Source organism: Podarcis muralis, chromosome 17 (genome assembly GCF_964188315.1).
Source record: "Podarcis muralis chromosome 17, rPodMur119.hap1.1, whole genome shotgun sequence".
Taxonomy (NCBI): Eukaryota; Metazoa; Chordata; class Lepidosauria; order Squamata; family Lacertidae; genus Podarcis; species Podarcis muralis.
Window position 1 is genome coordinate 2913045 of NC_135671.1, and position 234234 is coordinate 3147278.

Here is a 234234-nt window from a genome sequence, read left to right on the forward strand (position 1 = left end):
CCTCTTCAATGCAGGAATCTGAACTAGATCATCCATAACAGATAGAATTATAGAGTTGGAAGGGACCACAAGGGTCATCTAGTCCAACCCCCTGAAATGCAGGAATCTTTCACCCGACCTGAGGCTTGAACCCACAACCATGAGATTAAGTCTCTCATGCTGTACCAACTAAGCTATCAGTGATTGGGATTTAATAGAATTGCACAGTCTGTGGACTTTTGGGGGTGGGTCATTGTCTTCGTTTGTTATGTGTGTCTGTGTGAGTTTACATATTTAAATATTTTGTGGTTTTGTGTGTCTTTATGTTGCAAGCAAAGGTGTACCTACTGTTAAGTGGTGGGTGAACATATCAGACGAGACAGCGATTCGTCAAACAGCTCTTGTTTATTCACAGGCCAGAACAGAACTGAACTGAAGGGTTCAGCCAGCCTGCTTATATAGAGCTCCACTAGAACGCAACAGTAACCACTTTCTGTAACTATCCAATCACTGAACGTCACTTTCAATCCCTTATTTGCATATGTGGACCTGAACTATCTACAGTATCCCCCTGCTGGCCCAGGGTGAGAACTTCAGTACATAACACCTAGGTTCCCCTGCACCCTTGGCAAAAAGCTGTTTAGGTGCAAGGAGAGGACATGGGTGGGTGGGAGGGTGGGCAGGCTTCCAACTACTCCGAACCAGTGGAGAGGAGTAATTTTTGCTCCCCTCCCCCCGGGCCTGGGCCCTTGGCAAGGGCCAGCCTTGCCAACTCCTAGATATGCCCCATGGCTGGCCTGGGATCTTTGAATGAAGGGCAGCATATCAATTTAATTTTAAAAGCTAAAGTTATTCTAGCCAGCATCAACAGAAGTATAGTGTCAAGATCAAGGGAAGTAAAAGCCTTGGTGAGACCACACCTGGAATACTGTGTCCAGTTCTGGGCACCAAACTTTAAGATGGATATTGTCAAGCTGAAATGCGGGCAGAGGAGGGCAACCAAGATGATAAAGGGTTTGGATGCCAAGCTTTATGAGGAACAATCAAGTCGGGTATGTTTAGCCTGGAAAAGAGGAGGCTGAGAGGATATATGATAAGGGTAAAGGGGACCCCTGACCGTAAGGTCCAGTCGTGGCCGACTCTGGAGTTGCAGCGCTCATCTCGCTTTATTGGCCAAGGGAGCTGGTGTACAGCTTCTGGGTCATGTGGCCAGCATGACTAAGCCGCTTCTGGCGAACCAGAGCAGTGCACGGAAACGCTGTTTACCTTCCCACCAGAGCAGTACCTATTGATCTACTTGCACTTTGACGTGCTTTTGAACTGCTAGGTTGGCAGGAGCAGGGACTGAGCAACGGGAGCTCACCCTGTCATTGCGGGGATTCGAACCGCCGACCTTCAGATCAGCAAGTCCTAGGCTCTGTGGTTTAACCCACAGCGCCACCCGAATCTGCAAATATCTAAATCAGGGCTCAGCAACCTTTTTCAGCCGTGGGCTGGTACACTCTCCCTCAGATCATGTGGTGGGCTGGACTTTTTTTGGGGGGGGGGGTGAATGAATTCCTATGCCCCACAATAACCCAGAGATGCATTTTAAATAAAAGGACACATTCTACTCATGAAAAAGCACGCTGATTCCCGGACCATCTGTGGGCCGGATTGAGAAGGCGATTGGGCCGCATCCGGCGCCCGGGCCTTAGGTTGACTACCCCTGATCTAAAGGGTTGTCAAATGGAAGATGAGGCGAGCTTGTTTTCTCTTGCTCTGGAGGATAGGACCCAAACCAGTAGATCTAAGTTGCTAGAAAGGAGATTTCGACTAAACATCAGGGAGAACTTTCTTACAGTAAGAGCTATTCAGCAGTGAAACAAGCTCCCATGGGAAGTGGTGCCCTGTCCTTCCTTGCAGGTGTTTAAGCAGAAGTTGGATGGCCACCTGCCATGGATGCTCTAGCTGTGGGTCATGCGTGGCAGGGAGTTAGACTAATGACCCTGGTGGTCCCTTCCAACTCTACAGTTCTATGATTCTATATGTGATTCTGCCCAGCTCTAAACAAAGCATAGCAGCAAAGAAATTGCTTCCTTGGCTTATTTGTTACTCAGGTCTTAGTTTCTGAGATTTTTGTTTTAGTGTTTTAGATTTCAGCTTAGTAAACGAGCAAGCACACACACACTCCGCCCACATATTGCATTGGGGAGAGGCACCTGTGGCTGAGATAATGGCTATGTATACCAGTGGGACGCGGGTGGCGCTGTGGGTTAAACCACAGAACCTAGGACTTGTTGATCAGGTCAGCGGTTCGAATCCCCGCGACAGGATGAGCTCCCTTTGCTCGGTCCCTGCTCCTGCCAACCTAGCAGTTCGAAAGCACGTCAAAGTGCAAGTAGATAAATAGGTACCGCTCCGGCGGGAAGGTAAACGGCGTTTCCGTGCACTGCTCTGGTTTGCCAGAAGCAGCTTAGTCATGCTGGCCACATGACCCAGAAGCTGTCTGCAGACAAACGCCAGCTCCCTTGGCCAATAAAGGGAGATGAGCGCCGCAACCCCAGAGTCGGTCACGACTAGACCTAATGGTCAGGGGTCACTTTACCTTTCTACCAGTGTTTTACCGTCTCACTATAGGTTTTCTGTGTGTGTTATCACAGCTGACCTCTATTATCTTCTCCACAGTATCTGGTGAGGTAGATACTGATAGATAACCAGTTAATTTTCAGTTTAGAACTGTCAGCTACATATTATTAAATATACAACAGCACAGATAAACAGTGCAGGAAATAATTCAAGTATTGATAGTTTCTTAAAAAAAGATTTTTCAGTGACTACATTAACAAATAATATCACCATAGTGCAGGCTGGGAGGGATAAATTCCTGAAAGAGCAGTCTTTTGACTCTTAGCTGCATGTTTAGCGATTTCCTCTAAACATATTCTCAAGTCTATAGTTTCCAGACACCTGTACTTCCTGTTGTCTACACCATAGATTTGTAATTACAGACTGAGAAGTAGGGATGATTTCCGGTTTCAATACAATTTCCCCCTCCCCCCCCCCAACTTCAGGGAAGTGAAAGCCGACTATGGAAATCAAGGGAGAAAAGTCAGGATTTTAGTGAATGTGTAACTTGATAGCAACCTATCTTTCCAGCAGTTCAATGTACTGTACCAGGAAAAACAGAACTCTTTCGTCTGAGTTTTTTGTTTTTGCATTTTACAGTTCTGTAACATGGTTGCATGCAAGTCAACGAAGCACAAGGCTTCTACATTCAACTGAGTGTTAGGAGTGTTTCGTTTGGGGTAATAAATGCAAACCCCAATTCAGACCCCACTCTGATCGACAGTGCTAACACTGGACTATATAGTACGGATGGTTGTATACTCCTTTCTTTCAACTTCAGCCTGACCCTCGGTTTGCAATGAGGGTTGCACTGCACTGTTCTATACCAGCCTTAGCCTAGTCCCACATCTGCAATATGCATTATGGGCTACATTGTGGGACTGTTGTAATGAGCAGTACTGGTGTTGCAATTTGCAGTCTATTTTTTAAAATATTTGAAAGACACTCCCCTCCACATTTCCTGAGCCAGAAAAGTCAGGAATGCCCCTTTTCCCTTGTTCGTTGGGTGGAGGAGTCAATGTGGAGGAACATACTGGTACAGTAAAATCTAGCATTTCTCCATTCATGCAGCTCTCACTTCTACACCAGGGGGAATTTTAAAATGGCTTTTCACATGTAAACCAAGAAATTACCTATGTGGATAATGGGGTTCTTCTCTCTCTCCCCATCTCTGTGCTCTGCAAAGTAACTCAAAACCAGAGGTTCAGAATGATACATTATATGAACTTCCTGTTTCCATATACTTTTTTTTCCTTCCAAGAGGCCAAAGCAGGCTACAGTCATACCTCGGGTTACGGATGCTTCAGGTTGAGTTTTTTCGGGTTACGGACCCACCAAAACCCAGAAGTACTGGAATGGGTTACCTCCGGGTTTTGGCAGCCACGCATGCACAGAAGCACTAAATCATGCTTCGCGCATGCGCAGAAGCGCCAAATTGCAACCCTCGCGTGCAACCCACAAATGTAGCACTTTGTTGCTGTGTATTGGGGGAGGTGTATAGTGGGGTGTTAGGGGAGGGTAGTAACTTTGGTGGGGGACACGTCGTGAGGTAGTTTGTCCACCTTTGGTCCCGACCCTGCACTCAACTTTCACCTGTGGCTCCTAGAAGCTGTCAGCATGTCACAGTGGCCCCACCGCTGGAGCAGCTTTGACTGGTCAGCTAAACCAGGTAAGGGTAGCTGATGAGTCTCAAACCCTCAGTGAGTTAGAGACTACCCTTGTGTGAGAAGACAGACTCTGACAGATTCAGTGGATGAGACCAAGAGTGGGTCCAATGGTCAAGAAGGAGATTTCTGCACGTGCTCTGGAGGGGAGTGAGGGGCAGATAAGGCTCATCAACCTAGGAAGGTAGTCCACCTAGGAAAAGGAAAGCTCTGACCCTAAACCTCTGATGCTTTGAGGGATATCTTAGGAAGAAGGCAAGGCTAAGCAGTAAGCTCTACACAAATCCAGAGTCCCTAAAAAGGCTGGATGGTGCCTTGTCTGCCTCCTTCCAGGACTCCTGCAGCCAAGTTGTTGCTAAATGTATGCCTCTGCTTTCCTTTGGGCATCAGCAAGGCTGAGACATCACCTTGCCAACAAAGGTCCGTATAGTAAAAGCTATGGTTTTCCCAGTAGTGATGTATGGAAGTGAGAGCTGGACCATAAAGAAGGCTGATCGCCGAAGAATTGATGCTTTTGAATTCTGGTGCTGGAGGAGACTCTTGAGAGTCCCATGGAAGAAGATCAAACCAATCCATTCTGAAGGAAACCAGCCCTGAGTGCTCCCTGGAAGGACAGATCCTGAAGCTGAGACTCCAAGACTTTGGCCACCTCATGAGAAGAGAAGACTCCCTGGAAAAGACCCTGATGTTGGGAAAGATGGAGGGCACAAGGAGAAGGGGGCGACAGAGGACGAGATGGTGGGACAGTGTTCTTGAAGCTACCAGCATGAGTTTGACCAAACTGCGGGAGGCAGTGGAAGACAGGAGTGCCTGGCGTGCTCTGGCCCATGGGGTCACGAAGAGTTGGACATGGCTAAATGACTAAACAACAACAACAACAAGGCTGGGGGGGGGGGCTTGTCCTCTGGGCAACCCAGGACCTCCATACACACTGCCCAGGTTTGTGCCCAAGTGAAGTCACTTCGGTGCTGCTAACACAGTGACTTTAGTTCAACCCCTGAGGCACACTCCACTGTCTCTTGAAACAGACGGATGAGGGAGGTTTCTGAAGTTTGGGAAAGGGAAGTATTTCCCCCTCCCCCCCCCAATTCTTTTTAATATAATGACCCACAACCCCCTCTGCCTCTGGCCCCCTCTTCTAGGTTATTATATGCTACTAAGGCTTCATGCTGGCTAGTCACCTCCTCCTCTTTTTGCCCTCCCCACAAGCACAAGGCTCAATATTTCATGGCTTTGGGAAGCCAAAAAGCATGCCTCAATCCTTGTTAGTTTCTTTTAATGTCGAACTTAATGTACTTATACTCCCTGGGGCACAAGAAGCAACTCCCTCATTTTGGGGTAGGCAAGTTTTGTTGTGAAATCAGTAATGACTGGACCATCCAAATTTGATTTCAGACCTGCAATAAAGTTGTCCAGTGTATTCCAAACTCCTAAAAAAATTACTCCGGTTCAGATCTCCAACCATCCCAGAAAAGAGCCATGTACCATGCAGTAGCATTGTTTGTTGGCAAGGGGAATGTTTCAGAAACAAGGAAGGAATATCCTGTCCGAAAAATTTCCTCCACCAAGCTATATAGTGCTATGGCTCAAGTTGATGGCTAGCCTCAACCATAAATCAGAGCACTTTATTTCTATATAGAAGCCAGGGGATTGGGCATTCTGGAGAGCAGAAAGGGAGAATGTCCTTCTCCTGAGAAACTTCTCCATATAGTCTAGGGACAGGAAATTTGTAACCTCACAATTTGCATCTACCCACTCCTAAAGCTCAAAACATAAGACAATGGTGTTTCCAGGCCAACAAACACAGTTCATTAAAAACTCACTGTAATAACGAGTTTGTATCTGCTTCACTATTAGAATTCTTCTACATTAAGAATGCATTTGCGAGGACTGGAATATGATTGGAACTGCTGCTGCAGAATTAGAAAGTTTACAGTACAACCCAATGCCTGTTTACTTGGAATTACCGGTAAGTCCCACTATGTTCAAAGAGATAAGTTTTCTTGTCATGGCAGAGGGTTGGAATAGATGGCCCTTGGGGTCCCTTCCAATTCTACAGTTCTATGATTCTATTTTTTATGGCGGATTGTAGCTGCGAGGCTTTGCAATACAAGTCGTCCAGAATTAAAGAAAAGCATTGTGGGCTTAGGGTTAATAATGTTAAAAAAATAGTTGAAGGCGTCCAAAAGTCAGCAGAGGGAGATGTTGACTTACAGGTTAGGAGTACAGTTAATATCCCTGATTTCAGTGTTTCTGTTCATTCCTATGTTTAGTTTTCTCAATTGAGATAACTTACTAGATTTTATTTAAGACAGGAGTGTTGCACAGTACATAAAGGATTCAGGGCAGAGAGCCAAATTTGCATACAATTCACATATACTAATTTATAATTTATATTCTTGAGAAGTAGAAACGTCACCTTGCCAACAAAGGTCCGTATAGTTAAAGCCATGGTTTTCCCAGTAGTGATGTATGGAAGTGAGAGCTGGACCATAAAGAAGGCTGATCGCCGAAGAATTGATGCTTTTGAATTATGGTGCTGGGGGAGACTCTTGAGAGTCCCATGGACTGCAAGAAGATCCAACCTCTCCATTCTGAAGGAAATCAGCCCTGAGTGCTAACTGGAAGGACAGATCCTGAAGCTGAGGCTCCAAGACTTTGGCCACCTCATGAGAAGAGAAGACTCCCTGGAAAAGACCCTGATGTTGGGAAAGATGGAGGGCGCAAGGAGAAGGGGACGACAGAGGACGAGATGGTGGGACAGTGTTTTCGAGGTTACCAGCATGAGTTTGACCAAACTGCGGGAAGTAGTGGAGGACAGAGGTGCCTGGCGTGCTCTGGTCCATGGGGTCACGAAGAGTCGGACACGACTAAATGACTAAACAACAACAACAATTTATATGTATAGGTGCCTCTGGGAAAATGAGATGTGGGTAGCTACATTTTGCAGTGTGCCCAGCTCTCTCAGGGGTGCAAACCTGGGCAGTGTGCATGAAGGTCCTGAGCTGCCCAGACAATAAGACTCCCCCCCACACACCTTGGGCTCACTGATGGGGTCCAAAGGAAATCAGAGCAATATGTTTGGCACCAACTTGGCTGCAGCAGTTACAGGAAGGAGGCATACATTTAACATCCAACTGAGGGACTCCTCTCTGGATTTGTGCAAGGTTTACTCCTTAGCCTTGCCTTTTCTTGAAGGTGTCCCACAAGGGACTGTTCCTCAGGGTTTACTCCCGAAGCTTTTCCAACAGCTTAGTATAACTGTTAAGGCAGCGGAGGTTTAGGATCAGAGCTTTCCTTCTCCTATAAAATTAAAAGGCGGCACTGTGGTCTAAACCACTGAGCCTAGGGCTTGCCGATCAGAAAATCAGTGGTTCGAATCCCTACGACAGGGTGAGCTCCCATTGCTCGGTCCCTGCTCCTGCCAACCTAGCAGTTCAAAAGCACGTCAAAGTGCAAGTAGATCAATAGGTACCACTCCGGCGGGAAGGTAAACAGTGTTTCTGTGCGCTGCTCTGGTTTCACCAGAAGCGGCTTATTCATGCTGGCCACATGACCCAGAAAAACTGTCTGCGGACAAATGTCGGCTCCTTCGGCCACTAAGGCGAGATGAGCGCCACAACCCCAGAGTCGTCCGCGGCTGGACTTAAGTGTCAGGGGTTCTTTACCTTTAAGTGGGAAGGGATCCAGTGTCTGCAACAAACAACAATGGGCTCAGGCCCCCTGGGCAACCCCTTAATACTGCAAATAAGGGATCAAAAGTGGCGTTCAGTGATTGGATAGTTTTAGAAAATTGTTACAGTTATGTTGTACTGGAGCTCTATATAAGCAGGCTGACTGAACCCTTCAGTTCAGTTCTGTCCTGGCCTGTGAATAAACAAGAGCTGTTTGAAGAATCGCTGTGTCGTCTTGTATGTTCACCCATAACTTAACAGTATGCACATACACACTTCGTTCATGCAGTGGTGGACCTGAGGGGTAGCCCATGTGGTGCCCTTCACACCTTCACATGATGTTGGAATAAGATCCTCATCATCCCTGGCCACTGGTGATGCTGCCTGGGGCTCCTGAGCGTTCAGCATCACCTGGAGGGCACCGCGTTGGCTCTCCCCAATATGCTGCGGAACTGTATACCATGATAAATCTGTTAGCATTTAAAGTGCCACAGGCCTCAGACCGCCCTTCTTGACCTTGGGTCCCCAGCTTTTGTTGCACTACAACAACTCTCAGCATTCCTAGCTAGCAGAGCTAGTGGTCAGGGATGGTGGGAGTTATAGTCCACAAACAGCTCAATTAGTAGAGCACAAGGCTCTTTATCTCAGGGTCATGGGTTTGAGCAGAGGTGGATTTAGGGGAGTGCACCATCCCTCACCTTATTTCCCCAGAGGCATCTCTAGATAGAAATTAGCACATGCAATTTATATGCAGTTTTTGTTCTGTTGACCTGTGCCCTGAATCCTTAAGTAGATTTTGAATGGAAGGCAAAAGGTGCTGAATTTAAGACCCCAAGGTCCGCCAATGGCTCGAGCCCTACATTGGGCAAAAGATTCCTGACTTGGGTTAGGCTAGATGACCCTAGTGGTGCCTTCTAACTCCAGGATGTTATGATTCTATAATTCTACCCGTCTGAGATGATCTATCTGAGATTCCTGCATTGCAGGGGGTTGGACTAGATGACCCAACCCTACGAATTATCCTGGGACCCAAGGTCCAGAAAGGCTGCCAGGGGCCTCCAGTTGCCTTTAAGGAATTGGCTCTCCTACTGCTCATTACCTAGGATATATAAAGGTAGAGGATATATTTTGGAATGTCCTCAACTCACAGAAGCTCCTCGAATTTGGAATAATACGGAGAGGCCAGCCCAGGGGTAGGCAACCTAAGGCACGTGGGCCAGATGCGGCCCAATCGCCTTCTCAATCCGGCCCACGGACAGTCCGGGAATCAGTGTGTTTTTACACGAGTAGAATGTGTCCTTTTATTTAAAATGCATCTCTTGGTTATTTGTGGGGCATAGGAATTCGTTCATTATTATTTTTCAAAATATAGTCCGGCCCACCACAAGGTCTGAGGGACGGTGGACTGGCCCAGGGCTGAAAAAGGTTGCTGACCCCTGGGCCAGCCCGTTGGCTACCTTGCAGCATGGCTCCCCCCCCCCCCCCCCCAGGTTTCAGAAATGGTGCCCACCACTTGCGAAGATGCAAGGCATTGTTTTTGTTTAGTCGTGTTCGAGTCTTCGTGACCCCCTGGACCAGAGCACGCCAGGCCCTCCTGTCTTCTACTGCCTCCAGCAGTTTGGTCAAACTCATGCTGGTAGCTTCGAGAACACTGTCCCACCATCTCGTCCTCTGTCGTCCCCTTCTCCTTGTGCCCTCCATCTTTCCCAACATCAGGGTCTTTTCCAAGGAGTCTTCTCTTCTCATGAGATGGCCAAAGTCTTGGAGCCTCAGCTTCAGGATCTGTCCTTCCAGTGAGCACTCGGGGCTGATTTCCTTCAGAATGGAGAGGTCCATGGGACTCTCAGGAGTCTCCTCCAGCACCATGATTCAAAAGCATCCATTCTTCGGCGACCAGCCTTCTTTATGGTCCAGCTCTCACTTCCATACATCACTACTGGGAAAACCAGAGCTTTTACTATACGGACCTTTGTTGGCAAGGTGATGTCTCTGCTTTTTAAGATGCTGTCTAGGTTCGTCATTACTTTTCTCCCCAGAAGCAGGCGTCTTTTAATTTCGTGACCTGGGGGTATTGAGAGCAGGACTTCTGCTACCAAGACGAGGCCGCTTCTGGAGGCCCCGCCAACCAACCCCGCTCCGCCCGCTCTTCCCTCGCCGACCCCGGGCCGCCTTCCGCCCCCTCGAGGGTGGAGCGCCAGAGCCCTCGGCGCGCCCTGGACGCCACTGCAGTGCTGCCGCCTCCGCGCCCTACTCCGCCGACTTCGCGCTTCCCCGACGGGGTTTCTCCAGCGCAGCCCTCCATCGCCCCCTCACGCCCTCTCTCTCTCTCTCTCCGGAGGCGGACGGACGGGACGGACGGACAGCAGCTGTGGGAAGCCCGGCGGCTGCCCCGTCTACCTGGCAAGGTCATAGCGGGCTCGCCATGGAGGAGGCCGGGCGCCTTTGGCTGCGGGGAAGCGGCTGGCCGGCAGGTGGGCTCGCCCTGGGCGCGCGGTGCGCGGCGCTGCCGGTGGGCTGGACCTGCGCGTCTTCGCGGGGCGAGTAGACGGACGGACGGACGAGTTGCGCCGAGTTGCGCGTCGCTGCTGCTGCTCGGGAAGCGGCGGGGAAGTTTCCCTGCGGGCGCTGCTGCGCACTCCGGAGCGCGCTGCGTCTTCTTCTTCTTCTCCGTGAGAAATTCGGGTCCTGCAGGCGCGCGGGGTACGGAGCGAGGGTGAGAGTGTGTCGCTTTCTTTGGGGTGGGGGCTCTGCTTTTACCTGGGGGTGTCTTGGGAGGGGGGCATTTGGGGGGCTTCTTCTTACCAACCACCCACCGACCCAGCAACGGGCAAGTTTGCGCCCGGTTTTGAGGCAGCTGTGCGCTGCGCTCGTGAAGGAGCCTTTCGGGCTTGGGTGGTTTTTAATTAACAAAAAACCTCGTTGTCTGAACACGTCTCAGTTTAGAAGTGGATTTGGAAGTGCGCTCCAGAGTGGGAACTTGGGTTGCGAGCCTATAGCGCATTTCCTTCAGAGCAAACCCCGTCGAAACGAAGCGGGTCTCGCTGCCGAGCCAACAAGCTTAGGATTTCGTTGCGCGGCCCCTTCCAGGGGTGCCAAATTGAATAAAATATTGGGGGGGGGGGCGAGTAAGCCCCGTCCCGCATAATTGATCACATGATACTGTTTGAATGGCAATGGATGGGCCCAGCCCCCCAAATATTTTATTGGGGGGGGGGTCTAGGAGTTGGCTCCTTTGGCCCCTTCATATTCATAGGACAGCCCCACCCTGGGAAGCAAGGCCCTCTGGGTCCAGTAGTGGCAACCTCAGGTTCCTAAAAATCGATGGGTCACGGAAGCATAGAATTGTAGGGTTGGAAAGGGACCCGCGAGGGTCATCTAGTCCAACCCACTGCAATGCAGGAATCTCGGTAATACAGTGGTACCTCGGGTTAAGAACTTAATTCGTTCTGGAGGTCTGTTCTTAACCTGAAACTGTTCTTAACCTGAAGCACTACTTTAGCTAATGGGGCCTCTTCCTGCTGCCCTGCCACCGCGCGATTTCTGTTCTCATCCTGAAGCAAAGTTCTTAACCCGGGGTACTATTTCTGGGTTAGCGGAGTCTGTAACCTGAAGCGTATGTAACCCGAGGTACCACTGTACATGACAAATGGCCACCCAACTCAGTTGGTAAAGCATGAGACTCGGGTTCGAGTCCCATGTTGGGCAAACGATTCCTGCATTGCAGGGGAGTTGGACTAGATGACTCCCGTCCTCCCTTCCAATTCTACGATTCAGCCTCTGCTTAAAAAACCCGCAGTCCGTTCCACTGTTGAGCAGCTCTTACTGCAAGCGTGTTGAGGATTGGGCTTGCCGACCTAACAACTGTGACGTGGGTCCTTGCTGTCCTCCCTGGCTGTGTTTTGTGTCCTGTAAAATCACGTGTGGATCAAAGTGAGAAAAGGTAACTGTGGATTAGAATGATTAACTCAGGGCCAGTTTCCAGCGAGGTTGCAGCAAGGAGGAGATTGGCACAACTTGTGAAATCAAGTGTTCTGGCAAGGGAACTGTAAACGAGAGCATGTGAAATTCATTTCAGGCTCCGGGCTGTTGCCATTTTTTTGTTTTAAACCAAATTAGAGGGTTCGGTGGGCACAATGCAGCGGGAAGGTCTCCTGCAGGAGCTGCATTGAAATAAAAAGGCTCTGCTCAGGACAGAGTTCGTTTCAAGGGAGCATGCTTGGGAGCAATTCTTTGTGAATTGGGCTCCGCAGCTACAGTCACGTGCACATGCGGGGGAAAGTCCCATTGAACCTTGGTTTCCTGTAGTGAGCAAGAATTGTTTTTCAGACACTCAGGCAGAGAAGTGGGTTCTTTGGGGGGTTTTTGTTGTATAATGAACATAACATTAAAAAAGGAGAAGGAGAGAGGTACAAGTCACTGAGCAGAGGCTTACATAGCAAGAGTCTTAACTTTTGCATTGATATTTGCTCAGCATCAGTTCTGCATAGTTCATGCCTGCAGAGCATAGATGGGTAGTTACCTGATGGCCAAGATTGTCAATAATTTATAGACACCCCCCCCCACACACACACAATTGAAGAAACTTGGGCCCCCAGCTGCTGTTGAACTACAGCTCCCATCATCCCTAGCTGGCAGGACCAGTGGTCGGGGATGATGGGAGATGTAGTCCAACAACAGCTGGGAACCCAAGTTTGAGAAACACTGACCCCACATAAAGAAAAAGCAGGACTATGAAGTGATGCTACACAGTGTGGCAATCTAAATTACCCACCACAACTCCCCTTGGCTGAGCAAATGATGTGTGTCAATTTCTTAGCAGTTGCTCTTAAGTCACAATTAAGCCTGTGTGGCCGAGGTAAGCCAGTAAATATTCTTTGGGGCTAGTGATTTTTATGGGGTTGTTGATTTAGCTAGCTTGTAAGGTAAAGGTAAAGGGACCCCTGACCATTAGGTCCAGTCGTGGCCGACTCTGGGGTTGCAGCGCTCATCTCACTTTATTGGCCGAGGGAGCCGGTGTACAGCTTCCGGTTCATGTGGCCAGCATGATGAAGCCGCTTCTGGCGAACCAGAGCAGCGCATGGAAACGCCGTTTACCTTCCCTCCGGAGTGGTACCTATTTATCTACTTGCACGTTGACATGCTTTTGAACTGCTAGGTTGGCAGGAGCAGGGACTGAGCAATGGGAGCTCACCCGTCGCAGGGATTTGAACTGCCGACCTTCTAATCGGCAAGTCCTAGACTCTGTGGTTTAACCCACAGCGCCACCCACGTCCCTTAGCTAGCTTGTAAATATGTTTCAATAACTAAATGGGGGATAATATCATAGGTATCCAGCCCCCCAAAGTATGTAGTGAGACAATGTTCCTTTTAAATTGCCTCAAGAAGTGCACCCAACAGAGGCATAAATCTCTCCTTAAACAAAATATTTTCTCGCAAATCAGATTTTTTCCCCCCTCTCATTTTATGCAAGGTGCTCTTACTGTCCATGTGTCCTTCTTTCCCCTTCCTGCCCTGCATAGAGGCATCCACATTATCGTTTTTTTCTCAAGTGCACACAAACACGTGTGCCCCTCTTCACCATCAGACCTGCTTTGCAAAGCAGTTTTGGGGAACAAGGGGTTTCACCCTCTGCAGGATTTTTTATTTAAAAAGGATTCTTCCTTTGAGATCTCACCCCTGACTAGCTTGGCCCATGGCCAGCAGAAGTCATTGTTGGGCCACAGTAGGGATAGACTCTATGATGTCAGATTCTACGTGTTAGGAAGTGGGCTGTCCATTCAAGTAGGTCAGAAATAAATATGTAATCCAAGGTACGTAGAGGTCACATTCCATCCAGAACATCAAATAAGGATCAGAAGGGTCAGAAGCCAGTGCAGAGTCAGAGCCAGGAAGCTGGCAACAGAAGCAGTGTCACCAGCAAACTCTGCCACTTTGCTGCTCATTTTAATTCTAGATCAGATACAAAGAAATTAAAAAGCACAGGTCGCAAAACCCATCATTGGGTGAACCCACTTCTTACATCCATCCACTGAGAGAACTTACCATCTATTCCTATTTGTTGCTTCCTGTTCTTTTACCAGTTACTAATCCATAAGAGGGTCTCTTCTCATGATAACTAAGCTTACACAGGAGCCTTTGGGGAGGGACTTGGTCAAAAGATTTATGAAAGCCAAAGGATAAAGTGTCTTCTGGATCACCCCATTCATATGTTCATTGACACTCTAAAAAACCCCCACCCGCCTCTAAAATATTTGCTAGACAAGACTTACTGTTGAGGAAGCCATGCTGCTGGTTCTTCAACAAGGCTTGTTCTTCCTTATCTATATTGCAGATCATTTGGGGTTATTACTTGTTGTTGTCATGTGAAGTGTTGTGTTTTTATACTGTAAACCGCCTTGTGATCTTTGAAGGGTGGTATATTATTATTATTATTATTATTATTATTATTATTATTAGTGTCGAGATCAGAATGATTTAAACATTGTATTTAACAGGGAAATTAAATTTGGAACAAAGGTTATAATGGCACAATTGGTGAAATCAGGCGTTCTAGCACTGAAATTTTAACTTCACATATGCAAAATATGGCTTTGGTCATTTTAAAAACAATGAGAGGATTTAGTGAGCACAATACACCTGGAAATTATTGTGCATAATTGAATAAAGGGGATCTGCTTAAGAACATGACATTCCTATTCATTTAAGTGGAGCAGATGAGTAATCCTCAGTGAATTGGGATCTGGGCATCCCTGCAATTCATAGACAGCTTGGTGGACAGAACCTGTGTGCTACCTGGTGTCCTGCTTCGTCAAAAGCCCAGAGGTACTTGTTCCAGTTTAGTTGATGGATGGATTTGTGTAGGTCTGCTAAAGCAGTTAAAGAAATAATTTCATGGGAAGAATGAATGAGCAGATAGAATGGATAAGTAGAAATAAGCCAACTATTTGTGTCAATATATGTTTTTCTCCAAATGGGCTAGGCAAGTGTGACTACGAATCTTGCAAAGGATTTCTGCCATATAGACAAGAGATCTTCAGCAGCCCTTACAATAGTTTAAGCATCACATGATGATGGCCAAAAGCTTATACGTACAATAGATTACCATCTGCTACATCCTGACAAAAGTCATTTTGGACTGTGGTAACACAGTGTGCTTGATGTGGGAAGAGATTCCAGAATACTGTGTGCACTGCTGGCAGTCATATATAAAGAAAGTTCAGAAGCAGGTACCCATGAGGCAAGGTGATAATTAATCAAATAATTAAATAATTAAGGGGTCAGCTGACAGTGACAGGAAAGGAAGACAACTATTATTCTGTATTAGAAGCAATCTGGTTTAGAGCAATCTGGTTTTGGTACTTTCCAGATCCAAATAATGCTTCATTTCCTCTAAATTCAATATTCCACATACGTGTGAGAGAGAGACAAGAAGTTATGTGTTTGTTGATAAAAAAATAATAATGTCTTTTAGGAGATGGTAAGAAGGCAGACAGGGATGCGGGTGGCGCTGTGGGTTAAACCACAGAGCCTAGGGCTTGCTGATCAGAAGGTCGGCGATTCAAATCCCTGCGATGGGGTGAGCTCCCGTTGCTCGGTCCCTGCTCCTGCCCACCTAGCAGTTTGAAAGCACGTCAAAGTGCAAGTAGATAAATAGGTACCGCTCCGGCTGGAAGGTAAATGGCATTTCCGTGCGCTGCTCTGGTTCGCCAGAAGCGGCTTAGTCCTGCTGGCCACATGACCCAGAAGCTGTATGCCGGCTCCCTCGGCCCATAAAGCAAGATGAGCGCCACAACCCCAGAGTCGGCCACGACTGGACCTAACAGTGAGGGGTCCCTTTACCTTTACGAAGGCACACAACAGCCAGAATTCTTCCCTGCTGGATTTCCTGTGGATGCATTTTGTAGCCAATACAGCCAGAGAGTTAGAAGGGACCCTGGAGGTATTATGGCCCAACCCTCTGCTCAGCGCAGTGCAGGATCCACAGCTGCACCATCCCTAACAGATGGTCATTGAGCCTCGGCTTAAATAACTCCAGTGAAGGAGAGCCCCCCTACCTCCTAAGACAGCTTGGTGAACAGATTTTTAGCCTCATCTATTCCTCCTACAACACCTACACATTGTTCTCGTTCTAATCTCTGGGGCAAGAGAGAGCAGGTCTGCTCCATCTTCTGCATGATGGAGCCCTTCAGATATTTGAAGACCGCTATCATGCCTCCCCTTAAATCTCCAGCTTCCCAAATTAAACATACTAGGGCTTGCCGATCAGAAGGTTGGCGGTTCGAATCCCCGCGACGGGATGAGCTCCCGTTGCTCGGTCCCTGCTCCTGCCAACCTAGCAGTTTGAAAGCACGTCAGAATCCAAGTAGATAAATAGGTACCACTCTGGCGGGAAGGTAAACGGCATTTCCGTGCGCTGCTCTGGTTCGCCAGAAGTGGCTTAGTCATGCCGGCCACAGGACCCGGAAGCTGTACACCGGCTCCCTCGGCCAGTACAGTCATACCTCGGGTTGAATGTGCTTCGGGTTGAGTGCGTTCGAGTTGCGCTCCGCGGCAACCCGGAAGTAACAGAGTGCGTTACTTCTGGGTTTCGCTGCTTGCGCAGACGCTCAAAATGACGTCATGCGCATGTTCGGAATCGGCAAAACGCGACCCGCGCACACGCAGACGTGCCATCGCTTGTTATGTTCGCTTCAGGATGTGAACGGATCCCGTTTGCATCCCAAGGTACCACTGTAAAGCGAGATGAGCTCCGCAACCCCAGCGTCGTCTGTGACTGGACCTAACGGTCAGGGGTCCCTTTACCTTTACCTTTCCTCTTCCAGCCGTTCCTCATAAGACTTTGTTCCTAGACCCCTTGCTGTCCTGGCTTCCTTCTGCAGGACAAGCTCAATGGGCAGATTCACACCTTACATTTGAAACACAACAAATGCACAGTTAAAACACCTGACAAAGAATTCTGGGAACTATAGCTTGTAAAGGATTCTGGGAATGGTGGGTCTGTCAGGTGGAAATTACAGGGTTCTTTGTGGGAAGTCACGTGCTTTAACTGTGCTTCAAATGTATAATACAGAATGTGGCACTAAGAACTGTTGAGAATAAAGCAGCCACACTTGCAATAAGCTATCTGACTCAGAGGGGCAGCAGTGGGGGCAACAGACAGAAAAGGGAAACCTTTTCCTCCTCACCACCAATTCCTTTACCTCTAGTAACTATCATATTTTTTGCTCTATAAGACTCACTTTTTCCCTCCTAAAAAGTAAGGGGAAATGTGTATGCCTCTTATGGAGCGAATGCAGGCTGAGCAGCTATCCCAGAAGCCAGAACAGCAAGAGGCTGCACAGCGATCCCTCTTGCTGTTCTGGCTTCTGAGATTCAGAATATATTTTTTTCTTGTTTTCTTCCTCCAAAAACTAGGTGCATCTTATGGTCTGGTGCGTCTTATAGAGCAAAAAATACGGTACTTGTTGGTAATTTTCAAACCATATGAAAAGTAAGCTCCTTTCTGTGCCCTAATTCAATTCCAGTGCATTCTGTCTTTATTTCACTTAGCTTTTGAGTCAAAACAGGATTTTCTGTTTGCTGACAGTGCAGCCTCAAGCCTATTATCCAAAAATCAACCTGGGCTTGTTCTGCTTCAGTGCAGTATCTCCCACAGTATAACAGTGTTAGCATTTGAACTCATCTGGGTCTCATGACACAAACACAGGTGCAACTCTCATAGTGCTGACATAAGGGGAAAAACTTGCTGTAGTGAAATTAAGTTTAAAAAAACACACAGGGGAATAGATATGGGCAGGAATCTATATTTTAAAACAAATGCTCTATTGGAACTTACAGAAAAAGCCAAATGGAGAGCTAGTTACTAAGATGAACTGCATGTTGATGGTGTGCAAAAATATTTTAACTTAATACCTGTCTTAATCAAAACTTACTAAGTAAAGCTTGATGAGTACAATAAAAATAATAATTAATTTTGACACAATTTAATTAATTTACAAATAAAAATATTTATACCCCCTTCTCATTAAATATCAGTGGTACACAGCAGTTGCTCATTATTATTACATTGAGCACCTGTTATCTACTTTACTCCTACTATTTTCAGTAAATTTTAAAAAAACTTTCTACCTTTTGAGGTGGGGAAGGCATCTGTGTCATAGAATATTTTTAAAGTTCCTATACATAGAATCATAGAATGGTAGAATTTGTATAGTAAGCCTGCAATTTACACAGTTGTTACGTTCTGGGGATCATCCCTAAAGCCAAAATTGTGTATAGTCAAAACACATTGGGTTCAATTCCTTATTCATTCTGTATTATTGATCTCCGTACTGAAATTACTATGTCTTATAAGTCACTTTTGGGACGTGGGTGGCGTTGTGGGTTAAACCACAGAGCCTAGGACTTGCCGATCAGAAGGTCAGCGGTTCGAATCCCCGCGACGGGGTGAGCTCCCTTTGCTCGGTCCCTGCTCCTGCCAACCTAGCAGTTCAAAAGCACGTCAAAGTGCAAGTAGATAAATAGGCGGGAAGGTAAACGGCATTTCCGTGCGCTGCTCTGGTTCGCCAGAAGCGGCTTAGTCATGCTGGCCACATGACCCGGAAGCTGTACACCGGCTCCCTCGGCCAGTAAAGCGAGATGAGCGCCGCAACCCCAGAGTCAGCCACGACTGGACCTAATGGTCAGGGGTCCCTTTACCTTTACCTATAAGTCACTTTCTCCCCTGCAAGCATTTTCATAGCTGGTAACAGTTTTGATAGCCTTGCAAAAACCAGTTTGTTCACGCTTCCTTAAGCTTAGCTGTTTCAAAAATGTAACACTAATAAATTATGTAAATGCCTCCCTAGAATCCTAGATTAATAGTAGAATTAATATATGGTGGTTCATTTAATTGAGAAATGCCAGCAGTGGTTTTGAAAATACTGATTGTGCAACATTATCCTTAACGCATTTATCTATCTATCACCCTGGTTTTCAGCCCAAAAGTCTCTCAGTGCAGCAGCAACAACAACAATCAAAGCAACAACTACAACAAAAGGCAGCCCTTCCACACTTACAATATAATGGACGGGGGGTGGGGGGCGGGGGGCGGTGAGAGAAAAAGGAATGGGGAATGAAAATCAAAACAAGCAAATTTAGGCACCAGTACTTAAAGTTACAGACACGGGTGGCGCTGTGGGTTAAACCACTGAGCCTAGGACTTGCTGGTGAGAAGGTTGGCGGTTCGAATCCCCGCGACGGGGTGAGCTCCCGTTGCTCGGTCGCTGCTCCTGCCAACCTTGCAGTTCGAAAGCACATCAAAGTGCAAGTAGATAAATAGGTACTGCTCCAGTGGGAAGGTAAACGGCGTTTCCATGCGCTGCTCTGGTTCACCAGAAGCGGCTTAGTCATGCTGGCCACATGACCCGGAAGCTGTACGCCAGCTCCCTCAGCCAATGAAGCGAGATGAGCGCCGCAACCCCAGAGTCGGCCACGACTGGACCTAATGGTCAGGGGTCCCTTTACCTTTACTTAAAGTTACATAGTTCCTTAAACACCAGCTTGAATGGAAATAGCTCAGACTGGGGAGGAGTCAAAAGGCAGCTGGTCTGTCAGTCTGTCTGATGGAGTGGGCCTTCATTCCCATCTCTCCCCCTGCTGGAATATTTATGGTGCAATCCTATACCTGGATGAGTTGGGGGCTGAGGCTAATGTGGTTTAAAATGTTGTCTAATGTAAGTTTAGAAATGTCACATACTTGTTGGTCTAAAGTAGCAATTGCCAAACTAGGCATGGGAAGAAAGCATACACAACTCTTATTGGTTTTGTTTTATTTTTTTGCTACTTCCAAATAATCGGACCAAACAGCACACTTGTGGATGCTTACTCAGAAATAAACCCTGAAATGTTATGTTTTTAAGATGTCAACCCTCGCCTTTTGTAACACTTGCATGTTCCAACGTGTACGTTAGGATATCTGTTTGTGCTTTTTTAAAAAACAAAAACTTCCTTTTAGCAGTAATTTTAGAAGCCTTGGAACATTGAGAAAATGTGACGTTTTAAAGCATTTGTGAAATATGGGAGAAATTATAGCAGGGATAGGCACTATTTGTGCAGTTAACCAGCGAAATGTTATCAAGGATCACATATTCTAATGGATTCGTGTAAAAGTGCATAGTGGAACTGCCCAAACTGATGTGTTTTGAATGAATGGCGGGGTTCGTCACTCCAATTTCCCTGTGTCACTTTCATTCCTGCCAAGTAAAATCATCTATTAACTCTGCAATAACTACAGTCTACTCAGAGAGCTGAAGGCAAAGCCTTTGGGTTCGAAAGGGGGTGGAGTAGGTTTTTTGTGTTTGTGTTTTTACGGAACTGTAGAGAGTGAATCACGCCCAGACCTTTAACAGAGATGATGTGCGTGTTTTGTATCTGACCCTCTTCATACTTTCAGGGATAATGCAGGTAGCATCGGCCTTCGTTAAAAGCAAAGATCTGCTATTAAGCGCTGAGAGTAGAAAGCCTTTTGTCGAAGCTTGTTCTCCTTTGCTTCCTTCCCTTCCTTTCCGACGGCTGAAATAGGCACCACAAAGCTGGTTTTTTAATCGCACTCCTGCCCCTGCATTTTTCCAACCCAATTAGGCCATTACCAGGGCTAAATGAGGCATAGAGCCTCCAAAAGTCACACCGTCGTCCCGGAGATGGAACGTGTGTTGCCGTGGACTTGGCAGGGAGGTGAGCTGGCTGATGCTCACTGGAGGGTGACCCGAGGTGTTTGCGCATTCCAGCTTGTGCAGAAAGATCACCTTCACAGAGAGAAAGTGTAACCAATATATATAAAAAATACACTTCCAAAAATTATTTTAAGGGACGTCGTGCGCTTAAGCAGGGCTGCCCTCATTACTGTCCATTGGTTAGGATCCCAGGTAGAGTCGGGTATTAACAAATTACGGGCTGCAATAAGAAGAATTAAAGTTGCTATGCTGTACCGTTTCTGCTTTCAGACCTATGCTCTCTGCTACTCAGAGCTATTGTGGATTTGTCTGCTAGGGGGCGGGGCACATGAGTCTAGGATCCTTTGACCTGCCCCACCTATTCAACAACATTCTTAGTCCTTTCTTTGTAGGACTGTCTGGCTACAGAAGTGTAAAATGATGCACGTTGGGGCAAAAATATCTCAATTTCACATATATGCTCATGGGGTCTGAACTTGCAGTGACAGACCAGGAGTAAGAACTTAGAGGGTCATAGTCAGTGTTTGAAACTCGGACGTATAATTTGTTGTTGTTTAGTCGTGTCCGACTCTTTGTGACCCCCTGGACCAGAGCACGCCAGGCACTCCTGTCTTCCACTGCCTCCTGCAGCTTGGTCAAACTCATGTTAGTAGCTTCGAGAACACTGTCCCACCATCTCGTCCTCTGTCGTCCCCTTCTCCTTGGGCCCTCCATCTTTCCCAACATCAGGGTCTTTTCCAGGGAGTCTTCTCTTCTCATGAGGTGGCCAAAGTCTTGGAGCCTCAGCTTCAGGATCTGTCCTTCCAGTGAGCACTCAGGGCTGATTTCCTTCAGAATGGAGAGGTTGGATCTTCTTGCAGTCCATGGGACTCTCAAGAGTCTCCTCCAGCACCAGAATTCAAAAGCATCAATTCTTCGGCGATCAGCCTTCCTTATGGCCCAGCTCTCACTTCCATACATCACTACTGGGAAAACCATGGCTTTAACTATACGGACCTTTGTTGGCAAAGGTGATGTCTCTGCTTTTTCAGCTAGGCACCAAATGGCTCCTTAAACCAGGTTTGCAGTTGCGAAAACGGAATGCCTAGTTGCCATTTTGGGGCCTGATGGCTTGAAAGTTGCATTTTTCAGTACAGCTTTTTGGTTCCTGAAATTCATTGTGTGCAGATAAAATATAATGAATAGAATTCTAGAGGATGTGTTGCTAGTGTGTGAAAGCAGTCAAGATCCAAGGATCTGCTGGCATGCACCTCCAGTTGGTGGAGACATCAGGCACCATCCTGGTACCTGGGCTTCTTCACTTGGTTGCAAGTGGCCGATTGCAAGGTGCACAATGTGCCTGGCGAATTTCCAACGCTGGTCATAGTAGATGGCTTAATGAAGAGGCCGACCCAGTGTGCATTGGCCTTGAAGGAGGCAGATTCCATACTAGGGATCCTTGGGAAATGAATTGAAAAATAAAACTGCCAGTATCATAACGCCATTATACAAATCTATGGTGTGAACAGATAGCTGAGTTGGTAGAGCATGAGACTCTTCATCTCAAGGCTGTGGGTTCAAGACCCATATTGGGTGAAAGATTCCTGCATTATAGGGGGTTGGACTAGATGACCCTCATGGTCCCTTCCAACTCTACAATTCTATGATTCTGTGAATGCCTTTGGAATACTGTATACATTTCTGGTCACCTCAAGAAGGATATTGCAAAGTTGAGAAAGGTTCAGAAAAGGGCAACCAAAATGATCAAGCAGGTGACCTATTCAAGAAAGGTTGCAGGATTTGGGACTTGTTAGTTTAGATAAAAAGCAAGGAAGAAACAACATGATAGTAGTTTATGAAATTGTGCATGGAGAAAATAGATAGAGAAGAGGTGTTTTCCGTCTCTCATAACACTGGAGCTCATGGACCTGCAGTGAAACTGAACGTGTGAGGATTCAGGACAGATAGAAGAAAGGACTTCTTCTCGCAGCACATAGCTAAACTATGCTTCTGCATACCAGTTGCTGGGAAGTGTGCAGTGGAAGAGTGCTCTGGTGCTTTGAGGAAGTGCACAGGAATTAGTTTATATTCTGCCTTTCTCTCACCTTGGGACCCAAGGCAGCTGACATGTGGTTCCCAGACCATCATCTATCCAGGCACCAACCATACCTTGACCTGCTCAGCTTCAGTAAGGTGGTGGTCTCTTGGTCTTCAGACCACACTTTAGAAATGTGTGTCAATAGGAGGGTGTTGCCGTGGTGGGGAGGGGTCTGGGAACCATGTCCTCTGAGGAATTGGAGGGGCAACATCCCTAGGCCTCCACCATCTATTTTATGGAAAGTGATCATGTGATCAGCCTGCTCTCAAGGCAGCTTGCAGTTGAGTTCAGTAGACAACTATTGAATCTAACTGTGTCCATCACACCCGCAATTAATCCTGTTGTAAGGAAAATGCAGGTTATTAGGAGATTTGATAGCTGAGAAAGAAAGTGCAGGTGATGGAGGTGGTTCTTCCTTTCCCCAATGGTTTGATGATTTTTATTGATGTATATACCTTTGCTTTGTTGTTTGAGATTTTTTGAATCATGATGCTTGTGTATGCCCCTTTTGAGCTGTAAAAAGAAGAAGGCAACAACAACAACAACAACAACAACAACAACAACAACAACAACAACAACAACAACAACAACATACTCTTCATCTGGGTCTTCTTGTTTCAGATTTTTCATCTTCTTCCAAGGAGCAACCATGATTAGGGTTAGAATGGCAGAGAATGTGGTGCTGTGCCATGACTGGACTTGGGTTTGTCATGAACTGGTCGCATGGCATTGACAAGACACTTCTCTCTGCCTCGGTTCCACAATCATAGTAGCAATGACCAACATCATAGAGATGTCTTGAGGCCAAACACAACAAGGGTTGGAGGGTCATGTACAAATTATTAATGGAGCTGGTGGCTAAGTTTTAAAACCCTGAACCTGAAAAAGCCACCTTTTACCACACAAACCTGTCCAAACACTACATTTATCTGCAACTCCCTGCTCCAATCAGCATCCTCACTCTCCCATACTTGACAAGGGCTGACTGGGGAGAGTGCTATGGTGGTTGTGGCACCACTTATGCGAAATGCCCCTCCTAGCCTGTCCCCAAATGTTGCGTCTTTTCTGCGCCAGGCAAAGACCCTCCTCTTTGTCCAGGCTTTCCAATAGGGTTGTGTACAGGTTTTAGTGGCTGTGCTGTTCTGTTGAATTTTTATTTATTTCTCTTGCCTTGCTGTTTCTGCGATTTTTAAAAATTCATTTCATTGCATTTGCTCCTTGTCACTTTTAACGTGTGGGCTGCCTGTAGGTAGCCTATAAATATGTTTAACAGCAAAATAATGAAGGACTTTGAGATCAGAGATGTGAGCTGTGGACATCATGATTTGTAACCTGACTTCAGGGGTGATTCTGTTGACAGCCGTAAGGGGCCCTGTGATTGTTACTGATGAGTTGCTTTCCCCCACCACAATGCAACTTATGGAAACAAACTTTTAAACCATGTACTGTATATTATCAAAAGACTCAGGAGAAAGGAAACTGAATGAATCTGTAAGCTGCGTAGTGCAGTGGTTTCCAATCCCAAACCTTTTCACCCTCATGGACCCCTTTAAAATTTCTGGTGGGCTTGACAGATCACTTGTTGATCTTTCTGCCTGTTATAGAAGTTGCAATATGCTGTACTTGGTGCTCTGTGATTTTTAGCTGTGTTTTCATTGCTTCTTGTCTTATTCAGTTGTACCTCTGGTTACAAACTTAATTGGTTCCGGAGGTCCGTTCTTCACCTGAAACCGTTCTTAACCTGAGGTACCACTTTAGCTAATGGGGCCTCCTGCTGCTGCCGCACCGCTGTGCCACCGCACGATTTCTGTTCTCATCCTGAGGTAAAGTTCTTACCCTAAGGTACTACTTCTGGGTTAGCGGAGTATGTAACCCGAGGTGTTTGTAACACGAGGTACCACTGTATTGAATTCAAACTGCAATACAATAAAATACAGCAGAAGTAAAAGAATTAAGAAAAAATACAGTGGTACCTCTAGATGCGAACGGGATCCATTCCGGAGCCCTGTTCGCATCTAGAAGCAAACATAACCAGTGACAGCACGTCTGCGCACGCGCGTGTCGCTGTTTGCCGCTTCTGCGTATGCACAAGTGGCAAAACCCGGAAGTAACGCGCTCCATTACTTCCAGGTTGCCGCGGAGTGCAACTTGAACGTGCTCCTACCGAAGCACTGTCAACCTGAGGTATGACTGTACAGTGAAAATCAATATGAATGTTGAGTGCTGACATGCCACAGACCACCCAACTGATGCTCACAAACCACTGGTGGGTCATGGACCACAATTTGGGAAGCCCTGGCATAGTGCATCCCTTATTTTTAAGGCGATGGTATTGGGGAAGAGGCACAGTCTATGGACAGCTCAGAGTGCACCTGAGATAACTTCTTTACATCTCCATTTTCTTTTTAGGGGGTCTTGAAGATGGGCTCCGTCTAACAAGTGACGAGGAAGCAAGAAACTGCTGGATTGGGTCAATTGCAATGGAGAAGACCACTGAGGAGATGGTGGAACTATGGCTGCTATCCTGTGGCTTACCGTACACCAGGCATCCCCACCAGATCCGCAGTGCGCAGTGTTCAGAAGTGAAAAGGCTTGTTGAAGGTTATTAGGCCTGCTCCTCTTGTGTGGCCATTTTGAAGTTTGCAACCTCTGTCCCTCGTGAAAAGGAGGAACGATGACTTTTTATAGTTTCTGTTTGCTCCTCTTTGCGTTTACTTGGAATACCTCTGCCTATGCCTATGGACCGAATCAAAGGGCACAGAAGAAAGGAGACATTATTCTTGGGGGGCTGTTCCCCATTCATTTTGGAGTGGCTGCTAAACACCAGGATCTGAAATCAAGACCAGAATCCGTTGAATGCATAAGGTGAGCCCAAGCGAAAATGTGTTAGCAGTCGCTCACTCCCAAAGCCTGCTACCCACCAAGTTCAAACTAAGTGCTATATTTCAAAGCAGTAAAGCCTTGTTCTGTTGTTATTTACCGTATTTTTCACACCATAGGACGCACCGGACAATAGGATACACCTTGTTTTAGAGGGGGGAGAACAAGAAAAAATAATTCTCCCCCTCTCTGCCCAGCGCCCCTTCAGTGAAGCGGCAGGAGGCGCTGCACAGAGAGGGGGAGAATTTCCCCCCTCTTGTTTTCCCGCTCTAAAACAAGGTGCCGTTTAAGGTGTGTTCAGGCGGCTACCTTGGAAGCCTGGAGAGCGAGAGGGGTCGGTGCGCACCGACCCCTCTCGCTCTCCAGGCTTCAGGTTCCTTTCGACCTGCTCTTTGGGGCTGGCGGGGGGAAGCCCACCACCAGCCCCAAAGAGCAGGTCAGGGAGCAGCAGAAAGGGCAGCTGAGAGACTCCTGCCATAGCCGCGCTGGGAGAGGGTCGCGGGGCTATGGCGTCTTTGCTCCGTAGGACGCACACACATTTCCCCTTCATTTATGAAGGGGGGAAAGTGCGTCCTATAGAGCGAAAAATATGGTAAGTGGCCAAGCTTTCCAAGGCTGCAATCCTAATATACATTTAATAAATGAATGCATTTTAGTTTCTGCCCAGGAACTGTTGGAATCGACCCTTAGAGGGAGCCTCCATCAAAAAAACAACTTGGTAGCCAGTGGCTACGATTAGGATGTTGGCTTCTGCTGAGGCTCTCCAGCAAGACTCCAGCAAGACTGATGTGAAAAAAAGGAAAGATTGCAGCCTACAAAAGAGCCATGAGGGACATAAGACTATAAATAGAATTATTATTCCCCTGCTTCCCGCCCCCACCCGGCTTTGTGAACAGTCAGAACGGTGTCTGATAAGTTTGCATGCCCTGAAATGAAGTTTTGCAGTTGATCAGTAGCTCTTAGGGAAAAAAGTGAATGTACATTTCAGTAGCTGGAGCAGGCTCCCAAACTCTGTTGCAATTCTTGTCCCTGCAAATGTGTAGGCTGAAAGTTTCTTTACCATAGCTGTCAAGCGTCCCTTATTTGGCGGGACAGTCCCTTATCCCAGCGCTGTGTCCCACTGTTGGGACACTTGACAGCTACTTGATGATGTCCCTTAAATTTCCCGGGTTTCAAAGGAAGCAGCTCCTCTCCCTCCCTCCCTGCCGGCCAGGGAGGAGGGAGGCTCCAACTGTGTTGCTTGGCTGTGCTGCTCACCCAATAAGGAGTCTAAGAACGACTGGGGGGTGGAGCTTGCATGCCTTGTGCCGATCAAATCGGCTGCGTTGCCTGGGGACTCGCCTTTGCTCAGTGCTTCCCAGCGGAGAGGTGGCGGTCGTTTTCCTTGAGGCTTCGTTTGGCTGCTGGCTGGGCTTTCTGCCTTTGGCTCGGAGGGGCTCAGAAGTTGAACGTACCTGTGCCTGGAAAATCCCTTATTTTGGCTGCTGATCCCTTATTTTTGAGGCTGCTGGTCCCTTATTTTCAAATCTGTAAGTTGACAGCTATGTTCTTTACCCAGCACTGATATAGCACAGTGGTGGGCAAAGAAACTACAGATCAGATGTGAAACTTCATTTCAGGGCATGCAAACTTATCAGACAAATACGTAATCACCTCCTCCTTTGCTCTCACAATAGGCAAAATTGGAGCAAAGTGCATTGGGAGCACTGAGGGAGGGTAAAGGTAAAGGTACCCCTTGACAGACTCTAGGGTTGTGCGCTCATCTCACTCTAGAGGCCGAGAGCCAGCGCTGTCCGCAGACACTTCCGGGTCACGTGGCCAGCGTGACAAAGCTGCATCTGGCGAGCCAGCACAGGACACGGAATGCCGTTTACCTTCCCGCTAGTAAGCGGTCCCTATTTATCTACTTGCACCCGAGGGTGCTTTCGAACTGCTAGGTTGGCAGGCGCTGGGACCGAGCAACGGGAGCGCACCCCGCCGCGGGGATTTGAACCGCCGACCATGCGATCGGCAAGCCCTAGGCGCTGAGGTTTCACCCACAGCACCACCCGCGTCCCTCTGAGGGAGGGTAGAGGAGGTTAAAACTACCTTGCTATTACTGGCCTGACTCTGAGAGCTCTCCACAGATGTGGGTGTTGCTGCCCTGCATTCTGTTAGTGACTCGTGGAGGTCAGCAATTGGAGTGCTTGAAGCCAATTGAAGTGCTTAAAGTTCCTCTTTATGCAAATTGTTCGGATTGACTAGGGGTCCAGGTGGCTAGGATAATTCCTAATGGGAATAATAATAGTTTTCCAGCCTACCTTTTGGAATCTACTTCCCCCAAATGACTAGAACCATGGCAGTGCAGTGCCTGCCCTCCCCCTGCACGTGCTATCCCTAAGAACAGGCATCCCCAAACTCGGCCCTCCAGCTGTTTCGGGACTACAACTCCCCATCAGCCCTAGCTAACAGGACCAGTGGTCAAGGATGATGGGAATTGTAGTCCCAAAACAGCTGGAGGGCCGAGTTTGGGGGTGTCTGCCTAAGAAGCAGTTCCAGAAGGATACCTTGGTCAATAGGTATTTTTAAAAAATTGAGAGGTCCAGAAGAATCAACAACGTTACACATATCACCTGTCACTATCAAAATTAATCTTGGTCGGTTTCAGCATGTATGAAATGGCCAGTTGTTCTGCAGTTTTGAGTTTACTTCTTTGAAATGAATAGAATCATAGCTCTTTGATGGAAAGATAGACTTTGGCCATGCTCCTTAGTTTACTCAGACACTTGTTCTTCACTCTTTTCCCCACCTTCAAGCCAGTTGTCATTTTTTTAATTTCCCCCCTCTTTTCCGTAGGTATAATTTTCGTGGTTTCCGTTGGCTTCAGGCCATGATCTTTGCCATTGAGGAAATTAATAACAGCCCAACGCTTCTTCCCAACATGACTCTTGGATACAGCATATTTGATACCTGCAACACCGTCTCCAAAGCCCTGGAAGCGACGCTGAGTTTTGTGGCCCAAAACAAGATAGACTCTCTGAATCTGGATGAGTTCTGCAATTGCTCAGAGCACATTCCCTCCACAATCGCAGTGGTGGGAGCAACTGGTTCGGGGATCTCTACTGCCGTGGCCAATCTTCTGGGTCTCTTTTACATACCTCAGGTACTGAATATATGCCACTCTTTTCCCGAATGTGGAATGTGTGTGTGTAGCATGGGGGCTTTTTCAGCTCATTAAAACCAAAGAGCATTCAAAAGCCAAACTAAAAGCAGATAAAACAAATCCACAGCCAGCAAGACTAAAGTACACAAAAGACTAGCAGAATAAAACTTGCACGTAATTTGTCAGCTACCTAAGTCCTGTCTCCATGTTGGCCATTTATAATGGGGTTCTGCAGAGTTCTGTCTTATCATGCTGGTTAGCATCTACTTGAAGCTGCTGGAGGCTATTGGCTGAATTTTGTTGTCAACAGTATGCTGATGACAAGAAGCTGTACCTCTTCTTTCCATCTTAAGACAGGGAAGCGATCTTATCTATTCACTTAAGATTTTTCTTAACCACCCTTCATCAGAAGTTTCCAGGTTGGTGTATAACAAACCAGGGACATAATTTGCACAATATATATACGGTATATAGTGTCTCTCTCTTTCTCTCTCTCTCTCTCTCTCTCTCTCTCTCTCTCTCTCTCTCTCTGTGTGTGTGTGTGTGTTTGCGCGCACGCATGTGTATGTGTGTGCGTCCCTAAAGGAGTCACAAATTAAAGTCTAAAACACAAGGGAAATGAAGAATCAATTCTGACTAAAATTCCATCTAAAAGGATTTAATCTGGAACTGGAGAGACTGGATAATTGGCAGAATATATACAGTGGTACCTCGGGTTAAGAACTTAATTCGTTCCGGAGGTCCATACTTAACCTGAAACTGTTCTTAACCTGAAGCACCACTTTAGCTAATGGGGCCTCCTGCTGCTGCCGCGCCGCCGGAGCACGATTTCTCTTCTTATCCTGAAGCAAAGTTCTTTACCCGAGGTACTATTTCTGGGTTAGCGGAGTCTGTAACCTGAAGTGTCTGTAACCTGAAGCGTATGTAACCTGAGGTACAACTCTATTTTGTTCACCTGCCACCACAGAAAAGCCTCTTTCCTTTGTAGGCTGATTTGGGTCACATATCCCGGTTTCTAGGGACGCAGGTGGCGCTGTGGGTTAAAGCCTCAGCGCCTAGGACTTGCCGATCGAAAGGTCGGCGGTTCGAATCCCCGCGGCGGGGTGTGCTCCTGTCGCTCGGTTCCAGTGCCTGCCAACCTAGCAGTTCGAAAGCACCTCAAAGTGCAAGTAGATAAATAGGGACCGCTTACTAGCGGGAAGGTAAACGGCGTTCCGTGTGCTGCGCTGGCTCGCCAGATGCAGCTTTGTCACGCTGGCCACGTGACCCGGAAGTGTCTCCGGACAGCGCTGGCCCCCGGCCTCTTAAGTGAGATGGGCGCACAACCCCAGAGTCTGTCAAGACTGGCCCGTACGGGCAGGGGTACCTTTACCTTTACCTTTACTATCCCGGTTTCTAGCCATTTAGGGGTTTAAAAGTAAGCACAAGCACCTTAAATTGGGTGTGGAAGTGAAAAGGGTTGAGATTTGAAAATGGTCGTTTGAATCTAGTCATTAACTGGATGTGGGCAAGCACACTGAAACTTTAATCCTATTTAAGATAACGTTCATAAAAAACAACAATCCAGAAGCTTTTCTCTTGGGAATTATGGGATCAGATCTACCTAAACAGTATAGAAATTTATTTATGTATGTGACGAAGAATGTTGCAAGAATGTTATTTGCCCAAAATGAAAGGAATGAGAGACGATGAGAGACGAATGGTTACAGAAACTAATAGAGTATGCAGAAATGGCAAAACTTACCAGAAGAATAAGAAATCAAGATAACAAACTTTTTAGAAAGGAATGGAAATGGTCTATTGAGTATTTACAAACAAACTGTAAACAGATCAAGATATTGGCAGGATTATTGTAAAACCTGCAGTTTCAAAAATATATATGAGAATAGATAAATAAAGGAATAAGTTAAGATAATTTGGAGTATGCAGGAAAGGTCGGAAATAAATGTAAAGAATTGCAGAAAGGGTGAAGGGAGTCAAAGTTGAAAATGTTAAAATTATGGTTGAATAATTATTGTAATGTATATAAATAGAATTATATGTAAAAAAAGAAACTTTAATCCAGGGAACGCAGAAAATGCTTTGGTCAGTGGAAGTGCAGACCTAGTGATAGGGATACCATAGTTTGTTTTGGGTTAGGTAGCACTCTACATTTAAAAAATCAGGTTTGTAGATTGGGGATCTGATGTTGCTTATATAATGTCAGGCTGGGTATACACCAGACATTTAAAGGACATGAATTCCCCCAGAGAATTCTGGGAGCTGTAGTTTGTTAAGGGTGCTGGGAACTGTAGTGCTCTGAGGGGTGAGCTACAATTCCTAGGATTCTTTGGGCAAAGCCATGTGCCCAAAGAATCTGTGGTATAGATTTGCTTTCAGATGGTAGTGCTCACCAGAAGTATCTTAAATCATAGCTGTCAAGCGTCCCTTATTTGGCGGGACAGTCCCTTATCCCAGCGCCATGTCCCGTTGCTGTCCCTTACTGATGATGTCCCTTAAATAAGCTACTGAAGGTAATGGGGTCCTTTCTATGTCCAGCTGTCCTTCGTCAACAACAAATTGTTGCTGGTTTTTTTGTGTTGAATATATGCTATATGGTAATTTATGGACCTAATAGGTATCTAAAGCCATTTGCATGCAACAAAATATGTATTTTATCAAAGTAATTGTTGATCCCTTATTTTGGCTGCTGATCCCTTATTTTCGAGGCTGCTGGTCCCTTATTTTCAAATCTGTAAGTTGATAGCTATGTCTTAAATTGGTGTGCCAACTAGTGTCTGTTCCTAGTCATGGTTGCACATGGCTTCAGAAACTGGATTACTGTGAAGCAATCTGAGGGGGGCTGCCTTTCAAGAGCATTTGGACATCTGGTTCAAACTGCAGCTATCAGAATTTTAACGAGCTTTCCTGTTCCTTTCTTATACCAACTTCACTGGCTGCTTGTTTCATTTATGGGCCTAATTCAAGAGGCTGGTCATCATCTTTAAAGCAGTGGCGTAGCGTCAATTGCCGGCACTTGGGGTGGGCAGGCCACCGACACTGCCAGAGCAATCCCACCCCCACCAAAGCAAAGCAGGGCTGTGCTGAGTCACCTGCTTTAAAGCATATATAAAGGTGCAGGGACCCCTGACCATTAGGTCCAGTCATGGCCGACTCTGGGGTTGCGGCGCTCATCTCGCTTTATTGGCCAAGGGAGCCGGCGTATAGCTTCCAGGTCATGTGGCCAGCATGACTAAGCCGCTTCTGGCGAACCAGAGCAGCGCACGGAAACGCCGTTTACCTTCCTGCCAGAGTGGTACCTATTTATCTACTTGCACTTTGACGTGCTTTCGAACTGCTAGGTTGGCAGGAGCAGGGACCGAACAACGGGAGCTCACCCCATCACGGGGATTCGAACCACCAACCTTCTGATTGGCAAGTCCTAGGCTCTGTGCTTTAACCCACAGCACCACCCACGTCCCTTACTTAATATATACATATTCATGCACACACACACTTATACATACACGTACATAAACAAACATATACTGTATATATAAACACACATATGCTTATACATATATATAGATATATTGTGCTTGGGTTGCAGCTGGGGTGTTGTGATTGGCTGGTGCATCTGTTAATAGCTTGTATTTGCTTGTTTTAATCGGCTTCATTATATGTCACCTGGAAGTTTCAGTATGAGGCAACCAACAAATATAAGGATTATCTCCTACTGTGTATTCTGCTCCATCCGCTGTGATCAGCAGGAGTATCTTCTGTATATTTCCTCCCACCATCTGGGCGCAGTTGGTAGTAAAAAGGAACAAGGTCTTCTCTCTTGTTGCTCATAAGCTGTAGCATTCCATGCCGTGCAGTTTTTATCTCCCGCCCCCGGCCTATTTGAAGAATTTTGTTTGTCCTTAGGCAAGCCTCTGCTTGATCCCCCACCTTCACCTCTGTCTCGCATTTTAGTCTCATTCGTGTTCATAATATTTTTCCTGTGTGCTTTCTTCTGTATGCTGCAAATCTCTTGGGTGCTCCACTGAAGTTGAAAAATATAAAGCTTTGATAATAATAATAATAATAATAATAATAATAATAATAATAATAATAATTATTTTATTATTTATACCCCGCCCATCTGGCTGGGCTCTGGGCTTCCCCAGCCACTCTGGGCGGCTTCCAAAAGAATGTTAAAATACTGTAATACATCAAACATTAAAAGCTTCCCTAAACAGGGCTGCCTTAAAGTTAATTGGTCTATTTATAAAATGTTTACAGTACTAGTGTCACATACTCTATAATTTATTGGAGCATAAAATTAACGTAGTTGGTTCAAGGACAGCCCCACATAGACTCTGTTGCAGTAATCAAGCCTGAAGGTTATGAGAGTGTGGATTACCACTGCAAGGTTTCTCTGTTCCAAAGACGAGACACAGTGTTCAGAGCAGACATAGCATTCGGACGTTTAGTAATTTAGAAATATAGAAGAGTCTGTGATGTTGAAGTTAGCAGTGGAAACTACGTCTCATTTGGAATCAGAGGGTTGCTTTGAACACCAGCACCCCAAAGCCCTCTTTTGTGCATTCACAAAAGGACTCAGCACCACTGGTCCTGTCCCACTGGTATATGTGTGCATATGCAGGGATATATGCAAGAAGGAAACCTAAGTGTGAGCTTCCACATGATGGGGAACCCCTGCAATCAGGAATGCCTCCCCATTTACTGAAAGCATTTGATCCATATTTAGAAGCTCAATTTGGAATTTATGGGTTTTCTAGCTTTGTCTTTGTTTGTAATGCTGGGTCTCTTGGATGTGGCTTCCTGTCTGTGGGAGATACTAGTGCCAGCTTCTGCTGCTAGGAGAAAGATTAAAAATAATATATGAGTAAGACCCAGCATAGGGTTCTTTTCTATTTACTCATCCCCCCAGCTAACTCATTAGCAGTGGAGGCCGTGAAGGGCATATAATTTACTTGGCTCTCATAGATAAGGAGGGCAGAGAACTGGACATGATTAGGAGGAAAGTTTATTCTCCATCAGCTTTGGCTTTCCAAATTGCCAGTTATCAAGCCATTATGGGAAGATACCAGTTGTTTTTATGGAAGCATATCTCATCTTTTTTCATGGAAGCGTATGTCACTCCCAGATGAGAAGCAGTTGGATAAGGTTCCGCAGACGGAAGCATTTAGACTGACCAAGCAGCAAATGAATACCGCTTGCCATCCAGCAGATTGCACGGGGAGGGAATATTGCTTCGTTTGCCTTTCTGAGAAAGCATGCATGACTTCTACCAAATGAGACAGAGAAGGCATGGGTGGAAGGTCATTCTCTCTCTTTCTCTTCCCCCTCACCCCCTTACCCACTCCATTTTGAGGGTTGCAAGTTGTTTAGTACTCCAAATGTCAGCCCTTTGGAGAAAGTCTTGAAGAAAACATTCAGCGCTAGATTTCTAGGAATCCTTGCATCTCTCGTTCTTTGAGAGGCAGTGTCAAGCAGGTTTTAGGTCAAGTAGATTGTTTAAGTCACCAAAGGGGAACCAGCAGCATTTGTTCCCAGTTCCAGAAGTTGAAGGCAAGTTGTGCCTTCAGTACAGACAGTGGACTCAAGAAGTGATTCTCAATATAGTCTCTGTAGTCCGAGGGAGCTGGCGTTTGTCCGCAGACAGCTTCCAGTTCATGTGGCCAGCATGACTAAGCCACTTCTGTCAAACCAGAGCAGCGCACGGAAACGCCGTTTACCTTTCCGCCGGAGTGGTACTTATTTATCTACTTGCACTTTGACGTGCTTTTGAACTGCTAGGTGGGCAGGAGCAGGGACCGAGCAACGGGAGCTCACCCCATTGCGGGGATTCGAACCGCCGACCTTCTGATTGGCAAGGCTCAGTGGTTTAGACCACAGCACTACCTGCGTCCCATGCTAAAGGCTGGTAGCTGCATCAAATGGTAAGGCATCCTACATTAACCAGTTGATGAGCTGTCCAGCTGCACTAGCAAGGTGCGCTCTTGCATTTTAGAACCTCGTGGCTGGAGTTGTCTTTTAAGGAACAGCTAGCTTGTATTTCCCAGTTTTCAGATTTTCCCCAAAATTCTAATGTAAGTGTATATATTTCGAAAGAAAGAAAATGATAGCTGATATTACTGATAGCGTTTTCTCAGTGTAATCTATCAGAGAAAAATAAATCCAAGGATGGATTCTTGCTTCCAAGCCATAATAATAGGATGTTCTAAATTCAAACCCAGAATGGTCAGATTACTTCATTTTGTTTGTGGATTTGTTGTTGTTGAGGTTATTGAGAAGTACAGTGGTACCTCGCAAGACAAATGCCTTGCAAGACGGAAAACTCGCAAGACGAAAGGGTTTTTGGTTTTTTGAGTTGCTTCGCAAGACGATTTTCCCTATGGGCTTGCTTCGCAAGACGGAAACATCTTGCAAGTTTGTTTCCTTTTTCTTAACACCGTTAATACAGTTGCGACTTGACTTCGAGGAGCAACTCATAGCACGCGGTGTGGTAGCCTTTTTTGAGGTTTTTGAAGACTTTGGTGATTTTTGAAGCTTTTCCAAAACTTTCCCGAAACCGTGCTTCGCAAGACGAAAAAATCGCAAGACGACAAAACTCGCGGAACGAATTAATTTCGTCTTGCGAGGCACCACTGTATAGCCATATTTCTAAAGTGTGTGATGAGGGGGCTGAGTGTGTTTCACACATAAATGTGAATGATTTGAGACATCAGAAGATCAGCAGTTTAATATCTGTGTTATGTAAAACTCTCAGGTAGGTGCCACCTGGACATGGTAATTGGTTACTGTTTTACTGTTCGTAAGGCCATGTTGTCTTCTGTCATTACTATTTGTCTTTGGACTCCATGCAAAAAGTCAATTCAGGAATGATGTGCTTTGCATTTTCACAGTGACGACATGCACAAATAATTTCTTCAGGGTTCCCCCCCCCTTTCCCTTTTGTTGTCCTGCTTTTGTACACCTTTAATTCCCTTTGTAGTCCTGGGTGTAATTATGTAGGACAACTTTCACACAATTAACACATGAACGGGGTTAATGAGGGGAGGGGAGCCAGACTGAGTGAGGGAAGAGGGGTTAATCAGAGTAGGATTAGAGAGAGTATAGAACTAGGCCCCATCTGCACCATTCATCTAAAGCAGCATCATACCACTTTAAATAGACATGGCTTCCCTCAAAGAATTCTGGGAAATGCAGTTTGTTAAGGTTTGCTGAGAGTTGCTAGGAGACTCCTATTCCCCTCACAGAGCTGCAATTCCCAGAGTTCTCTGGGAACAGGAATTAAGAATTAAACTACACTCAGAACTGACCCATTTGTGGTCCCTGTGTGCTACACAATCTTGTTTAGCACCCTAATTAAAACCTGCCCCATCAACTTCACAAATGCTGGTTGTATGTGCTCCACTTCAAAGTCATTGTGCACCCTAATTTTTATGCTCTCTTCCACCTATAACCAGTGACCACATTCATTTCTGTCCATTGCAGCACCTCTGCATGTGCAACTACATTGATAATACATTTAGAGCCTATGCAATGCACAATTTACAGCACATGACTTCCCCCAAGAGAATCCTGGGAACTGTAGTTTGTTGAGGGTATTGGGGGTTGGGTTTTGAGTCTGGGGGGAAACTACAGTTCCCATGATTATCTGGGGAAAGCATGAGCTTTAAATTTCTGTTGGACGCACTTCAAACATATGGTGTGGACCTGCCTAGTAGCCTAGATTATTTTATTTTATTTATTTAATGAATTTATAGACCACCCTATAACTGGAGATCTCAGGGTGGTATCCTGATCAGTCCTTGGTTTCCTCCCTTTCGTTTCTGTCAAGAGTAAAGGAGGAGAGGAGGCAAAGTGTAACTTTTTCCCCCATGAGGAAAGGAGAAGGATTCTATGTGATTGATTTCTGTCCATTTTTCCATCTTATTGTCAGACTTCTGAATTATACAGTCTCAGCTGCCTATAAACTCTAATTCCAGCTTCCCACTGAGAATTCAATTTCAAGCATACGTTGGGGGGAATAAATAGTTACGCCCAACCTTTTTGTCTATGTAATTCTGGGTATTTTGCACCTTAGTAGATAGAGCATGGACGCGGGTGGTGCTGTGGGTTAAACCACAGAGCCTAGGGCTTGCCGATCAGAAGGTCAGTGGTTCGAATCCCTGCGACGGGGTGAGCTCCCGTTGCTCGGTCCCTGCTCCTGCCAACCTAGCAGTTCGAAAGCATGTCAAAGTGCAAGTAGATAAATAGGTACTGCTCCGGCGGGAAGGTAAACGGCATTTCCGTGCGCTGCTCTGGTTCGCCAGAAGCGGCTTAGTCATGCTGGCCACATGACCCGGAAGCTGTACGCTGGCTCCCTTGGCCAGTAAAGCGAGATGAGCGCCGCAACCCCAGAGTCGGCCACAAATGGACCTAATGGTCAGGGGTCCCTTTACCTTTACCTTAGATGGAGCATGAGACAAAGTTTGAGGTAAGCAGGCAGAAAGACAGACTACAACACCTTCATAACGTTTTATATGTTTGTGTTTGGGGCATCGCTTTCCTCATACACCATAAGAATTCCAAGACAACAAGAGCAAAGGAAACCTTTTACGAATTGTTTTTGCTGACTTGCTGCTTTTACTTGGTTTGCTTAACTGCTTTTTCGCTGTCCCCTCTCGCAGGTTAGCTATGCTTCGTCCAGCCGTCTGCTGAGCAACAGGAATGAGTACAAATCTTTCCTGCGTACCATACCCAACGACGAACACCAGGCCACCGCCATGGCAGACATTGTTGAGTACTTCCGCTGGAACTGGGTGGGCACCATTGCGGCAGATGACAATTACGGACGGCCAGGAATCGAAAAGTTCAGGGAAGAGACCGAGGAGAGAAACATCTGCATTGACTTCAGTGAGCTCATCGCACAGTACTTGCCTGAGGACCAGATCCAACAGGTGGTGAAAGTCATTGAGAATTCCACAGCGAAGGTGATAGTCGTTTTCTCAAGTGGGCCGGATCTGGAACCCCTGATCAAAGAGATTGTCACGCGTAACATCACTGGCAGGATTTGGCTGGCTAGTGAAGCCTGGGCCAGCTCTTCGCTGATAGCTATGCCAGAGTTCTTCCATGTCATGGGTGGCACAATTGGATTTGCTCTGAAGGCAGGGCAGATCCCCGGCTTCCGCAACTTTCTGCGGAAGGTGAATCCGAGGAAATCTGTTAACAATGGATTTATCAAAGAGTTTTGGGAGGAGACTTTTAACTGCTACCTGGCAGATAGCAACAAAAATTATCCAGGTTCTGCGTCTTTCCAGAAGAGCCGCGAAGAAGGCACTGGAGTTGGAAATGGCACAAGTGCCTTCCGCGCCCCCTGTACTGGGCACGAAAATATCACCAGCGTGGAGACTCCCTACATGGATTATACTCACCTGCGGATATCTTACAATGTATACTTGGCCGTATACTCCATTGCCCATGCTTTGCAGGATATATACACTTGCACCCCTGGGAAAGGACTGTTCACCAATGGGTCATGTGCTGACATCAAGAAAGTGGAAGCATGGCAGGTAAATTTTTCCGCCACAGTTACAGAATTGCTGTACGCTGTGTTTACAAGACACAAAATTGAACACCATATATGCATTGTTAGAGGTCTTCTTCAGTGCTTTTAGCACTAACCATGGGAGGTGTGGAGTGTTGGGTGATACATTCCCCTCTGGTTTCACAGACCCTACCAATAAGCCAGTGTATCTCAAACCTGGGTCTCCAGGTTGTTGGGCTACAACCCCCATCATCCATGACACTGGTTCTGCTAGCTACGGATGATTGGAGTTGTAGTCGAGAAACAGCTGGACACCCGAGTTTGAGAAACACTGATAGGCTATGCTTGGCAACACCCCACCCCTGTTTTTGTTGTCAAAGGACACATAGGAGCCCTCATGGAATATATCGGCATGCAGGAAGAGGAGACACTCTTCAGGGGTTAGGGCAGAGGAGGACATGGCAGGGAGCCAAATCATTTAGCTCACTGGTCTTCAACTGTTGAGTCACAGCTTGAACCAAGGTAGGTTGCAACAGGAGCACCACCACCATGCAAATATATGGTAAAAGATAAAGAAAGGGGTCCCAAAATGCATGTTTGGGTTAAAAGTGGGTCCTGGGTCTGGAAGGGCTGAAGATACTTGTTCTAGCTCACATTTTGAGTCAGTTCTACTATCTTTCTCCCTCTCTGCTACATTGGTTTGTTTAGTGATCCATCCATCCACTTTCACCCACCCCACTTCTTCATTCTGTTATTCCTCTCCACTTACTCTTTCAGGTTTCATGCACTGCTCCTTTTTATGTCCTTCAAAAAGCTTTCCTGTTCCTTCTCTTCTCTTCTCTCTGTTTCTTCGGCGTCTCAGAAGCTCCCTAAATCTCTGGTTCAGCACGTTAGGGCTAAACCTTCGCAGGAAGGATTCACCCAAGAAGAAGATCTGGTATAGTGTGGCAGATGAGCGCTGCCTCTCCAGCGTTGCCATGTGGATTCATTCTGCCATGCCTCCATCTCTTCTGCTCTCTCCTACCCACTGAAAAAGGAGGTGGGGTGGTAGCTCAGCAAGTTGAATGTGGGAGTCCTCTAGGGCTTGGCAGATATCAGATGAGCTCAAGAATCATATACAGTGGTACCTTGGTTTGCATACGTCTTGGTTTGCATACGTTTTGAATTACAAACACGTCAAACCCAGAAGTGCGTGTCCCGGTTTGCAACCTTTTTTTGGATTACGGACAATTTTTTTTTGGAGGCCCCATTGGCGAAAGCGCGCCTTGGGTTACAACCTGTTTTGGTTTACAAACGGACCTCCGGAACGGATTGTGGTTGTAAACCAAGGTACCACTGTATATTTCTTTAAAAATTCCCCATGTGTGTGGGACACATACACTTTCATTCAATAATATGCCTCTTTCATTTTTGTTCTTCCGCTCTGCTATCTTTAAGGGTAGGTTTTTATGTCTGTGCATCATAATGAGTACTGCATCCCACCCCCCCTTGATATGGTGAGCTGCACCTGAATTTTAGAGGCATTGTGTTATTATAGGATTGAGGGGGTTGGTTTGGATGCCGGTTTGGTCCCCTCCAGGCCTGTGGTATTATATCTGTAGGGTGGGATTCTGTAGTAGAAGGAACTGCTGAAGTGGCCAAACCAGTCTCTTAGTTACCATATTTTTCGCTCTATAAGACGCACCAGACCACAAGACGCACCTAGGTTTTGGAGGAGGAAAACAAGAAAAAATATATTCTGAATCTCAGAAGCCAGAACAGCAAGAGGGATCGTTGCGCAGTGAAAGCAGCAATCCCTCTTGCTGTTCTGGCTTCTGGGATAGCTGCGCAGCCTGCATTCCGCTCCATAAGACGCACACACATTTCCCCTTACTTATTAGGAGGGAAAAAGTGAGTCTTATAGAGCAAAAAATATGATAAGTTAATGGCTGTTTTCAAGGCTGTTAAGCATCTTATTTACATGACTAAAGAGTTAGCCTGTTGGCTATTAAGCAGCTTGTGATTCCTTTCTTACTCATATTCAAATTTTATACCGCCTTTTATCTGAAGATTCCAGGGCACAGTACAACATTAAAAGCATCATTTACATAGCACAATAATAATAATTAATAAATAAAACAATCACAGAAAAAGAAATAATAATAACAGTCCCCCGCCCCACTTTTAAAAGGCCATACATTGTTTAATGGCCAAAGGTCTGGATAAAGAGGAATGTTTTCACCTGGCACCTAAAGATGGCACCAGGCAAGCCTCTCTGGGGAGAGCATTCTACAACCAGGGAGCCACCACCAAAAGGCCCCGTTTTCATGTTGTCAACCTCTAAACCTCTCAGGGACCAGGGATACAGAGAAAGGCCTCAGATGACAAGCCCTGGGTTTGGGTCGGTTCATATGGGGAGAGGGGGTCTTTAATATATTGAGGTCCTGAGCAGTGAATGCTTTCAGAAGTAGAGTGCAGGCCTCCCCCCCCACCTCTCCTGGCTTAAGGCCATGTCATACAAGGTGTTGGATAATGACAGACCAGAGTCCAGTTTTTGACTAGTCTTGTCTAAAGCTGGGAAGACTTGCTCCCTGTTCTGAAACTCACCGGTGGAACAAGATCTGCTGGAGGGGCCGATGGCATCTTATGCTCAGCTTGTATAGATTTGTCAATAAAACCGTATGTCACAAAGACACCAAAGACTTTCTCCAGAGACTTTCATTCAAAGGAAACGGAAATCCCTGAAGTCTCTCACTGCTGTGGGATTGGTGATGAAAGCTTAGGGTCTGGGTCTCTCCATCCTGGGGTTGCTAATGAGGGCATTCGTGAGCACTGGGTTGGTAACCTCCAGAGTACATTGTACTATAAAGGAGAGGATTTTTTTCACATCAGGTAGCAAGATGTGTGCAGCAAGTCCAGTGTTTGTAGCTATCCCCATCTAAAGTTCACCCTGAAGTTCTCCATCTGCGCTTGTACCAGAGTAGACGGCCGTGTGCAGAAAGCAAGTGGCACTCTTGTTGGTGGGAACTGGCTGTTTTGTTCTGGTGTTGTTTAAATTATGAGGAGTTGTAGCAGATGACTTAGCAAGTCATCCATAAAATATTCGCGGAGGGAGGCTGGTAGTTTGACGCTGTGTCACTGGGTTCATCTAATGGGAAACTCCTGAGCGTCAACGAAACACTTATTTCAACAGATTAATCTCTGTAAAACACTGGTGCGCTTTGCGTAGTGACATTTGCCTTTCCATTAATCAATAGATGGACTTTACCAGGGATTTTTTTATATAGATATAAAATAATTCAAAGTCCATATTGTTTTCAGTCTTAGGAAAAGAGTAGGTGGATCTGATAGATTAGTTGTAGAGCGCGTGGTTTGCATGTGTGATCAGTATTATTATTCTTTATCAGTTGCTTTCCTCAAAAAAGCAACTCAAAACGACTTTACAAACAGTAAAACCAATTACAAAAAACGCAACTAATTAAAAACCTAAAACACAACCCCCCCCCTGTACAATTAAAAGGCAGGTCTTACAGTTGCTGCCTCACTTCAAATTAAGAGCTGAAAGCTGAAGAAAAGGGAAAGCTTTCGCCTGGTGCTTAAAATTGGATAAAGATGGCACCACTGAACATCATGGTGTGTCATGGTTTTATTGTCACTAGCACAATACATACTATTTTGTACTTGAAGGAGGGAAGTAGGAGTGTATGGTTGAAATTATGGTTGACAGCAAGATAGGAAATACTGTTAATATAGGAGATGATTTGGGAAAAAGCACACCATGAATGCCGTGACAGGAACCGCTATAACAGAAATGGAAAGGGAGTTAGGAGTTCACAATTTAAGGTGATGTATTGACTGGAAATAGGGACGCAGGTGGCACTGTGGGTTAAACCACAGAGCCTAGGACCTTCTGATCGGCGGTTCGAATCCCTGTGACGGGGTGAGCTCCCGTTGCTCGGTCCCAGCTCCTGCCAACCTAGCAGTTCGAAAGCACGCCAAAGTGCAAGTAGATAAACAGGTACCACTCTGGCGGGAAGGTAAACGGCGTTTCCATGCGCTGCTCTGGTTCGCCAGAAGCGGCTTAGTCATGCTGGCCACGTGACCCAGAAGCTGTACGCAGGCTCCCTTGGCCAATAAAGCAAGATGAGCGCCGCAACCCCAGAGTCGGTCACGACTGGACCTAATGGTCAGGGGTCCCTTTACCTTTACTATTGACTGGAAATCACAGAACAGGATATGGATCTTAAGGTATGGGTTAATCCATAAATGACTCTAGTTCCAGAGAGCAGCATCAGCCCTGTGACATTTTTGCTGTGGGGTCCCAAAGGGTATTATTTGGTCCCAAATTTTAACATCTATATGAAGTCGTGGGGAATGGTCACTGGAAAATTTGGAGAGAGGATTCACTGGCATGTTGATGATACACAGCTCTGTTTCTCGGTTGTGTCTGAGTCAGGATAGGACCCAGACTATGACAATGCCACAGGTGGGGGACTTAGGTTGAGAGAATAGCAGCTTGCCTTTAGCCACATTGAACATTCATTCACAAAAGAAGCTGCCATTCAGCATTTAGTCTCTTCGCCTATTTGATGGCGGTTTTTTGGTGGCATGCTGAACTGCAGTTTGTCCATTATCATGACTGATAGCTTAGTAATGTCCTTCACACATGTTTGCCCAGCAGTAAGTCTCACTGAACTAAATGGAGTGTACTCCCAAATAAATCTGCATAGACTTGCCTTCTTAGCACCTTATGAACTACAGTACATTAAAAAAAATCAAGCCTACTAGACGGTCTTCTAAGGCTGTAAACCATCTTGAGATTGGTGTGGAAGATTATATATAAATATGTTTTTTTAAAATGCTATGGGTTGTATCCAACAATTAATCTTCCCCACAGTAGACCCAGTACAGTTTATGTACCCAAGTTAGTCATGTCTACTAATTTTAACAGAACAGGTCTACTCTGAATAGGATTAATATTGCATATATTGTCGTAGAATTGTATCCAAGTGAGACCCTGCATCAGTGTGCTTTAATGGTATAGCCTGTATGTATGCAGCCTACAGAATGTTTGAAGGTGGTTTTGCAGTGGGGAATGACAACTGTGGCGTATGGATGGCTGGAACAGAAGGATTGAGACGATGCTCTCCAGGAAACCCACACATAACAAGACGTATTGGTGCTTCCACATAGCAGTTTATTATGGACTTGTGCTGCTCATTCATGCTAGTTTTGTGTAGCATCTACATGATGCCATCCTCAGATTTTCCCATTTAATCCAGATTTACTGTTTCTGCCGGGCCTTTTTAGTTGACAGATTTTCTGCAGAAATGGTAAATCTGGATTAATGGGGGGCAGGGGAGAGAGAGAGAAAGAAAGGCAATTTGATTGGAGTTACGTTGCGTGGATTCTGCAAAAAAACCCAAAAAGCGTGAATGAGCCAGTATGGTGTGAGAGCCAGTATGGTGTAGTGGTTAAGAGCGGTAGTCTCGTAATCTGGGGAACCGGGTTTGCGTCTCCGCTCCTCCACATGCAGCTGCTGGGTGACCTTGGGCCAGTCAAACTTCTCTGAAGTCTCTCAGCCCCACTCACCTCACAGAGTGTTTGTTGTGGGGGAGGAAGGGAAAGGAGAATGTTAGCCGCTTTGAGACTCCTTAAAGGGAGTGAAAGGCGGGATATCAAATCCAAACTACTACTACTACTCCTCCTCCTCCTCCTCCTCTTCTTCTTCTTCTTCTTCTTCTTCTTCTTCTTCTTCTTCTTCTTGTGAGTCCTCAATGAACTGCCACGAAGAAGCAGCCTTTGTGCCCCTGCCCTCCTGTTCCAACCACTGCCCTAGTCATTGTCATTCCTCCTGCAAAGTCATCTTCAAACATTCTGATGGGCTACAAAGGGCTGCTATACGTCCAGAAATCCTGGATATTGCGGGGATTTTGATTCCAAAAATGGTGTCTGGGTGAGCGTTTAAATGTATGGCATCCCATGTTGTAAGTGTTTTTGTTTTTTGTTTTTTGTTTTTTTTTTGCTGATTTTATTAAAACTAGCTGGGGAAAAAAGCTCAACCACTTTGACACCCCCTCCCAAAAAAGTCAGCATTTTTGTCTGGATTTACATTTTCTGAAATATGGCAACCCTAGCATACATACATGCCTCCTCCACAAGAGAGTCAGTGGTACCCCCACTCTAGTGGTACCCCATTTACATCTCTTTATTCCCCTCTCCCCCCATTATTCATTTTTATGAGGAAAAATAAAATGCAATGTTTGCACCAAGGTATACTCTAGGTCTCAACCAGTGGAATGTATAGATTCTCCTTCCTGCACGCTTTGCATTTCCCAATGGATGGGGCATTTTTCATAATAATATATCATCATTGCCTTCCTCTTGAACGAATGCTTTATTTCCCCCCAAAGCATTTTTTAAAAATCCACATCCTCTGTCCTCATCACTGTGTGACTTTTGCAGCTTTTTATAGGTTACAGACTGTCAATGATTAGCCAAAACAATTCACTGTTAAGGACTTGTCATGTATGTTTTGTAACTAAAGATAGAAACATAAATGCCAAAGAATCAATTCAGCGGCGTTTAAAAAGAAGCCCAGTTCATTCAGGGCAACTCTGTGCAAGGGCTAAAGGGGTAAAATTAGTATATTAGGCTAGTAATATGAAACAAAGGGTCTTGTTTTAAGAAGACCATGGGGCAAATGACTGGGGGCTGCTGGTTTGAAATGATGCTCACGGAGAAGGACACCTAATCTTCCAGCTCTCCTGTTGATGCATCTGCTTCCGACTGACAAGAACAGAAACTCTTCTTCGCCTTTCCTCTGTTTAGCACCTGCTTTTAAAACCATGATAGCGGGAAGGGTCATTATCATTTATCACACACAGAGGAAAGGATTTATGAGGGTGTTAATGCAAAGGAAAGAGGGTGCTGTTTACTATTACATTAAATGATGAAGGACATTCTACTTCATTGCTTCCCCTCCATTGGTTTTCCTCTCTTCAATGAAAGAGGAAGGGGGGGGGTTGGCATTTTCAGTAGCCCTCAATGGGTGGGTTCAGCTAAGGACAGAGACAGAGGTACAATCCTAGCCCTCTTTCCTCAGAAAAAAGTCCCACCCATTTCACTGGGATTTATTTTGAAATAAGCACTCTTAACTTGGAAGTGAACAAGTGGCACTGTGGCTTAAACCACCGAGCCTCTTGGGCTTGCTGATCAGAAGGTCAGCAGTTCGAATCCCCATGATGGGGTGAGCTCTTGTTGCTCTGTCCCAGCTCCTGCCAACCTAGCAGTTTGAAAGCATGCCAAAAATGCAAGTAGATAAATAGGTACCACTCTGGCAGGAAGGTAAACAGCGTTTCCATGCACTGCTCTGGTTTCACCAGAAGTCATGCTGGCCACATGACCCAGAAAAACTGTCTGCAGACAAACACCAGCTCCCTCGGCCAGTAAAGTGAGATGAGCGCCGCAACCCCAGGGTCATTTGCGACTGGACTTAACTGTCAGGGGTCCTTTACCTTTTTATGTGAACACAGTGGGACTTACATCTGCATAGACATGCGTAGAATTGTAAGTGATTGCAGGCATGGGCTTGGATTAGAGGACTGTGATTGGGTTCATAAATGACAGTATTTTAAGAAGTAAAGATGGAAAGTTATTTTGCAGAGAATATAGCAGTGGCGGATGCACTCAGTGCACAGCTAAGGTGCGCTGTTCATGCTCTTTTTGCACCGCCATGCCACACCCTCTGTCCAATGAGTCGAAGTCTGTAACTTCCCACGTGAGAGATTTCTGTGCTGTTTGCAGCAGTGGTGCTATCCATAAGCGCTCCCGCAGCACATCATTCCTGAGCTGCTTCCACAATGGTCATGTATTATGGAATAGCCGCACTTCGTTCACTCACTGCTTTTGAGGCATCTGCATGATATTGTGAGTAAAACGTCCTGCTCTTGAGCTTTCCCCCTCAATCTTCTGACACAAAGCACAAAGGAACAAGTTCACAGCCTCCATAGGTAAAGATGACCCATTGTGCAGCTGTTCCAGTACTTTTCGGGGGGCAGGGATGTTGCTGGTTATGGTCTGTATGGATCCCTCTTACCATTTTTGGTCTGTCTCTCCTCTCTTGGAGTCAACTCTGTCACTTTAACCTTTCGAAATAGCACTGTCTTTACAACAGTGTCACCCCAGTTGCAGCCACAAGCTGATCACAGTGAGGATTGAAGCTGGTGTGTGTGTGCATTTAACCCTTTCCCCCATACCATGCTTCAGATGCAAAACACCCTGCCCAATATTTGGGCTAGGGACTGCTTTCTTAGCTGCCGAATATCATTTCCATTCCAGTCATCTGGAAGCAATCCTCCTATACCACTTCTTGTTTGAAGCAAAACAGCAATGAATAGGTGCACTAAGACAACCTATGTCTAGAAGCATCCCTGGTGCGAGGGAGCAATTCCTTACATTTCCTTTTGCGTGTTCAGACCCAGAGACCTCCCGCCTAAATAAAGACACATTTGACTCAAATTTCAGTTTTGGTTTTTGGCAGAATTTAGGCCACAACTTTGTTGATTACAGAAAGTGAGTGGTTGCATAGGCTCTGGTTCGACTAGCTCCCTGCACCCTTGCAGGTAGCGCTGACCCAGAGCTCTATCATAGGTCAGCCAAGGGTGAACACCTGAGGTAGGTGGAAAGCCCAGGAATGGACTATGTCCACTCCCCAGATGCTCCCCTGGACTCTGGCATGGGCACAACCCCCTCTCGGGGGTTGACCAAACCAAGTTGAGTCCCTGGATTCCTTTAACGGAATACCCTTCACATAGGGATGGCAAGACCATTCCCGCATCCCTATCACCTGAACCAGTGCCTATCCGCCTATCTTACAAGTTGTGATGATTTGCTACGCAGCAGGCGAAACCCAAATGGCAACAGCCAATCAGCCAAGCGGGGGAAATTCCTGCCGTGCCCCTGTCCCAACGACAGACGAAACACGACGGCATAGCAAGGTCAATCACAAAATACCCTAAATATAGGGAGAGGTGGGTGGGTGTTCCGATGCACGAGCCAAAAGAGGAAGCTCTGGGTCACGTGCATAGGCATATATAGGTCCCTCGATCCATCTAGACTGCACCCCATTGGCCAGATTAAACCCAGCAACGAGGGACCTACCAATCGGGTGTTGTGGCTTGCCCAATATTCACACCCACAACACAGGAGGTCCGTCTCCAGGTCTCACTGCAACACGTGCCCTCTTTGAGGGAGGACACACTTTCCCTTTGATAAATTGGACTCTGATCCAAATATTTTGTTGTGTTACACAGTTCCCACTCCCCCCCCCCCGGGGTGAGATGCGCCCAGGTAACACTTGGACAGGGCTTTTTTCCAGGTTGAACTCAGTTCTGGCACCTCTCAGGTGGGGACCATTGCCTTTATAAGAGAACAAGGGAGGTGTTCATGGTGAGTTCTGGCACCTCTTTTTCTAGAAAAATAGAACTGCCCTTGGAGATTCGTTTGGATGGGAAAGCACAAGAGAATTATGTTGTCTTAGTAATAGTTTGCTTACAGATATATAAGCAGAGGATATAGGAAGCAAACCATAACTCTTACTAGAGTTGGCAGTAGATCACCTAACCCTGTAGCAAATTTACAGAGAGAGACTTTCTGTCTCAAGGTGCATCATCCGTCATCTCACAGCTACAAATTTTCACCCTAAATTCAAAATGTCAGATTTGGCTTCAGATGGTTTCTCTATCCTGTCCGGTTTAGTTTTGTGGGGTGTAAACTTCTCAAACTCTTGATGATTTTATATTCCAAAAGCAGAAGAGAGGGCGCCACCTTTCAGGAGACCAACAACATTATTTCGGTAATTCGCTGGCCGCTCACAGAGATAATCAAGGCAGACAAATATGCAGAAATAGTAAACTGGAAAATTAGTTTTGGCTTATCGCCACTTCACATTGAGGAAAAGAGTAATCTTCATTACAGACGCTGTCTAATGTCAGCTTCGTTATTTGCATCAGGTACACATTTATTCAGCTAAGCCCTACTCAGCGTAGAACCATAGAAACTAATGAATCTTAGTCATGTACAGTGGTACCTCGGGTTACAGTACGTTTCCGAGCACAATTCAAAGTGTTGGTGCTGACCTTTAAAGCCCTAAACGGCCTCTGTCCAGTATACCTGAAGGAGCGTCTCCACCCCCATCGTTTCTGCCTGGACACTGAGGTCCAGCTCCGAGGGCCTTCTGGCGGTTCCCTCATTGTGAGAAGCCAAGTTACAGGGAACCAGGCAGAGGGCCTTCTCGGTAGTGGTGCCCGCCCTGTGGAACGCCCTCCCATCAGATGTCAAAGCGATAAATAACTACCTGACATTCAGAAGGCATCTTAAGGCAGCCCTGTTCATGGAAGTTTTTAATCTGTGATATTTTACTGTATCTTTGGTTTTTATGGAAGCCGCCCAGAGTGGCTGGGGAAACCCAGCCAGATGGGCGGGGTACAAATAATAAATTATTATTATTATTATTATTACATACGCTTCAGGTTACATACGCTTCAGGTTACAGACTCCGCTAACCCAGAAATAGTACTTCAGGTTAAGAACTTTGCTTCAGGATCAGTGGCGTAGCGTGGGTTGTCAGCACCCGGGGCAAGGCAAGTAATTTGCGCCCCCTAACCCGTGGATTTGCGCCCCCTAACCTGTGGATTTGCGCCCCCTAACCTGTGGATTTGCCCTAACCCCAGATGTTGCGCCCGGTGCGGCCGGCCCCCCCTGCACCCCCCACGCTACGCCACTGTTCAGGATGAGAACAGAAATCGTGCGGCAGCAGCAGGAGGCCCCATTAGCTAAAGTGGTGCTTCAGGTTAAGAACAGTTTCAGGTTAAGTACGGACCTCCGGAACGAATTAAGTACTTAACCCGAGGTACCACTGTATGTTTACTTCAGTAGGTCTCCTCTGAGTAGGACTAGCGCTGAATGCCACCCTTTGATACATACATATGTATATGTTGCATTTATATCCTACCCTTTTCTCTAAGGAGCTCAGAGCAGTGCATATGGTCTCCTCTAATCCTCACAGCAACCCTGTGAGGTAGGTTAGGCTGAGAGGCAGTTGAGTGGGGATTTGAACCCTGGTCTCCCAGGCCTGACACTCTAACCACTATGCCACACTGGTATAGCATTACTCAAATTATAATACTCAAATCACTCAAATACTGTACATAAACCAGTCTCACAGTTTTGCACATGGAAGAGAAAGCAGGGCTCCATTCAGTGGGAGGCAACGTATTTTTGCACATGATATATCCTGGTTCAGTCATTGGCATCCCCTGTTCAAAGGATGCACAGAAGCCTTTCAGAGAAGAGGACAAGTCAAGCTGTCTCCAGCTTAACTAACGTGAGAATATTTGTTTGGAAACAAATGCGTCAGGTGTGTTTCAGGTTGGTCATTAGCTGAGCGTGAGATGATGGACTGAGCAGATGGTCCAGGTGTTGCTGCTTCTCCTGATTCTGATAACATTTGCCATCTCCCCCTTCCCCATCTTGCTCCTGACGCACTTCCATTTTCATGACAAGCTAATATTAGACAAATGCCATTGCAGCACTAGCAAAACAAGAATGAGGGTAATAGAAGAAGAAGAAGAAGAGTTTGGATTTGATATCCCGCCTTTCACTCCCTTTAAGGAGTCTCAAAGCAGCTAACAATCTCCTTTCCCTTCCTCCCCCACAACAAACACTCTGTGAGGTGAGTGGGGCTGAGAGACTTCAGAGAAGTGTGACTGGCCCAAGGTCACCCAGCAGCTGCATGTGGAGGAGCGGAGACGCGAACCCAGTTCCCCAGATTACGAGACTACCGCTCTTAACCACTACACCACACTGGCTCTCAGTAATAATAATAATAATAACAACAATAATAATAATTTATTATTTATACCCCGCCCATCTGGCTGAGTTTCCCCAGCCACTCTGGGCGGCTCCCAATCAGTGTTTAAAACAGTACAGCATTACATATTAAAAACTTCCCTGAACAGGGCTGCCTTAAGATGTCTTCTGAATGTCAGGTAATTATTTATCTCTTTGACATCTGATAACTGTTGTGGTGATAAACCAGAAAAGTAAAGCTTTTGGATGACCGTCTAAGAAGCAGGGCAATTTAGATCTCAAGTGCACATGAACGTCAGCCACAATCCATCTATAGCCTATAGCTTCTTGAGAAATACTGCTGTTTGACGCCTTTTCTCTCAAACCAGCTTCCATCCAATTTGAAAAATGTAAGCCGCAATTAAGCTGAGTGGGTGGACATTTGAGGCATCCCCTGCGCATGTGTGGATGGCAGCATCACTGAATACGATTTGGGGCTGGAGGGTTGCAAGTGCAGAGAAGCAAGTCAGGTAAAGCACATTGGGTGAAGACTTCCTTGTCCCCTCTGTGACTTAGAATACATCTGGGAAAACCAGCATCGCTGTGTTTCAAGTCACTATAGTATAGTTAGTTTTTCACCTTGCTCTTTGAAAACTGTTCTCTGAATAGCTACCATGGCGTTTAAGTAAACGGTATTTTTGTTAGTTAAATTCTTAACTTTTTTTGGACTAAGTTATTACAAGCCTTGTATCTAATATTACAAGCCTTGTATCTAATATTAGCCTGGTTCACAGAAATTAAGCAACCGATCTAAAGGACTGCCTTTTCGCACAAGTCTGTCTGGATACTATGGTAATCATTAAGGTTAGATGGGTCAGTCCTGAGGCAGACTGTGTCCCTTTTACGCGTGTTCATATGTCCTGTTCAATTTCCATGCGGATTTACCCACACACACACCCAAAACCTGCACACATATGTCGTGTTTATTTTTAACTACTAAGAATACAAGCTGGTCTGAGATCTGACTTGCACTTAAAACAAAACAAAAACCACAGGCACTAACTTTACCACATGGAGCGGCTAAAAAGTGCAACTCCTGTCATGTCACATGTGTGTTGAAAATGTGGCTGGAGAATAATGGCACATGAAGGCGTGCTGTCCCAACCAGGAACGTTGTGCCCCCATCCCACACCTGCCATGTTTCTAGAAGGCTCTCAGGGACATTGCTTGAAGGAACAGATAGCTGTCCCTTTTCTCCCATGTCAATAGCCACTACAATATTTCTGGTTGGGACAGCACATCAACACACCATATAACTCTTTTGCAACTAAATTTTCAACGTGAATGATAAGAGTAGCATTTTAAGCCACTTTGAGCAGCTGGTACTTGTTTTTAAAAGTGTGTGTGTGTGTGTGTGTGTGTGTGTGTATGTGTGTGTGAAGTCAGCCCTCAGACCACATGAAACAAATTTGTTGTGGTGCTTTTTCAATTGTGGTACCCTGTGTGCGCTATTTTTCTTCTCACCGTTCTTTTAACACCAGGCAAAGACTTTTTCATTTAACCAAGCTTACCAATTTGCCATTTTAAGATGGTTTTAATCTACTAGTTTTTGACGAGTACTGTTGGTGTTTTGTTTTGTTCTGCTCAGGTTTTACTGTTCTGCTACTGTTTTTATCTTGATACTGTATTTTAGTGGTGTGAGACATCCTGGAAGTTCTTAAAACTGAAAGCTGGCATAAGCACATTTTGGTTTTTTTAATTAAAAAAATCAACACACAACTTAGCTCACTTTAAAAAAAGTACGTGTTTGCGTTCATTTTCAAGCATTCCGTGGAAATACTTGAAAAGACTTGAGAGGTTTTTTTTAAAGGCATTTAGAATAATAGAATCATAGAGTTGGAAGGGACCACAAGAGGCATCTAGTCCAACCCTCTGCAATGCAGGAATCTTTTGCCCAACATGAGACTCAAACTCACAACTCTGGGATTAAGAGTCTCATGTGCTACCAACTGAACTCTCTCAACCAAACACATTGTTTTTTCTCACACCCTTCCACTACCAGCCCTCTCCCCACCCCAAATACCTCTGAGAAGATTAAAGTTAAAAGGGGAAAAAAATTAGGAGGCAGAGAAAACTACAAATCCTATGCTTCCTGGCAGAACTGAATATCCCTGGTCCCTGAAAACTCCCTGACAATGGTGTCATTTCCAGTTCAAGAGAGGCTAGTCAAGTGTCTCTAATTAAAGTCTTCCCCCAGCATCTATAGCCCCCTCTCCCTTCTCAAAAATAAGAGGTTTATTTTAATGGGGGGGGGGGTCATAGAATTGGAAGGGGTCACAAGGGTCATCTAGTCCAGGATTTCTAAAACTTGAGTCTCCAGCTGTTTTTGACTACAGTTCCCATCATCCATGTCCACTGGTTCTGCTAGCTAGGGATGATGGGAGTTGTAGTCCAAAACAGCTGGAGACCCAAGTTTGGGAAACCCCAGTCTAGTCCAACCCCTTTGCCATGCAGGAATGTCATCTCACACTCATTTGCAAAAGGATGTATAAAACAACACAAGCATTTGGCAAGTAAACGTTTCAGCAGCACCAGCTGCCATTTCTGTTTCTACCTAACTTCAGGCATTTTAATGGCTTTTGATTTTGGCACAGCAGGGTTGGTCCGCCAAGAGATGCCAGTATCAGTGATGGCCTGATTCAGCCTATATCTGTATCCTTCTCCGTAGGTACTGAAGCACCTGCGGCACTTGAACTTCACAAACAACATGGGAGAGCAAGTGGATTTTGACGAATCTGGGGGCCTGATAGGGAATTACTCCATCATCAATTGGCACCTGTCACCAGAGGACGGCTCCATTGTCTTTGAGGAAGTCGGACACTATAATGTTTATGCCAAGAAAGGAGAGAGGCTGTTTATCAACGAGAACAAGATTCTGTGGAGTGGATTCTCCAAGGAGGTAAGAGACACCAGCCACCCCAAACTAACATTAATATTTATCAGCCTTTCCCACAAGGTCCACAGATCTTTTTGGGCTGAAATTCTTTCCCATAGCCAACAGCGAGGTTCTGTTTTCTTGGGTCCGGCTCACAGGAGGGGAAAAAATGCATCGTTTTTGTTGCCGCTGCCTGGTTTTTTGTGGGTGAACAGCAGGCAAAGTGTGCCTGTGTGTGCTGGTATCAGTTCCTGTCCTCCGAATCATAGTGCTGGTGTTGCCATTTTGAATGCTGTATAGCAGTGTTTCCCAAAGTGTGGTATATGTACCCTTAAGGGTTCCATAGGTAGATGGCAGAACTCTTTATTTTACTTTATCATAGTCTTTTTAGCTGCAGAAAACAATCCAATGATAAAATAGTAGTATTAAAATTGCGCTGGTAAGATGAAATTCTCAAAAGGGGTATGCGATTATTGTAAGTTTGGGAAACGCTGCCATTAAGCAACATGAGTTAGAGGACAGAGCTGGGTGTGCCATGCGCTTGCCTCCCTGAGATCCCTCCTGTTGCTATAAGCCCTTTTTGTCCCACTCCTTTCCATTGATCTCCCAGCCCTGTGCCTGGTGCTAGAATCACAAATGCATTGAGCTTTTTGGGGAGCCCTTCCTACCTCTGAGCGCCAGCAATGCTTTCAAAGGAAGGCATACAGATTTACACACAGCCGCAAGCTGCTGTTGCCTCGTCATTTAGTAGTTGATTAAATTGCTCCTATGTTGCTATACATAGGGCTCATCCAGACTTGCCCTTGCTCTGTTGCTTTGCCCTGGCGAAACCCGATCTTTACCACTGAGTTGGAGCAAATGTCTATCAAGTGGATTGAAGTTTGCTCCGATTGATCGCTAAAGAGCAGGTTTTCCAGGAGAAAGCAGGTTATTGGGTTGTTGTTTTTATTTTTATTTTGGATTTTGTGGTTTTATATTTTGATTTTATTCTGCAAACCGCCCTGAGACCTGCGGGTATAGGGCGGTTGAAGAAGAAGAAGAAGACAAGGGCATAACTGCTTGGACAGACCTGTCCCTAGAAAGTGCGGGACAAGCAGGAAACTGCTTGGACTTGTGATTTCTGGGCACAAGACAAGTGCAGGTCTGGATGAGACCACAGCTGGCAAATTGTTGTGGTTCCTGAGGGGGAAAGGCCACTCCATGAAATTGTTCAAATGCTAAGCAACATTCAGCACCAGACCACTGTTTTGAAAGTCACAGTCAAAACAAAAAAATTCCTTCCAGTAGCACCTTAAAGACCAACTAAGTTAGTTCTTGGTATGAGCTTTCGTGTGCATGCACACTTCTTCAGATACACTGAAACAGAAGTTGCCAGATCCTTCTATATAGTGAGAAGGTGGGGAGGGGTATTACTCAGAAGGGTGGTGGGAATGGGTGATTGGCAGATAGCTGTGGTGAGCCTGTTGACGACTCTATCTGTAATTGAAAGTCACAGTTTTGATTTCTGCTTCCACCTTGTGGCTGTTTGGTATACGTGCAGAAATCTGCCATTAGATCGTGTGTGGCAGGTCCCTGCAGTGCCAGGCAGCAAGGATTGCTGGGGTGATGCACAGCATGGATTCTGAGCTTGCTCGCTCTCTGACGCAAAGGTACAGTGGTGCCTCGCAAGACGAAATTAATTCGTTCCGCGAGTTTTGTCGTCTTGCGATTTTTTTTCGTCTTGCGAAGCACGGTGTCGGGAAAGTTTTGGAAAAGCTTCAAAAATCACCAAAGTCTTCAAAAACCTCAAAAAAGGCTACCACACCGCGTTCTATGAGTTGCTCCTTGAAGTCAAGTTGCAACTATATTAACGGTATTAAGAAAAAGGAAACAAACTTGCAAGACGTTTCCGTCTTGCGAAGCAAGCCCATAGGGAAAATCGTCTTGCGAAGCAGCTCAAAAAACAAAAAACCCTTTCGTCTAGCGAGTTTTTTGTCTTGCGAGGCATTCGTCTTGCGAGGTACCACTGTGAGTTGGGGCAACAGATGTTGTGCATATCAGCACGATGCTGCCTTTGAGAGCTACACCACCATGGAAATTTCTTGCCGCTGGCAATGAGAAACAACCCATTACCGTGTTAGATACTGACAGATAGTGCAGATTCTAAGCCTTCAGTGGCACAAAGATCACCCTTGCATTTTATCATTTTTCAAGTCAATTTGGGACTCTTAACGCCTGGCTCACATTTTGGAGGAACAGGCACACCATTCCTTACCCACACCCAAGCCCACAATATGGTTATACCTCTCAAGAGTCCCCTATGACAATCTTTCTGTCACCAACCCATCCTTTGAAGCAGCTGCAAGGACCACAGTGTCCTAGGAGAAGCAGCAGCAGACACTGTCTCCTGCCTCCTCTCTCCAGTTAGTGGTAAGGACTAGGCCCCCGGGGGGGGGGGTCCTCCTTGGTGCTGCCACCTGCAAAAGCAGCAGCATCGACCTCACATCGTCCGCACGGAGGGACAGTGACATGGGCAGCTGCCACTCCTTTCTTAGAGCCTTTGCCACTTAACCAATATTCTATACTGTATTTCTTGCACACCGCTTAGAGATGATTGCAGTTAAGCAGTACATAAATCGCTTTAATAGAATGGAATAAAAGAATAAAAATAAAAGAGCGGCAGCTAATTGCTTGCCTGGTGAAGCAAGGGGCAATAAATGCAAAGAGCAGCCGCCACTGATTCTCCTTTTTTCTGAACGTAATTTTTTATTGGTTTTCAAACAGTTTAACAAATTCAATCCAATTTCAATGCAGTGTTCCCTTAAGATTTTGGCTTCCCGCCCTTCCTCCCATGATGTTTCTATTCAAATAATTAATCTACTGCCCTAAAGGTAATATTTCTCTAAAACATCTGTCCTACATTACATTCCTTTATCAATCTCATTCCTTTGCTTCAAGTCCTGCCTCCCATTTCATTTGACTCTAATATTTTCTCAGATAATCAGAAAAGGGTCTCCATTCAAACGTTTCTTCTTTTGGCTCTCTTATTTCTGACGGCAATTTCTCCATCTCCTGTCTCTCCCCTTTCTGCTGCTGTTTGTGGTCAGCATTGCTACTCCCTTGCCAATTTGCTCAGGTGAACGGTTGGCAGTGGAAGAGAAGTGGCTGTACAGCTGCCAACTGTCCTCTCCCTCGGTGGAAAAGGGGAGGCGCTGCCACCACAGACAGTGGCATCTAGTAGTTGGCAGACCTGCTATCAACATAGGCGCCGACTCCATGGGGCCTGAGGGGGCCCGAGCCCCCTCAAAAATTCGTTGGGGGGGGGCTCTGCCCCCCAATAATTTAAGAAAATTATTAGTTATATTATGCTTTGTAAAATCACAAAATTATGTTGGTATTTTTTATTTTCCTTGTTTGACGATAGTTACCTTTTAAAATACATTCAGTAATGAGTTAAAACAAATAATTATTACGGGAGGCGGGCTCTGGGCTCCGTGCGCGCGCAGCGGAAACGTCCTCCGCCTGTGACGTCACCCGGGCCTTGCGGAAAAGGCGCTGCGGGAGTCGCCGCCGCCGCCGGGGCCGCTGCAGAAGGGTGAGTGGCGAGGGTGGGACGGGGCCGCGCGCTCCTTTCCTCGGCTGCCCTCGTTGCGCGCCTTGGCTCCTGCGGCCAGCGAGGGGAGCCCGGGCCGCGCACGGCTGCTGCTGCTGCCGCCGCCTCTCCTGGGGGCGCCGCCTCCCCGGGCGGGAACGCTGCGGGTGCGCGAGGGAGGAGGGCGGCCTCCGGGGGCTGGGAGAGCCGGGCTGCCATGGCCGAGAGGGCTGCTCTGCCGGGCGCCGCTGAGGAACTTAGAAAACTTCCCGGGGCAGGACCCCGGTATGGGCCCCCCCAATATTTTTTATAAGTCGGCGCCCCTGGCTATCAACCCCCTGTGAGTAGCAGCCTCCACCAGGAGGGCTTTGCCTCATACCTGTTCCTGCTTGGTGAAGTTCAATTTCTCTCCTCAGTCCCTGGAATGAATTGGAGCAGAGCATCTTTGTTAAGTTGTGGGTGAACATATCAGACGACACAGTGATTCTTCAAACAGCTCTTCTTTATTCTGAGGCCAGAACTGAATTGAACTGAAGGGCTCAGTCAGCCTGCTTATATAGAGCTCTAGTACCTTGTTACTGTAACAACTTTCTAAAACTATCCAATCACTGAACGTCACTTTTGATCCTTCATTTGCATAACTATCTACAGTATCCCCCTGCTGGCCCAGGGTGAGAACTTCAGTACATAACAATCTTTATCTAGGTTTTCACCCTCTTCCTGACTGTGCCTCTTTCTGCTCATGGTTGGTTTGTTTTTAATTCCTTCAGGTGCCCTTCTCCAACTGCAGCAAAGACTGCCCGCCTGGCAGAAGAAAAGGCATTCTCGAGGGGACAGCTACCTGTTGTTTTGAATGTGTGGAATGCACTGACGGGGAGATCAGTGATGAGACAGGTATGGTCTGATGCGGAGAAATCGATGCTTTGCTCTCTTCTGCTTGGAGGCATTTCCCAAGATGGAGTTGAAACTGGAGCCCACAGTCAAAAGGTTTTGGCAAATTGAGGCTGTAGCAGTGTTGTCGCAGAACCTCTGGAAGAATTTCATGGCCTTGTTGAGGGAAGTCAGTTGTCACAGCAACAAAATAGGAAGGTGTTTGTTTTGAGTGGTAGATTCAATAGTAGACCACAGCTCTTAGAAACTTTGTTTGCAGTGCCTTCACCCCTTGGTAATATGTCCTGAGCAAGGACAAAATTTGGCTTTTTTATTGATCTTCTCAGTAGGTACCCTTCCTCCTCCTCCTCCTCCTCCTCCTCCTCCTCCTCTTCTTCCCCTCCTCTGCTTGTCAACCTGTGTGGAGAAACTGCCCACATTGCGCTAAATTGGGCGCTCCCTGGATCTCAGCCAGGTACCATTTCAGGCCTAGTTCTAAGGTGGCAAACCTGCATTCTGGGGCATCGTGATAGAAGAACATGATGGGAAACTAGTGTGTCAGAGAGAAGCCTAGTTACAATCCCTGGCACGCTAGTTTTCTGTATGGAGGAAATTTATTTGTAGATGCTGATTTACCGCTATAGTGACATCTAGGCCTGGAACTGCCTTCCAACTGTTTTGGAATTTCTGCCTTCATATTTTTAAGGAAGGGGAATAACTTGTAAAAGAATGAGGTTTCCTCTTATCATCTACTGCCTGTCCCTTTGGCCTTTACCTGTCTATCTGTGGCCTTTTAGAAGTGGATGGAATGTTTGTAATGTATTGGGTCATCATCTTTATTGTCGTCCCCAGTTTTAATGTGGGCTTTTGTTTATTTTTGTTTGGTTCAGGTTGCTTTGGGCAAGATAAAGTATCTAACAAATTTAATAAAATGATGATGATGATGATAAGGTTAACTGATACAGGTCTTGTGGCCCTCTGTACCTTCAGGGGCAACTACAACCCTGGCACCCCTCAAGGGCTCATGTTCTAGGGGTCTTGCACCAGACCCCCATCTACCTCTCAACATTACACAAAGAAAGAAGACGAATGAGACCTTGCAGTCCACTTCAGCCTAATGCAATGACTTGGCCAGGCCCTATATTGTAATTTTGACAGGTGTTTAATGTTCTTAAGCTTGTAAAATTGCATGTGTGTTTTAATATTTATTCATTACGTCATGTAATTTGTTGATGTAACCTGCCCTGGGGCCTTAGATCACTTTAATAAGTAAATAAAATGAGCGAGAGTTGGTCAACTCTCAGGCAGCGGATAAGACAATACGCAACATACATGCTGTTCAGGCTCAGAAATTCCTTCCCTTCCCTTCCCCTTCCCCTTCCCCTTCCCCTTCCCTTCCCCTTCCCCTTCCCCTTCCCCTTCCCTTCCCTTCCCCTTCCCCTTCCCTTCCCTTCCCTTCCCCTTCCCTTCCCTTCCCTTCCCCTTCCCTTCCCTTCCCTTCCCCTTCCCTTCCCTTTCCTTTCCCTTTCCTTCCCTTCCCTTCCCTCCCCTCCCCTCCCCTCCCCTCCCCTCCCCTCCCCTCCCTTCCTTCCCTCCCTCCCTTCCCTCCCCTCCCCTCCCCTCCCCTCCCTTCCTTCTTTCTTTCTTTCTCAAGAGTGTCTTGTCTTTTCCAGATGCTAGTGCCTGTGAGAGGTGTGATGAAGACTTCTGGTCCAACGAAAACCACACGTTCTGCATTCCCAAGCAAATAGAATTTTTGTCTTGGACAGAGCCGTTTGGGATCGCGCTCACCCTCTTCGCTATACTAGGCATCTTCCTCACGTCATTTGTCCTAGGGGTCTTTACCAGATTTCGCAACACACCCATCGTCAAGGCCACAAACCGCGAACTCTCTTACCTCCTCCTCTTCTCCTTGCTTTGCTGCTTCTCCAGCTCCCTTTTCTTCATCGGGGAGCCCCAGGACTGGAACTGCCGCTTACGGCAGCCGGCCTTTGGCATCAGCTTTGTCCTCTGCATCTCCTGCATCCTGGTGAAGACCAACCGCGTCCTCCTGGTCTTTGAGGCCAAGATACCCACAAGCCTCCACCGCAAGTGGTGGGGCCTTAACCTCCAGTTCCTCCTGGTCTTCCTGTGCACTTTTGTGCAGATAGTCATCTGTGTCATCTGGCTCTATACGGCTCCCCCTTCCAGCTATCGGAATCATGAACTGGAGGACGAGATCATCTTCATCACCTGCAACGAGGGCTCCTTGATGGCACTGGGCTTCCTGATCGGCTACACATGCCTCCTGGCCGCTATCTGCTTCTTCTTCGCTTTCAAGTCCCGCAAGCTGCCCGAGAACTTCAACGAGGCCAAATTCATCACCTTCAGCATGCTGATCTTCTTCATCGTTTGGATCTCTTTTATCCCAGCTTACGCCAGCACCTACGGCAAATTTGTCTCGGCGGTGGAGGTGATCGCTATACTGGCTGCCAGCTTTGGGCAGCTGGCTTGCATCTTCTTCAACAAGGTCTACATCATCCTCTTCAAGCCTTCACGCAACACCATCGAGGAGGTGCGCTCCAGCACCGCTGCCCACGCCTTCAAGGTGGCTGCCAAGGCCACGCTGCGGCGCAGCAATGTGTCCCGCAAGAGGTCCAACAGTCTTGGAGGCTCCACAGCCTCGACGCCGTCCTCGTCCATCAGCAGTAAAAGCAACCATGAAAATCCCTTTTCACTGCCAAGTCCAGTGGACCACCAGCAGCCACATGGGTGCAAGCAAAAGGTGAGTTTTGGCGGCGGGACTGTCACTTTCTCGCTGAGCTTCGAGGAGCACCAGACAAATGCAGTAGCCAACCGGAATGCAAAGCACAGGAACTCACTGGAAGCCCAAAACAGTGACGACAGCCTCATGCGCCACAAGGCCCTGCTTCCTCTGCAACCCAGCGAACCACGAGGCAACGAGCCCAACTTCCAGATGCCCTCAATTCAAGACTCCAACACGCAGGAACCAGTAATGGCAGAAGCCAAGCAAGAAGTGCAAAACTCGGAAGAAGAGCAACCTTCTTTGTCAGATGCATACTTGCGGGATTTTGTAGGCAATGACTCCGTCCTAGAGAACGCCATTCATTCATAATCAAAGAAAAAGGAGTCTGTTTCCCCCGCTCTTCTCTAAAACGGGGGGGGGGGGGGAGGACTGGATACATCTGCAACACAGCCAGCCACTTCTTATGGTTAGAATCAGCAGGATAAACTCACCTCCAAAGGGCTGTTGAGGGTGGGAGGGGGAAGAAAATGCCTAGTGATCATTTTAGTGAACATCTGTGCTGGTTGTGGAAGATATGAGGAGAAGAAACCCGTTGGAAGGACTAGTACTCCCCCCCCCCCCAAAGCTGGGTTTATCAGATTTTTGTGTGGAGTTTATCATTGTTCTACCCTAGTGGTCCAAGGCCACCAACTTGCTGGTTAGTGAACATCTCTGAACAGTTCTAGTAACATGCTTTTACATTGATGTATATTATCCCTTTCCTTCGTGGTGTGTAATAGCCCCTCTTTATATGTAAAACTGCTTAGCCATATTGCAACGAGGAAAGCCTTTCTGCTTTACACAAAACGGGACACGTGGTTTGACTTAGGGGAACGTCGTCCTCCAGCTAAATGAATTTCAGCTGTTGCCCTCCACGTGTAAAGTATTTAAAAACAAGAAGACATCGCTCCTTGTATTTACAATCAAAAGATTAGCCGCTTTATGCTGCTCCCAATGTCTCATAAAAGAGGAATAGCGTCCTGAGAAACATCGCTGCTTTTATGCAGAGCTGCTGTCCTCCCAGAGATGCGTGCCCAGGGCTGACTCACTTGGTAGGCAAAAAGGAAGGGCAGCTTGTGCTCCTGGGGAATTTACAGAGAGCTCAGTAACATGTGCCCATAACGTAATTCAGGCTACTGTTGTTATGGCTTCTGTGCTACAAATGGCTGGCATTTTATTACAGCAGGGGTCACCAGTCCTCTTGGGCACATTTGCAAACCAGATACCGTATTTTTCGCTCCATAAGACGCACCTAGTTTTTAAAGGAGGAAAACAGGGGGGGAAATATTCTGAATCAAATGTTGTACTAAACTATTTAATAAACTACCGGTATATCAGAGTGAGAGGGACAGGAGCTGTATGTTTCTTTAGCGTGCGCGCTCAAGGAGCGACGAGCGGAGAGGCAGCACGCCCCCAGACGGACCCAACACAGGAACCCCAGCAGCCTCCTCTCGTGTAAGCGGCTCCTCTCCCACTTTACTGCTTTAAAGCGAGCTGAGCCGGGGAAGAGGGAAGGAAGGAGAGCCCGTCCGTCCCTCCCTGATCTGCGGCTCGCTTTAAAGCAGCAAAGCGGGACAGCAGCCGCTTACACCTGTGTAAGCAGCTCCTATCCCGCTTTGCTGCTTCAAAGCGAGCCACGGAGGAGGGAAGGAAGGGGAGCCATGGATCCTTCACTCGCGACTGCAGCGGGATTCCACCGCAGTCCATAGGCATTCACTCCATAAGACGCACAGACATTTCCCCTTACTTTTTAGGAGGAAAAAAGTGCGTCTTATGGAGCGAAAAATACGGTGAATCATTGTAGATGCCCCCCACAGCCACACGCAGAACAGCCTTTTCAGTTGGCTACAACAGAACGCTTCTTTCAAGTCTAGTTTGAACAGGTGTCCGGAATCCTTTTTGGGTGCTTGTGCACCCATAACTGCCTCATTGGTCAGCTGTGCCCTGCCATTTGCACTGTACTGTGTTAACTTCTGTCAAATCCATGGCTCTTTTGGGGAGTAACCCAATACATTTGCAGGCATAATTGGGCTAACAACTAAGCATTAAAGGAAGGAGATGGTCTAAAAGAAAAGGCTCTGAAAAGTGAGGAGTCACATCCCCAAGGAGGCCTCATTGAACTTTTCACGGCTGCAGAAGCATACGGTCATTAATTACCTGAGGTTTCCCCAAGTCATGGGTCTAGCAAGTTAAAACAATATTTATAACAAACAGACAATGCGTTCAGGGAATAATAACCAGGCCCCAGGGCACCGAGGATCATTGTGGAGATTAAATACCTGGAAAGCTAGGCTGTGTTGCAGAAAGCAGCTGACAGCCCGGGGTCCTTCAAAAAGCTTAAATAATGGCAAACTAGCACAAAGTAGGCATGTCCCCAGTTTTGTTCGTTAGGAAGAATTAAAAGCGGCTAGCCAGTGGTAGGTGTGGCCAATGCTTTTGCTAAGGGTAGAATGAAACACCAAGATCTCTGTCACCCCAACTTCTGCAACTGCTGGAGTTCCAAAATGTGTCTTACAGATAGCAGAGGTTGTTGTGACAGTCAAGACCTAACAGCTGACTCCTGTAAGTAGAGAATGCATCCATAAGTAATATTGGGCCTGCCCCGAGAGAGAAAACTAAGGAATTTATGACTGAATAATAATAATAATAATAATAATAATAATAATAATAATAATAATAATAATAATAATTTATTATATATACCCCGCCCATCTGGCTAAGTTTCCCCAGCCACTCTGGGCGGCTCCCAATCAAGTATTAAAAACAATGCAGCGTTAAATATTAAAAACTTCCCTGAACAGGGCTGCCTTCAGATGTCTTGGAATACTTTCCAAATGTTTGCAGCTTATCGAACAGCTCTTCTCCCCCAAGTACTTGTAGTTGAACCACATCATATAATCCTGCACAGTGAGCACAAAACTTGAAAAATGCATCATGTCATCACCAACCTAGAAAGTGTAGCATATGTAAGAAGTGAAATGAAAGAGCAGGTGTTGAATGTCCATTGAGCGATACGAAGGAAAGTGCGTAGCTCTACCTACCTATATTTTGTGCTCTACTATTTGTGAGTCCAGAGAACACAACATCCAGTGCATTGTGGAAATGTCAGCACCGAGTAGTCATACTCAAGAATGTGACATGGAATGGCAGCATTGTCCAAGGTTTTCTTCCCCCTTGTTTTGTTAAAAATCTTTTAAAAAAGTAGACTTTCCTGCTCAGCAAGAGTCTCTTGTATTTTAGCCGTAGATCTTACTCCTCATATTGAGGTTAAAGAAAGTCATGGCGTTCAGCCTGGCGTCTTATATTTAATCCTAATAATTCTTCACTGGCGTTTTAAGGGTTTAGTGATAGGATAGTTTTGTGCTAGAAGGGCCCTGACAGTGAGCACCATTACACATACACTGGAAAGGAGTTTATACTTTATGTTTCAGGAACCTCAGTGGACTATCATTTCTGAGGTTGCTTCACTTGTTTGTATACAGTCATACCTTGGGATAAATACGCTTCAGGATAAGTATTTTCGGGTTGCGCTCTGTGGCGACCCGGAAGTAACGGAGTGCGTTACTTCTGGGTTTCGCCGCTTGCGCATGCGCAGATGGTCAAAGTGACATCACGCACATGCGCGGAAGCGGCGAAACGTGACCCGCGCATGTGCAGACGTGCTGTCGCGTCTTACATTCCGTTCAGGATGCGAATGGGGCTCCGGAACGGATCCCGTTCGCATCCCGAGGTACCACTGTGTGTATATATATACACACAAGCTGGGCAAAAAAATCTTCTGGCTTTTGTAAGAAAAACAAAAAACCCATTTGCTTTCAGATCCAGCTACCAGAGTTTGCAGGATATCTACCCACAAGTGCTAGTACTGAACTCTGAGCATGGCTTTCTTCTGATGCAAGAGAAGTGCAAGTCCGCAGCACTCTCCCCTGTATGGCTTAGACAACTTCCTTGCCTTTAATCCCCAGAGACTGTGGATTGTGGAATCACCCTGCCTTGGTACAGTAGCAATAAAGGAGACAGCAGTAGGTCAAAGCCAGCTCAAGACTGTTGATGTGGTTTTGAAGTAGGTTGTATGAGTGCAGCCGGAGTTCAGCTCATGGTGAGGTGGTCATACGACATGTCTCTCCATCATGCATCCAGCATGAAGCTTAATCATTTTGCTTCTGACACCCTGCAGTGAATATAGGCTGAGCTGCATGACTTTCATCCCATGCAAGACTTAACACATATACGAATGGGGGATGTACTCCCTTACTTTGTGGAAAAGGCAAATTAAAGGCATGTCTTCCTAACAGCATATCACATGCTGTTTGCGTTGTACACATGGAAGTAGCCTAAGGGTGCACCCAGATTGTAGTTTCTAATGGGAAAGAATGGGCACCCAGTGTACACACACACACACACACACACACACACACACCCTCTGTGTCGAACAAGAACAAGTGTGTCGAACAAGGACTGAGCTCTGAGTTCAACAAAAAGGGCCTCTTCTTTGGCAAAATACTTGTTCTTTTTGTGTCCCACACTTTCCCTGCACTCTACAAGCATTTGGACCAAAAGCGTGAGAAGCTTGTCTGTCTGTCTCTGCATCCTTGTTCGCTGCACTTTCACAACAACTCCTTACCATACTAGTGAGATTTTCTTTTTAATAGCCATTAAGGACTAGCTAGCCAGCATTTTTAACGATGTTATGTCTTAATAAATCACAACTAGGGCCAATTTAATTTTCCATTCAAACAATAATAAAAAAGAAAGTTGAAAAACCAGTTGTTGCCTTACAGTGCAATCTGATGCATGTCTGCTCAGAAGGAGGTCTGTCTTTCCAATGGAGCTTACATACCATTGGATTACCATTTAGTGATTAAAAAGATGAGAAGAGCCCTGCTAGAGCAGACCGGAGGTCCACTTAGGTGCAATCCTGTTCCTAACACTTGCCAGCTCAAATGCTTCTATGAAGCGCACATGAGCTGTGCATGAAGGCAACATCCACCCAACAACTGGTATTCAGGGACAGACTTCTCTGGACCATGATGGTCCATGCAGACATCAAGGACCCAGCAGTCCTCATCTGAATGCATCCACTACCCTTTTAGAGCCATCTCTGGCACTGGCCACCACCACATCTTGGTAGCAAATCCCCTATGTCAATATGTCCCTGAGTAAGAAGTACCGGTGGGACGTGGGTGGCACTGTGGGTTAAACCACAGAGCCTAGGGCTTGCCGATCAGAAGGTCAGTGGTTCGAATCCCCGCGACGGGGTGAGCTCCCGTTGCTCGGTCCCTGCTCCTGCCAACCTAGCAGTTCGAAAGCACATCAAAGTGCAAGTAGATAAATAGGTACCGCTCTGGTGGGAAGGTAAACGGCGTTTCCATGCGCTGCTCTGGTTCGCCAGAAGTGGCTTAGTCATGCTGGCTACATGACCCGGAAGCTGTACACCGGCTCCCTCAGCCAATAAAGCGAGATGAGCGCTGCAACCCCAGAGTCAGTCACGACTGGACCTAATGGTCAGGGGTCCCTTTACCTTTAAGAAGTACCGGTACTTTTATTTTGCCTATCCTTGTCTCAGCTGCCACTCAAGTTCTCTGTGTGCCTCTTGAGTGTCAGTGTTATGGGAGAGGGACAAAAAACCATCTTTAGCCAGTTCCCCACACATTATTATTTTATAAAATTCTGTATTATTATTTTTTTTTTTGGGGGGGGGGAGAACACCCACCCAATTCCCCTAATAATCTTTGCTCTAAAAGTTCAAAGCCTCCATTTTCAAAGTCCTCCTGAATATGGACAGCGGGTATCAATAGTGACACTTCCAAAAGGGACAATAATGTTAAGAGAAAGGTTCTGCAAGGCAGAGATCCCACTTCCTAGCACCTCTAGGTCGGCCCAAGAGAATGTGCTTTCTGAAGGGAAGGCGGAATCACCTTGCTGGAGGCCTCCTTCAGACTTCCTAGGATTCTGCAGCGGGACACAGCCTGGTCCTCCAAGGAGAACTGCTGGCCAAGACCATTTCAGTGGCCTCAAATGCCACTTTGGAGCACCAGGCCATAAAAATGGATTACTTTTCATTTCTTTTTTGAAGAGAGGCCAGTGTTCTGAAGCCTCAGTATCTGCCTCACAACGTCGGGCCTGCCAGCTTTAATAGAATACAGAAAGCTTTGCTGGAGTCTTAACTCTATCCTTGTACACTACAGTTATTTTAACATTTGTTAGTGCATTGTAATATTTATAATGTGTGGCTGAGCGTCTTGTCTTCAACTCAAAAGGAGTACAGTTGCCTTTTGTACTTTGCAGCTGCAAGTAAAGTCTGTTTTCAGCTGATAATGTCTTGTCTTCTTGGCGCTGAGGGTGAAGAGAGGCTTTTCCCGCCTCTCAAGCCGGCTATGTCGTGTTTGCTGGCTATTCTCATTCAGAATAGAGTCATTCACACTTGCTCAGTCAAAAAACAAAAACTGGTAGATGCTAAAATTAATCCTAGACAGGGTCATAAAGCTACAGGAACAATTCAGTAAGAACATTCATTACGGAATATTGAGCATCTATTGTGAAGGCATCGTGAAAAGACTTTACGAGTGTCCTTAATATTCAATTTAAGGTGCTTTTATTCCGTTTTAAAGGAAACACTTTAAGGATATTTAGCACTTACTTAACTCTGAGTAGGGACGTGGGTGGCACTGTGGGTTAAACCACAGAGCCTAGCGCTTGCCGATCAGAAGGTCGGTGGTTCGAATCCCCACTATGGGGTGAGCTCCCGTTGCTTGGTCCCTGCTCCTGCCAACCTAGCAGTTCAAAAGCACATCAAAGTGCAAGTAGATAAATAGGTACCACTCCAGCAGGAAGGTAAACGGCGTTTCTGGGCGCTGCTCTGGTTCGCCAGAAGCGGCTTAGTCATGCTGGCCACGTGACCCGGAAGCTGTACGCCGGTTCCTCGGCCAATAAAGCGAGATGAGTGCTGCAACCCCAGAGTCGGCCATGACTGGACCTAATGGTCAGGGGTCCCTTTACCTTTAACTCTTGAGGGTTCAATGCACTACACACACACACACACACACACACACACACACACACACACACACACACACAATGTTATCTCACTAATCCTTAAAACCATTCCTGCAGGGCAGGATTTCCCAAACTTTGAGGTTAGCGAGTGCACAGAATTATAGAGCTGGAAGGGACCCCCCCAAAGGTGATCTAGTCCAACCGCCTACAATACAGGAATCTCAACTAAAGCATCCGTGACAGATCACTAGAGATCCCTTTGCAAGATGGCACCTTGTTAAAAATGTAATTTAGCAAATGAGATGAGGCACAGACAACGCTGCTGCTCTGCTCTACCAATGAAAACAAAATCTCCTCATCCACTGAGATTTAGAAACTACACAGCTGAGGGGGGAAAGCATCAGCCTAGTTATTTTAGCTTTATTCTGCAGAGTAGGACTTCTGAATGAAAAGGGGAGCATCAAATAGATGCAGACGTGAAGGATAAGGGGGAAAGGAATGCAGAGGCTCCAACAATGGAATGCTTTCAGGCTCAAGAATGAAAAGCAGACAGCTTCATTTGGCAGGTTTAATTCTTTTTCCCTTCTATTATACAAAATATTTTACAATTTAAAAACATTTCCCAACAAAAATCATATACAGATATTTATAATTAAAGGGCCCAATTACACAGAAGGGGAGAATCATATGCACAGAGATAACCAGTCCCCCTTTTACTTTACAAAAGAGCTAAGGGGCAGACGGATAATTAAGACATAGGTCCTGCCCTGATCTTTTGAAGTGCGTCAGTTAAACCCCATGAACATCACACTGGAGAGCTTACTCCCTTCACTTCTTCCCCGGGCGAGTTGGGACAAAACACAACACTGTAGAAAATACGCTATGCTGGTGCCCAGTGAGATATGTCCGATCGTTTTGTGTCGTACCTTAAAAGTTAGCAGCACCTTTTTGAAGACGAGAGCCCAGAATTCCACACCATGATTCATTCATCCCTTTCGGAAAAGACACTTAAGTAGAATGATCATGTAAAACGATGTGCCAAAGACACTACAGAGAGTTGCAATTTCAGCGCACAGATGAAGTGCAGGGGAAAAGTATAAACATGTTCCTGCTCAAGGGGATTTGCTTGAGAAAGCAAACCCAGAAGATGTTAAGAGAGGCCCGCAAGCCAGCTAACTGCTGCTGAACACAGGCTATGATTCTACAGTGTTTGGTCCAAGATAAAACCATGAGTGACTGAACAGCCCTGGACCGAAGACAACTGAAAATGCATTGACGTGTAGTTCTCTGAAACATGGGGGTGGGAAGTGAGATTGGGTGGTGGGGGTGGAGGGGAAGAGGAAGCTGCCTGAATGAGGTGTGCATATGTCGGCAGATGGGGAGTTGTGGGCAGGGGAGATCAGCGCTGGCGGGGGCTCACCCTGCACTCGCAGGGGAGCCCATCGAAGAGTCACTGCTGAATCCCAAAAGCTTGCAGCAGTGTTGGAAGGTCCCGGGCGTCAGCCGCCCCATAAAGGTCACTCTGGCCCAGCATGGAGAGCGCCATACGGAGGGTGCTCCAGATGTTGTCCGACATGGCCCCCTGCTGGCCTCGCGGGCCCCGGCTCTTCTGTTGCATGTGCAAAGCCTCCAGGAAGTGCTCCACAGCCTCCCTGTTTGAAGACAGCAAGAGAGCAGGTATCAAAGGGAAGCAGAGAGAAGGGAACGTGGAGGGAAACCCAGTAATTAGGCATGGTGTCAGGAACAAGCCAGCAGTAAACCACACCACGCAAGTTGGGAGCTAACTCTTTCAATAGCAAGAACAGGTTTGACACAGGAGTGTCGGGCCTTTGCAACTCATCTCCGACAGGTGTTGCCCCCTGGAAGCGGTTGCTGGGACTGAAGGTCCACAGCTGCCTAAGTCCCCTCCTCCCTGTTGGAAGAACGCCCCCGGGAAGGGTGCCCAACTTCCCAAGACACCAAGGCTTGTCTCCGGTGGTCATTCTCTGGCTGGATATAGCCCTCAGTCCAGAGAGACCGGTAATAAGCGACCCCTCCATCCAGAGAGGAGCACACTCGTCTTCTGGTATCCCATCACAGAAGAAAGAGACAGTCAGTAGTCTACTCACTACTTTATTTACAGACTGTACACGCAGCTCTCGCAGGCATGTCTGCTCTCCTGAGCAGCTAGAAGAGAAGTCTGACTCAACACACACTTCAACTCAGAAGCGAAAGTAACTCTCCAGTTACATGAGAACAAGCAGAGACTTCCTGTCTCACGCTCACAGACACCACATGATGTCAACAATGTGCTGCTTCTCGCAGCTGGTGAGATATAAAAATCCCAACACTCCCCAGCGCTTTTCTCAAGCAATCAGAGACTGTGCCTGCATGAAGTCAACTTCTCCACCCTCTTCATGCCTCTGCTGGTTCTAGGAGACCGGGGTGGGTGGGGAGGTGAGCTTTTTGCAGCAGGAGGGAGAGACACCTGTGACTCTTAAGAAGCCGGACTCATCTCTGCCTCTTGGCCTCCAACTTACCTGCTTCTGCTCCTGCCTCCGCTTCTGGACTTCTCTCTGCCACAGACGCTCCCAGCTCACTAAGCCCTGTTACCTCTTCAGCTTCCAAAACCTCCCCCCCCCATGTTTTCCCTCTGACCACTCATTGTTGTCCCACCACCACTCCCTGGGCTCTGTGTCCTCTTCCCTTGATGGTTCCTCACCTGGTTCCCTCCCCCATTCCTCTGCATCCAACCAGCCCATGACACATGGCGAGATCAAGGCGGCAGTTCCAGGGCTCCCACGCTCCTCCATGCCCCCTGCTTGTCAAGCCACAACTCCCCAGGAGCTATGGAAATACATTTGTAATAGACGCTGCTCTACTCCTGCTTAACCCTTGCAAAGCCAAGGCAAGAAGCCAGTCACGGCCAAACCAATCTCAGCTTGTCTGCATGGAAGAAGCATCACTATTATTAGTTTTTGCTCATATAGTATTTTTTAAATTAGTTTCCAATTACAATAACCCAATAAAAGCCTCATTGTCAATACCAAATTATAATACAATTAATACAGTGGTGCCCCGCAAGACGAATGCCTCACAAGACGAAAAACTCGCTAGACGAAAGGGTTTTCCGTTTTTTGAGTCGTTCCGCATGACAAATTTCCCTATGGGCTTGCTTCGCAAGACGAAACGTCTTGCGAGTTATTGCGAGTTTGTTTCCTTTTTCTTAAAGCCGCTAAGCCGTTAATAGCCGCTAAGCCGCTAATAGCCGTGCTTTGCAAGACGAAAAAAGCGCAAGACGAAGAGACTCGCGGAACAGATTAATTTCATCTTGCGAGGCACCACTGTAATGCCAATTGTTCAGATGCCAAATTATATTATTTTGTTGACCCCCTGCATGCTAGAATTGATGATTCGATAATTTACTTTAACTCTGCATTCCAAAAAAGCATCGCTAATTTTTAGAGGTGCCTCTGACCCCAGGCGATAGGTAATATTTGGCAGGGAACTGGAACCACAGAACCCACAGACCAGGCTCCAAAACAAAGGCATATCCACAGTGCTTCCAGTTTAAAGGATTGATCCGACCTATAGAAAGGCACAGAGAACTCTTTCCTTTAAGCATTCAAACGAGGAACCACCAAGGGTGAGCGAAGGTGACCATTTTGACCTGGTAATGGCCTGGCGGCAGGCTTCTAGTCTCTCATCTCAGAACACTACCGCTTGCAAAAAGCAGCCCAGCTGGTGAAGAGGACTCCAGGCTCCATCTTGAAATGCAGCCCCTGCCCCCCCCCCCAGCAGCTTCTGGTTTGCTTCCTCTTGGGAATGATTTCAGACTTTCCCTGAGATGCAGAAAAGCACAGCTGACATCTGCCGGGGCTCCGTCCACATTCCAAAAGACGAGCGAATCATTCCCAAGAAGAGCCACAAAACCACCATCAGAATGGCGCCGTTTCCACCAGATCTCAAGAAGCGGAACCAGAATTTGGTCAACAGCTATGGGGGCACAGGGGGTAGAGGCAGCCTGACCTTTCCTTGTCCCTCACCCTTAAGCCGCTCACCTGTGGGCGCCTAGGTTGATGCAGCTGATGCCGAGGTTGTAGCGGGAGCGGATGTAGCCAGGCTGCAGTTCCAAGGCGTGCCTGTAGGCGGCCACAGCTTCTTCACTGCGGTTTCCATTGGCCAAAGTAGCCCCAAGTTTGTTCCAGAGGAGATGATCCTGCGAGGAGACCAGAGAGAGCCTTATTCAACCCAGGAGTTCTTCCACAGAGAGTGCATGCTTCATTCAAGAGCAGCACATTCCTTCCCAGCTTCCAAAGGCTTCCAGACCCCACCCACCGGTTACCCCTCTATCCCTCAAGTTCCCCATGATTTTAAAAACCGCACTGGTACCCACGTTGCATAGTTCTTTATAGGTCCAATTCCAGGTGCTTTTGTTTATAGAACAGTACTTTTCTGAGCACAACTCAAAAGTGTTGGTGCTGAGCTTTAAAGCCCTAAACGGCCTTGGCCCTGTATACCTGAAGGAGCGTCTCCACCCCCATCGTTCAGCCCAAACACTGAGGTCCAGCTCCGAGGGCCTTCTGGCGGTTCCCTCACTGCGAGAAGTGAGGTTACAGGGAACCAGACAGAGGGCCTTCTCGGTAGTGGTGCCCGCCCTGTGGAATGCCCTCCCATCGGATGTCAAGGAGATGAGTAACTATACAACTTTTAGAAGACATCCGAAAGCAGCCCTGTATAGGGAAGCTTTTTAAAGTGTAATGTTTTGTTATGTTTTTATATACATCGGAAGCCGCCCAGAGTGGCTGGGTCACCCCAGGCAGATGGGCGGGATGCAAATAATAAATTATTATTAGTAGTAGTAGACGTTTAAAGCCCACGACAGTCTAGAATCTGGACACTTAAAGAACTGCCTTCACCTTTATGAACCTGCCTTTGCCTCAAAGTTGACGGAAAGACTGTGGCCTTTGATTCTGAAAATGAAATAAACATCCCCCCACTCAGCAGAGTTCAAGAGAAGGCCAAGTCCGAACTCATTTGCCTCTGATGTGCTCTATTTTCTATGTGGGCACATTTATTTGTTCTTTGCATGGTTGAGCATTCAGGTCAGGCAATCCCCACACCCGCGAACTGAGCGCTGCAGCCCTGATGCAGGATTCCCACCCTGTAAGTCCACCTCCCCAACCTCACACTTTTCTCAGCCACGCTTGTGCTCACGCCTTACATTGGGCCGCGCACTCAGCGCAGCAGTGAAGCAGTCCACAGCCTTCTCGTACTCGCCGCTCAGGTTGAAGAGAACGCCCAGGCCGCACTGCACGTCAGGGTCCACGGCAGAGGTGTTGCTACGCACAGCCGCCAAGAAGAGCTCCTTTACTTCCACAAAGAGCGAGCTGGGGCGCGTGTGGAAAGGACAGAGAAATGTACAGGTAAAAAAGGTAAAGGACCCCTGGACAGTTAAGTCCAGTCAAAGGCGACAATGGGGTTGCGGCGCTCATCTCGCTTTCAGGCCGAGGGAGCCGGCATTTGTCCGCAGCTTTTCCGTGGCATGTGACCAGCATGACTAAACTGCTTCTGGCGCAACGGAACACTGTGATGAAAACCAGAGGGTACGGAAATGCCATTTACCTTCCCGCCAGAGCGGTACCTATTTATCTACTTGCACTTGTGTGCTTTCGAACTGCTAGGTTGGCAGGAGCTGGGACAGGAGCTCACCCTGTTGCAGGGATTCGAACAGCCGACCTTCTGATCGGCAAGCCCAAGAGGCTCAGTGGTTTAGACCACAGCACCACCCGCGTCCCAGAAAGATATACAACAGGGTAACGAATCACAGAATTGCAGAACTGGAAGGGAGCCCTGAGGGTCAACCGGGCCACACCCCCACCATGCAGGAACCCCACCTGTATTTCCCCAGTCCTCTTCCATCCTCGCTTTCCCCCGTTTCCCACACTCACTCGGTTAAAAGGGAGCCCAGGATGCGTTTGGAAGGCCCAAGGCCCGGGCTGGGGCTCCCCGCTTCCTCCTCCTTCCCTATCAGATGAGCGTAGTCTGGCTTGTGGCGCAACCAGTCGCGCAGGGTCTCGCAGGCCTGCTTCTGCAGCGACTCGTTGGTGAAGCTGACCGCCAAAGCCATGAGCGCCGTGAGGTTCCCGGGCTGCAACTCCAGGCACCTGTGGGAAAGAGGTCAAAACATGCAAGTCAAAAACTGAAGGGGATCATTACTGACCTGGCCACAGTGATCCATGCGACGGTCATCTCCAGGCTTGACTACTGTAATTCGCTCTACGCAGGGCTGCCCTTGAAGCTGTCCCAGAAACTCCAGCAGGTGCAGAATGCCACGGCGAGGCTCCTCACAGGGTCTCTGCCATGGGAGCATATTCACCCAGTGCTTTTCAAGCTGCACTGGCTCCCGGTAGAGTACACGGTCAGATTTAAGGTGCTGCTTTTGACCTTTAAAGCCCTTCACAGCCTAGGACCCTCGTACCTACGGGACCGCCTCTCCCAGTCTGCCCCACGGAGAGCCTCAAGGTCCATAAATAGCAACACCCTAGAGGTCCCAGGCCCTAAGGAAGTTAGATTGGCTTCAACCAGAGCCAGGGCCTTTTCAACTCTGGCCCCGGCCTGGTGGAACACTCTGCCTCATGAGACTAGGGCCCTGCAGGATCTGATTTCTTTCCGCAGGGCCTGTAAGACAGAGTTGTTCCGCCTGGCCTTTGGCTTGGAGCCAGTTTGATTCCCTCCCTGCCTCTCTTTCTTTTTTCTTTTCCTTCTCCTCCTGTGATGGGGCTACATTTTAATATTTTAATGTTCCATTATTTTAATGTTGTATTTTATTTTTGTTTTTAAGTTGTAATCATTCTTCTTGTTCTTATTATTGCTTGTAAGCTGCTCTGAGCCTGGCCTTGGCTGGGGAGGGCGGGGTATAAAAAAAATTATTATTATTATTATTATTATTATTATTATTATTATTACTGTAACCTCAGGAGGAGGAGGAGGGAAGGAGCAGGTTTCTTGTTTCTTATCTCAGAACATTCTTACCAAAATGAAAAGCAGCCCAGCTGGCAGGGAGGGTCCAGCCTCCCTCCTCATATGCAAACCCTCCCCAGCTGGCAGATCTGCAGCAGCTATTGCAAATGTACTGGCTGCAGAGAGCTCCTAAGACTGGAAATTCATAACAAAATAAAGCTCTTTCCCCACAAGAAGGTTTGCAACTGGGCAGCACTGAGAGATGGACCTCTGCCACATGTGTTTTCCGTCCTGTTAACTCTCAGGTTTTCATGTTAAAATAAGGTGCGGCGAGTGTCTGCCAAAGACTCAGGGACTGTGAGGGAACTCTGTGGGCTGACATCTGTCACGCCAAGAAAAAATGTAATTCTTCCCAGCTTCCAGGCCATTCTCTGGCTCTGTTTTCCCTTCCCCAGCTGCCAGTGCACTACAGGGGTCATCCTTCCTTCGCAGTTTGAGCACAGTGTCAAACTACTGTCTCAAAGTGTCTCTTCTCCTGGTGCCAAATTAGATTTATGGCCATAATATTGTATTTTTCAAAGGAGGTCTTACACCAGAGACTTTGCGGGAGGACCTTCCCTACAGGAAAAGGCTTGGAATATTTTGGTTTATAAAGCAAAGGAAGACAACTAGGAACCAAATAGGAGGCTGTGATGAATGACTGCGCCGTCTTTAGGGTCCAGCCAAGGTTCAGGAACTCAAACAAAAAGCAATTCTTCATAATAACATTAAAAGCTTTACTTAAAGGTCTGTTGGAGAAAGAGGGTTTCAAATGACATCACAATTTAAAGCAACTCGGAAGCAAGGAAAACAGCAAAACTATCTTATCTGGCTAAAGATTAAGTAACACACAAAATACTGGAAGATGAGCAGCAGGGCAGACTTCACTCTGGAATCATGACAGGAACCTTTGCGATGAGAGCTACTACACAATAGCCCAAAGCCCAAATTTAAGCGAATGATGGCCAAGGTCTCATAACCCGAGGCAGCCAATCAGGATGGCCAATTGGTACAGCCTTCAAGAAAATGGGCATTCACCCCTCCCATCCTCAAGGAGCAAACACCTGTTTGGATCACGAGTTCTCCTTTTCCTTAATTCTGGCCTCAAGAGCCTGATAAGGAACATCTGTGCTCAGATCCATTAGTCCAGAATTTCTAGCAGCTCCGCCCCCCCAACCCCAACCCCAACCCCAAAAAACAAAAAAACAAATTAGGCTTAAGGGGGACTGATTCTCCACTAGCGAGAACATCACAATATACTGATATATCATAATGTTTTAAATAAGGACAAAACTATATAAAGGTGAACAGTAGCGCTGGGCGATATCTGGTTTTCAACATTGTGATATATCATTTGCTAAACATTGAGATATATCACAATGTCTGAAATAGGGATGGAGCTATGTAGAGGCATTGGCTGGCTTCACAGTTTTTCCCATACTGTGATTTTTGTAAAACACACACACACACATACCATGATTCGCAATCTATCACCAAGTTCAAAAGTTATGAAACTGGTATCATAATACGGAGTTCAAACTGGTTTTGTATGATATATCAATATATCGCACATAGCTATTCTCCACAGAGGCTTATAAATTTATGAATGGAGTTCTTGGAATCATATCAAATCAAATCATATCAACGCTAGGACTTGGGTCACGGAAGAATGAGGTTTAAAGATTCAGTATACCACCAGCATCTCTAGCCAGTTGGTTCCAGGTGGCATGCTGGACTTTGCCTCTGCAATTCCCAAAAAAGAAACACAATCTCAAGACGTTACTACGCCAGGCAGGTTACTCACTTCCTGAGAGCACTGATGGCTAAAAGCTCCTGCTCATTCTCTGCTTGCGTCGTTCCCAGGTACTGCCAGGCCTGAAATGGAGACATGACAAGGAGTCAGAGCTGTTTTCTCTGTGCTTACTCTGCTGAAGAGTAGGGGCGAGTACCCAACTTCTGAAACATTTCTGCGTCCTCTCCCCCAAAGTGCCCAACTTCTCAGCGCTCTGAAAGGGAAGCGAATCCACTCAGGGCCAAGGCAGATGCTGCCCATTTTCCCATCGTCCACAGCCGGGCAACTCGGCAGCTAGCACAGTGCCACAAAGCAATGAGCAGTGACCCAGTTTGTCTTGACAAAGGGCCAACACCCCCCCGGCAGCCTTCCCCAGCCTGACCTCATCCCGAGGAGAGGAGAGGAGGCCTGGCGCTGCCTCCCTTCACTCACCTCCATGTGATCCGGGTTCTGCTGCACAGCAGCCTCAAAGTACAAGACGGCGTTGGGCAGGTCGCCTTCCTCCAGGCACTTCAGCCCTTCCTCAAAGGCCTGGGGATGATCGTGCACGGGGTTCTCTTCTTCAAACTGGTATCCCTACCAGGGAGGGAGAGTAAAGTTGTTGTTGCTTTTAAAGTGGATCTTGCAGCGTTTGCTATTTTATTCAAGAGGCGGAGGAACACAGACCGTTCATCACATAGCAAGGAGACCCTCCCCAGAGCCCAGAGAGGACATTCCCTTTGGGCTCCGGGGAAGAGTGGGAGGGGCAGCAGGGCTTTGTTGAGGCTGTTCAGCCTCCCTGCCTAACAGCTGGTGTGTGGGGTAGCGCAGCAGCAGCTGCTGCTTCCCTGTGCATCAGCTGACACCCCCAACACACACTCTCCAGGGTGCTCCCCACTTCTGAGTTCTCGGCACCACGTGTGCCATGCACAAGTTGGGAGTTGCTTGTACCTACATTTTATAATTTAATTATGAAGGTTAAGGGACGCGGGTGGCGCCGTGGGTAAAACCTCAGCGTCTAGGACTTGCCAATCGCATGGTCGGCGGTTCGAATCCCCGCGGTGGGGTGCGCTCCCGTCGTTCGGTCCCAGCGCCTGCCCACCTAGCAGTTCGAAAGCACCCCTGGGTGCAAGTAGATAAATAGGGACCGCTTACCAGCGGGAAGGTAAACGGCGTTTCCGTGTGCTGCGCTGGCTCGCCAGATGCAGCTTTGTCACGCTGGCCACGTGACCCGGAAGTGTCTCCAGACAGCGCTGGCCCCCGGCCTCTTAAGTGAGATGAGCGCACAACCCTAGAGTCTGTCAAGACTGGCCCATACGGGCAGGGGTACCTTTACCTTTACCTTTTATGAAGGTTACTTTGTTTGTTGTTGTTATTATTATTATTGATTCAATTTATATACTGCTGTTTATCAAAAGATCCTAGGGCGCTGTACAACATTGAAAATACATTACAGAACACCAACGATAAAACCATAATACAGTGGAACCTCGATTTTCAAACGTAATCCGTTCCAGAAGACCGTTCGACTTCCAAAACGTTCAAAAACCAAGGATCAAAGGGCTATCAGCAAATTCAATGGAGTAAAATGAGAAACGTGCCTCAGAAGCCATTTGACTTCCGAGGCACATTCGAAAGCGGAAGCGTTCACTTCCAGGTTTTTGGCATCCAAAACTTTTGGGAGCTGAGATGTTCGAAAACAGGGGTTCCACTGTAAAAAGTATAGCAACAGACAGCCTAATCATAAAACAGTAATCATCATAGGTCATAGTCTATCACAGGCCATAGATTATTTAATAGCCATAGGCCTGGGTAAAGAGGGAGGTCTTTGCCTGGCGCCTAAAGGCATGTAATGATGGTGACAGGCAAGCCTCTCTGGGGAGAGCATTCCACAGACAGGGAGCCACCACAGAAAAGGCCAATTCTCTTGTTGCCACCCTCTGAATCTCTCTGGGATGAGGGACCTAGAGAAGGGCCTCAGATGACAAGTGCAGGGTCTGGACATTGTAGTTTTACTAGGCACTGTAGAGTTAAACGCAGAGAGAGAATTCTGTACCCACTTGCTCACAACCCGAAGTTAAGCAACCAATAGGGATGAGGAGGTGGGGGGGGGGGGAGAAGGAGAAGGCCCCAAGCAGAGCCTCTGCAGGAGTACCTTGTCATAAGAGGAGCTGGCAAGATCCTCGTAGTCCGTTAGCCAAGGGTGGGCCTCTGCGTCTCGCTTGGCCATCTCCTCCCACTCAGCCTGGAGCTTGTCCCAGAAGTCCACATCTGACTAAAGAAGAGGGGGAAAGGAAGGTGAGGGAAACCCACCTCTCAAATGAACGCAGCAGAAGTCTCACTCCAGGGCAAAGCTTTTACAGAGTTACGATTAAATACAATAAACTCTGCTTATGGGAGACACAGAGGCATACCAACAAACGAACGTGTGTGCATTAGGGGATGTCCTGAAGTAGAAGACCTTGTGCATTATATCTTGCGCTGCCCTTTATATACTTAAGCAATAGAAAGATTTTTAGCACCTATAAGGACAAGGTCCCCTGGCCAGAACCCCTCTGACATTTTATATCTCCTCACAGACACAGATAAGTACCTGGCGTGTAGCACTCTTTGCAACTGGCGCTAGGAAAATTAGAGCAAATTATATAGCCAAGGTAGCCACCAACTGTAAAGGAAATGAATTTATTTGACCCTATCTACATCAAGCTAGGGTCGCAGGTGGTGCTGTAGGTTAAACCACAGAGCCTAGGACTTGCTGATCAGAAGGTGGGGGGTTCGAATCCCCGCGAAGGGGTGAGCTCCCGTTGCTCGGTCCCTGCTCCTGCCAACCTAGCAGTTCAAAAGCATGTCAAAGTGCAAGTAGATAAATAGGTACCGTTCTGGCGGGAAGGTAAATGGCGTTTCCGTGTGCTGCTCTGGTTTGCCAGAAGCACTTAGTCATGCTGGACACCGGCTCCCTCAGCCTATAGAACGAGATGAGCGCCGCAACCCCAGGGTCGGTCACGACTGGAGGTAATGGTCAGGGGTCCCTTTACCTTTACGTCAAGCTATATTCTATCTTTATCACCAAACTCTGAATGTAATTGCACACTGTATTAACATTATTTTTTAATATATTAGTGGCCATGTGATAATTTTAGCTTATAAATTTTATTGTTTAATGTCTTAACTTGTATATTAAGGTACGTTTATAGCTCTGTTTAGAGTAGTTAATGTTTTGATAATATAAATATTTTAAGCTTTTTGTATCAATCCAGTATATTTTCTTCTAATTGCTGAATGATTCTGTGTACATTGTGGCAGCCTCTGGCTATGTGCAATAAAACTGACTCACTCACTCCAGGGGAGCCCTGCCCTCACCGGTGGTTACGTTACCTCCACGGCAGTCTTGGCTTCCTCAAACTCGTTCTCCAGGCCCAGCGTGTCTGCAGAGTGCGCAAACTGATCTACCCAGGCTTCGGATGTGTTCTAGAAAGAGAGCATAGCAGGAAGGTACTTTTCCCCCACCTCACAGATGGATAAAGGGTGCAGCCCGGTCCCATTTCTTAACAAAGCAACAACAAACCAACCTATGGTCACGTAAAGCATACTCAATAAACACATGAGACGTAACCGGCTGTGTTCTTAGATAAATAAGATATACTATTCATAGTATCAAATTGTAAATTTTAACAGAAGTAACTCATAAAGATCAACAAATGAACAAAGCAGAAGACCTAGTGGATCAGATCACTCTATAGTGAGTTCTTGCATAAGGTCCATCTGTGTAATGGTGTCCATTCCACCTGTCTGTTCATAAAGTCCAAACCATCCACATGAAAGGTTGTTGTTTAGTCGTGTCCGACTCTTCGTGACCCCCTGGACCAGAGCACGCCAGACACTTCTGTCTTCCACTGCCTCCTGCAGTTTGGTCAGACTCATGCTGGTAGCTTCGAGAACACTGTCCCACCATCTCGTCCTTCGTCATCCCCTTCTCCTTGTGCCCTCCATCTTTCCCAACATCAGGGTCTTTTCCAGGGAGTCTTCTCTTCTCAAGAGGTGGCCAAAGTCTTGGAGCCTCAGCTTCAGGATCTGTCCTTCCAGTGAGCACTCAGGGCTGATTTCCTTCAGAATGGAGAGGTTTGATCTTCTTGCAGTCCATGGGACTCTCAAGAGTCTCCTCCAGTTACAGTTCCACAAAATCCTTTCACAGAGTCTAAGACAAGGATTTCCGGAATACTGGCCTTGTTTCGCCATCCTGGGCTTCATCAGTAGTTAAAGCTCATATGTGATATTACAGGTCAGTGGATCTTATGGCATAGTAGTAGCCTTTCATGTGGATGGTTTGGACTTTATGAACAGACAGGTGGAATGGACACCAATACACGGATGGACCTTATGCTTGAACTGATCCACTGGGTCTTCTGCTTTGGTAATTTGTTGAACTTTATGAGTTACTTCTGTTGAAATTTACAATTTGATACTATGAATAGTATATCTTATTCATCTAAGAACACAGTCGGTTACGTCTCATGTGTTTACTGTCCCATTTCTTGGCAAACAATATGGCAGGCACAGCGGAGTGTAAAAATTTGGGCCTAGAGGACAGAATGATCACTGGAAGGTCTGTGCTGTGGGTCTTCTCTGCCCCTAGACTACATACACACTGCTCTTTGTGCAAGTTGACACTCCTGACCCCCAGTTGTACTCCCAACACTGATGACGTTGGTTACTGGCCACACAAGAGCATGTTGCAGAGAAGCACACAGCCCGTGAGCAGCAGAGCTCTACCTGTTGGGAGTCCTACCTGCTGCTGTATAAACTCAGTTGCCCATTGTTCTGCCTGATCCTGGTCTCTGGGGGTAATGGTCACCCGATTTGCCTCGATGGACACCCTCCCATCTCCAATCTGGCGGACAAACTTTAGGAACTGCATGAAGAAAGGAGACACAGGGAGAGAGACCATCACCATCCGTCCCTCAGCACAACCTCTTCTATCTGAACTAGCCTGGACCATCCGGACTGAGCAGAACCAGCAGGAAAGAAAAGAGGAGGCACATTTGGCTTCCTTGAGGGAAAAGGAACCTGGGAGCGGGTCCCTCTCAAGTGGTAGCCGCTTAAAACAGTTGAAAAGGGTCAGAAACTCTTATTTCCTTGAAAGTAACTCCAAGAATAGGGACGTGGGTTAAACCACAGAGCCTAGGGCTTGCCGATCAGAAGGTCAGCGGTTCGAATCCCCGCGATGGGCTGAGCTCCTGTTGCTCGGTCCCTGCTCCTGCCAGCCTAGCAGTTCGGAAGCACGTCAAAGAGCAAGTAGATAAATAGGTACTGCTCTGGCAGGAAGGTAAACGGCGTTTCCGTGCACTGCTCTGGTTCGCCAGAAGCGGCTTAGGCATGCTGGCCACATGACCCAGAAGCTGTACGCCGGCTCCCTCGGCCAATAAAGCGAGATGAGCACCGCAACCCCAGAGTCGGCCACAACTGGACCTAATGGTCAGGGGTCCCTTTACCTTTTAACTCCAAGAATAACACCAGGCTGGAAGGTCTAGGCCCAACTCCCACCCTCAGCTCAAAGCCCTTTCTGCCAACCTTTTGCCCTGGATTGGAAGCAAGAAGATCAGGGAACATCCAAATCCCAATTCTTAAAACAAGACTGCCATTTTTCAAGGAGTGAAGGCAGAGAAGGGAGAGGTGTGTGGGGAGAAGAATGTGTGAGTGCAGACAAAATGTGTGAGTATTTTGAGGAGGAAACAAAACGTTGCCTTCTCTGAGGGTCTTCTGCTGGTTCCCTCATTGTGAGAAGCGAAGTTACAGGGAACCAGGAAGAAGGCCTTCTTGGTGGTGGCGCCCTCCTTTCAGATGTCAAGGAGACAACTTTTAGAAGACATCTGAAGGCAGCCCTTTATTGGGAGGTTTTTAACGCTTGATGTTTTTATTATGTTTTTAGATAGGCTGTAAGCTGCCCAAGAGCGGCTGGGGAAATCAGATGGGCTGATGGTCAAGCACTCATAATATCTGTGCCCAGTTCCCTACGAAGAGAACTCTAGTCTCTTTTTTTACCTCAGAGTCATTCAGTTTCGGGTCATCCACTTTTGCGAGAAACTCATTGGCAGTTTTCTTGAGGTCTTCTTCAGGCTGGTATTCCTCATACCTATGATCAGAAAGAATAAATGTGGTTCAGGAACAAGCTAGGAAGACGCTATGTACTTAAGCGTTTGGCACACCACCAGAAAAATAAACCGTTGGTGTGTTTATTTTATATCTCCCAACCCTCCAGTTTGCAATGCAGCTTATAAAACGATCAGTACACAAGCATTTCAATAACAGCATTTGAAAGACTATTAAAATGGCAGAAAACAGCCTACACCACCACCAACAAAAACTAAAGCCATAATTAGGAACAGAAACAGAAAGGCAAATGAATTGAAAGGCAAGGCCAGAAGGCGGGGAGAGACCTTCAAGTGAAAAGACAAGAGAGCTTCTCTGGAGAGAGATTTCCGTATCACAAAATGGCTGTCCCTGGGAAAGGTGAGTTGTGAGTGCCTGGAGGCGGTTGGAGGATGGATGGCGGCTAACAGATTGAGGTTGAATCCTGACAAGGGGGAACAGGAGGTGGACGGGTGTGGGGGACTCCCTGGCCCTGAATGGGGTAACTGTGCCCTTGAAGGAACAGATGCGCAGCCTGGAAGTCATTTTGGACTCACAGCTGTCCATGGAGGTGCAGGTTAATTCTGTATCCAGGGCAACTATCTACCAGCTCCATCTGGTACGCAGGCTGAGACCCTACCTGCCCGCGGACTGTCTCAAAAGAGTGGTGCATGCTCTGGTTCTCTCCCGCTTGGACTTCTACAATGCGCTCTGTGTGGGGCTACCTTTGAAGGTGACTCGGAAACTGCAATTAATCCAGAATGCGGCAGCTAGACTGGTGACTGGGAGTGGCTACTGGGACCATATAACACTGGTCCTGAGAGACCTCCATTGGCTTCCAGTACGATTCCGAGCACAAATCAATGTGTTGGTGCTGACCTTTAAAGCCCTAAATGGCCTCGGCCCACTATACCTGAAGGAGTGTCTCCACCCCCATCGTTCAGCCCAGACACTGAGGTTCAGCTCCGAGGGCCTTCTGGCGATTCCCTCACTGCGAGAAGTGAGGTTACAGGGAACCAGACAGAGGGCCTTCTCGGTAGTGGTGCCCGCCCTGCGGAACACCTTCCCATCAGATGTCAAGGAAATAAGCAGCTATCTTATTTTTAAAAGACATCTGAAGGCAGCCCTGTTTAGGGAAGATTTTAATATCTAATGCTGTATTGTTTTTAACACTCGATCAGGAGTCGCCCAGAGTGGCAGGGGAAACTCAGCCAGATGGGCGGGTTATAAATAATAAAGAATTATTATTATATATAAAGGAGCCTCTAAAGATGATCAAAGTGTTTGGCCTCCTTAAGAGGGAGAAGGTGGTCCAAAGTCATAAAGGGCTTTCAAAGTTAAGCACCTATGTTTTCAGTAATGCCCAGAATACACCATGAACCTTGGGGGGGAAATCCTTAAGCCCTGGTTATGTTCCATTTCCCCAGCGTGAATCAGCTGTCTAGCAGTCACATTCTGCTCCAGCTGAGATTTCAGAGTAGCCTTCAAAGTAGAGCTCCACATATAAAACATTGCAGTAGTCCACCTAGGTAAAGGGACCGCTGACCATTAGGTCCAGTCGTGACCAACTCTGGGGTTGCGGTGCTCATCTCGCTTTATTGGCCAAGGGAGCCAATGTACAGCTTCCGGGTCATGTGGCCAGCATGACTAAGCCACTTCTGGCGAACCAGAGCGGCGCACGGAAACGCCGTTTACCTTCCCGCCGGAGTGGTACCTATTTATCTACTTGCACTTGGATGTGCTTTTGAACTGCTAGGTTGGCAGGAGCAGGGACCGAGCAACGGGAGCTCACCCCGTCGTGGGGATTCAAACCGCCGACCTTCTGATCGGCAAGTCCTAGGCTCTGTGGTTTAACCCACAGCGCCACCTGCGTCCCCCTGTAGTCCAACCTAAAGGTTAACAAAACATAGGTAACAGCAGCCGTTTCTAAGCAGCTCCCTTATTAAATGCCTTTCTCCATTCAGTTCACTATAATTCTACTCAATATGGCAGGGGAACATGGAAAACAACAGCAGCCCAGAGAGCTTCAAGGTTCTTTGTCTGGATAACAATCTCCCTCTCTCTCTCGTTGATCCGAAAAGCCTTGAAAAAAATACATTAAACTGAAGACCTCTCTGTCATGGTGTAATTTTAAACCTTTCCCCCTGGGGTTGCAGGAGAAGCCAGCTGCTTTGTGAAAATGGACCTGTCTACTCAGAACTCGGGCAGAGTGCTACTTTGAACTGGATCAAATCCCAATATCTCGCCGGCGTCACTGCGGGAAGTAGCAACAGAGGTACTCACCATTTATCAGCCAGGGTCTGATCTTCCGATTCACCCAGCCACAGCTTCTCCTCCGACTGCTCCAAATATTCCTCGGCCCACTTGGCAGGAGACACAGACAAGGGGTCTTTGAAGAAATAATAATAAATAATAAATAATACTATTTATACCCTGCCCATCTGGCTGGGTTTCCCCAGCCACTCTGGGTGGCTCCCAACAGAATATTACAAACACGATAAAACACCAAGCATTAAAAACTTCCCTAAACAGGGCTGCCACCCCCCCATCAACTCCTGTCCCACCTGTAACCTCAGCAATGAATTCCTGCGACCAATCGGCTTCATTGTAATCCGTTGAGACGTCCACTGTACTGTCGGCAGCGCCAAGGAATTCTTGTGCCCAATTCTCCGACAAAGCCAGGGCCGCCACACCTGGAGCTGAGAAGAGGAAGCCGGAGGGAGTCAGAACGGTGCTGGCGTCCTACTGCCCACAAGGATGAGACAAGTCCCAATGGAGCAGAATTGGCTTCCCTGTCCTTCTTCCCAATCCATCCCCTTCCTCGGGGGGCACACACCCCTCCACAATGGATGGGCGGACATCGCCGCCATTCACCCAAGAAATATTTTGCTGGTCTCTGTTCATGCTACGACTCCCAGGCCAGACCTCTTACCTCTCTGTGGAGCCTGACGGAAGCTGGACTGCTCAATTTCCTGCATCTCGGCCAGCAGGTCATCCATCTTGAATGTTTGTGGGGCACGGGACAGCAGGGGGCCATTCTGCTCTTGAAGGAACTCTGCCACCAGCTGCCAGAAAACATAACGTCAGCGTGTGTTACGGCCAGGTGATCTACCGTCCCAAACCAGTTGAAGGCCATATCGTTATATCCATTTCATAATTTTAGACCTGGCATTATATTGTGGATCATGGTGTGTGTTAGGGCTGGGCGATGGATTGTCCAAAACCAGTTTGAAGTCCATATTGTGATATTGGTTTCAGAATTTATGAGCTGGCAATATATCTCAAATCATGACGTGTGTGTGTGTGTGTGTGCTAGGCAAAAATCACGATTTGGGAAAAGATGATTCTGTTGATTCCTGCAGCCCCTGTTAGCTCTCCCGGCTCATGCAGGGGCGCAGAGAATCACAAGAACAGGCACTGGAAAAAAATCACAATGTAGAGAAAACCACGAAGCCTGCCAATGCCTCTACATAGGTAAAGGTAAAGGTAAAGGTACCCCTTCCCGTACGGGCCAGTCTTGACAGACTCTGGGGTTGCGCGCTCATCTCACTCTATAGGCCGGGAGCCAGCGCTGTCCGCAGACACTTCCGGGTCACGTGGCTAGCGTGACAAGCTGCATCTGGCGAGCCAGAGCCGCACACGGAAACACCGTTTACCTTCCCACCGGAGTGGTACCTATTTATCTACTTGCACTTTGACGTGCTTTCGAACTGCTAGGTTGGCAGGAGCAGGGACCGAGCAACAGGAGCTCACCCCGTCGCGGGGATTCGAACCGCCGACCTTCTGATCAGCAAGTCCTGGGCTCTGTGGTTTAACCCACAGTGCCACCCGCGTCAAATCGTGATGTTTAGCCGGTGATATTTCATGATGTTGAAAACCAGATACTGCCGAGCCCTAGCATGTGTGCGAGGAGACAATATTGAGTGGGTCAGGGAGATGGAGGAAAACAAAGAAAAGAAACATGGGGCGTCTTACTTCATCTTCAGAGGCTCTTCCAAGAGGTTTGGACACCTGCAGAAGAGAAAAAGATTGCTACCCGATGGCAGAATAGAAATCACAAAGGATTAAAGAGTTGCATCCCCCAACAGATTTGTGCTTTCTTTATCTCTATGCGTTTTTTGTTTTTTTTACAATTTCAGGACAAATGGGTATTATCCATTTTTAAATAGGCAGAGATGGGGGTGGGGAGATAAGAAGGCCTAGCATTAACCACCGAGGGATTATTTTCCTTTTTTTAAAAGAAGAAGCGGTGATCCTGAACAGACAGACACTAACAGGAGTGTCCTTGGATGAGAGATAGACGATTCTCCGCTCCCCAAACCGGTACCACTCTCCGACTCCCCCCGCCCCTTCCCGCTTTGCCAAACTTACCACCTCAGGCACGGGGGCATTGGGAGGCCAAGCCAGGGGTCCCCGAAGCCCCTCCTGCTGCAGGCCTTTGTCCTGGGTGAAATGGCTGGCCAGCTTCATCAGAGGATTGGAGCCTCCGCATTCCGGCTCCACCAGCTCCCTCATTGCCATGGCGGGAGGCGGGAGACGGCCACAGCCACACGACCCTCACCTGCCCAAGGGAGAAGCAATGGCAAACCATGTAGAGTCACAAGGCTATCGTAATTATTCATCTCCTGCACCAAGGTAATCTGGCGAGGCAAGTTTCTGACACTGATGCACCGGAGAGATTACTCAACGGACTGAAGATACGACTACACTCGCAGCTTACTTATAGGTGTAGACTCTGCATGGACAAATATAATGACATTTGGAATGTGTTTATACAATATATAGCACTGTGACTAAACATATATGTTTAGGATAATAACAATACTTATATAGTAGATAAGCAAATATGGAATTGAAACAGTCTGTGTATATAGCAAGAGAGTAAAACTTTTTCTGCACACATTATTTTATTGCTGCTTTATTTTGTTCAATTGAAATATTATTATTTTGAAGGGAAGCCTTTTGATCTGTAATGCTGTATTATGTTTGTATATATGTTGGAAGCTGCTCAATCCGATGAGTGGGGAACAAGTAAAATTATTATTCTGAATAATAATAATAGACAAAAAAGCTTTTGTAAATGCATAAGGCAGGTTTTCAAAAATTGCCAACAACTGAGGCCCCATTTTCACTGCACATCTAAAGGGGGATCACGTCACAGCTTTTCCCCCAATCGTGGGAACAGTTTGTGAAGGGTGTGAGAGAGCTGAAACTCTCAAAGTTCCCTCTGAGGTGGGATTGACTTTTAAGACACTCTGGGAACCGTAGCTGCGTGAGGGGAACAGGGGTCTCCTAACCACAGCCAGGAACCTTAAACTACAGTTCCCAGGAATCTTTGAGGGAAAGCCATGGCTGTTTGAAGTGGCACGTCCTCCCAAGGGAGGCAGGACACGGGCAGACATTCCTCTGCCCACTTGCCCTGCACACAAGAGCAACACACCTGCACACAAAGTAGTCCGGAATAATTGCCACTTGCAAATGATGCAACCAAACAGCAGCACCACCTACAGCAGCCGCCTCTCAGGATGAAAGCGCAAGGAGTGCCAAGTCAGACCAAAGGTTGAACCAGCCCAGATACAAGACCGGGAGCCCCTTCACAGGCGACGTTTTCACACACGTGCCTAAAAACGTAACCGTGCGAATGCACCGACACACCCGCATCATGCAGGCACTTTGACTGGGGGAAGGCAAACCCCACAGAAGCCGAGTCCGAAGGTTCGAGGTCCCTTTGGGCCCCCCAATAAAATATTTGAGGGGGCTACCCCGCCCAAAAAAAGTTGATGGGCATGTTGCGATCGATTCTGTGGGGCGGGGCTTACCTGGGGGCCCCCAATATTTCATTCCAGTTTCACCCCCGGCAACTCCCACGTTCGGCTCTGGCCTCTCCCGACTCCTGATGTTGCGTAGAGGTGGGATGCGACTCTGCACATGCTCAGAGGTGCTCTCGCCGTGGCAAAGCCCGAGGGCTGAGCCTGGCTGGCTGGAATTGGGGGCGGGGGGGGGGAGGTAGATTCCAAGCCAAGCTCCCAGGCACTCTCTTTCCACGCATCTCAGCAAGGTCTGCACGGGGAGGCCGTGGGGTGGGGGTGGGGCGGGCTTGATGCCTGGACGACCCCCCCCCGCTGCACGACGCCCCCCCCCGGGCTCCCCACCCCCCACCCGCCAGCAAAACAACTCACCAGGCTTTGCAAGGCCTCGCTGCCTCCGGAGCCCCTCCCTCCCTCGGCTGGGTTCCTAACTCGGGTCGGGGTCGGGGGGGGGGGTCCGGCCAGGTGCTCCGATCCGGGGGGGGGGGGGCTGGTCGGGGCTCCTCCTCCGCCCAATGCAACGCCGAGCTGCAAACTCCCGGCCTGGATCTTGCAACATTCGCCCAGAAAGCAGCCAGGGGGCGGAGCCAGCGCTTAAAGGCACAGGCGCCACTCCGGGGGCCACCCGGGCGGGCGGCTATTTGCAAGGTAGCGGGGAGGAGCCGCCTGGCGTCGGAAGTTGAAGCCCACACGGGCTCCGCCGGCGGCGCATGCTCCTTGCTCCGAGGTGGTGTCAGCTTTGCTGCTTAGGAAGGAGTCCCGCTGCTTTACACAAGCGGTGTAAATAGCATGATGATGGAATAGGATGTCCCTATTTTCAGTAGAAAAGGGACGCGGGTGGCGCTGTGGGTAAAAGCCTCAGCGCCTAGGGCTTGCCGATCGAAAGGTCGGCGGTTCGAATCCCCGCAGCGGGGTGCGCTCCTGTTGCTCGGTCCCAGCGCCTGCCAACCTAGCAGTTCGAAAGCACTCCTGGGTGCAAGTAGATAAATAGGGACCGCTTACTGGCGGGAAGGTAAACGGCGTTCCGTGTGCTGCGCTGGCTCGCCAGATGCAGCGATGTCACGCTGGCCACGTGACCCGGAAGTGTCTCCGGACAGCGCTGGCTTCCGGCCTCTTTGAGTGAGATGGGCGCACAACCCTAGAGTCTGGCAAGACTGGCCCGTATGGCCAGGGGTACCTTTACCTTTTATTCAGTAGAGAAATGTTGAAAGGAATGGTACTTTAGAGGGGGCACTAATGTAAATAAGGGTCTTGCCATGTGACACAGGCCTGTATCACCTTAAGAGAAGTACATGCAGAGGTTGGTAACTTGAGGCACAAACACTTATAGTGGAGAAGCTTCCTTTTAGACCTCTTGAAATGCCCTTTTTAAATGGAAGTGCTTCCCAGGGAGAACTGTGCCAGAGAGAGATGAGCAGATTCCCTCTTGCATTGCCTAAAGGACTGCAGGGCACCAGCCTGGGGAAGACCAGGAATTGGGACTAACCGTGAGACAGGGACCTCGTTGTGAACCAAGCGGCCGGGAGATGCTCACAAAAGATTCAAAGGGGCCACATTTCACTACCGACAGACGAACCAGGCATGTTAATCTGTTCTGGAGAACAAAGTACAACCTAGTCAGACTGCACTAGAGGGAGAGGTCAAATCCAGTCAGCGAGAAATAAAGACTTTGCCGGATCAGCTGGTACAAAATGCGTAGGCAGATATAAACAGTCCAGTGGTAAAAGCTGGGTCAGCCTAAGGTGTTTTGGCACTTGCGGCAAACCCCAAAATGGTGCACCCTCCCTGCCAGGGAAGAAGGGGGTGAGTGAAGATCTACACCAGGATCAAGACAGGAAGAAAGATTGATACTGGGATCTGCGGCTCTTGAGGATCCTACTGCCTGAGGTGGTCGCCTTCTGCCCTGGGCAGAAGACTCAGCAAGATCTAGCAAACCTGGAATCAGCCTTCTGAGCTAGAAAAAGAGCAAACTTTTTAAGCGTGGAAGAGTTAACTAGGGTTTCCCAAACTTCCAGCTGTTTTTGGACTATATCCCATCATCCCTAGCTAACAGGACCAGTGGTCAGGGACAGTGCCGGATTTAGATATAAGACGCGGGTGGCGCTGTGGGTAAAACCTCAGCGCCTAGGACTTGCCGATTGTCAAGTCGGCGGTTCGAATCCCCGCAGCGGGGTGCGCTCCCGTTGCTCGGTCCCAGTGCCTGCCAACCTAGCAGTTCGAAAGCACCCCTAAGTGCAAGTAGATTAAATAGGGACCGCTTACCAGCGGGAAGGTAAATGGCGTTTCCGTGTGTGTTGCGCTGGCTCGCCAGAGCAGCTTTGTCACGCTGGCCACGTGACCCGGAAGTGTCTGTGGACAGCGCTAGCTCCCGGACTATAGAGTGAGATGAGCGCACAACCCTAGAGTCTGGCAAGACTGGCCCGTACGGGCAGGGGTACCTTTACCTTTTAAACAAGCTATAGCTTAGGGCCCCACTTTCTTGGGGCCCCACAAAATATTTTAAGGGGGAAAAACACCTGGATGTGCATTTCCAAAATATAAGATAAAAAACAAATAAAATAAAACCTACGTACAGCAACAATGTTTTGTGTTGTGTAGGCTCCTATGATGTAAGTAATGGGCCCTGCCTGCTAGCCTGCTCCCTAAAATATCACAAAAAACAGCAACTATTTGTTGTTGACAAAGGACAGCTGGACACATAAAGGGCCCCATTACCTTCAGTACAATGGTACCTTGGGTTACATACGCTTCAGGTTACATACGCTTCAGGTTACATACTCCACTAAACCAGAAATAGTGCTTCAGGTTAAGAACTTTGCTTCAGGATAAGAACAGAAAACGGGCTCTGGCGGCGCGGCGGCAGCAGGAGGCCCCATTAGCTAAAGTGGTGCTTCAGGTTAAGAACAGTTTCAGGTTAAGAATGGACCTCCGGAACGAATTAAGTACTTAACCTGAGGTACCACTGTAGTTCAGGGCCTCATCAAACCTAAATCTGTCCCTGGTCAGGGATGATGGGAATTGTAGTCCAAAAGCAGCTGGAGACCCAAGCTTGGGAAACCCTGAGTTAAACCAACAGTCCTTGGTCAGATTAATCTACAGAAGCCCATTTCATTCAATGAGAAAAAAATTCTTTGGGAGGTCTATCAAAGCCCATTTCATGCTATATCTTGGAATGTTTGCTTACAGAGAAACAGAGAAGGGACATTTCCATGTTTGCACTACTGAGGTGCTGCAACCCCCCCCCCCAATTCTGCTGGAACTAAAGTGGTGCTTCTACAGGCCTCTGTTATCTGACATTGCCATACACCAGGGCCAATAACTTTTGATACTCAGAATGAAATCTCATTCAGCAGAGGTGTCCTGCTGAAATTACCTCCCTGTGGCTTCTGCCGTCTTTTTAATGACTAGCCGCTCTTCACTAGGGGAGGAAGGGAGACTTTAATGGTTGGTTTCCCCTCGTAATTTCTGCCAACCCAGATGGCAGGTAGTTTCCGAACATGACATCCCATATTCTTTCCAGTGTACAGTAGTTTGAATGTGACCAGCGGCCACTAGAGGGCAGGGTGTTTCATTTTTTTTTATTTTTTTAATTAAGATTCCAAAATAATAGTTAACCAACCAGCTAAGTCAACTTCTCTTGCTCCACAGTGTAGTTCTGAAACAAATAGATTCCTCTGCATTTGCAGGAACAGTTTCACTTGAATATGTGACACTTATGCACACTTCAGTGGCTGGGCCATCCCAGCACTATAATGTTCAGCAGCCCAAGACATCTTGTTGTTGTTGTTTAGTCGTGTCCGACTCTTTGTGACCCCCTGGACCAGAGCATGCCAGGCACTCCTGTCTTCCACTGCCTCCGGCAGTTTGGTCAAACTCATGCTGGTAGCTTTGAGAACATTGTCCAACCATCTCGTCCTCTGTCATCCCCTTCTGCTTGTGCCCTCCATCTTTCCCAACATCAGGGTCTTTTCCAGGGAGTCTTCTCTTCTCCTGAGGTGGCCAAAGTCTTGGAGCCTCAGCTTCGAGATCTGTCCTTCCAGTGAGCACTCAGGGCTGATTTCCTTAAGAATGGAGAGGTTTGATCTTCTTGCAGTCCATGGGACTCTCCAGAGTCTCCTCCAGCACCAGAATTCAAAAGCATCCATTCTTTGGCGATCAGCCTTCTTTATGGTCCAGCAGTCCATGGGACTCTCAAGAGTCTTCTCCAGCACCAGAATTCAAAAGCATCAATTCTTCGGCGATCAGCCTTCTTTATGGTCCAGCTCTCACTTCCATACATCACTACTGGGAAAACCATAGCTTTAACCATACGGACCTTTGTTGGCAAAGTCTCTGCTCTTTAAGATGCTTTTCAAGACATCTTAGAAGCACAAAAAGGAGCTTCACTCCCCTGGGGAAAGGGCTGAGGAAGATCTGCATCAGGAACAGGACGTGAGGAGACCAGCAGCGCCTCCTCCTTGCAGAGGACGTCCTAAGTTAAAGTGGGGACTTTCCGGGATCAAATCAGAAACGGGGAAGACTTCTGAAAAATGGGGACACGTGGAAGGTCTGGCCAGGGTGCAAAATCACTGTGTTTTAAAAAGAAAAAAAAGGCAGAGCTAATGATTTGCTGGCTACGTACATTTCTTCTCTGCCCGCCGTCAGCAAAAGATTCCCGGGCGGTGCACCAAAAAAGTGAATAATGCAACTTAGTTTGCAGAGTTGCGCCAGAGAGGGCGGCATTTCAAGTAGACCTGCGACCCCCCTGGCACTTCTCCGAAGCCAGCCAAGCTCTGGGCGTCTCATACCCAGCCAGGGCTTCGAGAAACCGGAGCAATTCGGCTATGATCGGAGGCGGAGCAAGCGGCGGCGAGAGGGCGGAGTGGGGTTTCGGGGGGCCGGGCACGAGGGCGGAGCTGCTCGGGACTCATCCGGAAGCCGGAGGGCGCAAAGCACGCGGCACCCGCCTCGGAGCGCTCACGGGATCGCCTGCGCGCAAAGATCGGCGAGGGAGCCGTGGCTGGTTCTCGACGGCGCGCACGGAAGAGAAGGCGCGGCGGAGCGGGGAGGGCGGCGGCGTTGCGCGGCACAGAGGAAGGATGCCCCGACGGAGCACCGCGCTGCACCTCGCGGCCGGCGGGTGAGTAGCCGCGAGGGAGCTTCTGGGGCGCGTCTGCTCGTAATCGGTTCCCCGGGACTTGCTGCCAAGGGGAACGGGCGGCCGGATCCGCCGCGTGCCCATGGGCAAGTCGATGCAAGCCTAGGACGCCGACCTTAGAGGGGCGCACGACTGACCTTGGAGGGGCACCGTTTTCTACAAGTTCGCTGTTGCCATAAAGTTCCGAAAATAGTTTGCTTTTATAGTTTGAAATGTTTTATCCTTTCTGTTTTGGAAAAGAGAAGTTTGCAATAATAACAATAATTGTGGGTGAAGAGATCTGGAGTTGCAGGGTTGGGAATGTGCCGGAATGGCAGCTGCCAGCCATATTGATCTCGTAGAATCATGCAGTTGGGAGGGATCCTGAGGATCAGCCAGTCCCAACGCCCTGCAGTTCAGGAATATGCAGCTGACCCTTACGGGGATCGAACCTGCAACCTCGGCCTTGTCTGCGCTACGCTGCAGCCAACTGAGTTGTCCAGCTGTGTTAACAGCAAAGAGACAGCGGAGTGCCCAGATTCTAAAGGAGTGAGGCCGGCTCACATGTGTCGGTGTAGCAGCGCTCCTTCTTGTGGGAGGAACGGGGTAGGAGGAATGTGTCAGGATTGTGTGCCAGAAGGAAGAGAAAATGTCAGAGGTGCCGGATGCCTCTGCTTCTTTTCTTGGTTCACTGTCAGTTGCTATCTTGGGCCCATTTGTGGTCACCTTCTCTTCCTGGCACATGGGCCATTGCAGCATGAATTCCACACACTCCAGTTGTGCGAGGACTGCATGAAATGATCTGCAAGCCTATCCACGTGGGGAAACTTACCACCCATTCAGTGTGACCTGTAACGATCCCAGTCATCTTTACAACAGCTAACAGTATTACTACTGTTGTAATGCTGATGAGAACCTGAGGCTGATGGAATAAGTGACCTGCCTGAATAAACAGTCCTATGCATGCTTGCCAGGAAGCACTTTGCATTTGTGGGGGGAAAAACAACCCCGAAAAGTTTTTAAGTTATGTAATTGATGATTTATAGAGCCACCCGTCAGTGCATATGGTATACAAAAGAAGTGATATTTTAAAATACAGCACAGACTAATTAAAAAGCAACAGGCAAAAATACCCACATGAGTTGCACTCTTTGAGGACCTGCAAAGCAGCAATTGGCTCCTCTGTGCAAGCTTCTTAAAAATAAACTGAGGGTGCACTAACACAAGGAGCCTAAGCGAGCAGGATCAGAGGGAGGGAGCAAAGTTAACGGGGGTAACATTGGAGTGGAGTCCCTCAGATGATTGAATGGTGCCTTGTACACCTCCCTCTGGCAACTCCTCCAGCCAAGCTGGTGCCAAACATATTACTACTCTTGATTCCCGTCAGCAAGGAGCACACTGCCCAGGCTTGCGCCCCAGGGAGGTCACTTCGGTGCTGCTGATTGGCTTCACCCTGGAGGCGCACTCCATTGTCTCTCAAGACAGAAATATGCCAACAACTGCATTAATAACGGGCTTTATCTATTACCGTACCCGTAAAATTGTTCACATTATCCAGCACCCATCCTTCACTGAGGCTGGCAGTCACAGAGGTCTGCTGAGCTTGGCCTGGTGATGGGATGGAGGAGTTGGACCCGGCAGGTTCGACTCAACTTCTCCCACGGTTGAGATGATGAGTGTTTAAATGCCTATGTAAGTCGCAGAATTCAGCTTTCTGAGTACAGTGGACGCTCAGGTTGCGAACGTGATATGTGCGGGATGCACATTCGCAACCCGAGTCTGCGCACACGCAGGTTGCGATTTGGTACTTCTGCACATGCGCAAAGCACGATTTAGCACTTCTGCGCATGTGCAACCGCCGAAACCCGGAAGTAACCCGTTCCGGTACTTCCGGGTTTCGGCAGTCCGCAGCCCAAAAAAACGCAACCTGAAGCGTCTGTAACCCGAGGTATGACTGTACAGAACTTGGATCTGAGCGCAGGATTTTAGTATGTTGATGTGGTGCTGCTGTTGTTGAGGACTCAGCCCTGGGGAAGCTCTGGGGTTCTTGCCTTCATCTGTTCTTCCCCTTAAGTGGAGGCAGAAGCCTCTGGGAAGCCAGGTGCTATTTGTTGTATTAAGTGACACAACTGTATTAACTGAAACGTGTAATATCTTGCCCTTCCCTTTGTGTTTATGAGAGTTTGACTATGCTGTTCCTCTGAGGCTGTGCTCTTATGAATACACTCAGGCAGTGGTATCTACCTCTGAAAAGGGTATTCTAGAGGGCATCTCTTAAATCTGTAGTGTTCACACCTGGGAATGCATAGTGCTGGGTTGTTGTTTTTCCCCCAGCAGGTGGACTACATTCAGGGTCAAACTGCACATTAAGTTCTTTAAAAACATGCTTAATGCAGCTGCTTTTATCTTAAAGCAAAAAGAGCCAGTTAGCCACCGTTGCTGGTAAGGGGAGGCAATTTAATATTGAACAGTAAATTACAACCTTTCATCTTTTCCTCTGCCCTGCTGGAAAAGAGGGGGAGGAGGGATCCCTTGAAACCCACCCTCTGGCGCAGTGTTAGAAACTCATTTGGCTAGGAGCCAAATGGCCCCCTTAAACCAAGGTTCCAGTTGAAAGTCCGGTTGCCATTTTGGGGCAAGACGGCTCTAAAGTCTTATTTTTCAAATGATGGACTGACTGTGATTGATTCATCTGACTGGTCCAGTTGACAACCTTGAGCTAGGCTAAGAGCTTTGAGAACTTAAAAGAAGAAAAGTCACTTGATCCAACGACAGTCCATACGTATATATATATATTGGCCCATTCTGACCTCTTTTTGTTAGCAGTGACCGCTCAGGCTTCACAGAAAAAAGGAATTTGGTTCCAGAAATTCATTCCAATTGTGCAGATGAAATATAAGCGATAGAATTCTACAGGATGGAGTATTTGTGTGTGAAAACAGTCCAGATCCAATGATCCCCAAATGTTGGAAATGCCAGGTACCAAAGGTGCCAACTCCCTGGGTACCCGAGCACCCACAAAATACCCCCTTGAAGGGGCCGGGCACCCACAAAATTCAGTGCCAGGGCCATGCACGCTGCCCAACCACAACTCCACCCTTGGTCATTTTGCCAGCTTTGCCTGCCAAGGTAGTGCCATAGCTCACGTTCTTCCAATGTAGTGGAACTTCTCTTGAAATCTGCCGACTCCCAGCTAGTTATATCTTCAGGAAAAGCATGGGCCCTTCGTCTCCAGAGACCCTGCACACTATCACAGCCTTCTAAATGGCTATATCCCAAATATCCCTCTGAAGCAGAATGGGAACAACATCTTAGTGGGGCCGGGTACAAGAAAATGGGTTCTGCCTGGCAAATAGGGACAGCAGGAGTAAGTGGATTTCGGCTACTCCTTTTTCTCTACCAGCTGCGCTGCTTACTCTGAAAACCCAGTTGTCCTCCTCCATAAGGCGTCCTCAGAACAACTCTAGAAGGTTATTCCTGGCCTAGCCTTCCAACTGCCCAACAGCTGTTCACACCCAGCCTCTCTGACCTGCTACCCTTCTGCTAACTCAAGCTGCGCATGCGCACATCCCTTGAGACGGCAAAGGGGCTCTGCTTGCAAGAAGCATCTCTGCAAGCTGAGCAGAAGACAGACACAGTCGGTTAGGTCTTTGGTTCGTGGCCAGGTCTCTCTCATCATCATCTGTCTATATTCTGCGACGGTAGAAGAACGGGAGGCTCGGGTTGGGCCAGGAAAGGCCATCTAAAGATGTTTCGTCTTCTCTCGGCAAACAAGGCCTCTGAACGGAAGGAGAAATAATTGGTTTCTTTCTGCCAGCCTTGTTGCAGGAATTGCTGTATCCATTGGAAACAGTTTCCATGGTGCATTAAAAAAATGTACTTAGTTATTTTCTGCTTTTGGAGGCAACCGTTTTCCTGCTGTGGTATCATTTATTTATTTGCAAGAATTGTAAGTGGTGTACATGCTGTACTTATAGTTAAAAGATTTATTTATTCAGCAGAGTTTCCAGGTGGTTTGAAAGAAAGGAGGGAGGGGAAGGGGTGATGGAGTTAGGAGACCCTCTTTCCGGCATTGGGGACACATCCTAGTCCTGGTTCTCACAAAAATCAAGCGAAATAATAAACCTGTTTCTGGACAGGTTGTGCCCAGATTCAGGTAGGGAGTTCACAAGGTTGAGCTCTCCTTGCTTTAAAATAAAATAATGCTATCCCCGCAAGCAGAAAGCAAGCATGTCAGGGAAAATGTGTCATCCTGATAATCTAATTATTGGCGCAGAGGGATTGTTGCTTTTGTATGGAAGAGCATCCAGTCGTGTCAGCTCTGCCTGCTTGCTGCCTGAAGTGATGCAGGCCAGACACAAGCTTGTCTTGGTGCGCAGCCTGGGAGTCATTCTGGACTCACAGCTGTCCATGGAGGCACAGGTCAAATCTGTGTCCAGGGCAGCTGTTTACCAGCTCCATCTGGTACGTAGGCTGAGACCCTATCTGCCTGCAGACTGTCTCACCAGAGTGGTACATGCTCTGGTTATCTCCCGCTTGGACTACTGCAATGCACTCTACGTGGGGCTACCTTTGAAGGTGACTCGGAAACTACAAGTAATCCAGAATGCGGCAGCTAGACTGGTGACTGGGGGCGGCCGCCGAGACCATATAACACCGGTCTTGAAGGACCTACATTGGCTCCCAGTACGTTTCCGAGCACAATTCAAAGTGTTGGTGCTGACCTTTAAAGCCCTAAACGGCCTCGGTCCAGTATACCTGAAGGAGCGTCTCCACCCCCATCATTCTGCCCGGACGCTAAGGTCCAGCGCCGAGGGCCTTCTGGCGGTTCCCTCATTGCGAGAAGCAAAGCTACAGGGAACCAGGCAGAGGGCCTTCTCGGTAGTGGCGCCCGCCCTGTGGAACGCCCTTCCAGCAGATGTCAAAGCGATAAACAACTACCTGACATTCAGAAGACATCTTAAGGCAGCCCTGTTCAGGGAAGTTTTTAACGTGTGATATTTTACTGTATTTGTGGTTTTTATGGAAGCCGCCCAGAGTGGCTGGGGAGGCCCAGCCAGATGGGCGGGGTATAAATAATAAATTATTATTATTATTATTATTATTATTATTATTATTATTATTATTATTATTATTATTATTGTCTGCTGCTAGTGAGAACATGAATGTGTAGACAGATGTTTCAAGGTATCCAGCTACAGGTTAGTGATCTCATCTCAGCCACTGATTCCCAGTTTCTAACTGTTTGGAGGCTCAGGACGGTTATTCAGAGGCAAACAACAACAGCCCTTGCCTACACGAAGAGGTCACTCCACAGTGCTTCAAAAACTCTTCGCAGCAATGACATTTTAAAGCAAGCCTCTGAGCATGTGAAGAGTGAGGTGTGGCCATCAGGTTAAAATCACCCTGGTGGGAGAACTGGATTGTTCCAAGGGGTCCCTGTGGAGCCTGTGTTCAGGGTCGAAAAGGTGTGCAATGGCTTTGAACACACCCACAGCTGCTCTGTTTCATCACTTGCCAGTGCAAACTTCGCCAAGGCGAATACCCTTCATGAATGTGGAGCGGTAAATCGAGAACCTCTCACCTTGCCAGGATTCGCTCACTCAGCTAATGTCAAACCAAAACCACAGGCTGCTGCTGTCAGTTAAGGGCTGTCCTAGCAAGGGGGCCAGTTGCGTAAAGTGCAAAGCACGTCCCGGCCAAATTGGGGCAGCTCCCGCCACCGCCTCCAGCTCTCCCTCACCTCCCTGCGCTCTGGCAGTGCGTCACACAGACACCCTTTGGATTTGCCAATGATTAGCCCACTGACGTCTTGGCTCCCGCCTGCTGTGAGCAGAGGCGCTCAGGGCTCCAAAGTCCACAGGGGAGGAGGTGTCCCAAACGTCACAGCTTTGCATTCTGGCATTGCCCAACACGCTTCGTTCCGCTGCGAGGCTTCCCCGTGTCGCCACAGCCAGCGGGCACGGGGCAATCTTTGGAGCCCGGCAAAAGGAACAGATCCTTCTGTATGTTGGAGAGCAACCTCGTCCAATGTAGTAGAGATTGCTTCTGAGCAATCCAGCCTCACGCTGGGAGTTCTCAGCTCAGGTGGCTGCGGTGGAAACGGAAGCCGAGCTGTCTTGATTCCGGATTCATTAATCCAGAGCCGGTTTCTGTGGTTCTGGCTCTGCACATAGCTAGCACAGCAGCCCCACAGCTCCCTAGTACAGGGGTACCTCGGGTAACATACACTTCAGGTTACATACACTTCAGGTTACATACGCTTCAGGTTACAGACTCCGCTAACCCAGAAATAGTGCTTCAGGTTAAGAACTTTGCTTCAGGATGAGAACAGAAATCGCGTGGTAGCGGCAGCGGGAGGCCCCATTAGCTAAAGTGGTGCTTCAGGTTAAGAACAGTTTCAGGTTAAATACGGACCTCCAGAACGAATTAAGTACTTAACCCGAGGTACCACTGTATAGATTAACCCCCAATGGAATGCAACCTTCAAGAGGAAAAAGGACGCCTATTCCTATTGACATCCAACGCCCTTTTTAAATGTGTTGGGGGGGGGGGGAGAGTTTATTCATCATCATCAAACCTTTATTGGCATCACTTACAAACATTCAGAATAAATAGGCCAGTGCGATCTCGTCGCCATTTCAACAGTACAGTCATTTGCCAAAGGGAAGAAGAGGCGAGCAATCTATTTCATCTCTGTGGGTCTCCAGCAAGGGCCGGATCCTGTAGTAGTGTACTTCAGTGACAAAAAATCAAATAGGGGAACTTAGCTACTGTCTTGGTGAGCTCCTGGTCTCTCCCCTGTAATAAGAATCATGTAACCTCTGTCTTTGGTTTCCATGTTGGAATATGTAGATGGAATTGTTGGCGGAGATCATCATAAATTTTACATTTAAGGGCCACGTGAGCTAGAGTTTCCACCAGGTGGGCATCGCATGGGCAGATCCTATCTCCTTCTGCCATACCCACAAACCTACCCAAAGAAGGTTAGAAGGATTAGAATTGAACCTAGCCAGCGGGGTGTGTGGGTGTTATTGGGTTGTTCTTGTTTCCAGTCTATTATGCATTTTGTGGTTGTATGTTGTGAAACACCCGGGTATAGAGCAGTCTAATAATAATAATAATAATAATAATAATAATAATAATAATAATCCTGATCTGTCCCAACTCTCTCCTATCTTTGAAATGGGAAATCTCAAATCATTCCCCAAACGTGCAAATCGATTGGAAAACTTCTCCCCGCCCCCTCTGGATCCTCATTACAGAATTATACTGTACAACCATATATGTTCTGTTCCTGCACTGAGAGAATACTATAAGCATTTGTACTATGCTGTGAATGTACAGCCCATTTTGATGCAACTCAGAGCTAGGATGATGGACCCCCCCCCTGAAGATTTTCTGCTTTCCTCGGGGCTTTAGCAAACGCCACCACATCCTCATAGGCCTTGCCGTCCTCTTAGTTGGACCTCAGAACCGTTTGCTCAAAATCTACAGTTTAATTTCATTGTAATAATGAGATCTATCTTCCACTCCGATATTTCTTTTTACATTTTCTAAATATGAGATGCCCCCCCCCTGTAGAGAAACAGAACTTCCCATAATATCCCACGAAGCCTCTAACAGCTTGAAGGCAATGACTCAAGGCTTTCAAAAGAGGCAGCGTTTCAAACCCAATTTGAAAATATCTAGATTCCCCGTATTCCTATCTGAGGTCTTTTCAGTTTTTATCTGGTCATACAGTGTCCCCCCTTTTCGTCTCCCAGGCTCCTGGTCTAGTTTAAAATGTACATTAACTAAAGAGCCATAGATTCTTCACACTGATAACGAAATTTCAGACAGTTTTGGTGATTCTTGTGGATAGCATTTAGAATTTGGACTGCATGCCTGAATCATAATTTGCTTATACTGCCACTGATGTCAGTTGCCCTGTGACCTTCTGGGGGAGGGCAGGTTAAGAAAATCTTAACAGATAGACAAATGAAGCCCCTTCTCATGAGACTTTGGGGGCACTCCTGCTGCGAAGAGCCTTTGAAGCATTGAGGAATGACCTCTTCATGTAGGCATATATCTTAATTTTAAGATAGGGACGCGGGTGGTGCTGTGGTCTAAACCACAGAGCCTAGGGGTTGTTGATCGGAACGTCGACAGTTTGAATCCCAGAGATGGGGTGAGCTGCAGTTGCTTGGTCCCTGCTCCTGCCAACCTAGCAGTTGAAAAGCACAAAGTGCAAGTAGATAAATAGGTACCACTCCGGCGGGAAAGTAAACGGTGTTTCCGTGCACTGCTCTGGTTCGCCAGAAGCGGTCATGCTGGCCACATGACCCGGAAGCTGTCTGTGGACAAACGCTGGCTCCCTCGGCCTATAGATGAGTGCACAACCCCAGTCGGACCTAATGGTCAGGGGTCCCTTTACCTAATTTTAAGATCTTTAAATTAATTATTATTATACTCCTCTCCCTTTCACATCATCATTATAATTCCTGTTGTTGTTATTTTTTTAATTGTAAATGTTTAGTCAAAACCTGATAGTGAGTCCATATCTTTACCTTGTTTCTGTAGGTATAACATAAATGGTTCCCAGTCTTTCTTAAAATCTCTGTTGCCCTTTTCTCGAATTCCTAGGCATCTTCACTTGGTTGCTAGTGGCCGATGGTCGGGTGCCAAAGGCGCCTGGCTCATTTTGAACGCTGCCTCTGAACCTTGCCCTGACCCTGCATTTCCTCTTCCCTCTTCCCAGATTTGGTGGCACGGCTGGAGCCATCTTGACCTGCCCTTTGGAGGTGGTGAAGACCCGCCTGCAGTCTTCCTCGCTGGCCGTGAGGCCGCTGTGCCTTCCTGCGGTGCAGATGCAAGGGGTGAACGGAGCACTGATCCGCCCCGGACTGCCCTCCATAGGGGCTCTTCAGCTCTTGAGGTGAGCGGCCGAGACAGGAATAGCTGTGGGGGATCCTTGTGAGGTCCCCATGGGTGGGATTCCCTTGTTTTGTACCTCCGCTTGCGGTGGCGCCGGCAGCTTTTCCTGCCCCCCGAGGCAGAGGGCGGAAACTGACCTTCTCGTTCGTTCTCTCCTTTCACAGAACCATCTTAGAGAAAGAAGGCATCCGATCCCTCTTCCGAGGCCTGGGGCCCAATCTAGTCGGAGTTGCACCTTCCAGGTAAAATCCTGTTTACAAGGGCAGGGTTCCTGTTCCTGGTTCTCCAGGCGGAACTTTCACAGGGATTCTCATTGAAATGAACCTTCAAAAGGGTCCAGAAGTCTCCTGCTAGGGTTGGGTGATACCTGGTTTTCAACATCGTGATAGAGCACCAGCTAAACATCGTGATATATCGCGATGTCTGAAATAAGGATGGAGCTATGTAGAGGCATTGGCTGGCTTCATGGTTTTCTGGCATTGTGATTTTTGTATAGTGCGTGCACACCCACCCACCCTGATTCATGATATATTGCCACGTCAAAAACAATGAAACCGATATCACGATATGGGCTAATGGGGGCCACATCTGAGACCCATGACCTTGGGTTGTGCAGTCTGCTGGTGGGTGACCAAACAACGGGGTACTTGAGTCATGCATTTGTCTAGTTTTTTTATATTATACAAAGGCTCAAACGGCCTCTGAGCCTTTTCGACGCTTTTCCTGTAAACAGCAGATCATTGTTCGTACAGAGCAGAATCCGGAGGAGAGACAAGTAAGCATGCAAACGAGCGTTTCTGGCCACCACAGACGTCACATTCACATGAGAAGGAATCGAGATCTGCTTTCAGCCTTTAAACCCCCTGAATCTGGGCAAGAGCGCAGGCTTAGCGGGGCGAATCTAGAGCAGACTGCTTGTTGTTGCTTCTGTGGGTTAAGTAGCTTAAAAGGACTCAATTCCTTTCCCTCCCCTTTTCAAGGGCCATTTATTTTGCTGCATATTCGGGCGCCAAGGAGAAACTCAACACGGTGTTCGCGCCAGAGTCTAAGAAGGTTCACATGCTTTCGGCAGCCTGTGCAGGTAAAATGCACATCTGTTTGGGTGTCCTCGGGTCATTTCACCTGTTGTGTTCTGAGCTTTGAAGAAAGGTCAAGATAAGGCTTTTAAAAAAAATAAATATGATTTACCGCAGCAAGGAGTAAAGGAAGACTCCTAGATACACATTTGTGCATGTGTGCTATGCAGCAGCAGACAGTGTGGCAGAGCAGCACTGCTTACCTGACCTCCTGGTTATGTCACTGCAGCACAGCTGGATGGAGAGGAGCATGGCAGCAGCATGGTTGGCATGGTAGATCCCGCAGTGTGCCAACCTTGACACTGCTGCACCCTTCTCTGCCCAGTGTGCTGCAGCGACCTCAGCTGGAGTTCAGATGAGTGGCATAACCGCACACCTTCAAATTCTGGGGTTACACATGTTGGGAAGCTGCAGCTGGCAGCGGGTTGTATATATGTGGCAAAGCAGGGATGCGTACCATCTTCATATATGCCTGATAATACAGTGGCACCTCGGTTTTCAAACGTCTCCATTGACGAATATTTCAGTTTTCGAACGCCATAAACCCAGAAATAAATGCTTCGGTTTTCAAACACGCCTCAGAAGTCGAACCGGAAACGCAGCTTCCATATGGAGTTTTCCTTTTTGAGGCTTCCATACTGAGTTTTTTGTTTTCGAACATTTTGGAACTCGAACGGTCTTCCGGAACGGATTACGTTCGAAAACCGAGGTACCACTGTATGGGTGAATGCATTTTCTTCCTTGCATCTGTGAAGGGGACCTTTCAGGTTTGAAGCAGCCCATTGCCTCCTTTTTTCTGTTTTAAGTGCTAAGAAATGAGGTCAGGCAGAGGTGGCGAGTGACAAAGGGGAAGGCAGAGCGGAAGCTAAAATCCATGGGTAGAACTCACAGTCAGAGTTAAGCTCTTGCACAGCCGCCACTGAAATCTATGAAACAGTTAAGCTTGTAATTTCATCCCATTGAGACCAGCTGGATATGAAAACTTTGGATTAGGCGCCAGAGAACCTCAGAACAGGTCCCTACAAATTGCAAATGTCTTCCACAAAGCAAAAGTTTCACCTTGGTACCTTCTCCTTCCTGCAGGAGTCACTTCTTCCACTTTGACAAACCCCATCTGGCTGGTGAAGACCAGAATGCAGCTGGAAGCCAGGTAAGGAAATCCTGGCTGTGTACCGGTTCATAACATTGTTTTGAGCCACCGGGACTGGCAGAATTTGATTCCGGACATAATGGAAGACTGGTAGGCAAGACAAGCCACTTGCACATAATGGCAGGAGGGCGATTGGGTGTATGCTGCAATTCCACCGAAGCTCAGAATTTGGCACGGAGCACAGAATTCTGCCGCCTAAGAACCCTAGTCTCTCTCCCCCCCCCCCCCAAATCTCTTTGAAGTTGCAAATGAATATGCAAAAGCATGCCCAATGACGGGTACATCTCAGTAGCCAAACGAGTTCTGGGTCAGATTTCACATGGTGGGGCAATAATCTTCCTGCCCCCTCACTGACTAGAAGCCAAATCAAGCATGCAGAATAAGAAACAACGAACATGCACAGTGTCTCTGGATTTCTGCGATTTGTACAGGTTGCGGAATTCAGTTTCTCGGAATTCAAGTTGCCACGGCACAACATTTCACTTTTAATGCAGTTTAGTGCATTAAATGGGTAGAGCTCAGCAGTTCCCGACTGTGTTTTCTGTTCTCTGCAGGGCCAAAGACGAGCGGCGCACCAGCGGCTTCCAATGCGCCATGCGCATTTATCACACGGAGGGCCTGCGAGGCTTTTACCGCGGGATCACTGCCTCGTATGCTGGCGTCTCTGAAACCATCATCCATTTTGTTATCTACGAGGCCCTGAAGCAGCGACTCAGAGAGCATCGGTCGTTCCTGACTCCGACTCATATCTTTTCCCCAAGCAGCCAGGACTTCCTTGGGCTGATGGCAGCAGCTGCCGTTTCCAAAACATGTGCCTCGTGTATTGCCTACCCACACGGTGAGCTGCTCTGTGTTCCAGGCTCCCCCACCCTCACCCCACAAACCTGTCTGGCCAGAACTGGAGGAGCTTTCTCCAGAGGACTGGATAACTAATCTCTTTTCTCTTTCCTTCCTGCTTCCTGCAGAGGTCATCCGGACACGGCTGAGAGAAGAGGGCTCGCGTTACCGCTCCCTTGTGCAGACTCTGCAGCTTGTGGTCCGAGAAGAGGGCCCTGGCGCTCTTTACCGTGGGCTCCTGACTCATCTGACCCGCCAGATCCCCAACGCGGCCATCGTCATGGTCACCTATGAACTCATCATTCATTTGGCAACCAAAATGTGATGCTTCCCCCTCCCTGAGAATTGGCTATTGTTGGCATGTGCCTTTAGGAATGTGAAGCCTTGATAACGATGATCACATTTCCCCGTTCCATGGTTCAATGATGCCGTGGGAAAGGCTTGGAAGCTAGTGGCCTGTCTGTAATCTTTTGTTTGCGAGCCTCAGTAACTGAAGGATGGCTTCAGCTGTGCTGGGCCTTTCATCAGACGCCTTAAAAGACATCAGTGGGCAAGGGACCACTCAGAGATGCAGTTGGACAGATGCAAGAGTTTTACATGCAGAAGGAACAGTGCCTAAATGTATGTGTACAGAGGGCGGCTCGGTTGGCAAACGCTCGTCCCCGGTGCCCCTGCCAGGCCAGGCTCCAGTGTGCTGGTTGTGCAATTCAGGGCAGAGGAGGAAAGCGTTCTGCTCTACTTCCCCTGTGGCCCGAGTCCGGCTTGCCAGTTGGCCGGGAAGGCAGAGGGCTTGTACGGAAGCCACGTAAAATGAAAGAAAAGCACCAGGGAATTTTCTCCTGGAAGCAGAGCGGTGCACCAGTGGTTAGTCTCAAAGGGAGGACTCCCCTGGCAGTGACACCCTGCAATGGGCCTCCCACTCTTGCCGAAGACGTTGATCTTTCCCTCCTTCCCTTTTGAGTTTGCCGCTGGCAACTTGCCATCTCCTGAAGGCAGGCAGGACAGCTGTGCCCTTGGAAGTTCAGGGTCAGCTCCTGGCCCCTGCTCACGGAAGCACAGAAGCAACATGGTCGAAGAGCCCTGGGGGTTGTGGTCCCTGCTGTAAAGAGAAACGGTTCGCTGTGGACAACTGGCAGGCTTACTTTCTATTGCCCTGCTTATGTATGTATTCCACTGTAGAGCTTGCCTCCCTAACAGGAGAGTCATGGGGAGAACAAAGGCATCTAGGATGGGGTATATTTCAAGGGGGCAGGAGGTTGCGATGGGGTGAAGGGCAGCCTGAAGGTGAAATTTGGTGTGTCCTCCTGGTCATAGCTTTATGGGGGTTCACTGACTTCTGACACCATTTGTTGCATAGGAGTAAGGATGCAACACATTCTTAGACAAACCGAAATTATTATATGTTTTAAGTTAATGTTTCTTTGTGTTTTTTAATAAAGTATTTTATTAATAAAAAACCCCAATGTAAACACAGTTCATTTGGTAGAGTATGAGAACTCTTTTAATTTCAGGGTTCTGGGTTCGAGCAGCAAGCTAAGCAAAAGATTCCTGCACTGCAGGGGGCTGGACTAGATGACTCTGGTGGTCCCTCCCAACTCCACAATTCTCTGATTGCTCTTTACTAGGATCTGGTGCCAGACTCTTCTACATTGTTAAGACTCGGCCAGGAGCCCAGAGGATGGGGAGACCCTCTTATTGACCCATCGCAGGAAGCAACCATTGGGGCAACCAAATCCTTTTCTACTAATGAGATATTGGAAGACCCTCGGCCTTTATCCCTTTTCTGTTCTTATAATTCCTGCATGGGGTGGAGAAGTTATTAAGAGAAGAAAGCTATCTCACTGAAGGAAGAACGCCCATTATTCCAGACCTTACATTTTTAAATCCTTTTTTATTTTAAAATCTGCTCCATTTTTTCTTCTTCACATCATGTATTTCCTTCACTCGTTATTGGAATATTATTGACAATTTTACAAAGCGACACAAGCTGCAGGTCTTTTTTGTTTGTTTGTTTCTTTGCATCAAACAAGAAAACAAGAATGAACCTCAAACAACGACATTGAAAAAATATACAATATATATATATATAGTATCTTGGGGCCGTCTTGTCGTACCCCTGGGTTTGCTGCCGCCACCCCAATTCCCGCTCCTCTCCCTTTAATCATGCCAATCCAGTTTACCCTTCTCTGGAGCGAAGGGGGTCCTCTGCCGGAGAGCAGAGTTAGGGGGCTCTGCCCCACTTGAGCTGAAGCAAGCGGCTGGAGAGGTGGGAGGAGCCAAGGTCCTGGTCAAAGAGAGGCTCCTCCCCCTGGGCGCTGCTATCAAAAGGCAGAACTGGGCCTATGCTGGGGCAAGGTCAAGCGGACATCTCGAGAGCCAGATTTTATTTTGGGGAGGGGGCCAAATCTGAGGCACGAGGCACCATTAATCCACCGTGATGCTCTTGCACAGCTTCTGTTCCATTTTAAAGACACTTGCGCAGGAGAACTTCCCGGTGGATTGTGCTCCGTGTTAATTCGTGGGAAGGGAAGGTTGGATTGGATTCTCTGCCTCATGCGCCAAAATCTCATGTCTTGGGGGTCAGCCTCCACTGTGCAAATACAAGAGGTCTGGAGAATGCAGAGCGGGGGGGCGGGAAGAGAAATGGGGGGGGGGGGAGGCCAGACACATACCCCCGCCCCCCAGTGACTAAACATAAGCAGGACCTCCCTCTCTCGCTGGCGTTCCTCTCCCCCATCCATCGCATGCCTCTAGAAGCGGCAAGGGGCATCGTGCTTGCCCACAATGCGCTGGTCATCGGCCACGTCGCTGCCTGGGCTGTCCGGTGATTCAGAGTCACTGCTTTCCTCTTCCTCCTCTTCAGCTACTTCTCTGATGGTCGACCCAGAAGCCTCTGCTGCCCTCTCCTGGCAGCTCTGGTATGACTAGAAAGAGAAGGTAAAAAGGTAAAGGACCCCTGGACGGTTAAGTCCAGCCAAAGGCGACTATGGGATGTGGCGCTCATCTTGCTTTCAAGGGAGCTGGCGTTTGTTCACAGACAGCTCTCCGGGTCATGTGTCCAGCATGACTAAACCGCTTCTGGCGCAATGAAATACAGTGTCGGAAACCAGAGCACATGGAAACGCCGTTTACCTTCCCACTGCAGTGGTACCTATTTATCTACTTGCACTGGCATGCTTTCGAACTGCTAGGTTGGCAGGAGTGGGGACTGAGCAACGGGAGCTCACCCCGTCGTGGGGATTCGAACCGCCGACCTTCTGATCGGCAAGCCCAAGAGGCTCAGTGGTTTAGACCACAGTGCCACCTGCGTCCCTAAAGAGAAGGAGGAAGTGACAATCGAGCAAAAGGCTTGGAATAGCCAGGGAAAAGGCCAGAACGATTTTGGCTGGCTGGCTGAAGGCAGGCTGAGAGGTGCCTTGGACAGAACCGTAGCTACGGGGAGGCCAGCCGGGGTTTTTTTGCCCCAGTTTAAGTCTTCAGAGGGGCGCCCCTGGGACTCCCAGCCTATGTGTGTGTGTACACAAATGTGTATGAAGGGAGTGCCAAACTGGGTCTTTGACCGAGGTGAAATAAAGCCTAGTTTCACCCCACCTTGGACTCCAGTGCTGTGGGGAACAAGACCCTCTTGAGGTGGCTGTGCTGTAAGATCTGGACTCACTCCCAACGGTGTAGCATTGGTTGTCGCCACCTAGGGCAGGTGCACGTGCTGGGCATGGGGGGTCCAGCCCAGCCCTCCCCACTGCAGTGACCCCATTGGAGCAAGGGGGAGCCTGGCTGGCCAACGTGGCCCTTGGCTGGTGAAGAGGAGCACTGGGCTGGGCTTCTCTGGGGTCATCTGCATGGGTGCACCTGGTTTGTGCCCCCTCAAAAGTTGTGCACCTGCGGCCACGGCACCACTGGCACACCCACAAGATGCCCCTGCCCTCCATCTAGATTCAGGTGTAAATGTATGAATAAGTCATATTTCTTAAAGCTACAACAGCCTCTGCCACGTCTTCAACCTGGAATCTCATAGAATCATAGAGTTGGAAGAGACCACAAGGGCCATCGAGTCCAACCCCCTGCCAAGCAGGAAACAACATCAGAGCACTCCTGACATATGGTTGTCAAGCCTCTGCTTAAAGACCTCCAAAGAAGGAGACTCCACCACACTCCTTGGCAGCAAATTCCACTGTCGAACAGCTCATACTGTCAGGAAGTTCTTCCTAATGTTTAGGTGGAATCTTCTTTCTTGTAGTTTGGATCCATTGCTCCATGTCCGCTTCTCTGGAGCAGCAGAAAACAACCTTTCTCCCTCCTCTATATGACATCCTTTTATATCTTTGAACATGGCTATCATATCACCCCTTAACCTCCTCTTCTCCAGGCTAAACATGCCCAGCTCCCTTAGCCATTCCTCATAAGGCATCGTTTCCAGGCCTTTGACCATTTTGGTTGCCCTCCTCTGGACACGTTCCAGTTTGTCAGTGTCCTTCTTGAACTGTGGTGCCCAGAACTGGACACAGTACTCCAGGTGAGGTCTGACCAGAGCAGAATACAGTGGCACTATGACTTCCCTTGATCTAGATGCTATACTCCTATTGATGCAGCCCAGAATTGCATTGGCTTTTTTAGCTGCCGCGTCACACTGTTGGCTCATGTCAAGTTTGTGGTCAACCAAGACTCCTAGATCCTTTTCACATGTACTGCTCTCAAGCCAGGTGTCACCCATCTTGCACAGCTTGGCACTGATTGGTGTTGCTTGCAACACTGGCGTCAGAAGTGGAGTCTCTTTCCTGCCCTGCTCCCTCCCCAATCTTCCCTCCCTCCACTCACCTCCATGGGGTTGACGATGATGGTGAGAGCAGAGTCGTCCCAGAACATCTCACTCTCCTTGGCCTGGGCACCTCCGTGGCTCCCCGCGGACTCGCCTGTTCCCTCGCGCTCGCCCCCTCGCCTGTGCAAGGAGTGGATGCGTAGGACGCCCAGGATCACCATGAGCGCCAGGAAGCCCACACAGACCACAATGATGATGGTGGCAGCGCTGGGGACCACTGCGGGAGAAGAGAAGGGGAGGATAAAGCCAGTTTGTTTCGTGGCTGCCCACGGAGGAGAAGAAGAAGAAGAAGAAGAAGAAGAAGAAGAAGAAGAGGAGGAGTTTGGATTTGATATCCCAGCTTTCACTCCCTTTAAGGAGTCTCAAAGCGGCTAACATTCTCCTTTCCCTTCCTCCCCCACAACAAACACTCTGTGAGGTGAGTGGGGCTGAGAGACTTCAGAGAAGTGTGACTGGCCCAAGGTCACCCAGCAGCTGCAGGTGGAGGAACGGAGACGCGAACCCGGTTCCCCAGATTACGAGTCTATCGCTCTTAACCACTACACCACACTGGCTCAGGAAGCTAGGATGTGGTTCCGGAGGGCAGGCTTTTCATTGCAAAAGGTGCATATGCCACACTTCAACGGACACCCTCCCTAGAACCTGCCGCTCCCAAGATGTGGAGATGGCCGGTGGTTTAGAGGCCTGTCGAAAAGGTGTAAGAGGATTCTATGGAGAAAAGGTCTAGCACCCATGGGAGCTAAATGGAGCTTCCATGTTCAGAGACACTATATCTGCAGTAAGGCAGTTCTTCTGTTCCGCTCATCAAGAGTACAGATATCCTGCCACAGATTCCTAGTATCACCCCAGGCCTTTGCCTTGGCTCTTTTCAGCTGGTATTCCAATGATCTCCAGTTTCTCCTTTCATGTACTGCTTAATATACATTGGCGTCCTGCCCTTTCCTGAAAGCTCAAGCGTATTTAGAACAGATCAGCTGCTAAGGAAAAGGCACACAAGCCATTTAGGGCTTTACAGGTAAAAATAGCATCTTGAATATTGGGAGTCCCTGCCCTGGGTAGTGTGCCTAGATACCTCAATGACAGCACTGAGGTTAAAGCCTTATTGCTTGAAAAGACGTTTATCTGGCTGTCCCAAGTCAAAGGGAGAAGTAACAAGGTACAGTGGTACCTCAGGTTAAGAACTTAATTCGTTCTGGAGGTCTGTTCTTAACCTGAAACTGTTCTTAACCTGAAGCACCACTTTAGCTAATGGGGCCTTCCGCTGCCGCTGCACGATTTCTGTTCTCATCCTGAAGCAAAGTTCTTAATCCAAGGTAATATTTCTGGGTTAACGGAGTCTGTAACCTGAAGCGTCTGTAACCTGAGGTACCACTGTAAACTACTGCATTTTTTGCTCTATAAGATGCACCAGACCACAAGACGCACCTAGTTTTTGGAGGAGGAAAACAAGAAAAAAAATATTCTGAATCTCAGAAGCCAGAACAGCAAGAGAGATCACTGCGCAGTGAAAGCAGCAATCCCTCTTGCTGTTCTGGCTTCTGGGATAGCTGCACAGCCTGCATTCACTCCATAAGATGCACACACATTTCCCCTTACTTTTTGGGAGGGAAAAAGTGAGTCTTATAGAGCAAAAAATACGGTACTTGGTAAGAACTCTTCTTTGTTTATCTGCTTCTTGGCATCCCACCGTGGAGGGATAGGATTCTCTGAAGCCTGACACCTGGACTAAAGTAAAATACGTTGCGGGATCCAGTCACAGACCTCATCAACTTTGACCCTGAAATTGAGTGTGCCACCCTCTCTCACCCCTCTTTTCTCAGTCACTTCACAGTAGCATATCAATCGGTACGTACTGGAGTTGCGGTGGGGGTTAGCCAGGCTGTGGCCGGAGAGTTCTGGAGGCAGATGGTGTCCCCGGTGCATGAATTGCTGGGCGCTCATAATGTGGTTTGGGTGAGCAGCTCTGTTCATGTTGTGAAGGACGTTGACCTGCAACGAGAAACCCGCAGTCAAGATTCTTGGTTCCAGGCTGCTGACACCCACCTCAGCCGCAGCCCGAATCGCAGACATTTTGAATTCCACGCCCTTCCTTGCGGTGCGCTTACCTCAACGGTGAACTCGTTGCTGGAGTACCGGCCGTTCATCTCGGTGCAAGAAAGGCGGAACTTCCTCTCATAAAGGGCGGCGCCGTGATGGATGCAATAGGAGACTTGGCGAAGGATCTCCTCATAGACAGCAATGCTCTCCACGCCTAGAAATGGGGAAAGATACCCAGGCGGAGGTCAGGGGTGGGAGAGCTCAGGCTTTGCAATATAAACTAAACTTCCCATGCAAAACCCTGCTTTATCACTACAAAACAGGGATGGCGTTTCTGTGTGCTGCTCTGGTTCGCCAGAAGCGGCTTAGTCATGCTGGCCACATGACCCGGAAGCTGTACGCCGCCTCCCTCGGCCAATAAAGCGAGATGAGCGCTGCAACCTCAGAGTCGGTCACGACTGGACCTAATGGTCAGGGTCCTTTACCAGTAGTTTGGCTGTGAGGACATGAATAACAGAATCATAGATCTGTAGAGCTGGAAGGGACCATGAGGGTCATCCAGCGCAACATGGGTCTCAAACCCCTCATCCTGAGATTAAGAGTCCCATGCTCTACCGTCTCAGCTATTCCAGCGTATGGGATATATGAAAGCTATCCGTTGGGTAACCAGGGCTTTATCATCCCAGGGACCCTTCAGCATGTCCAGACTGTGTTGTGATGGAGAAGGTTGAGGCCAGAAAAGATGCACACCTGTGACGCTGAGGTAGGCAGAGGTGTTGATGAGCTCCAGGCCTCGCTGCTGCAGGGAGGCTCCATCTAAGACCAGGTACTCCCTCTCAGGGTCCAGGTCCTCTCCGACCAGGGAGATCTCGCAACCATCCAGATTGTGAACAATCTCGTCCGACATCCGCGTATCTGCCACTGCAAGGGAGAGAAGGCAGGGAAGACTTACGAGAGAAGGGAGGGATCCGCATTTATTTGTTGCATCCACACTCCACCCTTCCTACCAAGGAGCCTCCAGAGATGCACTTAAGTGGCTCTACTAAGCGGTTTGCATCAAAATATGGGTTTGGCCAGGAAAATTATATTGTAAAGGTGAGCACATGCAGTGGTCAGAGGTGCTGATAGGTTTCGGGAGGGGGGGCAAGGAAGATGGCCTCTGGGGGCCCTCACACCACACCACTTTCTCTCATCCCCAGTTACCATCCTGATAAGAACTGGGCAGAATAGGATCATTTTCTTTCATTCACTAGAAACAAAAAGGGTCCTATTCTCCTGCCTGGCCTTCTGCTTCTTATCTTACCTTTCTGCTTCTCTAACCTTTCTTGAAAACAAACAGCTTACACTCATTCAGTATAGAAAGGGGAACAGAGAGACGGCCTGCATATTTTATTTTATTTTATTTTAATTTTGCATTGCATTGCATTGCATTTCTGTACCACTTAATCAACAAAACCTCTAAGCTGTTTGCATGAAATATGAATTGAAAATACTGATGAAATGAGATATAAAAACAAATTGACCTAAGCAATTTAAAAATACAAAACTGATTCCCCCCCCCCCAGTGGTCTGGCTTAATCTCCATTCGAGTTTTTTGCTCCTTCGCTGTCCTCAGCGGCTTCCCTTCCCTATTTCGCCCTTGATTTTACCTCCTAATTTTAAACCTCTCCACAATCTTTGCCATCTACCTCTCTCTCTTCTCTTCCATCTCCTTACACACCTCCCAACCTCATTAAAGCAGCTGATGAAGCTTTGATTCCTTCCTATTCTCTTGTTCCCAGCTCCATTTCTCTCTCTGCTCCTTGGGGGGAAAGGCAGATGTAAAGCAAAAAGAGTTATCATCACAGCATGTCTCTCTGCCACGGGGAGCCTGGATTCAGAAATGAAATGGCAGACATGTGCAATAGGGAGCCGTACAGTTGGTCTTGCTCAGCTGCTGGTCTAGCTCCCTCTGCCCATGTTCAGGTGGGCTTCCCAAGCTTAAAAGCTTTGCATAGGCACACATACATAAAAGGACATTTTTAAAAAACATGGGCCAAACAACTCCCAGGAAAGGAGGAGGGCTGTTGGGTGACATCACAGGGGGCCACCAATCAGCACTGTGCACAGCCTGGTTCTACTTCACATTTGCAGAATCACTTTCCCCAGGGCTCGACCCTGGAGAAGAACAAATATGTCTGGATGAAAGACAGGAGGAGTGCTCCGAAACAATAAAACACCTGCACTCAGTCTTCGCCTCACCGCTTTTCCAAAGATCCTAACTGCTCCTGCTCCTCATCTTTCCTCCCTTCTCATTCTCTGCTGGTTAGCCATCCCTTCCCCACCCCTTCTCAGATTCCTCTTTCTGTTTCTGGCCTTCCATGCCATAGCAATCCCCATTTCCTCTATCCAGGGAACACTGGGAACTGTAGTTCTGTGAATGAGTTTAAGGATCTCCGAGCAGCCTCCGCAAACTATAGTTTCCAGGAACCAACATGACAATTATGCTATATGACTGTATGTTCTTTCTATACAGTGTTTTGCATTTCAGACGCTGGAGAAGTATGTTGTTGTTTGGTTGTTTAGTCGTGTCCGCCTCTTCGTGACCCCCTGGATCAGAGCACGCCAGGCACTCCTGTCTTCCACTGCCTCCCACAGTTTGGTCAAACTCATGTTGGTAGCTTCGAGAACACTGTCCAACCATCTCATCCTCTGTCGTCCCCTTCTCCTTGTGCCCTCCATCTTTCCCAACATCAGGGTCTTTTCCAGGGAGTCTTCTCTTCTCATGAGGTGGCCAAAGTACTGGAGCCTCAGCTTCAGGATCTGTCCTTCCAGTGAGCACTCAGGGCTGATTTCCTTTAGAATGGATAGGTTTGATCTTCTTGCAGTCCATGGGACTCTCAAGAGTCTCCTCCAGCACCATAATTCAAAAGCATCAATTCTTCGGCGATCAGCCTTCTTTATGGTCCAGCTCTCACTTCCATACATCACTACTGGGAAAACCATAGCTTTAACTATACGGACCTTTGTTGGCAAGGTGATGTCTCTGCTTTTTCTCTGGAGAAGTATAATTATTATAAATGGAAAAAATAATATGTTAAATGGTCTCAAGAGGGTTTTGTTCATATTACTAGGGCTGGGAAGTCCATATCCTTCCAGGATCAGATTGGTAAAATGTGACACTTTCTGCTTCTAGCAAAACTGCCTGCTTTTTCTGCTTCTGTTGCCTGGGTTGTCACACAAACACACACAAACAGCCCTGAGTTGCTACAGCATCTCTACCGAAGCGCTCAGCTCACCTGTGCCGTGCCAGCTCTCATCCTTCTTGGGCTCTACCTGATGTGAAATGGAGCAAGAAATCTGGAGGTCAGGAAAGAGAGGGACTCCCTCTGGACCTTCGAAGTCAGAGACCGGCCGGGCAAAATGAGAACTGCCGCTCAGTAAGATCTGAGGAGCATCAGGCTGAAGAACAACCACGTAGCCCTCCACATCCGGGATGGAGACGCAGGATTCCTCGCTGAAGCATCTAAGGGAAGACAGGAGAAAGCAACACCCCTTGATCCCAGTCTGCAAGGAGGCAGGATTCCCTTTTGTTCCTCAGCACCAAGGGACACCTTTGTTTCTAAGAACACAATTGTGTTTTTTAAAAATGGATAGCCTATCCCTCCTTGTAATCAGTGTCCTGGGCAGCTTGTATTTAAAGCAATACCATTAAATAGTTGTAAAATAAAGAGTAAGAAACACAAGTGCAGAAAATAAAAGCCGCCTGAGAACAAGGGGCTAGCTACCTCTCCTTGGTAGTAGACCCTCAGATTATGTTGCTAGCTATCTGAACCTATTGTGGAAATCCCAACATTATCTTTCAGGGGAATTAAGTCTGAGCTACTCATTTCCACAAAGCATGCTCACATGAACCAGTAAGTGCCATTCCTCCCTGCTTTTTTTCTGCAGAGCAAAGCAGGGTTCTTATAAGTACTCGAACTATCAATCCAGAGTTGTTAAAAGCAAAAGGAGCAGCCAGGGGAACAAGACATACCAAACAGGGAAGATGAGACCCTTAACGGGGCCACATCGCTTCTGCTGGGTCTGTGGAACTTCAAAGCTTGTGCACCCTGTCGCCCCCTGAAGTCTCTTCTGCATCTCTAATCCAATACTAATGCCGTGTCGTGAGCTGAAAGTGTGGGGTAAGTGACAGTGCCTGGAATTCTTTAAGTGAAGTGATGCGCTTCAGAGTTTGTGCGTTAAAGGTATCATGCGCACACACCCTCAGGCTAAGCTTCTGTTTGATTCTGCAAAGTCCCACATACAGTGGTACCTTGGCAGTGCCGGATTTACGTATAAGCTAAACAAGCTATAGCTTAGGGCCCCACTCTCTTGGGGCCCCCAAAAAAATTTAAAGGAACAAAAACCAGGATGTACATTTCCAAAATATAAGATAAAAATAAAATAAAACCTACATACAGCAACAGTGTTTTGTGTTGTGTAGGCTCCTATTATGTGCAAATGGCTTTAGATACCTATTAGGTCCATAAATTACCATGTAGCATATATTCAACACAAAAAACGACAATTGGTGTTGGCAAAGGACAGCTGGACATTTAAAGAGCCCCATTACCTTCAGTAGCTTAGGGCCTCATCAAACCTAAATCCGGCCCTGTACCTTGGTTCTTCAGCTTAATCCATTCCGGGAGTCCATTCGACTCCCGAAACTATTAAAAAAACAAGGTGCGGCTTCCGATTGGCTGCAGGAGCTTCCTGCACTCTAGCGGAAGCCGCATCGGATGTTCAGCTTCCAAAAAAAGTTTGCAAAGCGGAACACTTATTTCCGGGTTTGCGACATTCGGGAGCCGATTTGTTCGACAACTAAGCCGTTCGAGAAGCAAGGTACCACTGTATATACAATGGTGAAACTGAACAAAGAAGTAAAGCTGTAATAATCTGAGCAGCAGAACCTATCTGCCCACAACTAAAAAGTAAGGCTCTGCTGGCTCAAGCCCAGAAGGATGAAGGTTATGATGCCGCCGAAGCTTTGACACTCACTTGACAGTCGTGGTGAGCTTGAGGGGTCGGACCCCCGGCGTAGCGAAGCGCAGCGAGTTCATGTAGGCGACGTGCTGGATGGCGTGGTTGAAGGTTTCCACGTCGTCACCCTCCAAGGTGAGGAGAGACTGGGAGGGGTTGACGTGAACCTGCCGGGGAAGGAGGAAGGCTTTGAGGCAAGGGCTCGGGCTGGTGGGCCGAGACACACAGACGCAGGAGAACACGAGGAGATTCTGCAGGAGGCAGGAGCAGGCAGGAAGCCAAGCCAAGGTGCTAGCAGAGGGAAGGAAGGGAGGTCATGCCACCAGAGGGCAAGGGGGTGTGCGCTTCTGGGTGTACCTTCATCCCTTTGCCAAGGCTGTCAAAGTCGCTGTAGTCTAGCCCTTCGCGACAGGCATAGAGACACTCTATCACCTCCCGGCTCTCCAGGCTGCCAGGGCGCGCAGTGAAGCCAGCCAGGTAACCGTGGAAGTAGTGGTGAATCAGCAGAGGGTCTCCTAAGGGGGATACAGGAGGAGGGATGGTGTGAGAGACAGATGGAGAGAAAGGGGGAGAAAGAGAACACAGACCACAGAGGAGGAGGAGGTGGAAGATGCAGGTGGGAGGAGAGGCAAAAGAAGGAAGAAGGAGAGTGGGGGGGGGGGAGTCTTGGATGCGCAGCCAGCTGAGAAACAGGGAGACCGCAGCACAGGAGCTGGGGGTGACGAGGAAAGGGGACAGACCTTGTTTCCTCTTTGTGGTTTCAGAGAGTTCGTGAGGAGGAAAAATTGCCCCAAAGACCATTTGAGGCAATGTGGTAGCGAAAGGCAAAAAAGTGGGAGCCTCGAAAGGTAACACTCTTGAGAAATTTTCCACACACACACACACACATCATGATCATCATCTTTATTTAATAATAATAATAATAAATAATAAAATTTTATTTATTTCCCGCCCTCCCCAGCTGAAGCCAGGCTCAGAGCGGCTAACAACCGTAAAACTAACACAGTTTACATAAAATCACAATCAATTAATTGATATAATTTAGACATACGTATGTACATACATAGGGACGCGGGTGGCGCTGTGGGTAAAACCTCAGCGCCTAGGACTTGCCGATCGTCAGGTCGGCGGTTCGAATCCTCGCGGCGGGGTGTGCTCCCATTGCTCAGTCTCAGCACCTGCCAACCTAGCAGTTCGAAAGCACCCCCAGGTGCAAGTAGATAAATAGGGACCGTTTACTAGCGGGAAGGTAAACGGCGTTTCCGTGTGCGGCTCTGGCTCGCCAGATGCAGCTTTGTCATGCTGGCCACGTGACCCGGAAGTGTCTGCGGACAGCGCTGGCCCCCGGCCTCTTAAGTGAGATGGGCACACAACCCTAGAGTCGGACACGACTGGCCCGTACGGGCAGGGGTACCTTTACCTTTACCTTACGTACGTAAATACATACATACATACATACATACATACATACATACATACCCCACTCATCTGGCTGGGTTTCCCCAGCCACTCTGGGCGGCTCACAACAGAATATTAAAAATACGAAAAAATACCAAAGATTAAAAACTTCCCTAAACAGATGTCTTCTAAAAGTCAGATAGTTGTTTCTTTCCTTGATGGGAGGGCGTTCCACAAGGCGGGTGCCACTACTGAGAAGGCCCTCTGCCTGGTTCCCTGTAGCTTCACTTCTCACAGTGAGGGACCCACCAGAAGGCCCTCGGAGCTGGACCTCTGCTCCAAAAAATGTTAACCACGTTGATGCAACTTATCAGTTACGATTGTTTGGTTTGTTTCAACTGTATTTGTTAAAAGTAATAAAAATTAGGAAAAGGAAAGATAAAGCCTCTCACAGACCAGCTTTCTTCCACCTTCAGGCCCTCTCACAAACCACAGAGATTAAAACGCCATCTTGCCCAGAAGAAGCTACGTTGGCAAAGTCATCCAGGTGCCAAGAGTTTCCTCCCAGAAGGGTGAGGGAGACGGAAATGGCCATGTACAGGGAGTGGCATGCATGAAGAGAGGGGAGAGCCATGCGTGGTGACAGAGAAAGTCAGCTACCTTGCCCCAGATCCGTGGAGTTCTCATTCACTTTGGCCTTTTCTTTGTTTCTTTCCTCTGCAAAACAGAAGTCAAACTCAAAATGCTGAACAAGAGTCGCCCCCTGAGTGCTTCTTCGAACTCTCTCTACCAGTAAAAGTGAATAAGCAAGTGAATTCTTTGCTGCCCTTTCATGACATCCAAAACCACCTGCCTGAGGCTGCTGCCTCAATTTGCCTAATGACAGGGCTGGCCCTGCATGGGCAAATGGGCAGGGCCGTCTTTACCCAGGGGTGCAAGGGGTGTGGGGCACCTGGGCGCTGAATTCGGGGGGGGGGGGGCAAATGTATACCTACTGTATACTGGTCCCTCTCGATCGGTGGCAGTGAAAAGCAATGTAGCCAACCCCCCCCCCAATAGCGTCAAATATTCCCAAGAGTTACAGGTGAGCGATTTCCCCCCTAAAAAAGGTCAACAATTTTGGCTCCCCTCCAGAATTTGGGGGCGCTGGGTGGATCTTTGCACCCCAGTAGTACATATGCGAAAGACGGCTCTGCGAATGAGGCAACCAAATTGTCACACCTCAGAGGTGCCATCTGTGGTTCGGGGAATAGGATATGAGACTTATTGCAATCAAAGGAAGTGGGTGGCACTGCAGATTTGGAAAAGGGAACCATGAAGCCTTTCCAAGGTTTCCAAGCTCACGTTCTGGAAACTTGAAGGCCATTTCACTGGAAGTTTAGCATTGTAGCCTAAGTCAGTACGGCACATTATTTTAGGTTTTCCTCAAAGAAGCTGGGTGGACTGCTCCCCACCCCCCGAACCATTTTAAACTTCAACGTTTTTGGAAAATTTGCATCCCTCTCTGAGTACTCCGAGAATACTGAGCCTCTACTTCCTCTGCTCACCGGCCCAGCAGGCTCCAATCATGAGGGAAGATTCACGCCGTGGGGGATGGATGAGGCCGTTGTCGTGGATGAGTGCAGGGTCGTAGGAGACGCCGTCTACGTAAAGCGTCACGGTGGGGAACTCAAGGTTCAGGGCATAGTGGTGCCACTCGTCATCGCAGACCTGCGAGCAGGAAAAGGAGAGATCAGGACATACAGCGTCAGTGTCTGTGTGTGGGTTTGGAGAAGAGCAACAAAGATGGCGGTTGTTTCCTCACCTGCTCCAGTTTCCAGAGGAACTTGACAGGCCTTGCGCTCTCCAGCAGGGGCCAGTAGAGGAAAGCTATGCGGCAGCCATGCACCCCGAGGGAATAATGGGAGTATCCGTCCTCTGCAGATAGGGAAGGAGGCATCAGATTCAGCAGTTATGGCCAGTCTGTCCTGATTCACCTATGGTCATTCTGCTCTTTCAGATGCTCCAACTGCCCCAGTTACTGGGGACAGTTAGAATCATAGAATCATAGAGTTGGAAGAGACCACAAGGGCCATCGAGTCCAACCCCCTGCCAAGCAGCAAACACCATCAGAGCACTCCTGACATATGGTTGTCAAGCCTCTGCTTAAAGACCTCCAAAGAAGGAGACTCCACCACACTCCTTGGCAGCAAATTCCACTGTCCAACAGCTCTTACTGTCAGGAAGTTCTTCTTAATGTTTAGGTGGAATCTTCTTTCTTGTAGTTTGGATCCATTGCTCCGTGTCCGCTTCTCTGGAGCAGCAGAAAACAACCTTTCTCCCTCCTCTAGATGACATCCTTTTATATATTTGAACATGGCTATCATATCACCCCTTAACCTCCTCTTCTCCAGGCTAAACATGCCCAGCTCCCTTAACCGTTCCTCATAAGGCATCGTTTCCAGGCCTTTGACCATTTTGGTTGCCCTCCTCTGGACAGTTCTGATACCCGTCCTTGGCATAAAAAAAACCTCTGCCCCTGTCTTGTCCTGATCTGGCCCTCAGGGGTTAGATTTCTTTAGGGTGTTGTTGCCATTTTCTTTTTTTTAATAAAACGTGTGCACTTGTCCTTTCCCCTAGGTCTCTAGAAGTATTCCTCAGCTCCACCTCCGTCTCACATATTCTTAAGAAAGAAAACTTGCTCAAAGTTTGCTTTTCAGCAAACGAGGAATCTAGGCAGGAGGCAATTTGATTCTTTCACGGTGCTTCAATAACAATAGGCAAAGGTATACCTTACTTTACGTGTTGTTGTTGTTGTTTATTTTAAAAAACCTATTGTTAATAGTTAACTGTGCTATTCCACTGCAGCACAATTCCAGTACAGCGGTACCTCTGGTTAAGTACTTAATTCGTTCTGGAGGTCTGTTCTTAACCTGAAACTGTACTTAACCTGAAGCACCACTTTAGCTAATGGGGCCTCCTGCTGCTACCGCACCGCGGGAGCACGATTTCTGTTCTCATCCTGAAGCAAAGTTCTTAACCTGAGGTAATATTTCTGGGTCAGCGGAGTCTGTAACCTGAAGCGTATGTAACCTGAGGTGTCACTGTATACCATTTTTTAAATTTTTTTTTTTGATAAAACAAAAATAACATTACCAAAAAAGGGTCCCTGCAGTACCGGGCAAGAGGACTGCAGCCTTATAGCTTTATAGCAAGAACATAAACTCAGAAACTACTGTTTTAAGTGGAATCTCTCCTTTCTTCTTAAGCTCTACTTGAGTGGCTCTGGAAACAGGAATTTCACAGGAACATAGGAAGCTGCCTTCTATTGAGTCAGACCACTGGTCCCTCCTCTTCAGTGTTGTCTGCCTTGACTGGCAGCACCTCTCCAATATTTCAGAGATTTCTTGCCACAAAATGAACATGGGACCTTCTGCATGCAAAGTACTGTATTTTTCACTCTATAAGACGCACTTTTCCCCCTTCAAAAATTAAGGGGAAATGTGTGTGCGTCTTATGGAGCGAATGAAGGCTCCTTGAATTCAGCAATAGCAACGCGAAGCCTCCAAAGCACAGAGGGAGAGCTCCCCCCGCGCTCCGGAGGCTTTGAGTTGCTTTCGCTGAAGCCGCCTGAAGCCCCTGGAGCACAGGGAACTCCCACTGCGCTACGGGGGCTTCAGGCGGCTATCCGCAAGCCTTCGGAGCGCAGCAGTACTTCCCGCTGTGCTCCGAAGGCTTGCGGATAGCCGCCTGAAGAGCGAGAGCGGTCAGTGCACACCGATCCCTCTTGCACTCCAGGCTTTGCTTCGCTGGAGAGGCGCTGCAGAGTTTTCCCTCTCTGCGCAGTGCCCCTTCAGTGAAGCGGGAGGAGAAATGGAAGGGGCTCTGTTTCTCCTACCGCTTCACTGAAGGGGCGCTGAGCAGAGAGGGGGGAATTCCCCCTCCCCATTCTCCCCCTTCTATGGTCCGGGGCATCCTATAGAGCGAAAAATACGGTAGATGCTCCCCCCCCCCCATTCTGATATTTGCCATGGGGAAGGAACCGGCTCTTACCACTTTGCATGGTGCTGCAGATCACGGTCTCTTCCTCCCTCTTGCCCTTGCTTGGGGTCACGCCGTGTTTCATCCACAGGGACAAGGTGAAATGGTCACTCAGGCCTTCCAGGGCACCGGTCCCACTCCCCATGGGCACCTGGGTTGCCTGGCTGCCATTGAACCAATAGATGAGGCTGCTGTCCTGGCTGTAATGGACTGAGAGCCGTGCCGTCCAGTTGGCCATGGGTCCAGGAACAGGGAGCAGGTCTACCTCACCTGTGGCAGCACCTGTCGAGGGCAAGAGAGGAAAATAAGAACAGGGGAGGCCCCTCTGAAAACGGGTGACTGGTGTCCTTCGCTAAGGGCAAGCTGAGACCAAGACACTTTGGTGCCCGATGATGGAAAATCCACGAGACACCTCTCTCCCCGCTTCTGCTAATTAAGCAGGGGACACAATATACTAGAAATATTTCCAGTGAAATGTTGAGGAATGGCACAATGCAAACCCTACAGTGCTCTGGTGCAGCTCCTGTCCATCTCAATGGGCCTTGAGGAGGACAACTTTGCAATCTATGCCCCATGGGTCAGATCTATGTGCCTTAAAGGTAAAGGTAAAGGTAAAGGGACCCCTGACCATTAGGTCCAGTCGTGACCGACTCTGGGGTTGTGGCGCTCATCTCGCTTTATTGGCCAATGGAGCTGGCATACAGCTTCTGGGTCATGCGGTCAGCATGACTAAGCCGCTTCTGGCGAACCAGAGCAGCGCATGGAAACACCGTTTACCTTCCCACCGGAGTGGTACCTATTTATCTACTTGCACTTTGACGTGCTTTCAAACTGCTAGGTTGGCAGGAGCAGGGACCGAGCAATGGGAGCTCACCCCATCGCGGGAATTCGAACCGCCGACCTTCTGATCGGCAAGTCCTAGGCTCTGTGGTTTAACCCACAGCTGCCAAGTAATTTTGCTATATGGTACGAATGCTTCTGACTAAGGGCACCTATAGCTACTCCTCACCCAGTTTTGCTGGAAGAAAATATTGCAAGGTGATTGACCCACGGTCTTTGGAGTTCCCATCCATCTGTACACTCGCACACAACCTAGTTCACTTCCTCCTGCAAGCATCACTCAGTGCTATAAGGGAATACGCACCACAGAGTTTGCGCAGTGACTTCTCGGAGTAATTGTCACGATCGCAGCCTTTGGCCACGTGGTTTGTCTGCAGCTCCACTGTGGCCTGGATGTTCCAGAGGGGCTCGTCGCAGGTCTCCAGGTGGATGTTAGGGAAAAGAGCAAGGCTGCCCGTGCCTGGGCTGTACTCTATCCTCTTATTCCAACCTGTGGGGAGGTTTTTAAATGGGCAAATCATGTTGTTTTATGTTTACACTTCACATTCCGCCCATTAGCTGGTTACAACAGAGAAAGTAAGTACAGTCATCAATATCAAAACAAATCAAAACCGTGTATTTCCCAACAGATTATGCTCCATGCGTCAGGTCTATATGTTGTCGTCCCCCCCACACGCTGTGCATTTATTAACACCCTCCAAACTATGCCAGGTCCTGGATCTAGAATATGGCCAGGTTGGTGTAACTGGCAGAGACTTGATAAACCTCCCAGCCTCCCTGAGAGGTACTGAGGTCTAGCCACATGGAAAACCAATCCACCAACTATTTTAATTATGGAATGGATTTCTATCCCAACTATTTCTATTCTATTTCCTTTAAGGAAATATTTCTTTAAAGGACATTTTGAATAAAGAAACAACACTGTCAATTACAGTACATAGGCTCCCCAAGCATAATAACAGATCTTAGTCTTAGGTTGACACAAGCCTGAATATCTATCTATTTCTTTATATCAATTGATCTCACATAAATATTCTTTCTTTAACTTTTCCCAGGGCACGTTACAACATAAAAGCTACACCAAACAGAGCAGACTATAAAGAAGTCAGAAGAGGTAAAAAGAAAAGGCAAAGTATCTGAATGATCCCTTGGTCAGTCTTAGAAACTGAGATGTGAAAGCAAGGAGCTAGATGGCACCTTAAACCTAGGTTATGGGCACCATAATGGAATGTCTAGGCACACTTTTTTATAACAAGAATACAAAGCTGAAAATGAATGAACTGCAGCTAAAATCTTATTTTCCTTTTTCACATGGTCTAGTCCTCATCTGAAGACTGCAAAAAACAAAGCCATACTCCCCCTGCCCCCCCCCCCCAATATTCCTATGAGGGTCCCTTCTCCAGTCCTCAGAGAGTGGCAGAAAAAGGCCCTCCTTTCGTTCCAGCAGTGGCAGTCTTAATCTGAAATCTTAGCACTGTTCCCGTGTCTCAGAAACTGCTCGCATTAATGAAATTCTCCATCGCAAAATGCGCCTAGAACAATGGGAGTTTTGAACGCTGCCCTTGGTGGAGTCACCGGGAGGAAGGAGGAGAAATAGGCACCATGGAAATAAAGGCTTCATACCTTGCCAGCTGGGCTTACAGGTGGGCTTCACCTGGATCTCGACCTCTGCATCATCAGAGGCGCGTTTCTTGCCACAGTCATAGGCTGTCACTGTGAACTTATAGAGTCGCTCTCCACTGTACTGCAGTTTCTCAGTGTTCTCAATGTTCCCTGCCGGAAATAGAACAGCCTTGAAGTTAGAGAAGCAAAGAACAACAGATACACACACAAGGTCCAAACATCCCTTTGTTGCCATTGCTGGGCTGCAGCAAGCACAGCCTCTCATCCACAGCTATGGCATAATCCACACATCCTGGGCACTCATAATGATTTCAATTATCACCCGGTAACATGATCCAGCTGTTTCCATCCTCCAAGCTACTTCCCACTTCATGCGTCTGCATGCATCAGTACTAGTGTTACACTGGTGATTTCCATACAAAGCATATAAATTACCATATTTTTCGCCCTATAGGACGCACTTTTTGTGCAAATTGGTTTATTACTTTGGCGCGACCCCCGCTAATGGATTTATTGGTCCCCCATTAGCTCCTTATGACAACCAGCTGCTGGGTCCGGCAGCGCTTCCCCTGCGCACGCTCTCAGTCAGCTCCAGTCACGCCAGTAGCAGAGATAGCACAGCGGTGAAACTGTCACGTCCTTCACTTAGCCCCCGGCTTCCAGACAAACCACACACAGAGTCCAGGTTTGTCCATTTCAGCTCTTTATTCCGACATTCCCCCAGGAATCTCCTGGGCTCCTTTCCGCCATTACCGGCTACATCTTTCTCCCTCAACGACCAGAGTAGAACAGAACAGAAACTCCTCCCAGACTCCTCCCAGCTTCTACTGCTGACGTCTGAATGTTGAGGCATCATGGGAACTTTTTAACCAGTTAAGTTCCAACCTTAACACCCCCTCTATGCCTCGCATTCTGACAAGACCCTTTTGAGTTCAACACCTTGCCCTTTTCCCTTGTGCCACTTCCCGGCATCTTTCCCAGGCACCTGTTGAACCCCTTCAACATTCCCAGAATCACACTGTGCGACACTTTTCCACGCACCTGTGATCTGATACCCTACTGACCCATTAAGGCCAGCAGTTGTGTCTTCTCCGTCAGACTCTTCCCCCTCTGACTTGACACCCTGTTTGTGAGCTTTCTCCATTACCGGAGATGAAGCCTCACACCTGGACACTCCTTTAACAACCCTTGGAGATGCCCAAACCTGCCCTGAACCCTGACCCTGGACTTGGTCCCCATCACCGGGTTTTGAACCCTGATTCTGGACCTGACCCCCGTCACCGGGCTCAGCCACAGCCTCCCTTCTCCTTTGAGAAGACTTTGCACCCGTCACCTGGTGACGTATTCCCTTTTCCTTGAAAAGCTTCTCCAGAGCAGACCCAGTAAACTGTGACCCTCGGTCGCTCTTGAACCCTTGCACCTTGGTGGAGAACCTTAGTTCCACCTCCGCAACCCAAACCTGGATCAGTTGCGCCGCCTCCCCCTGTGATTTGAGAGAGAGACACCAGCCCACCTGGCTGTGGTCATCTGTCAGCGATGGCACATACCTGGCCCCACCCAGACTCCCACACTTCCTGGGTCCTGACAGATCTGTGTAAACAAGCTCAAAAGCTTCCTTGGCTACCCTCCCAAACCCGGGAAAACCAAGTACCTTTGCACCTTTGCATGCCCTGCACCCTTGGGACCTCCCACATTTCCGGAGTTTGTACCCTTTTGTGCACCTGTGCAACTTTTGCACATGACTGGGAACCTTAGCACACTGCACCTGTGCTTTCTTCAGCATTCCCACCACCCTCCAGAGGTGACTCCAGAACAAAAAGTGTTCTTGCTCTTCGCTTTTGACCCGTTGTCGCCCCCCTCTGAAAATGGAACAGGTGTCATTTTCAAAGCACATTTTTGAACCCCTGCGTCATTAGAGCAGATACAGATAACCGACAACAATTCAGTCCCGGCACAACGTAGATCTCTGGCTCCTCCTGTAATGGAGAGAAACACGTTAGCCACAGCAGAAACCGACTTTTTCATTCCGTCTGCTAAACAATTGTTCCTGTTGAAAACAGCCCTGCAGTTCCGCAGCCTGCCTATCAGGTGCTGCCTGATAGCAGAAACCAAAACACCCAGCGTGTCACTGTGTCCTGGCTGGAGTTGTTCTGCACAGTTGCCATAGAAGCAGTGATGAGAAAACAACCCTCCCCAGCGTCCGAGACACGTCTTTCCCTTGCGTTCCCACGCTGGTCTTCTTCTCCCAGACTGGTTCCCTTGGAAACCCAGCTGGCTGACCTTGGCAACATCCTGTCTTGCCCCTCTGCTCCGGTGGGGGCAACAGCGTCGCAAGCGTCCCGTCAAATTGTACACGTAGCAAAGACGAACTCCAGTGGAAAATCACTGCTCTTGGGCTCCTCCCAGCTGGCCTCCTTCTCCTTCTTCCGGAAAAGCACTCCTTGCCAGCTCCGCCCCCTCTGAACCTCCACTTCATTCCAGCAGGCTCTTAAACTTGCCTTTGGAATCCTTCGCCCCCCCGACCTGCTCAGCAGCACTCCTTGTGGCTAAAGCATCAGGGACAGGGGCTCCAGCCTTTTTCGGCTTTTGTCCAGGGCTCTGGCCTTTTGCTGAAGCTTCACAGCAACCGCAGCACATTTCCAAGTGCCAATAGTCCCTTTGCCCCCCCTCTGGGGCCCACAGCCCTTCCCAGCTGTGCACCGGCTCTCACGAAGGTGGTCAGCGCCATCTTGCCTTCTGTTCTGAAGCAGCCATCTCCCAGCCCTTGCTTTCCGCCTCCAGCCTCACAAAACTCCCTGGAGCACTAGCCAAGTGGCCTCTGGCTTCCTGGCACCCAGAACAGTAGACTTCAAATCAGCAGCCAGATTGCCCAACTTCTTAAAGTGAGCATGGAATGTCCTCCAAGACCTGGCACCCTGCCATCCTCTTCCGTTCTCCCAAGGGGCCCCAAGCTGTACTTACAGACCAGTTTCAGCTCCTCTGGCTCTCCCTTCCGTGGAGAAACGTTTCCTTGGCACAGGCAAACACTTTGCGTCTTTCAGCCAGCTGCTTTTAAACTCCGCAGCTCTCTTTGCCTCTTAACACCAGGCAAAAAACCTCTGCCAAACTCCTGCCGTATTTCTCTGCCTTCGACCGCAGACTTCAGACGCATTCCGGCACTTCCAGTGACAGTTTTACAAGCGGTAATTACCCATAACCTGTGGCGAAATCGGTTTATTACTTTGGCGCGACCCCCGCTAATGGATTTATTGGTCCCCCATTAGCTCCTTATGACAACCAGCTGCTGGGTCCGGCAGCGCTTCCCCTGCGCACGCTCTCAGTCAGCTCCAGTCACGCCAGTAGCAGAGATAGCACAGCGGTGAAACTGTCACGTCCTTCACTTAGCCCCCGGCTTCCAGACAAACCACACACAGAGTCCAGGTTTGTCCATTTCAGCTCTTTATTCCGACATTCCCCCAGGAATCTCCTGGGCTCCTTTCCGCCATTACCGGCTACATCTTTCTCCCTCAACGACCAGAGTAGAACAGAACAGAAACTCCTCCCAGACTCCTCCCAGCTTCTACTGCTGACGTCTGAATGTTGAGGCATCATGGGAACTTTTTAACCAGTTAAGTTCCAACCTTAACACTTTTTCCCCTCCAAAAATGAAGGGGAAATGTGTGTGCCTCCTATGGGGCGAATGCAGGCTTTTGCTGAAGCCTGGAGAGCGAGGGGGGTCAGTGCGCACCGACCCCTCTCGCTCTCCAGGCTTCAGGAAGCTCTCCGCTAGCCGTGGGAGAGCTGCGCGAAGTCGCGCAGCTCTCCCACGGCTTGCGGATAGCAGCCTGCTTTGGGGGCTGGGGTCGGGGGAAGTGGTACCTCTGGTTAAGAACTTAATTCGTTCTGGAGGTCCGTTCTTAACCTGAAACTGTTCTTAACCTGAGGTACCACTTTAGCTAATGGGGCCTCCCGCTGCCGCTGTTGTGCGATTTCTGTTCTCATCCTGAGGTAAAGTTCTTAACCGGAGGTACTATTTCTGGGTTAGTGGAGTCTGAACCTGAAGCATCTGTAACCTGAAGCATATGTAACCTGAGGTACCACTGTAAAGGGCTTGCGCATCCCTAGATGCTATGGGGAGTTTTCCAGACAGTGCCACAAACCTGCCCTTCACTCTATGTGTGTTTATTGCAGGAAACACCAGAGTACTATGATTATTTATTCAATTTATAGAATCATAGAATTGTAGAGTTGGAAGGGATACTGAGGGCCATCTAGTCCACCCCCCTGCAATGCAGGAATCTCAACTAAAGCATCCATGACAGGTGGCCCTCCAACCTCTGCTTAAGAACCTCCAAGGAAGATATCGCGTCCTTCCTCCTATATAGCCCGGAGCAGAAAACACTGCTCTGAAAACGATTGAAAATGACAGGACACATAGGGTTGCTACTACTGCAAAAAGTCTGACACGGCCCTCTGCCTATTACATTTTTAGGTGTGCACTAATGTTGTGAAGTGTGCATGGGACAAACAGGTGTGATGCCAGTTAGACATCTACAAACAGGCGAAACGCCATAGCGTATGTGTCACCCAGTGGCTTGCTGCTATCAAATGTGCGGAAAGATCTGTAGAAGTACGAGAATCAGTGTCAATCCTCACAGATGTGACTTGCCTTTAAGTGCTTTCTGAACAAGTGGCAAGAGCTAAGCTTGCTAGGTGCAATCTCTGCTAACATTCGCACGCACAACCTGGCAATCTGTTTCCTGTAATATAGTATTTGTTGACCTTGAAGTATGTGTGGATGCATTCATACGTGCCTAAGCCCTATCTGCACTATACGTTTAGACCAGTATCATACCGCTTTAAACAGGTCCGGCTTCCCCCAAAGAATCCTGGGAACTCTAGTTTGTAAAAATGTAAGAAGACCCCTATTTCCCTCACGGAGCTAAAATCCCCAAAAATCACTGGGAAGAGGGACTGATTGTTAAACCACTCTGTAAATTGTTCTGTGAGGGAAATAGGGGGTCTCTTAAAAACTCAACTTTACAAACTATGTTTCCCAGGATTCTTTGGGGGCCAAACCATAGCTGTTCAAAGTGGAGTGATACAAAGTTATGTTTGCCATCTCACAAAAAAGCAAGTGCCAAACTTGACAATACACTGGAGATAATATACTGCTGCCTCCATTTGTTTTAAACTGCAAAGCGGCATCAAAGGTTGTGTTCAGAAGTGAGAACTGTAGCAGAGATAGGGGCTGTTTAACCTTTATCGTTCATGCCATTTTCCCTCTCAGAACTGCCACCTCCAGGTTGTTTTCCAGTTTGTGGGGAGAAATACCGTATTTTTCGCTCTATAAGGTGCACCAGACCACAAGATGCACCTAGTTTTTGGAGGAGGAAAACAAGAAAAAAAATATATTCTGAATCTTAGAAGCCAGAACAGCAAGAGGGATCACTGCGCAGTGAAAGCAGCGATCCCTCTTGCTGTTCTGGCTTCTGGGATTGCTGCGCAGCCTGCATTCGCTCCATAAGACGCACACACATCTCCACTTACTTTTTAGGAGGGGAAAAGTGAGTCTTATAGAGCAAAAAATACGGTATATACTCCTTGCCATTCCTGCCCTGAAACTGGCAGTCCTCCGCAGCTGCTTTTCAGTAAAAAAATATATCATCCAGACACACCCGGAGGAACATTTTACATGTTTCCCAAGTATCATCTAGTTTGCCCACAAAACAATATCAGTGGTACAATTTGCAAGTCTGCACCGGCATCACTCCACAGTTTCCAGTGCAATTCAGCAGCCAGAGGCCTGTTTAGGTTCTCACCATCGTTGTCAATCAGGAAGGGGACGTTGGGAGTCAGGATCTCATAGTAGCAGATCTGGCTGTACTGAGGGGAGCAGTCGCCATCAATGGCTTCCACACGCAGGATGCGATCATAGAGCTTCCCTTCTGTCACCGCCACACGGTAAAGGTTCTCCACAAAGACGGGAGCGAACTCGTTGACATCATTCACCCGCACGTGAACCGTGGCCCTGAACAAAGAAGAAAGGTCAGCGGCTCCGTTCTAAAGAAGAGCAATGCTGGGCCTTAAAGCTGCCTGTCTGAGGCTGAACCCCTCCATTCAGAAATGGAAGACCTGGCTGTAGTTACTCAATCAGAGGTGAACGTACTCTTCATATGCTCAGGGGCAGTGCTCTTTTTCTAAAAATAAATAAATGTTTAGGGGTACTCTCATTTTGACTCAAGAAAATCACCATTTTATAGTGCAAATTGAGAAAAATTAACACAGTAAATGGACAAAAGGACAAAGATGTTTAGGGGTATGTGTACCCCTGCGTCCCCCCAGGAAAAAAAGCACTGCTCAGGGGCATTCTTTTTGGGCTATACACCTCAATGATGGCTGTTTCCAGGACTGAGTTGCGATAGTTGCTGCTGTATGTTTTCGCAGAGGTGAACTCCCTCTATGAGGTTTAATCTTTTGGGATGAGGGAAAATCTATGAACATTCAACTTGGTAAAAGGTAAAGGTAAAGGGACCCCTGACCATTAGGTCCAGTCGTGGCCGACTCTGGGGTTGCGGCGCTCATCTCGCTTTACTGGCTGAGGGAGCCAGCGTACAGCTTCCGGGTCATGTGGCCAGCATGACTAAGCCGCTTCTGGTGAACCAGAGCAGTGCACGGAAATGCCATTTACCATCCCGCCGGAGTGGTACCTATTTATCTACTTGCACTTTGATGTGCTTTCGAACTGCTAGGTTGGCAGGAGCAGGGACCGAGCAACAGGAGCTCACCCCATTGTGGGGATTCGAACCGCCGACCTTCCGATCGGCAAGTCCTAGGCTCTGTGGTTTAACCCACAGCACCGCCCGCGTCTGTTCAAGTTGGTAGTCTAGCCTTTAAAGATGGAAAGTTTTCTTGCCGCTGCTTCAAAGTAATAGCTTGGCTACCCTCAACAATCTAGCCGTGTTGCGGGGACAGAACGCCCCACAGGAAATGATGCTGAATTAAGACCATTAGCCTTTTCCCCACAGGACATTCTGTTTCAAGAATGCAACCTGACTCCGAGGTGATCGCAAGACTTTTTTTGGGGGCCCCCCTCATCTTTAACATTAATACTGCCACCCCAAAAATTCCTGCTTCAAAAAGTTGTCCAATTCTAAGAATTTTCAACAGAAGGGATGTTTTATCTGTAGGCATGAAATGGATGGGGGTCTTTCTTTTTCTGCCTTTCTCTGACAAAAATAAACACCCTTCCCTCACTTCAAGTGGCTGCTGGACTGCCTTCGCCAGCTAACTGGTCCGGCCAAAGGGTCAGGGGTAGCGGTAACAGCCCAGCTTTAGTGGTAATATGTGGCTCAAATTTAAATCCTGGGTCAGTTCGGTGCTGCTGACAAGGAGCGTCCCCAACAGTACAAACTACACTTCAGAATGAGAATATGAGGCTTCCTGTGGACCACTAAAATGAAAGTATGGGGAAGAGAGGGAGTTCTAAAACTGCCCCTTTCAGTAGAGATCTCTGGGGCAGTAGCTGCCAGTCAGAAGGCAAGAAAAAGTGGCAGTGGTGAAAATCTCAAAGAAACCTGCAAGAACTTGTGTGGTGTGTCCTACAGTGTCCGTATTTATGAAATGTACAGTCGTACCTTGGTTCTTGAACTTAATCCATTCCAGGAGTCCGTTTAACTCCCAAAACTGTTCATAAACCAAGGCGCAGCTTCCGATTGGCTGCAGGAGCTTCCTGCACTCAATTGGAAGCCGCAGAGGACGTTTGGCTTCCGAAAAACGTTCGCAAACCAGAACACTCACTTCCGGGTTTGTGGCATTCGGGAGCCGATTTGGTCGAGTACCAAGGTACCGCTGTACTGACAGCAGAAGGACCACCAAAGTAATGCAAGATTTATTTATTTATTTTCAAAAGAAAATTGCCTCTACTATATACTTCCAAACAACCCACAGCCATCTGACATAGATTATTTCACATTCCCAAAAATGAACAGTATTTCTGTGGGGAAGGGGCTCAGTTAAGGACACTATCCCATATGATAGCTCCCTAAAAATCTCGCCAGATCAAAAGGAAAACAAATATTCAGTCTTACTTGTGGGACTTCTTGGTGTTGGCACCATCAGGTCCTTCTCCACAGTCATAAGCCTGGATGGTGAAGGTGTGCTCCTTGTGAGCTTCGCAGTCCACCGGCTCTTTGGCCCGGATCAATCCTTCGCCTGTTGCTTTGTCCAGGATCACAGCTTCAAAAGGCACCCCTGCCCCATGGATCCGGAATCCACAGATCTCACCTGGTTTGCCAGAAGTATGAAGCAGAAATAGGAAAAAAGGGAATGGGAAGAAAGAGCTTATCTCAGAGGCAAATATTCTGTTTTTCTGCTGGCCAACCATCCACCATTCCTTTGCTCCCCACATGGGCATGAAGTAGTTGCTACAGCAGAAAGTCCTGGATGCCATTAAGGTCAGCCAAGTGGACAACTACGAGATCTGAATCTGAAAGGAAGTTCTACTATTCAAGACCCACTGAAATGAAGGGAAGTGCTTTTTGTGGGGTTCCCCACAGTGGAGCTGGGAGAATACCTGCCGAACAGGAACCATCTGAAACGGCATCCATGGGGCAGCTGCTGCATCTAGCAATCCGCTTGTATGGAGTCAGTTGCCATCGTTTTTCCCAACACCACTGAGAAAATATTTCTGTTGGTGTTTCATTCGTTGGTAGGCTAGACTGGAAAGCCATGTATCGACAGGGGCAGACTTTGGTAATACGATGCCCTGAGCGAGGACAAAATTTGGCGCCCCCTAAATTGTTCTTATTTTCACAGTAATTATGTATAGCACAGTTTACTCATATAAATGTAGGTGTTATTACTATCACCACCATCATTTTGCACCCCCTCCGCTTGGTGTCCTGTGAGGGGGAACCACCCACATTCCCATAATTCTGGCACTGCTCCTTACCCAGACTGGGTTGCCATCTGCCCGTACTGTTCCTGGACTGTGGTCATGACCCTCTGCCAGCATCATCACAGGACACAGTCCCTCTACCAGAGACCTCCACATAGGAGAAAGTGAAATAAGCCCCACGGCACTGGATGCGCTCCATTTCCCACTGCCAGAGAGGTTTCTTTGCTCAACCCTGACAATCCCTGCAGAGGCGGATTTAGGGGAGCACCGTCACACTGGGCAGGGTGTGCCAAATTTTGGCGTAGCACCGAAATTTGTGACTCCACTTATCCTTCCTCAGAAACTCCCTCATTTCTGCAGATCCTGCCTTTATCTGTTCCAAAGGCAGCAGGTTGACAGCCCTGCCAGAGGTCATTCCTCGGGAACTAAGTGCAGACCCTTTAATTGAGAAGACATCTCTCCTGGGGAGATAGGACCTGAAAGACACTTCCTCCCTCTCCCTGGAAGTCTGTTTCAGCCCTCAGTGGGATCCAGATCACTGTCAATCCAACAGCATCCAAGGTGCATAGCTGTCAATGTTTCCCTTTGTTTAAGGGAAATATCTTTATTCTGAATAGGATTCCTCGCAAGCAAAGGGAAAAGTTGACAGCTACGCCCAGGTGACTGCTTATCTGACTGAGGTTCTGCTGGCTAATCAAACTTTTGTCTCTGGCTTCCACAGTGCACCACCTGAGATTCTGGCTTTGGGCTTCAACTGCACACCCTGTCTAATTCCTGCCAGGTCCTGCAGTCTAGCTTCAGCTGGGACTGCAGATCCTCCTCAGCCTGACCCAGGGGAAGCCGCTCCTCTGAGGACAGAAGCTCCTCAGCACAGAAGCTCTTGCTGGTAATAGCCGGAAAACCTATTATGCGCAATGCTTACCCATGTGTGTAATTTAATTTTGATTTTATTATTGTTTTATCTAAACAATTTATATACCATTTTAACTCTCAGGGACTGTTCAGCTGGTAGAGCAGGAGATTCTGAATCTCAGGGTTGGGGGTTTGCGCCCCACTTTGGGCAAAAGATTCCTGCATTGAAGGGAGGTTGGACATCATCGTCAGAATCTTTATTTGCCTCAGCCACTAGCCGTAGCAATAAAGTATAATACAGTGTAACTGAAGATAGAGGTAAAAACTTCAACTATACAAAAAATGCATTCTGGAGGTTTACAGCAATAATCAAATAATAGATCTTATTCTAATTTAACCTGATGAAACTTTTGCAGTTTTTGCTGTCAGCTGGTTAACTTGATCTGCTAGAAGAAAGGACACCGTAGCAATGGTTGAACGACCTTGTGGTCCCTTCCAACGCTGCAATTCTATCTTGGGAGACCCTTATTCCCCCAGCCCCTGAGCTACAATTCTCAGAGTGGTTTAGTAACCAATCCCTCTTCACAGCAACCCTGAAGACCAAGGTTCTTCAACTTCGGCCCTCCAGATGTTTTGAGACTACAGTTCCCATCATCCCTGGCCACTGGTCCTGCTAGCTAGGGATCATGGGAGTTGTAGGCCAAAAACATCTGGAGGGCCAAGGTTGAGGAAGCCTGCTGAAGACTGTATGGTCATGCTAACAATTCTCACCAAGAGCTCCCAGCACTCTTTGGGGGAAGTCACGACTGTTCAAAGTGGTATCATATCAGTTTAAATCAGGCATAGGCAAACTCGGCCCTCCAGATGTTTTGGGACTACAACTACCATCCTCCCTAGCTAACAGGACCAGTGGTCAGGGATGATGAAAACTGTAGTCTCAAAACATCTGGAGGGCCGAGTTTGCCTCTGCCTGGTTTAAATGCATGGTGCGAATGTGGACCTTAAGATTTCAGGAGCGATGCCTGCCCATGGAGGCAGTAAAGCCCAGAGTCAGTCGGTCATTCTGCAAGAGATTTTGCAGATGAAGCTAAACTCCTGAAACCTTGGATTTTGATCTGAGGTCTGGCAACCATGGGTGGCCATCTGCTAAACAGGCCTTGTCGCTTTCACAGCAGTACAGAAGCAGGAATAAAAATTCCCTCTCCTATAAAACTATGAAAAGTGCAAAATCCCTGTCCTTGTGTGCCTTTCACCACCCTACTTGCTGCTCCATAGGCAAGATTCTCCTGCTACCTTTCTGGCACTCCTTCCGCGCGCAAAAGACGAGCTCTTTGAAAGCATCGAGAGAGCATAGATTGCTGCATGAGGAGCAGAGTCTGGATCCAGCCCTCAGTCTGGATCTTTTAGGGTCAAGATAGACATTGTGTTAAACACATGCCTGGCTCTTGCATGCATGTAAGCTTTGGGTAAACTAACTAAGAGCCACCAGAGTGGGGAAAGGAAGTGGAATCCAGATGAGGCTATTAAGTGGGGACAAAGGGTTAAATCTCTTCTCTCCCTAAGATGCAATTCCAGTCTGGATCTGGCCCTCCAGAAGCTGCTATTTAGTTAACGAACAAGAAACCATGCAAGGGTGACTCTTCGTCTTAAAGTCACATCCAGTTTGGCTCTATACAAATATAATGAAAATTTCTCATAAATCTGCCTCCACCATCCGGCCAGTGAATACAAAAACACTTAGATAACTGACACCCACTTAAAAATAAATAAATACTACAACTGTAATTTAAACAGTGTGGATCAAATTAAATAAATTCAAAGCAAACATATGCTAGTGACTTACAAGTTATGATGCCTTCATGCAGCGTGCTCAGTGCTACCACTACAAAGTCTCTCCCTGCAGCTAAGGCTGCACAGAAACATTATCTAAGAATGCCGTGGTTCTGCTTTTGTACCTTCCTCCCACACGTCTTCCTCTCAGCCACATACCTGCGTAGCGCAACGGAGCATCTTTGTCCAGAGCAAAGAGCGGGGGATTCAGCAGGACTGTGTTGTCGTTCTCCATGATGATGCCCTGATACTCAGCCTCAATCCATGGCTTGTGCTTGTTGGCTGGGGAAATTTGGGAGCGTAAAAAGGGTGGTGAGCAGGAATAAAACCATTCAGGTATATGCACGAGTTCACGGTCATGTTTTTCCACACACCTTGCCGGCAGCCCTGCATCCTCCTTGTACCTTTCTTTTAATTATATTTTCCCAACAATTTTTTTATTGAATTTTAATAAGAACAAACCGGTTTAAGAAATAAAGGAGGGTGTTTTTTCCCCTTTAAAAAAAGGTCATGTTGTCACAATTGCCAAGTACAGGATACAGCTATAAGCTGTGTTTTAAAAAAAAATGTTTAGGAGGGGGTACTCTCATTTTGACTCAGGAAAATCACCATTTTATAGTTCAAATTGGGGGAAATAAATACAGTAAATGGATGTTTAGGGGTATGTGTATGCCTGCGTCCCTGCAGAAAAAAAGCACTGGATATATGATTTACTGAGTCAATAATAAAATGCACCAGGATGTGTGCTCTATAATTACAAAGGGCTCCATGATCTAAATCAGAATAACTGCAATTTTTTATTTCAAAAAGGAAGAGAAAAAAATGGCCTTGGACTGTAGTAAATCCAGACAGTCACATAGTCCTGTAGTACTCTATGTTCCTGAGCCACAGCTTTTGTATATAAAATAAGATGAGAAGAATATAGAATAAGATGAGAAGCAATCTTGAGCAATTTGTCCCCTGGACACTTCGAGCTTAATGCAGGATTTTCCCCAATAAATATTTTCCAAGTCCTTATACCTTTTGCTCAGGATACAGTTCTACTTTTCACAAAAATAGAGAAAATACTTGAGGGGAACCCAATACCTTGCCCACACAAAAATAAATTTAAAAATCAGCTTAGGTGATGAATGGCTATGAGTGCAGTCCCATCTATATTAAACGTAATACGTTCCACTGAAACAGTTCGACTTAGTTCTGAGAAAACAAGGATGGGATTGGGATGTGCATTCTGTTGAAAGCAACGGGGTGCAGATTAATTGCAAATGAAGATATAACTAGCTTTAATTGGATTTAGGGACTCGGGATTAAGGTCGGCACGTTCAGCAGTGGGCTGATCAAATATTGTTAAATATTTCCAAGAATGCCACTGTCTGGATCCTTGTTGTTTTTATTTTATCATAGTGTCAAGTGCGCAGATTGCTCAGAGGGTTAGAGCATGACGCTGGTAATGCCAAGGTTGCAGGTTTGATCCTCAGTCCGAGGGGATAACTGCATATTCCTGCCTTGCAGGGGGTTGGACTAGATCAGGGGTCTGCAACCCGCGGCTCTGGGGCTGCATGTGGCTCTTTTACACCTTTGCCACGGCTCCGGGGTGGATACTAGCGAGGGGAGGAGGCGCATTGTGCGCCCCGACACTCCCCACTGTGGTGGGCGCTGTACTGGCTGTGACGTCGCATGGGGGCGGTGCGTGCGTTAGTCACGCACCGCCCCGTCGTCACCTTCCCACCCGCTGTCAGATCGGAGGGCAGCGGCGCACATGCTTTAAATGTCGCAATGGTTTTGCGGCTCCCAGTTGTTGTTTTTCTTTGGAAACGGGTCCAAGTGGCTCTTTTTGTCTTAAAGGTTGCAGACCCCTGGACTAGATATTCCTCAGGGTCCCTTCCAACTCTACAAATCTATGATTCTATGTGTTAGGAAGGTCTCCTCGCCCTGCAGCAGTCAGAGGCAAACTGAGAGGCGTAGCACGGCTTCTCCCAATGGCTGCCTGCCATACCTGCGGATGTCTCCAAGCAGGGACACATTTCATCAATGGCCAGAGTGCCAAACCAGGACCTGCGAGTCCAGTGTTCAAATCCCCACTTGGCCATGAAGATCATTGGGTGACCTTGGGCCGGTCACTGCCTCTCAGCCTAACTTACCTCACAGGGTTGTTGTGGGGAGAACTATGTGCACCACTTTGAGCTCCTTGGGTCCCCAGATGTTGTTGAACTACAACTCCCATCACCCCTAGCTAGCAAGGCCAGAGCTCAGGGATGATGGGAGTTGTAGTCCAACAACATCTGGGGACTCACAGGTTGAGAACCGCTGCCTTAGAGGGAAAAGGTGGGAGATAAATGTGATAAATAGATATAGATAGATGATAGATAGATAGATGATAGATAGATGGATAGATAGATAGATAGATAGATAGATAGATAGATATAGATGATAGATAGATGATAGATGATGATAGATGCTAGATGATAGATGATAGATAGATGATAGATAGATAGATAGATAGATGATAGATAGATTAGATAGATAGATAGATGATAGATAGATAGATGATAGATAGATGATGATAGATAGATAGATGATAGAGATATAGATGATAGATAGATAGATAGATAGATAGATAGATGATTGATAGATAGATAGATAGATGATAGATGATAGATGATAGATGATAGATAGATGATAGATAGATAGATAGATAGATAGATGATAGATAGATAGATAGATAGATGATAGATGATAGATAGATAGATAGATGATAGATAGATAGATAGATAGATAGATAGATGATAGATAGATAGATAGATAGATAGATAGATAGATAGATAGATAGATAGATAGATGATAGATGATAGATAGATGATAGATAGATAGATAGATGATAGATAGATAGATGATAGATAGATAGATAGATGATAGATTGATAGATGCCACTGCCGAAGGGGCTGAGTGGCCTTGAAGCTCCCTAGAATGAGGCTGAGCCAATCACGAACTCTCAGCCTGACCTACTTAACAGGGTTGTTGTGAGAATAAACTTTGGGGCAGAGCTAAGCATGTTGCCCTGAGATCCTTGCACAAAGGGTAAAATAAAATATGTAATAAAAATAAATTGCAGCATATTTTTTTTTACATTAACAACATTATTTGACAAAAGCAGGGGTCCGTTTTTGGAATTTTTGTTAAAGTGATTAATGTCAGTATCAAACCTACTGGTTGGTTCTATATTGTTGTCATAATGTCAAAGGCTTTAGAGACAGTTGATCATGATTTGTCAATATTTGACCGGGCAGCTCCTCAACCTTTCTCAGCAGCTAGACAATGTTTTTCGTTTGTTTAATCCTTTTATATCTTTATACGCACACAAACCAACAATACCAACAACATTCTGCCCAGAAAGATCCTTACTCAAAGCATCTCACGATGTAACATAATAATAATATTAAAGTATCCAGAAATCTCGTAAATCTCGTGGTTTGACATTTATTTGATGGGGTTGAGGATGTGGAAGCTGGGGGATTTTAGCCCTGAATTCAGAGAAAATGATTGCCGAACGACGGAAAGCTATCTATAAAAAAAACCCCGAAACCCATCTGTTTGCTTTGACACAATAAGAAGCTTAAAAATAGAACCTTCGACAACTCTCTAGCAGGCGCAAATCATCACCGCCATTCTAGGCAGTGCCATCGATACATTTCACATGCAACCAATAATTTCATAAGCAGACCGTCAGATCCCCACCCGCAAGGAGCTTACAACTCCTGTGTTTCAACAGCATACGATAGGATAGAAGGAAAAGCGAGAGTAACATTGAGGGAAGGGTGTGTGAGAGCAAATGCAGTCGCTCTTAGCTTGTTTTGATTGGAAATGAGGACTAAAGGGTTATGCCAAAGACCCCCAAAGCAGGTTTTCATCATTCACGTCTGAGGCCTTAAGACGCTCCCTTGAAATAGCTTCAGCTCAGCTTTCTCCATGCATCACCCACCCGGTCCCAATATCCCTTGCTCTGCCCTGGCATGTGCCATGCTCCCCTTGGCCCCTCCTTGTTGCCCAAAGCGCTAATCCCGTTGGCTGGATCCGGTCCAGACTCAACATTGAGGCAGCAGCCGGCAGGAGGCTCTGAAAAATGTCACAGGCCCAGAAATAGCAAATTAATCTTTATCACACAACCTCCAGGGCAGGGAAAACAAGAGGAAGGTGGGGGTGAAGAGAGAATGCAAAGAAAGGGAGAATTGCTATAAATTAACACGCTCCCTCCCCACCAACCAATCCCTGATAAAATTGGGTCTCTGGGATTAGATCACAATGGCCTAGTTGTGACCCCCAGCTCATCCCTCACGGAGGCAACAGGGCTCTGTCCATTCACAACTGAGCAACGCTAAAGCCCTTGGGAAGATATTCAGAATATTCAGATATTCACGCTGGAGCAAAACGTGGATTTGCATCAGCCTGTCTCTTCACTGATGTAGGGGCATCTACAAGATGTCCTCCTCATCCCAGTGTTGCCCAGACCTTTCCCTATTTAAATGTGGGGGTTTTCAATCCCAGTTGGAAAAACCTGCATTTCAAGGTGGAAATGTCTGGAACATCACAGGGAAGGGGTCCACATTATGTTTCCAGTATGGACAAGCCCAACGTCTCAAAAGCATCTAAAGGTAAAGGTAAAGGTACCCCTGCCCGTACGGGCCAGTCGTGTCCGACTCTAGGGTTGTGCGCCCATCTCACTTAAGAGGCCGGGGCCAGCACTGTCCGGAGACACTTCTGGGTCACGTGGCCAGCGTGACGAAGCTGCTCTGGCATACCGGCAACCAGACCAGCACACGGAAACGCCGTTTACCTTCCCGCTAGAAAGCAGTACCTATTTATCTACTTGCACTTTAGGGGTGCTTTCGAACTGCTAGGTGGGCAGGAGCTGGGACCGAAAGATGGGAGCTCACCCCGCCGCGGGGATTCGAACCGCCGACCATACGATCGGCAAGTCCTAGGCACTGAGGTTTTACCCACAAAAGCATCTACCTTTAGGGAATTTCCCCAGTTCTTGCAGTGAACCACCCCATAGCCTTAGGGTGTGAAACTGGCATTACTGGTGACCCTAATACTCTGGGTTTTTATTCAGGGCCAGCCTTGCCATTAGACAAAATGTGGCAACCGCCTCAGGCTGCAGGTGCTGGAGGGCCAGCACATCTCTAAGCTAGCCAATTGCCCCCAAGGTGTGGTGGAAAAATACAGTTCTCTTGCCAGTGTTGAAATCAGATTCAGCTGCTCTGCCACTTGGGTTCTTGGACATGGGAGGGGCATCATCTTGTCCTTCGCCTCAGGCAGCGAAAGGTCATGGGTCAACCCTAAGCCCATTTATGCTTGCTGAGGACTTCCACAAGGGTGCCTCAGAAGGGTGCCATTTTGAGACACTGATTCAGAAAAAAAGAATTTTGCCTCTTTTCCAGAGTGGGAGGCTGATACGCCTGACCCACTGGACACAATCCAGTGATAAGTTCATCTGCTTAAACCTCCCTGAAATGAAGAGTTGTTGCCGCACTAAGCATGAAACTTATGAAGGTGATCTTCCTGGCAGAGTGGAGTCGGTGTTAATTAGCCGAGCTTTATTTCTCTCTCTCTATTTTAATCTCACCTATTTCTTCTTCTTTTTCCTCTCTTTCTATTTTCCCTGCTTTTTTTCCCCTCTCTCTCTTCTCCTGTGTTTCTGTTGTATTTAGATCAATATTTCAGTTTTGGACAAAAATATATACATTTGATTTTGCATTTTTCTTTATAAATCCTAATAAAATTTATTCAAAGAAAGAAAGAGAATGCCACTTGGATTTTCCAACAAAATGTCTTAGGCCAGTCCACACGCCAGGCATCAAGGCCATCCTTACGTTAGAGAACTATCTGTGTGACCTCCAAGCCAGACGCTGTATCTGCAGCTGCTACCATTTGTGCAATGACCACAGCACTCAAAAAAGCACCACCAGAGTCACAAAAAGGGGTGCAGACATGTACACAGCTGCCATGTGGAGCAAGCAGTCCATGCAAATGGAGCCAGGACCTGAGTGTGGCCCAGATGCAAGTCCACTGATGGCTCCGTATCTCCTGAGGGTCTCCCATGGGGCACTGCCTGCAAGTGAAAACCAGTCTATGGGTCCATGCCAATTCCAGGGGTGCTGAGCAGGGTGGAGAGAAAAATGGATAGAAGAAAATCCACTCTGTCATAATAACACCTGAACTGGAGAGCTCCAGTGAACATGATTTGCCGTGTGTTCAAGACAAGAACACCCTTCCTTACAGAATTCATTACAAGATGTGGTGTGGTGACAGCCATTAGCTTTGATGACGGGATCGGCCCTGCCATAAGGCAGAGGGAGGCTGCTGCCTCAGGCAACAGATGCTGGGGGTGTGGTGGATGCCAGTAACGTGTTGGGACAACAGATCTCTGCTCACCAGAGACCTAGCAAGCCAGCCTGCTGCCCTCAGGTATGACAGAAGCTGCTGCCGCATCACCAGTGTCGAAGCAAGATTCAGTTGCCAGTCCAGTTTTGTTACATGGAACCAAAGGAGGGGAGAGCCATATAGTCCTTTGCCTCAGGCAGCAGAATGTATTGGGACAGCCCTGTTTGACAGCTTCTGAACAGCCTGGGACAGAGGTGCCATCTTCTCAAGTTGATTGAGGGGGCCAGACACGATGTCCTGATGTTGTGTGTGATGTTGACACCACAAGGACGCCTTCTGAACACGGAGGGGCCCTGGCCTCCTCAAAAAACAACAACCATGGAGGGGACTGCCCCTAGGAGCCCCTGCATATGGCATTGGACAAATTCAGCAGGATAAGGTTAGGTCTATCACATCACTGGTGATGGTAGCTTTGAGTGTGCCTTTGAGTACCAGATGCTGAGGGCAAAACACACAAGAGAGAGAGAGATTGGCTATCACTATGCTCTGTTTGGGAGCTGCTGACTAGGCTCTACTCCCAACAATGGAAAATAAATAGACTCTAGAGGCATCCTGTTCGCCATTGCTGGACTTGGATGGTCTTGATCCAGCAAGGCAGTTCTTTTGCACTTATATTCTCGTGCATGTCTAGCATTCAATACCAGAAGGCACTATTGAAAAAAATGCCTAGAAAAGCTGCTGCCTTTGGGGACTATGGAGCTTTGGTGGGTGTTGTTATCGTCCCCCAGTGGAACAGCAGCCTGCAACTCTGAGGAAGAATAGATGTGCAAAACCTGGGAAGGAATACGGGGGAGGGGAGGGGACTGGGGGTTTGGAGAATGGGGAAGGAAGCCACAGGGGGTCTGCAAGGTAGGATATTCATCTCACCAAATTGATTTCAAGGTTGTCATATTTAAAAAACCCAGCAGAACATCTACTATTTCCCCTTTCTTGCTGGTATGCTGCTATTTCTTGCTTGTGTGACTTGCCACAATCCTGCATACCCTACAACGCAACACACACATTCCAATCTCACACCCTATTCTGAGTCCCCATATATTGCCCTTTGCCGACACCCCACCAATGGAAAACAGGAATTTGCTGTTGTGCACGATACCCCTGTTGCTGGGGTAACAAGCAAGGTAGCAGAGGAATAAACCCTTTACTTTTCCCGTCTGCCACTTGAAGAGCCCTTGATGATTCCTTCAGAAGAGGCTTTTTCCCCCTTTCCCTTTTCCAGTTGGGGACTTGGGCGGATTCTGAACCTCCCTGAGAAATTCCAATGAAGAGGCCAAGCCAGGCACCAGTGGCTGCATCGTGTGCTCCGAATCGGGTATCAGGGAGAGCAAGAATATCTATTCCACTTGATCTGCAAAACCAACAGGCATGCTGAATCCCAATGCTGCTGCAGAGCTCCCCCCACCTTCCTCTTTCACACACACACACACGGTTTGAGGCAGGAGAGCAGTGGAAACAGAAATCAAGTCTCCTTCGCACTCTCCATCCTTCCTTCTGCTGCAGGCGATGGCAAAGAACCTCCTTCATCCCACCCGCAAATGTTTCGGTTCTGCCTTTTCCCCTTTCCTGAGTTTCGCACACCTTTCTACCCCCCAAGGAGACTTTCTCTCGTGCTGCTGGTGCCCACGACCACAGATCTTGCAACCTCTCTCCCTCTTTCTCACACACACAGATGCGTGTGTGCGTGTTTCCAGGGTCCGTGCCTCGAATGCTGAAGCTGTTGCACCGGGTTCTGCAGCTCCCCGTTCAGCTCTGCAGCTCCCCCCCCTCTCTCTCTCCACCCTCCTCAAATAGATTATAGATTTCTCCATAATTAATCCGACAGACAGGCGAACAAACTAGGACCTAAGGCTGTGAAGAGGCAACCCGGGGAGAGATGGGGAGGCTGGCTTGGGTGCTGTACAGAGAAGCAGAAGAGGCGCATCCATCGGGGCGATGGGCAAACAGCCACAGAAGAGAGGGCAGATGATGAAGAAGAAGCCCCATCGCGTTTTGAATCGATACTGGCTGGAAAACATGGGCTGGGCGTGTGCCAACGAAGAGGCAAGGGAGGGAGGGAGGTGGGTGGGTGGCAGATAAACAGGAGAGGCGCACAAGTGGGGGCAGCAGGAAAGGACTTGAAGCTGCAGGGGGAGCGAGCAGGTGGGAAGACGGGGAGCCAGCAGCGGCGAAGGGGCGATGGCTGGCTGGGCTGGGCCCCGAGAGGGCGGCGAGGGGAGCCTCTGTAGTTGGTGCCCAGCTCCGTCTCTGCACGCACACACACACACACCCCGCAGCCCCAGGGATGGACGGATGGAAGTGGAGCCAGCGTAACAGCTGCGCGCCCGGTCGGACCAGATGGCTGGCTAGGATCGGGGAGGCGCGGGCGGAGGGCGCAAACCACCCACCCACCTACCCTCCTGCCTGCCCTCTTCCTCCTCCTCCTCCTTGGGGAGCCCTGGCACTTGCTGGCCCGCCGTCGAGGAGCTTCCCTCTCCCACGCCCTCTCTCGCGCGCTCACCTTTGTTGCCGAGGGCGCAGGCGAGGACGAGCAGGACCAGGGGGAGCGCGGCCAGGGGCTGCCCCCTGCCCATCTTGGACGACCACCCCAGCGGGACGCGCGCTCCGGCCGCTGGCAGAGGGGGTTTCGCGGTCGCCTCGCGCCTGCTCCCACCCCACCTCCAGGCGCCGGCTGTCCAGGAGGCGCTCGCTTGGCAGGGGGACCGAGGACAGCTCCGACTCGCTGCTTGGCGCTGCCTTCACTGCCCAGCCCAGCCCAGTCAGCCCAGCCCCTGTACTGCAGCATGATGTCAGCAGCGCCCGACGCTGATTGATGGGCGCTAGCAGCCAATGCGAGGGGCTCCGGAGCCAGGTGCTGCAGGAGAGGGAGGGGACCAAGGTTGGGCGGGGGGCGAAGGGGGAGGGGTCCCGGGTTTTTTTCTCCCTGGGGAATCAGGGAGGCGGGTTCCTGCGCGCGCGCCGCGGGCTGTCGAGGCTGCTGGACTGGGAACTTTAGAGGGGACTTTGGTCGAGTTGGGGCGTCCTAGCTCATCCTCCCCGGTTTCTCCGCTCCATAGTTGGCACGGAGCTGCGGAGAGAGAAAGCGGCCTATAAATAGCTCGCGTTATTTATTAAATTTGTACTTGCCAACAAAAAGGTCCGTATAGTTCAAGCCATTGTTTTCCCAGTAGTGATGTATGGAAGTGAGAGCTGGACCATAAAGAAGGCTGATCGCCGAAGAATGGATGCTTTTGAATTCTGGTGCTGGAGGAGACTCTTGAGAGTCCCATGGACTGCAAGAAGATCAAACCTATCCATTCTTAAGGAAATCCGCCCTGAGTGCTCACTGGAAGGACAGATCCTGAAGCTGAGGCTCCAATACTTTGGCCCCCTCATGAGAAGAGAAGACTCCCTGGAAAAGACCCCGATGTTGGGAAAGATGGAGGGCACAAGGAGAAGGGACAACAGAGGGCGAGATGATTGGACAGTGTTCTCGAAGCTACCAGCATGAGTTTGACCAAACTGCGGGAGGCAGTGGAAGACAGGAGGGCCTGGCGTGCTCTGGTCCAGGGGGTCACGAAGAGTCGGACACGACTAAACAACAACATGCCACCCTTCATCTGTAGAACTCAGGGCTGTTCACAACTTGAGAATAGGAGGGGGGGGGGACACCGAATGCTTAATAAAGGCAAGAAACAACAACAAAATAAACCAATTACCCCCTCGTACCACAAAACACATTTAAAATGCAGCTGCTGGGTGACCTTGGGCCAGTCACACTTCTCTGAAGTCTCTCAGCCCCACTCACCTCACAGAGTGTTTGTTGTGGGAGAGGAAGGGAAAGGAGATTGTTAGCCGCTTTGAGACTCCTTAAAGGGAGTGAAAGGCGGGATATCAAATCCAAACTCTTCTTCTTCTTCTTCTTCTTCTTCTTCTTCTTCTTCTTCTTCTTCTTCTTCTTCTAAAAGGATATAGGATAGTGGTTCTCAAAGGATGGCAAGTGTGGCAGGGCAACCAAAGAAACATTTGAACATTGCTCTGTAGTATAGAATAGCATCCAAATAATTTTTCTTGGAAATACAACCAGAAACAGCATCCACACCTCTCTTCAAGAGTATTAGCTATTCTTCTACAATATTCTCTGACAAACATGAAACATCAGAAAAGGGAAAGACTTCTTGGTGTTGATGAGGAGATGAGAGTTTGTCTCAAGTCAGACCTCATATAAATGAGATTACCCGGCAAAAGCAAGCTCACACCTCTCATGGAGTTTGTATACATACTCAAAGTACATATGGAAGAGCCTTGTTCATAATTATATTTTGGGGAGACTCTAGTCCTTATGTAGCTGCATTGCTTTATACTTTATACTTTCTGGATGTCCCAGGATCATATTATAAAGTAGTTGTGTTCTATGTTATAAATCAAGCACTGCTAGAAGTTGTTTCTTTTTTGTTTTCCAATGTGTTTCTTATATATATATAAAAGCATTTAGTATGGTGTGAGCAAATTTTTGTTATGAAAGTGTGGCCCAGAAGAAAAAGTTTGAGAACCACTGATATAGGATGTTAGTCATGTAGTTGTATGCCAGAGGCAGGGCACTATTAGAAGGAGGACACTTCCTGGGCTGGAGGACACCTGGTCTTCCCGTGATGAGGTTCACACGGTTGCTTGTGTTTCTGCCTCACTTATTTAGGGTAGGGGCAGAGCATCTTGGCATCCTGAGAGGCAAATTGGCCATACCATATTCATTCAGTGCTGGCAAATGTTCTATGTGCTGTATAGAACACAGGGCTGGTTCACATGTGTAGGTACGTGGTACAATCTTTCACTGGCCCAACACACAGCACTTGATTTCTCTAGGGTGACAGTACGAGCTGCCTCCACTAGAGAAACCTTTTTGGGATTCGTGTGACGCAAAGGGTCTGATCTACTGTGAAACTAATGAAGCTCAAGCTTCAGGGACCCTAATCTCAGAGGGGTGCCCACTTTAGTCCACATTGATTTAAAATGTTGGGTCTAGTAGACCCAATATAAGTCACACGACTCGAAAACTATAAGGCATAGCAAATTTTTGTTCACACCAATAACTTTGATAAGTGAGATAATCCAGTACAGCAATCTTAATCAAAAATCTGAGATGTAGGTGTTAATAATAATAATAATAATAATAATAATAATAATAATATCATCATCATCGTTGTCGTCGTCATCATCATAAAAAATGTGGTGATCTGTCATGGAGCAACCCCATTGAAGAAGATAACAGTGGTTTCCCAGAACTCGTTGCTGGTTGCAAAGCACTCCCCATAACAGTTCAAGCTTCAGAGCCCCCCAAAATGTAGGTCTGCCACTGGTGTGACATCAGGTAAAAAGGTAAAGGACCCCAGACAGTTACAGGTAAATCTAGTCAAAGGCAACTATGGAGTTGTGGTGCTCATCTCACTTGCAGGCTAAAAGAGTCAGCATTTGTTCACAGACAGCTTTCCGGGTCATGTGGCCAGCATGACTAAACTGCAACGGAACACTGTGACAGAAACCAGAGCGCACAGAAATGCCATTTACCTTCCCACCACAGCGGTACCTATTTATCTACTTGCACTGGTGTGCTTTCAAACTGCTAGGTTGGTAGGAGCTGGGACAGAGCAACGGGAGCTCACCCCATTGCGGGGATTCGAACCGCCGACCTTCTGACTGGCAAGCCCAAGAGGCTCAGTTGTTTAGACCACAGTGCCACCCACGTCATCAGGTGGGATGTAAACCCCTGCCTGGCACTTGATCTCTGGTGGATCGTTCACACATGAAAGTCATCACATAGGATCATAGAATGTAGAGTTTGAAGGGACCATGAGGGTAACCTATGATATCTGCCATCACAAAGTGATGGACATGTGTGTGAATCAGCCCATAGATATTGCATGGTCCCAAGGTAGATGTGGCTTTAGGGTAGCATGACTGATTCAGCTGCATTGGCACTGTAGGGGGCACCGCAACAATGATGTAGAATAGAGCGTGAGAGGTAAAGGACCCCTGACCATTAGGTCCAGTCGTGACTGACTCTGGGGTTGTGGTGCTCATCTCACTTTACTGACCGAGGGAGCCGGCGTACAGCTTCCGGGTCATGTGGCCAGCAGGACTAAGCCGCTTCTGGCGAACCAGAGCAGCGCACGGAAATGCCGTTTACCTTCCCGCCGGAGCGGTACCTAATTATCTACTTGCACTTGATGTGCTTTTGAACTGCTAGGTTGGCAGGAGCTGGGACTGAGCAACGGGAGCTCACCCCGTCGCAGGGCTTCGAACCGCCGACCTTCTGATCGGCAAGTCCTAGGCTCTGTGGTTTAACCCACAGCGCTGCCTGCGTCCCTGCACCTGTAGGGGGCACCGCAACAATGATGTAGAATCGAGCGTGAGAGGTAGGAGGTGCCAAATTTTAGCATTGCACAGGATGCTGCTGAAATTTGAGAGCCCAAAGTTCACTACTGATGAGCAGCAGTTCACACATCTGCAATGTATGATAACTTGAATGACAGTGAGGGAGCGAGCGTTCACTGACATTTAATGTGGATAGTGAGCTTCCTGCCTCTCCATTAATTCTCCACTGCCCATGTGACAGTCTCCTCCAAATCACTGCCTTCCCACACTTTCCCCTCTCACAATCCAGTTTCTCTCATACCCTCTCCTTTTCAGAGGCATGATAAAAATCCAGACTGAGGAACATGGGCGTAGCCAGGGGGGCAGCCGTCCCCCCCCCCCATCAAGTAAAACTATAGAAATATTTAACTAACTGACCAATCACATCAGCTCTGCCTCCCCTAACAAAGTCCTGCCCGCTCCCACACAACAAAAATCCTGGCTATGTCCAGGCCATGATCTGAATGTCCTATGGATAACAGAGAATGAATGGAAGTACAAGATGAGGCCCAAGTCATTGCAAAATATTGAAAATGGTGGTGTTCTGCAGTGACTCATTCACACTTACAGCCATCAAGTCAACTGAATTTGCATGTGTGAATGAGCCTGAAGAACATGCCAGACTGACAAATGGGGGCTGGGTGGGAGAAGAAGAGAAGAGTTTGGATTTGATATCCGGCTGCATCACTACCCGAAGGAGTCTCAAAGCGGCTAACATTCTCCTTTCCCTTCCTCCCCCACAACAAACACTCTGTGAGGTGAGTGGGGCTGAGAGACTTCAGAGAAGTGTGACTAGCCCAAGGTCACCCAGCAGCTGCATGTGGAGGAGTGGAGATGTGAACCCAGTTCCCCAGATTACGAGACTAGCGCTCTTAACCACTACACCACACTGGCTCTCTATGGCATAGGAGGCAGAAGGAAGAAGGTACAAAGGCAATCCATGCTCTGTATACATATATGAGCTGCTAAAGTGGAATGGCTCACCCTCCTCCAGCTGCAAACTCAGGAGGATAAGCAAGCTGCTGTCTCTCAGCCTCCCATCTGCAATATGGACATCATAACAGCACTGGCCTGCTTTATTTATTTACTTTATTGCTTATTTCCTAAAAGTTATATGCTGTTTGATTGTAGAGGGGGAAATCCTCAACGCAGTTGACAAAAAAGCAGGAATAATAGGGATTACTGGACTAGTGGAGAATGTAAAGCTAAAGGTAAAGGACTCCTAGATGGTTAAGTCCAGTCAAAGGCAACGATGGGGTTGCAGCGCTCATCTTGCTTTCAGGCTGAAGGAGCCGGCATTTGTCCACAGACAGTTTTCCAGGTCCTGTGGCCAGCAGGACTAAACCGCTACTGGCACACGGAGGACTGTGACGAGAGCAAGAGCACACAGAGACACCGTTTACCTTCCCGCCGCAGCGGTACCTATTTACTTGCACTGGCGTGCTCTTGAACTGCTAGGTTGGCAGGAGCTGGGACAGAGCAACGGGAGCTCACCCCATTGTAGGGATTCGAACCGCCAACCTTCCGATCGGCAAACCCAAGAGGCTCAGTTTAGTGGTTTAGGGGTGTTAGGGGAGGGGCAGTATATCTCTCGTGGTAGACATGTTGCGCTCCCTCTGGGGCAGTTTGTCCACCTTTGGTTCCCACCTTGCACTCAGCTCTCACCTGTGGCTCCTGGAAGCTGTCAGCATGCAACAGGAGCTACACCCCAGGAATGGCTTCCACCGGCTGGCTAAACCAGGTGAGGGTAGCTGGTGAGTTAGGGACTTCCCCTGCATGCAAAGACAGGCTCTGGCGGATTGAGCAGTTGAGACCAAGAGTGGGTCCAAGAGTCAAGAAGCTGGTTTCTGCATGTGCTGCAGAGGAAAGTGAGGGGCAGATGGGGCTCGTCAACCTAGGAAGGAAGCCCACCTAGGAGAAGGAACACGCTGATCCTATACCTCCACTGCCTTGCAGGATATCTTTGGGAGAAGAAAAGACTATGGAATGCCTGTTGTCTTTGTCCATGGAGTTTTCTTGGCAGGGATACAGGAGTGGCTTGCTGGTTCCTCCTCCAGGTGGATCACGTTTGGTCAAAACTCTCCACTATGACCTGTCCATCTTGGGTGCCCTGTATGGCATAGCTCATAGCTTCTCTGAGTTATTCAAGCCCCTTCGCCACAGCAAGGCAGTGATCCATGAAGGGGGAGCCAGTGGAAGACAGGAGTGCCTGGCGTGCTCTGGTCCATGGGGTCACGAAGAGTCAGACACAACTAAACAACTAAACAACAACAACAAGACTATGTAATCAACCCTACACAAATTCAGAGTGGAGTCTCTAAGATGGTTAGATGGCGCCTTGTACGCCTCTTTCCAGCAACTCCCTGTCACCAAGCTGATGCCAAATGTATTGCTGTGTTTTCCTTTGGACCACAACAGAGAGGCTGAGGGGGGAGGTCTAGTTGCCTGGGCAGCCTAGGACCTCCATACACACTGTGGTGGACGTGTAAATTTGTGAAGCATTTCTGGGAGATGATATATAACGAAATGAAAAAAAAATGTTCAAGAAAACTTTTATAAAAAGATCAGAAACCTTTTCGTTAGGAATATTTGGAATGCAGGTCCCCACAGATCAAAGGAACTTATTTCTCTGTGCAATTATGGCAGCCCAAATGGTATGTGCTCAGAAATGGAAAGAGAGAGTAATACCAACAAAGAGTGGCAGATGAAATTAACGGAACATGTAGAATTAGCACATTTAAGTAAGTAGAGTAAGAGTAAGAGATCAGGGAGTATTTAAGGAAGAGTGGAAAATGTCTGGAGAATATCTGAAGACTTACGTTAAATAGGTAAAGTGTCAGCAGGGTTAATGTAAATTCAGCAGTTCAAAAGTATAGAAGAAAAGGGGAAGGGAGAAATATGAATATATGGAGAAATTAAAATATGCAGTTTTAATGGACAAATAAATGGAACTATGGAAGGGGCAAGGGAAGTCAGCGATTGAATGTACGGTTATATTCAATGAATGTGACACAGTGTAATGGATATGTGTGTGTGTGTGTGTGTGTGTGTGTGTGTGTGTGTGTGTGTGTACACACACTGCTTGTGCCCCAGAGAGGTCACTTTGCTGCTGCTAATGCAGCAGTTTGACTCCACCCCGGAGGCGCACAGTGTAGTCTATTGAGACAGACAGGTGCCAACAACTGGGCTAGTGCTAGTGAAGTGCTTCAAAAATGCAAAAACACTGCATGCAGCTTTAAGACATGCAAGGCTGAGCCCAGACACCTTCAGAAACATTGGAGAGCTGTGTCTTGATATGTGCAGACAGCCATCTCAAGATGGCTAATCCTAACTCCTTCCACTGCACATCTGGGATTTACAGCGAAGGATGGATTGGAACTTCCAAGGAGGACTGAGTGTTGGTACCTCTCTTTTTGGTATTTAAACACTGGGGAACCAGCTGTATTAAGTTTGCAGTTGCCAGACCAAGCAAAGCAGGCAAAGCAAGCAACAAGGCGAGCAATCTTGTAGGCCAGGGATGGGGGCTTGTCTTGTGCCCCCCCAATGCCCTTGAACCACAACTCCCATAATCCTTGACCTTTGTCCATGGCAGCTGGGACAGCTGAGTGCTGGAATTCAACAACATCTGTCCTTGCCCTTCCTATAGGCCCTTTGTTGTTGTTTAGTCATTTAGTCATGTCCGCCTCTTCGTGACCCCCTGGACCAGAGCACGCCAGGCACTCCTGTCTTCCACTGCCTCCCGCAGTTTGGTCAGACTCATGTTTGTAGCTTCGAGGACACTGTCCAACCATATGGTCCTCTGTCGTCCCCTTCTCCTTGTGCCCTCCATCTTTCCCAGCATCAGGGTCTTTTCCAGGGAGTCTTCTCTTCTCATGAGGTGGCCAAAGTCTTGGAGCCCCAGCTTCAGGACCTGTCCTTCCAGTGAGCACTCAGGGCTGATTTCCTTCAGAATGGAGAGGTTGGATCTTCTTGCAGTCCATGGGACTCTCAAGAGTCTCTTCCAGCACCAGAATTCAAAAGCATCAATTCTTCGGCCATCAGCCTTCTTTGTGGTCCAGCTCTCACTTCCATACATCACTACTGGGAAAACCATGGCTTGAACTATACGGACCTTTGTTGGCAAGGTGATGTCTCTGCTTTTTAAGATGCTGTCTAGGTTTGCCATCGCCTTTCTCCCAACTAGGCCCTTAGTTAGGTGAAAAGTCCCCTTGAATTCCATGGGGAAGGAGAAGCTTTGAGAAGAAAGTGGGAGTTTCCAAGGCATGCTCTGTTTCATGGGGTCACAGAGAGTGGAAACAACTAAGGCGACTAAACAACAACAAAACCACTGGACTGCATGATTCTGAGCTGAGAAACCCTTGGTCCCATGCAATTTGCTTTAGGTCAGTGGTTCTCAAAAAGTTTGGGTGGCACAGCACACTGGCATGGCAGGAGAAGATGGTAAGGGTTGTGGGAAGATTCAAGGCAATCAAAGAAACATGTAAACATTTCAGTGTAGTATTGTATAGCATCAAAATGTTTTTTTGAAAAATATACAACCGAAAACAGTATCCACATTCCTCTCTCTTCAAAAGTATTAGCTATTCTTCTACAATGAGCCTAGGGCTTGCTGATCAGAAGGTTGGCGGTTCGAATCCCCGCGATGGGGTGAGCTCCCGTTGCTGGGTCCCTGCTCCTGCCAACCTAGCAGTTTGAAATCACATCCAAGTGCAGGTAGATAAACAGGTACCGCTCCGGAGGGAAGCTAAACGGCGTTTCCGTGCGCTACTCTGGTTCGCCAGAAGCAGCTTAGTCATGCTGGCCACATGACCTGGAAGCTGTACGCCGGCTCCCTTGGCCAGTAAAGCGAGATGAGAGCCGCAACCCCAGAGTCAGCCACGACTGGACCTAATGGTCAGGGGTCCCTTTACCTTTATTCTTCTACAATATTCTCTGCAACGTATTGCTGTGACCAGGGATTTTCAACTCTGACAAACATGAAACATCAGAAAAGGGAAAGGCTTCTTTCTGTCGATGAGGAGATGAGAGTTTGTCTCAAATCAGACCTCATATAAATGAGATCGCCTGGCAAAAGCAAGCTCACACCTCTCACTTGAATTTGTATACATGCTTAAGGTACATATATAAGAGGCTTGTTCATCATTATATTTTAGGAACGGTTCATGTTCTTATGTAGCTGCGTTGCTTTATGATCCTGTGATCATATCACAAAGTAGCTGCATTCGAGGTTACAAATCAAGCACTGCTACGAGTTGTTCCTTTTTGTTTCCAAATGTATTTTTTTATCAGTAAAAAGTTGTTACAATTTGTATTCTGAAAGTGTGGCCCCGAGAGAAATAAGTTGTTTTAGGGCAAACCAGGTTTCTGGAGTTTGCAGGATCCTCGGGGCTGCTGTGTGAGAGAGATGATCCCGAGGAGGCTGACCCTGTTTTAACCCATTGGAAACTTGACAGTCGTTGCGCATCATTCCTGGAGCAGCGCAAAGCCGAGCTGTCCCTTTAAAGTTTTTCCTCTTCTCTTTCAGCGCTGTGTGTGTGTGTTTTAAAGTCTTAATCGGAAGAAGAAGAAGAAGAAGAAGAAAGGGGGAGGGAGGCTGTCTTCCCGGCTCCTCCCCCGCCGCGTCCCCCCCTCCCGGGGGCCGGGGCCAAGCGACTCTTACGGCGGCGAGATTTGGGAGCGCAGCGGCGCTATATAAGCCGAGGCGGAGAAGGGCAAGCGAGGAAGGCAGAGAGACAGACCCGGCGGCTTAAGGCATCCGGCAAAGTCAGCAGACGGCTCCGTGGGGAGAGAAGCCGAAGCAGAGTCTTTTCTTTCCTCCGGGTCTGCTCTCTTGTCGCGTTCACACGTGCAGCTTGGCGCTCTTCTCTCTCTCTCTCTCTCCCCCGCGGCTGTTCTTTCTCTCTTCCGTTCCTGCTCCTGCCTTCTGATGCCTCCCAATCTCACCGGCTACTACCGATTCGTCTCCCAGGACAACATGGACAACTACCTTCGTGCCTTAGGTAAGCGCCAGTCTCTCTCTCTCTCTCTCTCTCTCTCTCTCTCTCTCTCTCTCTCTCTCTCTCTCTCTCTCTCTCTCTCTCTCCCCTTGCATTGTAAGGGGCTGGACTAGATGACCATGGGGGGTGTGGGTCCCTTCCAGCTCTATAATTCCGGGATTCTGTTATTCTCTCTCACACACTCATTCCCCCTTTCACACCAACCCCACAAACTCTGAGAATAAATTTGATGCAATGCTGAATATTCCCTCCCAAACCCCCATGAAGACCTAACTTGAAGATCTGGAACATGTATAAAAGCATTAACTGGAGCATGTGCAGAGTGCCTTGGGGGCCCCACATGAGATCCTGCAGCTGGGCCCCACACATTCTGGCGTTAGGACCGGGGTCCCTTCTTCCAGGATGCTTCAGTGATGCTTCTTCAAGATCTTGGCATTTGAGACCAAAGCAACTTAGCATTTATGTGGTAATTTTGAAGGGTCTACAGTTGGCTACCAACTTGGCAATCCTTACCAATTTGATTCCCTCCCTCCCTCTCTTTCTTTTTTCTTTTCCTTCTCCTCCTGCAATGAGGCTACATTTTAATATTTTAATGTTCCATTATTTTAATGTTGTATTTTATTTTTGTTTTTAAGTCGTAATCATTCTTCTTGTTTTTATTATTGCTTGTAAGCCGCTCTGAGCCCAGCCTTGGCTGGGGAGGGTGGGGTATAAATAAAAAATTATTATTATTATTATTATTATTATTATTATTATTATTATTATTATTACCACAGGTCTGTAAGGTAGGTCTGTATTATTAACCACTGTGTTGCAAATGAGAGAGTGCGTTCATGGCATGAATGAGACTCAAATAAAGACTTCCTGAGATGTAGCTCAGTTTCTAGGCAAGCTGGTGAGGGAAAGAATGCACAGATATTAAAATAATTGTTTTTTAAATGCTATATTTAATTGCATTTTTACTTGATTTTACTATGTTGGCTGCATCTGGGGAGGGAAGACGGGGTGTAAGTTCCAATATACATGCCTGAGACGGATGTGTTCTTGCGTCTATGCTCCTAATAGCTCAGTCAGGAGAGCATGAGACTCTTATTCTCACGGTCGTGGGTTCGAGCCCCACGTTGGGCGAAAGATCCCTGCATTGCAGGGGGTTGGACTAGATGACCCCCGTGGTCCCTTCCAGCTCCATGATTCCGTCCTTACTAAGGGTTGGGCAAGGTGGCTTCAACACTGGAGAACTTTTCTACAGCAAGGGCTAAGTAACAAGAAAGGCCATTGCTGTTTCTGTAGACTAAGCTGTTACAGCCGTACCTCGGATCTCAAACACCTTTCTTCCGAACAAATCAGCTCCGGACAATCAAAACCTGGAAGTGCGTGTTCCCGTTTTCTAATGACTTTTGGAGGCCGAACATCTGGTGCGGCTTCCAATTGGCTGCAGGAACGTCCTGCAGCCAATCGGAAGCCATGCCTTGGTTTTTGAACAGACTCCCAGAACGCATTCTGTTCGAGAACCAAGGTACTTCTCCTTCCGCATGCACAATTGCATGCACACACACTGCCCTGACCTATCCACTTTATTTTCTCACGCTGTCGTACGTTAGACATCAATGTTGCTCTAAGGAAGCTGGTTTGCCTCTTGAAGCCGGAGAAGGAGATCATCCACAACGGAAACCACATGACCATCCGCACGTTGACTTCGCTTCGGAATTACATCATGGACTTTGACCTCGGGGTTGAGTTTGAAGAGGACTTGGGACCAGTGGATGGACGCAAGTGCCAGGTAAGAAGTGGAAGCTTGCTTGCCCTTGGACTGCGGGAACAGACCCGTTCGGTGGCCATCCATGAGAGAGATTTCAAGAGGAGAGTTACAGTGTCGACGTGGTTTCACACACGTTGATTCTTGGCCTTGAGTTGTGCTCAGGGGCGGAGGAAGGGGGGTGCGGTGGGTGCAGGCCGCCCCAGGTGTCACCACTGAGGGGGTGACAAAATGCCAGGCGGCACTCACCGCAGAGCCTGCAGCGTGCCTGAGTCAGGCATCTCTTCTGGGAGTGACACGGTGGCTTGGGCTCCCACAGACTCCACGCTGCCCCCAACTGTCTGTCCGGCAGAGCACGCTGCCCCAGGCGCCCAACCGGCTTTCTCTGCCACTGGTTGTGCTGGCTCAGCAGTGTTGTCAAAATTTCTGTTCACCTGACAAGCAGAAAGAAGCACATTTGTGCAAATAAAATCCAGTCAGTGGAGCGGCCTACTCACATGGAAAGGAGTTAAAAAAAGAGAAGATATATTTTTTGAAGGTGTAATATTTATCTCCATGTGTTGGAGGTGCAGAAATGCCTACTCATAACATCTCTTCCTGTGTTGCACTGTTCACACAAGGAGACAACTGAACTCACGTGAGTTGCTTGTGCCAGCTGAATCTTATTTGTTGCCCAAACTAGGCTCCATGCCAAGCCTGCACAACTTGTAGCACAACTGCTACCTCTAGTGTACTCTCAGCTGCTTGACGGGGCCTGTCTCTTTTGCATACAGGCAGCAAAACAAACTTGTTGACCTCTTGTGGGCACTTTTCATCTTTGTGAGTCATGGTTTCAGTAGGGCTGTCTTCTGATACACCAGCAGCCTGGTTTTGGGAAAGGATGTGTTTGGAACAAAAACATCTTTCAGCGTCTCCCTCTCTTTCCAAGGTGGCTTTTATTAGGAGCTCAGTATTCAGTATTCAATATACAGTATTTTATTAGGAGCTCAATATGTACATTGTGTAAATTTTTGGAGAGCCAGTGTGGTATAGTGGTTAAGAGCGGTTGACTCGTAATCTGAGGAACCGGGTTTGCGTCTCCGCTCCTCCACATGCAGCTGCTGGGTGATCTTGGGCCAGTCACACTTCTCTGATGTCTCTCAGCCCCACTCACCTCACAGACTGTTTGTTGTGGGGGAGGAAGGGAAAGGTGAATGTTAGCCGCTTTGAGACTCCTTCGGGTAGTGATAAAGCGGGATATCAAATCCAAACTCTTCTTCTTCACACCAGCTCCAGTCTAGGAGTGGGGCAACTTCGTTTGTAACTGCCAGAGATGTTACACCCTTTTAGGAGAACTCCGTTTTACAAATGAGGGATAGACAAACACTCCATCAAAGGCTAAGCACAGCAAATAAAATGAAGGCACAGCCTCAAATAAAGGTTTTGGAAATAAAGGCCATGGGCAGAGGAAGTAGTAGTACTAGTAGAAATAATTTTTGAACACTAATGAAGGGTTTGTGAAGCATTCAAAGTTGCTGGCCTTCTTTTTGGTAATTTTAATGGCATTGGAAGCTAGGCCCATATTATCCCCAGATGGGGGTCTGAGAGTGAGTGGCTTGTCTAACAGGATTATGACAAAGCCAATCAATGAACTTTGTATTAATTTGCTTTTATTACTAAATGTATACTTGCCTCCAGACCCTGGAATAGTGGCTAAAAATTGCATTTGATATCTCTGGGGTTAATGGGAGAATTTCTTATCAAGAGTTTTTTGCCTAAGACCAGCCATGGTTGTTTTCACACCTGAATAAAACAATAAAATAGGCCTTACTGGGGTAGCTGTACTCCACCAGTTATATCTCAACTTCAGGTCGTCTCACCGTCACTGCTTCCATTTCTGGAGATCATCATGCATTGCCTCTCCCTTGATTGAATACAGTGGTACCTTGGTTGCCGAATGGCTTGACTCCCGAACAAATTGGCTCCCAAACGCTGCAAACCCGGAAGTGAGTGTTCCAGTTTGTGAACGTTTTTTGGAAGCCAAATGTCCGACACGGCTTCCGCTTGAGTGCAGGAAGATCCTGCAGCCAATTGGAAGCCGCTCCTTGGTTTTTGAACAGTTTCAGGAGTCCCGGAATGGATTAAGTTCGACAAACAAGGTACCACTGTATTGTCATTGTGGGTTGGGATGATTTGCGTTTTGTTTCATTTTTTAAAAAAGTCATCCCACTGCTATAGATTAAGAACTACTTTTTTTAAAAGGGAGGCATGTGGTTGATATCGGGGGCAGGAAAACTGCCCTCCACCAGAGGCAGCTACCTGAAGCAACTGTCTGATTTTTTTTATCCTGGTAAGGCTAAACCCTTATTATAATGTTACTCTGATATTTTAAAGCTTGGCAAGAAAAATAATAATTGTTGGCTTCTATTTTATTTGTTTTATTGCTGGCTTACTCTTCAAGCAATGGCCACTGTCCTGGAATAGCCAGCATTCATTTAGTTGTTCTGTCTTTTACTCCTTCCTTGCTACAAAACTATACAGGAAGAAAGTTGCAATGCAGCCCCCCTAGCGCAAAAGAGAGGGCATTAACTGAAATCTTAGCAATGTGAGAAGACTTCTGTAGTGCACATCTGGACACTTTCTCAAAAGTAGCTCCCTCCTTGTGGAACTTCCTGTAATCAATAGCTGGGTCCTTTCAGGTGAGCAGTAGGGTTGTGATTTTTAGCAGACACAGCCCTAAGGTATAGATGGTGTTAAATCAGCAGGCTATAGAACAAACTCGCTCATTCAGATACTTGGGTGTACTCTATTGAAATCCTCTCTTGGAAGCGCCATACGGAGGCAGTGGAAGTCAAAGCACAGAAAAACATAGGGGCATTGATGGAGTTCTGTTACAATAAGAATGGGCAGCTGATTGAACCTGCCCGAAAGATATTTAGTAGCAAAGTGCTTACTCAAATACTCCGTGGCATTGAAATCTGGGGCTCCGGTTTGAATTCCATTAAAGTTTTGGATCAGTAACTCTTCTTCATACAGAATCTGGGTGGCCAATAATTAAGGCAAGAGTGAACTCGCTCAGTTAAAGTATATTTTAAAAATTGCTGCTATGCCTGTTGAGCTCTGTGCTATATGGAATTAGGAGATAACCAACACTGGAAAGCAGCTTGCCAATATATATATATTTACTTTTAATTTAAAATGCAGTAAAATAGCTACATACAAGTTCAATAAAACAGAGAATACAGCACAAAGCAACACATAATGTAACAATAGCATTTCCAAAGCTTTTTGAGCTTGTCAAGATGTTTTAGATTATTGCTATTTTCCAGAAATGAGCTATGCTTTGACCTTGAATAAGTGTCAACTAAGGGATTGGTTCTTCTGAATCGAATTAAGAGGGGACCTGAAACTAATTAGAAACACCCTATTTTCCCCTTGGTATCCACACTCGAGAACAGAGCATTTTAGACCTAGTTATCTGACCAAACTCTCAAACTCCTTAAGAAATGCCTTTATTGAGCTGTGTTTCCAAGTGATATCCACTGCAGTCATGGGTGACTGCTACAACAAGGTCTTTGTACATGGACAAACTTTGTATTTGTGGTCATCCTCAGGTGGAAGACATCATAATCTGTTAGCCCTCCCCTCATATTGCGACCCAAGAGATCACTTTCTGAAACCTTTGTTCACACAAGCAAGCAGGCCTTGGCAGAAATGGTCTGGTTTTCTTTTGAGTGACAATGATAGCTTCATAACACAGAGAGTGACTCTCTAAGTCCTGGCTGCAAAAAAAAAGGAGCAGGGAAGGAAAAAGGAGTTAGATAAAATTGTTGTAAATTGTTGTGGTGACTCGGAGGTTTAATCTGAAGTCAAGCTGGATTTGAGTTTGTTGGTGTCTTTGGCAACCTCTCTCTTACATCATGGATGTTGGCTTGAATTATGGATGTTTGACCTGTATTGTTTTATTGGTACTGTTGCTGCAGGTTTGCCATGGCCTTTGGCTACAACAATAAGCTTACATTTAAAATAATAAAATTTCAACTCCGTTCTGAAAGCTAATCATTTTGTACCGGGGAGCCGTGTTAACATTTGGTGTTAGAGAGACATTAAGCTGAACAAAGAGAACTCTGATCCTCTTTTTAAATTCCATTTTAACAATTGACACATCAAATTCAGGAAAACAATCTAGAAAAAGCCATAGAATTAAAACAACTGAATTATTGCCGGAGACCAAGTGGTCAGCCTTGGGTAAAAAGAAAAAAGATCCAAAGGTTTGGGAAGTCATAGTCTTGGAAGTTTATTTCTGCCATACGCTTAAGTTTTAACCAATAATCAGAGAGATGGTGGTTTGTTTGTTTGCTTTGGGGCTATTTGTATACCATCATTCAGCCGAAACAGTTCCCAGGGTGGTTTACAAGCAAAAGAGAGGCTCCCATTTCAGTTCATAATAAAAACCAAAGGTACCCTGGGATGCTTGAAATAGCCTTTAGGACCTTATTCTGAAATGATTCCAAGTTGGGCCATAAAAGTACCAGACTCCTGGGCTGTCTAGAAGCTGTGGCTATAATCTAGCTATCAGGATTTAAAAAGTGGAACATATTGTTTTCTCCAGTAGGTTCTACACAATTTCAGGACCACAGCAACCCTGTTCTATTTGTGTGTGTGTCCTGTTTGATCAAATGGCCTTTCCAGAAAGCAAAATCCACAGACACTGGTAAGATTTGACCATACTACTCAGCATTTATAGTGCTCTTGAGTGTGCTGAGATTCCTTCGTTATTTTGAAACAATTACAACAACCTTGTAAGGTATATCAGTGTGGACTGGGAGCTCCCTAGTGAGTTCATGGCAGAGGTCTGCAAATCAGCCTGTTACCTACTGCAGCCATACCTTGGTAGTTGAACGCCTTAGTTATTGAACAAATCGGCTCCCGGATGTTGCAAACCCGGAAGTGAGTGTTCCAGTTTGCGAACGTTTTTTGGAAGCCGAATGTCTGATGGAGCTTCTGTGGCTTCAGGAAGCTCCTGCAGCCAATTGGAAGCCGCGCCTTGGCTTTTGAACCGTTTCGGGAGTTGAACGGACTCCCAGAACGGATTAAATTAAAGAACCAAGCTACGACTGTACTTCTATTCAGTTTATCCGGCTCTGTGTTTTTTTACAGTAAAGTGGATCTGTCACATGCTCTACACCACCCTAGAATTGAAGGCGTATTCTGTTAGCTAACGATATTGCTGTCTCTGCTTTCTCTTGCCCTCTGCCTCCCTTTCAGACAACCGTCTTCTGGGATGGAGATCAGCTGGTGTGTGAACAGAAAGGAGAGAAACAAAATCGAGGCTGGAGGCACTGGCTAGAAGGGGACCAGCTGCATCTGGTGAGGAAGGGCAGCCTGAGAAGCTTGCCCCAAGCACAGAGGAAGCCTTTAGGCGAGGCAATTGGGAGTTTTCTGAAGCTTAGCATGGGCCAGCCCTCTCCTTCTATCGCTCCGGTCTTGAAAAGCCACAGCTAGGCCCCATGAGTTATGCCTGTCATCTATGGAGGCAACGGCCCCTTGACAAAAACATCCTTTCCCAAGAGTTCAAAAGTTGACTTGGCTGAGCTCAGTGGGAGCCACCCATTGTCCTGCATCTTCCTTGAAATTTGACCTCAGCTCCTGGGGCTTTCTGTAAGAGAGCGGGGAAATGATTAAGTCAAAACACAGCACCTCTGTGCATGACGCTCTTTTAAAAAACGGCTTTAGTGTTGCTCACAAGCTCTGTGCATGGCCTGTGCAGGATCTCCACACAACTGCCAATGCAACAATGCTGGTAAGCTCTTGCAAGGGGAGGGCGAAGCAGTGATTCACAGAAGGTATCCGTGGCGTGTCATTCTGTGCCGTCCATTAATTCACGGCATCTCCCACTGCCATCACCCTCTGCTACCTCAAGTATGAAGGGATGACCGCCATCTGTGCTGGATCACTGTACCAGAGGCTTGGGGAAAAAGCTCAGCGGCAGATGCCTGTTGTATTCATGGAGAGTCTCTCGCAGGTCCATGAAGTTGCACAGGTGAAATGATTTAACAGGGAGTAAAAAATCTGCCTTGCTCTCAAGAGTTAGGATACAAAATGAATTTATTCAAAGTGTTCAGAGGGATGCTTGAAATCAGAAGACATCTGCTAAATACAAAAACAACGAGCTGTTGTGGCATCTTAAAGCCTACGATATGATACGATACGATACAAAAATAAAATAAAATAAAATAAAATAAAAATAAAATAAAATGCCAGTTCTGGCATAATGCACTTTTCTTGTTGCTGTTAGCTTATTATTGCATATAAGCTAAATACAGTGGTTTTTTAAAAAAACTAAGCTGAGTAACATTAACTCTGGAGAATGAAGCCACAGCACTAATGATGGAAGTGTGTGTTCATTCGCTCACGTGATTGGCTTGAACTGCATGTCTACAATTTTATCTGCTAAAATGCTTTATACAAAAAAGCCTCCAATGGCCAGATTTACTTTGCCTTGCTGATCTTCCTTGGTGACATGCAACTATTAATGTCTGTGAGATCCAAGCAGAGCAAATTTCCCAGCTGCAAGGGCTGGGTCGAATTTTATTTGGCTGTTAAAATGCTTCTGAATGTGCTCTTCCTATACTACAGAAAGAATTTGGGAACCATATATCCCAGGCAGTAAAACTTCCTGTTTTTAAGAACAAGTAGCTCATGAGTTGCCATTAAGGGTGGGATACAGAACTGATTGTGTGTACGAGTAAATTCGTAGGAGACACTCTTTAATATATGCCACTGAAAAATGAATGTGAGCTGCCACTACTGTACAGTTGAGGGATTTCAGTTTCTTTCAGTGACTTCTGTGCAGGAGAGCTTCCTGGTGGATCATGTCCATAGAGGAAGTTGGAGAGGCCCCCCCTTTGCCAGAGGATATGTTTCCATGTCCACACAGAGAACACTGGTCAGGCAATGGATTATCACTTGGAGTTTGCGCACAAGATGCTTAAAGCAGAAAATCCATTTGAGCAGCCCTTCTGCTCTGATGGTGTTTCCTGCTTGGCAGGGGGTTGGACTCGAAGGCCCTTGTGGTCTCTTCCAACTCTATGATTCTATGATTCTATGATTCTCCCCCTCCCGCATGTCAAGATGCATGTGATTATTGGTTTAGACATTAAAGTATTCAAAAGTCGGCACAACAATTGCTCTTAAACTGCAAGTAATCGCTGTATTTTAATTTCAGAAGCAGGCCCTGGAACCTTGCTATTATTCTTCCCTGCACCCAAGCAGCGGTCCTACACTTAAATTTGCTGTCTCGACGCTGCTTGCGTCATGTTGTGTGACTTGAGTGTTGTCAATCCAGGACAAAAAAGAGAAATGGGATGTACATGGTAGCTGAAATGGGTTTTTCCATTACTGTTATGAGCTGTTTTAAGCTTCACAAATGAAAAATGCTCCAAAGGTCTCGGGCCTAGAGAGTCTCTTCCCTCACTCTGTTTTTTTCTTTTTCTTTTCTCTCTCTCTCTCTTCCTAGCGCTTGACAGCAGAGGATGTGGTTTGTGTCCAGGTTTTTCAGAAAGTGAAATGATTCTTAGCAGCAAGCGCTAACCTCTGGATGCAACAGGCATTAGAGCCTCAAACTGGGACCAGAATCGAGCCATCAGCTTTTCATTCCTTGTCCTGAACCTTCTCTTTTGGATTAAAATAATACAGATGACCAACAGCTTGGCGTTAATGTGTTTTTGTTAACTGCTGCCTGCGCTGGCTTTTGTTACTGAATAACGTAGATACGTAGCCAGGTTCGTCTTCCCCCTTCCAGTCTGTCCTCTCCATACCTCAGGTTCACATCCTGCACTATGACAGACTTTGCCCTCGGGGAAAAGTCTCTGAGCATTTCAGCTGACTTGAACTCTGATATTGCCTCTGGCCTTCCAGGCTAGTGGACAGAGCAGGGTTTGTGAGTTATGGCTCGACGATATCGGCCCTCTGCTGGCATTTGGGCCTTGAAGCGTTGCCCAGAAGGGAATGTGATTCCCCACCCTGATGTATTGCGGCAGTAAAGAGGTATCTAAACATAGCAGATGTATTCAGATCAAAGAGGAAGCGTTCAAGCACAATCATTTGCTATACTTGTTTCTTTAAAAAAAGAAAGAAATCATAGCCTTTGCCAAAACCAAATTTATGATTAATGTCTTCCTGCTAAGGAGCTCAAAATGGAGGGGAAAATGTGCATTTTCCTTCCTCCATCCTCACAGCAACATCCCTATGAAATAGTGCCCTGTCCCCTTCATGGCTGAGCTGGGGGAAAGGCTTGGGAAGGGAGCTATCTATGGCTATAGCTTATGAGCCTAAAACAAGGATGAGGAAGGCTGTGGCCTTCTCTGAGGTTGTTGGACCCCCCCCCCCAACTGCCGTCAGCCTCAACCAGAGGCATCCCAAAAGCATCTTGAGGGCCACAGATTCCTGGTTGAGGCAGCTCTGCTCCATGATTAGTACAGGAACAGGGAGGCAATGCACACTAGCTCAGGCAAGCAAGTCTAGTTATCTCTGTGCAGGGGAAAACCCAGAAAGTCATGCAGACAGATTTTGCCTGCCAAAACCACACTCTGTTTGAGGATGTCCTAGCGGCTAGGACCTAGGCAGAGAGTGAGTTGGGGATAGGAAGGGGGGGGGGGACTGGAGCTTCAAGTTGCAGTGAGATTCTTTTCAGAATAAGAGTTCTGGCATCCCAGGCGGAAGGGAGGAGCTACTGGTAACAAAGGACAGTGCTCTGCTGGAGAACTTCAGCACAAGGATGTCTGTAGTTCAGTAATGAACAGAGCAAGGACATTCCTTCATCTTAAAGCGCAGGGTGGCGATGCTGCAGAGCAAGTTAAGACTGTGAAGCAGGATGCATCCCCCTGGAGCCCTGTAAAGCATCGCTCAGAGCGGCAGCAGAAATCCTGGGCATGGTTTATGAAAAATGGGGGTTCAGCCGCCTTAGCATGTTTAATTCTTGTTCCTGCGAGGAGCAGAATTACTGAAAAAGAATCAAGGGTGCTTCCAGGTGGGTTGATTGAGGAGCTGATGCTTTTATTGTGCGTCTTTCACAGCACCCCCACAACTCGGCGATCATTGAAATACTTTAAAAAATATATAATAATAATAATATAATAATAATAATTTATTATTTATACCCCGCCCATCTGGCTGGGCCTCCCCAGCCACTCTGGGCGGCTTCCATAAAAACCACAAATACAGTAAAATATCACACGTTAAAAACTTCCCTGAACAGGGCTGCCTTAAGATGTCTTCTGAATGTCAGGTAGTTGGTTATCGTTTTGACATCTGCTGGAAGGGCGTTCCACAGGGCGGGTGCCACTACCGAGAAGGCCCTCTGCCTGCTTCCCTGTAGCTTTGCTTCTCGCAATGAGGGAACCGCCAGAAGGCCCTTGGTGCTGGACCTCAGGGTCCGGGCAGAATGATGGGGGTGGAGACGCTCCTTCAGGTATACTGGACCGAGGCCGTTTAGGGCTTTAAAGGTCAGCACCAACACTTTGAATTGTGCTCGGAAACGTACTGGGAGCCAATGTAGGTCCTTCAAGACCGGTGTTATATGGTCTCGGCGGCCGCCCCCAGTCACCAGTCTAGCCGCCGCATTCTGGATTAGTTGTAGTTTCCGAGTCACCTTCAAAGGTAGCCCCACGCAGAGTGCATTGCAGTAGTCCAAGCGGGAGATAACCAGAGCATGCACCACTCTGGTGAGACAGTCCGCAGGCAGATAGGGTCTCAGCCTACGTACCAGATGGAGCTGGTAAACAGCTGCCCTGGACACAGATTTGACCTGTGCCTCCATGGACAGCTGTGAGTCCAAAATGACTCCCAGGCTGCGCACCTGGTCCTTCAGGGGCATAGTTACCCCATTCAGGACCAGGGAATCCTCCACACCTGCCCGCGTCCTGTCCCCCCAAAACAGCACTTCTGTCTTGTCAGGATTCAACCTCAATCTGTTGGCCGCCATCCAACCTCCAACCGCCTCCAGGCACTCACACAGGACCTTCACTGCCTTCACTGGTTCTGATTTAAAAGAGAGGTAGAGCTGGGTATCATCTGCATACTGATGAACACCCAGCCCAAATCCCCTGATGATCTCTCCCAGCGGCTTCATGTAGATGTTGAAAAGCATGGGGGAGAGGACCGAACCCTGAGGCACCCCACAAGTGAGGACCCAGGGGTCTGAACACTCATCCCCCACCACCACTTTCTGAACCCGGCCCAGGAGGAAGGAGCGGAACCACTGTATAACAGTGCCTCCAGCTCCCAGCCCCTGAAGACGGTCCAGAAGGATGTTATGGTCGATGGTATCAAACGCCGCTGAGAGATCCAGCAGAACTAGGAAACAGCTCTCACCTTTGTCCCTAGCCCGCCGGAGATCATCAACCAGTGCGACCAAGGCAGTTTCAGTCCCATGATGAGGCCTGAATCCCGACTGGAAGGGATCCAAATGGTCGACTTCTTCCAGGCGTGCCTGGAGTTGTTCGGCAACCGCTCGCTCAATCACCTTGCCCAAGAATGGAAGATTTGAGACTGGGCGATAGTTGGCCATCGTGGCCGCATCTAAAGATGGTTTTTTAAGAAGCGGTTTAATAACCGCCTCTTTCAGCGGGTCTGGGAAGGCTCCCTCACGGAGGGAAGCATTCACCACCCCATGAAGCCCATCACCCAGTCCTTCCCGGCTAGCTTTTATAAGCCAGGATGGGCAAGGATCCAGGAGACAGGTGGTTGGTTTCACTCGTCCAAGCAGCCTGTCCACATCCTCGGAGGTAACAGATTGGAATTGATCCCACTCAACTTGACTAGACAGAACTCTAGCACTCTCCCGCCCTGGCTCTGCTCCCACGGTGGAGTCTACTTCTTCCCGAATCTGAGCGATTTTATCTGCAAAAAACTTTGCAAAATCATTGCAGGAGAACATGTGGCCCGTACTGGGCCCCGATGTTGCAGGTGGTTCCGCTAAATTGTGAACCACCTGAAAAAGTCTCCTGCTGCTGTTTTCTGCAGATGCAATAGAGGCGGTGAAGAAATTCTTATTCACCGTCGCTATCGCCACTTGGTAGGCTCGACGTTGAGCTCTAGCCCGTGTCCGGTCAGATTCGGAATGAGTTATCCGCCACCGGTGCTCTAGCTGTCTCAACGATTGTTTCATTGCCCTCAGCTCCGTGGAAAACCACGGGGCTGTCCGGGCTCCATGCAATCGGAGAGGGCGCTTCGGAGCCAAGCAGTCAATAGCCCTGGTTAACTCCACATTCCAGCGGGCCACCAGGGAATCAGCTGAAAGGCCATCAACATGGGATAAAGCATCCCCTACCACTCTCTGGAAACCATTTGGATCCATTATGTGGCGGGGGCGGACCATCCGAATTGGTCCCACCTCCCTGCAGAGGGGATGGGTTGCAGAGAAGTCCAGTTGCACCAGGAAGTGATCTGACCATGGCACTTCTTTCGTTTCGCTTTTACTTAGTGTCAGATCACCAACATCCATAGAGGTAAACACCAGGTCCAAGGCATGTCCGTGGCTATGGGTTGGGCCAGACTTATTCAGGGACAGCCCCATGGAGGCCATGCTTTCCACGAAGTCCCGAGCGGCCCCTTGTAAGGTCGTGTCGGCATGGATGTTAAAATCCCCTAGGACGACCAAGCTAGGTGTCTCCAGGAGAACATCCGCCACAACCTGAAGCAGCTCGGGCAGGGAATCCTTGGTGCAGCGGGGAGGTCGGTACACCAAAAGGAATCCTGTACTGCCCCTATTGCCCAACTTCCAGAACATGCACTCGGAAAACTGGGTCTTCCCAATAGGACGCCTGGTGCAAACTAATGACTTCCTAAAAATCACTGCAACCCCCCCTCCCCGCCCACATGACCTGGGTTGCTGTGCGTAAGAGAAACCTGGTGGACAAGCAGCGGCAAGGACAGGCCCATCTGCTTCATCCAACCAAGTCTCTGTTACACATGCCAGGTCAAGTCCTCCATCCATGATCAAGTCATGGATGGCAGTGGTCTTATGAATCATTGACCTGGCATTGCACAGCAGCACCTTCAGGTCATGTGGGTATCCCTTGCTGATTCTAGTATCCATCCGGTCAGGACCAGACCCAGAGGCAGGAATAGTCCTCAGACAACGACTAAACCTGCCCCCTCTGTAACGACATGGTCTAGTCTTAGCGTAACTCCTCCTCCTACCCGTGATCACTGAGATATTTAATTCAGATTCCCCTTTAACATGGAAAACACACCCTGCTGGTGTGGACACTTGTCAGTGCATTTTGGGGTGGAAGTGGAATGTGTGCAGTTTGTTGCATGATGGGTGGCCTCTTGTCACACTACTATTTCCATTTGCTCCTCACCAGGGGCAATATATGTGTGCCTATTTCCACCGATTGTCCCATGCAGACGGCACATTTGAATTCCAGCAACCCAGCTGGGAGACATTATTCTCTTGAGATCTCACCACGCTGTACACACAAAGGAGTATCTTGAAGACTGTAAATGTGGTACATATTTTGGGCTTAGAATCATAGGATTTTTTTAGAGTTGGGAGAGACCCTAGGGATCATCTAGTCCAACCCTCTTCAACACAGGAATATGCAGCTATCCCATCCGGGGATCGAACCTGCAACCTTGGTGTTATCAGCACCAGGCTCTAACCAACTGAGCCACCTGGGCTTAAAAAGAAAATAGCTTTTAATACAGAGGTTTTGCACAGGACCTCTTTATCCAAGTCTTATGCAAGTTAGGCGAATGCCGCTCTTGCACAATACCTCGGTATATTCTTGTTTTTTATTTAATGTAAATTGATATTGCAGCCCTTTCCTCCAAATAAACACAAGACTCCATTGTGCATGCTGCGAAAGATGATCGTTAAGGATGGCAACTTTTCTCCTCTGCACTTCCTGGCTTGATTTTCTTTGAAAGTGCAGGTTCACAGGTACAGAAATACCTGTGTGCGTGCCCAGAACAGAACAAGGCAGCTGATGGCGAAGGAGGAGTGAGTGGGAGAGGTGCAGCTCCGCCCCCATACATACCATTAAGCTCTGCTCACCGGCTTGGGCGGCAAAGCAGAAAAGGAACAATGAAAATCCGTGGCTGAAACCAAGAAACAGGAATGTGGGGAAAGCTAATGGGCCAAAAGTAGGCACAGGAAAACCAGATCCTTGTGAGCTAGTTGGGATATAAGGCTCCTGTGTGGAAGCAGCTCAAGCTCTTGCAAATTGCCTTTCCCAGTTATAGGTGTGCAGGCTGATCCGCATGCAGATTGCGCTGGTGATGAATGAGAATGTATTGGGCTTCATTCCAGATCTACACTCCTTTTTCAGCTTGTAAGTGCTAAAGTTGGCCCTTTGCAAAAGAGGTACTAACCCTACCATGGTTTCTCTGAATAGCTGCTTGGGACATGCTAGCCATCCCATCCAAACTCCTGCAGTTCTGCCTCCCCCTTTCCCCCAATTTTAATCTAAATGTTCAATCACACTGTTTGCCAAATATCACCAGCCGGTCCCCTGCCTGCATTCTTCCTTTCTCACAAGTCCCACATACCCCTCCTACCTTTCAGAAGCGTTGTAAACTTGATAGTATCATGGGCGAGGGCATAGATATTGAACTGTCAGCAACCACATTCAGTGTTAATAACTTTATCCATGAAACTCTAAAATTCAGCCTAAGGCAAATGAACACTCAGAGCCTGGTGCAGGGACAAAGAAGAAGAAAATTAAGCGCTGTGGTTTCCTAAGGGTGTGGAGTGGCATTGGGCAGTAGAGCAACATTCTGGTTTTTAGGGCTCGACCCATATTTTGATCGTATGGTATTGTGTAACAATGAATTTCCTTGGGAACTGGAGCTTTCTCGTTCTATGGCTGTGCCTTGCGAAAAATCTGATCTTACCTGCTGAATTGGATCTGATAAGATTCATGGAAAACCCACAGAGAGAAAACCCACAGAGAGATTTTGCTTAGCTAAGCTTCAGTTCAGTGGGTAAGGTTTTCATAAGGCAGAGCTGCAGAGCAACAGGAAAAGCTCTCAGACCTGGGGGAACTAATTGGTACACAATTCAAGCAAAATACAGGTCAAGTGAAAGTGTGGATTGAGCCAGATTGTGCATTTGCCGGGCTTCTTCAAGAGCACAGAAAAAATAGGATAACATGGTCATCCTGAGTAAACAATTCAGCTTTTGGAGAATCTCCATTTTGATTTTTAGGATGCTTCCAACTTGTCTCTATATTGTGGGAGAGATGCAAGCACATACCAGAACTTTAGGTCCGTGCAATTAAAGTGGATTAAAGTGCTCTGTCACCCTAGCACAACAAATCCACTTAAAAATATCTACAGACTTTTTGCAGGTCGTCTGAAGGGGACCTAAGTCTGATTCTTTTTTAAAGTGGATTTGTTGTGCTAGGGCGACAGAGTGCTTTAATCCACTTTAATTTCTGGTAGGAGCTGGAATCCCCCCTGCAAAAGAGTGACAATCTGGAGGCGGTCTTATTAATTATGGGTTTAGTAAGGCAGGATTAGTTCCTCCCCACCCCAGTCCCCTCTAGCAACAGGAACAGTACAAAATCCTGGGGGGTGCCTCCAGATTGTCATTATTTCATGGAACAGATTCAAGCACATACTGGAAATATAGAGTTGCACAGTTAAAGTGGATCAAAGCAACAATTCTACTCTTTAAAAAAAGGACCACTGACTTTTTGCAGTTAGGAAAGTAACAGTGAAATGCGCGTGCATGTGATGAGCAAATGATAAACAGGAAGATGTATATACACCTGGCAAGAAAATCAAGCTGGATGCTCATTGTCATATAAAGGTAAAGGTAAAGGTAAAGGGACCCCTGACCATTAGGTCCAGTCGTGACCGACTCTGGGGTTGTGGCGCTCATCTCGCTTTATTGGCCGAGGGAGCCAGCGTATAGCTTCCGGGTCATGTGGCCAGCAAGACTAAGCCACTTCTGGCGAACCAGAGCAGCGCACGGAAACACCGTTTACCTTCCCGCCGGAGCGGTACCTATTTATCTACTTGCACTTTGACATGCTTTCGAACTGCTAGGTTGGCAGGAGCAGGGACCGAGCAACGGGAGCGAATCGCCGACCTTCTGATTGGCAAGTCCTAGGCTCTGTGATTTAACCCACAGCGCCACCCGTGTCCCCATTGTCATATATTTTCCCACAAACAAATCTGATTGCATGCTGAATAAAGACCAGAGACCATGTAATCATCATGTAATCTTTGTGCAAAGAAATCAGGATGGATATGCAATAAAGAGGAACTGGAGGAACCGTTAATAAGGAAGTTGCTAGATTTAATGTCTGTGGAGGTCTGCTGGAAAGTGTGTGGCAATTCTTGGTGAACCCTCAGAAGTCAGAGGAAGGTGATTTGTGATGGGTGGGTGGGGGTTTTGTGCCTTCTGTAACTCCTTGCCTTCCTCCCCTTGACTAGCAAAACAGTAAACTTTGCAAAATAAAATAAATTATGCAAAAGTACCCATTTTATAATTTAAAGTGTCATGTTTACACACCCTGAGCATCTGCTTTGCATGCAGAATAGGTAAAGGTAAAAGTACCCCTGCCCGTACGGGCCAGTCTTGACAGACTCTGGGGTTGTGCGCCCATCTCACTCAAGAGGCCGGGGGCCAGCGCTGTCCGGAGACACTTCCGGGTCACATGGCCAGCGTGACAAAGCTGCATCTGGCGAGCCAGAGCCGCACACGGAAACGCCGTTTACCTTCCCGCCAGTAAGCGGTCCCTATTTATCTACTTGCACCCGGGGGTGCTTTCGAATTGCTAGGTTGGCAGGTGCTGGGACCGAGCAACGGGAGCGCACCCCGCCGCGGGGATTCGAACCACCGACCTTTCGATCGGTAAGCCCTAGGCGCTGAGGCTTTTACCCACAGCGCCACCTGCGTCCCCTTGCATGCAGAATACCCCAGATCAATTGCTGGCACCTCTGGGTAGGGTAGGGACTATCCACTGTCTGAAATCCTACACTGCCAATCAGTGTAGACTGCACTGAACCACATGGTCACTGGCTCAGTATAAGAAAGTTTACTCATGATGACCCCCCAGAGAATACAGGGAACTCTGGTTTTCCCCTACAATACATAGTACCCTTTAAAAACTACAGTTCCCAGCATTCTTTGGGGGCAGTCATGTGCTTTTGATGTATGTCTGGTGTGCTTTAAATGTATGGTGATCTGCTCTCACTCTTGTTTGGATGAGCCAGCAGCCTATCTCAGTATAAGACAGCTTTCATACATCTCATATGTGAGCAGTGGGTTAAGGACTGGGGATGTGGGTGGCACTGCAGTCTAAACCACTGAGGCTCTTGGGCTTGCTGATCAGAAGGTTGGTGGTTCGAATCCCCGCGACGGGGTGAGCTTCCGTTGCTCGGTCCCTGCTCCCACCAACCTAGCAGTTATAAAGCACGTCAAAGTGCAAGTAGATAAATAGGTACCACTGTGGCGGGAAGGTAAATGGCGCTCTGGTTTCCGTCATGGTGTTCTGTTGTGCCAGAAGTGGTTTAGTCAGGTTGGCCACATGACCCGGGAAGCTGTCTGCAGACAAACGCCGGCTCCTTCAGCCTGAAAGTGAGATGAGAGCCGCAACCCCATAGTTGCCTTTGACTGGACTTAACTGTCCAGGGGTCCTTTACCTTTTTTAGCTAAAGACTGGCAAACTCCATGTTGACATGTCCCAGGGAGGTTACTTGTATTTCTGTTCTTCCAAGCTCCCCATTTCCCCAAGCAGCGAGACATTTCAGGGGAGCACTCCCCATGCTTTGATTTTCTTTGGAGGTGAAGGCACTGGAGATGTGTTTTTTTTTTGAAAGTGTTGCTTGAGGCTGTCCGTTCCCACATCTGATGTGGGTTGGAGCTTTGCAAGGCTCACAACCTTTGCAGTTAAGGCACAACTGAACTGTTTGTGCAACAGTTTTACTCCTCTGGAATCTGATTGTGAAAGCTTCTGTCCAGCACTCCATCTCTGTGGGGACAGCAGAGGGCAGCAGAAGACAGCAGAAAGGAAAATACCTCCCTTGCCCAACTGATTTGGAAACCAGTTATCTCCCCCTTCCCTCCCTCTCAGCAAGGTCTGCCCCAACTTCCCCAAATCTCGGCTTAACAGGGTTAAGTGTTTGTTGAAATCTGTTTGCCGTTTCCCAAGCACAGACCACCAGAACGGGAGGGAGGAAGAGCGTTAACTCAAGTCTGCAAGCATGTGAGTGTTGACTGTGCGGCGAAGGGAGAGGGTGGCATGCGTAACGGTAGCAAAAGGATTCGCTTTACTCTGGCAAAGCCTGGGGCCAAATCTAATATCCAAAGACTATATTACAGTGTCTCCATTATCAAATGACGCTGGGCAAAGCATGGTGTCTGGGGCTGCTGCCAGATGGGTGTTTGTTGTGGGATGGGTGCTCTTTGCGCACGCAGATTTTTTCCGCAGCATTCACCCCACTTCATTGGCATCAAAACGCCAGCCTATATTTTGTCCCCATTTTGTCCCCATTTACTCATTCTGGGGAAATTTCAATAAGGTTTGAAACAACAACAACAAGGTATTGCCAACACCCCATTTGCAATACAGTGGTACCTCGGGTTAAGAACTTAATTCGTTCCGGAGGTCCGTTCTGAACCTGAAACTGTTCTTAACCTGAAGCTCCACTTTAGCTAATGGGGCCTCCCGCTACCGCTACGCCGCCACTGCGTGATTTCTGTTCTCATCCTGAAGCAAAGTTCTTAATCCGAGGTACTATTTCCAGGTTAGCAGAGTCTGTAACCTGAAGCGTCTGTAACCAGAGGTACCACTGTATCTGCATGGCCCATTTGCAGTATTAACCTCAACTGGAAACCCCCTGGGAAGTGACGTATAGAGCGGCTTTAAAGGAGTGCAACTTATAGTCTAAAGATGTCTCTAACCTGGCATGTTCTCAGTCTGCTCTAGTAGCCCCCTGAAGAGGCTGGCACTACCGTTTAGATGCTTCTCTTATCTCAACAGGGTGCTTCTTCCAAGACGCTTTGTAGTCACTACCACAGCAGTCAGAGCAGGGGTGTACAGACCCAAAGCCTATAGTTCTTGCGAATGGCTGATGATTTCCTTCCCAGCCTCTTCTCCAGAAAGTTTGTGGCCTTCAGGTGTAAGGAGCTCTGCACAGAACATACTCAGAGAAATAGCAAAAACAAAAGCTGCTGCCTTGAGAGTAGTGGAAGCAAAACTAAGAACTGCACAAGAGGATTGTGGCTTCTCGCAAGGCCTCAGTGCTGCCTGCAACTCTTCCTCACTGGTTCCAGGGTCTCTGAACAGATGTGCATAGCCATCAAGGACCACCGAGTGCATGGTGCTCGCTTGCTGTCATGCCAATTCTGAGGGATCCAGGTCTTTAACGCTCCAGTCGGCGTGGCTAATGGCCAGGGTTGATGGGACCTGGAAACCAACAACATCTGCATGGCCAAAGACTAGCCACCTCACATTTAATGGGTGCTGATTTACGCCTTTTCTAGAAAAAAAAATTAGGGCCCTTTTTAGTGCAGTTCCCAGCACATCCATAATTGTGCCCAAAGATTCAAGACCCAATTCAATTTCTAGCCCACATAATGAGTTGTTTTATAGTGTGACTATGCAATCATCACTACTGCACAAGTGCAGAACTGAGTGCAGAATTCACCAGTCTGCTAAATAAAAGCTTCTGTTTTTTTTACTTTTTTAAAAAGCAAATTTTTAGCCCTTAAGGCTACACATATAAGATTAAAATTACACAGTGAATCCCTGGTGTAACATCTAAATCACGAATAGTAGCTAAGCCAGATATTTAATATGACTTAAGATCGCAATCTAGCTCCTTTGCATATCCAGTGACTATCAGAAATAGATGCAAAAACATTTCAGCATAAGCAGATTTTTCATAGTGCTGAATGTCTTTAGCACCAAGTTCCTTTTCCTTTTGGTCATGTCTTTCATTCTCAAATGTGTGTGTTGCGTTTGCAGGCTCCCCCGACTCCTCCAACTCCTCCTTCTGCAGGGAACTTTCATCTTTGGAGCTGTCAGTTCCACGCCAACCACAAGGAAGCTCTTTGGGGAGGTCAGGTCCCCCAATTACCCCAAGCCGTACCCAAACAACAATGAAAGTACCTGGGACATTTCTGTGCCAAAGGGCTTCAGAGTGAAGCTGAATTTCTGGCAGTTCGATCTGGAGCCATCTGAGGACTGCACTTACGACTACGTCAAGGTGTGTGTGTGTGGACAGAGCCTGGGATGCAGAGGGGGTGGTAGAGGAATTACAGCATTTCCAAGTGGCTGAATCTCCATTTTGCATAGCTTGGCCCCACAAGTCTCTGCTCTGTTATTATGTTTCCCTCTCTCCCCAGGGTGTATGGGGTATTAGGGGTGGGGTAGTACCTCACCACACGGGTGGTGCTGTGGTCTAAACCACAGAGCTTAGGGCTTGCCGATCAGAAGGTCGGTGGTTCGAATCCCTGTGATGGGGTGAGCTCCTATTGCTCAGTCCCAGCTTCTGCCAACCTAGCAGTTTGAAAGCACGTCAAAGTGCAAGTAGATAAATAGGTACCACTCCGGCAGAAAGGTAAACGGCGTTTCCGTGCGCTGCTCTGGTTCACCAGAAGCAGTTTAGTCATGCTGGCCACATGACCCGGAAGCTGTACGTCGGCTCCCTCGGCCAATAAAGCGAGATAAGTGCCGCAATCTCAGAGTCATTTGCGACTGGACCTAATGGTCAGGGGTCCCTTTACCTTTACCTCTAGTACCTCTGCTGGGGGACATGATGCACTCCTTCTGGGGCAGTTTGTCCACCTTTGGTCCCCACCCTGCACTCCGCTCTCACCTCCTAGAAGTTGTCAGCATGTGACAGCAGCCACACCCCAGGAATGGCTTCCACGGCTGGCTAAACCAGGTGAGGGTAGCTTAATGGGACCAGATGTCCCCGTTTCCTGGGGACAGTCCCCGGATTTACAAATCAGTCCCCATGCAAAATCCTATCATTCCTACTGAAGTTGAAAATTGTCCCCAGATTCATTGAAAAAAAATCTGGTAACCTTAGGGTAGGTGGTGAGTTAGGGACTTCCCCTGCATGCAAAGACAGGTTCTGGTGGATTGAACAGATGAGACCAATAGTGGGTCCATCGCTCAAGAAGGCGGTTTCTGCATGTGCTGCAGAGGAAAGTGAGGGGCAGATGGAGCTCATTCACCTGGGAAGATAGCTCATCTAGGAGAAAGAAGGAATCATAGAATCATAGAATCATAGAGTTGGAATAGACCACAAGGGCCATCGAGTCCAACCCCCTGCCAAGCAGGAAACACCTGATCCTAAAAAGGCTCTGATCCTAAGCCACTGCTGCCTTGCAGGACATCTTCAGGAAAAGAAAAGGCTAAGGAGTAAACCTGTCAGGAATGAGCCAGCTCCCAGAGAAGATTTGCAGCCAACTGCAGAAAGCAGGCAGGAACAGAGAGGCTTAGATGTTAGTCAGACAGGAGAGAGCCGGCAACTGCAGACTTCGGCTCCTCCTGACCTTGACGAACCAGCTGTTAAGGCAGTAGCTGAGAGCAGGCGGGAACACAGCCAAAGCTCCCAGGAAGAGGTTGGAGCTGATCCACTCAGCCCTAAGAGTTGGTGAATGGGAGGGCTGTTAGATAGGAAGCAAAACAAGAGACTTAAGAAGTTCAATTTCTTCTGTCGCGGTCGGAAGAAGTCTTCAGAAGGGTCATCTTGAGTAATGATGCTGGAGGCTTTGTCAGAGCTGCCAGAGCTATCTGTTTTTGCAGTAAATCCCCATTTACCTATGCTGACTGTGTTATCAAGCTGGGAACCTGGACTCCTGACAAAGCCCTACACAAATCCAAAGTGGATGGTGCCTTGTAAGCCTCCTTCCAGCAACTCCTGTAGCCAAGCTGGTGCCAAACGCATTGCTCTGCTTTCCTTTGGACCACATCAGCGAGACCAAGAGGGGGGTCTTGTTGTCTGGGCAGCCCAGGACCTCCATCGACACTGCCCAGACTTGCACCCAGGGGAGGTCACTTTGGTGTTGCTCAAGCAACAGCTTGACTTCACCCATGGAGGTGCACTCCATTGTCTCTCGAGACAGACGGATGTCAACAACCTACCTTCCAAGGGCCTTTCCCTCTTTTTCAAACAGCAGGCCAACATATAGCAGCAGCACTGGTTTTTTTTAACCCACCCCCCAGTTTCAAAAACAATTCACCACAACATGGCGTCCTCCTCAAAGAGACACCACAGCTTAAGAAATGGAAGCCGGAAACCCACTGGGCTTGGGTGCATGCAGACCTAGGGATGAGGTTCTTTGGATCTTGGTCTATTAAGACCACTGTTTCTAATGCTTTCTCTTCCCCTTACTGGGTTCTGGCAGATCACAGCCAACAAGAAAGACTTAGGCCGGTACTGCGGCCAGCAAGACTCAAGCACCGGCAACCACCCTAGAGGCAAAGACATTTTGTCGGCTGGGAACCGAATGCGGCTGCTGTTCCACTCCGACTTCTCCAATGAAGAAAATGGCACCAATGTCTTCTACAAGGGCTTCCAGGCTTATTATCAAGCAGTGGGTGAGCATAGAGCCTCCATTCTCTGCAGAAGGGGACAGGCGGGGCTGGTGCAAATGATGTCAGTCTGACTACAGCCGTACCTCGGAAGTCGAACGCCTTTCGACCTGAACGTTTGGGTTCCCGAACGCCGCAAACCCGGAGGCGAGTGTTGCAGATTTCGAATGTTCTTTGGAACCCAAACGTCCTGTGCTGGTTCTGCGGCTTCCGACTGGTTGCAGGAGCTTCCTGCAGCCAATCGGAAGCCGCACCTTGGTTTCCAAACGTTTTGGAAGTTGAAAGGACTTCAGTTTGACTTCCGAGGTACAACTGTACAGGCAGAGGCCTGACTGGGAGTTATGTACAAAGCTTGCCTCTGTGAGTAGGGAGGGGTCTCTCAGTACAAAGTCGCCCCCCTGTGTCAGGTGTGTTCAGACTACCATCCATTGTGCTCTCACTGCTAGTTTTCAAAGCCGCATGCACACAATATTAGGCACAAGTCATATTGATCCTGTTTTTTTCTTGAGAAACAGTGCTATTTGATGTGGGAGTTTTTTTCAAACCAGCTTCAGTCTGACTAGAATTGTTTTAAAATTTTTATTTATGATTTTCAAGCTAATACATTTCAATAATTTTACTGTCATTTTAACATTTCGAAACTCAACTTCCTTCCCCTTCTTTCTCCAGTTCCTTAAATTTATTTTTAAATATTTTCTGTATATTCCAACTTAACTTAATCATTTATTCATCTACTTTAAATGTATACTCTTATAAAACTGCAGGTAATTACAATAATCTTGCCAATGTTCTTCTCTGTTTACAGTTTGGTTGTAAATATTCAATAAAACATTTCCATTCTTTTATAAAAAGTTTGTTAACTTGTTTTCTTATTTTTCTGGTAAGTTTTGCCATTTCTGCGTATTCCATTAGTTTTTGTATCCATTCTTCTTTCATCAGGACTTCTTCTTCTTTTCATTTTTGGGCAAACAATACTCTTGCCGCTGTAGTTGCATACATAAATAAATTTCTGTACCGTTTGAGTAGTTCTGTCCCTATAATTCCCCAAAGGAAAGCTTCTGGGTTGTTGTTTTTTACAAATGTTATTTTAAACTTCTTTTTTCAATTAATTATATATCAATTCTCAGTAAGCTTTAACCTTACTAAAGGTTAAAGGTCAGTCTGACTAGCATCACAGAGCACAGAATCATAGAAGGAGCGTCTCCACCTCCATCATTCTGCCCGGACACTGAGGTCCAGCACCGAGGGCCTTCTGGCAGTTCCCTCACTGTGAGAAGCCAAGTTACAGGGAAGCAGGCAAAGGGCCTTCTCGGTAGTGGCACCCGCCCTTTGGAACACCCTCCCAGCCCTTTGGAACACCCTCCCAGCACATGTCAAAGAGAAAAACAAATACCAAACTTTTAAAAGACATCTGAAGGCAGCCCTGTTTAGGGAAGCTTTTAATGTTTAATAGACTATTGCATTTTAGTGTTCTGTTGGTAGCCGCCCAGAGTGGCTGGGGAAACCCAGCCAGATGGGCGGGGTATAAATAAAAATTATTATTATTATTATTATTATTATTATTATTATTATTATTATTATTGGGACTCCGAGGGTCATCAAGTCCAACCCCCTGCAAACCATTAAGCCAAATTAGTGTATAAACCTTTTCTAACTCTCGTTGTGGGATATCCCCAGACTTGGATGAGTGTGCCCTTGAAAACGACGTCGAAGATGGCGCACCTCGGTGCCAGCACTTCTGCCACAACTACATAGGGGGCTACTTCTGCTCTTGTCAGCCCGGCTACCGTCTCCAGAGTGACCAACATTCCTGTAAAGGTAAGAGGACGAGCCAGGCTGTGTGCACACTATACCTCTGAAACACATTTGAAGCACATTTCCCGCTGCAAAGGATTCTGGGCACTGTCGCTGAGGCCTCACAGTGTCACAATTCCCAGCAAACTTTAACCGACAGCACCCAGAATTCTTGGAGGGAAACAGTGTGCTTCGAATGCACGCTGTAAAGTTATAGCGTGTATATTGCAGAAAGTTAATGGGTGGGACTACGGAGGACTGCTGCATTATAGTGCTTATGGAAAGCTGTGGTCCAAGATGTCACCCGTCCGAGACTAATCACATAAAAACAGAAGAAAACGTTAAACATTAAAAACTTGCCTGTATTGGGAATGTTTTATTACGTGTTTATATGTGCTGGAAACCGCCCAGAGTGGCTGGGGAAACTGAGCCAGTTGGGTGGGGGATTATTATTATTATTATTATTATTATTATTATTATTATTATTAATTTCTTAAGTAAGCCACTCTCTCTTGGCCTCAGTCTCACACCCGCAATGTATAGAAAATGGTAGTGGTTTTCGCTACAGTGTGGATGTAAAGATTACTGTAATCATAGCATGTGAAGTATTTTGAACATGGCAAATGCTGCACAAATGCTCAGTATTCCTGTTTTAGCCATGTGTGCCATACTGAAGATAAAACTGAGTATGGATTAGCTACCTTCATAATCCCATTTAATCTGTTGCGTTCACAGTATGGGTCATTGGAGCGACAAAAGGGGAGCTTTTCCTGCACTTTCAACCTGTGTTGATATAGGTGAGGTCTATAATCTGTGTTAAGGGACGCGGGTGGCGCTGTGGGTTAAACCACAGAGCCTAGGGCTTGCTGATCAGAAGGTCGGTGGTTCGAATCCTTGTGACGGGGTGAGCTCCCGTTGCTCGGTCCCTGCTCCTGCCAACCTAGCAGTTCGAAAGCATGTCAAAGTGAAAGTAGATAAATAGGTACCACTCTGGCAGGAAGGTAAACGGCGTTTCCGTGTGCTGTTCTGGTTCGCCAGAAGCGGCTTAGTCATGCTGGCCACATGACCCGGAAGCTGTACGCCGGCTCCCTCCGCCAATAAAGCGAGATGAGCACCGCAACCCCAGAGTCGGCCACGAGTGGACCTAATGGTCAGGGTCCTAATAATCTGTGTTGGAAATTGTGGCTACAGAGCAGGGACCGATCGTTCTTCCAGTTGAGTAGTGTGGTGAAAGAGAGAAGAATGGACCACCTACAAGGAAAGGATGCTATAGGGGTCCCTGGCTTTCAGCAAACCTTATTTTGCTTCCTTGCCCTGCAGTGAATTGCAGCAACGAACTGTTCACGGAGCAATCTGGGTACTTGTCAAGCCCTGGTTATCCTCAGCCCTACCCAGCTGATTTGCGCTGCAACTACAGCATACGAGTGGAGGCAGGCTTGATCATCACACTCAAATTCCTGGAGCCTTTCGAAATTGATGATCACCAGCAAGTCCGCTGTCCTTATGACCAGCTCAAGGTATTATAAATGAGGAAAGGGGGATGTTTAGCCTGGAGAAGAGGAGGTTAAGGGGTGATATGATAGCCATGTTCAAATATATAAAAGGATGTCATATAGAGGAGGGAGAAAGGTTGTTTTCTGCTGCTCCAGAGAAGCGGACACGGAGCAATGGATCCAAACTACAAGAAAGAAGATTCCACCTAAACATTAGGAAGAACTTCCTGACAGTAAGAGCTGTTCAACAGTGGAATTTGCTGCCAAGGAGTGTGGTGGAGTCTCCTTCTTTGGAGGTCTTTAAGCAGAGGCTTGACAACCATATGTCAGGAGTGCTCTGATGGTGTTTCCTGCTTGGCAGGGGATTGGACTCGATGGCCCTTGTGGTCTATTCCAACTCTAGGATTCTATGATTCTAGGGATGCTCCAAAATGTACAAATGTCTGCAATCTGTCTTTGAAGTATCTAGTTCTCAGCATGTGGAATAAAGAAGTCATGCTATTTTCTTGAAAGCCATTTTTTAATATATCAAGAATATTGTTCTGTATGTTCACTGCCACCTTCTCCCTTGGCTGCACTTCTTTTAGAAAGAGAAATCATTAGAGTGTTTTTGAAATAGCTAATATATTCGCAAATACCATCGTTCAGCCCGGACACTGAGGTCCAGTGGCGAGGGCCTCCTGGCAGTTCCCTCACTGCGAGAAGTGAAGCTACAGGGAACCAGGCAGAGGGCCTTCTTGGTAGTGGCGCCCTCCCATCAGATGTCAAAGGAATAAACAACTATCTTACGTTTAGAAGACATCTGAAGGTAGCCCTCTTTAGGGAAGTTTTTTTATGTTTGATGTTTTATCGCTTTATTATTATTATTATTATTAGTAGTAGTAGTAGTAGTAGTAGTAGTAGTAGTATTCTGTTGGGAGCCACCCAGAGTGGCTGGGCAAACTCAGCCAGACGGGTGGGGTATAAATAAATTACAGTGGTGCCTCGCAAGACGAAATTAATCCGTTCCGTGAGTCTCTTCGTCTTGTGGTTTTTTCGTCTTGCGAAGCACGGCTATTAGCGGCTTAGCGGCTATTAACGGCTTAGCCGTTAAGGAAACAAACTCGCAAGAACTCGCAAGATGTTTCATCTTGTGAAGCAAGCCCATAGGGAAATTCGTCTTGCGGAACGACTCAAAAAACGGAAAACCCTTTCGTCTAGTGAGTTTTTCGTCTTGCGAGGCATTCGTCTTGCGGGGCACCACTGTATTAGTAGTAGTAGTAGTAGTAGTAGTAAGTGTGGTGCTGAATAGCGTTTACACTCATACAGACAGCAAATCCTTTGCTCCCAAACTCTCTGCTTCTCACCAGATCCAAGTTGGTGGGGAAGAGGTTGGCGAGTTCTGTGGCACAACGTCTCCAGGAAACATCGAAACCAATGGCTCTTCGGTGGACGTACTTTTCCACACGGATGATTCAGGATACAGCCGCGGGTGGAAGATCCGGTACAGCACAGAAAGTAAAGTATCCCCATCCAGCAGACGGAGATAAATGGTACTCAGCCACCTGCCACCGCTTCCTTCATCCCTCTCTTATCTCCGACAGGAGTCCCTTGCCCACAGCCCGTTCCAAATGACGAGTTCACCATCATTCAAGACCTACAGCCATTGTATCAATACCAGGACTACTTCATTGCCAGCTGCAGGACTGGATATCGGCTGATGGAGGTGGGACTCATTTATCTAGGGCTACGGACACATTGAAGCACATTTGAAGCACATTTCCCCCCTCAAAGAATTATCGGCACCCCAGTTTGCCCCTCATAGAGTTACAATTCCCAGCAAGCCTTAATAAATAGCAGCGCCCAGAACTTTTTGAGCAGGGCAAGGGAGAGACTCCACTTCTGACGCCAGTGTTGCAAGCCACACCAATCTCTTCCTAGCAGTGCACAAGATTTCAGGGGGTCTTGGCCCTCCATTGGTGTCTGTGTTCTTATGGGGAAATTGGGCACAATGGCAGTGCTGGATTAAACCCTGTAGAGGCCCCTAGGCAGTCAAAATCTCGGGAGCCCCTTTGCAAATGATCTCCTAATACGTTTTTTTTATTTTACCAACCAACAATTTTAATAAGCTAAATCAATATTATTTTGATCCATTGTTGCGAGGGCCCTAAGAGGCCTCCTCTGTGTATTTGGCAATCCGGCACTGCAAAAATGGAGGCCAGTGTCTTAATAATATGTGGCTTATTATACACTTATATACAACCTTTAGTCTTCAGTCATAGAAACACGGAACTGCAGTTGGAAGAGACCAGCTAGTCCAATCCCCTGCAATGAAGGGGCGCACAGCAGGAGCACCCCTAAAGGTGCCAGCTTATCTTTACGGCAGCACGACCAGCCTCCTTTATAGTTCTGCAACCTGTCTTGGTCTCCAGGGCACATACAAGCATGATTCCTTGTGTGACTTCATCAACACGTAGGATTAAAGGCTGGTACACACTTTGGACCTTTGCCCAGGTTAAATTAACTCATCACATGCTAATTGCTGATGCTCAGAAGTAGGTTTACACACATGAATCTCAATTACATTAGCGTAAACGCTTATTAAACACCTCAAAACCTTTAGAGAAGGAAAGAATGTGCTTTGGATGTGTTTTAAAGGTATAATGTGTACATTGAGTGTTGTATTATTTTATTGTTGTTAGCAGCCCTGAGCCCGGCTTCGGCTGGGGAGGGCGGGATATAAATACAAATTTATTTTTTATTATTATTATGATTATTATGATTATTATGATTATTATGATTATTATTCTCCATTACTTTATTTCTCAGCCTTCTAAGCCTTTCCCTCCTCTGATGACCTCATGATCCCTCAGGCTTTGTGTGTGTGTGTGTGTGTGTGTGTATTCCTCCATTCCTAAACGCTTCTCTTCCCTTTTACATCTCCCAGCTTTTATCCTAGGAACCGTTTAAGGAATATGTCAGGGCAAGAGAAACATCTGATTCAACAAATATTTATCTCCCAAAGGCATCTGCGCTTGTGGATCTGATTAAGGCAGAAAGAGATGTGACGATTGCATAATTTCTGGCCAGCGTCATGAATAAGTGGGGAAATCGAAAGTAGAGCATAACAAACAAGCAGGCCTGAAATTGATTCAGTGTTCAGCCCCAGAATTTGTTTTGGCTGTTATGACTCAGCTCTGCCAGGATCTCAAACCGTATTTCCCCAACCTGGTGCTCTCCAGATGTTTTGGTCTCAAAGCAGAGATGATGGGAGATGTTGGGAAAGGCTGGTTTAAAGTAGCAATGGTGAGTTCCTTTAAGCATGTCCAAGGGGATTTCCCAAAACATGCTAAGCTTCCAGCACCCTCCACACTTGATATCTAGGTAGCAGGGTATTCAAGGCAGAGGGTGTGGCTTTTGTGCAGAGTTGAGCATCGGAATATATATCCACAATGAAAATAAGAAAAACTGCCACTCAATGATCCTAAATCTGAGGTAGAATTTTGAATAAATTAACAGATTTTTAAAACAGTATTTGCTATCTTAAGATATAGGTCTCCCACCCACTGGCCAGGATCCAACAGGTGGGTCATGAAGCCATCCCAGGTGGGGCGCAGCAAAACTGTTCCTGTCATTTTGGACTCCAGCTAAGGTTGACCAAACCAAAGGAGCACTATATGTAGGAGCCTGAGCTAGAACACATTGCTCATTTTATCAGTTTTCATGAGTGCTGCAAAGTGCCAGGAGAAAGGCAAAACAAAACAAAAAATAAGAAAGATTCTTGTCAACTGTAGCTTGTCGGCTTGCCTTCCTGGAGCTATGTCTGTTGTGAGGGAGCTCTCTGTGGCGCAGGGACACTTTGTTCACCTCCTAGGCTGTTTTTATGCCTTCCCAGACTTCTCTGAAAATGGAGGTGTGCCGGGGGCTAGAACACTGAAAAGTCCACTGTGGTGGGTGGGTGGGTTGTGTAGCGGTTACAAGTCTTTTCTATTAAAAACAAAACAAAAAACACTGCTTTTCAATAGCTTTTCAACCTTTTGACTAACAACAAGTGTACAAATAATTGGTTTTTGTTTAGTAGTAATGCTACAAGAAGTTTGGGGACAGGAGATCAGATACCTGAGACCAGTGTTAGAAACTCAGATAGGCACCAAATGGCTCCTTAATCCAAAACTGAATGTATAGTCGCCATTTTGGGGCAAGACGGCTCTTAACTCTTATGTTTCAAATGATGGACTGACTGTGATTGAGTTATCTGGTTAGTTCAGATGGCAACCTTGAGCTAGGTTAAGAGCGTTGAGAATGTAAAGAAGAAATGTCACTTGGTCCAGGGACAGTCCACATATCTATTGGCCTATTCCAACTGCTTTTTCTTAATGGTGACATGGACCATTCATAAATGTAGGGATAGTCTTCCCAACTATGAGCAGGGCAGGGGGTGGGGTAAGTGAAGTCAAGCAACAACAATTAGCTATGACGTCGTCCACCATAGCTGTCAAGTGTCCCTTATTTGAAGGGACAGTCCCTTATTCCAGCGCCATGTCCCACTGCTGTCCCTTATTGATGGATGTCCCTTAAATGTCCCTTAAATGATGTCCCTTAAATTTCAAAGGAAGCAGCTCCTCTCCCTCCCTCCCTGCCGGCCAGGAGGAGGGAGGCTCCAACTGTGTTGCTTGGCTGTGTTGCTCACCCACTAAGAAGTCTAAGAACGACTGGGGGGTGGAGCTTGCATGCCTTGTGTGTGGCTAGTTAATGCAAGCTGAGGGGGTTTTTGAATGCTGGATGCCATTTTGTTGCACGTGCTGCTGCAAACTTTGCAGTGCAAAGCCAGGCCGGGGAGCCATCTTAAGTTGAGGCTGCATAGGCCTTGTGGTGCATGTGATTCAGATTCTATTCAGTTGAACCTCTGGTTACAAAGTTGGTTGGACAGTGTTCTCGAAGCTACGCAGCATGAGTTTGACCAGACTGCAGGAGGACAGGAAGACTGGAGTGCCTGGAAGAGGTGAGGCCGCAGGTCCCTTATTTTGGCTGCTGGTCCCTTATTTTCAAGGCTGCTGGTCCCTTATTTTCAAATCTGTAAGTTGACAGCTATGTCGTCCACTGCTCCTGCTCAGGCTGCACAGAAAAAGCATTTTGGTTCCTGAAATTCATTCTGATTGTGCAGATAAAATATAGCTGGTCGATTTCTACAGGATGTGATATTTGTGTGTGAAATCAGTCCTAATCCAATGATCACCAGGCATCGCAAGTGGCCGGTAACCAGGTGCAAAATGCACCTGGCTAATTTCGGCACTGCCTGAGACAAAGGTAAGGGGCATAGCTGTGTGCAGGGACTTGCCCAACCCTCGACTGCCTTTTTGTTTTTGAGCAGGGCGACAAAGCACTGAAATCCTTCACCGCTGTCTGCCAAAAGGATGGGACATGGCACCGCCCGATGCCCCGATGTGAAAGTGAGTAGCTAGCCACGGATTTGAAGTACTATTAAAGGTTGGCAAGTTGGCAGTGATTTTATTCATTTATTTTAAGGTCATTTAGTTGCTAGAGGGATGGGGGGGCAGCCTTCAAATGCCAAAACATCTAGGGCTAGGCCTGTTCCCAAGGTCTAGGCCCCTTCTGCACTCAGCGTTGAAAGGACCTCTTTAAGCAGTCATGGCTTCTTCCCCCAGAGGGAAGGTTTTGTGAAGGATGCTGATAATTGTTAGGAGACTCTTGTTCCTAAGGAAAGCGGGACATTCTGGGATCAAATTAGAAACTGGGATGGTGTCTGTAAATCCAGGACTGTCCCTGGAAAATAGGGGGGGGGGGTCTGTAATCATTTCCCCATGGGTGGGAAGCCATCTTGAGGGGTGTGATTTTATTTTATTTTTAGTAGGCAACTTGTAGCAGGAAATCACCACTGAATGATTGTGACCCAGCTGGACTTTGAAAGGATTCCTGAAAGAAATCCTTCATTTATTTGTCGAATTTGCCTCATAGTTGTGAACTGCGGCGAACCGAAAAGCCTGACCAACGGGGACTTCACCTATGAGTCCCAGCCAAACAATAACGACTACCTGTCAGTTGTCAGGTACAGCTGCAAGGAACGCTATTACCGCCTTTTCAGTAATGGAGGAGGTGAGTCCTGCTCAGCACAAACTGTGCCCCCCTCAGTCCCGTTCCTTTTTGCATTCTGTCCACACCCTATAGTCTGTTAAGCATTGCTGAGAATTGTATCCCTGTGACAGGCAAAGCTACGGTTCCCGGGAAAGAACGTGCTTTGAATGTGCTTTAAAAGTGAAGTGCGGATGCAGGAATTCCCCTCCATTCCACGAGGGGCCTCTCAGCCATGTTCGCAGCTGTTTTACTAACAGATTCCACTTTTGTGGCATCTACCCATGGAAAATAATTGCCTCACAAAGGCTGCATGATCACATTAGGGCAGCAGCACAGGGTGTAGCTGTGACATTACTGTACTTACTGTACTTTTCCATGTACAAGACTACAGTGGTGCCTCGCAAGACGAAAAGAATCCGTTCCGCGATTCTCTTTGTCTAGCGGTTTTTTCGTCTTGCGAAGCAACCCCATTAGCGTCTAAGTGGATTAGCGCTATTAGCGATTTAGCGGCTTAGCGGCTATTAAAGGCTTAGCGGCTAAGCTGTTAAAAGGCTATTATCGGCTTAGCGCCTTTGAAAAAGGGGGGGAAGCGGGGGGAAATGGCGAGACTCATAGGGAAATTCGTCTTGCGAAGCGCCTCCGCAACGGAAAACCCTTTCATCTTGCGGGTTTTCCGTCTTGCGAGGCATTCGTCTTGCGGGGCACCACTGTATGGTTTTTTATTTAAAAATTATGCTAAAAAGTGGGGGTCGTCTTATACATGGGTAGTGCACAGGGCGGACGTTTGATTGGTTCCTGCCGCAGCTGTCAGCAGCTATTGTGCGTGTTATTGGTTGCTGTGTCAATGAGTGATGTTGATTGGCTGATGCTCAGGCATTTGTGCGGGTGATTGGCAGGTTCTGCTGGCGATGGGACAGAAGGGAGGCAGATTTTGTGACGTGTGTGGGTGAGCGATTTTCGGCAATCCCTCCTTAAAAAATCCCTCCCTCTGGGCAATCCTCCACAAAAAAAACTCAACAACTCGGTGCCACCCCCACCCCCAATTTTCTTAAATTTGAGTCCCCCCAAATAGGGGGCATCTTATACATGGGGGCGTCTTATAGATGGAAAAGTACGGTACTGTGTGGCAGAAGCTGCAAAAGCAGAAATGGGTCAATTCTGGGGTGGGGTGGGGGTGGTTAAGGCTATTCTGCATTAAAGGAAGGTGGGAAAGTACGGTAGTTAAGACAAGAGAAGGAGTACAATTGCTGGGTCTTGTCTTTCGGAGCTGATAAATAATAATAATCCCAAGTTGTTGCAGGTATGTGGAGAGAGAACTGAATTTGTGATTGGAAAAAATGAGAAACTGAGAGAACTGTTCCTTCCAAGAATGGCTCCTTCCATCCCAGCCTGTGCCCTTACAGAGTCGAAAAACCAAGGTGTTTAAGCAGGCAAAGTTTATTCAGACTGTGCTCTCATTATTCTGGTTTCCTTCCTCAGATATATATACCTGCTCTGCTAAGGGGTCTTGGATAGACCAAGATGACCACGAGGACATCCCTGTGTGCCTGCCAGGTAATCGGCACTCTTCCATCCTCCTCCTCATGTTGTCTAAAAAAAAACAAACCAGGCAAACACTGCAGAAAAGAGCAATATAGAACATGAGGTTGAGGGAGAGGAGGGAGAAAAGGTGGGATCAAAAACAGAGAGACAACAGCCTGATGGTGGAGCACGTTCTTTCTGCCCTAAGGTTCTGAGGTTCAAGAAATTCCTGGTTAAAAGGGATCTTTGCTAGGGGTGGACGATTTATTTTGTTGGAGCAGGGAGGGGGGAAGAAACAGATTTTTGTGTCAGGCACTCCGTTCCTTAGTGTCCTGAAGGTTAGGTTCCTTCAGATGAACAGGCTGCCGAAAGCAGAGGCAGTGAGTAAGGGTGGAGCCTGCAGCTCAGGTGAGAAGTCGAAGCTAAAGCTGAGGGACACCATTGAAAAGGCGAGAAGGATCAATGAACCATTGACTAGTATTTGGTGTTATTCTGCCTCTAGTCCTGGTGCTAGAGTTTACCCATCATGAAAAGTAGCCATTTATAGCCTTATCCTCTACAATTCTATGATAAAGCCCGTGCTTTTTTTCTTTTAAAAAATGTTTAAGGGCACTCTCATTTTGACTCAAGAAAATCACCATTTTATAGTTCAAATCGGGGAAAATAAATACAGTAAATGGACAAAAGTACAAAGAACATGCAGAACCTCATATTACACAGCTCACAGTAACTTCCACATTGGCATGAGGTTGTGTGCACTAACATCTTCCCGATTCCACACATCCACATTCCACACTGCTTCACACATTAAACGCTCGCCTCCATCTGAGACTCAGGAAACACCGTGACAGGAAATGAGGCCGTCATTGGGGTTAGCAATGGAACTGACGATTCACCATGCTAGAGAAGAAACTTAAAATTTTTAAAATTTTAGTTTCTTCTCCCGTTAGAGTCACAAAATGTTTAGGGGTGTGTGTACCCATGAGTCCCTCCCAGAAAAAAAGCACTGGGTAAAGCCACCCAGCTTATGGTGGTGAATGACACAGTTTAACAATGCCCTGTTTAAGAAGAGTATGTTTTCTTATCTGTCCTGAATCTCCAGGTACTGGGCTAAGTGTGTTAATAATAAGAGCAATTCTGGTGGGGAAAAGCTGATTACGTGGGAAAGGTCTGACATGTTCTGTTAAGAGCGAATGGAAGCATTCAAAATAAGGAAATGTCACGTGGGAAGTGGGAAAAGGCAGGAGGCTGTCGCCTTTCTTGACCATATTGTCTCTCTTGCAGTCTGTGGAAGACCGGACAATCCCATCAAAATAACCCAACGGATTATTGATGGCCAAGAGGCGCCAGAAGGCAGCTTCCCATGGCAAGCAAAAACATTCGTCACCGGACGTGGAGGCGGGGCATTGCTGGGTGACCGCTGGATCTTGACCGCAGCGCACAATTTGTACCCCAAGCCGAGCAGTGCATCTCGGGTGGCTCAGAGCCCTGAGCTCTCTGAGGTGATTAAGAAGACTCAAGTCTTCTTGGGACACACGGATGTGGAGGAAATCGTAAAGCTGGGCAATCGCCCCGTCCGCAAGGTTTACATCCACCCAGCGTACAACCAGGGCCTTCCGGAGAACTTTGATGGGGACATTGCCCTTCTGGAGCTGGAGGACCCAGTGACACTTGGGCGTGACATGCTGCCAATCTGTCTCCCGGATCCAGGGAACAGCACCTTCTACGCTCAAGGATGGATGGGTTATGCCAGTGGCTTCGGAGTAGAGAAGAACATCCTTGCTCACAAGCTAAAATACGTACCGATTCCAGTAGCAAGGCGTTCATCCTGTCAGCAGTGGCTGAAAGGGCAGGATATTGACGGCCGGGACCCGGTCTTCACAGAGAACATGTTTTGTGCAGGTTCCCCTCACGAAACAAAAGATACCTGCCAGGGAGACAGTGGGGGGGCTTTTGCTGTGCGCGACCCGCAGACTGGGCGCTGGGTGGTCTCAGGGATTGTTTCTTGGGGCATCGGTTGTGGCAACGGCTATGGCTTTTACACCAAAGTCATGAACTACCTGGACTGGATCAAGGGCATAGTGGGGAAGGATTGGGTCTCAATGCAAGGGTCAGATTAACATATTGGAATGTAAGCATCCGTTGCGATTCAATGGAAGCGCCCGCCATTTTGTAAAGAACTGTCGCCTCCAATGTATTGTTTCATAGCTCCCTCCCAGGAATGAATAAGTAGGACCTTAACTCACGGTTTAGCAAATCCTCTTCATTAATCAATCTAAGGTTTAGCTGGTTGATATAACAATCAAATAAATGATAGCTTGTTTGAAACCGTGTCGATGTTATAATCGCTAAAAGATTTCTGTACTACTTGCTTTAGTAATGGACAGATAGAAACAACGTATTATATTCCTGTGTCACTATCCCCAAAGGAGCACAAGATGCCTTTGATTACATCCTTGTGCTAGGAAGAATGCTAGTTTCTTGTAGTTAATAAGGCAGCTGCAGAAGTTGTCAGTGGATCCAAATATGTCAGGCAGGGGTGGCTGTCACAAAGGATAGTCTTGGGCACTATATTCAGGATCAGCTCCATTCTCCAAAGGATGGTCCAGGAGCCTGAATCTGACATCTTCTCCTCCTCCATTTCTTTTTTCTTTTATAATATGTTTTATTGAATTTCCACAAATTTCACATAAAATTCCCATACATAATAATTTTTCTTCTGTTCTATCAACTTCCCATCCCATTTTTTTTATACTTATTGCCCCAACTTATCTTCACTCTTCTATACCATAGCCATAATGCAATAGTCTCTAATCATTTCTGCTGTTCATAGTTCAAATCCTGCTCACAAATCCATCACGTTATAATATTTCTTTAAATAGTCCAAAACGGGCTTCCGTTCTTCCATCCTCCTCCTTTTCTTAGGCTCATCTAAAATAAAGTCATTGCCACCTAGCAGTGAGTTTTACACTAATGTTGGCAGTGGATGAGGAACAACAAGAACAAAAAAAAGACTGGTGTGCTTATTCTGCCTTTAACAGGAGAATGGCCCACAAAATTTAGCAGCTGATACTTTGCACAGTTTGGAGGAAATCATTCCCTGTTAATATCTGCAAGCTACTATTAAAGGCACAGCTACAGTAGCTAGGGGACGTGGGTGGCGCTGTGGGTTAAACCACAGAACCTAGGACTTGCCGATCAGAAGATCGGCGGTTCGAATCCCCGCGACGCAGTGAGCTCCCATTGCTCAGTCCCTGCTCCTGCCAACCTAGCAGTTTGAAAGCACGTGCAAGTAGATAAATAGGTACCGCTCCAACGGGAAGGTAAACGGCGTTTCCGTGCGCTGCTCTGGTTCGCCAGAAGCGGCTTAGTCATGCTGGCCACATGACCCGGAAGCTGTACGCCGGCTCCCTCAGCCAATAAAGCAAGATGAGCGCTGCAACCCCAGAGTTGGTCACGACTGGATCTAATGGTCAGGGGTCCCTTTACCTTTACCTTTATAGTAGCTAGATCAAATGTTGCCAAGCCTACTTCACTTTTGGAGATTCCTGGGCTATTGCATTCAAACACCAAAGAGAGGTTTAAGCGTAGAACCACTTTTGATCTCAACCCCACCGCCAAATACAAATAAAATGCCTTGATTCAAATTTGTTAGGACTGCTGAGAGCTAGATAAAATGGCTTCACATTCTGCCCAGGCTACAACTGGGCTCTTTGTGGTTAAGGGATAACGAAGGACTGATTCACACATGCATATTTATCGCTTGGTGACTTCCCCATCCAAACTTTCATGTTTCAGTGGAGCCATGACAGATCTAATATGACACACAGAACGTTCACATCTTATTGCTTTTGAAGGGTAGCTGATGATCACACAGTCGCCAAGTGTACAGTACTCAAGTGATAAACGTGAATCTGTGAGTCAGGCTTTAGCCCAGTTGGTCTTCCTTTAAAAGGCCATTATTAGTCATACATCTCCAGAGAACCTACTTCACTACTAGTCAAATTATCTGCTGATGTTTTTTTCCTAATGCAACTAATCTACTGAGTAAAGCTATATTAGTGCAATACTTTTACTCCAACTCTTGATGGGGCAATCCAGACTTCTAGAACCTGTCCCACTATTGGCCAAGAGATTCTCGACCACATCTTATGTGCACCCCAAAGAATGCTCCTGCCTAACTGTAAGTTTTCATTTATTGCCTCACAAAAATGGCATTCTACAAATATTAAAATTACTGCTGCACAAAACTTTGGGTTCTGTTTTAAGACTCTTCTGTGCTTTTCTGTTTTCACTGTATACATAAAGCCATCATGCTAACCCAATGTTCTTTTGCAACCTGCCATGACCCAGGAAAAACAATGGGACTTTGCAAATACAGTGGTACCTTGGTTGTCGAACCGCTTGGCTCCCGAACAAATTGGCTCCTGAATGCCGCAAACCCAGAAGTAAGTGTTCCGGTTTGCAGTGGCGTAGCGTGGGGGGTGCAGGGGGGGCCAGCCGCACCGGGCGCAACATCTAGGGTTAGGGCAAATCCATGGGTTAGGGGAGTGCAAATGCACAGGTTAGGGGGCGCAAATCCACGGGTTAGGGGGCGCAAATTACTTGCCTTGCCCCGGGTGCTGACAACCCACGCTACGCCGCTGCTGGTTTGCAAACGTTTTTTGGAAGCCGAACTTCCAACGTGGCTCCCATGGCTTCTGACTGGGTGCAGGAAGCTTCTTCAGCCAATCAAAAGCCGCACCTTGGTTTTCGAATGGTTCTGGGAGTCGAACGGACTCCCAGAATGGATTAAGTTCAGCAACCAAGGTCCCACTGTACACAGGTTTGGCAATGCAGTTGGAGGGACAGTTGTGTTTTCAGTATTTGGGGGTCAGCAGGAGCAAATACGTATGGGACGCGGGTGGCGCTGTGGGTAAAACCTCAGCGCCTAGGACTTGCCGATCACATGGTCGGCGGTTCGAATTCCCGCTGCGGGGTGCGCTCCCGTTGCTCGGTCCCAGCGCCTGCCAACCTAGCAGTTCGAAAGCACCCCCGGGTGCAAGTAGATAAATAGGGACCGCTTACTAGCGGGAAGGTAAACAGCGTTTCCGTGTGCGGCTCTGGCTCGCCAGAGCAGCGACGTCACGCTGTCCACGTGACCCAGAAGTGTCTCCGGACAGCGCTGGCTCCCGGCCTCTTGAGTGAGATGAGCGCACAACCCTAGAGTCTGTCAAGACTGGCCCGTACGGGCAGGGGTACCTTTACCTTTACCTTTAGGAGCAAAGACGGGGTTAAGGCATCACCCTGAACGCACCCCTTTTATTTCTGCCACATAACATAAGGGCTGCCATTCACTTCAGTGGGCAAAAGCAAAGGGCTGCATTTGGAGCACTGTTTGCAGAGCAGCTAAAGCCCGGCCTTCATCCTGAGAATGACAGATGGTCAACAGAACCTTGACAGGGCACCTTGTCTCACAGGGATCTCTTTACCCCTAAACCAGCCATGCTGTCTGGGGTGATGGTCCAAAACATCTGAAAGGCACCAAACTGGGGAAGATTCTTGGAAAACAATCCCGAAAGTGTTCTCACCCCAGGACAACAAACTGTGTATCTACACAAAGCACAAAATCTAGGAGGCTTCAGCTCCTCACATGCCTTTTATTAAGTCACTCGGTCATTCAGTAATCACCGTTTCCCTACAAAACTCTAGGTTTCACCCTCTAGACTTTCAGCAACCTGCTGGTAGTTATTAGAGTTATTTGGAGGAGTAGAAGATCAATTTCTGTCCCACTTTTCAGCCCATGCCTATACGTCCTATGCCCTTTTAAAATGTGTTTTTTTTGGGGGGGGGGTATTAGGTTGTTGTTTTTATTTTTATTATGTGTTTTGTGGTTTTATATCTTCATTTTATTCTGTGAACTGCCCTGAGACCCTAAGGTATAGGGCAGTATAATAATAATAATAATCATCATCATCATCATCATCATCATCATCATCATCATCATAATAATACCTGGTCCATAGGGTTGGCCTGCCTTGTGGTCACACCCACCCACCCACCACATAAAAATCATTTATCCCAGGTAAAAGGAGGCAGGGTGGTGTGCACTTTTTCAGCTTTCTGTTTAGAAAAAGGAAGTCAGGACTCAAACCTTTATGACACCCCAGAGCTGTTCCACCAGGCCTTTGGTCAGGGCGCAGCCTGACCCCCTCCTCTGGCAATCGGCATTTTGCACAGAATTTTGCTTGATGGTTGCCATTAATTTGATTTAATTAATTTTACAATGAATGTTTTTAGAATGTCGGACTATTTTGATTGTTGTTAGCCGCCCTGAGCCCAGCTTCGGCTGGGGAGGGCGGGATATAAATAAAATTATTTATTATTATTATTATTATTATTATTATTATTATTATTATTATTATCCTGAGAACAAATGGCTAATGGGAAGTGCAGGAACATGACTTCCCTGTACATCTGTCTCCCTTGAGTTCCTCGCGACCTTTCAGTCCTTCTGTCCCTCCTCTTTGGAAACTCCTTCAAGCCTTCCCTTCCTCTTTGCCACTCCCTGAATTCAGAGCTTTGGGATAGCTCTGCTCCTCTAAAGGAATTTCTAAGATGCAGAAATCTGGGGATTTTTATTTTTTTATTTTAATGAGGAAAGAATGTTACTGTTTTGGTAGAAAAGCCTTAGATCATGAAACTGTGTCTTTGTTTTGCCCAAGTTATTGAGCCCAGATGGGGAAAATCCCAGCCTGCTTAGTCATTATTTCCAAGGATCCTGACCCTGGTGTTTATTTAAACAGCTGCTGCTACAGCTCTATTTTGCACACGTAGTATCCCAACGCATAACTAAGAGAACCCCGGATTTCTGGAATTTCCTTTTTAAAAAGCACCTTTCCAGCTATGTCACCATTTTATACAGCTCCGGTTAAGGCAAGCGCCCTTGAAGGCTTCCTCTGGTGCCTGCCAAATCTCCCAGCATCCTACTGACTGACTGCTCAGTGCCCACTTTGTTATGAGGTCTCCATCTTGAAAAGTATATATTGTTGGAGGAGGAAGTTGGAAAATCCATAGTCTTTTGCCACTTCCTCCTTCAGCACAATGTACTTTTCAGGACACAGGTGCTGCCTGAGCTTCTGAACAAATGGTGGAGCAACTGGGAGGTTACAAAGGAAAGGGAAACAACCCGTGAAATGGGTGTGTGTGTGTAATATGTGACCACTGCAGGAGTCAGCAGAGGGGGTGGGGGAATGGTCTGAGTGCTTACACACACCTCCCCCAAAGCTGGACCCAGTAATACGGATTTTCCAGACCCCCCCCAAGTGTCTCTTTCCCCCAGGGACATAACACCAGTTACGTCTCCATGAACACAGTCTTAACAGTGAGTCCATAAGTGACTGTGGAGGCCAGTTCTGGATCCACACGTCCTTCCACAGTGGGGACATAGGTTTTCGGCTGGGAGTTGATCGTGGTGAGGGTTTGCCCAACGCGCCTTCCTCTTAGCTTGTTTCTCCTTTTTTCGCCCTGAGTTCGTGCTTCTTCAAAGTCCATCATGAAGTGTAGGTGGGTTCCCGCGAGGCAAGAAAACAGTGATAACAGCAAGAACCGTTAATGAACTAACAGAACTGGACAATGGGGCAAAGCAACTGCTTATATACATTTCTGAAGGCCCGGGCCACTCCCACTCCCTACGTTATTGGCTGTCTAAACTTCCAAGCTGCGAATCAGGAGTCAGCGTTTAAGAGCCAATGGCAGAGGCCCAAATCCTGACATGTTCTGTGATTGGATATCATGTATTGAATCAGAACACAGGAGCTCAGAATCCTTAGTCCAGACTCAAGCTCAGGCAAACACATACAGTGGTACCTTGGTTTAAAAACAGTTCGGTTTAAGAACAATTTGGTTTACAAACTCCACAAAACTGGAAGTAGTGTCCCGGTTTGCAAACTTTACCTTGGTCTAAGAATGGAATCCGAACGGTGGAAGGGCACCGGCGGTGGGAGGCCTCATTAGGGAAAGCGCACCTTGGTTTAAGAATGGTTTTGGACTTCCGGAATGGATTAAGTTCGTAAACCGAGGTACCACTGTACCATTAAATACATAACACATGACACCTTTTGTTATGTACTGAAGTTCTCACCCTGGGCCAGCAGAGGGATACTGTAGATAGTTATGCAAATGAAGGATCGAAAGTGACATTCAGTGATTGGATAGTTTGTATGCAAATGAACGATTGAAAGTGACGTTCAGTGATTGGATAGTTTTAGAAAGTTGTTACAGTTACGTTGTTCTGGAGCTCTATATAAGCAGGCTGACTGAGCTCTTCAGTTCAGTTCAGTTCTGGCCTCTGAATTAACAAGAGCTGTTTGAAGAATCGCTGGTCGTCTGATATGTTCACCCACAACTTAACACCTTTGGTATAGGCTGATCTCCAATTGCAGCCCTTGCAGGCCAATGTTTCCCAGTTATTAGTGCTTATACCATTTTTTTTTTAAGATTTCAAATGAGCTTCAGAAACCACAACAATTTTTCTAAAAATCAGATTTGTGCAATAATGAAAAACAGTGGTTTCTCCAGATCTCCCTGCTACACTTCCTCTCCTCTTACTGATTTAACTCTATATTACCGTATTGATTTCTCCAACAACCAACTTCCTGTTTCAGAATGCAAAATGCCCATCATTTTAAGACAACATAAAATGTGAGTGTGCAAGCTAGTGTTGAGTTGGGAATTCCTGGATGTGTGCTATTGTGCAATTCCTAGGCAAACACTTGGGGGGGGGGAAGCACGCTGCTCATCTGATCCTTGCACACATACATTTGTACAAAATTAACACATTTAAAGCAACAAATTAGAAGACGGTATCGAAGAGGAAAGCGATCAAAGAGGAAAGTGGTTTTGATTTTTCGACTGCAAATACATGCATGTTTCGACTATGGGGGACGCAGGTGGCGCTGTGGGTTAAAGCCTCAGCACCTAGGACTTGCCGATCGAAAGGTCGGCGGTTCGAATCCCTGCGGCGGGGTGCGCTCCTGTCGTTCGGTCCCAGCGCCTGCCAACCTAGCAGTTCGAAAGCACCTTCGGGTGCAAGTAGATAAATAGGGACCGCTTACTAGCGGGAAGGTAAACGGTGTTCCGTGTGCTGCGCTGGCTTGCCAGAGCAGCGATGTCACGCTGGCCACGTGACCCGGAAGTGTCTGCGGACAGCACTGGCTCCCGGCCTATAGAGTGAGATGAGCGCACAACCCTAGAGTCTGGCAAGACTGGCCCGTACGGGCAGGGGTACCTTTACCTTTACCTTTTACCTTCGACTAATGAGGCCAAATTTGAATGGAGTCAATGTGGATTCTAAGTGAGATCCAGCTCAAATATGGTCAAGCCCAAAGTTTCACAAAATGTCAACATTTGACTGCCAGGAGCAATACATTAACAAAGCAGTAAAGATCCTTTGCAGTCTATGGGGGGGGGGGGGCGGGTCAAGAAGGCAGCACACATGATTCTTTATTTGGTTCTCTTTTTAATATAATCCAACTGAGTATGTGTTACAAGCAACATGTAATGCATTTGTAATATCAGGGCTGCGTTCAACATACAAACGTAGCTGTGGAGATTCTGTAGCAGAAGCAGAAGCAGCAGCAGTGAGGGCTTATTCCAAGGATCAGCTAAATATCAGAGACAGGGAAGTTCTCCTGTCTTCCTGTTGCACACAATACATGCTGTTTCCCCCTACTATGCATCAGTGGCAGCAAACCAGACTTTGTTGCACTTTCTAGTGGCACCTCCCTCAATCCAAAACCACCTCCAGGAAGAAAAAAACTTACTGCAATAGAGATATGTAGATTATAGATTGTATGGTCATCTGCTAGAAAGCTTCTACAGCATCACTGAGGACCAGGAACTGTTCCTCTCCCCCTGCCTATACAGTTTTTGGAATGGTTTTTAAAGGGGTTTTGGTTTGTGCTCTTTGCAGAAACTCCCAACATTTTTCTGATGGAAATAGGGACGTCCCAAGGAAAAGCAACAAAGGTCTGTATAGTTAAAGCTATGGTTTTCCCAGTAGTGATGTATGGAAGTGAGAGCTGGACCATCAAGAAGGCTGATCGCTGAAGAATGGATGCTTTTGAATTCTGGTGCTGGAGGAGACTCCTGAGAGTCCCATGGACTGCAAGAAGATCAAACGCATCCATTCTTAAGGAAATCAGCCCTGGGTGCTCACTGGAAGGACAGATCATGAAGCTGAGGCTCCAGTACTTTGGCCACCTCATGAGAAGAGAAGACTCCCTGGAAAAGACCCTGATGTTGGGAAAGATGGAGGACACAAGGAGAAGGGGACGGCAGAGGACAAGATGGTGGGACAGTGTTCTCGAAGCTACCAGCATGAGTTTGACCAAAGTGCAGGAGGCAGTGGAAGACAGGAGTGCCTGGCATGCTTTGGTCCATGGGGTGACAAAGTGTTGGACACGACTAAATGACTAAACAACTAAACAACAACAACCAAGGAAAAGCAGGACATTCCAGGATCAAATCAGAAACTGGGATGGCTTCTGTAAATCTGGGACTGTCCCTGGAAAATAGGGACACTTGGAGGGTCTGTCATTGCTTTTCCCCCCATTTGTGTTCTACATGCACTAGAAGGACACTGTCATGTTTTTTGGACTTTGCTTGTGACACAATTGCCAGAAATGTTGGCCCCTGCTGTCTCTGAAGTATAGTCACACCTGCCTTCTCCAACACTGCAGGGCACCTTTATAATTATTTTCTTAAGGGTGTGAACAGGCTTCCTCCCCCACTGAAGGGCTGTTCTTCCTCTCCCCTGGAAAACCCGCTCAGAGCAAACTTCAGTCTGGAGGAAACCAAATTGACGTTTACTCCGATTCAGCGGTAAAGATCAGGTTTCACCAGGAGAAAGTGGCAGGGCAAGCACAAGTTGAGATGAGCACTGTGCTTTCTTCAGCTGGTTCAAACCACAAAGGTAAAGGAACCCCTGACCATTAGGTCCAGTCGTGACCGACTCTGGGGTTGCTCATCTCGCTTTATTGGCCGAGGGAGCCGGTCATGTGGCCAGCATGACTAAGCCGCTTCTGCCGAACCAGAGCAGCGCACGGAAATGCCGTTTACCTTTCTGCTGGAGCGGTACCTATTTATCTACTTGCACTTTGACGTGCTTTCGAACTGCAAGGTTGGCAGGAGCATGGAACGAGCAATGGGAGCTCACCCCATCACGGGGATTCGAACCGCCGACCTTCTGATCGGCAAGTCCTAGGCTCTGTGATTTAACCCACAGCGCCACCCGCGTCCGGTTCAAACCATAAGCAGCTACAAATATGAAGTTCTTATCCCTATTGGCACCATCTGTTTACACAGAACACATTATGTTATTGACAATTATATGTGCATTAGGATAATAAGAATATACACACCTGTATATCAATGTATGGGTATGCAACAGTATTTTTTCACTCACTTTTTGCTCTCTTTCTCCACACCCCCCCTCACCCTCTTTTTTAATAAATGAAATTCTTCTAATAAAATATGTGTTGTTGGTTGGTTGGTTTTTTAAAAAAGATCTGTGGTATGGGGCACTTTCCAAAGGAGTTTAAGCAGCTACAAAAAAAGACATACGATATAAAAGAAGAAATTAAGCAGACAGGAAATCATTTAAGAACAAATCCAGCCTGAAAGCTTTTGGTTGCTCTATTTGCTTCTCAAGAAAGCAGGTTGTGTAAAGAAACTGGCAGTGCACAGACCTTCACTCCAACCTCCCCTCTCTTGCATTACCAGTATTTCTCTAACTTGGGTTTTCGGCTGTTGTTGGACTACAACTCCCATCATTCCTGACCACTGTCCCTGCTAGCTAGGGATGATGGGAGTTGTAGTCCAAGAACAGCTTGGGTCCCACTTTGGAGAAATGCCACGAGCCCAAAACATCAAGGAAGCCTGGTGCTTTTACAGACACGAATGCATCCTTCTGGTCTCATTCTGGCTCATGACGTTTGCGATCCAGTCCACGTAATTTGACACCTTAGTGTAGAGGCCGTAGGTGCCGCACTTTGGCCCCCAAGAAACCAGGCCAGCAACATAGTAGTGCAATTCGTCGTGGAGATATTTGACAGCAAACGCCCCACCGCTGTCTCCATCGCAGCTGTCCTTCCCGTTGCCCCCTCCACAAATCATATTGTCTGTGAACACATAGGTCAAAGAATCTGCTGGGGCATCTGGCCTCACGCTTCGGCACCTGTCCATGTTAACCACAGGGATCCGGGCGTACCTAAGGTGTATCGCCGCACGCGTCTTAGGTGTCCTGCCCCAGCCAGATATGTAGCCCAGGATCCCCATCGGCAAGTCATAGTCGGACGATGCGCCAGGCAAGCAAATGGGCGATATGGTAGGACCCATCGTCAAGGGTTTTGCCAACTTCACTAGAGCAATGTCATTGTCAAAGTTTGTCCGGGGCTGGTTGTTTGCCATTTCCAACCAGTCGGGATGGACGATTGTGGCTTCCACATCCAGTGGCCTAGCGCCTTCCATGGCATTTGCCCCAATGCGAAGCATCCCTGCGTGGATGACTGGGCACCGGGTCTCATCCAGCACGTGAGCTGCAGTCAGAACCCAGCGGTCCGAAATCAGAGCCCCGCCAGCATGTGGGTATTCAAAATAGATTTGCCAAGGGAAGTTTCCTTTTTCGGCTTGTTGGCCTCCAAAAATCCTCCCCGCCCCTTTAACGGGCTCAGAGGGAATTCCGCAAACTAGAGAAAGGATAGAACAACAACAGCAGAAATAAGAGCTTGCGAGCAGCAGGAAGACCGGATTTGCACAAATGAAATAATCAAAGCCATTTATGTTCACTGACGTGAGGGAAAGCAAGCAATAACTTTAGGGTAGAGGGTTCAAGTTGAATCCGGTTTTGGGACCTGTGAGCATGCATGCGTGTGGACCTCTTCCAAAGTTTTTGCTTGCTGTAGCTTATTAACTTTGCCCAGAAACATTAACTGGGTAGTACAGTCGTACCTTGGAAGTCAAACGGAATCCATTCCGGAAGTCCATTCGACTTCCAAAACATTCAGAAACCAAAGAGCGGCTTCTGATTGGCTGCTCCTGCATCCAATTGGAACCCGCAGAACCCGTATCGGACATTCGGGTTACAAAGAACATTTGCAAACCAGAACACTCACTTCCGGGTTTGCGGCATTTGGGAGCCAAAAGGTTTGACTTGCAAGGCGTTCGGGATCCAAGGTATGACTGTATTGAAAATGAAGCCTGCTACAGGAGCCATGGGGAGCCGCTCCTGCCCAAATCAAGTAAATAAATAAAAATACTTAACTAGAAGTAGAAATAACCAGAGTATTTGAAATTGAAATATTCAATTTCACTGAGGTCACTTGGATGATGTTGTGGTGCATTCTTCTCCCCCCCTCATTTTTTTTTATTTTCCAAAAAAAATTAAACAAACAAACAAATAAACAAACAAACATAAATCTCAACCGTATTTAAACCTAATTTGTTGTGGTGCATTCTAGCGACGCAACTGGCAACCTGACTGAGTGATAGGCGTGGCTTCTGCAAACTGACCAATCGTGTGGCAGGTAGCTTGGTTCTGGAACAGGACAGGTGGGTGCCCTGTCCGTCCCCCCAACATAAATCCTGGCTACGCCCATGCATATATCCCCATTCTGAGATTTGCTTGCTTGCTTTATTTATTTAAAAGACTTACTGCCTTTCAGAGAAATTGCTTCACAAAGAATTTTACTTACAGATAGGTAGCCGTGTTGGTCTGCCATAGTCAAAAGAAAAAAAATTCCTTCCAGTAGCACCTTAAAGACCAACTAAGTTAGTTCTTGGTATGAGCTTTCGTGTGCATGCACACTTCTTCAGATACATTGAAACAGAAGTTGCCAGATCCTTCTATATAGTGAGAAGGTGGGGAGGGGTATTACTCAGAAGGGTGGTGGGAATGGGTGATTGGCAGATAGCTGTGATGAGCCTGTTGACTACTCTTAACGACTGCAATAGGTCTTACAGGAAAAAGTAAGGGATGAGAAGGTGAAAAATGGCTTTGTCATGTATAATGAGATAAGAATCCAATGTCTTTGTTCAGACCAGGTCTCTCCATGGTTTTAATTTTGGTAATGAGTTGCAATTCAGCAGCTTCTCTTTCCAGTCTATTTCTGAAATTCCTTTGTAGTAAAACAGCTACTTTGAGATCTTAATTGCAGTCGTTAAGAGTCGTCAACAGGCTCATCACAGCTATCTGCCAATCACCCATTCCCACCACCCTTCTGAGTAATACCCCTCCCCACCTTCTCACTATATAGAAGGATCTGGCAACTTCTGTTTCAGTGTATCTGAAGAAGTGTGCATGCACACGAAAGCTCATACCAAGAACTAACTTAGTTGGTCTTTAAGGTGCTACTGGAAGGATTTTTTTTTGTTTTAAAGAATTTTACGACCAACAAAGTATGGTCATAAAGTATGAAGTATGAAGAACAATAAATAAATAGCCCATTAAAAATAGCCCAATAGGTATCAGTTGCGGGTACGCAGGAGGGGGTGCTTTGTTCTTCAGAACCTGCAGGAGCCCACCAGAACCAAGCCCCATCACTGCTGAATGTACACAGCAGACAGACTAGGGCTGGGCGCAAAACTATTAGAAACTAGCTGCAGGTTCGGCTCCTGTGCATCTTCTTCTACTGTGGGTGTTATGTACTGAGTTGAATAGGATCCAAACTGCAGCAGTCTGGTTGGTCCTAGAATAATAGGATCCAGAATGCAACAGTCTGATTGGTCCGCAGGAGCCACCTAATCCAACTCCAGGTGGAAGTGAATCTGCAACCTGATTGGCCTACAGGAGAATCCTGGAACTGGCCAATCACGTGCAGCCCATTGTGTAAATAATGTATATAAAGCAGACATTTCGGGGGAACTTTCGTTCCTCACTACTATGAGCTGAATAAAAAGCATGAAATCCACACTCGACTCTGAGTATATTTCAGTGGGTCTATGCTCTCTTCCCTTTTCCTAACCCCCCAAGATGGCTGTGCTCAACAACGTGATCAGCAAGAAGGGACTCTTGAAACACGGAACATTGTTGCTTCCTGCAGGACTGGTGCTTTGTGGAAACATCTAAGAGGAGGGCAGGTTTTAAAGCTCTGGTTTTCAACCATCTCGAATCATTGAGGCAATTCAAGAACACGTCCCAGCAGAGGAAGCAAGAATTTTAAAATATTGGCAGGCTCTTCTGTAAACTAGACAATGCGGTCGACTCTTGTCACAGCACTTTGACCACAATATCCACATTTATAAATAGAGGGTGATGTACCGTACCTGGGACACAAACCGGAATCTCCGTTTTCTCATCTTCATCCACCCATTTCCCACTGGCTGAGCACCTATAAAGTCCTTTCGGAATAAAAGAATACATAGCACTATTCAGTTGTTTGTTTTTAATCTGCGTTTCATACCCAAATGCAGGCGAGATCAGAAAACAGATTGCAGGCCACTGGTGGACCTTTGGCCAATTCCTAGCAAGCCATGTAGTGTCTGCTTGTCCGTGGGATTCCTGTAAATAATGTTGGCTCCAGATCTGATCCAGCAAAGCACTTCTAAGGTGCTTAACCAAGAATGGATACACTGGGTCATAGAATCATAGAATCATAGAGTTGGAATAGACCACAAGGGCCATCAAGTCCAACCCCCTGCCAAGCAGGAAACACCATCAGAGCACTCCTGACATATGGTTGTCAAGCCTCTGCTTCAAGACCTCTAAAGAAGGAGACTCCACCACACTCCTTGGCAGCAAATTCCACTGTCGAACAGCTCTTACTGTCAGGAAGTTCTTCCTAATGTTTAGGTGGAATCTTCTTTCTTGTAGTTTGGAATCCATTGCTCTGTGTCCGCTTCTCTGGAGCAGCAGAAAACAACCTTTCTCCCTCCTCTATATGACATCCTTTTATATATTTGAACATGGCTATCATATCACCCCTTAACCTCCTCTTCTCCAGGCTAAACATGCCCAGCTCCCTTAGCCGTTCCTCATAAGGCATCGTTTCCAGGCCTTTGACCATTTTGGTTGCCCTCCTCTGGACACGTTCCAGTTTGTCAGTGTCCTTCCTGAACTGTGGTGCCCAGAACTGGACACAGTACTCCAGGTGAGGTCTGACCAGAGCTTAACACAGATTAGCTATGCTTTAACTCTGTGTTTCCCAAACTTGGGTCTCCAGCTGTTTTTTCAGACTACAATTCCCATCATCCCTGACCACTGGTCTTGATAGCTAGGGCTGATGGGAGTTGTAGTCCAAAACCAGCTGGAATAAAATGAGCGGCAATGCCTTGAGGAGTGCCTGAGCTGTCATCGAGTTTGGAGGAGGCAGAAGTGGAGAGAAGGAGCAACGGTGGGTGGGAGCAGGGCGTGACACATTCCTAATTTGGCGCAGGTGGTGAAACGAGATTGGTTGCCCCTGGGCACACAGTGTGTGGGGGGGGGAGGGAAGTAGTCCAGTTGCATGAGTGGACCTGGTTCCACACACCCCTACGCCTCTTAGTAGGGACGCGGGTGGCGCTGTGGTCCAAACCACTGAGTCTCTTGGGCTTGCCAATTGGAAGGTCGGTGGTTTGAATCCCCGTGACGAAGTGAGCTCCCGTTGCTCTGCCCCAGCTCCTGCCAACATAGCAGTCCGAAAGCATGCCAGTGCAAGTAGATAAATAGGTACTGCTGTGGCAGGAAGGTAAATGGTGTTCTGTGCTCTGGTTTCTGTCACGGTGATCCATTGCGCCAGAAGCTGGCCCCATGACCCGGAAAGCTGTCTGTGGACAAACACCGGCTCCCTCGGCCTGAAAGCCAGATGAGCGCTGCAACCCCATTGTTGCCTTTGACTGGACTTAACCATCCAGGGGTCCTTTACCTTTTTACTTTTTATGCCTCTTAGCACTATGCTACATCCCACCCATTGCATCACGTCTGCGCAAGCTTTGTGCATGCAAACAATGAGAATGAATGCTCAAAAAAGAGGTTGCTTGGAGGAGCCAAGGAACAGCCACCTTGGCTACAGCACCCTTTGATTCACATCAGCTGAAGAAGGTGGAAGCAGAAACATTCTTCAGGAAGAGCTTCACATCCCTGTCTCCTTGTTCATCTCAACTTTGTTCTTTGTTTGTCTCTCTCTCACACACATGCACACGCCGTATGTTTTAACTGTGCTTTGGAAGGAATCGTTTCAGTGTTTACAACTCATTAGAAGAAAGCAGCCACTTTTGACGGTGTTGCTTTAGTGGACGCAAAGTGAGTGAAAACACACCAACAAGTTTCACAACGATACTGGGATGAAGCATAAGTGAAAGACTCTTGGAATGAGTTTGTCGTAACATTGCCACCTCTAATTCTGTCATCATAAACTGAGTACAATAACGCTCTTTTTAATCTCTGAATCAGGTGCTTGGATCTGAAAAGGATGGGATACATCATTACCTTTGCCCCGCATTGTATAAAACTTCTCGTTGCATGAATAGCTGATCGTGTCTTGATACTCCGTGTTGTCCTCGGTTCCTGACAGGTAAGTGACTTTCCCATTTGCAAGGTGCTCAGGCTCACCACAATTTACGGCTGCCGGGGGGGGGGGAAAGATGGGGTGTTAGACTAGAATCTTCACTCTGCTGCCACCTGCCACCTCATCCTGCTCAACCCATATTCTGTCAGGCCTGAACATACTTTCCCTTTCTTCTTTTTGTATGGTGCATAAAGCAAGGGTCGCCAACCTTTTTGGACTAGGGGGCACACTTCAAATTTTGAGAAATTGGTGAGGGTGTCGGTCGCAAGATGGCTGCCACGGAGGGGGTGTGGCATAACGCAAAATCAGAGAGGCAACAACCAGCGGCGTAGCGTGGGTTGTCAGCACCCGGGGCAAGGCAAGTAATTTGCGCCCCCTAACCCGTGGATTTGCGCCCCCTAACCCTACAAATCTATGCCTATGAATGATGGTCCCTCTCTCTCTCTTTCTCATATTCCAATTGATTCCCATTTCCGCCGATCGATCCCCGAAGCTCTCACCCAGCGAAATTTGTGTGTAATTACGCTTCGCCATCCCTAATCCTGCCGCTTCCACCAGGAAATCATGACGGTGCGTTCCTCCTCTCCAAACTTTCCCCGGCCCTTTGCCGGCCGGCGCAGCCCTTTTGGCTACAAGCTCCCCTCCTCTGCCCGCTTCTGACCCCACCTCCCCGTCCAGCCTCCCTACCTCCTGAAAAAAGGCGCCGGCGCCGAGCAGGACACCCCCGCGGCCATCGGAGAGAGGCGGGGCCGAGGCAGGCAAGCCAATGGGTGAGGTGGGGGTAGGTGGCCACGGGGGCGGGCGCTGCCGCAGTCCTCGGGTGGGCAAGGTAGGAGCAGGCGGAGGCTGGCCGGCCGCTCTGACAATAGGGGCGGGCCGAGGGCACGACGGGGCTGGGCCCTCTGGACTCGCACCCCCCCAGATGTTGCGCCCGGTGCGGCTGGCACCCCCCACGCTACGCCACTGGCAACAACCTGTGACAACCTTAGGCTTACCATGGGGAGTTGGTTATGTCCTGCTGTTCCTGATTATGGTCCCTCAGTACTAGGAAAAATATTGTTACAGAAGTTGGGCACCCCCCCCCCCCACTGTCTGCCAGAGTTCTTGTGCTCCTTTGGAGAACTGACACACAGTGGAGACTGTCGTAGCTTTAAAGAAATATGGTTTATTCACCTATTTACACCTTCAGTCTGCATGGAGTCCAGATTGTATAGCATGGTCATTTCAAGAGGGGCTTGTCTCCCACAGCAGTGCAGCCCTGGAGTCCAAGGCATCTGTCTCAGGCCAGCCTTCAGCCAGCCTGCCCAAGATGGATCCCAGTCCTTCTTCCTCCTTCTCCTTCCCAGCAACCCCTGCTCAAAGCTCTCTTTTTCCTGTCACCCCACACCTAGTTACCCTGGCAACCTTCCCAACCCCCCCCCCCCCGTCTGTTCACACCTCAGGACAAGTGGGGAGGACAGTTCTCTTGCATTGCCAATGGCCCTCTATTGTTTCTTAATGGTCCTCGCTTGGCCAGGTCATTTTGAACAGGCTAGCTCAGGAATTCCTCTGCAGCTTGTATTTCTCCCTTCACATTACAAATAATCAAAATCCTGCCATTTATTAATTTCTAGGATTTAGCCCATCCCCCCAAAAATCTAGAACAATATACAAGCTATAGAAATCACTTATCTATACATTTGGTCCCACAGCTTTATTTCTAGGGTGACTAAATACTCCCCCCCCCCAAATGAGAGCTCAAAGTTTGGGGCACTTGCCCAGGGGAACCACCGAAAGCCTTCATGGTTGCCATGGCACCCACAGGCATTGGGTGCCAGTCTTTAACTTCCAAGTTATCGCTTCCTATTTCCATCTCCTTCCAGGACCAATTGCCTAGAACTGGAATGGCATAAATGCCCTCTCCATTGAAAAGTCCCATTTATCTCGGGTAATCCACACAATGGTGTTTAAGCTTAACTGTACTGAGGACCAGTGCTTTTTTTTCTTTAAAAATGTTTAGGGGTACTCTCATTTTGACTCAAGAAAACCACCATTTTATAGTTCAAATCGGGGGAAATAAATACAGTAAATGGACAAACGTACAAAGATCCACAAAATGTTTAGGGGTATGTGTCCCCCTGCGCCCCCCCCCCCCCGAAAAAAGCACTGCTGAGGACCACTATTTTGGTTGCCTTATTACTTTGTGGATCACTGTATTTTCTTACCTTACACAGCCACCGCAAAGGGGAACAATCATTCTGTGTGGCTGCCGTCCAGCTCAGCTATGAAGAGAGCTATGAAGAGAGCTGGAAGTTTCTTTGTGATTACTCACACTGCTGAAGAAGCAAGCCGCTTTCCAGTTTAAATTTAGAAGTGGCTTGCCTCTTCAGCATCTTGTCAAAACTTCAGAAAGTCTTCTGCTTCTCAAGTATTCTTCTCTGTTATGATCCCTGTGGTCTCGAGACCAATTGAAAGTATGTTATGGACTACCAATATAGGAAGCCAAGCACTTACGGACACATTCGAGGTCAGAGTTGCTCCACTCGCCGTTGCTTTGACAGACAGAGTAGAAGGATGTGACACTGCCTTTTGACTGAAGGGAACAGAATTGAGAGACACTGGAGTTAATTCATTGGTTGAGAAATGTAACAGAATGACATACACACTGCTTTCTCTCACTTGTTACATGAGGGGAATCTTGGGCTCTTGTGTAAAGTAAGAAGATATATGGAGAGGATGCAAAAAAGTTGTTTAAGGAGGTGGAACATTTGCACCAAGCAAGACTGCCGGCATTTCATCTCCAAGCTTACCGCTTGCGTTTAAAAGCATGAGGCTAAACAGAGTTTAAATCCCATCTTGAACAGTTTAATTGCAAGTGTAGGAACTAGCCATTAGGCTGGTCTCCCCCTTTGTTATCCAGTTTAGCAAAGAAACAGGCTACAGACTGAAAAGGAAGTTTAAAGCATGTATTTTACTCACAGTCAAGCATTTGTCCTTAGCAGCAACAGCGGTAAAAATAAAGGCAGGTAAAATACTTGTGTTTACAGCAAAAATAGCTTCAGGCAAGTGCCTGATGCTGGAGCAAGCGGACAGATGTCCATGGCTGGTGGAAGAGAGAGAGAGACGAAACAGGAAATACTTCTTTGCTTCTTGCCTCCCAGGAGAGCATTGGGAAACGACATCATACAGAGCCTTCTCTACCAATTACATTTCTATGGCCTGAGTCTGCCTATCAGCAATGCAGCTCTATGGTCTTAACCCCTTCACTTGCTAACTAGCAAGACTTTGTATTGTTATACATATCTGCCACACTCAGGGCCTTAGACAGGGACCTAAGTGTAGGTTTCAGGAGCACAATGACTGATCCTGCAGCTGAAGCATCATATCTGGCCAGCTTAAGGGCCAGGGCGTATCTCTGCAGCTGTTAGCTTTCTAGGAACTGAGGTTTCAAGATGGGGGAATATATCCTCAGGTCTCTGCCGATCATCTGAAGAGTCCGGTGGCAGAAGTATCTCCTTGGGGTTCAAAGGAGGAGATGCAGGTTCTGGTGACTTCAGCATCACATGCAACACACCTGGAGTAGATTCATCTCCTCCTCCTCCTCCTCCTCCTGATGGCTATGTCTCTCAGGATTCCTGGTCTGTGGCCGTGGCACCAAATGTCAAGTACTGAGGGGAGTGAAGGGTGGCTGGTGACATGTCAATAGCCCTGTAGATCAGACAATGGCTGCTGGCTCTTTGTGCTGCTAATACTGCTGGCCACAGGAGACGGATATAACAGTCCACAATCCACCTGGCCTGGGACGTCTGGTGATATGGGAGGACCAATCTGGTGCCACCAGCAAGTATAAAGACTCTTATTGTGGGAAGCTTGTCCCTGAAGGAGACCACCCAGCTCTCATTTGGTGAATCAAGCCCCTGGCTGGTCCCAGATTGTTCCTAAAGGTAAAGGTAAAGGGACTCCTGACCATTAGGTCCAGTCGTGACGGACTCTGGGGTTGTGGTGCTCATCTCGCTCTATAGGTCGAGGGAGCCAGCGTTTGTCCATAGACAGCTTCCGGGTCATGTGGCCAGCATGACTAAGCCGCTTCTGGCGAACCAGAGCAGTGCATGGAAACGCTGTTTACCTTCCCGCCGGAGCGATACCTATTTATCTACTCGCATTTTGACATGCTTTCGAACTGGTAGGTTGGCAGGAGCAGGGACCGAGAAACGGGAGATCACCCCGTCGCGGGGATTCAAACCACTGACCTTCTGATCGGCAAGTCCTAGGCTCTGTGGTTTAACCCATAGCACCACCCGCATCCCCAAGATTGTTCCTAGGTAGTTGTTTATTCAGCCAGCCAATCTGCCTGAAGCTTGCATTTCAGAAGACCTGGCTGCCCACTGGTCTGGGCCCCTGACATCAGTGCAGAAAGAATCCTCTCTCACTGCTGTGTTGAGATGGAGAAGAGGCGCAATGCATATCGGTGTAGAAGTAGCAGCAATGTAATGTTCATGCCAAGGGGATTCTCAGAGCCTAACTGACCTTGGTGAGCACAGACTTACCAGTACAATCTCATAGCCTTCGACACAGGTCACCTTCACGGAATCCTTAAAGACGTAACGTTCTCTCACGGGTTCCATACTGGAATGCGGAATGACAGTATCTTTGCAGGGCATTGCTTTGCAAATGGAAAGGGAAAAAAAGGAAACCAGTCAACAATCACTGAATCACCTGGCACACGCTCTCTCACACATGCAAACGCCCCTTGTCATTTTCTGTCCCCAGCAGTCACAGCCAAGTCCAACAGAAGCCGTGCTTTTATTTAATGCGACTTCCTCTCTGCTCTGAGGGTTAACGAACCTCTTCGACTCTCGACAGCATCAACAAGAGGAAGAAGTAGAGGTTGGCGCCCATTGACAGGCACAGACACATGATTCCAGTATTGCCCCCCTTCCTCCTCCCTGTTGAGTTCTACAAAGGCAACACCAAGACTCAGGAGGAGAAAGGCTATTTGCCGTTTCTGTGGGATCCAGCATAGGACCATGACATGACGGGCAGTGCCTCCCTTGCCCTAATGGACCGGGCTCCACTGAGGAGGAAGAACGGATTGGTTCACCCTGTCTCCTGAGAGCTGGCAGCTGTAGCCTGCAGGGCCTTCAGCTGGAACCCTTGTTCCCCTTTCAATTTTCCCACCAGACATCAGGAGATTTCTCAGATTTCTATGGGTTTACAGAGGTGGATTTAGGGGAGTGTGACTGATTCGTGGAGCCTCGGGGTTGCTGCAGGGGCCACTGCAACTATGATGTAGAGTGAAAGGCAAGAGGTGGAATTTTGGCGCTGCACAGGGCACCACTGAAATTCAAGACCCCACTGGGTTTTACTCCTTTCCCTGCTTCCAGTTCTGGTGGGGCTCATCCCTAGCCAGGTAGCCACTTGTCAACACACCAGCCAACCCCTTACATGTTCTGCCAACAGTGCACCAGATTTGCTAGTCTTCCCCCATACCCAAATACCCATTCACAATTTGGGTGCACAGCAAACCTCAAGTGCTCTCTCCTGCAGCCATTCACCCCAAGAACAACTGCTCTCAGAAACAGCGGCCATTCTGCTTGAATCCCTTGTCTGCAATTGTTTTCTCCTGCCCTAGACTTCCAACTCAAGGTGCACCTTTGCTACTTGCAAGCACATGCCCATTCTCCTAAGAACGACACATATCTCTGTCCCAGAGCGCTCACAAGTCTGCCCCACAGGTTTGCTCCCATGGGATATCTACTCACGATCCCCAAAGTAGCGGATTTTCCAGCCTCTGCCTTGCTCTGACTGGTCCGTTTGGAAGAAAATGTCAAGAATATTGCTTCTAGTCTTGATTTCTGGAGGGCCAGGGAATGTGTTGCCACAGTAGGGGCCAAATTGCTGGTCGCCTGCCGAGAACTGCAAGAAGAACGAAACAGATTGGGGGGGGGGGAGAATAGAGGAAGACAAAAGAGGCATATTTAGCAGGAAATGCATCTAAAAGGAATACACTCGAGATTTGGAGAGGAGAAGGCGTATGGGAAGCAGAAATTTGGTACTTGAGGGATTAAGGATACATCAGCGCACAGTAAAATACAAACAAACAACAACCTCAAATGCGTGTACATTACTGAAATTATTAAATACTTTTAATGAAATGAGGTTTGTGCCAAACGCCTGCCAATCATTCCAGCGATTGGCACTTGTTGGAAGGAGCACTGGAAGCTCAGAGCAGATTTACTTCTTACTGAGCGACCGAGTAGAAAACATTGTCTATGTGCTCTGTCACCCCCTTATTTCCTGCAAGAAATATCCACAGGAACATGGACCATTGTTGGGATGTCAAGGGAGCAGATTCTCTAGGGGCCAGGCAAGTAGAAAGAGAAGCAGAGGCTTGGAACACTTGAAGAGTGTGAGAGGGAAAAGGTCACTAGGGCAAGAGATATTTTCACACCCGAAACTAAAATCAGCCTGTAATGTTGGCTGGAAAATGCTACTATGAGTTTTGGCTGTCTGGTTACTATGAATGTATTTTGTCCATATTTCTGGTGGAGGATAATCTGACTTCCTTAGGGCCCGGGACCTCTAAACTATGATTATTCATGGACCTTAAGATCCTCTGCGGGGCAGACTATAAGAGTGTGTGTACCTATGCAGTCCTCTCTTTCCCATGTCCTGAGGTTTCCCCCCTTTTAGTTTACTAAGCTGGTGCGCAAACAACAGCGTGGTGCTGCAAAGGCTAGCAGGAGCAAAGGGCGGACACCGTGCCACAACCAGGCCTCCTGCTCCTGCCCAAGTGTGCCACAACCCCCAATGGCAAACGTCACCCCTGGGACTCCGCTCTGCCATTTGGCTTCTAGGGATACACAGCGAAGATGTATTCAGAACAGGAGCAAAGACACCCCTCTCTTTATCTAAGCCACCACATACTCTCAAGGCGTCAGGGCAGTTTCCTTCCGAGTCAGCCGGCTCGATGTCAAAGTCCTTCTTGCCAATGGTCAAGACCACACGGTATCCTGGCTCCAGGGTGACACGGTAATCGCAGTGCGAGTTCTCAGGGTACAGGCTGGGGTAGTTGGGGCTGGTGATCTCCCCAGACAAGTCAGTGTACACATTCCCAGTGCAGTTCACTAGAGTTTAGGGAAGAGAAACGGCCAGGAGATCCATAACAAAGTGAGATTACCATATTTTTCGCTCTATAAGACGCACCAGAACCATAAGACGCACCTAGTTTTTGGAGGAGGAAAACAAGAAAAAAAAATATTCTGAATCCCAGAAGCCAGAACAGCAAGAGGTATGTCACGCCTGTGAAATTGGCTAAGATTTACAAACTGAAGACTAAGAAATGCTGGAAATGTGGAGAGGGGGACGGTGAGTTCTATCATATGTGGTGGACATGCAGCAAAGTAAAAGGCTTTTGGGAATTGATTTACAATGAACTTAAAAAAAAAAAAATTTAAATATACTTTTATCAAAAAGCCTGAAGCTTTCCTATTAGGAATAGTGGGTAAGGAAATTAAAAAAGAGGACAAAAACCTGTTTCTATATGCCACAACGGCCGCTAGAACTATGTTAGCCCAAAGTTGGAAAACGGAATTAATACCTACTATAAAGGACTGGCAGATCAAGATGATAAATTATGCTGAGCTAGCTAGAATAACAGGAAGACTAAGAGATCAGGATGAACAGAAGTTTCATGAAAATTGGAACAAATATCTGATCTATATAAGAGACAAATATAGAACTTGGATGACCTTGGCAGGATTAGAATAACTCTAACAGTGTTTGGCAAATATGTAAAGGAGATAATACACGCAACTTTAGAACAGTGTTTCCCAACCGGTGTTCCGCGGCACACTAGTGTGCCGCGAGACGTTGCCTGGTGTGCCGCGAGATGTTGCCTGGAGGGAGGCGGGCGAGTTGGGCGGCGAGAGGCGGGGCGGCGGCGGCGAGGAGAGGCCGCCCAGCGCGGGGCTCTCGCCGTCTGCCTGCCTGGCTGCCTGCGTGGCGCTGACGTCACGGGGCTGTAACGTGCCCCACATAGGCACACGCGGGGTGGCGAGCTCCCTCCCTCCCACATCCCATCGCCGCTCGCTTCGGCCGGCCTACTGGGCTGTCGCAGGCGGAAGGCCTGCGCATGCGCGAGGTTTTCGTGCCTTCGGGATTCCCTTCACGCCTTCCTCCTCCCAGGTCCTTGAGAGCGCGGGAAGCGGCAGCGCGAGACCGGCGTTGAGCCTGGTAGGTATTGCGCTTGCCAAGGCAGTCATTTGGGAAATGAAAACTTGCAAAGCAAGCAACCAGTTCAATCTGAAGTACGTGTATGCTTAATATCCTGTATCTGAAACCTGTTCTGCCCCCTCCCCCACACTTGGTGCCATTTTCATCTACACATGCAGCAGAGTAAGTTGACCCAGAATAGTACCAATTCAGATGGCAGATGGGAGAATGACAGTGCTGAATGCTTTCCCATGTAGAACAGTCCCTGCAAATAAAAACCTAGCATATTTGGAAGAGGGATGCTAGCCTAACCATTACCTTCTATGCTGTTACTATTTTTTTATTTTTTTTTACATAAGTAAAAAGTGACCTTTCCCCATCTGGCATGGTGGTGTGCCTTGAGATTTTTTTCATGAAACAAGTGTGCCTTTGCCCAAAAAAGGTTGGGAAACACTGCTTTAGAAGTTATCTGATACTTACCAATGAAGTGAAGGGAAGTCCGAGGTTCGGCGGAGCCCAAAATAATTGTGTACTACATATATGATTTTTGTAACAGCTATGTTATATGTAATTTATGTAATCTAGACTGTATATATGTATAATCAATGGAAAAATTAATAAAAAATTATAATGAAAAGAAAAAAAAAAGAACAGCAAGAGGGATCGCTGCTAAGTGAATGACTCCCAGGCTGCACACCTGGTCCTTCAGGGGCTCAGTTACCCCATTCAGGACCAGGGAGTCCTCCACACCTGCCCGTCTCCTGTTCCCCAAAAACAGTACTTCTGTCTTGTCAGGATTCAACCTCAAAATGATGTCATGCTGCCCAGTATTACCTGTTATGATATGCTGGGGTTTCTGGCTTTAGCATGAATGAGCAGTGTGCTGCCGCGCATTGCACAATTGCTTCCATGGACCAAGCGGGAGAAACAAACCAAGAAGTCTTGGCTTCTTGCAGCATTCGAACCAGGCACCATGGTTTGAATGTGGTTTGTTGCTCCCTAAGAAGCCACTTTCGGTAATTTGCTAGCCATCATGCCTTGCAAGGGGGACTTGGATCAAGTGTACTGGGAAGCCAAAGATTTCTCCTGCTTGTGCCAGGCGAGGAGCGACGTTGGGATGACTGAGCAACATGCACCAGCATGCTGTGGTAAGAAAAAAATTCTAGCTCGTTAATACATGTAAGCAAAGCCAACTTTTCTTTTCTACTGTATTGAGTTTCTGTGATAGGTTGTTGCTTTTAAAATGTGACTTATTCTTTCATGATTTTAAAAATCTTAATAAGAAATAAGAAACAAAAATATATATTCAAGTGAATTAGTGCCAAGAATTTGCACATGCCTATCTTGACTGTGTTTCCACTGGGCTTGGCAAAGTCATACCAGAAATTCCATGCCTCTGTTTTCTATGCCCTCACTTAGTCTCCCACAGTTTAGCAACATATTTCTAAGATTCAAGGGCTCAGATCTAAGTTCTGAATCCTGAATGACGTCTATGCAGGCTGCATCTCGCTGCCCCCTTGGCCTGCTGTATGACACATTATCTAAACATCCTTCAGCCGCTTTTTGTAAAAAGCGAAACCCTTTTTGCAGATTCCTCATTCTAAGTCTCCTTCCATTACATCGGAGGGGGGACGCGGTCTTAGCTCCCAGTGTTTGAGATGATTTAATTATATTTCTTTATTATGCAATGCTAGTTTCTTTTCCTTTCCTTGTGAGCAACCGCAGTTTCTTTCCATTTATCAGCCTCTGTGGAAGTTCACAGGCTGCACTTTAAAGTGCAATGTTTCTCTCAAAGAAATCTGGGCACTCTACAGTCATACCTCGGGTTACAGATGCTTCAGGTTGCGTATTTTTGGGTTGTGCACTGCGCCGAACCCGGAAGTACCAGAACGGGTTATGTCCGGGTTTTGGCGCTTGCGCATGTGCAGAAACACTAAATTGTGCTTTGCGCATGCGCAGAAGCACTGAATTACGACCCGTGCATGCGCAGACGCGACACTATGGGTTGCGAACGTACCTCCTGCACGGATCACGTTTGCAACCCAAGTATCCACTGTATTTTACTCCTCACAGGGTTACAATTACTAGCAACCCGTAACAAACTATGGTGCCCAGAATTCCTTGAGGATGTGTGTGCTTTGAATGTACTTTAAAGGTATAGTGTGTAAACAGCCACAGTTCCACAGTAGACTGCTGAAGTTCTTCCCATTTCAAGTACCGTATCAGCAGTGGGGATAAGGACTGTGCTTGCTGGAGCAGTAGCAACCAGGCTCCTACCTCCACATGTCTTCAGGTCCTCATGCAAGAAATATTCAGGTGGGCAAGAGCAATAGTAGCCACCAATATAGTTGTTGCAGTAATGGCTGCAGGCCTCTTCCACAAAATCTGTGCATTCATCCACATCTGCAAGAAGTGAACAGAGATGGAGGTAAGAACGTGTGTGGAATATCATAAAAGGCAGAAAGGAAAAGAGACAGTGGGATAAACACTGTGCTGGTTAAGGGAGAAGAGGTCCTTCATTTAAGACAGAGTCCCAATTATTCCTTCTTTTTTGCAACCCTCACACAGCCTCCCTGGAACACCCAGATTCAGGTAGGCCCTGCCACTTCTCATAAACTTCCACTTGCCTTCCACTCAGAGTTTGGAGCCTCACCCCCCAAGTGCTTAAAAGACAGTCATCTCTTATGGGATCCAAAACAGATCTGTAAGCAGCCTTGAGTGCCGTAAGGGGGAAAGGTGGGGCAGAAATAAATAACTTTTATTTGGGCACTACAATTTAAGAAGGATGTTGACAAGCTGGAACATGTGCAGAGGAGGGCAACCAAGATGATCGAGGGTCTGGAAACCAAGCCTTATGAGGAACGGTTGAAGGAGCTGGGTATGTTTAGCCTGGAAAAGAGGAGACTGAGAGGAGAAAGGCTAGCCATCTTCAAATATCTCAAGGGCTGCCACATGGAGGATGGAGCAAGCTTGTTTTTCCTGGTCTGGGGGTTAGGACTCGAATCAATGGCTTCAAGTTATCACCCAGGGTGACTATTGGGAAGTTTGTGGTCTTTTATGCATGCAACCATCAGGCCATTTCAGACCACACGTGATAGTTCCTCAGGAACACCTCCATTCTTGGTCAACTCCTAGTTCTGCATCCTACGCAATCTATGTACTAAAGATGCAGATATGATGATGGCTTAAGTTGTTATGACATCCTTGCTATAATTCCTAAACAATTTCCATAACCAGTGTTCTTAATACTCTGCCCTTCTTCTTAGCTGGGGGGTAGGGAGAGATATTTAATCTTGAAGTGGGCCCTTGAGCCTTGCTAAGAATCTGGCTTGTCCATTCAGTGGAATCTGAACGGGTTCCTCCTATAGCCATCCCAAAGCATTGCTGGGAGGAATACGATATCTACAAAGTGTTTCATGCACCAGGATGAGACAGACCAGGGCTTACCCTCTGCGATGTAATAGGCAGCGAAGCCAGTGAACCGCTCTTCATTGGAAAAGTCAGACTGAAAGGTGACTGTCAACGTGTTATATGGGACGTGGAATTCTTCCAGGACAGCAGAGCCAGGAGTGGGGCTCTTCTTCCGCCCACAGAACTGACCCTCAATGTGGTTACCAATCAGGACCTAAAAGTGACAGGCACACAAGACAAGTCTCTCTTAGCTTCTGCTTATAGAAATTGATTGTAAAGGTAAAGGGACCCCTGACCATTAGGTCCAGTCACAGACGACTCTGGGGTTGCGCGCTCATCTCGCTCTATAGGCCGAGGGAGCCGGCATACAGCTTCTGGGTCATGTGGCCAGCATGGCTAAGCCGCTTCTGTCGAACCAGAGCAGCACACGGAAACACCTTTTACCTTCCCGCCAGAGTGGTACCTATTCATCTACTTGCACTGGCGTGCTTTCGAACTGCTAGGTTGGCAGGAGCAGGGACCGAACAACGGGAGCTCACCCTGTCACGGGGATTCAAACTGCCAACCTTCCGATCGGCAAGCCCAAGAGGCTCAGTGTTTTAGACACATTGGTTCAGCACCAGCACACACCCCATTGCTCTGTATCTATCTGCCCCAGCAGTGGAATGGGGCCCCTGTACCTTCACGGAGTCATATTGGCAGTTTTGAGACGGCTCTATGTCCAGGTGGGTGAAGTAAAGATGGATGCCGTAACCAGGAGGCACGCTGATTTCCCAGGATTCCAGAGCATTGTTGGGATATGCCTGAGGATAGTTTGGAGACAGGATTTCCCCGTACATGGAAGCTGCCTCAGTGCAAGCCAAGAAGAAGCAGGAAACAAAGCCCCTAAATAGGAGAAAGGAATATTGATAGGTAAAGGTAAAGGTAAAGGGACCCCTGACCATTAGGTCCAGTCGTGACCGACTCTGGGGTTGCGGCGCTCATCTTGCTTTACTGGCCGAGGGAGCCGGCGTACAGCTTCCGGGTCATGTGGCCAGCATGATTAAGCCGCTTCTGGCGAACCAGAGCAGCGCACGGAAATGCCGTTTACCTTCCCACAGGAGCAGTACCTATTTATCTACTTGCACTTTGACGTGCTTTTGAACTGCTAGGTTGACAGGAGCAGGGACCAAGCAACGGGAGCTCACCCCTTCGCGGGGATTCGAACCGCCAACCTTCTGATCGGCAAGCCCAAGAGGCTCTGTGGTTTAACCCACAGTGCCACCCACGTCCCTCTAAATAGGAGAAAGGAATATTGATCGTGGCTACCAATTCTACTCTCTGCCCCCTCTACCTATGACCCAAGGGGTGGAAGAGTTAAGTCAACTTGATTCAGCACCCCTAAGCAGCACAGGGTTCCCTCTACTTTCTAGGGAGTAGGTTGTAAAGTTGCATTGCTGAAAACACAACTGAGGGAATTTGGTTCCCAGATTTGAGGTCAGCAACGGGGGCCACTGAGGAAGATGCTTTTCTCTGATGGGTGGTATTTAGCCCTTTAATGATCCTGTAGCAAACAAGGAGTGTGGACAAGAAGCATCTTTGGCAACTATTACAGTGGAACCTTGGTTTTTGAACGTCTCAGAAGCCAAACGTTTCAGAAGCCAGACGCCAAAAACTTGCTTCCATTTTCGAACACACATTGGAAGTCGAATGGCTTCCGCTGCATGTTTTTATTTTTTCCCCCAATGGATTTTGCCAGCCGCCCATTGCTCCTCGGTTTTCAAATGTTTCGGAAGTCGAATGGATTACGTTCAAAAACTGAGGTTCCACTGTAGAACAAAGCCACAAAGTCTTGTGGGGAGAGGGGTGTGCCTGCCTCCCCCAACCCCTTCTTCAGCAAAAGTAGTTGCTGGCCAGAGTCTCACCTTATTAGCTCATATATTCAATAACTTACCAAGTCTGCAAGAGCTCCATCTTGGCCTTCTTCCTCAAGTCCACTGTGGCTGGACTTCAGATTTAGACAAACAAAGCACGCTGGCTTGTTTGTCTTCTTCCCCTGAAGCAGACCTGGTTGGTGGCCAGAGCAATGGAGTTAAAACCCAGCTCACGGAAGCCATAGGCACCCAGCCCCTACTAACTTTTAGCAAGGGAAACTGATTCCTAGAGTAGCGCAGGGTGCAACATGATGCACGCTTGCCCACAAAGTGGCAACAGGGTCATTAGCGCCATGTAAAGGCAATAGGTCAGGAACTGAGCCAAAGAGAGAGACTCATCACAGACATTACCTGCAACTTATGCAAGACAGCTATCTCCACCCCTCAAAACAGCCATAGAAGCTTAGGAGAAGCATCATTTTCCTTCCCAGAAAGGTTGACACCCATCAGGAAACATTTAACCCAAATGCTAATACTCAGATTCTGGGTTTTTTATAGATAAAAAACAAGTTTTTAACAAGAATTTTACCTTGCACTCCTCGTCTCTGCAGCTGTTTCTCTCTTTGTCTGCCTCTTCTATCTCCCTCTTCATAATCCTCACCGACCCTTATCCACATTTCTGAGCTGTTAATGTCATTTAATTGCAGACCTCCATTGCCCTCTGCTGTTTGAAAGATGCCATCCTCCAGCTTTACTAAGAAATCCTATCCGAGAGAGAAAGTTCTCATAGTCTGGTTGCACAATCCTCTTTTTTGGCCAGGCCCAAGCCTGCGAGATGGGGAAGGCTGGATCCTTTCAAACTGGGCATTTTTCGGGGAAGTCAGGTGACTTCTGCAAAGAGGACAGGGGACGGGGAATTCCAGATTGGGGGGAAAAGTTCAAACATTATGCAATCTTCCCTCGCCTTTTTGTTTGTCGTCATCCGTTGACCTCCAATCACTTTCCAGAAAGGGGAAAAAACAAACACACAAAACACACATGGAGAATTAGAAGCACCCAAAAGACGAAAACAGGCTTCTTATCATGTATGTTTTTGGTCACACTTATTTAGTGACTATATGGTCACATATGTAGTTATGTCTGGAAACATTTATCCTGATTATCCAAGAGAAGAAACAATTTTGAGGTGTTGTTTTTTTCACACCATTAGAACAGTGATATTTTTCTAGGAAAAGAGGTGCCAGAACTCACTGTGAATGCCTCCCCATCCTCTTATAATGGCAATGGGGCCACGTGAGAGGTGCTGGGGCCACGTGAGAGGTGCTGGGGCCACGTGAGAGGTTTTTTCAGTTCCAGCTGAAAAAAAAGCCCTGCATGAGACCAAAAAGTCAAGCAATGCGAGAGACAACAGAGTCTCATGGTACTATGAAGACCCTCCAAGTGCCCCTAATTTCCAGGGGCAGTCCTGGATTTACAGAAGTCGTTCTGGTTTCTGATTTGATCCTGGAATGTCCCACTTTTCCTTAAAGGTAAAGGGACCCCTGACCATTAGGTCCAGTCGTGGCCGACTCTGGGGTTGCGGCGCTCATCTCGCTTTAAAGGCTGAGGGAGCCGGTGTACAGCTTCCGGGTCATGTGGCCAGCATGACTAAGCCGCTTCTGGTGAACCAGAGCAGCGCATGGAAACGCCGTTTACCTTCCCGCCAAAGCGGTACTATTTATCTACAGTGGTGCCTCGCAATACGAAAAGAATCCGTTTCGCGAGTCTCTTCGTCTTGTGGTTTTTTCGTCTTGCAAAGCAAGACCATTAGCGGCTTAGCGGATCAGCTGATAAGCGGCTTAGCGGACATGCACCACGCACCTCCACTCCCATCAATCAGCCCGGACACTGAGGTCCAGCTCCGAGGGCCTTCTGGCAGTTCCCTCACTGTGAGAAGTGAAGCTACAGGGAACCAGGCAGAGGGCCTTCTCTGTAGTGGTGGAATGCACTCCCATCAGATGTCAAGGAAATAAACAACTATCTGACTTTTAGAAGACATCTGAAAGTAGCCCTGTTTAGGGAAGTTTTAATGTTTGATCTTTTATCATGTTTTTAATGTTTTGTTGGGAGCCTCCCAGAGTGTCTGGGGAAACCCAGCAAGATGGGTGGGGTATATTATTATTATTATTATTATTATTATTATTATTATTATTAGCTTGGCTCAGGAGTGGTGGGATTTGTAGACAAGCAACATCTGGATAGCCACAGATTGCCTAACCCTGTGAAACATCAATCCCCAGCTCCACATATATAAGGACAGCAGGGGGCAGCAGATCACAACTTAAAGGGCACCATCTCAATGGCCCAACTGATTTTGGAGACCAACTCTCTCTCAGCATGGTCCACTGCCCCAACTTCACCGAATCCAGCTAACATGGTTAAGAGCTTGTTGAAATCTGTTTGCAACCCCCAAGCACAGAGTACAAGAGCTGGAGGGAGAAAGAGATTTAAGTCAAAGGTAACAAAAGGGTTGGGACGCTGGTGGCGCTGTGGTCTAAACCACTGAGCCTCTTGGGCTTGCCGATCAGAAGGTCGGCAGTTCGAATCCCCGCAACAGGGTGAGCTCCCATTGCTCGGTCCCTGCTCCTGCCAACCTAGCAGTTCGAAAGCACATTAAAGTGCAAGTAGATAAATAGGTACCACTCCAGCAGGAAGGTAAACGGCGTTTCCGTGCACTGCTCTGGTTCACCAGAAGTGGCTTAGTCATGCTAGCCACATGACCTGGAAGCTGTCTGCGGACAAACGCCAGCTCCCTTGGCCTATAGAGCGAGATGAGCGCGCAACCCCAGAGTCATCCGCGACTGGACCTAACGGTCAGAAGTACCTTTACCTTTACCTTAACAAAAGGGTTTGCTTTTCTCTGACAAATGCCAGGATTAAATTTGTGTTCCATAACTACAGGTGCTTCCACACTAGGAGCAGGAGGCACCTCAAGAACCTTGTTGGTGGAACATTTATAAGAGCACCGGCGTTGAATTCCACCCTTGGTGGTTACTCCAGAGTTGGCAAGCTTTATCGACTCACTTTTTAAGATATGATAATCCAATCACTGCCTGCCTTTTATCTTCTTTGAGCACCTTTTCAGACTGTAGAAAAGCTGGGGGTTTTTTGTGGGGGAGAGAGAACAGAACAGCAGAACAGGTACGGATTGCATTAGTCCTCGTGTTCCATCTATTTTTAAAGATTTATTTTTACATGTAGCTACATTGTAACACAAATTCAGTATCAGCACTATCATCACAGCGTACCTTTTGATCTATTTTTAAAAAACGATATATTCATGTATTAGGGTTTAAATGCATAAGTGTTTAGCACAAATTAAAATGCTGATCCCCACCCCCAGTACACACTCTCCCAATCTTTCTGTTCAGTGCTATTTTTTTTGTCTCCATGGGATTTGAACACCACTCTGAATTACAGCAATTTTATTCAGTAGTATTGATGGATCAGACCAAGTAAAGTGCATGGTGTATATATAGCCTGAGCTTGAGTGCTGGAAGATAAGAGGAAAACATTTATTTCTCCACATCATTCGTAATTTTATAAGTTTCTGTCATGTCACTCCTTCCCCTCTTCCATGAGCCAGCAAAATAAAACAACAAAAAGTCTTCATATTCTCCAGTCATTTCTTGTAAGGAAGGGGCCCAAACCTTTTGATTCTTAACAACTCTGAGAAGACAGGCAAATTATTATCTCCATATTGCAGTCTGGCAGAGGTGTGGAGATTTCTGAAGATAATTTCTTGCTTAAGACCATGCAGTGAATTTGTGGTGGTGATCTTTGAGTCAGAGTTTTTTCCAAGGTCATTGGTTGCTTTCCTAGCCACCAGATATGACTACTTCTTCGGAACTGAGGAATATTAATTCTCTCTACACAGTCACTGGTCACTGCCTTTGTTTCCACCAGCGCTGCTGTCTTTTTAGCAGATGCACAGTCAGCAACTCATGTGCAAGTCGCCTTGAGACAGTGGCTGAGAAGGTGATTGATAAATCACTTGTAATAATGATGATGATGATGATAAACCCAGCCCCTAGTACTGAAGCTTTGCCCATCCACTGCATCTTGGCTGCCGGGAAGTCTGCACCATTTGAATTCCTCCCTTCCAGGCAAGCGCTTGAAAGGTAAAGTGTAGGTGTGTGGGGTGGGGTGCCCTGAAAATCCCATTAGCAGCTCCTCCTTTCCTCCCAACTAGTTCAGGTTGTGTGGACTCTCGCAGCATACTGCCTCTTATAAGTGGTATGTAAATGGCTGAAATACATAAAATTCCAGTTTCCCTAAATATATATATATATATATACAGAGACTCCATCTCCTCAGAGTATTACAAAAGAACGATGCCTTTTTTTTAAAAAAAAAAAAAGAAATTTTATTAGAAACTTCAACACAGTAATTTTAACAAAAATACGTCATCCACATTGTTTCCCCCCCTCCATTTCCCCCCTAAACAAAAAACCCAACCTCCCACCCACCCACCGGACTTCCCTCATCTCCTTTCTCTGGTTTCTCAACACATCTTTCTCTCTGCATGTTGTAAAATTGTAAAGATCCTCAAATTATCTATCTATATATTACAATAAAGAGTTTCTGAATGTTTATTCAAACAAAAGAACGATGTCAATCAACGTTTGATGATCTCCTTCTACCGGTCCACAATAGAAATTGTCCTTTCATACTGCATCACAGTGTGGTACGCTGGTTTGACATCAACTGATAGGAAGCGCCTACAGAGGGTGGTGAATACAGCACAAGATATTATAGGCTGTCCCGTGAATCCGCTGGATGAAATAGCAGAAGAACATTTGCCTCAGGAGAGTGAGGAAAATTCTCAGGGATGATTCACACCCTGGCCGGCACTTTCTTGATCTCCTGCCCTCAGGCAGAAGACATAGAAGCATAATTATTTGCACCAACAGGGTAAAGAACAGCTTCTATCCGTGGGCTGTTACGCTGCTGAATGAAAAGATAACAACAGGGCAACTGAATTTCGGGTTTGGTGGGTGTGCGCCAGTAAACGATGGGAATTAAGACGAAGAGAGCTGAGTGGGGGGTGCTCATGTAATCTCACTGTATACAAGTTGTACAAGTGACAATAAAGTATTTTTTAAAAATACAGTCTGCCTTGGTAAAGGAGAAAATTGAGTTCTCCTGAAAATTCTGTTTGCCGAACGTTCCAAACGGCCAGTAGCCTGGAGTTATGATTTGTGCTGTTGTGAACGTTCAAAACAAGCTGCATTCTAACTGCCAAGGAACTGAAAGGAGCTGCAGTTGCTACAGTTACCGACTCAGACGAGCTCCAGTCTTTTCAGATCTTTTAGGTCAGACACAAGTAAGGAAGAACTGGGAAAAGCACTTGAGTACTAGAGTCCATTTGAAGAACCCAGGGTAGAATACAACAGGAATAAAACAATAATTTGAAGGGAATGTACATAAAAGCAACAAATTGGAGACTGTAATATCCAGGATTGGAGCCATCCCACAGCCACAGAACTGAGTTTGGCATAGATTCCGTTTTCATATGCCTTTTATATCTCCCTGAAGTAGTGGAGTGGTCTTTGAACTCAAGTTTCACAGCAGCGCCACATGGCCTTCAATTTAGCCTCAGGGTTGGGCTCTCAATTTCCATCACGTTTTCTGGATCAGTGGCCATTGCTTGCTTGGAAGAGTCTATTTCCTGAATCTCCAGAAATACTTTTCACCAAGAATAAGCGTTCTTCTTCAGAGCTGTGTGTACCTGCAGCAAAATACCCCACATAAATAGAAGCTCCAAATGCATTGCTCTTATGGAAGGAGCGGCGATCCCAAAACTTCAGGGAACTTCCTTCCTTCGCTAGGATGGAAGACATATTCCAGGAAACTGAACACGAATGTTCCTGCAGCTTAGTCCAGAATGGCTCCAATAGGGGTGGGGGGAAGAGAGTAAAGATGAAACCTTTGTGTTTTCTGGGCTTGAAGACATTATACAGGGCATCCAAAAAACTGAGCACATTCGCAATGGAGGCTAATGGCACAAAACCCTGATCAATAATCATTTCGGAAGGGAAGGACTCATGATCAGCTAATGCTGTGCGCAATACGTTTATCTTCTTGATGGTAACTCTATGCAGAGAACAGGTGCCCCAGAGCCCAATCCCTACGAGGCCAGGGCTGCTGATGCCCACAATGTTGTCGACATACCACACCATCCATTGGACACCGGCAGATGCGCATAACGTAGCTACGAGAGCCAAGACAAACGCATCTAGTTGGAAGCAAGATAGCCTGCAGAGCAACCATACAGGAAGGGAGCCATAAGTCGCCTCAGGTGATGCTTTAGCTCGGATATCGGCAAGGTGGGCAACTGAAGGCGTCACACCTGAGAGGAAGCGAGTGTGGCCACTTTGTGCCACCAGGTGAGCCACTTCTGCATGTAGGATGGGGCAGGGAGCCTTTTCCAAACCAGAGGCCACAATTCCACCATGGCAACGTTAGAGGGCTATAGTCAGCAGGGCCTGCTGACAAAGTCGGTAGTGCAAAAGATGTGGCAATTCTCATGGGACAGTGGTGTGTGGTCAGTGGACCAGGGGGAGTAAGCTAGTCTCTTAAATGTTTGAGAAGTGCTTCCTTCTCAAAGCCTGGGAAGCTTCTGCCTGGCTTAGGGAGGGAGGTGTGTGACGTCGCTCCCACATCACGTTTGCAAACTGTTTCCCTACAAAAAGATTCAGGCCTGGAGTCGGGGACTGGAGCAGTCCTTCCAAGGTTTGATTGGCTGGAATGTGTCCTTGGACCATTCGTCTTGCTTGCTTAAGTGAGGGATGGAGCGATGTGAGTGCACATGTAGCAGTGGCACGCGGTGAAATTTTTCGTAGGGGTACAGTTAGGGGCAGAGGCACGAGCTTGAGGACGTGATTGAGGGGAGGCGACGTCATGCGAATGGTCAAGCATGTGGGCGTTGTGCCTCCCTCCCTGTGCCAGGAAGAAGCTTCCTGAGCTTTGGGAAGAAGGTGCCAAGGAAACATTAGGGAATCTAGCCTAGTCCACTGACCGTACACCGCTGCTCCAGGCTCAGGCTTTGATTTTAACTGGAATGGGCCATTCCGCCCCAAATTCCTGTATGGTCACTTACGCAGGTCTTGCTTCCCAAATCCCATCCCCACGGCTTCCCACCAGATTTCACTGCACCCCCTCTGGGGAAGTCTGGGTGAAAGTCTCCAAAATGCATCTCAGGACAAATTCGTTTCGTGCAAGTTTCTGAAACTGGCAATAGTCAGGCTGTGAATTCCGGTAGCGGCTTCTCTGCATCTGAGACTGAAGAAATGAGAAAGCACAACACTCCTGGCTTCTTGGTTTGGCCTTTGGGGCTATTCCCAGGTCACACGCCAGGGCCAGCTCGATATATTTTGGCAGTGGCAGCAGGCGATGTGTTTCTTGGAGGCAGCTGGATTTGCCCCTGTGGATCCTGCCGCCCTAGGGGGTCGCCTCACCTTGCTTCATGAGTGGGCCAGCCCTGCCAGACCATCATTGCAGCTTCTCATCACCTCCCTTGAATGCTTTTGCCCGGCTGGAATGTGTCCTTGAATTGTAATAATGCCTCTTGCTTGACTGGTTGGCTGGATGTACGTATATCTCTGTGTGTAGGAGTCGGTGACATTTGCATTGCTGGAATGTAACCTAGTGAAGAAAGATAATTGTCACATGCATCGCTATACTGACTTCTGCCTTTGAATCCAGACACCCCTGGCAACAGGGGAAAGTAGCCCTCTGGCTGAAAGTTAGCCCCCAACCTTGTCCTATCATGGACCTGCTTCCTCCAGAAATGTCTTCTCTTCTTTCTTAGTCAATACGATCTTCATTAGACCTCAACAATTTGTGGAGAATAAAGCTTCTGATGGATATTATGCATTCCCTTCAGCAAACCTTTGGTTTGGACTCAGTCTGACCCTTATGTTTCCCTCCCCTTATGGTTTTGATTTTTAAAATGAGGCTGCATTTTAAATTGCATTTTAACCTGTATTTTAATTTTTTAATTTTTTTCTTATTATGTTTTTACTGAAATTTTATTGGTGTTAGGTGCCCTGAACCCAGCTCTGGCCAGGGAGGGCGGGGTATAAATAAAATTTATTATTATTATTATTCAGCCTCTTAACGAGTGGTTGTCAAAGGGTGTGGCGTGCGCACTGGTGTGGCAGGAGAGGATGGCAAGTGTGGCGGGAGGCTCAGTTAATTTCATTGTACATAGGTTGTACATTGACAATAAAGGTATTATTATTATCAAATAAGAATGATCAGAAAAGAGAGAGGCTGCTTTGCATTGATGAGGAGATGAGAGTTTGTTTGTCTCAAATTAGACCCCACAAAAAAGAAATTACCCGACAAAAACAAGCTCATACCTCTCATTGAGTTTGTGTACATGCTTAAGGTACATATGTTACAGGCTCGTTGATAATTGTATTTGGGGGGGGGGGTGACTCATGTTCTCATGCAGCTGCATTGCTTTATACTTTCTGGATGTCCCGTGATCATATTATGAAGAAGTTGTGTTCTGTGTTACAAATCAAGCCCTGCTAGGAGTTGTTTCTTCTTGTTTTTCAATGTATCCATAAAAAATATGGTGAGGCACAAGTAAATTTTTATTCTGGAAGTGTGGCCCAGAGAAAAAAGTTTAAGAATCAATAACCAATTTGAGTGGGGCTCTCATGAGCAGGAGACAGCTATTGTGCTCCTGTTCTGTTTTGGGTTTGCCCACCCTTTGTGGGGTCTTTGGTCTGAGTCAGCAGTCTGGTTCCTATGATATTCTTATGGTTGTGGGATATGTTAGCGCTAACACTCGTGTGTGTGTGTGTGTGTGTGTGTGTGTGTGAGAGAGAGAGAGAGAGAGAGAGAGAGAGAGAGAGAGAGAGAGAGAGAGACTGCCTGCCGTAACTGAGGCAATACTTACCCACATCCCCCTGAAGGGGTTGCAGTGGAATGCAGCATGAAGTGACAGTTTGTTCTGCTTCGTGCGCCTGAGCTGTGTTCCTGTGAGGCAAACATGCTCATATAACTAGATAGTTGGAGTGCTTGGCCTTTGCCAGCTTATCTGCGTGAGAGACACCGCTCTCGGCTATCACAGGGAGACACGGGCGTGCTGGAGTGATACAGTCTAAGCAAAGTTGCAATTTTCACCAGTGGCAAAGAATTGCAGTGAGGGGCGTGGGAGACGGTTGCAGCAGCTGTAACACGGATTCGGCTTTGCCTTGCTTACTTGTGTGGGGTCAGAGGCAGTTGCTCACTTGTGTGGGATCAGAGGCAGTTTTAGGGTAGCGGGACTGGTTCGGCCACACTGGACACCTCGCTGCAGGGGACACCACAACAATGCTGTTGAGATTTTAGTGCCGCACAGAGCGCTGCTGAAATTTGAGATCCCAACACCAACCACTGGTGGGATACCATGAGCATAGGCGCCAACTCCTAGGGGCCAAGGGGTCTTCACCCCCTCCAATAAAATATTTGAGATGGCTGACACCTCCCCCCCCCAAGTTGATAGGCATTGCCACTCAAATCGTGTGCCCATGAGAGTTTTAGGAAACGTTTGAGGGATTTGCTGTTCCTGCAAAGCACTTTCTTGTTTTTCCTTGCCCTTGTGGGCTGCCCCGTTTCCCATCCCCCGAGTTCTTCTTTGTATGCACATGAAACTAGAATAAATACAGCCCCGTGCTGCGCACTGGGTCACCTGAGTTATTATGGGTACCCTGTGTGGGGTTTAAATAGGGGTGTTGGTGTGCTGTGATGGGGCTCAGAGTTCTGCCATATCCTATACTCAAAATGGGAGTGTGAGCAGAACAGTTGGCTGGTGCCCCCCTCTTCCGTTGAGTTTTATAGGAGGGAGTTGAATGTTGCAGTTCTGTTGTTGTGTACAGTTCCACCATTGTTGGGGGCAGAGGAGGACCCTGAAGGAAGATAAAACTGGGAGTAAGTCTGTTCCCCACATCCCACTGACATCCTTGCCCTGTTCTGACTGTTCTGTTGACAGAGTTGTTCCAATCGGAATAGATACACCAGTAGGATGTTGTGCAAGCCTATCATCTGTGGTGGCAACATTCAGTATTTCGTGTTCTGCTGGTACAGCAAGTCTTCATAGCCAGTAGCTCAGAGTGAGCAACACAGTCATTCAGCCTAATTTGATGCTGACTTTGGACGGGCAATAAGATGCACAGACAGGGCCCCTGGACATAGCATGGCTTAACCTTCTCTTAAAGGTGGAGGGGCCCTTATTTTTTCCACCCTCCACCAGACAACCTTGGTCCTCCTCTGCCTAACTTTAAAAGCCCTCCTCAAGTAGTCATCTCAGAGCTCTGGCAAGAGTGACCTGCCGCCCCCCAACCAGCAGCCTGCTGGGATTGGGGTGCTATAAGAATTCTAAGGTCCCAAATATAAAATAAACGTTCATAAATGTACAAGGCAAAGACATACATAAGTATATAAACCATGTGTCTGAAATAGTACAGGAGAGCAATCCTGAAACCATTTTGACTCTCCCAAATTGATCTCAAATATTTACCTGCAAGAAGGAAATGGGGAAGCCTCTCCATTGTCTTTTGCTTACCTGTCTTAAGAGCGCATTTGTGTATGAATAGGGTGAGCCTGTGACCTGGTTTCAGGAATTAAAATATTTACCATCATGAAAGAATGGCCAGGCCGCCCAGGTAAAGCAACCAGTGACCATTAACAGATATCCTGGCAAACAGGATTTCTGCTGTAGACCACCCTCTTCTGTGATGTATGTATGATGCTTTGGGGGGTGGTCTTGAGCTACAGGGTGGGCAATTTCAAAAGTCTATATAAGGGCTTGTGCACCATTTTTTGGGCTTCCTCTTCCCTCCTGCATGAGGTGAGTGAGGACTCTGTTACTTCTTAGTATACTCTGGTTGGCCTCTGTTATTTTCTCCTACCGATAGGGGACGCACTTAAGGACTCTATACGGGCTCTGGAATACCCCGTGAGGGAAAAGGAGCAGGGTTTTTTTCTATAACAGGGGGAAGAGAGAAAGAAAAGGGATGGCAGAATGAGAGGAAATGGTATCTGTGCCCCCTGACATATTACCCAGAGGGATGGCAACCGTCTGCAGAAGGCTGGCTGGCTGAGAGGCTAAGGAAGGGTGAGCAGCCCATCTGGAGTATAGACTTAAACAGCAAGTGGAAATTCATTTTGTTTACCTCGGAAGGAAGCCAGGGACAAAAGATTTAGGGAAATATGTTTGCTGCTTAATGGGCCTTCCTTTTTAATCAGTATTGCCCTTTTAAAGAATCTGCATTGTTAGGAACTAGCAGAACAGCAGAATGGAAATACCGTATTTTTCGCTCTATAAGACGCACCAGACCATAAGACGCACCTAGTTTTTGGAGGAGGAAAACAAGAAAAAAAATATTCTGAATCCCAGAAGCCAGAACAGCAAGAGGGATCGCTGCACCTCTTGCTGTTCTGGCTTCTGGGATAGCTGCGCAGCCTGCATTTGCTCCATAAGACGCACACACATTTCCCCTTACTTTTTAGGAGGGGAAAAGTGAGTCTTATAGAGCAATAAATAAGGGTAGATATAAAGCAATAACATGGAGTCATTTGTATCATCTAAAGCATGCCATTTTTATTTTTAAAATAATTATAGGCCAGACAATTTATAGGCAAGTCAGAATGGACATCCTTGCCTTTAATAAACCGAAGGACAGCATCGGCTGGGATATTCTTTCTCCCTATCTTAGCTCTGCTTCCTGCACATGTTGTTGTTGTTGTCTAGTTGTTTAGTCGTGTCCACCTCTTCGTGGCTGTGGGCAGGATCCTTGCACTGCCGGGGGCTGGACTAGATGCCCCTTGGCACCTCTTCCAACTCTGCCATGCTCTGATTCTCTCGAGCAGCTGAAGGAACAGGCGGGGGAGCAAGATGCAGAAGAAGGGGAGGCACAACCACACACCCCACCAGCCCCCTCTGGCCTGACCCACGGTGGCCTCATCCCAGCACACTTTGACCCCCCCGGTTTTATTTTTCTTCATTCAGCTGTCGGACAACCCAGCAGCCTGGCCCCTGTTTGCCAGCTGAGGGCACAAAGTGCTGCTTTGCAAGCAAGCCTTATAATGCCCTGCAAGGGGGATGCCTGTCAGATGACAGTGAGAGTTGGTAGAGAAAGATGGATTCTCAAGGTAGGAGGCCCAGAAGGAGATGAGTGGCAATATTATTATTGTGAGGTGATGCTATCACAATTCCAAAGGGAATGTCAAGCAGGGAGGGAGGGGGAAAAGAGAGAGTGGAATTCTGGTGGAGAAGGAAGATGGAAGGAGGCTTGGAAAGGGAGTTTGAAGGGGGGGCAGGTGAGAGTCGGTTGAGAGCGGTGGGTTCTAGAAGGGGGCATGGGGGGGGGGCTGAAGCTGAGCTGGACACAGCCGCCATCGCTCTGAGCATGTGGCCGTTCAATGCCGAAAGAAGGGGGTCTCTCCCAACTTGGCGGCAAGAGGATTCCATTAATTCAGGTGAGCCATGGAGCCAGGGCTTGGCTTGTACAGAAATCAGGTTAAGAACTTTGCTTCAGGATGAGGACAGAAATCGTGCTGTGGCGGTGCGGCGGCGGCGGGAGGCCCCATTAGCTAAAGTGGTACCTCAGGTTAAGAACAGTTTCAGGTTAAGAACAGAACAAATTAAGTTCTTAACCCAAGGTACCACTGCACTGCTAAAGCCCAGATGCCTCACACCCCACCTCCAAGCTTCACAGAACTGGGCTATGCTTGATTATCATCTCCCAAAGCAACTTCTTGTTGTTGTTTAGTGGTTTAGTCGTGTCCAACGCCAGGCACGCCTGTCCTCCACTGCCTCCTGCACTTTGGTCAAACTCATGCTGGTAGCTTCGAGAACACTGTCCCACCATCTCGTCCTCTGTCGTCCCCTTCTCCTTGTGCCCTCCATCTTTCCCAACATCAGGGTCTTTTCCAGGGAGTCTTCTCTTCTCATGAGGTGGCCAAAGTCTTGGAGCCTCAGCTTCAGGATCTGTCCTTCCAGGGAGCACTCAGGGCTGATTTCCTTCAGAACGGATAGGTTTGATCTTCTTGCAGTCCATGGGACTCTCAAGAGTCTCCTCCAGCACCAGAATTCAAAAGCATCCATTCTTCGGCGATCAGCCTTCTTTATGGTCCAGCTCTCACTTCCATACATCACTGCTGGGAAAACCAGAGCTTTAACTATAAGGACCTTTGTTGGCAAGGTGACGTCTCTACTTCTCAAGATGCTGTCTAGGCCTGTCATTGCCCTTCTCCCAAGAAGCAGGCGTCTTTTAATTTCGTGGCTGCTGTCACCATCTGCAGTGATCATGGAGCCCAAGAAAGTAAAATCTCTCACTGCCTCCATTTCTTCCCCTTCTATTTGCCAGGAGGTGATGGGACCAGTGGCCATGATCTTCGTTTTTTTGATGTTGAGCATGGAATACTGAAGAAATCATGAGAGGGTTCTGGAGTTCAGGAAAGGGCTGTCATAAGTGACTAGGCAATACATTGGCCTGATCCAGTATGCCCTCCTCATTTTCTTATGTGCCTTTAAAAAAAAAAAAAGCCAGATGATGATGATGATAATGGGTTTTATTATTTTGATGATGAAACTTAATTTTCATTATAATGATGGGTTTTTATTATTTTGGAGATGACGATGGTTTTATTTTAAACACCGGTGTGGATTATATATATAATTCTTCTTTTCAACGCCTGAACGTCCAATGCCAGCCCAAAGGCCGCGCGCGCCCCTTCCTCCCGCCTCGCGCCCGACAGTAACCCCGGCAACGCCTCCTCCTCCGTCCCCCCTCCCTCCCTGGGTCTCTCCTGTCTGAAGGGAGCCAATGAGAAGCGGGGATCCGCCTCCGCGCTCGGGACGCCGCCCTTCCTCCCCAATAGGAAACGGCTT

General features: G+C 47.5%; 7 protein-coding genes across 10 annotated transcripts; 4 read left to right on the forward strand and 3 right to left on the reverse strand.

The window, feature by feature from the left end:
- Positions 1-10104: 10104 nt before the first annotated feature.
- On the forward strand, positions 10105-61583 carry CASR (calcium sensing receptor). The gene is made up of 7 exons (XM_028712705.2): positions 10105-10637; positions 25124-25579; positions 28430-28736; positions 37400-38281; positions 52814-53044; positions 57362-57485; positions 59135-61583. Exons 2-7 carry the CDS (start codon positions 25389-25391, stop codon positions 60574-60576), a joined length of 3177 nt encoding a protein of 1058 aa, XP_028568538.2. The 5' UTR covers positions 10105-10637; positions 25124-25388; the 3' UTR covers positions 60577-61583.
- A 6213-nt stretch (positions 61584-67796) lies between these two features.
- PEX5 (peroxisomal biogenesis factor 5) lies at positions 67797-88488 on the reverse strand. 4 transcript variants are annotated; one of them, XM_028712312.2, is made up of 16 exons: positions 88300-88488; positions 86492-86681; positions 86096-86131; positions 85053-85185; positions 84685-84819; positions 84404-84509; positions 82034-82124; positions 80781-80903; positions 79370-79462; positions 78150-78269; positions 76448-76591; positions 76028-76098; positions 73173-73388; positions 72446-72611; positions 71283-71440; positions 67797-68894 (listed from the first exon to the last, which is right to left on the reverse strand). In XM_028712312.2, exons 2-16 carry the CDS (start codon positions 86639-86641, stop codon positions 68693-68695), a joined length of 1944 nt encoding a protein of 647 aa, XP_028568145.2. In that variant the 5' UTR covers positions 86642-86681; positions 88300-88488; the 3' UTR covers positions 67797-68692. The 4 variants fall into 4 exon arrangements, with proteins under 4 accessions (XP_028568145.2, XP_028568146.2, XP_028568147.2 ...); XM_028712313.2 differs by lacking the exon at positions 88300-88488 and adding an exon at positions 87940-88107; XM_028712314.2 differs by lacking the exon at positions 86096-86131.
- Positions 88489-92735: 4247 nt separating this feature from the next.
- LOC114587526 (solute carrier family 25 member 36-A-like) lies at positions 92736-106500 on the forward strand. Its single transcript, XM_028711907.2, has 7 exons — positions 92736-93046; positions 101784-101960; positions 102124-102201; positions 102940-103040; positions 104119-104185; positions 104740-105023; positions 105151-106500. Exons 1-7 carry the CDS (start codon positions 92751-92753, stop codon positions 105345-105347), a joined length of 1200 nt encoding a protein of 399 aa, XP_028567740.2. The 5' UTR covers positions 92736-92750; the 3' UTR covers positions 105348-106500.
- Positions 106501-106893: 393 nt separating this feature from the next.
- CLSTN3 (calsyntenin 3) lies at positions 106894-145498 on the reverse strand. Its single transcript, XM_028711906.2, has 18 exons — positions 145256-145498; positions 136477-136599; positions 132827-133022; positions 130559-130767; positions 124758-124907; positions 123439-123624; positions 122307-122576; positions 120079-120191; positions 119822-119984; positions 118935-118991; positions 117234-117391; positions 116895-117043; positions 115154-115380; positions 112626-112796; positions 111944-112089; positions 111692-111827; positions 109838-110055; positions 106894-107946 (listed from the first exon to the last, which is right to left on the reverse strand). The coding sequence occupies exons 1-18, from the start codon at positions 145326-145328 to the stop codon at positions 107773-107775; spliced, it is 2919 nt and encodes a 972-aa protein (XP_028567739.2). The 5' UTR covers positions 145329-145498; the 3' UTR covers positions 106894-107772.
- A 9296-nt stretch (positions 145499-154794) lies between these two features.
- Positions 154795-164584, forward strand: RBP5 (retinol binding protein 5). The gene is made up of 4 exons (XM_028712635.2): positions 154795-155144; positions 156743-156921; positions 162145-162246; positions 164396-164584. Exons 1-4 carry the CDS (start codon positions 155072-155074, stop codon positions 164447-164449), a joined length of 408 nt encoding a protein of 135 aa, XP_028568468.2. The 5' UTR covers positions 154795-155071; the 3' UTR covers positions 164450-164584.
- Positions 164585-173942: 9358 nt separating this feature from the next.
- On the forward strand, positions 173943-191653 carry C1R (complement C1r). Its single transcript, XM_028712758.2, has 11 exons — positions 173943-174101; positions 175866-176106; positions 178259-178451; positions 180123-180263; positions 181560-181756; positions 183082-183229; positions 183316-183437; positions 187083-187161; positions 187688-187825; positions 189284-189358; positions 190610-191653. Coding segments are annotated over exons 1-11 (2172 nt in total). The 5' UTR covers positions 173943-174099; the 3' UTR covers positions 191446-191653.
- Positions 191654-200964: 9311 nt separating this feature from the next.
- C1S (complement C1s) lies at positions 200965-221112 on the reverse strand. The gene is made up of 12 exons (XM_028712736.2): positions 220894-221112; positions 220385-220497; positions 219132-219336; positions 218488-218665; positions 217318-217443; positions 213754-213953; positions 212589-212742; positions 211374-211489; positions 209341-209419; positions 206769-206903; positions 204629-204703; positions 200965-202053 (listed from the first exon to the last, which is right to left on the reverse strand). The coding sequence occupies exons 2-12, from the start codon at positions 220402-220404 to the stop codon at positions 201254-201256; spliced, it is 2088 nt and encodes a 695-aa protein (XP_028568569.2). The 5' UTR covers positions 220405-220497; positions 220894-221112; the 3' UTR covers positions 200965-201253.
- Between the last annotated feature and the right edge of the window lie 13122 nt (positions 221113-234234).

Bases quoted from the DNA above. Each gene is read 5' to 3' on its own strand.
- CASR (XM_028712705.2), top strand. From the start codon at position 25,389: ATGACTTTTTATAGTTTCTGTTTGCTCCTCTTTGCGTTTACTTGGAAT. The intron at 53,045-57,361 runs GTAAGAGACACC...TAATTCCTTCAG, and splicing joins GGAGTGGATTCTCCAAGGAG to GTGCCCTTCTCCAACTGCAG. The intron at 57,486-59,134 runs GTATGGTCTGAT...TGTCTTTTCCAG, and splicing joins GGAGATCAGTGATGAGACAG to ATGCTAGTGCCTGTGAGAGG.
- RBP5 (XM_028712635.2), top strand. From the start codon at position 155,072: ATGCCTCCCAATCTCACCGGCTACTACCGATTCGTCTCCCAGGACAAC. The intron at 156,922-162,144 runs GTAAGAAGTGGA...CCTCCCTTTCAG, and splicing joins TGGATGGACGCAAGTGCCAG to ACAACCGTCTTCTGGGATGG. The intron at 162,247-164,395 runs GTGAGGAAGGGC...CTCTCTTCCTAG, and splicing joins AAGGGGACCAGCTGCATCTG to CGCTTGACAGCAGAGGATGT.
- PEX5 (XM_028712312.2), bottom strand. From the start codon at position 86,641: ATGGCAATGAGGGAGCTGGTGGAGCCGGAATGCGGAGGCTCCAATCCT. The intron at 84,820-85,052 runs GTAAGAGGTCTG...TCCTCTTCTCAG, and splicing joins CCGTCAGGCTCCACAGAGAG to CTCCAGGTGTGGCGGCCCTG. The intron at 68,895-71,282 runs GTGAGCGGCTTA...GTCTTCAAACAG, and splicing joins ATCAACCTAGGCGCCCACAG to GGAGGCTGTGGAGCACTTCC.
- C1R (XM_028712758.2), top strand. The intron at 181,757-183,081 runs GTATTATAAATG...GCTTCTCACCAG, and splicing joins GTCCTTATGACCAGCTCAAG to ATCCAAGTTGGTGGGGAAGA. The intron at 189,359-190,609 runs GTAATCGGCACT...TCTCTCTTGCAG, and splicing joins CATCCCTGTGTGCCTGCCAG to TCTGTGGAAGACCGGACAAT.
- C1S (XM_028712736.2), bottom strand. From the start codon at position 220,404: ATGGAGCTCTTGCAGACTTG. The intron at 219,337-220,384 runs GTAAGTTATTGA...TCTCCTATTTAG, and splicing joins ATGGAGCTCTTGCAGACTTG to GGGCTTTGTTTCCTGCTTCT. The intron at 206,904-209,340 runs GTAAGTGCTTGG...CCCCCCCGGCAG, and splicing joins CTCTGACCTCGAATGTGTCC to CCGTAAATTGTGGTGAGCCT.
- LOC114587526 (XM_028711907.2), top strand. From the start codon at position 92,751: ATGATCGGAGGCGGAGCAAGCGGCGGCGAGAGGGCGGAGTGGGGTTTC. The intron at 93,047-101,783 runs GTGAGTAGCCGC...CCCTCTTCCCAG, and splicing joins CTGCACCTCGCGGCCGGCGG to ATTTGGTGGCACGGCTGGAG. The intron at 103,041-104,118 runs GTAAAATGCACA...TCCTTCCTGCAG, and splicing joins GCTTTCGGCAGCCTGTGCAG to GAGTCACTTCTTCCACTTTG.
- CLSTN3 (XM_028711906.2), bottom strand. From the start codon at position 145,328: ATGGGCAGGGGGCAGCCCCTGGCCGCGCTCCCCCTGGTCCTGCTCGTC. The intron at 122,577-123,438 runs GTGCGTATTCCC...TGCCCTCGACAG, and splicing joins GTCACTGCGCAAACTCTGTG to GTGCTGCCACAGGTGAGGTA. The intron at 115,381-116,894 runs GTGAGTGTCAAA...GTCTTCCCTTAG, and splicing joins AAGCTCACCACGACTGTCAA to ATGCTTCAGCGAGGAATCCT.